The sequence below is a fragment of the Eublepharis macularius genome, chromosome 2 (genome assembly GCF_028583425.1).
Source record: "Eublepharis macularius isolate TG4126 chromosome 2, MPM_Emac_v1.0, whole genome shotgun sequence".
In the NCBI taxonomy this organism is placed as follows: domain Eukaryota; kingdom Metazoa; phylum Chordata; class Lepidosauria; order Squamata; family Eublepharidae; genus Eublepharis; species Eublepharis macularius.
This window is the reverse complement of record NC_072791.1, coordinates 80,112,744-80,363,097: the sequence shown is the minus strand read 5'-3', so window position 1 is coordinate 80,363,097 and position 250,354 is coordinate 80,112,744. Positions and strand designations below refer to the sequence as shown.

General features: G+C 43.3%; 1 protein-coding gene across 1 annotated transcript; it reads left to right on the top strand.

Moving 5' to 3' along the window:
- The first annotated feature begins 67,493 nt into the window (after positions 1–67,493).
- On the top strand, positions 67,494–193,065 carry CREB3L1 (cAMP responsive element binding protein 3 like 1). The gene is made up of 12 exons (XM_054972687.1): positions 67,494–68,032; positions 132,914–133,142; positions 158,011–158,171; positions 162,525–162,603; positions 175,616–175,773; positions 176,723–176,872; positions 179,974–180,032; positions 181,973–182,041; positions 184,749–184,848; positions 186,576–186,696; positions 189,775–190,039; positions 191,380–193,065. The coding sequence occupies exons 1-12, from the start codon at positions 67,925–67,927 to the stop codon at positions 191,414–191,416; spliced, it is 1,536 nt and encodes a 511-aa protein (XP_054828662.1). The 5' UTR covers positions 67,494–67,924; the 3' UTR covers positions 191,417–193,065.
- Positions 193,066–250,354: the final 57,289 nt, after the last annotated feature.

Below are 250,354 nucleotides of genomic sequence, written 5' to 3'. Positions count from 1 at the left end.
GCAAATGTGACATTATTCCATGAGATAAATAACATTGTTGTGCAATGTGGAGACTATGGTACATTTTTGTGTAACACCATGAAGGACACGTAAACGGTCCAGTTTGTAAAGTTCTGGAAAGATTTCAATCTCCACCCACTAGGTATGTGATAATTTGGAGTACTTTGGTAATTAACATTAAAAGTTCAGTTGGCATTTCATTTGAGATACTGTGTATAATATGGTGTGCCAACACTGGAGATGCCTAAGATAGACATTTTACTTAAGATTTTACTTAAGATAGACATTTTACTTATTTGAGTAAACTCTGAATATGGGGTTTTCCCCATTCACAACAACTTTGTCAGGCCAAGCTGTGACACAATGATTGGACCATGACTTCATGATTTGGTGTAGTGGTTAAGCGCAGCAGGACTCTAATCTGGAGAACCGGATTTGATTCCCCACTCCTTTGCTTGAAACCAGTTGGGAGACCTTATGTCAGAGCCTCGCTACAAGTGACATCTTTCACGCGAACGGCACTTGATCATTTTCGCAAGTCTTTCTGGGTACTGAAGTCCCTCTCCCACACCCCTTTTCCTTCTGTTCCTTCCCTTCTCTGTTAGCACAGCTGCCTGAAGAGACGGAGAAAGCCTACGACAGCAGCTTTTGCAAATCGTCTTGCTGGGGGGGGGGGATGCTCTAGAGAAAGCTGACATGTCGGTGAAGTCCTCCCCTCTCTGTTAGAACTGTTAGGATCGCTGCCTTAAAAGTCAGAGAAAACCTGCGTTTGCAAATCGTTTCTCCAGTCGCAAGCCTGCTCTCAATGATCTTTGGGGGCGGGCAGCTGCAACTTTGCTAATCGTCTTGCTCGGGGAGGGGGGGGAAGCTTTCTCTAGAGTATTTGGACACTTGCCAGCTTCCCTCAAGTTTTGATGGGAAATGTAGGCATCCTGGACTTGCAGCCTGGCTCTCTGACTGCTGTCTAATGGACTTTTCAACTGTCATTTGTCCAACATTCCGCCAAGCTGCCTACATTTCCCATCAAAACTTGAGGGAAGCTGGCAAGTGTCCAATCTGTGCCTTTTGTCACTTGTGGTTCTGCTCAGAGATATGGTTTTAGATGTGCTTGAATAAGACACCTGTGCATTCTTTCTGAAGGAGATTGTTAGTTCCCCATCTACCATTTCCTCCCATACAGTTGTACATTTTTTCACATTTTAACTTTCTCTAGCTGTACAGAAGCACTGTTTTTGACACTACTAACCGGCAGAGCAGTGTCCCCTTGCCAATTTCTCCTCCTTTTCAGTGACTGTTGGCATCTGTGGCACAGCCATTTCCTTCCCCATTTCTTCTTCCCCTTACTTTCTGGTTAAACCAACCAGGTTATAGAAAATCATTGTCAATTTAATTGAAAGAGTATGGATTGTGTATTCTGGATGACAGCTATTAATACATTATATACAAGGTATGTGTGTATACTTGTTCTAGGTCACTAACAGAAGCCTACATTTATAGCTTTTGGCTGAATGCTTATGCCTGAGTGTTTTCATGTTGTTGCTTGCTGCAGTTTTGCATTTTATATGCTATTCTGTGGAACTGTTTCTAATCTGTGTAAAATGGGACAAAGAAAAACTGCAGCAGGCTCTTTGGTATAGCAATTGCACTAGTTTTCAGTCAGCAATGTTTGTTTCTATAAAACTGCTATGTTGTGTGTTATCTGTTGTGATGGGTTCAGACTAGCATATACTGAGCAATGCATGGAAATTCAAGGAGGAAAAGAGTGGTAGGAAGGAGCACTCTGTCTTTATGATCAGGGACATGCATGCAGGAACTTGCACAAGAAATAAGGAGGTCTTGGGATCAGTGGTACCCTCAAACATCAGCAACCAGTGATTCTTCAAACTTCTATTGGTCAAAGCCATCCAGGTGTTTTTTTTTTTATTGTAAATATGGTAGTGATCTTTCCATGCTAAGGATCTCCAGATGGGTGCAACAAAATATTTGAAGCCAGAACATTTTCCAGGAAAAGTCTGAAGTTCTGTCAGCAGATGCTTCACATACTTCTTCACAGGGAGATCTGCCATAATCCCAAACTCCCATGATTCATACACATTTTGCAGACTATGACTGCACTGTGTTGGTAACTCAGAGTGAACCCATGAGCGCACCAGAAAATCTGGGTGGTGATTCAGTGGAGGCAATTCTGAGACACTAAGAATCAATCCTGAAGCACCATGTTAGGGAATACTGTACTATTTCCATTATTTTTCGTGTTGTTTCTCAAATGACATTATGCTAAAGATACAGTGTGAGCACTGAGAAATGTGGAGCATGACCCAAAAGGAAAATACACAGTCAAGCATGGAACAGATAATATGCCCCCAGTAACATTGCCTTATAACGCTCATGTTAGACAGAAGCATTATATCCAAGACTCAGGAAACGGAGGTACCAATCCACGCAGTGCCTTTCTCTACTAAGAGATCATGTGGAATACAGTTTAAAGTGCTACAGTTCAAGTTAGCAAATTGTAAGAAGTTTAGAAGATGGTGATGAAGAGACCTAGTAGGGAAATCACACAGAGAAAAGCTAAAGACCCTGAATATGACTAGTTTAGGCCTTTAGTTCAACTGCTGGGTTAGGACCCATGACTAGAGCACAGTCTGATCTAATGTTATTTATTTGATTTTTAACCTGCCCTCCCCGTGAACGGGCTCAGGGTGGGGTACAATAAAATGCTCCGTACACAATAAAACAGATAAATACATTTAAAATCCAAAACCCTCAAAATGCATATAGAGCAACATCTCAGATGGCGGCCCCCTCCAATTTCCCCAGTCAGATATAAACAAAAGAGGGGTGGGGGTGGGGCCACAGTTAATATTATTTCTGTGACTGAACTTGTAGGGGGGGCAGATGATTTCATCCCCCCCCCGGGGGCCAGGGAAGGATTCCTTAATCTGTACCTACTTGTATGTGGGCCCATAAAGCTTTCTTTCTGCATTTTAATTCTCTGCTCCATTAAATGTGATGTACAAGTGAAGTTCACAGTTATGCTAAACAAGATGAGAACAAGGAAATGTTTATCAGGATGTAACAATGATCAGGATGGAAAAACAAATAGAGGCATGAGCTTTCCTCCTTTTTCGTCACTTTGGTGCTGTCTTTCCTCCATCCTGAGATGTGATGTGGCCCTGTGTGAGTGGCCTAATGAAGGACATCCCAATGCTTTGTTGCAGCTTCATATTCTGAAGCGGAACTCTTGTATAGAAAACAGGTTCTGCACTCGAACCCTAGTAAGCCCTGGCTCAAATGATGAAGCTTTTAGAAAGGTGGGGTTAGATTATCCATTATAGGCTGGAGGTGGTTGGCAATATATGGGGATGGCCACAGCTTTCCTATAATTAAGACAAGCATATTTCCCTCCGATGCTTAAGACATCTTTGTGGGGACACGGTAAAAGCCGGAACGAGACGGAACAGGCTGGAACGGGCACTAAAGAAATGCCAGTGCCACAAAAAACAGTGGGATGTGTTAGAGACACTCCAGAACAATATTTTAGAAATGAAAACTCTGGACTGGCACCCTTCAATTAACCCTTTCCATGCCAAAAAGCTCCCGGAACAGCACAAAACAGCTCGGAACGGGCACTAAAGAAACGCCAGTGCTACAAAAAACAGTGGGATGTGTTAGAGACACTCCACAACAATATTTTAGAAATGAAAACTCTGGACTGCCCCGCTTTTATTAACCCATTCCATGCCAAAAAGCTCCCGGAACAGCACAAAACAGCCCGGAATGGGCACTAAAGAAATGCCAGTGCTACAAAAAACAGTGGGATGTGTTAGAGACACTCCAGAACAATATTTTAGAAATGAAAACTCTGGACTGGCACACTTTTATTAACCCGTTCCATGCCAAAAAGCTCCCGGAACAACACAAAACAGCCCGGAACGGGCACTAAAGAAATGCCAGTGCCACAAAAAACAGTGGGATGTGTTAGAGACACTCCAGATCAATATTTTAGAAATGAAAACTCTGGACTGCCCTGCTTTTATTAACCCGTTCCATGCCAAAAAGCTCCCGGAACAGCACAAAACAGCCCGGAACGGGCACTAAAGAAAGGCCAGTGCCACAAAAAACAGTGGGATGTGTTAGAGACACTCCAGAACAATATTTTAGAAATGAAAACTCTGGACTGGCACACTTTTATTAACCCGTTCCATGCCAAAAAGCTCCCAGAACAGCACAAAACAGCCCAGAACGGGCACTAAAGAAATGCCAGTGCCACAAAAAACAGTGGGATGTGTTAGAGACACTCCAGAACAATATTTTAGAAATGAAAACTCTGGACTGGCACACTTTTATTAACCCGTTCCATGCCAAAAAGCTCCCGGAACAGCACAAAACAGCCCAGAACAGGCACTAAAGAAATGCCAGTGCCACAAAAAACAGTGGGATGTGTTAGAGACACTCCTGAACAATATTTTAGAAATGAAAACTCTGGACTGCCCCGCTTTTATTAACCCGTTCCATGCCAAAAAGCTCCTGGAACAGCACAAAACAGCCCGGAACGGGCACTAAAGAAAGGCCAGTGAAACAAAAAACAGTGGGATGTGTTAGAGACACTCCAGAACAATATTTTAGAAATGAAAACTCTGGACTGGCACCCTTCAATTAAACCTTTCCATGCCAAAAAGCTCCCGGAACAGCACAAAACAGCCCAGAACGGGCACTAAAGAAATGCCAGTGCCACAAAAAACAGTGGGATGTGTTAGAGACACTCCACAACAATATTTTAGAAATGAAAACACTGGACTGGCACACTTTTATTAACCCGTTCCATGCCAAAAAGCTCGCGGAACAGCACAAAACAGCCCGGAACGGGCACTAAAGAAATGCCAGTGCCACAAAAAACAGTGGGATGTGTTAGAGACACTCCACAACAATATTTTAGAAATGAAAACTCTGGACTGGCACACTTTTATTAACCTGTTCCATGCCAAAAAGCTCCCGGAACAGCACAAAACAGCCCGGAACGGGCACTAAAGAAAGGCCAGTGCCACAAAAAACAGTGGGATGTGTTAGAGACACTCCTGAACAATATTTTAGAAATGAAAACTCTGGACTGCCCTGCTTTTATTAACCCGTTCCATGCCAAAAAGCTCCTGGAACAGCACAAAACAGCCCGGAACGGGCACTAAAGAAAGGCCAGTGCCACACAAAACAGTGGGATGTGTTAGAGACACTCCAGAACAATATTTTAGAAATGAAAACTCTGGACTGGCACCCTTCAATTAAACCTTTCCATGCCAAAAAGCTCCCGGAACAGCACAAAACAGCCCGGAACGGGCACTAAAGAAATGCCAGTGCTACAAAAAACAGTGGGATATGTTAGAGACACTCCTGAACAATATTTTAGAAATGAAAACTCTAGACTGCCCTACTTTTATTAACCCGTTCCATGCCAAAAAGCTCGCGGAACACCACAAAACAGCCCAGAACGGGCAATAAAGAAATGCCAGTGCCACAAAAAACAGTGGGATGTGTTAGAGACACTCCAGAACAATATTTTAGAAATGAAAACTCTGGACTGCCCTGCTTTTATTAACCCGTTCCATGCCAAAAAGCTCCTGGAACAGCACAAAACAGCCCGGAACGGGCACTAAAGAAAGGCCAGTGCCACAAAAAACAGTGGGATGTGTTAGAGACACTCCAGATCAATATTTTAGAAATGAAAACTCTGGACTGGCACACTTTTATTAACCCGTTCCATGCCAAAAAGCTCCCGGAACAACACAAAACAGCCCGGAACGGGCACTAAAGAAAGGCCAGTGCCACAAAAAACAGTGGGATGTGTTAGAGACACTCCTGAACAATATTTTAGAAATGAAAACTCTGGACTGGCACCCTTCAATTAAACCTTTCCATGCCAAAAAGCTCCCGGAACAGCACAAAACAGCCCAGAATGGGCACTAAAGAAATGCCAGTGCCACAAAAAACAGTGGGATGTGTTAGAGACACTCCAGAACAATATTTTAGAAATGAAAACTCTGGACTGGCACCCTTCAATTAACCCTTTCAATGGCAAAAAGCTCCCGGAACAGCACAAAACAGCCTGGAACGGGCACTAAAGAAACGCCAGTGCTACAAAAAACAGTGGGATGTGTTAGAGACACTCCAGAACAATATTTTAGAAATGAAAACTCTGGACTGCCCCGCTTTTATTAACCCATTCCATGCCAAAAAGCTCCCGGAACAGCACAAAACAACCCGGAATGGGCACTAAAGAAATGCCAGTACCACAAAAAACAGTGGGATGTGTTAGAGACACTCCAGATCAATATTTTAGAAATGAAAACTCTGGACTGCCCCGCTTTTATTAACCCATTCCATGCCAAAAAGCTCCGGGAACAGCACAAAACAGCCCGGAACGGGCACTAAAGAAAGGCCAGTGCCACAAAAAACAGTGGGATGTGTTAGAGACACTCCAGAACAATAGGAGGCGGGGCGGAGGGCGTCGGGGGGAGCGGCACAGCCGCGACCCCCGGGGGCCCGGCTGTCTTTGTCTTTGTCTTCTTTGTCTTCTTTGTCGTCTTCGCCTTCGCCTTCGCCTTCGCCGTGGGGGTGGGGGTGGGGGTGGGGGATTTTATTTTTCGCAACCTCTTCTACATGCAAATTTTTTGGTACAAAGTTGTAATGTTATAAAATGGTAAAAATTTCATAAAATTGTAATTTTACTAACAATCCAACTCAAATAAGTCTATAGATAATTCAAACAGTATTGCTTCTATAATCATATAAACATAACTTTTAAATATTAAGTAAAAAGTATCGAATACTCGGTAGGGATGGGTTGAAGGTTTTATCTTAAATCCTGAGCAGCTTGAAACCTTCAAGTGAGAACTGAAAACACGTTTCTCTGTTTTAGAGAAACTGCTTTTCAGTACAAAATAAATGGGATGTATGTTTTTGTTGCACTCTCCCAACCAGGAGACAGACTCCTCCTAAGAGTTTAATGGCTTCTTTCATTAACAAAGGCTAGTCGTTTTCATTACATGAGGTATCAAAATATAAATGTTTATTTAAATAAAACATAGAAAAATAGAACAGATGAACACAACAAGAATTAAGTTTCCTAACATTTCTTAATGAGATCTAACTCAGTCAGATTAACGATGAACTGCATTCAAGTTACCGTAGCACATATTACAAGGGTAAGTTTCCTGCCTAGATCTTCATGAGATTTCTTTTGGCCAAAACCCTGATCTGCTATTTGGATTACCATTTTTATATATTATCTTATGCAGAAATCTAAGATCTTTTCATATGATAACAAAGATAAATATCAAACCAATCATAATTTAATTCTTTTTTACTATTTCCAATCATGTGACATTCTACCTAGCCAAAAGTACCACTATGCCCACCTGCAAGATAAGAGATATGGATAGTAAAAATGACAAGAAAAGTTACATGACCAGATCATCCTTGGTCTCTGCTAACAATTACAGAACATGTATCTGATACTGTTCACTATTTTTAATTGGCTGTCAAAGATAAAGCACCAGTTATACACCATACTAGAAAAAGAACTACAGTGATGTTCATACAGCGTTATTTAGAATGCATATGTTTCACGAAGTATGTGTTCTAAACCATAATCAGCAGTCTACTGGTTTGAATCCCACTACTGACATGAGCTCAGTAGGTGGCCTTGGGTCAGCCACTCCTCTCAGCCCCAGCTCCATTGTGGGGATAAGAATAACACTAACTTGTTCACTGCTCTGGGTGAGGCACTAATATGTGTAGAAGAGCGGTATATAAGCACAGTTATTATTATTATTTATATTTCCATGACACCATCCCTTGACCTGTGAAATTAAGTATTTTGATAAATATGAAAGTGATACAAAATACAAATGCATTGCATAATGTGTGAGTGTACATATACAAACTTTAAAAATTGTATTGGATAATACCGCAAAGCATGATTACTGAGAAAGCTGCTTTCACTGCTTTCAGTGTGGAGAGCTGCTTGTAGATCAAAACAACCTGACGAGCTGTCTTCATGCAGAGTACACTTGATTCTCTTGGCTTTCAATTCTGCTTTCGTTCAGCATGGGTAAATCAATGTGTCAGCAGTAAACATTTGTATCACTCCTCTCTGAATGACCTTTTAAATTTTACTGCCTATCGTGTCAAAGCAATTAAAATCAACAATACAGTTACTAAGCTGCTAAGATCAATTAATGGCTCTTAGGCTTTATCTATTGATCTAGTGACATCTTCAAAACCCACTGGTAACAGACTATACATACTTCTCTTCTATCCACAATATATACACAAGGATTGATTACATATTCTTATCTTCTAAATTACATATTTAAATGACATATTCTTATCTCCTAAATTAATTAGTCAAACTCTTACATCAAGGATTGGTGACAAGTTGTGGACAGACTGTGCTTGGACAGAATATACACTGAGAATAAATGACATCAAACAAATTGGAAACTAAATAAATCACTTTTATTTAACAAATAAATTTCTTCTGAAGTCTCTTTAGAAATTAAACAATAGAAACAAACTATGTGGCATTCCTCAAATCCACGTGTAGGATGCTATGGAAGTGGTACTTAGAGGGAAATTAATCTCCGTTGCCTCCTGTCATGAAGAACAAAAAGAAAACATTAGAAATGAAATGATATCTAGAATAAGAAAACTAGAAGATGAACACAAAAAAGGCCACCCAATCTATAAACTTGCTTGCATGAAAATTAGAGGAAAAAACCTCCTCACATTCTATACAAGCTATTAAAGGCACCCAGGAAAAACTCAAACTAATTCTGTAAAATTAGCCGATGTATTTGCTGAATACTACCAAACCATTTGTACATCAGACAATCCTGACACTAATCATATTTTAAATTATTTATCATCACAGGAAATTTGGGGGAAAAAAACTCACAAGAACATAAACAATATCTGGACCAACCAGTCACAACAGAAGATGTTACAGTCACTATCAAATCCTTGAAAAAAGTAACAAAGCGTCAGACAGGGATGGATTCCCTGCCAAATTTTTACAAAAAAATACATTCACCTACTTTCAACTCCACTAACTGCCACATGCAACTCTGTTATGTTAGGAGGTAGCATCCCTCTATCTTGGTCAGAGGCTGAAATAGTAGTTACTCCAAAAAAGGACAACCATATTACAAATACTAAATCTTCTCAACCAATACCCTTACTGAATCAAGACCAAAAGATCTTTACAAGCATATTTGCCAAAACATTGTCTAAATTTAAATAACCAACTACATTCACCTTGACCAGACAATACACGTAACACTTTAACTATAATTAATTTCTGTGAAGCATACAAAACCCCTGCATTACTTCTGGCCTTTGATATAGAGAAGGCATTTGATTAAGTGGAAATACCATATCTAAAACTTTTACTTCAAAAAACGGGTTTTGGCGACCAATTCTAAAATGCCATTAATGCTCTTTATCTTTCTCCAAAAGCTACAGTTAGGACTAACAATGTACATTCAATAGATATCCATATAGCAAGGGGAACTAGACAAGGCTGTCCCCTTTCCCCATTTCTGTTTGCCATAACTATAGACAGGGCCAATGCTACCATTAGACCAACTAGGCAGCCGCCTTGGGCACAGACCTCAAGAGGGGCATAGTTTTAAACAGATTACTTTCTTGAAAAAAATGCAACCGAGAAAACCTATTGAGCACCCCCTAAATGGTCCTGTCCACAGACATCAAGCAGCTCAAAAGCTCACCGTAACTTTTTTATTTATTTATTTATTTATTTATTTATTTGATGTATGCCTTGCCTTCCTCACAGATGGGCTAAGGGTGGCTAACAACATTAAAAAATACATTAAAATCACAGAAACATAAAATCAATCATATTTTTTTAAAAATAATGAAAATAGTCCAGGAGCAGGCTATTTAAACAAATATTGGGAGTCCGTATACAGGCATGGCAGATGGCTGAGGGCAGCTCCGGAAGAAATGGTGGTCTTAGATGGAAGAAGAAGGACACTCGCTGGCACTCAGCCAAAGGCCCAGCACAACATCTCCGTTTTACAAGCCCTGCAAAACTGTAACAGGTCCCACAGGGCCCAGATCTCCAGCGGGAGAGCATTCCACCAGGCCAGGGCCAGGGCAGAAAAAGCCCTCGCCCTGGTTGAGGCCAGATGGATGTCCTTTGGGCCAGGGACCACCAGGAGTTGCTTGTCTGCAGAGCGCAACACCCTGCAGGGGACGTAATGGAAGAGGCGGTCCCGCAGGTATGGAGCTCCCAGTCCATGAAGGGCTTTAAATACCAAGGTTAACACCTTGAACCAGATCTGGAACTCCACTGGAAGCCAGTGCAGCTGGCACAGCACATGATGAATGTGCGCTTGGATGGGCGTTCCGGTAAGGATGCGTGCCGCTGCATTCTGGATCAGCTGTAACTTCCGGGTCAGACCCAAGGGCAGTCCAGGATAGAGTGAGTTGCAGTAGTCTAGCCTGGAGGTGACCGTTGCATGGATTACTGTGGCCAGGTCCTGTGGTGAAAGATAGGGCGCCAGTTGCCTGCCCTGTCGAAGATGAAAAAAGGCAGACCTGGCAACAGTCATGACCTGGGCCTCCATTGAAAGTGTAGCATCCAAGGTCACACCCAGACTCCTCACCATCAGGGAAGGTTTCAGTTGTACCCCATCAACAGCTGGGAGCCGGTTCCCAGCTCGATTGCCCCATGATCCAGACACAGAACCTCTGTCTTCAGGGGATTCAATTTCAGGCGACTCTGATGTAACCATACCGTCACAGCCTCAAGACCCTTGACCAAGGAATCCAAAGCAAGATCGGACTGGCCATCTGTAATGATTCCACGTAAATGTGTGCATGTATCTTTAAATGCTTGATGAGATAGGTGAAGAGTGGGGGGTGAAGGAGATGGATGAGTGAGTGATATGTGTCAGGCTATGGCATTCCAGACTTGATAGTCTGTTTCACTCCCTTCTGCAAGAAGACGAGGTCTTTTGATTTCAAAAGGTTTATTGTGAAAGACAGCATTCAAGCCCAGATGTGCATATTCCAGGATTAGAGATCCTGGCAGAGCAAAGCGTTGCTAGGAATGAATCATAGAGCAAAGGTTGTTACATTTCACACTCCCGGAGCCCAGCCTCCCCCCCCCCGCCCAAGTTCATACAGCAAAACTTCTCAGAGGTGCGCTGAGCTGGCCAAGGTCGAAACAGCAGATAAGACAGGATCCTTTCCCATGGAATCGGCTCCTTGCAGGTGTTGCCTGGAGGGAAAGAAGTCTAAACACTACACGATTAAATATGGCGTTACTTAGGTTAAAACAGTTTCTGACAATATGATCGGTTGAGGACTGAGAGGGTGGGTGGAGTGAATGCAGTTTGAGACTGAGAGTAGAGAGAAAATTTTTAGTCAGAAGAAAGCAGGCTAGCTGTGTGCTGCCTGAATATGTTGAAGTGTTTATGAGAGAAATATAACCTGTGTGGAACCTGAACTGAGCATGTTTGTGAAAGGACACTCAGTCAGGGAAAGAGAGGCCAGCTGTGTGAATGAGAGTAAATGAAGTAACTTTAAGAACCGAGAACTACGTTTATGAAACCGATACGCTTCTCGAATAAATAAAAGCTTATTTTTGTTTTGCTATATCCCGGTGTAGCTGTCATTGCTATATCCCATTCCTATCTTCAGGGCCACATAGAACCACGAAGGAGCCTGACGCTTAGGAACGTTACCAAAGGGAAAATTTAAATAAAATATCTTGGAATAAAATATTCCGGGTGGCAGCAGACTACCCAGAGGGTTAAGGGATAGATTAAAAGAAAAATCTACCCTAAAGAAAGTAAAGGTCATAACACCATCCATCAGCAGAGAGAGCTGATTGTCATCCGCATACCAGTGACAACCTAGCCCAAAGCTGCGGGCTAACGGGGCAAGGGGGCACATATAGATGTTAAATAGCATCGGGGAAAGAATCGCCCCCTGAGGGATGCCACAGACCAAAGAATGGTAAGCAGACATCTGTTCCCTGAGTGCCACCCTCTGTCCTAGATTGTGAAGGAAGGAGTTCAGCCATTGCAGGGCTGTTCCACGAATCCCCACATCGGCAAGGCAATGGGTCAGAAGATTATGACTGACCATGTCAAATGCTGCTGTAAGATCTAAAAGTATCAGCAGTGCCGACCCACTCCGGTCCAGGTGTCGCCGCAGATCATCTGTGAGGGCAACCAGAGCCGTCTCTGTACCATGGCCAGGCCTGAAGCTGGACTGGAATGGATCCAGGATAGAGGCATCACCCAGGTATACCTGCAGCTGTTCTGCTACCGCCCTCTCAATTACTCAAAGTTATCTCAGAAGTCTCAGTCAACTTGAGAGGAACAATCCTTAGTGAAACTACTCCTTTTTAGCTCTCCAGAGAGCCAGCTAAAAAGAAGAAAGCAAACAAATTAAGTAACTGCAGACAAAAGTATCTCCTTTCCAAGTACAACACAATTCTCTCTCTCATTGTCTCACAGCAAACATGAGAAGGGGGTGGGAGTAGAAGACACTCTGTTGTGCCAGCCAGGAAAAAGGTGGGGAAATAGCTTCCAATGCTAGAAAAAGAAACTTTTCAGCAACTTGAGGAAGCCAAGCAAGAAGTGAGAAGGAAAACAAAAGGGAAAAGGTGGGAAACTGCCTCCAGAGCTAAGAAAAAAACCCACTTCTTAGAGCAAACTGTATCCCAGCAACACCAAGAGAAGAGGCAGAGTGGGAAACACTAAAATCTTCACAGCTATTCTGCTGTGTCTGGAAAGAAATGGGCAGAAAGGCAGCTTCATGGCTGCAATAAAAGGGAGGAAAGTAGGGAAATTCTGCTGTAGCAATGCGCATAGCATACTTGCTGCAGAGGAACAAGTGCAGGGAAAAATACCTCTGCACTAGAACCTACCACTATATAGCCAAGCTTTTAAGGTTTCCTCAAAATCTGAAAATCCTTTAAAGAGTTATGATGACCTCGTCCAATCCTTAAGGCCACTTTTGGTAGGTGCTCGAGAGGGAAAACTGGTCAAGACCAATTTGTCATCTAAACCTTGGTTTGATCAAAGCTGTATTTGTGCTAAAAATGCTTTAATCTATGCCTATAAGCTAGCACTGAGAGCTGATGAAAAGACCAGACAAGATGCATATCGTTCTCTTTCATTTTTAAAAAAGAAGTATAAATCACTGGTTGCCCGCTGTAAGAAAGAACATACCAGAAAACTGTGGGCCAATATAACTGAAGCAGCTACGAGCAAAAACTCAGTGGTGTTCTGGAAACTAGTGTCAAACCGCGCCTCCACAGCCGCCTCCCCCTTGGCTTCCTCTATCCCCCCAGATAAATGGACTTCTTTTTTCCAAAAAATGTATGATGATCCTATTCAACCCCCTCCTGCCCTAACAATAGAAAACCTGGCCAAATGCCCCCCAGTTCATGCCGAAGAGGTAAAAGCTTATATTAGCCAGTTAAAGAATGCAAAAGCCCCTGGGCTTGATGGAATATCTCCAGAATTACTAAAAACAAATAAGGATTGGTGGGAAACTTTCCTAGCCTCCCTATTTACTTATATTGATGAAACCGGCTACATCCCCAATGATTGGGGAATGGCTATAGTAGTCCCCTTCCATAAGAAGGGAAAGAAGGAGGATCCATCCAATTATAGACCAATCAGCCTTCTAAGCATTGTAAGCAAGTTGTCTACAAAACATCTGCTGAAGAAATTTTTAGACTGGCTAGAACAGGAGGATATAATTGCTGATGAGCAAGCTGGGTTTAGAGCTGGCAGGTCAACAATAGATCACTGCCTAGTAATGCAACACCTTGTAGAGAAATACGCTACAGGAGACCAAGCATCACTTTACCGGGCATTTGTTGATTTAAAAGCAGCTTTTGACACAGTCTCTAGAAATAGACTTTGGAGGAAACTGCAGGCCTCCTCTATTGATAGGCGACTGCTGTCCCTTTTGGGGGCTATGCACAAGCAAACTGCCCTGAGTAAAGTGCAGCCAAATTGGGCATTTGACTGACCCCATTCAAACTTACAGGCAGGTGTGCCTTCTAGCCCCCTTTCTGTTTATCTTCTACATCAACAATTTGGTAAACCTTTTGAATGACCCTGGATTGCACCCTCCCAAATTAGCAAATAGGCACATTCACGTACGGCTCTATGCAGATGATGCTGTATTACTTTCTAGGACCCCCATAGGGCTGAAATGAGCCCTAAAAAAATTCTCCCAATTCTGTGATACTGAACACCTTCTAACTAATTACCAAAAAACTAAGATCCTGGTTTTCGGTAAAAATCCAAAGATCAGACGATGGGAGCTTCAGGGGCATCAGTTAGAACAACTTACCAGCTTCAAATATTTGGATGTAGTTTTGCAAGCGTCAGGTACCAAAACAACACATAGCAGCTTCATTGCTGATGTGGGAGAAAAAACAGCACACGGTATACTGAAATTCTATCGATCACAAGGGGGGCAGTATGTACCGGCTGCACTCAGTTTGTTTAAAGCCAAACCATTGGCCCAATTAGTATACGGATCATTCTTGGGGCTGCCATCCTCCTCTTTCTCTCAACTTGAGAGAGTGCACTCCAAATTCCTTAGAGCTCTATTACAAGTGCCCAAATGCATGCCTAACTCATGGGTTAGACTGGAAACAGGAATGTTAAGGGTAGAGGCCAGAATCACCATCCTTTCAATTTTCAAATGGCTGTCAGGACGTCTAAACCCACAAGGTCTGCTCCCTCTGTTATTCCAAGACAATCTAATTGGCAAAAGGCGACTCTGAAATCCCTGGGAAAATTGGGTCTTTCCCCTCAAAGTTTGCTAGTCATGGGGTTAGACCGAGCAAAATCACTCATTAAGCAGAGAGTGACAGACATCGAAAGACAAACATTTTCTTAGAGCACCAGGTTTTATTTCTTCAGATACTACTAAATATATTGCCGCTCCTGCAGCCTATTTTTACTTTCTTGAATCCAGTAACTCCAGAAGGGCATTTGCTTTAGCTAGAAGTTCAACTCTACCCTCTGCCGTTCTGGAAGGAAAGTTTAAAGCTGTCCATTACTCTCTTAGGCTTTGCTCCTATCCCCTAAGAGAAAATTGACTCAATGGAGCACATCTTCTTCAACTGCCCAAGTCATAGTAAAATTTGAGCGGAAACCATCAGTCCATTAGTAGAAAGATTCCCTGGAAGTTCAAATAAAATCAAACTTGATTATCTTTTGTCTGATCGGAATCACCAGACACCATGTCAAGTAGCAAGATTCTGTGCCCAGGTCTACAAGCAACGTAAATCACATAAGGCAGCTTAAACAACTAATTTATGATGATCTTATTTTTTTACTCTTATATTTATTCATCGTTCTTCCCCGGTATCCAGTCTCAACTGCTTTTAAACTGATTTGCAAATGGTTTATATGTACTGGTCGCAGACTGTAATAATAAACTTGACTTGACTACCTCTGCACTAAGAACAGCAGAAATACCTGAACCTACTTCATGGGGTGAAATATCCTAGCTACCACCAGAAGAAGCTGAGAAATGGAGAAAAGCGGAGGGTGTGGTGTCGGTGTTGAAGAGAATGATAGCACTTTGAAAGAGCTCCGTCTCTCCCATGCCTGAAATTTAAAATTTATGTTGAAAAGGTAAAGTAAAAATATTTACCCTTCCAACGTAAAAATACGCTAAGAGATCCGAAAGGCAGATTCATATTTATTAAAGGCACTATAGAAAACCAAACTTACACATTTGGCTCAATTTATGCCCCAAACCAAGACAGCCTAATGAAATTCTAAAACAAAGTTCATTAGAATACACATGTATCACTTAGTATAATTTGCTCTAAACCATATTTTCATGACAAACCCACAGAAACAGCAGCAACATAATCTAAGAGTATAATGGAGAGCAACAAATAGAAACAGAAGGATTAAAAGTATCCTGCTCACTAGGTTGGAGGCAAGTTCTGACAACAACAGGGCCAACAACAAAGATTCTCAGGCCAAACTCCATGGTCAAGTAACAGATTCCAAAATCAAAGACTGTGACCCACCAAGGCTCAGGCAGCCAGAACCGAAGCGCTCACCAACAGCCAAGTCCAGAATATCACAATTGTGACTAGCTAATCCCATGCTAGCTGCGGCCTTATAAAGGGAGTTTCTCCTACAGGTGAGGCTGGGTTCATTAAGCTTCTTTCTCCAAGCTGGCTCATCTCTGCTACTCAGGAGGAGTAGATCAGATCCTGTACTGGCTCTCCTGACATTTCCTCAGCAGGGGGAAGGCCGTGGGCTGCCAGGCATGCGCTCCTGTGCTTGGTCCATGCCTCTGCCCTTACCCTCAGCCTTCGCTGCTCCTGGGGTTCTTTGGGAGACAGTGGCAGTTCTGGCAGCAGGCAGGTCCATGCTAAGGCCGCCTGGCTTGATGACACTGTGGTTGTCAACCTTCCTGGAGATCCCCACAAATTACAACTGATCTCCAAATGACAGGTTTTAACATTCTCCGAAACATGGAGGCTCCATATGTCCTATTTTACCTAAATTGGAGACAATGGTGGTATTGGCACCAGCACATGTGCTTGGTGTCAGGCCACAATCTTTGGCTGCGAATGTGGTCTGTCCCCAAGCACCCAGTATTAGACATGGCTTTGAATAAGGAAGTGGTGAAAATATAAGCCCTCTGAAACCCAAAACTATCTTTGGATCACTCCAAATCACACACCCCTGAACTCCAGAGACTGTCTCCTACAAGAGGACATGTGCTGGTGCTGATCCAGTCTCTGGTTCTGGACCTAAGGCCTTGAATGTGGCTGTCATGGCCCAGTCTGAGAGTGAGGTCTCCTCTGGAGGATAGGAGCCTCGTGTAGCCAGCCAGGACTCCTCAGGAGAAGAGGAGCCCTGTGTAGCCAGCCCTAGCCCTGATTCAGGAGAAGCCAGCAATCAGGAGCAACAGCTGCTGGCTGATCAGAGCTTACAGCCAGCAGCTGAGGCACCAGCACCCTCTAGCTCCAATACTACAGAGGAAGCTCAGCCAGGGACTTCTACAGGTGCAGCGCAGCCAAGAGCCTCCACCCCCCCAGGTTCACCCACGCCCAAGGAATCCCGCAGGCAGCGCCAGAGACTGGAACTGCAGGAGAGACGGCGCAGTGCTCGCCTCTTAAGCCAACGCCAGCTGCTGGAGAGTGATGATGAGTAGTGGCAGGTAGTGGCCTTAAGGTTTGGACTTGAACCACCCTGCTTGGGCTGGCCCAGCCCGTGACAGAGGCCTCCCTCCAAGCACCCTATATTAGACTTGGCTTTGAATAAGGAAGTGGTGAAAATATAAGCCCCCTGAAACCTCAAGTTGGCAACTACTGTAAGGAGGTGCTTCAGACACCCAGTTGCCAATACCCAATACCACCATTGTCTCCAATTTAGGTAAAATAGGACATATGGAGTTCAGCTGAAATGGAAGGAGATCTCCAGGTATGGCAATCATAATATGGAGGGTCCTCAGTGGGGTATAATTTGTAACTCTCGGAGTTCTCTAGGTGGGTTGGCATCAATTGTCAGGTAGTACCTATGTGGGGTATAATTCCACATAGGCCAGCCTAAGAAGCCTCCATGTTTCGGAGAATGTTAAAACCTGTCATTTGGAGATCAGTTGTAATTTGTGGGGATCTCCAGGAGGGTTGACAACCACAGTGTCATCAAGCCAGGCGGCCTTAGCATGGACCTGCCTGCTGCCAGAACTGCCACTGTCTCCCAAAGAACCCCAGGAGCAGCGAAGGCTGAGGGTAAGGGCAGAGGCATGGACCAAGCACAGGAGCGCATGCCTGGCAGCCCACGGCCTTCCCCCTGCTGAGGAAATGTCAGGAGAGCCAGTACAGGATCTGATCTACTCCTCCTGAGTAGCAGAGATGAGCCAGCTTGGAGAAAGAAGCTTAATGAACCCAGCCTCACCTGTAGGAGAAACTCCCTTTATAAGGCCGCAGCTAGCATGGGATTAGCTAGTCACAATTGTGATATTCTGGACTTGGCTGTTGGTGAGCGCTTCGGTTCTGGCTGCCTGAGCCTTGGTGGGTCACAGTCTTTGATTTTGGAATCTGTTACTTGACCATGGAGTTTGGCCTGAGAATCTTTGTTGTTGGCCCTGTTGTTGTCAGAACTTGCCTCCAACCTAGTGAGCAGGATACTTTTAATCCTTCTGTTTCTATTTGTTGCTCTCCATTATACTCTTAGATTATGTTGCTGCTGTTTCTGTGGGTTTGTCATGAAAATATGGTTTAGAGCAAATTATACTAAGTGATACATGTGTATTCTAATGAACTTTGTTTTAGAATTTCATTAGGCTGTCTTGGTTTGGGGCATAAATTGAGCCAAATGTGTAAGTTTGGTTTTCTATAGTGCCTTTAATAAATATGAATCTGCCTTTCGGATCTCTTAGCGTATTTTTACGTTGGAAGGGTAAATATTTTTACTTTACCTTTTCAACATAAATTTTAAATTTCAGGCATGGGAGAGACGGAGCTCTTTCAAAGTGCTATCATTCTCTTCAACACCGACACCACACCCTCCGCTTTTCTCCATTTCTCAGCTTCTTCTGGTGGTAGCTAGGATATTTCACCCCATGAAGTAGGTTCAGGTATTTCTGCTGTTCTTAGTGCAGAGGTAGTCAAGTCAAGTTTATTATTACAGTCTGCGACCAGTACATATAAACCATTTGCAAATCAGTTTAAAAGCAGTTGAGACTGGATACCGGGGAAGAACGATGAATAAATATAAGAGTAAAAAAATAAGATCATCATAAATTAGTTGTTTAAGCTGCCTTATGTGATTTACGTTGCTTGTAGACCTGGGCACAGAATCTTGCTACTTGACATGGTGTCTGGTGATTCCGATCAGACAAAAGATAATCAAGTTTGATTTTATTTGAACTTCCAGGGAATCTTTCTACTAATGGACTGATGGTTTCCGCTCAAATTTTACTATGACTTGGGCAGTTGAAGAAGATGTGCTCCATTGAGTCAATTTTCTCTTAGGGGATAGGAGCAAAGCCTAAGAGAGTAATGGACAGCTTTAAACTTTCCTTCCAGAACGGCAGAGGGTAGAGTTGAACTTCTAGCTAAAGCAAATGCCCTTCTGGAGTTACTGGATTCAAGAAAGTAAAAATAGGCTGCAGGAGCGGCAATATATTTAGTAGTATCTGAAGAAATAAAACCTGGTGCTCTAAGAAAATGTTTGTCTTTCGATGTCTGTCACTCTCTGCTTAATGAGTGATTTTGCTCGGTCTAACCCCATGACTAGCAAACTTTGAGGGGAAAGACCCAATTTTCCCAGGGATTTCAGAGTCGCCTTTTGCCAATTAGATTGTCTTGGAATAACAGAGGGAGCAGACCTTGTGGGTTTAGACGTCCTGACAGCCATTTGAAAATTGAAAGGATGGTGATTCTGGCCTCTACCCTTAACATTCCTGTTTCCAGTCTAACCCATGAGTTAGGCATGCATTTGGGCACTTGTAATAGAGCTCTAAGGAATTTGGAGTGCACTCTCTCAAGTTGAGAGAAAGAGGAGGATGGCAGCCCCAAGAATGATCCGTATACTAATTGGGCCAATGGTTTGGCTTTAAACAAACTGAGTGCAGCCGGTACATACTGCCCCCCTTGTGATCGATAGAATTTCAGTATACCGTGTGCTGTTTTTTCTCCCACATCAGCAATGAAGCTGCTATGTGTTGTTTTGGTACCTGACGCTTGCAAAACTACATCCAAATATTTGAAGCTGGTAAGTTGTTCTAACTGATGCCCCTGAAGCTCCCATCGTCTGATCTTTGGATTTTTACCGAAAGCCAGGATCTTAGTTTTTTGGTAATTAGTTAGAAGGTGTTCAGTATCACAGAATTGGGAGAATTTTTTTAGGGCTCATTTCAGCCCTATGGGGGTCCTAGAAAGTAATACAGCATCATCTGCATAGAGCCGTACGTGAATGTGCCTATTTGCTAATTTGGGAGGGTGCAATCCAGGGTCATTCAAAAGGTTTACCAAATTGTTGATGTAGAAGATAAACAGAAAGGGGGCTAGAAGGCACACCTGCCTGTAAGTTTGAATGGGGTCAGTCAAATGCCCAATTTGGCTGCACTTTACTCAGGGCAGTTTGCTTGTGCATAGCCCCCAAAAGGGACAGCAGTCGCCTATCAATAGAGGAGGCCTGCAGTTTCCTCCAAAGTCTATTTCTAGAGACTGTGTCAAAAGCTGCTTTTAAATCAACAAATGCCCGGTAAAGTGATGCTTGGTCTCCTGTAGCGTATTTCTCTACAAGGTGTTGCATTACTAGGCAGTGATCTATTGTTGACCTGCCAGCTCTAAACCCAGCTTGCTCATCAGCAATTATATCCTCCTGTTCTAGCCAGTCTAAAAATTTCTTCAGCAGATGTTTTGTAGACAACTTGCTTACAATGCTTAGAAGGCTGATTGGTCTATAATTGGATGGATCCTCCTTCTTTCCCTTCTTATGGAAGGGGACTACTATAGCCATTCCCCAATCATTGGGGATGTAGCCGGTTTCATCAATATAAGTAAATAGGGAGGCTAGGAAAGTTTCCCACCAATCCTTATTTGTTTTTAGTAATTCTGGAGATATTCCATCAAGCCCAGGGGCTTTTGCATTCTTTAACTGGCTAATATAAGCTTTTACCTCTTCGGCATGAACTGGGGGGCATTTGGCCAGGTTTTCTATTGTTAGGGCAGGAGGGGGTTGAATAGGATCATCATACATTTTTTGGAAAAAAGAAGTCCATTTATCTGGGGGGATAGAGGAAGCCAAGGGGGAGGCGGCTGTGGAGGCGCGGTTTGACACTAGTTTCCAGAACACCACTGAGTTTTTGCTCGTAGCTGCTTCAGTTATATTGGCCCACAGTTTTCTGGTATGTTCTTTCTTACAGCGGGCAACCAGTGATTTATACTTCTTTTTTAAAAATGAAAGAGAACGATATGCATCTTGTCTGGTCTTTTCATCAGCTCTCAGTGCTAGCTTATAGGCATAGATTAAAGCATTTTTAGCACAAATACAGCTTTGATCAAACCAAGGTTTAGATGACAAATTGGTCTTGACCAGTTTTCCCTCTCGAGCACCTACCAAAAGTGGCCTTAAGGATTGGACGAGGTCATCATAACTCTTTAAAGGATTTTCAGATTTTGAGGAAACCTTAAAAGCTTGGCTATATAGTGGTAGGTTCTAGTGCAGAGGTATTTTTCCCTGCACTTGTTCCTCTGCAGCAAGTATGCTATGCGCATTGCTACAGCAGAATTTCCCTACTTTCCTCCCTTTTATTGCAGCCATGAAGCTGCCTTTCTGCCCATTTCTTTCCAGACACAGCAGAATAGCTGTGAAGATTTTAGTGTTTCCCACTCTGCCTCTTCTCTTAGTGTTGCTGGGATACAGTTTGCTCTAAGAAGTGGGTTTTTTTCTTAGCTCTGGAGGCAGTTTCCCACCTTTTCCCTTTTGTTTTCCTTCTCACTTCTTGCTTGGCTTCCTCAAGTTGCTGAAAAGTTTCTTTTTCTAGCATTGGAAGCTATTTCCCCACCTTTTTCCTGGCTGGCACAACAGAGTGTCTTCTACTCCCACCCCCTTCTCATGTTTGCTGTGAGACAATGAGAGAGAGAATTGTGTTGTACTTGGAAAGGAGATACTTTTGTCTGCAGTTACTTAATTTGTTTGCTTTCTTCTTTTTAGCTGGCTCTCTGGAGAGCTAAAAAGGAGTAGTTTCACTAAGGATTGTTCCTCTCAAGTTGACTGAGACTTCTGAGATAACTTTGAGTAATTGAGAGGGCGGTAGCAGAACAGCTGCAGGTATACCTGGGTGATGCCTCTATCCTGGATCCATTCCAGTCCAGCTTCAGGCCTGGCCATGGTACAGAGACGGCTCTGGTTGCCCTCACAGATGATCTGCGGCGACACCTGGACCGGAGTGGGTCGGCACTGCTGATACTTTTAGATCTTACAGCAGCATTTGACATGGTCAGTCATAATCTTCTGACCCATTGCCTTGCCGATGTGGGGATTCGTGGAACAGCCCTGCAATGGCTGAACTCCTTCCTTCACAATCTAGGACAGAGGGTGGCACTCAGGGAACAGATGTCTGCTTACCATTCTTTGGTCTGTGGCATCCCTCAGGGGGCGATTCTTTCCCCGATGCTATTTAACATCTATATGTGCCCCCTTGCCCCGTTAGCCCGCAGCTTTGGGCTAGGTTGTCACTGGTATGCGGATGACAATCAGCTCTCTCTGCTGATGGATGGTGTTATGACCTTTACTTTCTTTAGGGTAGATTTTTCTTTTAATCTATCCCTTAACCCTCTGGGTAGTCTGCTGCCACCCGGAATATTTTATTCCAAGATATTTTATTTAAATTTTCCCTTTGGTAACGTTCCTAAGCGTCAGGCTCCTTCGTGGTTCTATGTGGCCCTGAAGATAGGAATGGGATATAGCAATGACAGCTACACCGGGATATAGCAAAACAAAAATAAGCTTTTATTTATTCGAGAAGCGTATCGGTTTCATAAACGTAGTTCTCGGTTCTTAAAGTTACTTCATTTACTCTCATTCACACAGCTGGCCTCTCTTTCCCTGACTGAGTGTCCTTTCACAAACATGCTCAGTTCAGGTTCCACACAGGTTATATTTCTCTCATAAACACTTCAACATATTCAGGCAGCACACAGCTAGCCTGCTTTCTTCTGACTAAAAATTTTCTCTCTACTCTCAGTCTCAAACTGCATTCACTCCACCCACCCTCTCAGTCCTCAACCGATCATATTGTCAGAAACTGTTTTAACCTAAGTAACGCCATATTTAATCGTGTAGTGTTTAGACTTCTTTCCCTCCAGGCAACACCTGCAAGGAGCCGATTCCATGGGAAAGGATCCTGTCTTATCTGCTGTTTCGACCTTGGCCAGCTCAGCGCACCTCTGAGAAGTTTTGCTGTATGAACTTGGGCGGGGGGGGGAGGCTGGGCTCCGGGAGTGTGAAATGTAACAACCTTTGCTCTATGATTCATTCCTAGCAACGCTTTGCTCTGCCAGGATCTCTAATCCTGGAATATGCACATCTGGGCTTGAATGCTGTCTTTCACAATAAACCTTTTGAAATCAAAAGACCTCGTCTTCTTGCAGAAGGGAGTGAAACAGACTATCAAGTCTGGAATGCCATAGCCTGACACATATCACTCACTCATCCATCTCCTTCACCCCCCACTCTTCACCTATCTCATCAAGCATTTAAAGATACATGCACACATTTACGTGGAATCATTACAGATGGCCAGTCCGATCTTGCTTTGGATTCCTTGGTCAAGGGTCTTGAGGCTGTGACGGTATGGTTACATCAGAGTCGCCTGAAATTGAATCCCCTGAAGACAGAGGTTCTGTGTCTGGATCATGGGGCAATCGAGCTGGGAACCGGCTCCCAGCTGTTGATGGGGTACAACTGAAACCTTCCCTGATGGTGAGGAGTCTGGGTGTGACCTTGGATGCTACACTTTCAATGGAGGCCCAGGTCATGACTGTTGCCAGGTCTGCCTTTTTTCATCTTCGACAGGGCAGGCAACTGGCGCCCTATCTTTCACCACAGGACCTGGCCACAGTAATCCATGCAACGGTCACCTCCAGGCTAGACTACTGCAACTCACTCTATCCTGGACTGCCCTTGGGTCTGACCCGGAAGTTACAGCTGATCCAGAATGCAGCGGCACGCATCCTTACCGGAACGCCCATCCAAGCGCACATTCATCATGTGCTGTGCCAGCTGCACTGGCTTCCAGTGGAGTTCCAGATCTGGTTCAAGGTGTTAACCTTGGTATTTAAAGCCCTTCATGGACTGGGAGCTCCATACCTGCGGGACCGCCTCTTCCATTACGTCCCCTGCAGGGTGTTGCGCTCTGCAGACAAGCAACTCCTGGTGGTCCCTGGCCCAAAGGACATCCATCTGGCCTCAACCAGGGCGAGGGCTTTTTCTGCCCTGGCCCTGGCCTGGTGGAATGCTCTCCCGCTGGAGATCTGGGCCCTGTGGGACCTGTTACAGTTTTGCAGGGCTTGTAAAACGGAGATGTTGTGCTGGGCCTTTGGCTGAGTGCCAGCGAGTGTCCTTCTTCTTCCATCTAAGACCACCATTTCTTCCGGAGCTGCCCTCAGCCATCTGCCATGCCTGTATACGGACTCCCAATATTTGTTTAAATAGCCTGCTCCTGGACTATTTTCATTATTTTTAAAAAAATATGATTGATTTTATGTTTCTGTGATTTTAATGTATTTTTTAATGTTGTTAGCCACCCTTAGCCCATCTGTGAGGAAGGCAAGGCATACATCAAATAAATAAATAAATAAATAAATAAATAAAAAAGTTACGGTGAGCTTTTGAGCTGCTTGATGTCTGTGGACAGGACCATTTAGGGGGTGCTCAATAGGTTTTCTCGGTTGCATTTTTTTCAAGAAAGTAATCTGTTTAAAACTATGCCCCTCTTGAGGTCTGTGCCCAAGGCGGCTGCCTAGTTGGTCTAATGGTAGCATTGGCCCTGTCTATAGTTATGGCAAACAGAAATGGGGAAAGGGGACAGCCTTGTCTAGTTCCCCTTGCTATATGGATATCTATTGAATGTACATTGTTAGTCCTAACTGTAGCTTTTGGAGAAAGATAAAGAGCATTAATGGCATTTTAGAATTGGTCGCCAAAACCCGTTTTTTGAAGTAAAAGTTTTAGATATGGTATTTCCACTTAATCAAATGCCTTCTCTATATCAAAGGCCAGAAGTAATGCAGGGGTTTTGTATGCTTCACAGAAATTAATTATAGTTAAAGTGTTACGTGTATTGTCTGGTCAAGGTGAATGTAGTTGGTTATTTAAATTTAGACAATGTTTTGGCAAATATGCTTGTAAAGATCTTTTGGTCTTGATTCAGTAAGGGTATTGGTTGAGAAGATTTAGTATTTGTAATATGGTTGTCCTTTTTTGGAGTAACTACTATTTCAGCCTCTGACCAAGATAGAGGGATGCTACCTCCTAACATAACAGAGTTGCATGTGGCAGTTAGTGGAGTTGAAAGTAGGTGAATGTATTTTTTTGTAAAAATTTGGCAGGGAATCCATCCCTGTCTGACGCTTTGTTACTTTTTTCAAGGATTTGATAGTGACTGTAACATCTTCTGTTGTGACTGGTTGATCCAGATATTGTTTATGTTCTTGTGAGTTTTTTTCCCCCAAATTTCCTGTGATGATAAATAATTTAAAATATGATTAGTGTCAGGATTGTCTGATGTACAAATGGTTTGGTAGTATTCAGCAAATACATCGGCTAATTTTACAGAATTAGTTTGAGTTTTTCCTGGGTGCCTTTAATAGCTTGTATAGAATGTGAGGAGGTTTTTTCCTCTAATTTTCATGCAAGCAAGTTTATAGATTGGGTGGCCTTTTTTGTGTTCATCTTCTAGTTTTCTTATTCTAGATATCATTTCATTTCTAATGTTTTCTTTTTGTTCTTCATGACAGGAGGCAACGGAGATTAATTTCCCTCTAAGTACCACTTCCATAGCATCCTACACGTGGATTTGAGGAATGCCACATAGTTTGTTTCTATTGTTTAATTTCTAAAGAGACTTCAGAAGAAATTTATTTGTTAAATAAAAGTGATTTATTTAGTTTCCAATTTGTTTGATGTCATTTATTCTCAGTGTATATTCTGTCCAAGCACAGTCTGTCCACAACTTGTCACCAATCCTTGATGTAAGAGTTTGACTAATTAATTTAGGAGATAAGAATATGTCATTTAAATATGTAATTTAGAAGATAAGAATATGTAATCAATCCTTGTGTATATATTGTGGATAGAAGAGAAGTATGTATAGTCTGTTACCAGTGGGTTTTGAAGATGTCACTAGATCAATAGATAAAGCCTAAGAGCCATTAATTGATCTTAGCAGCTTAGTAACTGTATTGTTGATTTTAATTGCTTTGACACGATAGGCAGTAAAATTTAAAAGGTCATTCAGAGAGGAGTGATACAAATGTTTACTGCTGACACATTGATTTACCCATGCTGAACGAAAGCAGAATTGAAAGCCAAGAGAATCAAGTGTACTCTGCATGAAGACAGCTCGTCAGGTTGTTTTGATCTACAAGCAGCTCTCCACACTGAAAGCAGTGAAAGCAGCTTTCTCAGTAATCATGCTTTGCGGTATTATCCAATACAATTTTTAAAGTTTGTATATGTACACTCACACATTATGCAATGCATTTGTATTTTGTATCACTTTCATATTTATCAAAATACTTAATTTCACAGGTCAAGGGATGGTGTCATGGAAATATAAATAATAATAATAACTGTGCTTATATACCGCTCTTCTACACATATTAGTGCCTCACCCAGAGCAGTGAACAAGTTAGTGTTATTCTTATCCCCACAATGGAGCTGGGGCTGAGAGGAGTGGCTGACCCAAGGCCACCTACTGAGCTCATGTCAGTAGTGGGATTCAAACCAGTAGACTGCTGATTATGGTTTAGAACACATACTTCGTGAAACATATGCATTCTAAATAACGCTGTATGAACATCACTGTAGTTCTTTTTCTAGTATGGTGTATAACTGGTGCTTTATCTTTGACAGCCAATTAAAAATAGTGAACAGTATCAGATACATGTTCTGTAATTGTTAGCAGAGACCAAGGATGATCTGGTCATGTAACTTTTCTTGTCATTTTTACTATCCATATCTCTTATCTTGCAGGTGGGCATAGTGGTACTTTTGGCTAGGTAGAATGTCACATGATTGGAAATAGTAAAAAAGAATTAAATTATGATTGGTTTGATATTTATCTTTGTTATCATATGAAAAGATCTTAGATTTCTGCATAAGATAATATATAAAAATGGTAATCCAAATAGCAGATCAGGGTTTTGGCCAAAAGAAATCTCATGAAGATCTAGGCAGGAAACTTACCCTTGTAATATGTGCTACGGTAACTTGAATGCAGTTCATCGTTAATCTGACTGAGTTAGATCTCATTAAGAAATGTTAGGAAACTTAATTCTTGTTGTGTTCATCTGTTCTATTTTTCTATGTTTTATTTAAATAAACATTTATATTTTGATACCTCATGTAATGAAAACGACTAGCCTTTGTTAATGAAAGAAGCCATTAAACTCTTAGGAGGAGTCTGTCTCCTGGTTGGGAGAGTGCAACAAAAACATACATCCCATTTATTTTGTACTGAAAAGCAGTTTCTCTAAAACAGAGAAACGTGTTTTCAGTTCTCACTTGAAGGTTTCAAGCTGCTCAGGATTTAAGATAAAACCTTCAACCCATCCCTACCGAGTATTCGATACTTTTTACTTAATATTTAAAAGTTATGTTTATATGATTATAGAAGCAATACTGTTTGAATTATCTATAGACTTATTTGAGTTGGATTGTTAGTAAAATTACAATTTTATGAAATTTTTACCATTTTATAACATTACAACTTTGTACCAAAAAATTTGCATGTAGAAGAGGTTGCGAAAAATAAAATCCCCCACCCCCACCCCCACCCCACGGCGAAGGCGAAGGCGAAGGCGAAGACGAAGACGAAGACAGCCGGGCCCCCGGGGGTCGCGGCTGCGCCGCTCCCCCCGACGCCCCCCGCCCCGTCTCTAACACATCCCACTGTTTTTTGTAGCACTGGCGTTTCTTTAGTGCCCGTTCCGGGCTGTTTTGTGCTGTTCCGGGAGCTTTTTGGCATGGAAAGGTTTAATTGAAGGGTGCCAGTCCAGAGTTTTCATTTCTAAAATATTGTTCTGGAGTGTCTCTAACACATCCCACTGTTTTTTGTGGCACTGGCCTTTCTTTAGTGCCCGTTCCGGGCTGTTTTGTGCTGTTCCAGGAGCTTTTTGGCATGGAACGGGTTAATAAAAGCAGGGCAGTCCAGAGTTTTCATTTCTAAAATATTGTTCAGGAGTGTCTCTAACACATCCCACTGTTTTTTGTGGCACTGGCCTTTCTTTAGTGCCCGTTCCGGGCTGTTTTGTGCTGTTCCGGGAGCTTTTTGGCATGGAACGGGTTAATAAAAGCGGGGCAGTCCAGGGTTTTCATTTCTAAAATATTGTTGTGGAGTGTCTCTAACACATTCCACTGTATTTTGTGGCACTGGCGTTTCTTTAGTGCCCATTCTGGGTTGTTTTGTGCTGTTCCGGGAGCTTTTTGGCATGGAAAGGTTTAATTGAAGGGTGCCAGTCCAGAGTTTTCATTTCTAAAATATTGTTCTGGAGTGTCTCTAACACATCCCACTGTTTTTTGTGGCACTGGCCTTTCTTTAGTGCCCGTTCCGGGCTGTTTTGTGCTGTTCCAGGAGCTTTTTGGCATGGAACGGGTTAATAAAAGCAGGGCAGTCCAGAGTTTTCATTTCTAAAATATTGTTCAGGAGTGTCTCTAACACATCCCACTGTTTTTTGTGGCACTGGCCTTTCTTTAGTGCCCGTTCCGGGCTGTTTTGTGCTGTTCCGGGAGCTTTTTGGCATGGAACGGGTTAATAAAAGTGTGCCAGTCCAGAGTTTTCATTTCTAAAATATTGTTCTGGAGTGTCTCTAACACATCCCACTGTTTTTTGTGGCACTGGCGTTTCTTTAGTGCCCGTTCTGGGTTGTTTTGTGATGTTCCAGGAGCTTTTTGCCATGGAACGGGTTAATTGAAGGGTGCCAGTCCAGAGTTTTCATTTCTAAAATATTGATCTGGAGTGTCTCTAACACATCCCACTGTTTTTTGTGGCACTGGCATTTCTTTAGTGCCCGTTCTGGGCTGTTTTGTGCTGTTCCGGGAGCTTTTTGGCATGGAATGGGTTAATAAAAGCGGGGCAGTCCAGAGTTTTCATTTCTAAAGTATTGTTCTGGAGTGTCTCTAACACATCCCACTGTTTTTTGTGGCACTGGCCTTTCTTTAGTGCCCGGTCCGGGCTGTTTTGTGCTGTTCCGGGAGCTTTTTGGCATGGGAAGGGTTAATTAAAGGGTGCCAGTCCAGAGTTTTCATTTCTAAAATATTGTTCTGGAGTGTCTCTAACACATCCCCCTCTTTTTTATGGCACTGGCATTTCTTTAGTGCCCGTCATGGCACTAAAGTTGCAGTGCTCGTCATGGTCTAGAGTGAATGTACGAATATCTAATTGTGTACTGATGAGTTTCCATACGGAAAGCACAAGTGCTGGCAGGCAGAAATGCAGCACTGAGTTCCACTGCGAATCCTAACTCGAAAAACCAGGCTAGGTCAGCAATCTGCTGAACTGAGCAGGGAACAGATTACGCAGAACAAAGCTCCGCTCTCTGGGACCCTTCTCTACCCACTTTCGGTGGAGGGGAGGGGGGGGGGTCATCATTTCCTCTCTTTTGGTGCCCTCTGTTGGCTATTGCTGGTAACATGCTGAGACGAGAAAATAACGATGATCATAAAAAAGCAGCGGCTGAAAGTGCTGAACTGGGAGAACGAAGAGCTTCCTCGGTTCGCCCTTGTCTGCAGGGCCAAGGCAGGCATTATGGCGGCAAGTATATTTGTAAAAGTAGAGCCGCTGCCGAGTTCGTATCCAATGGAAGGAAGGGCTGGGCTCTTAAAATGCATTATGGCCAGGAGGGAGGGAGTCTTCCATGTCGCCACTCTGGAAGAAAAATTGTTGAGAAAAAGCTATTTCGGCGGGAAAATGCGAGGGGCGGGGGAGGGTTTCCACTGTCCCTAGCTGCTCACCTATACTGCACATAAAACCGTCTCCCCACCCCCACCCCCGTTGCTTTATGTGAATCTGGAAGGCTAGAGATGAGCTATGCCAATGTAATGTCTATATTGGCCTTCAGTATGGTTGCAGAACCTCCAGATGGGGTCTAGAAATCTCGAAGAATTACAATATGCAGACTACCTACGGATGCTAGCTGGAGATTTTTGAGGTGGAGCCTCGGGATGGACCTCAGCAGGGTATAATGCCGTAGACTCCACCCTCCAAAGCTTCCATTTTGTCCCGGGTAACTGATCTCTGTAGCCTGGAGATCAATTACAATTCTGGAAGATCTCCAACCACCACTTGGAGCTTGATAGCCCTACTACAGACATCAGGCCCTCTGGAGACAATGGCTACTTTAGAGGGTGGACTCTATGGCATTATACCCACTGAGGTTGCTTCTCTTGCCAAACCTGTCCCCCACCCCCACTCCTGGTTCCACCTCCAAAGCTCCAGCAATTTCCCAACCTTAATTTGGCAACCTTAGCAGCCCTTCAGCAATTAAGTAGTGTGTGGTAGGACACAAATGTGCCACAAGAGCAATGCTATCAGAAATGCATAAAATCATTAAAGGTTCCTGTGACTCCCAAAGTATTAGCCTAGAGATGAGACTGCTCACTGTCTGCTGCTGTTTGCAGGGTTTACTTCTCTAGATGTATCTTCTTCCAGTTAGCCTCTGTTGGAAAAGATTGTTCTGTTGAATTGCATTGTGTTGAATTGTCAGGAGTGTAGTGGAACCCATGAAAACACGTTTGTATTTTTAAAGAGTTGGATCTAGATTCCCAGCAGCCACACAGCAGCCGCAGAGAAGGCCTTTTAAAAAATAAAGAGCCCAAAGGGCTTGGAACACCACTATGGGTGAGGGGGGGAAGGGCTTCTGCCTCCCCCCTAACCATTTTCTTGCACTGAAACAGCACTGGGGAGCGGGCTTATTTCTCTGTTTTTGCTTCTCCAGACATGCAGAATATTCCACATGAAGTATATACTCCACATGCAGCTGTGTGGTTGCAGGGAACCACAGCTGGGTACAGGAAACCATGACCCTACACTAGAAACACAAATGCATAGTTTGACCCCTCAGAGGAAACTACCTATTACATCTTTGTACCGTTCTGGGCTTTCTTTCAGGCAGGAGGAAGCATAGAACCAGAGGATGGCTGTGGCATAGTCTAAAAATAAAGCATTGTGAGCTTCATCTACCAGGAAGTTGGGAAACACCAGTCTATTTGATAAAGAAACCATTCCTTATCTGCAAAGCAATAATTCTTTGACCTACAGTAAGTAACAAAGAAAGCCAAAAAAATTGGGCACTATGCTACTGCCACTGCTTCTGTATGCTGTGCCAGCAAATAACTCTCCTCACAAAAAACCAACAGAACTGGGGACATGACACACAAAGCCTTTTCATCTGTTTCTTTTACTAGTGAAGCAATAGGACTGTTATTCTCCAATATCCAACTAACTACTTTGAATGCTAAGGTAATCCTTTAGATGGTTTGGCCACCCTAGAACCCAGATGCTCGATACAAGCCGTTTCCCAAAGCAGCCAGAGAGAAGAGAGCCGTGGCTGCTACTGCCTGTTCCCTCTCCTGTTCTATTCTTTGCCCCCTCCATCACCTGCTGGGTGAGCACAACTCCAGGTATGCCACACAGCAAGTGAAGGTGGAGGATGGGGAACAGAACTAGAGAGGATTTGCAGCTGCCTTCCCTCCTGAACTCAATGGGACTTAAGTGTACTTAAGATTGCAGCCTTAAGTGTCTGTGTCCGTGGTCTGAACTACAAGATGTCAGTCCTAGCTTTAGAATGTGGTCAGTTGGAGGATTCTAGGGAACTACCTCAGAATTTTCCATACAGTTCAATGGTAAGATTGCTACTTTTGAAGGCAGTGATGTTCTGGATTCTCTGGTGTGCAAAAGCTGTTCACGCAGATTTGCAGATTGCAGTACATAAAAGACTTTTTAAAAAGAAAAACCTTGACGTGCATATTTTAAAACCCCTTTGCTCCCCTCCTTGCCCCAGCTATCTAAGGGCCATCTGTTTGTGTTGTGTCTACTCAGAACTGTGGTGAATGTGAGTATACAACCATGGGGCCCACAAGGACTTACGGGGAGCATCTCATTTAATTTCCCCCGCTATTTCCTCTTTCTCTTATGTGAAAGCCTCTCCCATTTCTCTGCTTTCTTCTCTCCTTCCTAACCACCAGCCAACCTACCTCTATCTGCCCTCCTATTTTCTGCTCTCCCTCCCTCTGGCAGCCCCTAATTAGGAAAACTATGGCTGAGTGCAACTGAGCCACCAGGCTGGGTCCAGTTGCACAGTAGGGAAATCTGCAAGTCCTTGATCTTCTGTATCCCCTCCCAAACTATTTCTTCTTCCTTCCTTCTGGCAGTCTCCAAATCCTCACCTTTCCCTGCTTCCTTCTCTCCTTCCCACACACCTACAAACTACCTTTTATCTGTTCTCCATCTTCAGCTATATTTATTATTTACTTCATTTATAATCTGCTTTTCTCTATAATGGGTCCCCAAAACAGCTTATGTTATCTCTTCTCCCTCATTTTATCCTGACAACAAACTTCTGAGGTGGGCTAGGCTGAGAATGTGTAACTGGTCCAGGGTCATCCAATGAGCTTCCACAGTAGTGAGGAGATTTGAACCTGGAGCTCTCAGTTTAAAATTCTAACCACTGGCTTTCATGGAGTGGCTGCTATTGAACAGTAGCAAGCAGCTTGGCCTGGATCAGTCATGCAAGTTGGGTGGTAACAGGTCTCCTGAGGTTTGCTGGCAGGTCTGGGCCCAATGAGTCCTCCCTCAATGGCCCCTCTTTCTGCCTTTTACTAACAGAAACCAGGCTTGAAGGCTGGCAGTACTGCTGTGGTTGCCTAGGAACAGCCATAATGATCACAGACTTTCTTAAAGCTACAGGCACTGTTTCTGTTACTTTGGGGAAGTTAGTGTTGAACCTGCCCCCCATGTACTTTTTTTTCCAGATTTCAGATTTTTCTGTAAACCTGGAGCATTTTTCAGCTTTGGAGAAAAATCTGGCTTGTCTTTTCATGGCTCCAGTCTCTGGATTTAAGTATTCACAGATTTGATCACATTGAGAACTAGACATATTGGTTTTATTTATACAATTATAGCTCTCTTCCCCTCTCCTTAATTGCTTATACCCAAACTTTAATGTCATTGATTTTTAATCAATCATCTCATCTATAATTTATCTCTATAATATAATTACCTTAATTTATCTTAGTTTTAACCTAAATAATTAAAGAAATTTTTCCATTTCCCCCCAGAATTCTGATATTGGTCTATTGTGCACATAGGAAGTTAATTTCGCCATTGATGCATATTCGTACATCTTGTCTATCCACTCAGGCATGTCAGGGCACAAATCTGTTTTCTATTTTGCTGCATATAGTACTCTCGTAGCTGTCACTAGACACCGGAAAAGGTCCCCCTGTTCTATTGTAACATTATTCAGTAAAATATTTAATAGCATAGCTTTTGGGTTCAGCTCAAACCTGAGTTTGAGAATCTTCTGCATCTCTTCATGTATCTTTATCCAATATCTTTATGCTTCCTTGCATGACTACCACATATGAGAAAATGTTGCATCCATACATTGACATTTCCAGCACTGTTCACTATAGTTCTTACTAACTCTCGCACTATCTTTGGGTGTAATATACCATTTAAAGAACATTTTGTACCAGTTCTCTCTTAATAACTGGCAATCTGTAAATTTAGTATCTTTGGTCCATAGATCTTCCCATTGATTCATGGGAATCATAACATACAGTTTTTAACTTTTTCCATTTCTGTGTGGTGTTGGCAGTAGAATTTTATAAATTTTTCCTAGCTTCAAGTCACCGCTTATTAGTAATTTGAATTCTGATTTTTCTCTTAATCTGCCACCTTCTTTGAGAGTTTGTTCTTTGAGCTTAAATACATCAACCATGGAATATTTCTCCCTTGAGCTTGAATTTCTTGCCGGGTTTTCAAATTACCTTGCTTATCTGTCATATATTCATAGCTAAACTGATTAATTCTATTTCTACCGGCGGCATCACAATAAGCCTTTAGTGGTGACCTCAGTGGCGAGATTGGTGAGCTCAATCTCTTTCTGCACTGAAACCATATTTTAAGTAATCTATCTCTTAGTATAGGAACACCGTCTTGGTTTTGAATGTATTTTAGTGATTTCTTAAGCCATAAATAGTTATGAATACCCTCTTTAGCATCAGTTGTCTCCAATTTAATGTGGATAATCCAGTTGGTTATCCAAACAAATGCTGCTGCCTGGTGGTACAGTTTAATATTCGGTACTGCCAATCCTCTTCGGGTTTTTTCATCCTGTTATACTTTAAATCTTATTCCTGGTTTCTTCCCTTTCCATATAAAATCATTTATTACCTTCTGCTACTTATTTAAAATCTTTTGATCTATGTGAATTGGTACAAGTTTTCCCTTCTTTCCAAGTCTTCAGTAATGCTTGTCCAATTTTTTTGATAATTGTCCTTATATTCTTGAGAGAAACAACCTTTCTTCTCAGGCCATTGCTTACTCAAGTAAACACGCCTTGGCTTCCCTGATCAGAGTCTCTAGCTGTCCCTATATTTCTAAGGGCAATACTTCAAGGGAAAATTAGCTTCATTACTGAATCTTTTATCTTGACACCAGTCAACTTCACTGGCCATAAAACATGAACTCACTCAGTGTTCCTAAAGACTTGTATAGAGCTATAGTGAGAATCCAATAATAATAATTAGGATTCAGCCCCAGAACTAGGTTTTGATACCAGGAATACCCTAGAGACTGTAAAATAATAACAACAAAGGCATGAGCATGTGTTGAATGAAATTCTCTTAATACTGGGTGATCCCTCACACCTTAAGAATGAGAGAAATGCACTTTCAGCCTCAGGGCAGAGTGTGACCCCCCTAGGAGACTAAACCCTTGTCATGGATATAGGTAGAACTGTAGGGGAACAGTTGCTGGATATGACCAAGAAAGTCATTGAAGGGGCCTTTTCACACTGAAACAGGGCTAGCCCTGCCCGATCATTAGACAGGCCACAAACGGAATCTAGAATCTTACAACCTTGGAGTGGCATAAAACAATAGAGTTACGCAGTTCTGTTGCCTTGTGTAGATTAGAAGAACCATCTAACTTGTATTACTAAATACAACGTACCCAGGCCCAGGTGCAGAGAATATCTGAGAATGGCAGGAATGTCTGTCTTCATAGAGGCTGGCAACATTATTCAAGGACAGATATATGACAGATATTCAGATGTATGAGAAATTTGTAATCACTAATTCTATAGACTTTATAAAGACAAGAAGTAGCTAGAACGAACTAACTATTGTTACATGTTTCAAGACAATGTTTCATATATGGATAACTTTGTTTGGTGTATAAAGTCATAAGATAATAAATTAGCTGAAAATTTGAGTCTTTGATGCAGCTATTGTTAAGAGAAGGTTTTGAAATTTTATAAATATGACGAACTAAATTGATAGAGAGCTTCTTCTTAGAAGGGGCTCCTTGCCCACTTGCCCATGACCTTCCTATCTTTGGGTAAGATACCTTTTTGGACTCCTGTAATTGCTCTCTCCTTTAATGATGATCTATGTAGTTATAATGGATGATAAGATTTTCCGTTTGTTAAGATATTAAGAATACTGAATAATTATTTTGATATTCATTTAAGAATACTTACATGAATTTGATATTCATTTAAGAAGTTATTCATATTAAGAATACTGAATAATTATTTTGTAATAATAAAGGCTTAAAATGGAAGCAGAGACTCCATAATTGTATTCTTTGTGTACAATACCCGGTAATGAATCTAGAATGTTATCTGTGGTGTATGTCTTGCCAGGAGTTAAATGATTTTATATAGGATAGCTAACTAAACTCAGGGCTTCTTAAGTGCACACATATATCTAAATTAGGCCTGACCAGAGCCATCCAGAACACCTTAATACTGCTCTTTTTGTGAATTTAGTACTGAGAACAAATTCCAAAGAGTAGAGCAAGAGTTTTTGTTACTGGTAAAAATTGGAACAAGTGGGATTAAAAATCTCATGAAGGCAGACTTTTTGTGCTTTGTGAGGTTAGGGAGAGTTATCACACTCTATAGTATCTTCTGTTTTTAAGTCTCCTAAAAGACCATTAATATTTTTATTTTAAAGTCTATGCTTTACAGTGTCTGCTTGATACAAAACTTCCTTCAACCCATTGGGACAAGAAGTATTTATTCTTTTGTTTCATAAAGGTTTTGAATGTCTCCATTTCTGGCACCTGAAGAACGTCATAAGATCCAAGGAAAGTACAGCTGAACATGCTCAAACTGAGCCAGGAAAATCAGATGATCCCCCCCACCAGTTAATTTAATGTTCAAAAGTCTTAAAAGCAGGCAGCTAAGGCTGTGTTTTTGCACACGCTTTGCTTGATTCCCTCACCACCATTACTGTTTATCTGTCACCAGTTCCCTGTCAAGGCTTTGCAGCGATGTAGTTGCACGTGGCCAAGTAACGTAAATTAAATAACTGCAAGATAAATCTTGTCTATCAGGATCAAGTGAATGAGGACACTAAGGGGCAAATTGAACTGGTCTCATGCTTAGCAGAGTTGGTCCGATCAATATATGAGTTGGTGAGGGAGTTGCCACATGAGCTGTTCTCCAAGTTGTTCTGCATTTTATAGAAGCATTCAACTATTGCTTAATATTCTTTCACTTCTCCCCTTTCAAATTACCCAGTATTCTTCGTGTATGCTATATGAGGTTCAGAATTCTTTCTGTTCATTAAATATCTTGTATCAACTAAGGACTGAGTATCATTTGGCATTTGTGAACTATTGAGGGGACATTATTCTACAATTATGAATGTAATAAAATATTTAAAATATTGAAAGCCTCAAGTATCTGAACATTATTCTAAATTTTATTACCAAAAGAAATTCCATAGGTTAGAAATGACGAAGAATGCTTCACATGCAACATTTTTCCTACACAGAGCTAATTGCTGTATACAAAGAGCATATATATACTGTGTCCTGTGCACATTATCTCCCTGTTCCTTGCAATCATGCAAAATAAGCATTTGTGTTATACTTTAGAAATGACAATGTACAGGGCTTGTTTGTTTTTAAATGTCCCTGCAGGAAAACTTCATATGTGTCCCTGAGTGCTCATCTGCCTCCAGAGATAAGAGATATGTGAGGTGTGCCTTGTCCAGCCAGCAGAGGGCAGCTTTTCTATACTTCTGCTCTAAGCTAGGGAGTCCTCGTTTATTCATCCGAATTTCAAGGATCAATTGCCATCACATGTGTTCACTCAGTTGCTATAATGGATATGGTGTTGGGATCTCATAACAGAAATCAAAAGGCTGAAAGTGAAGGCAGTGCACAAATGCTGCATGCAGTGTTACTAGTGCTTTTGCATGGAGCTATCGCACATAAAAATCTGAAGCTCCTGTTCTCCAAATTCACTGAGTGCTTCTATATCAGTGGGAACTTGTGGTAATTGTACTCATTTTTACTCAAGACTGATTTCATTCAGAGTTTCATATAGCCCTAGTCCTCCATCAGATTGTGTATATTTCAGCAAGAAATTGCAGTCTATCTTTTGTGCATCCTGTATGTGTGTTCCATAGTAGTGGTAAATGGAGTGAAATTGGCTTATGCAAAGCAGGTTAGAGCTTGGAAGAGCGGATGAACTAGGGTTGCTGTTCCTCTGGTAGGAATGGGGGATCCCCCTTTCCCAGCCTCCTCCTCCTGCCGCTACTCATCTGGCTGGTGTGGGAAAAGGCACAGAAATGGGTCTCCTGGGGTGCACTCCTGGTGCGAATCAGCCCAGCACTACTCTGGGAGCACATGTGCTTTGTGCATGCTTGAAGACATCAGAAGGGTAAGTGCCATGTCCCCCATTCAGCTGGGAGGATAAGGAGACCTGGCAACCCTATGATGGACCCAGCCTAGATGAATGAAAGACAGACTGGTGTAATAGCCAAGAGAGTCTTCTATCATTCACACTTGGTTCTCCAATTCTCTCCTTTCTGAGGCTCAGCCAATCTTAGCACAATGACCCATGCTTTTGTAACCTTATAGTTAGATCATTGTAATGTGCTCTGTATTGGGCTGCCCTTGAAGACAACCTAGACATTGCTGTTGGTTCAGAATGCAGCAGCCCAGTTACTGTTAGGAGCTAGCTAATGGGAAGACATTTCACTCATCTTAAAACAGTTACATTGGCTGTTAATTTGTTTCCAAGTCCAATTCAAGGTATGTTCTTTAAAGACTGCTTAGGACACACATATCTAAAGATAATCTCTTTCCATACGCCCCTATGGTTTTATTATGGTCTTCAGGCTACCACCTAATAGCTGTTCCCTCACTTAGTGGCCCATCTAGTATGAACCAGAGCCTGTGCTGCTTTGCACTGTAGCTCCCACTTTATAGAATGGGCTCCTTGAGAAACTGACGGAATTACTGTCATAAAATCTGTTCAGGAGTTGCCACAGGCTATTTTATTCACAAGGGCATCTTTTAGGGGTAGTGGAGGATCTCAGGTTATCTACTGTTGGTTTTGAATTGTTGTACTTTAACTGTAATTTGTAAGCTGCCTTGGGCCAGGAAGAAAGGTGGGATATAAATATTTAAATAAATAGATCATGGGGGCAATAAAACGTAGAATTAGCTGTACCTAAACCAACTGATTTCAGAGTTCAGTTGTATTTAAAGGAGACCATCCAACTGTTTTGTAGATTTGTGAAACATTTGTACTGAGCTGTTAATAAACAGAAGAATCCATTTCACAAGAAGTTAACCATATTATTTAAAATACCTTCTCCCAAATGCTTTACTGCCGGAGACTCACCTGTCATTAAACTTGCCATTCTTTTACTTGAGAGCAGCTCATTGTTGGTTGCCAGCTGCTGCCAAGAGAAGAGCACCTGGATGAAGCAATGGAGAAAAGAAGCTCAGCATGGAGCATGTGTGTAAATATTCCTTAGTTCAGTATCTGATATTTCAGGTTTTAAAAGGTTACAGGTCTCAAGGCTGGGGAAGTTCCCTGCTTGAGGCCTTCTCTTGGAGAGCAGCTGCCTGTAAGAGAAGGCAGGGCTGGGCTGGATAGTCTACTGCTACCTTTTAGTAAAAGAGTTTCTTATATCCCCCTCTAGCAGCTGTGCTATTGATTGGCTCTTATAAGGTGATCTGCCCTTTGAATGAGACAGAGTAATAATGTAAAAGCCAAAATTCTCCTATCATTGCAAAGGGATAGGGGGAAAAATGAAAATGAACTATGAATTTCTTCTGCAAGACTTATTTTGTGTAAAGGAAATCTAATTAAGTCTGATGAGGATTACCTCATTTTCCTGACTGTTTTATTCCTGGGGTATAAACTGTGAAAATGTAGGAAGAAAAGTGCCTGAGGAGGCAGCAAGGGCACTGTGCGGCTACACAAAGACAACGCAACAAATGAACTTCACATACTCTAAGCTTCATTCTGCCTCCTAATTTTGCAGATGACAGATGTTGCCTCAAGGCATGTTATTTTAAACACTTCTGTGGCTTATATATCTTCTCAACTTTGATAGATTAAATCACTGAAGTATGTTGCAAATTAACTAAAAATAAATCACTTACTGAAGAAGCCTTGAGCTTTTTATATACATGTCTAGTTTTAGTATTTGATATTTCCAACTTCCTGGGTCCACTTATTAAATTCACACATGGTCTCCACTAGGGCTTTTTTTCAGCAGGAATGTGGTGGAACAGAGTTCTAGCACTTCGTGAAAATACTTAGCAATAGTATGTGAAAATAATATTATTTCAAAGAATCCCGTGTGTTTCTTCCTCATTTCCCTCTTGTGTGTTCCGCCACCTCTTTTCCCAGAAAAAAAAACCCTGGTCTCCACGAAGGGAAATAGTCTCTTCAGGGATTGATTAACTATCAGGCTAAATAAGCTATACAGCAACTTCCCAGCCTAAGAAATTTTCTTACTGTAGTGCAACTATCTTAGAGTGCAAGCCATATTTCCATGCTCTATATAAACTTTAAAATGTTAGTAATCCTACACAGGGCAGATTGATCATTTCTAAGAGCCAAACTGAAGGATTTTTTTAAAAAGTAAAACACAGCTGCAGAAGCTGTGATTTGCTGCAGAAGATCTACATGGGGAGAAAGTTCTTCATTCTTTCTTCTCTCTGGTTTCCTCCCTGAAAAATCTCTCCCAGTACCTCTTTTCCCCTTAAGGAAAAAAAACAGTCAGGGAATATTTTAAGTACAAAAAAATCAGAAAAGAAACAGTTAAGAATCCTATTCCTGTATAACCACTTTTCCTCCATGTGCTGTGCTTCCAAAGCATATTATAGCCTTTTCAACTGTATTTTATAAAAAAAAATGCTAACAAACTACATACGCCTCAGTGTCACATGTAATTTGTCTTTACTGTATTACTTTCTGAAACCAAACCTAATATAAAATTGCCTATATTGGATATCTGCCCCAAGTAATAGCCTAATTTCTGATTGTGAAGCAACCTTAAAAGTATGTATGATTAATTATCACATGATGAATCCTTAAAATTGTTAGCATTGCATGCAGCCACAACACAAAAATTTTAATTGGCCAGAGGATTACATTAATGGACATTGATATACTTTCTTTCTCAGCCACACACTGAGATGGACGTGCACTTCTGGACATGAGTACATATATACATACACAAGTTCCATGTGTGGCAGAGACAGCAGAGACAGTCATATTTCATTCTTCCATTTTCTAACACACCAGTTTTCTTTCTGTCTGCACAGAGCATTTGCAATAGGCTAACAGTTCAATAAATGACAAGGAGAAAGCAGCTACTGGGAACAGTTCAGCCACTCCAGATATTCCCTATTCTCTGTGAAACTGTCTTGAACAGGTCCCTATGTCTGCTTCACCCAGCCAATATTACACTAAAAGCAGAAGATGAAATCAAACACATTTGGATCTATGAAGTGCAAGACAGAAAGACTAAAACTAAACAAATTAAGTGCACCTAAATCCATTGAAATTAGTGGATTTAAGGATACTTATCTTTTGCTAGATGGTGACCACAGAGACCTCCTCAAGTGGTTCATGTGCCTGTGGTTCTAATCTAGTGTACTCTGTGGCCATGGTCTGGGAAAGAAATGAGTAGTCAAGGTTAATTTTTGACCATTACCAAGTTATCCTTTACTAATGTGATTTGTGAACACTAACAGGAAACAGCAGTTATGCCAAAGATAAACTAGCTACACACCACAAATCACACACACACATCTCTGCATGTCCAGAAATGCCAAGGAGCACACTTGGGTAGTAGTAGTAGTAGTAGTAGTAGTAGTAGTAGTAGTAGTAGTAGTAGTAACTACATTTATATACTGCTCTTCTAGACAAATTAGTGCTCCCCTCAGAATGGTGAACAGGGTCAGTGGAGAGTACTGTCAAGATATTGTAAACCGCCCCACCCCACCCTATGAAAATATCTGACCAAGGCTCCACTGACAAATCCAGAACTACCTTATTCTTTGACATTGATTCAGGGAGCCTGGAATGTTGATTAAAGAAATCTATATGACAACTTTAAAATAAGAATCATTCCTATGCTTTCGATATTCATTTATATTTTTGACCATGGTTTTATATACATGTTATGTTTTATATGCAATGCATATTATTTTTATACTACAGTGCAACTTATTTGTATTCACAACACACACATAATGTATAATGTTGATTTATTAATGTGGAAATAATTTTGGAAAATGCATACATTTTGGAGGGAAAATTTGTCACAAGAAAACAAAATGGATTTTTTTTTAAAGAACAGGTTGAGTTTGCACTATGGTGATCAAAGTGGGGGCTTTCAGATTGAAACTAACATCTGAAATCATTTCTGTTTTTAAACAGAGAGGATGTGGGGGCTCCACTAGCTCTTCTTTCATACCTGTTTGTCTTTGATCTACATAAAATACCTATTATAATGTTGGTTCCCCAAATTTTAGTGTGCCTCACTTCATAGATTCTTTTTTTTTTTTAATCCTTGCTTTGTAAATGATGAGCAAGCACTTCACAATGGTGGCTATGTTCCTTCAGTGCCTGTGAATTTCCTATCCCATAAATGACATCCAGAAAATAAATTACCATAAAATAGCATTTTACAAGCACTGTAAAGAGGGCTGATTACTTGCTCAATCAAGGAATTCATTGTCAATAAACACTCTCTTCAGGGCTTTCTATTGTCTTCCAGCACAGTCTATGAGCTGAAGCCAATCATGCGCTTTTGCCTTTTGAACAATTTTCTTAGAATAAATGCCATATCATAGCCAGTGGAATTTATTAGATTTCTACCAATGGAGAAAAATTCCTCAGGAACATTCTGCTGATGCCTTTTATGCTTATGGGGGAAAAGGGGAGGATGTGTCTGTGATGTGTCTAGAGCCACCCTTTTAGAGCATCGATAAAGCTGAGTAGCTGAATCTCAGTTTGTCAATCCAGTTTTGAATGGCTGGCTCTTTATTCTTTGTAATAACAGCATTCAAAAGATTGAGATGAATATCTTCTCTCCTGTCTGTTGTAACACAAATAAATAATGATCATAAGTGAATAAAACAATGAAACAAAGAACCGTTGCACTATCAATCATAACCCTGAGGCAGAAGCAGTTGCCAGGCGACCCTTTCTAGTATCCTAGAAGTTCTTCCTTGCATAGCTGCTACATGATGCAAAAATTTGCAATGCTTTTTTGGGAGTACTGCCCTATTCTGGGGGCCTGATGCCCAAAACTAACGTTTTTGTTGCTTGAGTGCAAGCTTTTATCCAGATGTGCATTGGGAACATGTACGTTGGGGGTGGGGGGAGTGTGCAGGGGGATTCTTGGAAGCTCTTTTATGTTATCTGAGTTTAATTAAGCTTCTCCCCAGGCAGTAAATGACTGATAGACCCCAAGACCAAAAAGGGAACTAGACTATCAGAATTAATTTAAAATCCTGAACTGGAATTTACTAGGGTTGTACCTCTGGCTTCTGTCTTGGATACTGATACCCTGCAGATGCTAGTAGATGGGAAAGGACTGTTCCATTGAATTTAGGGAATCTCATGCCAGGAGATCATGCTATATCCTCCTGCCTCCTCTTATGGTTATTGCAGAAATCTGGATCTCTTCAAATAAGCCTGCCTTACCTCTAAGAAATCTGTGAAAGAAACAGGGAATTGCTTATATAGATCGAGGCAGATAAAATAACAGCTTTAATTCATTGTGTTTTCATTTGTGTGTCTGTGTGCATGCATGTGTGCATTCAGGCATTTATGGAGTAATTTTCTTCCTTTTCCAGTATATTAAAGTACTTTGCAATAGTGAAGAATCAATTCACTCCAAACTAAAACATACCTAATTCTGCAATGGAGGAAAGCACCAATTTGACATGAATTAACTATACTACTCAGGCAACATAAGAAAATATATTCTTGCACTGGGGACTTAAGGAACCTGTAAAAATGTAGTTTGTCTGAACTCCAGAATTAAGTCCTTGAGAAGCCCAAGCTTAACAAATTAGTCAACTGGCCTTCATCCCATTTGTGCTTGCTACACTGAAATTCTTATTGATTTCTATATATTTTTATTATGCAAAGTATTTTGTAGTAATTTTATCTCACTCATCCATGAAATTCCCCAAGGAAATAATAAAACATTGCACTGATCTAGCAAGGGAAATCCAAATGTGAAAGCAGATCTCCATGTGCTTCACGTTGTGATTGTGCATTTGGTTATGTGCCTGAATCTGTATCGCAATGTTCATTGAAGCCTGTGTGAATGACAAGATGTATCTTTTGACAAAAAAGGGAATGCATTTCCCCATTCCAGAGCTACTCTTTGTTGCATGGACTAGAGCTGGATTAGGTCCAGTGTCTGTGCTGCAAGAGAGACACAAAGTAGGCAAAACCCAAGAGAGATTAAAACAAAGCAAATATAATAAAAATAAATGCAAGTTACAGGCGAGAAATAACCACATTATACAGGGCCATTCTAAGAAGAGTTACACCCTGCTAAACCCATTGACTTCAATAGATTAAGAAGGATGTAACTCTTTTTAGGACTGTATTGATAATTCTGTAATTCAAAAACAATTAGTCAGAAGTACCTATAGAGTTACAATTAGCTTTTATGAACAATAAAATAGATATTTGTGCAATTACCATGTGACAATCTAGAAGTGACTTACATTTCGATTCCTAGACAGAAGTGCTTTATTTGTAGGAAATCTGTAGTGTTTGAAGATACTTTCTGTTTCTTGAAATCCACTGCAGTGAAATGATCACTGTTGGGCTGAGGTGCAGGAGATCCTGCCTCAAATCCTTACTTAGATCACCACTGAGTGAGTCGTGGACAATGTTCCAAAGAAGGGCCACCTTAGAGATGACAAGGCAGTCGTGTCTTGAACATCATGTCTATTTTTTCCATTGCAAGAGGGAGACCTGCAAAGATGGGGAGGGGCAATCCCATCCCCCCAATGAAGCCCTGCTTCCCCCATGGATCTGGCTCCACTCCCCTGACCATACTGGCTTTGGCTCCACTTCTCTTTGTGGCTGCTGTCACAATGTCAGTGCCATTTTGGGTTGCTCAAGCTGTTTGGACTCTGGAGGAAGGGTGTGTGCATCACTCTTAACATTTCTGGGATTGTCATCCCCCCCACCCCCGCTTTTTTTACAAACACCTAAATTATTTTTTTTTATCCTTAGGGGGCAGCCATTGGCTATTAGACATGATGGGAGTGAAAACCTCCCCCGTCCTCTGTCTTACTTCATGGTGTGTTGTTGTATGAAGCAGTTTACTCCCGGCACGGCTGATGCCAGAAGTGAGTGAGGCTGTGAATTAAAGTACTTTTAAGTGAAGAAATTCACTTTTCTAAATGGTTTTTACTCAGAACCATTAAAATACATTCCCTCCTGCTTTATACATGAATACATTCAAATGGCTGCTCTGTCTTGTCTAGTTTGGCCCTCTGTCTTGAAACCAAGAGGTCAGGTTCAGTATGACTACATCCCATTGATTTTAACAGGAGTTAGGCATCACTTTCTTGGGATTGGTGATCATTTTTTTTAACCCTAATGTACCTCATATGATTGTTGTGATCATAAATGAGAAGATGCAGACCATCAAGTGCCATTAAAAGTGCTGTGAAAATGAAGGAAGAATGATCAAATATTGTTGCTTCTACCAGTCTGTTGGCCCTTTTGAAGAAAGCACTTACAATGTCTTGCCATTCTTTCTGCTGTTTCCCTCCATAATCTGTCACTGTCTTTTTTCTTCCTGCATTTCAACTGTCTTCATCCACACCCACTATTTAACCATTTAGATGTAAAAATAAAAAACAAGCCACTAGACAGAGGCTTTTCTGAAGAAGTATAATTAGGAAAAGCTAGCCTTTGAGGTTACAGAGTAATTGCCACATTGGGTCTCTATGATCCAAGACAGAAATTATCCCCAAGCAACCATTAAAGCAAGGGAACATAACAACATATTTGGTGGAGTGAATGGGACAATAAGCACAAGAGATTCCTCAGGTGGGGCATAAGATCTGCAGAAATCTGCAGGTGAAGTTTTAAGTATCACAGACTCACTTCAAACCAAGGTTCTGTTTAAAGTCCAGGAGCAGGAGTCAGCTCACAAATTGGGGGCCTGTACTAGATACGGGCAGGGAGACATGGCTTCAGATCCCTACTTCATACAACTCACCAGGTGGCCTTGGACCAATCATGATCTTTCAGCCATTTATGGGGTTATTGTTAGCAGAAAATATAATTGTTCCGTGGACATCTTGAACCCCTTGAAGGAGGACACAAATGTGATATACAAGCAACTGAAGCAAGAACCACAAGATGCAGTTAAAATGTTTTTCATAAAGCTTGAATGATGCAGTGCAAATTAACACTGCATGGATACTTCATCACTGTGCCAACATCAAGTTCTCCCTAATGGGAACTGCCCGAGTGTATTGCTGTTAAAAGGAGTTGGATTCTTCCAACCATTCATTATAATATGAAAGATCATTTTTTTCCCCATGGTGAGTTTGGCAGTACCTCTCAGGCAACAGACAGCATTATTTTCTACAAAGCTCTTGTTTTGGTACAGAACCAGGATTTGTGATGGCTTTGATCCACCTCAGATCTTGCTTATCCACTGATGGACCATTGAACCTTTTCTAGGATCTATTCATCACTATTGGTGAAAGTCCAGGAGCATGGCTGCGATGAGATGGGGCAGCCTGCCTATGGTAGAAAGGTCACACACATAAGCATGCCTAATATGGGGTGGGGCTGGCTGATTTAGACAAGGTGGCATTTTTGACATAGGTCTGCCAATAGTAGACAGGAGATGGGCAAATGGTCTTTCCTAGGTTTGTAGTTGTATCATCTGGGAATTGTGTTTATGAAGGCAAATTCCAGTGCTTTGTGTATTATCCTGCAAACTCAAGTATTGATATTTTCCCAGCATACTCAGCAAAACGAGTTGCTACCTGCCAGGAGAACTTTAAGCAGTTTATCCTTTGACCAAGCTTTAACACCACACTAGATGCTTTCCCCCTCACTTAAAGCCTCTTAAGTTCTTTTCCACATGGGGCTTTTTCTTCGATTCTGGGCCCATTCTGCATCGATTTCTCTTCAGAGTTCTGCACACATGGTCAAAATACCCCAATTCAGTCTTGAAACTGCTTCCCAGACTTTTTTGTGTCCTTCAAAGAGAAAGTCTGCATCTGCCACAGAATTGATCTGTCCCTGGCTTTTCTATGGCTTTTCTCTCTGCATATGCACCTTAATGTTTTTTATCCCAGGAAGTCAACCCAGGGCTTTTTTGTAGAGCAAAATGCTTTCTTTGGTGTGAGGCCTGGCCCTGGCCCTGACTTTCACCCTTCCCTTTGTTCCCATGCTTCCTGATTGGTTGAACAGCAGCTTCCTGTACTTTTTAATCCATTTTTTTTGGCTTTAAAAAAAATTAATCAGCAACATTGCAACACTGGTGCCATTAGAAAAAAATAACACTGTAAGTTCCCTCAGGGATCAACTGAGGAAACTGGCTTGTCCTCAGCCCATCAACTGAAGAAATTGATGTGTTTCCCAGAAAGCCCGCAGCAGAAACTGGGCATTTTTCTAGTGCAGAAATAATAAACAGACATCACTTCAGTTTTTATTCCCTTAAAGTGTGGAATTAAAGAAAGTAGTAGAGGGCCTGGACCAATGAATAAAGCAGATCTGATCCTCATGGGTCAAATATGCAGAAAACCCAATGTAAAGTTCACCATGTGGAAGAAGCCTAAGACCAAAAGATTTTCGGGTGTATCTTTTCTGCACCTCTGGCATCAGAAGACCAAAGAATCACTGAGAGTTTCTGTTGGAGGTGGCAGGCCACACAACACCAGCCATTCTCCTCATAAACTCTGCCTTGCAGAACAGGAAGGTAAAGACATCTGAAATATGACCTTTTGGTGGGAATGCATCAAAAATTCTAGGCCCTTTTCACACTGCTTACCTGCTGCTGCAACAACGCGAAATATCGCACAAAAAACGCAAAACATCGTGTTTTCTTGCGCTAGATTTGTGTGATGTCGCATAAATCTCGTGCAAGAAAATGCGACATTCCGTGTTTTTTGTGTGATATTTCGCGTCATTGCAGCAGCAGGTAAGCAGTGTGAAAAGGGCCCTAATTTCACATGTGTTTCACTGTGCTATCAGAAGCGGAGGCGTCCGACTTACCGGGCGCCTGGTTGCCGCCGTCGAGCTGGGAGGGAGCGAGGTCAGCGTCTTCGTAGCGTCGGCCCATCCGGGGAATCCCCGGGTGGGCCGCCGATGAATCAAATTCAAAATTCGGAGCTGGCCAATCAGGGCGGTCGGGCCGGCTCCGTGGAGGGGTGGGGCGGGGACTGCGAACCTCAGGTCCGCAGTCTTCACTCAGGTCCAGCAGCTGGGTATTTAACCAGCTGCCGTCCCCGCCCACCCTCACTTCGGCTCGTTGCGTCTCCCACCCACCTCTCCCTTATTTTCTGTGTTCCATTTTGTCACAACTGTCGGGCGGTGGGCATTGGATCAGATCACTTTTTGGGGAGTTGGGGGCCTCTGCGCCCCAGGCTCCCCATTAGGGGATTCCCATAAGGAATCTTGGGAGTGAGGCTTGGGGTGCATGCCCAGCTCGGGGGCTGCCACGGCATCCTCACTCCCAGGTGGCAGGGGAATCACTCAGGGGTGTACACCCAGGTGATTTCCCCTCAAAATGCCACTCCTATGGTTCCCTCCCCCAGCTGGGGTCTGGGGGGGGGGTTGAGGTCCATCGGCTGGCAGGCGGGTCAGCCGATGTTTTTTCTGGGATCTGATCCACATGCTGCGCCAATACTCCTTTGCTGCTGTTTCAATAAAGTTGTGGCCATGTTTTCTCCAAGCTTTGTGTGGTCTGGGTTTGTTCAAGCGTCCTCCTCCCTCCCCCATCAGCGCTAGGCGGCAACCTCATAAACTCCAACATCTCTGTACACAGCTAGGAACTGTTTTTACAAAAGCCACCTTAGAAGTCCAGGGAAAGTTAGATTTATACCAGTAAATAACAAAACACGTACCTTGTTGCCAGCTTGGGGGTTTTTTTGCCCAGATCCTCCTGTGTCCTTAAAGTGACTAAGAGATCACTGGCTAAAGCCTGAGAGTAATATGTATCTAGCTAATTCACAGTGCAGCAGAACAGCTATAAATCTTCCATAAAGCACACTGCTGAAAAGTACAATATGACACCACAGGTCTCTTATCTTTTACCTACAAGGCGCATGCAGAATGAATGTGGATCACAGAGCAGATTAGGCAGGATGGAGGTATCTAAGAAACATTACCGTCCTGAAGGATGAAAGTGCTAATTCAAACAATTACTTTCTCCAGTCTACCCTGATTTAGATTAAAATGTAATAATCTTGTTTTCCTTTGAAATGAAAAAAAGAACAGTTGTGCATGTAGTAATATTTTAGATACTGTTATTGTTCTTTCTCTCCATCTCATCCCAAGGTTTTAAGCATCTGAGTAGTTTCATTCATTTATCTAAACACTATTTTGCACATGAAAGGAAATTATTTTCAGTCTCATGCTCACATTTCTTACAAGGGCCTTTGCTTTGTGACCTTCAATTTTGATTCTAGAAGAAGACTGGGGGCTTTAATTTCCTCCATTTGTGGCATTCCTAGGTCAACCCTTCCCAATGAAAGCAAATGTTACTGCTTCAGGAGAGCTTTCTTGCCTCCCACCCCAGCCTTCTGAGACACTGGTTAAAAAAATCCTACCAGTATCATTCAAAGCCATAAACCACATTCAGAGAGTGGGCAATTTAGGTTTACAGTCATTGTGGATCAGCGCTTGCGGCCTTATGCAGCTACTTTTCATCTCTAGACCTGGGATTTTTAAAAAAAATAACCCTAGAATAATCAAAAAGAAAACCCACATCGAGAGCTTTTGGAACTCTTCTAAAAATAAATATTGACGTTTGATCAGAAGTTTGTCCAGAAAGGAGTTGAATTTTTACATACTTATTTATTCTGGACAAGCCAACATATGAAGTAGGCAGACTACCAAAGTTTTCATTCTTTTATGTTATGTTTTCATGATTATTCACTTGAAACACTTATAGCTAAATACATGAGCTCTGCTGATGCTAAAGATGTTAATGCACTAGAAAGGCAGGATTTATTTATTTTATTTATTTAGAATATTTATATAATACAGAAGCACTTAATCTAGTAGCAAGCTGCTCTGCTCTCATCTGACCAATGCACTTGCCAGTATAGAAAAGTGGGCAGAAAGTTTACCTCCAGGCTGAGCACTATGGTGATTCAGGGAACCAGTACTCTAGGGATGCCATTAATGTCTTCTCCACACTGTATGCAGCCAAGGGATGGAACCTGGATCAATAATTTAGGAGTTAATAATGGTATACTATTATTGGTGCAAATAGCTCCTTCAGTTGGATAATAGAAATTCGAGTAGCATACCATTATGCTGAAGGGGTATGTGGCTGTTTATATATACACTCCGTGGTCGTTTTCACACTGCTTACCGGCCATGGAACATCACACCAAGCTCCCAGAACGACGGTGTCTTCCTGGTGCGATTTCATGTGAGAACTGCAGTTCTTGTGCAAAATCATGCCAGGAAGATGCCGTTGTTCTGGAAGTTTGGTGCGATGTTCCGTGGCCGGTAAGCAGTGTGAAAATGGCCTGTAACTACATTTCTGGCTGTATGATAAAGACTTCCCTAAGAGCAAACACATATTGCTCACATATCAGTAAATAACTGCATCATTTCAGGGTTTCTGAACCAGACACAGGAGTTATGATCTGTGACAGCGCCCTTGTCAATCCACATGCATAAAATCAGCAAACATGCCAAGGGATAAGAACCCCAGAGGAATATTGCTCATGACTAGATTTGAGATTGCAGCATAAACTGCTCATGCCCACAGGAGTAAAATTGCTCTAGCAGATAAAATGCCAAGTGATCATTTAGGCTGAATCACCTCTTGGCTGTTAACATTAGCTTAAATCAGGCAAGTCATGAGCTGCAGGCACTGCTGACGTGCTGTCCAAGCAGTTCTTTTCTGCTATTATGAATCTTGGAAAAGGTCTCTGTGGTACTGTAATACCTCCAACCTGCCCAAAAGTGATTTTTTAAAATTCCCCACTACATCTTTCCTTTGTGAAGACCTGACATCAAATATTGCTACTGTTCACTTGAGAGGGCTCTGGAGCAGGATAAACCTTCTCCGGTTTTCCTTCAGGATGTAGCTGTAGGTTTAGTTAGTGTCCTCAAGCCATTTTTCTTTAAATGAAGCAGCAAAGCATTCCTAGCATGACCGGTTTTCTATAAATTGCCTTATCTTGCACCATGTCATGACAGAAAACATATATTTTAGACAGAGAGTATCAGTGTAGTATTAAGCAGAATTACTCTTTTAAGCACATTAAATTCAATGAATGAAGGAGTGTGTAACTCTGCTTAGGATTGCACTATATGTCTGCTAATTTACTATCAGGCCTGCTTCCCAAACAATCTTGTTGCTCAGCAATGTTAACTGTAAATTTTCTGCTTTATCTGCTTTATTCTCACTGTAGTGTTTTTTAATGCTTTCATTTATTTATTAAGCACAAAAATCATAGGAACGATATACAATTGTATCTCCATTAGCACCTTTATTTCTCACGAGAGCAGCCAGGGAGAGGGAAAGCTGAGGGACAGTTTTGTGTAGTGGTTAGGGTGTTGGACTAGAATCTGGGAAACCCAGGTTTAAATTACACCTTTGCCATGAAAACTTGCTGCCTGAACTTGGGCCAGTCATAGCCTTTCATCTTAACCTACTTCACAGGGCTGTTGGGAGGATAAAATGAAAGTGAGCAGAACAATGCAAACTACTTTGAGTCCCCATTGTGGAGAAAAGCAGGGTATAAATGAAGAAAATAAAATAATACCTGCACATAGGTAGCTCTGTATACAACTACCATACCCCCTTCTCTTGCACACAGTTATACAGGCTTTGCATAATCATAGATTGTTGCCTAAGGAGGAACTGTAAGAAGAAAGGTCTGGTTGGAGGGGGAAAAGAGTTGCAATTAATACATTACGCTACATCTGATAGGACCCCCCACAGTGTGAGCTGGAGTTTTGTTCCCTGAGCCACTTGGAACATCCCCCTTGACAGCTGTCAGCCTTTGAGCCCTTAGGTTGTAGGTACCATGCTGCTTCATCCCTGAAATGTGTCCTATTTCCCACAGTGAATTGGACTTCAACATCTGCATAAACTTCGGCATATCGTTCTAGAGGGATGAGAGACTTAAATTACATCGGGAGAAGGTCTATTTTGTTATGTGTATTTTTGGCTTGTTTTGGCTTGTTTATCTTAAAACATTGTGTCTGGCAGATCCAAACAGTGCAAATATAAGGATTGTTTCTATGGAAGGGAGAGAGAGCTGTCTTTTCACCTCTGCATATAGCTGGTATTTCTTTCAGGGGAGAAAAAGGTAGTTGCTATGTTTCTTTATTCATATTGTTTTAAATATTAGACAATATTTAACAGGCTTAGCTAAAAACAGGTAAGAAGAGAACAAGATAAAAAGATAAGTGAGACTGGTTTTGACTCAGGCAAGCAATAATCCTTCTTAAGCATAACAGCCCAAGGATACCAGTGGATTAAGACTGCAAGACTTGCTGCTATAGTTTGATGTTAACCTCAAGGGCACCCGTTGTTCCATGTAACTTTTCTTTATTGTAAACAAATTAAACAGGACATGAAACTATTTCAGTTTGATTTGCTTTAGAGAACACCATTTGAACTCCAATGTCTACTGAGCTTTGGTTGAACCTTTGATTGGCTCAGGGTAACAGATATGCTGCTTTGACAGCAGAGGGACAGTGATTAGAGCTTGCTGTTAATAGTGACATTTTAAGTATGCCTGTAAAATCAGTTGCTATGGAGACGCCTATTAGAGCCTGAACTGAGCTGCACCTCCTCTCAAGTTGTGAATCAGGTTTCGTATTATTTATTTAAAAAACAGCCCTAACAAGCAATTTTCAGGAGGAAGGGACAAGCTAATCCCACCCCACACCCCACTGCTGAGTGAGTCAGACACACTTCAAGCTATAAATCAGCCCACCTGACGTCAAAAACTCTCCATCAGAGAGGAAAGATGGAATGGAAATGTCAACATATCTGAATAGAAAAGCCAGAAGGTAAAACCTTTCTCAGTACTCTGTCAGTTAACTGAAAAAGGGAAGATTAAAATTCAGCCAGTGTGTTATACACAAATGAATTTCTGATTCAGCCTTCCATTCCCTGTTATTCTGAATGGCTTAAGAGCAAGTCCATTTTGTTAAAAAGGCTCTTTCACATGTGGGAAAGGATAGCAACTTCCTGAGAAAATAAAGTAGGCAGGTTCTCTAAGGACCAAATGAAGTGTGACAGGGGCAGATTAATGTGTATAATGTGCTCCAATCAAAGACGGGCCCATTTTTATCAGCTAAAGGCCTGCATGAATACAGATTGTAAAATCGTACCCTCACCCAGGGTGCTGATGAGTAAAATCAGGGCTCATTTTGAGGGGGAACGTGCAGAAATGCAGTTCTGGCAGTTCCCCAAAGAGGTCACATGACAGGTGTCCACGCCCACCTGACTCTCAACCATTTTGGGCCCATTTTGGCCTGGATTGGGGCTGAAATGGCCCGGATTGGGCCTCTGATGGGTAGTGGATCACTCACCCACTCAGAAGGGGCCCAATCCTGACCATTTTGGGCCCCTTTTCAGCCATTTTCAGCCCCTTTTTGCCATTTTGCGCCCAATTTTGGCCCTGAATGGCCAGGATTGGGCCCAAAACAGCCAGGATAGGTGATGTCAGGGGGTGTGGCATATGCAAATCAGTTATGCTAATGACACACTTCTGGTGGTGCCAAGGGGCATGGCATATGCTAATGAGTTATGCTAATAAATTCCTCCAACTCTTTTTCTACGAAATGACCCCTGAGTAAAATGTTGAGGGGTACAGACTATGGGGCAGTAAAAAAAGATTCTACACTCAAAACTTCCTGCCCCTTATAACATTTGACCACTGGATTTTCATGATTAGAACTCAATGTGTTAGTTGAACACAAAAAGTTGCCTCCTTGCCTTTGTCCCTATGTGGATTAATTCCTTGGCATTTCCCAGTGTCATTTCTTAGCCAGAAATTCCCCCTTTTAGCTGTTTTAAGCACTCACTGGAAAAAGACAGGTGACTACATTGTGTCTGTCTTTTTTCCTAGCAAGGGTTAAAGCAGTACAGTGAACATTTGATAGCCATAAGGACTGTGTAATGTGTGCATCCTCAGCTTCTTCTCATTGTCTAAATACTAATTGCTGCAGTTTGCTTCTTGCCCTGATTGACATATTTTGTAATCTGGATTTTACTAAATTGGGGTCTTGAGTCTTGCTTAGCCTGTACACCCTTTTGGAATTTTTAGAAAGGGTAGTAGTACCACAACATTTTGCTCCACTACAAAGTAACAGTCATGGGGAATGGATACCCAAGATTATGAATATTTATCCAATTGAACTAAGTGGCCCCGGTTACCACCTATAAGTCTTCATGGGATTGTGGATTCTGATAGTGGAATCCATATGAAGCCAATACTGGTGAGTCTATAAACCTAATCGATGTTTTTTGTTTTGTATATATGAAGGTGTTCTGGATGTGTCAATAGGAAAGTGGGATGGGTTGCTTGGCTGGAATGGGGTAGAATAAATTTACTTTCCACCTCCTCCTGTTTCTTTAGAGTTTTCCACATGGACTGTTTTCCCTGGCTTGAATGCTACTGGGAAGTGTTTTTCCCTCCCCCCACACTTCCGCACAGCTTTGTGGTGCTTCTGTGCACATCCCAGCTTTTCCCTGGCTTTGTGTGATGTTTCATATACTTTACTACATTCTTTCTGGAAAGATGGCAGCAAATCCAGGATGAGTGCTATGAGGATGGGAATGTCTGGATTTTCCTGATCTTGCTCATATTTTCCATGCCCTAGTCCACATGGTAGCTCTCACAGCTGGGGGGAGAATGGCTGATGTGGCATGGAAAATGTAGGGAAACCTGTTGTATGGAAGTCCCATTGTTGCTGCACTGTATCAGCAGCTGCAGCAGCACTGGGGAAACCACACAAAATCATAGCCATGTGGAAGAGGTCCTTGTCTTTTCTTCTCTCTTATATTTACTTTCATTTCTTGTAGTGAAGCTCTTTGCTCTTCCTCTACCAATCCCACCACCACCAACTCCCCATCATCCCATCACTTTGAAACACCACAATGCCAGCTGGAGAAATGGCATGGGGTAGGGGTGAAGGGTAGAAAGACTCAAGAGAGAAAGGGCTAGAAAAAACAGAAGAAGTAACCCTAAAGATGAAAAAGGAAAGAGTAGAAAAGGAGGAAATGTGAATGGGGCAATGGAGAACCAGGGGCTGGACTTAATGATTTTGGGGCCCTGGACAAAAATTAAGGATGGGACCCCAGAATCACTGCGTGTGGCAGGTGGGACAGGTTCAGGGCAGTGGCAGGCCATCACCTGAAGGGAGTCAAGGAGCCCTCCTACCCTACAAACAATTGGCCAAGCGCTGCCTGATACATCTAGCTTTAGGGTACTTGTGGTCTCCTCCCACCCCCTACAGCTGACTGCCCTGGCTACTGTCTGAAACTGAGCCAGAAGTCAGGAAATGCAGTCTGCTATAGGGCAATGGGGAGGGGAACCAGCCCATGACTGATTTCTAGCTGCTGCCTGAGATGCCCCTGGCAGTCATTGCCTCTTTGCTTCTGTAGTGCTAACGGTGACAGAGGGGGCAGTGATGACTGGAAACCAGGGCAACTCTGTGGTCAGAAGGTCCACATCACAGCACCCCCCACTCCAGTGCAGGGGCCCAAGATAGTTGCCCTGCTTCTCTATAGCTAAGACCGTCTAAGAAGAGGACAAATAGAACAAGGAAGAAGGGAGGAGTATTGAAGAATGTAGGAAGCAGGGCAGAAAGCAAGCACCAGGAGATATATTGATAGACTCCATGGTACCCAAGGGTGCCACACTGGAAACTACTGTACTGGATTCTATTCACTTTGGTTATTTTCAGATTGTGTCATAAAGAATAATCTATTAGAAGTGTGAGGTTAAACGATGCTATGCACATAATGCAGTATAGCTAATTAACTGTCAGACCCTGGGCAAATCCACATTACTCATTCTAAGTCGCATGTTCCCCGCATTCCCCACGCAGTCCCGAGTGCCGGTCACATTACCTCATTAAACAGACGCATTTCATTCGCATTTCTCCCGAATATGTGGTCACAGGTTTTCAACGGGAGTTTCATGGTGGCCATGAACGGGCCAATGCACAATTTACGCTGTTTTTTTAAAAACCACCCCCCTTCCTGTCTCTCCGGCCGTTCCGAGAGTTCCTATTGGCTGATTCAACTTGCAAGTGCTCCATAGTCTGCAAAAGACTGTTTTTGACTTCATAGCATTGGATTTATTGATTATGCTGTTTCTGAATCAAATCTGGTAGTTTGAAAAATCATTTTGGGGTGAATCCATCCTTAGAACGGACTCGCGAAACTTCCTTTTTAACTGTGCAAATTGACTGTTTTCAGTAGACTTAGCCATGACTCCATTGCAACAGCACAAGTACACACACACACAAAACGTGGGGCAGGGAGCCACAAACTGGACAGCCTGTAAAGGAAAGAAGGGCATACATATGGGGAAGTTCCACAAAAAACCCTGCAATGAGGAACAATTGCCTCGAATGCACTATGACTGGAGGCACTCCTGAGGTAAGGAAAAAACAAATCAAGGCTGCAGTCTGGAAGACGCCATGATGACTCTTCTGAAGCCATTCCCTATTAGATACAGCAGCTTAAGCAGCTTTTAAAGCTGTGATCCCATGAAATCTCTTTAACACTTCTTCTTTTTGTAGCACTTACCCATGTTAGCTTTCTTCTGATGAATGGGCCTGGCATATTGCCGCAGACATTACATTCAGGGGTTTCTGTTTGAAGGAAGAGTTTTTAATGAGGGTTTCCTCCAGTTTGTCTCTGTTTCCCCTAAGTGAAAGTCTATAATTACCCACCATGGGGTGAGGCTGCCAGGGACTAAAACAATGTTATTTGAACTGGGATAATGAAATATCACCGAATTGCTGCCTTAAAAAAATGAACTCTGAGGAAGTGAAAGAGATGTCATACATTCCTAAGAAAGGATTGCTATGAAGGAATATGTCTTATAAACTCTTTGTTCCATATGGTTGAGAATACAAAGTTAAGTGTATTTAGCTTTCTTGACATTCCTCCATGGAATGCTGGAAATAATAAGGGTTTTAAAAAAAAGAAAAAAAGAAACAAGGGACATTCACTAAATAATTTCCAACCCACTGCCCAGGATTCCTTGAGGGAAACCATTTCAGCTATACTAGTTTAAAGCTTTTTTTTCATGTATCTTTCTAATTTTTGGCCTGTTCCTCACCTGGTCTATCACAAAATTTTTGGCAAAGTAATACTAACTAAAAGGGCATAGTGGGAACAACAATTCAACAATAGTTTACAACTGCTGAATGATAGAATATGATCCACATAATGCAGAGCAGGCAACTCCCCGCAAACCCTCCCCCCACTTACTGCCATTAATAAAACCATTCCAGGCTTGTCACTGTCATCCCTAAACCTTTAAACAGGGAAACATCACAGACTCAGCTCTGAGCTGAATTCATGCCACTCTATGACATAAGCAAAGATGCCAGTTGAAAGAGAGCCAATGTGGTGTTTTGTTTAGTACATTAGAACCCAAGTTTAACCTCCTACTCAGCCATAAAGTTTACCCATATATTTTCTGTCAACTTTATCTCCCTCACAGAATTATTGTGAGGATAAAATGGAGAAGAGGAAGCCCATGCAAGCTGCCCTAGGCTACTTGGAGGAAGGCAGGATAAAAGTATGAGAGACATTACCTTTTTGCCTGCCTCAGTACTCTCTTTAGTTTAGAGGCCAGGATTAAAATTCCATAGCATCCATTACTTACTGCTTGTAGGAGTGTAGAGATTCTTATTATCCATCACTGGATTAGTTATATGATCTGCAGTAATCCATTTAACAAGAAAAATATGTAGAACTGTATAATATTGGTGGAAGTGGAGAATGAGATGCCAAATAAAAACCACAGTGATTATTTAAAGGACATGTAGGATGTAAAAACAGTTTAAATGACTGAACTGCTCAATGATGCTACATGCTGAGACAATAGATTTAATTAGAATCTAACAAAAGGCAGTGTTAAGAAGCACAGAAACTATGTAAACTATTATACAAAAAGATGCACGTCTTCCAGTTATTGGCTGTCACATGTGATACTCTCTTAGAAACACTTCTTTTCCTTGGCATGGCGGGCATCCTGACAATATTTTGTTCTATATTCAAGACTCCTCCTTGTAATCATCATTACATGTTGGTCCATTACTAAGTTGCTTCGTTTTTTATTTAAACTATTAAGGTAATTAAAAATACCTCTGTATTTAGCTTTGATAAAGTTCAACCATTACTTTAACTGGAAATCTGAAAATGCCCTGCTCTGGCTCAGTTTGTACAATACAATTAGTTCTAAGGTTGAACAATTTAAACTTGCTTCTAGGTCTTTTCTTTTTCTGCATAGTTTACCTCCCAGACCCTGGCCAAAACAAGCATGGAAGAATCTTGGATTCCAAAGAATATTTTCCCTAAGCATCATAGAAAAATGTTAAAATTACCTAATGAAATATATTTTTATAAAAGACACCGTATTTAGGATTATTAGTGTGGCTTAGAGGGCAATGAAAGGTATTTTATCACATACACATCTATATTAAACATTCTTTTATTACATTCTAGCAAAAGGTATTGTGTGACTTTTACAAAGGCAAATAGCTTTTTTTACTAAGGCAAATAGCTTTTAAAAAGGCAAATATAGCTACTTTCAATAGCACTGAAAGGAAACCTTTATCTCTCCACAACATTTTCAAGGGATAAAAAACAGGAAATTGGGTTGCATGAAGCTTCTTAAATTTCATGTTCTCAATTCATGTAATATACAAGTTTCTGCATATGAAGCAGTACAAACTTTGGAGTAAAGTACGCTGGTATTATGATAGTGAGCATGTGCATGAGTGTGCATCCATGTGCACACTGGATACATTATATATAGATATATTATGCATAGATACATTGTCTATCAACTGGCGATATAAGGAGGGGGAAGGTTTTACCACAGAGTTTTGGATAAATCTTAGAGCATCATGCTGATATGGAGATTGTATTTCCAGGTTTGTGCTGGAAGTTCCCACCCATTTCCCCCCAACTGCCATGTTTGATTATTCTCAAAACAGATATAAATTCTACATAGATCTGTGGTTGTGATTTCTCTTTCATTTCTGACATAGCCTCAGGTTATTCAGCAAGCCACAGCATTCATAGAATATATCCACACAGAGGATTATAATTAATATTTTTCTCTCCTCTTCCTCACTTTCCCTTAAGCTATTCCTACAGATCTGTGTAGTAAAGCAAAATATACATTTATTTTTATATGTGCATCCTCTCACACATGTGCTTTGGGTACAAAAACATTACCTATACAGAATGCTCTCTGGACTTGGAACACAGTTCTAATATTCACTTGGCTTAAATTGCACAAAAGCAGCTGTGAACCAAACCAGCTGTGCTTCAATTGCCAGATTCATGAACTAATTGGAGATTCCCTTCCCTAGTTACTACAGAAACTGTGACATGATATTATATCACTGCTCCTTTCTCTCTACTGGTGATTCCTGATAGTAGATGGGAACAGGTGTTTTGTATACCTGGCAAAGGGACAGAATAAACAGGAAGCAGGAAATGGAAAGCAGTTGAATCCGGCTCCAAGCAGGTAAAAAGTGTGTATCAACCAGCATTTGGAAGATGATCAAAAAGATGCAGGTTTCTTGTAAAAAAATATGGCTAAGGAACAAAAAACAATCCACACACCTTTTTAAAAAGCTGATAGTAGTTCAGTCATCTTTAAACCATTAAATCTTTCTCTAGAAGACATGGCTGTTGGAAATGTTGCAGCTTGCAACGTTTTTCTCCCCTTCTCCGTGTTATCTGCACAACAGTCCATGAGGTAAGTGTGGCTGAATGCAACTGACCCAAGATCACCCTGTGAGCTTCCGTGGCAGACTGGGGATTCGTGCTCAGGTCTCACAGATCCTAGTCCAACTACTACTCTATGTTACTCACACTATTAAAAACTAAAGAATAAACTGAGTGCATAATGGCTGATTATTCAATCTACTGATTAAGTGGGTTGTAGATTATTCTTAGACTGTGCTATTCACTTTAGAGATTGTCCTGATGGCAGGTTCCTACCCAAGCTTGGCATTTTCACACTCTGTGGGGAGTACACCAAGCTAGCCCAAGTGGAGACCCTTTTATGGCAGGACAGGGCATATTCCAACTTATGTTATGCAACTTGTATGATACATTCTGAGTCTGCAAGCAGAAATGTGCAAAAGATCAATGCAGGATCTTTTGCACATTTTGCTTGTGTGGACCATGAAGGCTGAGTGTGCGATGTATACTCAATTATCTTTCTTTAGGAACAACCAACATAGTAGTAGACTTGGTTGCATCTACATGTTCAGCTCGGGAGCCATTTATGCTGTGGAGACAGTTTTTAAAGAGTGGACTTAAACAGAATCTTGGGATCATATAACTTCTGCCTTTTATTCCATGTCACTATAAATCACTATTGTAAATAAAAATACAATATATGACAATAAATTGAAAAAGGAGTAAAGGCACAAAACACCAGTGATAACCTGATGAAATTCAACTATTTATTTACTTAGTTTATTGTTCACCTTTCTTGTTGCAACTCAAGGTGGATTACAGAATAACAAAACAACACACTAAAGACCAATATAATACATACAATGAAAATTGCAATAAAACTGGATTAAATAGTGAGTGAAACAGAGAAATAAAAACAGTATAATACATCTCATAAACATGCAGTTTGAAGGAGAGAGACAAAAACTGACTACAATTGTGCAGACAATTAGAGTGCATCCATATTCCCTTTATTTAAAAAAGTTCCCACCTGATCAGTTCTGAACAGTTATTTATTCTATAGTACAATAGAAATGCAAGCCCCTCCCCAACTTCATCACACAGGCCATTCCAGTGGGTGGAAGCCAGAACAGAGAATGCTTGCATATGAATGGACAGCTGTTGTACTTACTCTTGTGCAGAGTGTCACCTGCAGAATGCTGCTGCAGCAGACCCAGGCCTTTTTTTCAGCTGGAACACGGTGGAACAGTTCTGGAACCACTTGAAAATGGACACATGGCTGGTGGCCCTGCCCCCTGATCTCCAGACAGAGGGAAGTTTAGATTGCTCCCCTCTGTCTGGAGATCAGGGGGTGGGGCCACTAGCCATGTGACCATTTTTGCCAAGGGTGATTTAAACTTTAAAAAACTCCCTCCTTGTTCCACCTGACACCAAGTGACATCATTGGTCCTGGGAGCGTGTGCGCACTTTGCGTGCACACATGTAGTACCAGGGATACCACCTCCCACCAAGAATTGCACCCTGTGCTGGCAACCCACTGAGTTCCACCACCTCTTTTCCCAGAAAAAAAGCCCTGAGCAGAACATATCAGGAGAAGCAGTCCTGCAGATATGTGTATTCAGCAATCAAATTGTGGGTACATAGGGTTACCACCTGCCTGGACAAAACTGATGTCTCCTTTTAGTGGAAACTTAATGGGTGGTTATTTACCTCATGATGTTACTTACCACCATGCCAGGAAAATCTTCAGATGCCGATTTCCGCAGATTAAGGTCAAATCCACATTACTCATTCTAAGTCGCATGTTCCCTGCATTCCCCACGCAATCCCGAGTGCCGGTCACATTACCTCATTAAACAGACGCATTTCATTCGCATTTCTCCCGAATATGTGGTCACAGGTTTTCAACGGGAGTTTCGCGGTGGCCGTGAATGGGCCAATGCGCAATTTACGTGGTTTTTTTAAAAAACCACCCCCTTCCAGTCTCTCCAGCCGTTCCGAGAGTTCCTATTGGCTGATTCAACTTGCAAGTGCTCCATAGTCTGCAAAAGACTGTTTTTGACTTCATAGCATTGGATTTATTGATTATGCTGTTTCTGAATCAAATCTGGTAGTTTGAAAAATCATTTTGGGGTGAATCCATCCTCAGAACGGACTCGCGAAACTTCCTTTTTAACTGTTTTTTTAATTATTATTTTATATTACTGTAATATCGAAATTACGAAATATCAAAATAATGACACTCCAAGGAAGTGAAACTTTAGTAAAATTCATGCACTGAACTGTCCTGCATAGGAAATGCCCACGAAAGCTTCCCACATTTCCAAATTTCCAAAAAAGAAACGGGAGAGAGCCATCAGTGCTGTCAGTGGGGGAAAGAGAGGCATCATTATCTTCAATGATGTTTCTTTATAAGGCAAGTTTGAAATAACGGAAAAGTGTGCTCAAAAAGGTCCCGCCCAAAAAAGCGGTTTTCGAGCAGCCGTGTGACTGGAGGGACGCGCGAGAAATACAGATTGGAAGCAGGAATGTGAATGAAGAGGAAAAAATCACGGATTGGAGGCAAACGGAAGATATCCGATAAACATGCGGGTAATGGGTGAATGTGGATTTGACCTAAGCCTCTATGTATTTATTTTATTCATAACCTGGTTTTTTTGCTGAGACTTCAAGGGAGTACAGAATATAAAACAGAGCAATCAGACTACATAAGACAACCAGTAAGCAATGCAATAGTACACAGGTTACAGAATTAGAAAACTTCGCAAGCAACAAACTACCTGAGGCAAAGTATAATATAAACAATAAAAGGATGGGATATTTCCTCCAGGTTTATTGGCAATCCTGTTTGCTCCTTTCCATTCTCTTCACATAGGCAATCATGAAAGATTCCTGCCAGCTTACTAACTGGCCAGTTTGGCTAGGGATCCTGTTGGCATTTTGCCATTTTTTGGGTATGGAGCAGGAGTCACTGGGAGTGTATGTGTGGGGTAGTTGTGAATTTCCTGCACTGTGCAGGCAGATGGACTAGATGACCTTGGAGGTCCCTTCCAACCCCATGATTCTATTAACTTTACCTTTCCCTTTGTACTAGAAGTTGTTTTTACTAGTCTCCCTTCATCTTCCCATGTACATTTTTATTCTAAATGTGGCTAAACTGATAATGCAGTTATGTGCACATTGAGTATAATACTTCAGCTTAAAGAGTGTTCATTGTCCTCATAACATGATGGAGGGAGAAAACCTTACTGTGGGCTGTGTGTGGCAGGACACCCTGCACTAGTCCACCATGGTACAGAGCTCCTTCCACGAGATTATTCTAAGAGGTTTCCCTGGATGTCTATCAGAAAAAGGATGAAAGAGGACTAGAATCTATAATCCCATTTATTTCAGCCCCTGTAATCTTCCAGAAACTAATTACAGAGTTAGAAAATGGTCTATGGCAAATAAGCCCACCGGCACTGACAGCATAAACTCAGGATAATGCTTGCTTGCTTGCTTTCCATTAAACTTTAGAAGTGTGGGCTTCCTACACTGTACCTATCTACACATTTTTATCCCATCCTTCCTTCAAGGAACTCAAGGCAGCATAGATGGCTCCACCCACCATTTTATCCTTACAGTCTGGTGAAGTAGGTTGGACTGGGTGCCTAACTATACAATACATTCTCCTCATGTACTCCTCCTTTTGTCCTGCCAACCACACACGTTGGGAATTCTGCATTTCAAACTGAATTCATAGGTGCGGGGGGCCCAATTCAGATTTTGTACAAGGAGAAGAGGCATAACCCCCAATGCTGCTCCCTGACCTTTAACAGCCCAAGTGACCATTATTTGCCACAGCAGGAAAACTTGTTTCCAAAACAGGAAAAATATTGGCTTCCCAGTACCTTTTCAGGTTGTGAAAATTATGCAGGGGGAAGATTTAAATTCCCTTCTCCCACGCACTACAGGATCAATCCAAATCAGGGCTCCCCATGTTTTGGAATTTAGTTCTGAGCATGAAACTCCCAGTACACATCTGGTCAAGACTGAATACAAGGACAACGTATCATGTAGTTAGCTCCTGACTGGTACAGTCACCCAATTAGTTTTTTGGCAAAGTGGGGAGCTGAACCTGGGTCTCCCTACCCTAGCTGTTGCCAGGGACCCCCCCCTCCTGTTATGGAGCCCACTCTGGATTGTGCCAGTTTTCTGCCTTGCTGTTTTGAGATTCTGCCATAGATTCTGTTAAGGGCAGCATTGCCCATGCCTGCTCCCTGCCTCTCTACCAGTATGGACTGTGTTCACCAATGCCTGTTTCCTGCCTCCTTGGACACCTACCTCACCTAGGCCCAGAGCCATGCCACTAGCAGCACAGTGCCAGCTGGAGGGACCCTCCACGAGCCTGGCCAGGCACCCCCTGGTCAGTTCCTGCAGGGAGCCCCTTGCAGGACGGTCACTGGGTCTGCCCTCACCACTGGGTAGCCTGCTAGCCAGCTCATGAGATGTGCCAAGGAAGAAGCCATATTCCCATGCAGCAAAGAACCACCATGGACAGTTTGCTCTGAGGCTGCCATTTCGAGACCAAGCTCCTGTCATGTTCGCGGAGCCCAGCCTCACCCTGATATGCATATCGCTGGAAGCCGCCCTGAGATGGAAGCTACGTGCCAACTGTCCAGAACACCTAATGGAAGCAGGTCAATACAACCACCGCATTCCAGGGCAGATGTCATCAAGGCTACTCCAGCTTCTTGACAGATTCAATCAACCCGCCCAGCACTCCCCTCCCCTCCTTTGTCCCCTCTTCCCGTGGTGTCACAATCATACATTCAGACCTTAAAGTGGCCCATTAGCGATAGTTATAGAACCATCAAGCTTTTGTTTTCCCCCCTGAGAACTACACGGAAGGCCCCCGCCTCAGGGTACGTTTAGGGGTACTTAAGCAGGCTCTCCCTGCCATGAGGCACACACCATTCCTCTCCTGACCCCCTACCATCACTCTGCAGGCATTAGATATCGCCCCGCTTCGCTGCTGCTTCTCTGCTTCTTGCCGTGATCAGGTGAAGTATCGCCCCACTTCTTCGATTTCAAGTGGGTCTCCTGCTAATGCAAATGGCTCTATTTTTCTACTCTTTATTTCCTAGTCCTTGTATGTACCTTGTTGTATGTGCTATTGTAGGCTTATACAACATCTTAGTAAACACGTTTGGAACTAATTAGTCACTGCCTCTTTATTACGTGAGTAATCCAGAAGAACAGACTCTGGTATACATTGGTTAAGATCCACACTAACTTAAACCAGATTGCATGCTAATTCCCCCATAAAATTGCAGTTCTGGTAACATAGCCCAACACTATAACCTAGTGCACTAAACTTCATATAATTCTCTGTCTCTTCTTCCTGATGATAATGCAATGCCCTACTCATTAGAAGACTAGGGCTGCAATGCCCAAGAACACTTTAATTGAAGAAAAGGGGACTTCCTTCTTGGTAGAACTGCTTGTTCCCTAGGTCTGCTGATCAAAATGAAACGGTGAGCTTCCAACACTATCTTTTAATTCAGTTAGCTGACTCTGGACATTCATCACTTTATGTAATGACAGGAAGTAACACATTTGTAATCCCAGTAGGTTGCTATCTCCAACATAGGAGCGCAGTGGTAGGGGATGTTATGCCCCAGAAAATGGCATGAGTAATTCAATAGAACAGTCTGGTTTCTGTGTCATCATTATGCTTTAATAAAGCTCTCTTAGGAGAGATCTGTAGGGTGGAACATGCATTACAGTTGCCATGGAGTTAACCAATGTTAATAATGATCTCCTACAAACTACTAGTAGCTATCACTTGGGGCTCAGAGTGTGGTCTGAAGCAGTGTGGTGCAACAATGTTGCTGAAGCCAAGCAGGTGGGGGGCTGGCCAGCATCTGGGTGGGAGGTGCGTAGGCCCCATCTACAGCACACTGCTCTGAGCTCCATAAGAGAAGACATCTGAGATAGACCTGTAATAAATAAACATGTAAATAAGCATGGGCCACAGAGGCTGTGTGATCCCTTCACTTCTGGGCTTTACCAGGCACAGGACAGCAATGAGAATAGGGCTGTAGTCAAACAGGATTGCCAAACAAGAGCCGGGGGGGGGGGAGCCCATGGAGACTGAATGCAATCTACCCAGGGAGACTGAATGCAATCTACAGATATTTATATACAAAGTGCAAGTGCTACAAAGTGCAAAGATATAACAATAAATACAATGTATACTGAAGTATCTAATGTATCATTTCAGTTATAATAATTCAACAGGGTATCCACCCCATGTAAATTTCCAGTAGTTCGACCCAATGCAAAAATCCAAAATTAGTATTCAGATTCAGTGAGATAAATAAATAAAGGTCATCAGTAATTTCTTGTGAATAATACTATTTTCTTTTCACAGGCAAACTGCCGTCACAGAGATGAAAGACTCACCCAATGTCATCCCAGGAGGAGCAACCAGATGCTGGAGAGTTGGCAAAGGCAACGGGTATGCTAGCTACCAATATAGCCTGTTTTGTGAAGCTTCTTCATAAGCCTTAATACATTTGTTCATTCCTTCCTTCCAAACAACCTATTCTAGTGCATTGGTCATAATCTATATGTTCATGACCAATGCACTTGAATAGGTTTAGCATTTTGTTTGGAGACTTCCCCTTTATTTTTTCAGTCAAACAGGATTGTTCAGGAGGACACTTTTTATAAAAATCAAACATGTTAACATTTCTGAACATTTTTATATCACACTGTTTATTAAATATATTATGTGTTTTATTGCATTGTTTATTGTATGTATTATACCAGGTTTTATTGCACTGTTTTCTAAAGCTGTAATTTGCCTTGACTATCAGTGAGAAAGGCAGACTATAAACAAAGTAAATAAATAGATATACAAGATTTGAGTCCAGTGGCACCTTAGAGACCAACAAGATTTTCAGAGTGTAAGCTTTCCAGAGTCAGAGCTCCCTGAGGTTCTGTCTCTCAAAAGTTTACGTTCTGAAAATCTTGTTGGTCTCTAAGGTACTACTGGACTCAAATTCTATTCTACTGCAGACCAACACAGCTACCCCACTAAAAATAGATATGTGCTTGCTTTTGGGCTGAGGACAGCAATAAGAGCTGGCAGATTTCTGCCTCAATCTTTGTCTTAATTTCACCTGGGAAAGCTCAAACAGTAACTTGTTTTAGGGGAGCTTGCGAGACCCCTGCCCCACATACTTATGGTTCAGTGCACATCATTCAGAGGCAACATTTTCACTGGAGGGCTGCTGGGATCCACAGCACACTGAATTTTAGACTGAGAAAAGACGGCAGTAAAACAATCGTGTTATTAATAACCTCCTGACCGCAGGTAACGTTCTGAAGGACAAGCAGGGGAATGCATGCCGGGCCGGCACCAGGGGAAAGGCCATTGCTCCGTTGGCTAGAGAACGCGTCCCGCATGTAGAAAGTGGAGGCTTCGGTTCCTGGAATTTCCCTTAAAATGCCCTCATGCTCGGCAGCAAGAGCAGGGCAAAACTTTCTGCCTTTGGACAGTTGCTGCCTGCCTGCCTGCCAGCGCAGACGATGTTTGACTTGGTCTGGGCCAGCTTCCTTAAGATCTGATGCCAGTTCCGCGATCACAGCTGGTCTTGAAAATACTCCAGAGACGTCTCTTTCCGGGGGAAGGAAGGGGCAACCAACGGCCAGACAGCAGCCGGCCGCCGCCCTGCAGACCCTTCTCACTCATCCGCTCTGCCTGCGGCTGTAGCTAGCTGTGCGCCGCCGGGAGCCAGACGCAGCTCCTTCCCTGCTGCAGGGCGCGTCCTACCTGAGCCAAGCGCAGGCTCGTCCTTAGCTATGCCTTGTCCCCAGCGCCTCCCCTCAGCAGTGCTGGGCGTGGCCCCCCTTGGCCTCAGAGGCGGAGGCAGCCTGACGCCTGGCGGATCTTCGGATGGGGGGGGAGGAGAAGGGGCGTGTCATCGAGGCCGGCGGCAGAGCCTGGGAGCTGCTGCCGCCTCCGAGTGCGCCCGTGACAGCTGGGCAGAGGGGAGCGATCCCGGAGGCGACCAAGGCGCCCCTCCCTCCCTCCCTGCAGGAGGGTTGATGCCTCAGCCCTTGCGCGCTCCCGCTCGGCGCGCCCCTCGCCCGCAGCGCTGAGCCTGCCTGCCTTCCTCCCCGCCGAGGGGGTCACTGCCAGCCCCACCTCCAGTAGCCCCCGTTGTCATCGCCCTTTCCCACCATGGATTACCGACTTCCTGCGGGAGAAGGAGGCTCGGCCCTTCCCTGCCCAGCGCCTTGCGCTCTGCTGCTGCGAGCTGTTCGAGGCTGAACCGCTGGTCCGTTTGGGAAGGATCCCGCCGCGCTGGAGGGGAAGACAGCGCTTTCCTTGTTCCTCCCCACCTCCTCTGACCCTTCTCCGGCTCGGCTCTTCTATCATGGACGGCATCCTGGAGCCCTTCCCATCGGAGCGCCTCTTCCCCGGAGGCGCTTCCAGCTTCTTGGACCTGGGCGATTTCAGCGAAGCGGATTTTCTCAACAATGTGGTGAGTGAATTGGTGGTCCGCTGTTAAGGTTGCAAGGAGTGGGTTGGAAAGGCTGGCTGGGGAGGTTAGGTTGGGTGTTGTAAAGTAGCCCTCCCCGGCAGGTCTCGCTTTGGGATAGCTTTCCAAAGGGCGAGGGGAAACATCCACAGCTGCCAAGTTCAAGGGAGCAGGAGGGGTTGGAAGGAAAACTGAAAGGAACTTTCTGTGTCCCGAGCTGCCCCCGGATTTCCCTCCGGGATTTGAATAGGTCAGCCTGCAGATTGACGCAGCCATTCCTTTTTCGTTCATCTCATGCCTGTTACGCACTGGGCTGGTTCACACGTGGATGGACATCTTTTGGTTTTTCTTAAATTGATTCCACGGGAAAAAGCTGCGTTTGAAGCGATGCAAGAATCCTGTCGGTGATGGTTCATTCATGCACACGGTCACCACTTGGTGCTTCAGAACTTAGGGATAAGTGTGTAGGTGTGTGTAGTGAATTGACTCATCAAACTCAAATCCATCTGGATTTCTCTTGTGACCTGGATGCAAAAAGTCACCTCTCCAGGTGGGTTTTTAGACAATCTAGGTATATTTACATAGCTCTTTTTTCCATTGAAAGGTGACTGTTTTTAGTCCCATTTAGTGATGGAATTCCATGTGATTCCAAATTGTAAACAGCTTAACATATGCTTTGACTGCAGCATAAGAGTTTAACAAGCATCATAAACATATTAAAAATCAGATGAGATCATGGTGGCCTATTTTGCATTTGAAAATCCAGAGGTACCTCATGCTTACAAAAAGTAACCATGTAGTAGAGAACTTACCTGTAGCACTTTTTATATTTTAGACTTAATGTTTTTCAATTACAGTAGACTAAAGACATTAAAAGAATGGATCTCCTTTCCCCTTTTACTGCATGCTTATTTGTATTGACAATTTGAATCCACATTAGTTCCCATGAAGACCCTGTCAGCAGTGGAAGTTATTTACTGGTTAATAACTCTAGAATAAAGCAACATGCTTTTATGGGACCTTTTAAAACTGTGTTAACTTTCACAGCTTGGTTAACCAGACTGTTTTCTGTTTTCTGAAGAGTTTCTCTAGAACTCTTCAGAAACCCCCTCTGTATTTGAAATAGTGTCTTACACATGAACACCACATGCTGGGTGGTCAGCAAAACTAGACTGTGGGCTCAGTCTAATGAAAATTCTGCAACCTGTTCGGGCACATTATTCTACTACATTAGCCTGGGGAAAGTTCTAAAGTTTGTAAATGGGGGGACTCTGTTTAAATATCTCTATAAACTATTGTGGCCTGAAGCATTTTCATATTTGGATGCAAGCCAGTGCTAAGGCAATGCTTAAACTTTTTGAACGCTGGTGGCTGCTATATTTATAGTGCAATAGTAAGCAGAGTTACTCTCTTCTAAGTCTTTTGACTTCAATTGACTTAGAAAGGTGTGACTCTGCTTAAGATGGCATGGTTAGTTTATCTGATGAAATACCAGCCTCCACAATTGTCCTATAGGTCAGCACATGGAAGGAATTACTTATATGTCATTCCATAGAAGGTTCTGGGACAAATGGAGTTATGGGAGTTATAAGCAGAATTAAGATATACATTGAAAAAAATAAAGGATGCAGCCACCCTCCTCTCTCCATGTTTTAGATTGCATTCCTCGGGATTATTTGTAGCTGACGCTGAATCTTGACTCCCCTATTAAAAGAGCACCTGTCTGTGGACTGGGATGTACTGTCCCCCAGATGTCTAATGTCAGGGCTACTTTGTATTTTTCTTTCCCTTCCTGAATCACTGTCTACACTGTAGATGTTCAGTAAGGAGACTATTTATTTATTTAATTTTTAAATTAGATTTATACCCTGCCCTACTTGTGAACAGGGCAACTAACAACAGGAAAATGCATTATACGTAATACATTAAAACCATATACAAATATCTAAAATCAACAACAAAAATTAAAAAGCTAAATATAATACAAAACTAGTGTGGGAACAATACAGGTTTCATTAAATACCTAAAATCCATGAATATAGCTGTGGCACAGGCCTAGGGCAGCTGCTGGCGGAGCATGGGACATGGCGGGCAGGAAAGGGACAATTTGCTGACTCTCAACCAAAGGCCCAATGGAACACCTCCATTTTGCAAGCCCTGAGGAACTGTAACAGGTCCTGCAGAGCACAGATCTCAATCAGGAGTGCGTTCCACCAGGCCAGAACCAGGGCCAAAAAGGCCCTGGCCCTGGTTGAAGCCAGACAAATGTCCCGTAGGCTGGGGACCAACAAGAGCTGCTTATCTGCAGAGTGCAAGCCCTGCTGGAGACATAGTGGGAGAGGCGGTCCCACAGGTATGCAGGTCCCAATCTATAAAGAGTTTTAAACACTACAACCAGCACCTTGAACTGGATCTGGAACTGAACTGGGAGCCAATGCAGCTGGTACAGCACAGGATGGATGTGTGCCCGAAATGGCGTCCCTGTAAGGATGCTTTCTGCTGCATTCTGGACCAGTTGTAACTTCCAGGTTGAAACCAAGGACAGCCCAGTGTAAAGCAAGTTACAGTAGTCCAGCCTGGAGGTGACCGTTGCATGGATTACTGAAGCCAGGTCCTGGGGTGAGAGAGAGGGCACCAATTGCCTGACCTGCTGGAGATGGAAAAAGGCAGATCTGGCAATGGCCATGAGCTGGGCCTCCATAGAAATCATGGCATCCAGGAGCACATGCCCAAGCTCTTCACTGTCAATGATGGCTGTAATGGCACGCTGTTGAGGGTTGGGAGCTGGGGTCCCATGTCCATTGCCCCACGACCCAGGTACAGAACCTCCATCTTCAGAGGATTCAGCTTCAAGAAACTCTGACGCAACCATTCTGCCATGGCATCCAAACCCATAGCCAAAGAATCTGGGGCAATGTCTAACTGGCAGTCCATCAATAAATAGAATTGGGTGTCATCTGCATACTGCTGATAACCTAGCCCAAAGCTACAAGCCATCTGGGCAAGGGGGTACATATAGATGTTAAACAGTATTGGGGAAAGAATCATCCCCTGAGGGATGCCACACACCAAGGAATGGCGGGAAGACATCTGTTCCCCAGGTGCCACCCTCTGTCCCCGACCATGGAGAAAGGAGCCCAGGCACTGCAAGGCTGTTCCACGAATCCCCACAGTGCCGAGGTGGTGGGTCAAAAGATCATAATCGATCAGGTCAAATGCTGCTGTAAGATCTAAGAGTACCAGCAGTGCTGACTTGCCCCAATCCAGGTGTCACTGCAGATCATCCATGAGGGCAACCAGAGCCGTCTCCATACCATGGTCAGGCTGGTCCAAATTGGAGGAGAGTGTTCCCTGGTCCAGGTTTCAGGTTTCAGTAGAAAGAGACAAGACTTAATGTTCTGGGTTCTCAAAGTGTGTGATAGAAGTCTCAGAACCTAGAAGCTAGGGACGATTCACACAAAGATACCACCATTTGTGTCTTGCTGCTTTAAGCTATATAGAAAAATGGTATATAAATATTGTAATAAATAAATAATTGTTAAAACTCCTGATTAATATGCATTACAGAAGTTATGTATAAGTTGTATGCTTAATGGGTTGTCCCCTCTAACCCATACTAATGAATGCTATAGTAGTTAGTAATATTAGATCTAATATTTGCTCCCTTATCAAAGCCGCACAGGTGCCATAGCAGCAGGTCAGTAGCCAAAATTATGATGATGATGGGGCATAATAAACTGCTATGGCTGCCATATCCCCATCCTCCTGAACTCTTATTGGGTAGGGCCTAATGATATCATAAGCAAGGGTCCAGAAATGTCTTGGGGTATGGCCTGTTGATGTCACATTCAATAGCTGTATTAATAGAACTACTTCAACACAACTAGGTCTGTACCTTCCATGTGGTATCTGTGTGCAGTCACAATCATATGGATTCGAAGAGAGGAAATATTTACCAGCCTGAAAAATAACATAGAAATTCATTGTGCTAAATGTAAAATGTCAGTTCTTGCCTCCTCTCTCCAGTGTACATGTGCAGTAGTTATCACAAGAAGACAAGAAGCCCTATATTGGCAGTAACGTATACCATCAGATATCTAGGGAGAAGTGATTTGCTTATGATCATACTATGAGTTCTTTGTAGATTTAATTAGTTTACTTAGGCTGCTTCCACACACGTTGGATAATCCACTTTCAAAACGCTTTAGTGAACATTTATAACTGATTTTCCATGTGTGGAACAAAAATCCACTTCTAAAGGATAACTAAAGTGCATTGAAAGTGCATTATTCAACGTGTGTGGAAACGGCCTTACATTCTACTCTTGAGAGCTGTTGCAGGGAATAAGACTGTGGGGTAGGAATCTTTTATTAGGAAGTTGAATGGATGGGTGGGGGACATAGCAGTTAATCAGTGCCTTAATTATTAAAATGGGAGATACCTAAATTATACAGTCTGCAAATCACTTCCTCTAACCTAGAAAGTATCCCCTAATACTAGTTAGAGTTGCTAACTTCCAGGTGGTGGATGAGGAAATGGATGCTTTGGAGGGTGGGCTCTCTCCCGCCCCCAAATTTTCAGGAATTTCCCATCATGGAGCTGGCAATCCTATCGTCATCTGTACTAATAACGTATTTCTTTTTCTGTTGTGAATGGTTCTGGAGTTTAAACTTTCCTTAGCTTTATATCTCTTCAGCGCTTCAGCCCTAATTTCAGATTTGGGGGGGGGGAGTGATGAAGAAGATTTAGTGGTCTTTCTTAGGAGAGTAAAAGGCATTCTGTACATGCTCAGAGATATTCATTTTTTTCACATAGGCAAGTCAGACTAAGGAGGTTTGCAGTTGATGATTAAAACCAGATACCATGCTGAGTGAAACTGGGTATTAATTTTTCTGCTTCTGCCCACTCATAATGTCCACTTACTCCTGAGGCAAATTTCTCACTGCAGACAGAGGAAGCACCCCCCAAATAGTATAAATCTTACTCCAGTTTTCTGGCCAATGTTTTGTCCCCTTGTCAGACTGGACACTGAAGATGAGCGAAATAAACAAGTGAGGATCAAAAGGGCTAGGAAGAAAAGTTGATAGGACAGAGCAGAAGAGAATGGATTTGGTTAGGAAGGGGGTTAACTAAGACAACTCCAACAGTTTTGCCTATTCTCCTCCTCCTTCCTTCCCAGGCAATCAGGGGGGAAATGCTTGTACATTTCCCCCTCATTCTCTACAAAGAAAAGGAGTAGAGAATTACTTTTTAAAAATGAAAGCTGGGAATTCAGAACTGCAATGACATATTTCTAGAGGACCAGTGCCCCCAGATGCTTTTCCTTAGCTATGGACCTGCATAACAGCCTTGGCAGGCAGGTAAATCTCCCTTTCTCTGCCTGACACAGCCATCATAAAATAGATACTCATGTGCAAGTGATGGCAAACCTGTTATTCTCTTGACTTGAAAACCACAGCAGGGGTTACCATATGTTGGCTATGACTTGACAGCACTCTCCCCCACCGTGATCTCACCAACTCTATTTGAGTAGAGAAACCCTACAAAGTGTATATTGTTGTAAAGGAGCATTCACAAAAATATAATTACAATTAAATCAACTGTTCACATTTTTTAAATTTTATTTTAGAACAAAGTACAGCAATATAAACAGTAACAATCCACCCCTCCCCCATTGCTATTTTGTATTCTTCTCATGAGAAACAGATATCTTTGATTTGGTTTAGTACAAACATAGATTTGTAATTTTGGATTCTCTCAGTTTAATAGTTTATGTTTCAAACACTACCATGAAGATAGGTAAGTCACATCCAGACTTTTGGGATGTAAGGATGCCAGTCAATTTGGTATAGTGGCTAGAAAGATGGACTATGATCTGGGAAACCCAGGTTCAATTCCCTGCTCTGCCACTGAAGCTTGCTGGATGTTCTTGGGCCAGTCACAAAAGCTTTCAGTCTAATTTACCTCATAGGGTTTGTTGTGAGCTAAAAATGGAGGAGAGGAGAATGATGTAAGCTGCTTTGGGTCCCCATTAGGGAGAAAGGCAGGGTATGAATGAAGTAAAATGAAAATAAAAAATAAATACTCCTTTAATTTTACCTCAGAAAAACAAGAGTGAACATATGAAGCTGATGTTTGATCCATCTAGTTCAATATTGTCTGTTTTGGTTTTGACCTATAAAGCCCTGAACGGACTAGGACCGGCATACCTGTGGGACGGCCTCTCGCCATATGTACCCCGGAGAGCACTTAGATCAGCAGATAAACACCTACTGGTGGTCCCTGGCCTCAGGGAGACTCAACTGGCCTCAACCAGGGTCAGGGCCTTTTTGGTCCTAGCCCCAACCTAGTAGAATGCTCTGTCTGTCAACACTCAGGCCCACCAAGATCTTTTATCCTTTCGGCAGGCCTGTAAGACAGAGATATTCCATCAAGTGTATGGTTGATAAGCCTCCTACCAGTCTCCTGTTGGGGGGTTGTATAGTTACCTCACACCCTCCTATGATAAGATCTGACCAGAACAGCTGAAGCGCCTCCTCTGCATGGTTTTTGGCAAGGATGAACAGAATGAGCCACAATTTGGGGGGTACTGTAGTTTTATTGCTGTAAATGTATTAATATTTATATTTACTGTTTTATAATTGTTGTGACCTACACTGAGCCTGCTTGCAGGGAGGGTGGGCTAAAAGTTGAATTAATAAATAAAATACTCTGGCAACAATTTGGTAGGAACTTAGGGTTTTCCCAACTGCTGCTGCCACTGGAATCCTAAATTGGAGATGCCAGGGATTGAACATGGAGACCTTCTGTAAGCAAAACTCCTTTGTTCAGCAAGGCTTAGGCCTTGTACAGTTGGAAAGAACTGAGTTAGAGGAAGAGTTTCTCAGGTTAACTGACCTATGCTAACTTACCTTGAGAACTCACTCTACAGTTGTGAATTGCTGGTTCTTTTCCTCTTTAGTGGCTGGAAGGATAGAACCAAATTCATTAACTCATAATAAACAGATGTCATTTTAATGGATGGCTCCTAAAACTTTAGATCAGCATATGTGTTGTGTCCCCTGTGTGGAATATGAGCTTCTCCATGTGTGTGCCAACTTGGTTTTGCATTACTGTGAATACTTGGAAGTTGTTTTCTGGCCATGTACATGATATTATTTTTTTGATTGATTCAAATTACAATTCCACTTTGAATGATGATTGTAAAGCTAGCCTGATGACCTTCTTCTCTTTAATCAGTAATTTAATATCTAATGATCAGTGCTCACAACAATAACAACAACAACAACAACAACAACAACAACATTTGATTTATATAACCAGGTTCCCTTACCCTCCCAGCAGGAGAGGTGGGAGACCTGACCCTTACCTTCTTCTTCCCCTCTTAATGTGCATGCATGGTCCTGCAGCTGCATGGTGAAGTCACTTCTGGCGATGTCACCGCATAGGTGCAGGCTGATTTGGGCCTCAAACAGGCATGCTGACATCAGTGATGTTGTTGCACCGTGACCGCCCTGAGAGTGTGCCCAGGAGTCCCATTCCCATGCCTTCGTCCCCCGCCAGCCAGATAAGTGGAGGCCGGGGTGGAGGGTGAAAATGGGGGATCCCTTGCCTCCACTGGGAGAATGGGGGAGCCCTATATGCTGCCCTTCAGGACAACTTAAATCCACACTCAGAGCGGTTTTATTATCATCTTCTAACTATGCAGTTAAGAAAACTCGATGGTACTGAAGTCTTTGGAAGAGGGCTCAGCATTTTCCACCCCCTTCTCACTGCAGGCCTCCATTTTGACTCTAATGTGGTGGTTCCTGAGGGACTGCTGATATAACCTTCATGAGGTTACCCTGACACCCAGCAATAAAAATTTGGAGGAGGGGAGGAGTAGATGGCTGCAATGGAGGGAGAAGTAGGAAAATCCTGCTCTGCAGTCTATGGATAATTGGATACACCCTCCAAATTAATCAATTATGTAAAATTGATTTCTGATTCAATATTGTAGACATTGAGCCTTCAATTATACAAAACCTAAGTAAACTGTGAGAAGATTCAAGCAAGATTTTCGGCGTATTCTTTGGTTTATAAAATACCATTTTAATTTTTAGACTAGAGTGGCATAATTTGTAAAATTAAAATCATTAATTGATTAGTCTATTTAATGGTACCATTGTGAATTAAAAATAGCTCCAATCAATACCAGCACCACTCCACTACTATAGACTAGGGATGCAGTCATAGACATAGTTACTTGGGAGTAAATCCCATTGAAACCAGTGGGTCTTACTCTTGAGTAAATATGGCTAGCATCGGGTTGCATTGCTTCTGGAGCTATATGCCATTATAGTATCACTGGTAATTACTATTTGTTTAGTCTGAATAGCATGCTAGGTGGTGGACAGAAGTGAACCAGCCCCTACAGAGAGGGATTACTGTCTGGGTTTAGATATAGCTTTAAATATGACGGGCCTGGATGCACTAGCTGGTCATCCTAAACAAAGTTACAACATTCTAAGTCCACTGAAATTAATAGGTTTAGAATTATGGTTGCTAACTTCCAGGAGGAGCCTGGAGATCTCCTGGAACTTCAACTGATCTCCTGACTACAGAGATCAGTTCCCCTAGCGAAAATGGCAGCTTTGGAGGGTGGACTGTATGGCATCATACCCTGTTGATGTCCCTCCTGTCCCCAAACCGTGTCCTCCACAGGCTCCACCTCCAAATCTCCAGGAATTTTCTCACCTGGAATTTGCAATCTTATTTAGAATGTTTCAGGTAGTCTGCAATAGAATAGCAAGATTCGTGTCCAGTGGCATCATAAAGACTAACAAGATTTTTAGGGTATTAGTTTTTGAGAGTCAAAACTTCCTTCCTCAGATGTTTAGAATGGCGTAATTCTCTTTAGATTGCATTGTAACAATTTCTGTGTGTGTGTTTTATTGAGGAAGGCTCGAAATTCAACCAATGATCCATGAAATAAATAAAACAATGGGGATGGGTAGGGCACGATCAGGTTGCTGTAAAAGAACAGGTTGTACCAAGGTGCTGCTAGAAAAGACTTGGCTAAAGCAGTGGAGGAGGCCAGTTCTAATAAATTGGTAATCTTCCATTTTGCCCACATCAAGGACTTAGCCACTGTTTGCATAGAAAAACAACAAAAAACCAGCCAGTACTCATTTTCACATTTAAGCATACCCATATTTGCAAGTGCTGCTAGCACCAACACTTAAACAAAGAAATGAAAACTTGATCAGTGGGCAAAAGTCCTGTTTAAGCAGTCTGAAATCAGACAGGAAAAACTTTATCTGGGATATGACTGGCTTCTCTATAATAATGCTTAGCATTTGTATAGTGCTTTCAGTGTTCAAAACTCTTCAGACACCTTATCAGGTTGCTGTCTTTGCAGGTCAGTCAGTAATATCCTCAAGTTGCAGAAAGAGGACTGAAAAAGAATGGCTTGTCTATGGTTTGGCAGAGTAAGAGCTCAGTCATCCTCACATCAGTCTTGTGAGCAGATCATTATTAATTTTACTTTGCAGATAGACAACCTGGGTTGCTTAAAGGCTGGGTGCGACTGAGCAGAGAAATCAGGTTTCCTTGGACTATCAGAGACTTCCAAGGAAATAGAAAATCTTAAATCTAGTTTGTTTTAGTGTTTAGATGGAGGATTCCTTCTCTGCCAAAAAGTGCAACAAAACTCTGTTTCTTCTAATAGGCTGTTGCTAGCACGTCTTCACATACCTGTGCTGAATCCACACGTCTCAAGTTTTCCGCTTTTTCCACACCCATTATTCGCTTCTCAGAGGGCTGTTCACATACTCTTACCTCAATCCCACATTCTCTCGCGTCTTTCGCGTTGCGCCTCAGACGAATTTGTCATGCGTTCAAACGCTTCTCTTGCGCGGTTCTCACCATAGATGTGGACAAATAGAAGCGTTTCACAAGGAGACTGCCCCCTTCAAACGACCCCACTTCCGTGTTTGCAGACTTTCCGGAACACCATCCCTCTTTGCCGTGCAATTATCAAACTTTTCCACTCTCTCCGCAGCATGCCTGCCTGCCCACCCTTCCCCCCCCTTTTTTTAAAAGGGGACTTTCCCAGCATTGTTGCACAATCCTGGCCATAAATCTTAATCAGGGTGCTCCAAAATCCCCGTGGAGACATCAAGGGGTGGCATCATTTCCATTTCCGTGTCATTTTTAGGATGCCGAACAGTCGGAAATATTGGTGGCTGTTAAAATTAATTTTTTTAAACTGTTGAAATTACCGTTATAGCGGAAATCCGTCATTCTAACATTACATTCAAGCGTCAAATAATTAGTCTGCCCGTTTGGAGAGTTTGGATCACCCTCACCTTAAATATCAGTTCAAATTAGCTCGCCAGAATAATGGTCCAATGGATTTCAAAGAAGAAGGCATAGAATAATATTAACCAATCACAGGCATCATAGGGGTGTGGCCTCACCATAGCAATTTAGCAAAAAAAGCTATAGAGGAAATCTGATGAAAAAAATGAAAAAAAAATGAACGTGATGTCGTCATCAGCGACGTCAGATCTAAACCCGCCCCGTATTGCGTGATTCTACCAGGGATGTGGACGAAGTATAGCGCGAGGCAGCAGCAGTAAGAGAAGGGATGTGAACACAGACTGGGACATTGCGGGATAGAATCCAGCACGATTAATGTACATGAAAAACGGAAGGTAGGGAAGTGTGGATTCAGCCCTGATTCTCTTTTACCCTGGCATACTCTTTGGTTTTGAACTTGGGAGACCTGTGCTAGAGTTTCAGATATGAAAGGACTCTTCATAAATAAGATTAATCTTCTATTTAATGTTTAGTTATCACTCACAGTGAACTTGTCATATTATTGTACTTGATGAGTTAACCTTTCCATTGTCCACATCAGACTTTGGCAGCTTTATTTAATCTTGCCAGAATGCCCCTATTCATTCATTGTTTTTATTAATATTGCACCTGCGATGGCATTCCTTTCCAAGTGCTTTCAGACACAGTCACCTTTTCAGCTGTTGTTTGTTTCTTTGCTCATCCTCTCTGGTACATTCACTGGCTCTGTGCCACTGACATCAGTGAGTTGTGTGGCATATGGCTCTTTCTTCAAATTCATAAAGAACCTGCTTTGTCTTTTAGGACAGTGTAAATGCCAGTGCAATATCATTAACTCCAAAAGTCCTAACAAGCTTCTGAAAAGTTCATACAATTTTAAGAATGAGTAAAAGAGAGTTGGAAACATATATGTTGGAGAAGGTTTACTAGGTGCCAGTATCAGATTTGGGTGCCCTCGCTACTAGCAATATCCCTGATCACCCTCAGGCAGTGCTTTTGCTTCTAACAGGCTCTGAGCTTTGGGAGAACTACATAACAATTACTAGGCAACCTGGATGCGACTTGGAGATTGTATACTGCAAGGCACTCCTTTCCCTGTGCTGAGACCCTGGCAAAATGGCAAAACTGGGACTGAGGGCTGCCTGTGTGTCTGAGAGAAGAGGCAGCTATGGTGACTAGGGTTGCCAGCCTCCAGGTAGTGGCTGGAGATCTCCCGGAATTACAACTGGTCTCCAGGCCACAGACATCAGTTCATCTGGAGAAAATGGCTACTTTTGGGGGTGGGCTCTATGGAATTATGCCATACCAAGGTCCTTTTGCTCCCCAAACCCCACTTTCTTCAGGTTTCTCCAGGTTTCACCCCCCAGATCTCCAGGAATTTCCCAACTTGGAGCTGGCAACCCTAATGGTTGGGCTCCATCAAGGGGAAACAGTTCTAGAGGTGATGGCGCACAAAATGGAGCCTGGACATGGGCAGGTGCCAAAAGATTGTTGAGGCTGCTAGGCCAAGTATTGCTGACAGGAGTATGCGTTCCAATATGTTGAATATGTGTTCCAAATGAATTCTCTAATTCCTAATAGTAGTCCTGAGTTATGGGAGTGCTGAACACACAGGATACTGGCATGAAACTATGTGAAGAACAAGTCTGTGTGTTCCCTTTCCAAACTATATTTATGATCAATAAACATACAGTTGTGAGAACAGGTGCAGAACAGTTGAACAAACCGCAATATTTTTTCTGTTTCCTTTTACCCTTTGCCCATCATCCACGAATAGTAAGTAACAAGAGCAGTGTAAACTGAGGTTATGACTGTGTCACAAGCACCTACTTGATAGTGGCTGTAGCAGTATGAATTATAAACAGCACAATTCCCATTCCAATACCATTTCATGATAAATAAAATTACTGCAGCACACAGGAGGGCTGCTGGGCCCATTCCCTGCATCTTTTCCCCTGCTGGCCAGGTGAGTGGGATCCACTGCCCGCACTGGGGAATGGGATCCCTACATGGGGACCAAATCCAGCTGCCTTGGGCATGTGTTTCAGACAAAATGTAGCATTTTTGCTACATTTGGGGCTGATTTGGACCTGCTGAGACCCTGTCGCTTCCAGTTTTCAAGCCACAAGAATGCAGATGTACCATTTTGCCATGTGCTTTGGTGGATCCCACCCTGCATCCTCTCTCCTTTCTCCCCCTGCCAGCCAGGTGAGCGAGGCCAGGGAGGAAGGAAGGTGGAGGAGGGGATTCCCTGCCCCCGTGGGGGGCTAAGCAAAAATACAAGAGGCACTCCCAGTACACAACCCAAAAACCTCAGTGGTACAACCACAACTGGAAGCAAATTCTAAATCAATCATACACACCAATTATAGTTATTTATAAACATATTTCAAAGTGAGAAAGTGACTAGTGCTTTGCAGAACACCAAGAGAATGGGCTTAAATCAAGTTTGACAGTGATTGGGAATGTTATTTACCGAGGTGGAACTAAATATTTGGCCCCTGATGAAGTGCTTGTCATGAAACAAGTTGGATGATATAGCCAGCCACTTGTTGGGCAGGGAGGATCCTTGGGTCCTTCACCCATCCTAGCAGCTCTACCTAGAAGTAAAGAAAGAAAAAAAGAAAAAAAATACTCTTGGATTACTAACCTGTTGAATTGGTTTCCATCTGGACGCCTATCTCCGACTCTACCATTTGGAAGAAAGAAAAAACGGGCACTTAGATATAAATATTATAGGACAGTAACATTTAAAGGGACTGTTACATAGCCTCATACACACAGCCGACACCTATATGCATTCATATTTTTGTACTATGTATTGCCTTCCAGTTATGAAATTAGATTTTTAGGTATTTATAAATATTTATTAAGAGCACTAGTCACTTTCCCACTGGGGGGCTGGCATACCTATAGTATTGCCAGCCTTGGCTTCTGTCAGTAAAAGGAGGAGGCAGGGACTCTGCCAAGTCTGTTTCGGCCTTTGAGAGAGGATTCCTCAAGGCTAGGCCCACCAGCAATCACCAAGCTACTCGCTATCACTAACTTGTATGGCTGTTTGCTATTGTTCAGCAGCAGCCACCTAATCTAAAAAAATACATCGGGTTTTTTTAAAAAAACCTTTACCTTTAAGAAACAGATGCCCTCTGAGATCTCAGTGATGGTTGCAGAGGTTGTTAGGCAACCAGTCTTCAAACCTTAGTTCCTGCTAGTAAAAGCCAGCTGGGAGACCTCTTTCCAGAGATGTTTTGGCTCCCCTCCTTTTTATCCTGGAGGAAGGACTCATCCGGACCTGCCAGAACCAGAGCAACTGCTAGGAAACTTGCCACCATGCAATTTGCACAACCCACCCAGGTGAAGTGGTGGCTATGAATGTCACACAATTTGCCTGGGCCCAGCAGCAGCCTCCACACCCCCTGTGCAACTTGGCTGGTGGCCACCACACAACTCACATTAGTAACTTGCTACCACACAAATTACAACTTGGCCAGACTTTTCCCAGGCAGAAATTGCCAGGAGAGAGAAAGTTGGGAGCCATGTGGTGTAATGGTTAGAGTGTCAGATAATTCAGACACCTAGGTTCAAATCCCCACTCTGCCATGAAAGCTCACTGGATGATATTGGGCAGTCACACATTCTCTGCCTGACCAACCCCAAAGGGCTGTTGTGATGATAAAATGGAAGAGAGGAAAATGATGTAAGGTGCTTTGGGTCCCCATTGGGGAGAAAAGCAGAATATAAATGAAGTAAATAAATAATGTAGATACTATAGTGACTAAGGAAGTTGTTATTCTCCATTCTCTCTATCATCTGTTGAAGCTGGTAAGAGTACAAAATTTAATTCCTAAGCAATTTCCTTCTAAAATTATCGAACAAACTTTCTTTATGCTGGGGGACCAAGACATTGGATATTCTAGCGCTGTCAACCCCAGATTGGGGAATTCCTGGAGATTTCGGGGGAGAAAGCAGGCTTGGGGGAGACTTCACTGTGGTATAATGCCATAAAACCTTCCCTCCGAAGTAGCTGTTTTTCCTCCGGGGAAATTGATCTCTTTCATCTAAAGGTATAGGTAGTCCCTTGTGCAAGCACCGAGTCATTACTGACCCATGAGGGGACGTCGCATAATGTTGGCTATTTTTCTGGAAATTGCTGTTTAGGTTAATACCCACAGCATTTTGTATTTCTCTCTGGGACATCAGAATTCCTTTTAAATGCTGGATTAGGCATAAGGTCAGAACAATGTAAATGGCCAAGAAGAAGGAAATGCAAAATTAGCATTTTTTGCTTCCAGCAGGCAGCATGTTCACATTACACAGCACTGCAAATTATAGTAGAAAAGTTAAGTAAATCATTCCTTAATTTGACACTAAAAATTATTATATAAGCTAAAGATTTAGAAGTACAAAGCTTCCAAGTTCTTTCCTTAGCCCAGTCAGCAGTCAGATTTTACAATATTTACTCAAATGCAAGACTAGGTCTTTCTCTAGGTATGCCATCAGAGAAAAATGCAGGAGGGGTGATCTTAAATTCACATACAAATTACAGGTATGTCCAATACTTAAACAGTGCTTTTTGTGTCTAACTTTTTGGGGAGGAGTCATCTTACATTCAGGGTCATCTTCCTTTTGAGTGTATATGGGTAGATGCAAAATTATTTATTTCATGCATTTTTATTTCATACTGTAGGGATCATTTTGTTATTTTGTAGACATCATGATTCATTTTTCTACTTCATATCTCAGTGCAGAATAAAAGGCCGATGTACAGGCCACTGATTGCAGGAATTACTTAACATTGTATTTCTGTGCCTTTAGCACTTATATTGTCCTGACTGTGACTTGACTCTACAGAATTCCATTTTCCATTGCATTTCTTATTTATTGAATTAATTGGTTATTTAACATTCTACACTTCTGTCCCCAACACGACTAGCAGTTCATATAGCTGCAACCAGTGTAAGAATACAACCATGAACAAATCAACCACCACCAAAAACAACTATCAAACTCAGCAAAACAAAGAGCAGCATTGGTTAAAAATATCAGCTAAGCCAGTTCACAGGCCTTCTGGATTTTTTTATTTTATTTTGCTCTGGAAAGCCTGGAGCAACAGCAGTGCATCTCATCTCTAGGCCGGGGGGGGGGGGTGAGTTCTGTATATTGATTTTGGTTTTTGTTTGGAGATATGTTATCATTCATTATCAACACTTCCTTTACACCCTTCCCTTCATTTTATATATAGTCTATTATTTTGCTCTTCATCATCTGTTTGTTTCTTGATCTTCCATAGAATACCAATGAATTCTTACAGTATGAATGGAACTTGCCCCTTCGTTGCATTTTTACTATTCCTCCTTAAAATATCATTGCCCAATATTATATGACAAGGTGTTGAAAAACAGACTGTTGATACTGGATTTCTCAGGTCATCTCTGCAATACATTTTAAAAGGGGAACCTGGAATACATTTTAAAAATGGGCAAAGTGCTATAGACCTCAAAGGTTCTTTCTGGGACCTCCCAGACATAAGCCAAAATCATATTTTAAAAATCATATTATTAGTCCCCAGAGTGGCCAGAATGGATCTCCCAGAATTTTGTCCTCTCCCACACACAGCTGTGGCCCCCATGGGAGGAAGAGTTGGGAGTTGATTGAGGAGTTTTAAGGCTGCATGTTGGGTGAGGGGACTGGATTTAAAAATGGGAGAGCTGATATTGACATTCTGTTGACTGGTTTGTTTTAAATAGCTAGATATGGCTACTGATGCTGTGAAGAAGTTCTGCAGACCCTGACTACAGAAAAAGAGAAAGGAAATCAGTTAAAAGGGGTCTCAAGTGAAGACTAAAGCTAAGGCAGGTTGTGGCAATAGTTAAAGAAGAAATGGTGCAGGAAGCTGCTATATGGCTATTAAAATTACCATTTAAATAGCATAACAGATTTTACACAGATTTGGCAGACTTAATAAATAGTTTTCAAAAAATAGCAAATATTAATTGTGGATAAAAAGCTTACTTTACTGAAAAGGGCCATAAGAATTTCATTTTGCTGGAGTTTTCTCTGTCCCTCTCTCCCTCCACCCCAAAAAGTTGGAACTAAAAGACTAGCTAGGAATTCTTACCCATTTCCAGTTCTGCTGGATTCCATAGCTCAGTAGGAAGCTGTCCCAGCTGCTGCAAGAGGTGCACAGATGTCTCTGGAACTGATGCCAGCCCAGCACTGTGGCCTACATAAGAAAGTGTCCTGCTTCCTATTTTATAAGCTGCAAACAGTTAGTTTACCCAGATCCATCTTTTCAGTTACAGTTAGTTTGATCCAATCATTGTACTAGTGAGTAATGAAAGCAATAAAAACATCTTATAGTTCAGGATTACAGTTCAGCAAGATAATATATGTGAAAAATACCTGAATGTGCCAGCTATATATATGTGGAGTAGGGACCAGACTGTGGCTTATTTGTTTTATAGGTTCCTGGGTAGTTCAAGCATGCTTTCTCTCTTGGATTTTAAACCTGTTTCCATTTACTCTGTACTGCTTTTTGTTGCTGGATGGTGGTCTGCTGCAAATAGTGTTGCAGACTTCTGGGAAATTACTGGAGATTTGGGGGTGGTGCCTGTGAAGAGGCAGGGGATTTGGGAGAGGATTCTTATAGAAGCTATGGTATGTCATATACTTTGACCTCTGAAGCTGCTATTTTCTCCAGGGAAAGCGGTCTCTGTAGTTGGGAGATCAGTTGTAATTCTGGGAGAACTCTAGACTCCACCTAGAAGTTGACAACCCTAGCTGCAGAACCTCTTCCACGGGAGCAAGGAGCTTACACTCGTGCAAGACTACCATCTTTCAATGAGCTGCATAGCACCTAGGAAAATGCTACGAAGCAGAGGACCATCTCTACAATGGACAATGAGGGATAGAGATCGAAGCCAGCTTAGGATCCAAGACAGTGTACAAAAGTAAAGTCGATAAAGAAGCCCTTAGTGTGTGTGCATGTTTTATTTTAAAAAAACAATTCAATGGGGAGAGGAGGAGGAAGCATTATGTAGGCGGCAGGGGAGAGCAGCAAGTTTAGAACTTGGTCAGTGAGAGAGAAACTGGAGGTTGTTTCAGGTTATGTTCGTCTTATGTGGTTCTATGGATCCTTCATATTATCTTGTATGAGGAAAAGTACTGTGACATGCGTGGTACAAGAATCAGGAAGCATCATCAGCACCATCATCATCTCTACAGTGTTTAGTCAATCAGGGAATGGATTAATAGTGTCATCTTAAAACAAGTTACAGCTTTTCAACACCATTGAAGTCAGTGGGCTTAGCACGGTGTAACGATTAGAGATGGGCCCGATCTGAATTACGATTTCAACCCCCCCCCCGCCCCCAATTTTGGCGTTTGCACCATCGTGACTCAGCTAATCGGTTCTGTCCACGGCAACCGATCCAGCAGTCGAGAGTTTGCTTGTTCGGGACTTGATCGGATGGGTCAGTTTCTGTTCGGAATTGCAGACACTCTGGCACCAGTAATTTATTCCCGGGGCAACGGTATCAGGGGAATGAGCTGTGTTTGCCCTCCTTCTGTCGCCCTCGAAACACGAATGGAAGCCCAGCTTTCCTTGATTAGCAGGCTTCCTTCCAACCACAGAGCAGCAACCCAGGGGAGGGAGGGGGGAGGGAGGGGGAAGGGGGTGTTCTGAAGCCATGGGCACAAAGGAAAGGCAAAATGCAGCGCGGGAGGCTGGGAGGCCGCCCGTGCCGTTCGCCTTTCCCCAGGACAAGGGGCGTGTGGGCAAGCCAGCCGTCCTTTGTGCTGGGGAAAGGCAAAAGGCAGCGCGGGAGGCTGGGAGGCCCACGCCATTCGTCTTTCCCCAGGACAAGGGGCGCGTGGGCAAGCCGGCCGCCCCTTGTCTTGCGGGGCAGGTGAATGGCGCGGGCAGCCTCCGAGCCACTTGCGCTGCCGCCAGCTCCGCAGCGCACCGGGACAGCTGGCTTGCTGTGTGGGTGGGGGCGACTCAGGAGAGCGCGCATGTGTGCAAGAGCCTGACTACAGTTGCCCTGGGTGCTGGCCTTCCCGATTCCGGACTGGAAATGAGACTTGATCGGTTAGATCGTGCCCATGTCTAGTAACGATTTAAAATGGTGCTGTAAAAGCCTTTTGATCTGAGAGCACGAGCACTGTCCTGAGAGCACGAGAGCTCTTTACAGCGGGCCAATTTGGGCTGAATTGGGCCCGTTTGAGGCCCAAATTGACCCATTGCGAAGTGTGCATGTGCTCCTGCACCTACGCAGTGACGTCACCAGAAGTGACATCATGTGTGCCCCAACAACGGATCTTTGTTAAGGGATTTTTAGGAGCCTCTTCTAGAATCTTTGAGCACATTCAAGAGGCAAATTTGCCTCCGTTAGCAGAGTATTCCTTCTTCACTGCAGAGATTGACCTGCAGGTCAGCTCAGTCTTGCAGTGAGGCAAGAAAGTTCCTTTCGACTGTAAACATTTTCTCTTGTTTTTGCTTCATAACTAAGTTTTAGCCTTGGAAGAACAGTTTCCCAGAGAAGTCTCGAACCCATAACAAAAGTGTGGCTCCAAGCATTTAAGATGTTTATATTACAGTGAGATCTAACTGTCCTGTCAATCATCATATAAGTATCTAGTAACAATCCTATTAATGACTCATAAAGGCATATGTAATCCACTGTTCACACAATTAATGCAGCTGGTCATATGCAATCCAAAATAAGAATCATTTACTAGCAAAATTCACAATAAATATAAATTCTTATATCCAATCCAATCCACAATAACACATAATCAACGTGCTCCTGGTTATAAACCACGTTTCAATGGAAACATCTTCAGGTATGGATTGATCAAAGTTGTGGTGGTTACATGTGTTTCTTCAATTCACAGTTAAAGTTAAAAGTGACTGTGCTATGGAAGTGTAAAAAACAGCAGTAAGTAAACTGTTTCCCTAGTCAAGTTTAACAACTGATTGCAAACATAGGATATTAAATTACCATTACCACTAGTTCCCAGTTTGTACATTCAAGAAAACAACAGCTTACTGATACAGAAAGTCCTTCTGAAATACACAAAGCATAAACTATTCAATAACAATACAATATCCAACCATTAATTTTACAGAGCAGTATTTTACAACATCAAAAACCAAACATACATACCAAACTTTATGACATTGTGCCACTCAGTCTCTCAGCAAAAGCCTTCATCCCTGTTCAAGTTGGTTGTAGTTAGTTACACCCCTCTACATAGAGATGTTACTAATAATAACATTCAATTTATATACCGCCCTTCAGGACAACTTAACAGCCATTCAGAGAAGTTTACAAAGTATGTCATTATCCCCACAACAATCACCCTGTGAGGTAGGTGAGGCTGAGAGAGCTCTGGAGAGCTGTGAGTGACCCAAGATCACCCAGCTGGCTTCAAGTGGAGGAGTGGGGAATCAAACCCAGTTCTCCAGATTAGAATCCCACCGCTCGGAACCACTACACCAAACTGGCTCTCTACACCAATCTGGCTCTCTTAAATCACCACCAGCCTCCATAGGTGTTCTTAATTCACTTGCTTTGTTAAAGAAACAGTGCAGCATTCCTTCACCCCATATGAGTAATGCTTATAGGAAAGCTATAAAGTCTACTGATTGGTTTAAGCCTTTAGGAAATATAGTATTAAACTTGTAAATGAAACCCATTTCCATCTGGAGTAGAACACATGTGATGTCAACCTTATTATATGGCTGTACCCTATGTTGGTACAAAATGCAATATTTAAAGGCATCTGGTCTATGATTAAGTTGGGTGAAGTGCTCTACCAGTGCTCCAAGATCTTATTTTTAATTTGAGAGATATGTTCCATTATTCTCACCTTGATTGGTTTTAAACCACATTTTCTGAATTGCAGTTTGAATACTGTGGTAAAGAGATCTTGTTAGTAATCCATGCCACTCTACATACAGAGCAATTGTAACATCTGTTGTGACCCAGTTTCAATATTATACTCCGATGTTTGCAATTTTCCAACTCCACGGTTGAAATTGTCTTACATTTGACACTGTGTTCCTTTTTGTTGTAGATTTCCTGTCAATCAGGCTTTTGGGGTGCCATGTATCCTGGGAATGTAATTCTGAAGGGATTTTTGTGTTAACCTTTTTGATCTTTTATTATGTAAACAATTACAATTATTCTGTAAACAATCAGTGCTAAAGGTATATAAGATTCTCTGATGTAACTGGTCTTTATACATATGATCCAGAGAGAGGCAGTATGCATCTGGGCTTTATTTGAAATACAATAAAACCCATATTTCCTTGTATCATTGTGATTGGAGTCTTGAATGTATTTAGGTAAGTGATAGAAGGGGAATTTATAATTGACAGCAGAGTACTATTTTAAAAAATGCCCTGTCAATTTTCTAGTGTCTCCTCCAGTTTGATCCTCAGTCTCAGGCTAATTCACAAAACCTTTTTTAATACAGTGAAGTCATCCAGAGTTGATTCCCCCCACCCAGCAGTGGATTTTGACCTGTTGAGCAACTCGGATCCACTGGCATATATCCAAATTGTAAATCCTTTCTTCATTTAAACCACTTTTGTTTTGCAAGCACTGTTCTGCCACATGGTTATCTGAACACACCACAATCACTGAAAAATGTTACTGACTTCAACATACAAAAATAGTCGTGTGAATTGACGACTAGTTTCCCATCCCAACCACCAGAAGACAATCTAGGGCCAAAACTTGTAACTGAGTTCTTGCAACTGCTACAGAAATTTCCACCTCTTTCTCTGTTCTTTCCCACTTTTCCTAGCTGTCTTATTTATGATGGTCAATTTGCTTGAGGAATAAGTTAAGCTTTCACTGTTTCTTCCCTCCCTTACACAGTTCTCACTCCTCCACACATAGATTTAAGGACCAGATCAGAAAGAGGAAGATGGATTATTTGTTTTGGAAAAACAAAGACAAGGCTGTAACACTTTAAAAGCAACACAATTTCATCTTTAGACTATGGTATGGAAACATGGTTGATACCTTCATATATTCATTTTCTGTAATAATTATGCCTGCTTGGCTTTATAGACTCACCCTAAAAGGGCAGATTTGTAGTACTGGAGTGCTCCTAAACTTGTCTTTGTCTCTAAATGAGACAGAGGTAGCAGGGAGTGCCTTTGACCATCATAGGTTAGTTCACCAACTGCAACCATTCTTCAGAAAACTGACCTTGCTACTGTTACAGTGCTTTGGTAACATCAAAATTAGATTTCTGTTACATGCTGTCTCTGAGGTTCTCTTTGTAGATGGTCTGGAAACTTCAACAGGATGGTCTCGGATGCTTCAAAATATATATCATCTTCACTGGCTTCTAGTGTGTTTCAGAGGCCAGTTCAGAGTGCTGGTTTTAGCTGTTAATGCTTCCTACTTGGGCACTGAGGTCATCAGTGCAGGCTCTGTTGCAGGTAGGGTTACCAGTAGGGATGTGCGTTTCGGCATTCAGAATGCCGAAAGAATGCCGAAACAAAAGTGTTTCGGCTTCTTTCGGGGAATGCCGAAACGTTTCGGGGAATGCCAAAACGTTTCGGGTAGCCGAAAGAAAAAAGCCGAAACGTTTCGGGATTCTTTCGGCTTTCTTTCGGCTTTTCAATGGGAAAATGCCTCCGTCTTCCCGGACGTCTGGGGGAGGCATTTTCCCACCGAATAAGCCCAAAATTGGTGGGGACCTTCCTCTAACCCTTCTCTAACAACCACCCAAGTTTCAGACAGATTGGACTTTGGGGGGCCATGTTATGGCCCCCCAAAGCAGGTCCCCCCATCCTCCCATAAGAAAGCGAAGGAGCAGCATATTGTTAGCATGCTGCTGCTCATCTTCTTCATTATTTCCTATGGGGAAAAAATGAAGAGGCAGGCTTCCTTTGCCGGGGGTGGCATTTTGCATGCAAAATGCCCCCTCACCCTCAGGGGCCCTTCTCCCACCCCTCCTCCCACCCCCCACCAAGGCTCAGCCTGCTCCCACTTGGGGGGGCCATTTCATGGCCTCCCCAAGTAGGTGCTCTAATCTCTACCACTGACAGCTGGGGGAGGCTTGTGTTGCCAGGGGTGGCATTTTGCATGCAAAATGCCCCCAAGCCCTCAGGGGCCCTTCTCCCACCCTTCCCCCCACCCCCCACCCAGGCTCAGACTGCTCCCACTTGGGGGGGGGCATTTCATGGCCTCCCCAAGTAGGTGCTCTTTTCTCTACCACTGACAGCTGGGGAAGGCTTGTCTTGCCAGGGGTGGCATTTTGCATGCAAAATGCCCCCCAGCCCTCTGGGGCCCTTCTCCCACCCTTCCTCCCACCCCCCACCAAGGCTCAGACTGCTCCCACTTGGGGGGGGCATTTCATGGCCTCCCCAAGTAGGTCCTCTCAGCCCCTAAAGTCCACCCCTTACAGCCCCACACAAACCCAATTCCCCCCCAGCTGCCACACACAGACCCAAATCCCCACATTAGCCCCTCACAGACCCAAATCCACCCCCACCTGCCCCACACCCATAACCCCAGGAACAGGCTGGCAAAGGCCAGCCCTCTCCCTTTGTTCCCTATGCTGGGAACTTCTAAACTCTCTTTCCCTGGGCAATTCTGCACAGCCCAGGGGTGCCACAATGGTGGGCACACTTCTGAGTGCCAGCTGGTCCCTGTGAAAGAGCACCTGAACCACAGACACCCTCCCTCAAATTCCCCCACCACCTACAGAGATGGCTGGCCAGCCAGCCCCATTGTTCCCTATGATGGGAACCAACTGCACAACAAAGAATAAAACAAGAACAACACAAAATAAAGTTTTAAATTTTTTTTTCTCCCTTCCAAAGTACAAGTAGGCAAAGCATTATGACACATTACACCAGCAGTCCCCCACACAGAAAAATAACACAACTCACTTAACATCAGAGAATCACAAAGCACGATTCCTGTCAAAAACACTTTATTTCTTGAACAGCTTTAGGTTACACAGCAGGGGGGAACACCAAAGGGCATGGCAGCACTATCTTACGCAAAAATAACACAACTCACTTAACATCAGAGAATCACAAAAACACAATTCCTGGCAAAAACACTTTATTTCTTGAACAGCTTTAGGTTACACAGTAGGAGGGCACAACAGGGCATGATAGCAATGTACTACAAAAAATAATACAACCCACTTCACCGTTTTTGACAGCAATTGTGTTTGTGTGATTCTCTGATGTGGAGTTGTGTTATTTTTGTGTAGTACACTGCTTTCCTGCTCTGTGGTGCCTTCCTACTGTGTAACCTAAAGCAGTTACAGAAATAAAGTGCTTTTGACAGCAATTTTTTGGGGTGATTCTTTAATGTGAAGTGAGTTGTGTTATTTTTGTGTAAGATACTGCTTCCATGCCCTTTGGTGTTCCCCCCCTGCTGTGTAGCCTAAAGCTGTTCAAGAAATAAAGTGTTTTTGACAGGAATTGTGCTTTTGTGATTCTCTGATGTTAAGTGAGTTGTGTTATTTTTGCGTAAGATAGTGCTGCCATGCCCTTTGGTGTTCCCCCCTGCTGTGTAACCTAAAGCTGTTCAAGAAATAAAGTGTTTTTGACAGGAATCGTGCTTTGTGATTCTCTGATGTTAAGTGAGTTTTGTTTTAATTTTTCTGTGTGGGGGACTGCTGGTGTAATGTGTCATAATGCTTTGCCTACTTGTACTTTGGAAGGGAGAAAATATTTTTTTAAAAACTTTATTTTGTGTTGTTCTTGTTTTATTCTTTGTTGTGCAGTTGGTTCCCATCATAGGGAACAATGGGGCTGGCTGGCCAGCCATCTCTGTAGGTGGTGGGGGAATTTGAGGGAGGGTGTCTGTGGTTCAGGTGCTCTTTCACAGGGACCAGCTGGCACTCAGAAGTGTGCCCACCATTGTGGCACCCCTGGGCTGTGCAGAATTGCCCAGGGAAAGAGAGTTTAGAAGTTCCCAGCATAGGGAACAAAGGGAGAGGGCTGGCCTTTGCCAGCCTGTTCCTGGGGTTATGGGTGTGGGGCAGGTGGGGGTGGATTTGGGTCTGTGAGGGGCTAATGTGGGGATTTGGGTCTGTGTGTGGCAGCTGGGGGGGAATTGGGTTTGTGTGGGGCTGTAAGGGGTGGACTTTAGGGGCTGAGTGGACCTACTTGGGGAGGCCATGAAATGCCCCCCCCAAGTGGGAGCAGTCTGAGCCTTGGTGGGGGGTGGGAGGAAGGGTGGGAGAAGGGCCCCAGAGGGCTGGGGGGCATTTTGCATGCAAAATGCCACCCCTGGCAAGACAAGCCTCCCCCAGCTGTCAGTGGTAGAGATGAGAGCAGAGCACCTACTTGGGGAGGCCATGAAATGCCCCCCCCCAAGTGGGAGCAGGCTGAGCCTTGGTGGGGGGTGGGAGGAGGGGTGGGAGAAGGGCCCCAGAGGGTTGGGGGGCATTTTGCATGCAAAATGCCACCCCTGGCAACACAAGCCTCCCCCAGCTGTCAGTGGTAGAGATTAGAGCACCTACTTGGGGAGGCCATGAAATGGCCCCCCCAAGTGGGAGCAGGCTGAGCCTTGGTGGGGGGTGGGAGGAGGGGTGGGAGAAGGGCCCCTGAGGGTAAGGGGGCATTTTGCATGCAAAATGCCACCCCTGGCAAAGGAAGCCTGCCTCTTCATTTTTTCCCCATAGGAAATAATGAAGAAAGATGAGCAGCAGCATGCTAACAATATGCTGCTCCTTCGCTTTCTTATGGGAGGATGGGGGGACCTGCTTTGGGGGGCCATAACATGGCCCCCCAAAGTTCAATCTGTCTGAAACTTGGGTGGTTGTTAGAGAAGGGTTAGAGGAAGGTCTCCACCAATTTTGGGCTTATTCGGTGGGAAAATGCCTCCTCCAGGCGTCCTGGAAGACGGAGGCATTTTCCCATAGAAAAAAGCCGAAAGAATGCCGAAATAATGCCGAAAGAATCCCGAAAGCTGAAAGCCGAAAGAGATTCTTGTTTCGGCTTTCGGCTTTAACGATAGAGAATCTTCTTTCGGCTTTCTACTTTCGGCTATAGCCGAAAATATTTGGCTTGCACACCCCTAGTTACCAGTGTCAAGTTGAGAAATTCCTGGAGATTTTGGGTGTGAAGCCAAGGAATGGTGAGGTTTGGGGAGGGGAAGATCTCAATAGAGTATAATGCTATACCATTAGGGTTCCCAAGTGTCCAGTTTTCACACAGAGAGCCTGGTATTTTGGGGGACTGTCCAGGGAAATGTTCCCCAAATACTGGACACCTGGCCCTTCCCCCTCACTTCATTGCCCAGCCCAGCTGCCCAGCCTCCTGCAGCTGCACCAACAGCAGTGTTCAGTCAGCTCAGTTCTCCCAGAGAGCCTCCTGTGGCTGCACTGCACCAGCAGGAGTGGCCAGCCAGCCCAGGCACCTGGAAGTGGATCGGGGCAATGATGTCCCTTCCAGTAGTGATATCATTGCACCATCCAAAGCTAGTGCATGTTGTGCGTGCAAACGTAGAAAAAAAAGTTGACTGCCACTGTCCCCTTCTCCCCGGGATCCGGTATTATTCCAGACGCAATCTGGCAACTCTGTATAGATCCTATGCACTATGCAGGCATGCAGCTACTGAGTGGCTAATGGAATCTAGTATGAGGTTATACTAGCCACTCGGCAGTTGCATGCCTGCACAGTGGCCCAGCAACACAATCACCACTTCTTGCTGCCTGTTTGTAAGGGAATCGCCTTATCCTCTTCAGTGGCATACAGTGATGGAGATCGGGATATTTCTTGCCCCTGCCCCGCCACTGTCAATTACATTGAACTTTTTCATAGGAAGCCTTGTTTGTCAGTGGTGGAACAATAGGATTTGAGTCCAGTGGCATCTTAGAGACCAGCAAGATTTTCAGGGTGTAAGCTTTTGAGATTCAAAATTATCTGACAAATGGAGCTTTGACTCTTGAAACCTTATACCCTGAAAAATATGTTGGTCTCTAAGATGCCACTAGACTCAAATCCTGCTACTGCAGTTTTTGCAGTTGGATATTTCCATTTTTTTGTTTCTTCTCAGAAGGTCAGAGATGTATCCTGACATTGATATATGCTCAATACTCCACACAGAATTCTTACATAAGGTCTTAAGATCATGGCCACTGCCACCACCCCTGCCAAATTTTTACTTGTGACACCTAGCCTGATGGCAAGTTCTAGAGAACTTGAAAACTTGTGCAGTATTTTCTGCTGATCCTAATAAAAAGTATTACACGACTTCCCATTTGGTTTTTGCTTTGAACCAATTTGGCTACCTGCAACCTTTGTTCATTTTAACAATCATGATGTGTTGGTCTCAGAAATATTATACAAAAGGTAAATAGTAATAGCTAGGAAACAGGCTCTTTAAAATAGTTTCTTTTAATTGATTGTTCTTTGTTTTTTTCTGAGTGATGAATTTAGTAATTCAGGAAGAAACCATTCAGGCCTAAGAAGAAGCCTGCACTGGAACATTTTACCTGCTATTGTTTTTAAGCTGAGTACAATGGTCCAAGAATGCTTTTGATTTCTGGTGGTTAGATGTTCACAGCATGAGAATCAGAAATTTGCTTTCTAAGAGAATGTTGAGATGCTGCAGAAGCAAAATCCTAACTTCCTGTATTTTTTGTGAATGCAGAGGCTAGGAATAGATTTTGTGCAGCCCTGAGTATTTTTCTTAGCAACATAAGTAAATTATGTTGAGAAATAGGCTCCCTTTTGGAACATCTGTTCAATATCACCAGTAGTGCTTGTGAAAACCACACGGACAGCAGAGTCCAATCAAATGAAGAACATAAAATGGAATAAAAAATATCAATGTATCTAAACCTCAACCTGGCCAGATTTGAGTGTATATAACTCTGAAGGTTAGAGCCATAAATGGACAAAACAGATCTTTCTACAAACTGAAAAATGTCCCAGGCTTACAGAAAAAAATGAAATCTGAAAAAAAAGATTAAAAGAGTGCCTGTAGCTTTATGAAATGGATGCCTAAGTGGCTGTTGCTAGGCAACTATAACAGGCTTAGTTCCAGGCTTGGTTTCTGTAAGTAAAAGGCAGGGACTGTTTTTAGGGAGCAACCATTGGGCAGCTTGGTTATCATGTGATTTCTATGATTTACCCAGGCTCAGCTTGGATTGCTAGTCCCCTGGTGGGGGTGGGGGATCCCCCACTCCACCCTCCAACCCCCCCCCCCGCTTAACTGGCCAGCAGGGGGAAAGGCAAGAGAACACACCTCCCATATGCCGCAGTAGACCAATTTTGGCCCAACATAGACTCAGTTCAGCCTGCTCCAGAGTGCAGGAGCACTCCTGGGCCCATTGCACCACCCTGGCAGCACTCCCATGCTCCTCAGCAGTCTGAAGCTGGCTGAATTGGGCCATTGTGGAGTGCAGGAGCACTCCATTGCCTGTTGTGCCGCCCCAATAGTGGTCCTGTGCTCTGCAGTGGTCCAATTCGGGCTGAATCAGGCCTGATTTGGCTGCTGCAGAGTGCGGGAGTGTTCTAAGGGGTGGTATGTGGCCTGTGTGATGACATCACTTCCTGGAAGTGACATCATTGCACAGCCCGGGAGCTCACATGTGCACTTTGTGTGTGCGAGGGCAGCAGTATGCTAAGTGCCAGGTCTCCCACCTCCCACCCGTTGTTTAGAAGGAGGAATTGTTTTTTAAAAGCATCTCTTTTAATGCTGTACTGTATATAAAAAGATCCAAAAGAGTTTGCTTTAACAAGGCTGTAGTTTCTTTCACTCTTATAGTATGGAAAATGCTCAGATGGAAAAGGTGGGCATAATAATTGACCTCCGTACTAGTGTTGCCAGCTCCAGGTTGCGAGATACCTGGAGATTTCGGGGATGGAGCCTGGAAAGTGCAGGATTTGGGGATGGAAGGGATCTCAGCAGGGTATAATGCCATACAGTCCACCCTCCAAAGCAGCCATTTTCTCCAGGGGAACTGATGTTTGTCAGCTGGAGATGAATTGTAATTCCAGGAGATCTCCAGCCTACTACTTGGAGGCTGGCAACCCAACTCCATACCCATTTTTCCTGATTTCTGGACCAGTGTTTTGCTGCTCAGTATCAGATTGTATATGAATCTTGATGCACATGACAACTTTATTCAGATGTGTTTGTGAGGAAGAGGAAGCAAGAAAAAAAAAGCAAGACTGTTAAAAAGAGCTCTGGAGAAGAAAGTGTTAATATAGCTGGAAGCGTGTTCAGCATGCTCATGAGTCATTTGGACCTACTGGCACAGCCTCCGCTGGACAAATTCACCATTTATCCATGGCATGATGTAATCTTCACAGTCCCGCTCTGGTTTCTTCCTCTCCTCTTGCTCTGGATGGCCTTGCATCTGGGGCATCCTGGGAGCAGGATCTTTGATTTCCTGCTGATATCTGTGGAGATTTCCTGGCTGCTTCTTAGTAGTGGCTTGTGTTCTGTGTTGCCTCAGTTAAAGGATGCTGTCCAGCCAGAATACAGAACAGCTGGACAAGGCTTTGTCAAGCTGCAAGCCAGATCCTTGTATGTTGAATGCTGTGGTTTTTTTATCCTGCGGTTCTTACAGGACAGTCATGGGATGGACTGTCTGCATAATACTCTGATTGCTCCTAGAGCAGGGCTTCCTTTAACTCAGCACAAAGGTAGTAATTGCAGCAGCCTAATTCCATCTGTTGTGACACTGCCAGACATACCTGTACACAACAACACAATGGGTTTTGCCATATATAGAAGCCCTACACCCAATCAACCTTGCATGGCCCAGTTTCTGCTCTTAAACCTGGCAGAGATAGCTCACATTACTTTGAGGACTAAAGCCCCATTAGTCTGGAGCAGGGAGTGAAAACGTGCTAAAGAAGACTGAGAACAAAAGGTTAAAACCATACTTTGCAAAGAACGAGCCTTCTTTGTTTTCCGTGATTCGGTATGTCTGTCTGTCTATCTGTCTTGGGGAAATAAGAGAACCTGCTCACTAGCCAAGGGGCAGCTGTTTTCAGGAATAGCTGCTTATATAAAACAATCCCTTTGAGAGGCCTCCTTAAAATCCTGCTGGTTAAGAATGAAATGCTTCTGTTGAGCACAAGCCAATGGTTTTGAGTCATTGCTTTGGTTGGTGTTAATAGAGGTAGGCAAGCATCCACCCTGCTCCTTCCATAGCTGAAGAGAGCCACACCTGCCATAAGAGAGCCAGGAATAGTAATGATAATAATAGTGAACCTCAAGCTCCAAAAATATAATCTGAGGGGAAATCAGGATCTAAAAGCAAAATAGAAGAAAAGGGGAGTGTCAGTGAGGCCAAAAGCCACAGCCCACACTTGTGGCATGTCAGTTGCAGCTTGGACAGATGTTTTTCCTTCTGAGCTCAGATCAAAACAATGGTTCCCGTTGTCCAAGACAGAGCATTTCCAAAACTCTATTAAAAACCTCCAGAAAATGGACCCAGGATGCAAAATTAATTGTACAGTGAATTCAAGAAAAAACTTCAGAAGGTTAAGGATAGTGTATACATTATTTGGGATGGGAGAGATGTAGCAGAACTCACTAGGCTTGAAGCAAATAGTGGAATAGTGGGAGGTTAACAATAAAAATTAATAAATATTAGCTGTTGTCAAAGGATATAAAATTGTAGTTCTAAGTGAAGCAGATGAGATCCTTTAAGTGCCGGAGCTAAATGCCTGAAACTCAGGATTTCATCTAGAATGAGGGCCATTTTTTGTTTACTAGAGAGGGCAAGTATTGGAGATCCACCAGAAATAAATATACTAATCTACCATACACTGAATCAGACCAGTGGAGCATCTAGCCCAGTATTATGATCACTAAAGATCTTCTCAATGCCTTGGATAAAGGTCGTTCCAAACACTATCTGTACTGCCAATAACCTTTTGGTTGGAGTTGCCTGGGCTGAGCCTGGAAACTTTATGCCCAAGAAGGGTATTGCCATCCAGAATCATTTTGTGTCTCGAAAAAAAAGTCACAACAGTCCCATCTCTAATAATTTTAAAACAGTGACACATACCATACCAGCAGAACCTCTGCTTCAAACTGTCTCCAGTAGAGACAGTTTGGTTTTTGGTTGAATGATCTGGCCATGTTAAGAGTGGGGGGTGGGGTAATGTAGTGAGTGGGGGTGAGTGGGGGTGGGGTAGTGTAGTGAGTAGGGGGTGAGTGGGGGTGGGGTAGTGTAGTGAGTGGAAGTGAAGTGACCCATGAGTTCAGTTTTTTGTCTGTCTATCTGTTTCATCTGCTCAGTCTGTAATCATTTCAGGTGGGTGGCCATATTGGTCTGCAGTAGATGAGTGTTTGAATAAAGTAGCACCTTAACGACCAACAAGAGTTTCTGGGGTACAAGCTTTCAGGAGTCCAGCTCCCTTAATCAGATATGAGTAGGAATGGAGATCTCAGAGTCTTTATATCCCAGTCACAATGTGTGAGATTAGCTATATTAGAACAGGAGGAAATGCAGAAGATTAGCATCTGTACTTAGAAAAAATCCTATGTCCCTATTCAACCCAGGGTAGGGTGGGGTTCACTGGTCTGAATTTGTGAATGAACTTAGTTTTAGCAATCTCACATTTAATCTTATCTTGATGTTTTTCTGTTTGAGGACAGCAGTATCTGAAGAAAGGAACTTTGACTCCCAAAAGCTTATACCCTGAAAATCTTGTTGGTCTCTAAGGTGCCACTGAACTCAAATCCTGCTGCTCTATTCAAGCTAATTACATTTCACATTGTACCTCCACATCCTATCTTACTTCTTTGCAATGCTCCTTATACCTTGTGTCTGGGATATTAAAACTCTGAGATCTCCATTCCTACTTGATTCTGACAAAGGGAGCTTAACTTTTGAAAGCTTATACCAGAAAACTCTTGTTGGTCTTTAAAGTGCTACTGGACTCAAACCTTGCTCATCAGTGTTTAACATGGAAGCAAGATACGGCATGTATTAGGAAGGCGTATATGGAAAAATGTTTAAATTACTCATTATGTACCATTTACTTCCAATCTGAACATTGTTTTATTAATTAATTTATTTCAGATTTGTATTCCGCCCTCCCCGTGAGCAGGCTCAGGGCAGATATATTAAAAATACAATTAAAAAATTAATATACATTGAAAACAACACATTTAAAACAGGATGGTGGACAGCCTTCATAGGGAGGGTTAAGATTTTATACACCCCTTTTTTCAGGCCAGTAGAGGCCCAGCCTCAGCCATATGCCTGGTGGAACAACTCTGTCTTGTAGGCCCGGCGAAAAGATAGTAGGTCCTGCCAGGCCCTGATTTCAGCAGACAGAGCATTCCAACAGGTGGGAGCCAGGACTGAAAAGGCCCTGGCTGTAGTCGAGGCTAGGCGGGCCTCCTTGGGGCCAGGGACCATCAACAGCTGTTTGTCCCCTGATCGGAGAGTCCTCTGGGGAATATATGGGGAGAGACGGTCCCCTAGGTACACTGGTCCCTGTCCACACAGAGCCTTATAGGTCAATACCAGAACTTTGAATCTGATCCGGTACTCCACTGGCAACCAGTGCAGCTCATGCAAGAACGGTGTTGATGGCATTGTTGGCATGCTTATAACTAGAATTATTCCAAAAGTACAAATGTTCTTTAGTTCATTGCAATCCCCAACCCATGTGCATTTCTACATATTGTTAGGAAATTTTAAGGAAATATGTTCCAATGCTTCTGAATAGAGATGGGCACAAACTGGGAAAATTCCGAACCGTGCAATTCATGGTTTGTCGCATTTCATGAACCGCAAGCTTTCACGAGCTTGTCCCGGTTCGCAAACCAGTTCATTTGATTCATGAAAACGTCACTTCTGGGTCAGCAGAAGGTCTGCAGAGACCCCATCCCCCCATTGCCTAGGAAACTGATTGATCGGCACCAGGCTGTCTGCCATGACAAACCGAAATATGAACCAAACAAACCAGGCTAAAATTAATCATAGTTTGTGAGAAATGAGCTCCCATGAACTGCCGGTTTGCAAACCACGAACCAGTACAGTTCATGATGAACTTCGGTTTGTGTTTCGGTTCATGCCCACCTCTACTTCTGAAACAGAACATCAGAACCTATTAGAACTTGCTGTGTTTGACACAGTACAGTTGTCTCATAGAATATTTGTTTGAAAGCAGCCCCATTTTAAAATGTCTGTGCATGGGGAGAAGCCTAAACTTCTTCCTGTGACTGGATTGCACTTGACTTGGAAAAGTCTTGATTTGGAAACACTTTATAACCAGCAATTCCCCACTGATACCACAGTCATGTGAATAGACTATACCATGCCAGAAACAGTCCACTGTCAGATAGATTTATTTTATTTATTAAATGTTTTTATCTCACATTCTTATTAAAAAGAGTTTCATGGCAGTTTACAATCAAATTTAAAAATATAGAAGAGTACAGAACATAAGATATAGAAGAAAGTAATAAAAATACAGACCTTAAAACTTAGAAACCTGAATTAAAAACCCATAAGAGCTTTAAAAGCAACGGATAGTGGCAGCAAAAATATCTTAAAATTAATATTTGTTTACACCATCAATTGATAGCAGCATTAGATAGATATTCATATACAATAGGTTGTTTCCAATGAGTGCACTAAGTCTATAAAAAAAATTATAGCACAAAAACCAGCAGGGAGAGGGTGGAGCACCACATGAATACAATTTAAATGAACAAAAGTGTGTTACTCAAATTGCTATACATGTGGAGACCCCCTGAGACAAGCAAAGCCTTCCCCTGGCTGGCCCCAAACAGTGGGGTATTTAAAATAATATTTTGGGATCTTTAACCTGCGCATACCAAGAACTCAGAATAACAAGGGGAAATGAGCACTCTTAAAATGAAAAGGGTTTTATTGAGATACCATAAGCCAAATTAAACAAATGTTACAAGAAAAGAGAGAGCGCAAACCAAAAACCTTTCCCTAACAGCTACCTGGCTATAAGGAAAAACGGGCAGGTGGGGGTGATGAGCACATACAACTTGTCCTGTAGAGTATGGAAATCCTGTAGAGTCCTGATGTGAAGATCAGAAGAATGGGGTGTAGAAACAGAGACAAGCTCTTGTCTCCAAGGAACCTGTGCCGCTCAGTAGCTGGAAAAACTGCTGCAAAGTATTGGGGATTCATGGGCTATATTTATAATACAGATGTTCATAATCTGGAATGTGCTGGTCATAGAGTGGAGCAAAGTTAACTGAACAATGACTAGAAGTGACAGATTTTAAGCTAAAATTCCCCTGCGTGGGGGTCTTCCCTTTCTTGTAAATTCCCCCCATGTGCACCCCCTACCATCACCACCCCATCCCCTGGTTTGAGCCCTAGGGTACCAGACAACCCTAACCAGAAGAGAGTAGCACTTTGCACAGGGCCAAAAAGGTCGGGTTGCCAGAATGCAGCCTTGGCCCCTAGAAACATTTTGGGAACAGGGGCTGGTGTCATGCTGGTGTTGTTTCTAGTAAAACACAGAAGTGACATCATGCAATGGGTGGCACTCTAGGATTCACAAAAACTTTCTGGTAAAATCTGAAAGGCCACTGTATGCCCTCCCTTTCCACCTAGTTTCTTCCTGTCAGCTTTTCAGGAGGCAACCCTACCAGAAGATGATGGATGGTCATACACAACAGAATGTTTCAAAGCTTGGATTTTTTAGTAACTTGATTTTACTGCACTATTAAAGAATGTAATAAGTATAATTCAAGGATAAATTACTGAACATTCTTTTTTATGATTTGTCATGTGATCTTTTCTAATATTGTCAATGTAATGTTTTGAACAAGTAATCTAGGACTGAACATTTTTACTACTTTTTGTATGAATGAAACAATGGAAGAGGTAAAAATCAAGTTTCAAGAAACTTTAACAGGAGGCTGAAAAACTAAAAACTTGCAAGAAGAAAGTTATGAAGATGAAAATATTGACAGTAAAGGAGCTCTGTCATCTGCAAATAAATTCAAAATAAATGTGCTTTATTTTTTATTCTATGTTTTTGAGGGCTTATAATCTGCTTTTCAACTCAAAATGAGTTCTCAAAGTAGAGAACAAAATTTAAACCCTCAAAGATATAACATCCAAGGAAAAATACAAAATAAACAAACAGCACTATTTTAGTAATGACAGGGAGAATAATGAAAAGAAATTAATTTTAAGTATTTGTAACCCATCTGTCAACCAAACTATTATGGACTCTGTTCTGGTCAGGTTGGACACAATTACTCTGTATCTCGGTGGGAAAGGCAAGCCATAAATGTCTTAATAAATGTCCTTTGTAAAGCAACAATAAGTAGCAACTATGCTTATTTAAGTCTCATATCAAATAATACAGTTTTTCTCTCTGTAAATATTTATAGTCTCTTGATGACAGTGTGCTGAAAAGGTAGGACTTCACCAAATATTCTCCAGTTTTCATCTTTAGGGGAGAAATTCACAGTGGTGTACCTCTTTCCCTCAAAAATGTGTTAAATGTGCAAAACATTTATTAAAGTGGTTCACCACTTTTGTTTCCTCTTGAATGATATTCTTTGATGCCAGTGCCTCCCTTCCTGGCTGTTGCTGCCTCATCCTTCCAGATTAATCACATCGAGGTAGCCTGAGTGATCAGGGATCACTCAGTGAATGGGACTATATATTGATGTTGTAAAGGGCAATATAAATTAATAAGCAAAGATAGTCACAAGAAGTGCCAAAAAAATGTCATCAAAAGAAGGCAGTTTTCGGCACTGCCAGAAGTATTTGTGAAAAACTGTGAACATTTTTGGCTCATTTCCTCTAAAAATGTCCTTGGCTTTGACAGAAAGACATTCAACTGATGTAAAAATGGGGACTGACATATAGGAAATTGAAACACTAAAGTCAGTAAATTCATAATTGAATAATTTATTATCAATGGACATTAAGAAAGTTCTGCTCCTTCATGATGACATGTGGGATATTTACAACTGTGTTGACACTGTGTGCCATTTTTTTCTCATCTTACCAATGACAGCAGTTCCTCATGAGACGCATTTTAGCAAATTAATCAAGCACTATTCGAGGCCTTCTACTTTTGACAAGAGGTGGAATGGTTTGGCAGTTTTCAGTATTGATGATATAATAAATGACTTTTGTTGGAAAAACATTTCCATAACAATTTAGTGCACCAAATGAAAGCCTTTATACAGCCTGTTTCCTCATGGGATTTGTCTTTCTTAAAAAACTGAAGGCCAGATCAAACATTTTATACTTAAACCCATTCACAATTTTTGAACTAAAATCTAAGATCAGACAGGCCAGGCATAATAGGGATAGGGCTCAGATCAGCAATCTAACAATGCTTAGGTCCCAGTATAAAGCTCTAATTAAACAGAATAAATTAGAACATGCTAAATTTCTCTGGAATGAGTTAGATCGCGCAGTATCTGAAAGAAATGACTCATGATTTTGGGACTTAGTTGCCTTCAAAAGAAGCTCCCTCTACTGCCATATTGATTCATTTATTCCAGGCCACGTCTGGCCTTTTTACTTTAATAAAGTCTTTGGGCCTCAATATCCCCAACCAGAGGGAACTTGGGCTTGCCAACAGGTTGTACATCAGGATTCTGTGGACCTGCCAGAATGGGCACCAGTCTCCGAAGCTGAAATTAGAGGACTAATTGCCTCATTACTCACTGGTAAATCTCCAGGTGAGGATATGTTACCGCCTGAACTGTATAAAGCCTTCCCAGACTGGAAGGCCCCAGTACTGGCTAGGGTGTTTACTCAAATTAATGGTTCAGGCCTAATCCCCTCTGGATGGAAGCTGAGAATAGTGGTACCTATACACAAAAAAGGGGGTAAATCTGACCCGCAAAACTATAGACCAGTAAGTCTACTTGACACAGCAGGAAAACTGTATAGCAAATAGCTGCTGGCAAAATTGGAAGATTGGGTGACCGCCGAAAGAATAATTCGTCCCACACAAGCGGGATTTCAGAAAGGTCTTGGAACTATAGGCCACTGTCAAACGCTATACCAACTGGCTTACTCTGGAATAAATGGGCCAACAAAGGCACTTTATGTAGCATTTGTTGACTTGGCTGCCGCATTCGATTCAATCAATAGGTCCCACTTATGTTCCAAGCTTGCCAAACATAACCGATAAGCGACTGCTGTTTCTGCTCCATGAGCTGCACAAAGATACCTTTGCTCAAAATAGGGTGGGAACCTCTGGATCATTAACTAACAGAATCCCTATTAGTAGAGGCGTGAAACAGGGTTGTGTGCTGGCCCCTCTACTATTTAACCTGTACATCAATGAGACTCTGTCAGGTCCCCACTTTATGCCGCCTTCTCTAGGACAACAGAATATTTCAGTTCTCCTTTATGCAGATGACATGGTCCTAACCTCCCTGACCAAGATCAGCTTGAGGAGACGCTTAGATCAGTTAGGCCATTATTGTAACGAAGAAGGTCTCAATGTCAACTACACAAAGACCAAAGTAATGGTTTTCAGGAGAAAGCCAAAAATCTCCCACTGGAGCATCCTTGGCAACCCAATCCAACAATGCAGCTCCTTTGAATATCTAGGGGTAACCTTTAAAGAGACTCTGAATTGGAAGATACACCTTGCAATGGTTAAATCCTCAGCATCAAGGATTGTAGGGTCAATCATAAATTTTTTTCATACAAAGGGGGGTCGACTGATAGGTCCAGCACTGAAATTATTTAAGAGCAAGGTAGTCCCTCACCTCCTATATGGAGCTGAAGTGTGGGGTTGGAAGGAAGATATTCTAACCAGTCTTGAGGTAATCCAAAACCAATTCTTGAGACGGATCTTGTCTTTACCTAAAGGCATTCCTGCTGCCCTGATGAGAGCCAAAACAGGACTCCTCTCGTTTAGGGCACGGGTACACCTTGCAGTTTTAAAATACTGGAAAAGGATCAAATTTTACAGTTTTGACTCCTTAAGCTGCCAATCAGTAAATTATTTACTATCCAAAGACCCCACACACCCTGGCTTTCTATCCACCATTTGCCAAAGGTATATCATCCCGGATGACCTGTTAGGGGTCTCAGCCAACAACCTCCAACTTAAGGAGTGGATCTACAAGTCAGATGCAGTGATGGATTGGCTATCAATATTAAAATCTAAGGCAGCTCCTTGGTATAAACTAATCAAATCTGACCATTTAAGATCTCCCTACCTTGCCAGTATTTCTCATTATAACCTCAGAGTGTCTTTCACTACTCTGTGCTTTCAGATGATGCAAACAGCTCTTTTGGCAGGGCGTTATTCTCACATCCCTATGGAACATCCCACCTGCATTTGTGGATTACCTACAGTGGAGAACCTTTCCCACTACCTACTTTATTGTCCATTATATAGTGTACCCAGAGCTAAATTTTTGGCCAGAATCCTATCAATGACAAGCACATACTCTGAAATTGAGAAGATTGTGTTTTTGTTATCTGACACTGATAATCATGTGTCCTACAGAGTCTTTCAATTTGCACTCGCAGCCAAAAAGATAAGATCTAAGGTGGTACTGAATGAGGCTGTTTCGTGATTCCTGGGATAGTTTGACATACTGTGCTGTTTTAATTAATTTTAATTAACTTTTACGAACTGTGATAATGGATTTAACTGTTTATTAGTCGATGTTCGGTAAATTGTGATGGCCTATGGCTATAGACAATAAACTCTTTGGACTTTGGTGCAGTCCTCTATGATGTATGACTGTACCACATTAAATGCAACAGGCAGGACAGTATGTTTGAAAGTTCTTCCAGGATCAAACTTTTCTCTATGGTTAAATGCTTACATGTTATGGAGAATACATACATAAGAACATAAGCAAAGCCATGTTGGATCAGGCCAGTGGCCCATCCAGTCCAACATTCTGTCACACACAGTGGCTAGAAATCCAGTGCCATCTAAAGGACTGTCAGTGAGGCCAGGACACCAGAAGCCCTCCCACTGCCTTCCTTCCAGCACCAAGACAACAGAGCACCACCTCCCCACAAAGAGAATACCATCTATCTCCTGTGGCTAATAGCCACTGATGGACCTCTGCTCCATATATTTGTCCAGTCCCCTCTTGAAGCTGGCAATGCTTGTAGCTGCCACCACCTCCTGTGGCAACGAATTCCATGTGTTTATCACCCTTTGTGTAAAGTAGTATTTTCTTCTATCTGTTCTAACCCGACTGCTCAATAATTTCATAGAGTGCCCACGAGTTCTTGTATTGTGAGAAAGGGAGAAAAACACATCTTTCTCGACCTTCTCTAACCCGTGCATTATCTTGTAAACCTCTATCATGTCTCCCCTCAGTCGTCTCTTGTAAACCTCTATCATGTCTCCCCTCAGTCGTCTACAGGGCTAGCCTCCTACTAACGTGTAAGATTTCCATAAGAAGAAATGTTTTAACGTGAGGGCACCTTTAGTCCTCCCGTATACATGCTGAGAAAATACATTTGGATAGAGGTCTGTTCCATGTGTCTGTCTGAATATATGAACCAACTTTGTGTTGCCCTTGCCCTTCCTTGATCTCAACAGAGGATCGTGAATGTCCATAGTTAGCAAACGGTCTTCTATGCTTGGGGTTTTTTTTGCATTATATGAGTCCAACTTTTAAAAAAACTAGAATTGTCCAGATATTAGAGAGCTTCTGAGCAACCTGTGAGATCAGCAATTATGAACTACTATTAAGTTGCCTAATACTATAGACAGCGGTTTTTAGGGATATTGAGTTTTGCAAAATACATGAGAGAGAAATTGCTTTTAGGAAAAGAATGATTGGTTGCCCAGAATAAAAGTTTGCTATTTTTAAAAATTTGTATACAAGGAAACATGCTATGAAAATGAACGTGATGGTGTAAAATACAAGGATTCCTTGTAAGAAGAGGAAGACTAACACTGTCCCTTATTCAGGTTTCAGAACGGGGACAAACCAAAGAGTTAGACAGATAGAGTGTTAAGAGTTCTTTTTGCTGCCCTGGCATATCGTTTGATGTGTGGAATGCTATTCTCGGGGACTTGCTCTTCATGACACCTCATCTTCCTCTCTTTGTCACACTCTCCATCTTTCCTCGCCATCTTGCCCCATGGATGCAGGATTTCCCGGCTTGCCATCCATTGGCATCCTTAGACGGGATAGCTAGATAGGGATCTACCTCTCACTTTCCTATCATGTATGGAGTTCACACCATAAAGAACTCATATTTCTTTTCTAAAGCTTAACCAAGTCTCTGAGCGTAAGTTTGTTTCTCTGTCCCATGCACTCACAACATCCTACACCCCATGTTTCTCTGCCTATCGTGCACTCTGCTAACATATTTATGTTTTTCATCTTTATCTGAATTATATAAATAAACAAAAGAGCTTACAGCTTTTGTAAAAGTATCCTGATGTGCGTTCATGCTGGTAGCTTGAAAGAAGAGAGTATAGCGTCCTTACACTTTTTCATGTCATGCTCACTGTATAATATATACCATCATTAAATCACTCTGTACATCAGCATGGTAGGTCTGTTTCTTTAGTTGTGCTCCTATTTTAAAGTGACCCTCCATGGCAAAAGTTCTACATATTTTCCCTGACATGCAAAGGCCAGCATGGTTAAAAGGACATCCATATAGAGAGAATATTATGGTGAAAATAAGGAAGGATGTAAGAAAGGCACCCTTTCACCCTACTACCACAGGGTTGCCAACCCTGGCATGGGAAATTCCTGGATGTTTGGGAGTGGTGCCTGTGGAGGGCAGATTTTGGGGAGGGAAGGGAGCTCAATGGGAATGTAATGCCGTAGAATCCATCCTCTGAAGCTGCTATTTCTTCCAGAGGAACTGATCTCTGAAGTCTGCAAATCAGCTGTTATTCTGAGAGAACTGCAGGCCCTTATACCCCCAACCCACATCAAAACACTTAAAAAACAGCAGCTTCCCCCTCCTTTTGTATGGAGGGTTGCCAACTCCAGTTGGAATTGTGGGGGCAGTATCTGGGGAGGAAGGAGTTTGGGGAGGGGAGAAAGCTCAGCAGGGGTGCAATGCCACAGAGTTTACCTCTGGAGTTCACTTTACTAAAACATGTTTTCTTCTAGGTAAGCAAACTGGTGTACTTTGTCATTCTTGCAGAGAACTTCAAAACAAGTCACACAGATGCAAAAGATGCTTACCTATTTTTCCTATCTGGGCTAGAGGGAAGGTGCCATGATAGGAGAAGTGACATGCATAGAACTGACTCACTTATTGAGCATTCAAACCAAGTGAAGATACAGCAGGAGACTGACTGGACCGCAGAAGAGATAACAGACCAACTTCTGCATTTCTCAGCTGATAAGTAATGAACTGTGTACACTTTGGCCCAGCAATGCCATGACTTCCCTTCCCTATCATTTATTTATTTATAGTATTTATATTTAATTTTTCTCTCAACCATGGCTCAAAATAGATTATAAAACATTAAAATCATATCAAAATAATACAATGTAATACAATCCATACAAACACTATACTCCACCCCTCATGAAACAAACATTCTACAGCTTTATGCCTGGTTCCAAATATACAACAGAATGCCATTCATAATAACAACATACAAGATTTATTTTCAAGCACGATAACTCTATGTTGTGTATATTTTTGATGCTATGACTGAACTCAGAGGTGGAAGAGACCCTTGTTTTTTCTTTCCCTCTCTTCTGTCACTCTGAAAACACTCGTATTGCAATAGTTAACATTTTCCCTTCCTCTGCTGTTGTTTTCTTCCTAAATCATTCCCCTGATCATCACAGAACTGACCCCTAAAGTGTCAACACCCTGTGTCCCAGTGAATTTGACACAAGTTCATCTCTTTGTTAAAGTTCCTTCCACTGGTTATTAGAGGTGACTGAGTGGGTCTTCTCCGAACAACTTGAGACGGCAGATGCAGAGCACATGAACAGATTTCCTTGGTTCCTGGAATGTTTCCAATCTGACCAACTTTTCACATTTGTTTAAGCACTCTGCCTTCATGAGTTAGTGCTACATCATTCACCTTTCATATCCTGAAGAAGTACTGTAATGCATATATTAGATAATGCTTGTGACATCTTTCCAGAATAAATGTAACACTGTCAATATTTCAGAGTTTTAAAATTCTATTTCAAGTGATAGTTGTAGGAGAAGCATGTGGATACTAATCTGAGAAAACACTTTACTCTTGCTAAATACAGGGAACAGGCCTTCAAAATGCTGGACTCCATTTCAGTTAAGTGTTGTTGGTAATTGTATCCCCCTAAACTAGCCTGTAAGATTCAAGCTTTCTCCAGCACAAGAAAGAATATTCACATCCCACTTTTTCCAGTCCCTTAATGAACATGATTATTTTCAAAGCCAAGTGGTAAATTTTAATAACCTCTCTAGGTGCAGGGTGCAGGCATTCCATTGGGTTACTGGCATCAGATCAGAATTCTCCATTACAAACGAAAGCATGGAAAGCATTCCTTTTGCCTTAAGGTCTAAATGTCACACATACACTGAGCTACAGGCACAAACACCTCCCAGCACCAGAATCCCAGAAAGCTCCTTGGATGCCAGGGTGCCTAGACATATCTCATCGCTAAAGCCATAAGCAATCTAGCAGCTGGTGAGACCTTATTCAGTCTGCTAATTACATCACCATCCTTCTTGAAGTGATTCCCTTGTAGTCTTGAAGAGTTTTCCAGAGGGGATTGAAGAGAACTTACCTAAAATAAAGCCTTTCATCTGGCTTGATCAGAGTTGTTTTTAACTTGGTCTTTCTGATATGTTGTGGGGAAAGCACTCTCCCTTCCACAAAAAAGCTAAGAATGCAATCTGAATTTTGCTGCTCGGTTTAGATGTCCTTAGCATGATAATAGACCTTTTCAAAAGCATCTCTGTTGGGGTTTGTCACCTGGGCAGTCTGGGGCTTCCCTCTGGGTTTCCTTAATAGCTCACTGAGGAAGGCCCCTGAAGATCACCCACTGTTCTTTTTTATGGAGTAATTTTAAAAAGAGTTCCTTTTACACTGGTTTGGCTGTCAAAGTGAAGAAGATAGTAAATCTCTGAGTAATATAGAGAGAACTCAGACCCACTCAGACATTTCACATATAGTGTTATATCTGTCTGATGAGGCCTGGATACACTGCCACCATGGATCATGTATACGCCATCAGTTAGGAGCCAAAAGTGTGAAATGCTGCTGCTGCTGCCATTGCCTTTGCCAAATGGTTCCTCCTCTGCTACTGCCAGGCCACCCTCTCAATCCTTGTTTCTTCCTGCCTTTTACTGTGCTATCAGGTGGTTGGGGGGGGACCCATATGCCCTCCCTCCTCCTCTTTCTTCAAGTCCTTTCTTTCCTTAGTTACTGAAGATAGTTTCAGGGGAGTAGCCATATTGTTCTACAGTAGGTGAGCAAGGTTCAAGCCCCTAGCATCTTAAAGACCAACAAAAAGTTTCCAGGGTATAAGCTTTTGTGAATCAAGCTCCTTTTGTCAGGTATCTAATGAAGGGAGCTTGACTCTTGAAAATTTATACCCAGGAAACTCTTTGTTGGTCATTAAAGTGTTACTGGGCTCAAACCATGCTTATGTAGGGAGAGAAGAAACTTACATCCTTATTCAGCCTGGCAGTTCCATTGTTCTAAATTTGTGAATGAACTCAGTTTCAGCAACCTCTCATTTAATATAGAAGAGCACAAAGGTCGTTCCATATTCTTTTACACAGGCAACAAAAATGCCATAAAGAATTAGATCCACATTCCATTCTGCTCAGTATGCCATTGTTTCTTCTTACTTCTCTCAGCTGGTGACAGGGCTGTAAATATAATGAAGTACATTTTATGCAATGTTTTTGTTATTTGTTATATAATGTTTTTGTTATTTGTTTATATTTAATTTCTTGGATCAGACTGAATTATTGGCCCTAGATATTTGTGGGAAGCAAATTGAACAGTCATTGCATTTTTTTTTTAAAATTCTACATCGGTGACTTTATAATAAGGAAAATACTTTTACATCTCTTTAGTTTTTTCTCTTTTGGATAAAAATAAAAACAATTCTTCTAACTAATGACAAATGCTGTATAGTGGCAACACAGGAGTCTTGTTTGCCTACAGAGATTTTACAAATGTTGCGTACTAGTGCACCCTTGTCCAATTTTAATCTCACAACTATCCAAGAGATCAGAGCAATGAGAAGGGATGAACATTTTCTGCATAGCAAGTAAGCACATGGTCTATTTTAACATTTGGATGGCTGTTGCAGAGATTTTAGAGCAAGGTGAGGAGCAGCCATGGGACAGCAGTAGTATCAATTTGGGCAACATAAGATGGCCAAACAATTAATGCAAATGCACAGAAATTGTATGGGTTGGATCCTGTGGATCCATTATGCTAGTGGTGGCACCTCCCTCTGGCACAAAGAAGGTCCTTTGCTGGACAAAACACCACAGCTAGTTGAACTGATCTATGAGATCCAGCCCTATATCTTCAGCCCTTCCTATACTATACTAGTCCAAACCACAAGTAGGGATCTGCTTGCATATGCAAAAATTTTTAACCTGGTTTTCTCCTTGATGTTGATTTTTTTTCTCCTTAACTGCATGCTATTCTCTACCAGCAGTCTAAAGTGGTATCATTTGGCCTGCAGTCACTTGAAGAAGAAACATCTGTCTTGCCAGTCATTCTAATGTATTTCTTGTGCTGCAATAGCACCATATAATATAAGAATCTTGGCACTACTATAGCACTAAAAATGGGATTCTCTCATCTCCTGTCTCCTGTACATTTGTGCCACATTTCACTGCAAACAATAAGAAGGATATACAAAGAGTGTCGTGGGCTGCAATCGTAAGAACGCTTTCCTGGGAATAAGTCCTGCTGAATAAAATTTTCTGAATAGACCAGCATAGATTGTTCACATAATTCTTTGTCACATAATTCTTTGTAATAGCAAGACTGGAATGGATAATAGTACCACATTCAGAGGTTCAGGCATATGAACCCCTCGGCACTAGGGACTGGGGTTTCTTAGGCACTACTACTTTGCTTGTGGTAAAGCATTCACCCACTCATGAACTCAAGTATTCCAAACAGTGAGCAAATGACAATGCGATCATGTTATTGGTTCCTTTGAGTGTTCCACACTCTGTGACTCAGAGCTCCACAGGCCTATCCTTCAGCATGGCCTGACTCTTCCCTGAGACTTGGCCTCCTTCCATGTTATCTCTTGCTAGTTATAAATGTTCTTTTGGCCTTTGGAAGTATGTCCAGCGGCCAGCTTCATTTAAAGAAAGCATGCCATATAAGACAGGGTTGAAAACTATGGTAGAACTAAATCCTCTGGAGGTATATCAAGAGGTATGCTTTCTATATCTGTACAAGGATGAGAAAACCTACCTGGAGACTGAAATGCGATCCTATTTTTATGACCAAAGCAATTTTTTTTAAGTTAAAACTCTCAAAGGTTAAATAACGGAGTCTCTTTACATTCCTTCCCAGTGAGTGGTAAAGAGGAAAATCTCGCACTGTTCTTCATGACTCGGTTCTTCTGGCCACGAAGTTTAGATGTGGTCAGCATTGTGTGTCTGCATGATCTTGACATCATCATGAGTTTGGTCAGTTTCTTTTCCCAGTACGAACAAAGGAGACTTGCTTGCTAGGGGCTGACACAGGGAAAACTAGAAAACCTAAACAAGCTATTTCTCTGTTCTCTAGAACAAACTCCATATTACACACAAACATAGGACTGTAGCCTGATGGTCCTTTTTTAGATTGAAAAGCTGTTGTGAGATGAGATGACTGAGAGCAAAAGAATAAGAGGGTAGGAGCACTTAACCCTTTTCCTTCCCATCATTTCCCTGCTTCAATCCACCTCCAAGCAGCTTCCCAAACAAGAGGAAGGAGCTATTTGGAACACAGAAATGGCAGGAAGATGAACTGCTTCTTCCTGCTTCTCTACTCTCAGTTGCCCCTACTCAATGCAGCTTTCAAGATAAGAGCTGTCAGGTTATACCTGCACATACTTGACCCTTAACATTCAGAGCTACTCACAAACATCTCTTGGTTCAGATTTGCCATTCAAAGCAAGAGCCTGGCAATCATTCAGAAAAGAATCAACTTTTAGGATGAAAGCTACGTTTAGGGAAGAAAAATGTATTTTACTCTTAGACAGGTATGATATACAAGGAACTAAGCATAGTGTTACCTGGATTTATCATCTGTACTGCCAATATCTATCTATCTTTGGGGGAGACCATCAACATCCTGGATTCTGGTGATATGCTGGGCTTCAGATTGTTGCTGCTGAGCCAGATCACACACATTCTTTGACAGTAATTCTGAAAGGTAGCACTGTTATAATAATATAATATATATAATATGTTATAATAATATATAATAATATATAAATAATTAGGTGAGTGCAGAGAATACATAATAGGAAGGCAAACGCCAGAGGTGATCTAGGTAGGACAATGTTAATGAATCAAATGGGATATAAGGTTTATTTTTCGGTCTAAAAAATACTTACTCAAGAGTAAAATCCCACAAATTATATTTGTACAAATTCCCAAAGGGGAAATCTGAATTAAATTCCTTTGTGTCCATTTCTACATGAATCAACTGATGCACATTTTAAAAGTAAAACAAAATATAAAGACGATGCAGTTTTATTTATTATGGGAGTCAAAAGAAGTCCAGTATGACTAATATTAAACTTTTCATATGAAATCATGTGCATCTAATGTGAACTCTCTACAAAAAAGGGCTTGAAGTAAATTCACATGAAGGAGGAATTCCTTCACAATCTTCAGTTTACAGATTAGTGAATCACAAATAACAGAAGCCAGCTGTTTCCAGTGGAATAAATCAGTTCACCAGGCAACCCTTTTGCTATATCAGCAAGTTCTTCCAGGTGCTGATCCATGTTGGATCAAAAATGTTTTGCAATTCTTTTTCAAAGCCAGAAGAGATGTAGCAATATGTACATTCTTATGGTGACTAAAACATGGAAAGTACCTCTAAAATATTTTTTAAAAATATAAACAGATCTAGGCATCCTCCTTGGTTATCAAATCAATAGTTGCTCCACGCTAATATAATGTACTACTAGTGTAGTTCTTGGAGGCTGATGGTATGGAAAGGCTAGGAAGTGCTGACTGAAGGCAGCTAAGAACAGCAGCAATTTGTTTGTCCCATAACCTTGGAAGCAAGAGGTTGCATTAGCAAGTCTCTTTCTCTCTCATGCTGTAAGACAGGATGCTTCTCATATTAGTTGTGAGAATCAAGTTTCTTCTAGACTTGACTGCACTCCAGTTCTTTTCTTTCTGGCTTAGTTGCCATTGCTGCTGAATCAGCAGGACTTAGAGGAGGGGCCACGGCTCAGAAGTGTATCTGCTTCGCATGCAGAAGATCCCAGGTTCGATCTGTGTCATCTCCAGTAAAGATGATCAGGTGGTAAGTGAAATGAAAGACCTGCATGAGACCCTGGAGAAATGCTGCCAGTTCAAGTTGCCAGTACTGACCTTAACGGGCCTGTGGTTTGATTCAACATAAGGCAGCTTCACATGTAACTCTTACACTGTTCGTAGCCCCACCTTCTGGGGACTTGGCCAATCCAAGCCACAGAGATCAGATCTGAAGTCAACTCCTTGTTAATTAGTGGATCATTTCTGTTAGGCTGATGTTGTCAATCATAATTGCTAACAATTGCTATCAGTGATCCCTTCTCACAGACAAGTGCTTCAGCAGTGCAGAGAGAGGCTGATGCACCTCAGCATCTCTCTTTTACAGATTATACCTAATGGTTAAAATAGTTCCCAAAACAGCATTACTAATGTTTGGTTGAAATCCCAGGAACTGTAAGAGGACTGTCAGGCAGTAAGCATTTAATGGAGGCTACACCAGCATTCTGTTTCTAAGTGTTTTCCCCTTGCTTATCTGTGTGCATTACAAACATGATGCTTACCCATCAATCAGTGCAACTCAATCTAAGCATTTATTTGTGAGGATGGCAAAACAATTTTTTCTGAGCTAAACTTCACTTTAATCCAAATAACTGACATGTAACTCTGAAAATCCAGACTTACTATTAGCTAATTATTATAAACAGCAATTGGTTAATTGGTTAAAGAACTGCCTTTATGTAAATAATCTCATAAACTAGGGATGGAGGTTGAAATATTCCAAGAGATGATTTCAGCATCTTGCAGCTGATTACTAGATCCATATTAATTTGGTGGCTTGATTCCCATTACCACATACAGTGCATGACTCAAAGGGGACAAAGCTCATGGGCCTTGGGGAGGTCAAGGTCCCCAAGCGAGAAAATACTAGCATCTCAGGCCATGAAGGCAACTTTACCCAACCAGTGCCCACAGTAGAATGCTGAATCGAGAATGCGGATCCATTGTTCCTACTCCCCCCCCCCCAACACCTCCTGCAAATTCAGTGCAGGAGGACCTGCTGAGCTTGTTTCTTTTGTATTTCTCTATTTTTCATAACGTAGATACTATTGAGATCTGAAGCACAGGGGAGATAGGATGGGGAGGGAATTTTTTCTTAAGAGTGAGGTGACTAACCGTACAATTCTATAAATGTTTAAGTAGAACTAAGCGCCATGTGTGTCTCATTAGGTTTAATCCAACTTAAGTATGCATAGTACTGCAAGCCTACATTTCTTTTGTGACCTAGAAGTCATTTCCCGGTCATGGCCGTGACATGAAGTTCGGAGAAAATATATAACAAAACCTCAGACAGCAGATCACTGGCACTAAAGAAATCAGATCACGTTTCGATCACGTCTTTCTAGTAATATCGCCATACTATCCAATGTAGGGATTCCCTATATTCCGCAGCACACACAGAATTTTCTCTTCCTTTCCAAAGCGATGCGCTGCCTCTGTGCAAAAACCCACTGATCGAGGCAAACAGCAGTGGCGGAGTGCAGGCAGACGGTAACATTAAACTCCCTTCCAGCTCCGGCTGCACGGCCCCGTTTGCAGGAACCGTCCCAGAAGCCTGACACGAATTCCGGATTGTTTCGGGTCGCTACATCTTGCGGGAATTCGCCCGACCCCCCACCTCAGCTGCGACGGATGCCGAAAGAGCAACCGCTCCATTCTAACCCTGCACTCCTCTTGAGCGGCTCCTCGAAACGGCTGGCAGGCTCTTCCCATTGGCCCCGGGTCGCTAGGAGCTGTCCAATAAGCTGATCGCTTTCTTATGGGTTTCTTTAGAGGGCTGGGAGTCAAATTAACCCTTTGCTTGGATTCAGATCGCCTGGTTTCTAGCGGCGTGAACTTTTCTCCTTCGGTTTCTTCGGCTTCCCAACTTTTTCTTTCTCTTCCTTTTGCAACACGACGCATCATTTCTTTTGGACCGTTGCAGCAATCTTCATTCCGTATACGTCTAGACACAAAATAAAAGGAGCCCCCTCCAGCACCCCAAACACGCACAGCAGCCAGAGACAAACTCCTCCCAGTCGGTTTTTAAAATTCTAGCAAAACGCCCTTCCTTTTTGATTTTGAGCATACAGCTCACGTTTGTGTAGTGGGATGCTCCAGGAAAAAAATGTCTGTCTTATAACAACAACAACAATCGATTTATATACTGCCTTCAGAATGACTTAATGCCCACTCAGAGTGGTTTACAAACTATGTTGCTATTATCCCCACAACAACAATCACCCTGTGAGGTGGGTGGGGCTGAGAGAGCTGCTAGAAGCTGTGACTGACCCAAGGTCACCCAGCTGGCTTCAAGTGGAGGAGTGGGGGAATCAAACCCGGTTAGAGTCCCATGCTCTTAACCACTACAGCAAACTGGCTCTTAATGTTTCTTTGGAGCTTTACCGGTCAGTAGTGCAAAGAAATGGTGCCAACCACAGATGTGGAAGGAATTTCTACATATTTGGGGGATTCCTCAACTCTGCGGGAGGGGGAAGGTGAATTTTATAAATTTTATAAATAATTTATTTTAAATGCCCCTCGAGGACTGAGCATGCTCCTTGCCTTCCAGGAGTCACAGAATGTTGAGGACAGTTGAGCATCAAGTAAATGAAAAGGGGAAAGGGTGTACGGGAGTATTGAACTGCTTGAGCCCCAAACAGTTAATATCTCAGAGGCAGGTGTTAATGCCAGACTCTGGAATGAGGAGGCATCATTGTTTCCAACAGGCAAGAGTTGTATTCAGTTTCCATCTCTTTACTCTCCCTGGCTGCAGCTACCACAACTTTCTTCCCTTCTCTCTGTCCACACCAAATCCTGGAGTGGATTCAGGCAGTCTCAAACACTGGCCTGGATTAAAGGATCACTGTTGTTGAAACACCACATCAGGGCTTAGGGTTGCAGGAGGGTGGAGGATCCAGCACTCACCATTTTAGACTCCTCTCAGGTCAACAGAGAGCGCGGGTGCACCTGGCATGGCACAATGATGTCACTCTGGAACTGATGTCTTCACTCCCTTGGGGAGCTGTTCCCCGAGGCCTTTCCCTCCACCAGCCAGGTGAGTGGCGATGGGGGCAGAGGCTGAGAGTGGGGGATCCCACACCCCTACTGGGGGATTGGCAGCCTTAGCAGGTCTGTTGATAGAAACCATGAGCTCCTGGAAAAATATTCCTAAGAATATAAGAAATGCCTTTCAGGATCCATACAGCGGGCAAATAGTTGCCTTGGAGGGCAAATGAATTTGTCTAACCTCCTCTTGAAGTCATCTGTGCTCATGGCCAGGAGAGAATTCCATTGAAGAAGTATTTCCTTTTCCTTGAGTTAAAGAAGTACTTCCTTTTCTACATCCTGGATCAATGGCCTATCAATTTCATTGAGTGTCCTTGAGTTCTAGTATTATGGGAAACAGAGAAAAAACTCAAAAAGAGTCCAGTAGCACCTTTAAGACTAACCAACGTTATTGTAGCAGCAATAAAGTTGGTTAGTCTTAAAGGTACTACTGGACTCTTTTTGATTTTGCCACTACAGACTAACACGGCTAACTCCTCTGCATCAGAGAAAAAACTCTCTCCAGTTTATCCACCCATGCATAGTTTTATAGATCACTGTCATGTCCAGGGGCAGACTGGGAGGAAAAAATGGCCTGGGGAAAGGGGCCCTGCCCCTAGCTGCCCCCCCACCCCAAGGACAAAGGGAAGGAGCAAGCGCCAGTCCATGAGCCTGTGCTGCTTACCTGGGCTTCTCCCTCACCATGTAGGGCTTAGCTGCCCACCTTTCTCTCCATCTGGCAAGGGACCACACCAGTCTTCCTTCACTTGGCCTGGGGTCAGGCTAGGCCACTCATTCCCTGTCCAGCACAGGGCCAGACCAGGCAGTGTCTCTCATTTCCTGTCTCACACGGGTTGAGGGCCAATTGAGGACCACTGACTTGTGAGGGGGGTTGCAGCCTGCCCTGCAAAGGGTTAGGGACACTCCTCCCTTGGGATTGGAGAGGCCTCAAACAGGGGCAGCCCCCAGTTTGCAAGCCCAGCAAGACCTTTCCTGGTGGCTTTAATCTCTCCCTTATCAAATCCTCCATATAGTTATCTTTTTTTCTAAACAGAAAAGCTTCTGAATCTATAGCCTTTCCTCATAGGAATGGTGCTCCAGCCTCTTAACCATCTAAGTTGCCTTCTTGGGCACTTTTTCTATTTCCACAGCCTCTCTCCCCCCCATGCCCGCATTTAAAAGAAATATATACATACAAGGAACTTATCCATCCACACAGGAAGGATGGAAAGTTGTCTTTAAGAACCCCCATGATTTTCATCCTCCTGCCAACCTCCATATTCTCATCTTTCCCTGCTTCTTTCCCTCCTTCCCACCAGCAACCAGTCTGCCTTTTTATCTGCCTCCTATCTTTAGCAATATTCATATATATATATACTTACTTCATTTATATTCTGCCTTTCTCCCTAATGGGGACCCAAAGCAACTTACATCATTCTCCTCTCCTCTATTATATTCTCACTGTGTGACTGGCCCAAAGTCACCCAGTGAACTTCCAGGGCAGAGTGGGGATTTGAACCTGGGTGTCTCAGATCCCAGTCTGAAATTTTAACCACGATACTTCATTGGATTTTATAGGGTGGCTGCTGTTGAACAGAAGTGAGCAGCTGAGCCTAGATCAGTCATGCAAATCACATGGTATCAAGTTGCTTGTCCTTGCTGCTGGGCCTCGCCCTATCAGTCCCCCCTCAATGGCCAAAAGAGTCCTGGAAAGTTTCTTGCCCTTCCCCTGACTTTTAACCAACAGAAACCAAGGCTTCAATTGGCAAAACTGTTGTGGTTTCCTAGCAATGGCCACAGAGGGTATTTGTGTCTTAAAGCTACGGATGCTGCTTCTATTATTTTGAGGGTTTTTAATCCTCCAGGTTTTTTGGTTGTTTTTTAAGATTTCAGTTTGTTTGTTTTTACATATCTGGGGCTTTTCTTGGGTTTGTAGAAAGATCTGCCCAGTCTGATCATGGATGGATCCAATGGGTTTAAGTATTCATAAATCTGGTCATGTTAGAATTGAATATATTGACAAGTGGGGACCCACAAGGAATTTGCAGGGAGGGGGATCCCATTCTCCTTGCCGTGGCCTCTTCTCTTCCCCATCCCTTCTCTGACATTCATCTCTCCCCCCATTATTTTACTCCCACCCCTACTCTGTCACTCATTCCTCCCTTTCTTTCTCCCCCTCATCACGCTCCCCTCCTCTCACCTGGCTGCTCCCATGGCTTGGGCATCTGCTTATTCTATCCCCACCCACCTCCACAACTGCCACCTCAGTGCTGGTGAGCAGCAGTGACTCCCAAACCCCTCACCTGCCCATCTCCAGCATTGCTTGCTCAGAGCGGGTGTAGTGATGACTTCCACATCCTCTCCCCTACCTTGTCTCTAGCATTACTGCCTCAGCAGGACTCGGGGGCTGGAAGCATTGCTACCTCAGCAGCAGGAATGGATAGGGAGTTTCTCACATTCCCACCACCCATCTCTAGTGTGGCTGCCTTGGCAGGGAGGAGGGCTGGCAGGTCTTGTGCTTCCTCCCTTGCCCACCTCCATTTGTGGTGGTGCTTTGATGGAGGAGATAAAGTATTGCTGCTGGCATCTGGGAGGCTTGGCAGGATCCATGCCTCCTCCCCGGCCCCTCCCCAGTTTCTCCACCTCAGTGACATGAGGGAGGCAGAGAGCAATGGCTTCTGCTCCTTCCCCTACCCTCCTCTTCCTCCTCCTCTTTGCATGCCCTTTGTCTCTGAATGGCTTGTGCACACAACTGTTCTCAGTTTGCAGGGTTTTTGTAACTCTCCATTTTTTTTACTTCTAAGATTTTTCTGCGAATCTGGGTCTTCACCCAGGTTTATAGAAGATCTCTTTTCTCTTTCCATGGCCCCAATCTGCAGATTTAAGTATCCACAGATGGGGAAGGTAGAGAATTCATTTGTCTATATACAGACAATATCTCTAGTTTAACATTTCCCCCTGAATTTACCTTATTTGAATAAACAATAGGGATTTCATCTTAGAATTACTATCCTCTTTTTCCTGAGATGTTTATACATTGTTATTTTATCCATCAACATGTTTAATGAATACTGTCTGTTTTTAGTTTTCTGCTGAAAGCACTGCTTTTTGCATCCAGTACTTTGTTCATAGTCTAGACCCACTATTAAATTTCTTAATATATTTTTTAAAATATACATGTTTCTTTTCCAAGTTTTTATTCAAGGTCAATATTGAGCTGCTAGATACCTCATATATCAAAATTTCAGTGATTATTCTATATATATCCTGTTAACATTTTGTCTGGAATATTAGTCTGGAAACTGTTATTTTAAGCTGTCATGGTCTGTTTTTATGGTCTGTGTTTTTATGCTGGGTTTTTAATGATGGGTTTTAATTAATATATTTTAATGTTTTGTTTTTATTGTATTAGCCTTCTCAGGCAGGTGCCTGAAGGCAGAATTTCCCCCCTAAAATATAGAAGTAAATATATAAAAATGTTTGCTGCAGAACTGTTCCATAAAATTACCTGTCCTTCTGGCATGCATAAATTCCTTATCAAACATCAAAGGCACGGTTGGAGAGAATCCAGGAATCTGGATTTCTGTATTTGTCTCAGGTAGAAATTTGAGACTTTCTGATTTGTCTGTCCAGACCTTAGATCTGACTGTTCAGATTTCTTGCTGTTGGTACAGTAAGACCAATTTGTTCTATATTGCAGGATGTCTCTGATCTAGTTTCCTGAATTAGTACTTAATGACCACTAGTCCCAAAGCATGATAATTTTTTCAATAAAAGGTGGCATCAAGCCTCATTTATTTGATGGTGCCTGGACTATTACATGTTGAATTCTTGTTTTTGTATGGTCCCAAATAATATGACCACATTTTCTGTATTTTCTTCAACATTTACCCAGATAAAGCAAAGGTATGGCTTTTAAAAAGGAAATTTTGGCAGAATTTTCATCTTTACTATGAAGATGGTTTTAAACAGGTAACAGTGTTAGTCTGCAGCAGAACAGCAGGATTTGAGTTCAGTGGCACCTTAGAGACCAACAAGATTTTCAGGTTATAAGCTTTTGAGAGTCAAAGCTCCCTTCTTCAGATATCTGACAAAGTACCTGATGAAGTACCTGACTCTTGAAAGCTTATACCCTGAAAATTTTGTTGTTTTCTAAGGTGCCACTGGACTCAAATCCATCTTTACTACTGTGATTCAGCCCATCAAAGAAACTGATACATGCACACACACACACATGAAGCTGCCCTATGCTGAATCAGACAATTGGTTCATCAAGATCAGTGTTGTCTATTCAGACTGGCAGCAGCTCTGCAGTGGCTCAGGTAGAGGTCTTTCACATCACCTACTTCTTGGCCCTTTTTAATTGGAGATGCTGAGGATTGAACCTGGGACCTTCTGCATGCCAACCAGATGTTCTTCCTAGTGTGATTTAGTGGAAGTTTTGTTAGAGTTTTCAGAAATAAATGTGGGCTTAAAATGGTTAGAAAGAATGAATTATGTCTTCTTCGTGCTTGATACAAACTCTTCTGTTTCTTTTCTTCTCTAAGATTTTCTCTTTATGGATCACAATAATGTTCAAATGTCATAAAAGTTTCATCTAGAAATGTGTACTGCTAAAATGTTTCTCCTGTTGCAGCTTCTTGATCTTAGCAAACTCTGCTGACAGTTTTTGATGATGACAGGAAAGGGGGAGATAGGCAACCATAATGTTAGTATTTTGTATCTAGTTCCCACAGTACAATACCAGGGGAGTTCATTAAACTATCATTAGTCAGTAAGTAAAAAGTTGCATCTTTCAAACTTTCTTGGCATATTTGAATAGAATTATGTTGCTAGTCATCAGAAAAATCACTAATAATTAATACTGGATTATGTGCAATTTATCTTCAGGCATCTGCAACTCAGTCTGAAAAAGCAGTCATGGAATTGATGCTTAATCTCAAACTATTTATATCAAAAATATTTGCAAGTAGGGGTGAGATAGGATTGCAGTGATAGCTGAGTCTGTTTCTCAGGTGCAAGTGCAATAATATATTAGAGAAAAGGCACTTTTTCAGATCTCTTGTAACAGGAGAGGCTAGAACCTGCTGCAGCTTGCAAACTGTTTTCATGAGGTTCTTGTCCCTGTGATATAGTTTACAACACATACAGTAGGGGATTCAACATCAAAGAAATTGTAAACCTGTGCTCTTGGCCCAAGTCTTTTTTGGGAGGAAGATCTACACTGAAATGAATGTGTAACTACTTGCGGCTTGTTTAAAAGAAGAGGACTGCAGCCAAAGAGAAAATGTATCTTATGTATCAACTTCTACTCTTGGATCTGAAAACTTTGATAGAAAGAAAATATTTTTTGCAACAGCCTAGCAAGGAATGATTTTTTTCTTTATTATTTTTGATTATGTAAAGTGTTACTATCCTTTAGTTTGCTGTTGGCTGCAGTGAAGGAATGTCAACTGGAAATTCAAGGATTTCAGTCTTTTTTTCAACTTTCCGAAAGAACTAAACCATTCAAATGAGCTTTCTCTCAAACAATATCTACAGTTGGAAGAGCAGAGGGTCTTTAAGTAATGACTGAAGAGAACAGTTCAGGAGTTTGTTGATAAAGAGAAAAATGCTGCAGATGGTTGTAACAGTAATGTCTGGAATTTGTAAGGGGTTGTGGTTATAAGCCACCATGTTACCCTTTATTTCAGGGGTTCCAATAATTTTTCCTGAGGGTTTCCTCATCAGTCTCTTCCACTCCTTTCCAAAGCTTTCCTGCAAGTTTCTTTTACCCCACCTATTGATTTATGAGGGGGAAATGTATTTGCATTCATTCTCTACAAGCGCTGCAATTAGTTTTTTGTATTTCCTGAGTCTGTCAACATCCAAATAATGACATTTTTGTAATCCTAAAAATTTCATGTTACCATTGTACAACAAGGAGGAAGACACCATCCCAGGTGGGGAGGCCATGTTGTATATTTCTTTGTTGCAAAATCACAATCAGCCACTGATAATGTAAAAAATTATCTAAGACAACAAGATACATATTGTTTGGGTAACTGCTAATAATTTCTGTATTAAAATATGTTATTTCCCCTGGGATATATTACACTGCATTAATTGTAGTCATTTGTGCAGATTAGAAAAAGGGCAGATTAGAAAGGGTTTTTAAACAATCATTTGTGCAAATGTTTTCTATTATCATTCTCTGTCCAAATTACACACTTTTAAAGTTTAGCCATTTTAATTGTGCTGGAGGAAGTGGTCATCTACATGAAAACATGTCTCTGCCCCTTTTTACTTTCTTTATTTTCCTTACTGCTATTACTCATTTTTGCATAACAGCAGTTTATACTAGAGGAAGGTGTTCCAAGAACTCTACAGAACTGACTGATCTGATTCACACATTACACTTATCTCCGTGTAGGGAAAACCACATATCACTTACCTTGCATACACTGACATTCTGACTAACAGCCTCACAGGAAAATAAACACTGATGCCTCACTTCAGTTCATGAAAATGATCTCTATAGGAAATAGGTCATGTGTGAAATACATGTGGACCATGGGTGGAAGAGTGAGGCTAGTTCATAGGAAGGCTGTGTGGAACATTTCAGTTAGGATCAAAGTGTTTGGGTAAAGATCAGAAACCATAGATTGAAGATGATCTGCAAAGCATGATTTGTCATGGAGTCTGAATTGACGCATCATGGTTTTAGCGGCTACTCCTCTTCCAGAGGCTGCTGCCTTATAAAGATGGAATTAGACTTGAGAAGTTGAGTTCTCAGTGGCAAAAAGCTAAAGCAGACAACCAGCTTATTGTATGTTTGAATGCTCAAGCCATGCTTTGAATTCAAATTATGGTCAGCACAAACCATGGCTTAGTTGAACCAATAGGGAAGTCGAGCATATGCTTTTAAAAATACACATGCATCACTGTGGTGTGTTCCTAGTCGATTGCTGAGTCCTTGGCTTGTGTATGTTTTCAGCCAGTGTGCAAGCCTTCTTAAAACACACACTTGTCTCACTATGTGCAAGTGCACTAGAAACATAATTTACAAAGTGAAATGTGTGGAGTGAAATTATTGCAGGAAGCAAGCTAAGAATAAAGGGCATTAGAGGACAAGAGAATGTGAATTGCGGGGGTGGGGGGAAGATTGCAGTAATGATGACTGGTCGGATCTAAGGTGTGTTAACCAGGTTATATAACCAAAGCATACTTAGCAGGGACCCATATGCTGCCTGGCTCTTGTTAGTTGTGTCAGTCTGTCACTTTGATGAGCCCTAAAATTCCCACATTTTTAAAACTGTGAAAAGAATGGCTGGAAGCATATGGCTTCTCCTTTTTTAAACTGTAAAGGAAACTTCAGCTGTGAAGCTGGAGTACAGAGGAGGGGGTTCATTCCTTATTGAAAGCAGAGAAGGGAAATGCAGATTCACAGCTGGAATGGGAGATTTATCTTGGCAGGCCGTGAAGGAAAATATATTTTTTTAAGTTAAAGAGAAAACTTATAAGAATCCCCTCCCAGTTTGGCACAGTTGGACAGCAGGAGGAAAACCTCTGACTTGCAAGTGGCCTTAATATTCTGGAATTGGGCTTCAGCCCAGTTGCCCAGACCTTTTGCTGGTTGTTTAATTTCAGTGTAAGAATGACAGGGCTGGGATAGCTTGTGTGAATCTGAAGGGGAAACTCAGAAGATTCAGAGAGGTATACAACTAGAGAACAAAGGAGTCAAAAATTCAGGCTTCTTGTGTGAAAGGAGTTTCCCAAGTTCCAGAAAGTATCCATAGAGATATGAAAAAACTTGTGCTTTATCTTAATCACTGAGCTAAAGTTGTATACCTAAAAAAAGTACCAAAATACTTTGATAGTGTTGCTTAGGCAACTTTGACTACAAAGTTGGGGTGAAAACATGTGGTAGAAATATGTTTGGAAGGCTCATCTATCATATGTCTTGTCACTGGGAGAGTGTGGGTGCTACTGCCAATGACTGACAGACTCACATACGTGCCTCAGGAATGAGGTGACTTAAACACAAGCAGATTTTCCCAAGAAGTCAAAGACACCCTGTGTTTGATGCCCACACATGATATTGATAGGAGGTGTGCCTGCTGTCTTCAAGCACATGGGAAAGAGCTGAGTTGAAGAAGCCACTAGAAACTTTGGCTTGGATCAGGAAATCAGCACAGCCTCACAAGGGGGCTGATGAACCTTGGCTGCCCTTTTTCTGACTGCTCATTGGTAATACTACATTGGAAACACATCTCGTTCTTGGCTGTGAAATATTGAGGGGGGGGGAGGCAGGGAGAGGAGAGGGGGGGAAATGAGGTGAAAGGGAGGAAAATAACTTCAGAGAATATTGTACATGGAGACTGTGCTTTTAACTTTGGACCTTGTTAAGAAGCAGTTTTCTCTGCAAAATGATACTGATTACATTCTCAAGTGGCTCTGTTCAAGTTGGTGACTATTTAGTTAAAGGCAATTTCATAGTAGGCCCCTGTCAGCATCACCAACTAAGGGAGCCTGTATACTTTTTAAACAAGCAAAGGGAAAATGTCCCCAAAAGATTATTCTAAATCAGGAGATCTGTAGAACTTTGATGTGCTTCTGTCATTCACTTTTAATGAGCACCTCACCCACCTTCTCAGAGAACTTTATAAGTATGTACTTATATACTCCTATATGCTACCCGTGCTTCATGCTTTCTAATGTCAGTCCTAGAATTGATGATGTTCTGTTTCAGTATTTCTTCAGCTCTGTATTGGATCCTTGCTAATGCTGTCTTTGTAAACTTGTATTTATTTACCCTATGCATTATTTATGGAAATATCCTTGATACTGTATGGAAATGTCCTTGAAAATCTCACACATGCCCACACATAATATTGATAGGTGTGCCTCCTGTCTTCAAGCACACGGAAAAGAGCTGTAATCTGCCTTGAGTCTCAGTGACAAAGGCGGACTATAAATGACATGCATACATACATATACGCATGCATGCATGCATGCATAAAAATACTTCAGCCCAATTCCTAGCTGTTCCAAGATTTTCCTTAAAGCCATACTTTAAAAGTGACCATCAGCATTCCAAAGGCTTTATTTAGCCCAGGGAGTTCTCTACAATGAGGCCTTGGGCTCCAGCTAGTACTTGATAAATATTATCTTTTCAGCCCATCTCATGGTGATGTTTGTTAAAAAGAGTATTACAGTATTGTAAATGTGTTTTGAGCTCTCTTTTGGATGTATGTATGATGGTAGCATATCAGTGAATCCAACACTGGTACATGCTGTAGCTGCTTATGACTGTCATCTTCCTTTTCCTACTCAAGTCTGTTTTCTCCACAGATACTTTGCTGTAGGACTCTCATTACTAGCAAGAAGCTGAAGTATTTTCTTTCACTACTCACTCCTCTACTGTTTGCTGCAGCATCTTCTCTTCCTCCTCCTCCTAGGAATGCAAGTATCCTGCTGCAGCCAAGCGCTGGAGAGGGAAGTGGCCCATCACAGGCAATGGGCTGTGTGACCCCTCCCCCCATTCCCCAACAAGAATGGGCCAAGGAGACGGCAGCATATGCTATAGCCACACATACAGTAAAAAGAGATCTCATACCATGTTAATAGTACTATGGGCATCTTTTAATAGCATGACTGAACACAGCCTAAGATAATATTTCAGGGCATTGTAACAGATTGTTTTGTGAAATGACCATTTGTAGGTTACATGAGAGGAAAGATCTTTGTGACCTTTGCTTTTGTCCTGCTAGTTTATTTTGGGGGCTACGGTGCTTTCCATTAGACTGTCTACAGGCTGTGATCACCATGGACTGATCTCTTGTATGTGCCTTGAATAGTTTAAGGAGTACTGATCACTGAGATGGAGTTCTGCACAAAGAACACATTGCATTTACAGTAGCAACTCTTTTTATGCTGCTGACAGAAGGTTGCGCATCTAACTGTAGCCTCCTCACTCCTACCCTCGAGTTTTCTTCACGCTCTTAATAACAAGGGAGCACTAATAGCTAACAAATGCATCTGCCCCTTTAACCAGTCCCTCTGCAGCCTTCTCATTGCTGGGCTTTTGTTTACAGAATGATAACATACTAAAGCAAAGCAAACACGCCTTTCTCTTAGAACAGGAACTTGTACCTTGTAGTGTCCGGGGTGCCCAGGTCAACTCCTCCTTTCTGCAGTCTTTTTTCCTAAAGGCCAACACTAGGTATTTCGTCAACCAAGTCTCCCTCACTCCCTCCCACCTCCCTAATTTTGAGCAACCAAAAGCAAGTGGTGTGCAGCAGAACAAGAGTTTAAAAGCACATTCATCACAGTGGAAAGCACTTCTCTTCCCCACTGGCTTTGTAAAACGCTGTATGAGATATTTATTCATAGACATTTTTTCTTACAAATAATACCTTTCAGCAATAAATTGGATGCTCTGTAACAGATTTGAAATGTCAGCAGTAAAACACATTCTATTTTATATTTACTTTTTTTTTGATACTGTAGCTTAGTAGGGCTGCCATTTCTTTTAATTGGCTTTGCTTCTATGCCAGCAGCCTGACACTTAAAAATGTACAGCCTGATCAAATGCATGTTTCCTCAGAGGTAAGTCAAATGAGCTCAGTCAGTCTTACTCAGAAGTAAGTGTGCTGGTTAGCATAGGGGATAACAGAGCAAGTTACAAATCAGAAACTCCTTCATTCAAATTTCGCCTCTGCCACAAACTCACTGGGTGGCCTCAGACAAGCCATTCTCTCTACCTTAGCTCCTCCATTCGAAATAAAGTGATAATAATCAATATATCTAATTCTCAACACAGTCCCATTTGTGGATACTTAAATCTTGGATAAACAAGACAGAGCTTTCTACAAACTTGAAGAAAGCCCCAGGTTTGCAAAAAAAATCTGAAATCTAAAAATACATTAGGAGATCAAACTCCATCCCCATTATAGAAGCATCACCTAGATCTTTAAGATACGAGTACACTCAATGGCCACTGCTAGACAACCACAACAGTATTGTCAGCCTGCCAGCTTTGGTTTCTGTCAGTAAAAACCAGGGGCAGGGGCAGGGTATAAATGAAGCAATAAATAATAAATATAGCTGAAGATAGGGCAAGATATAAGGTAGTTTGTTGGTGAATGGGAAGGTGGAAAAAAGCAGTGAAAAGTGAGGCCATGGGGGCTGCCAGGAGGAGGAAAAAGAAGAAATAGTGTGGGGAGGGGGATATAATGGAAAGTTAGATGTCTTCCCCCCCTCTGCCTGAGTCCTTGAGAGGTCCCCACTGTGCAACTGGGCCCAGCCTGGTGGCTGACATGGCATAGCTACTCAGGTTTTCCCAGGTAGATGCTGCTGGGGATGGGGGAAGAGAAAAAGCTGAAGATGGGCACAGATAAAGGTAGGGTGTCTAGTGGGTTGGAAGGTTAGAAGAAAGCAAGAAAAGGGGAGAGGCAATAGGGACTTTCAGGGAAGGGAAAAAGAAAATAGTGGAGGAGGTAGAAATGTGATGAGCCCCCCCCCTCCAACTCTGCAAGTCCTTGTGGGTCCCTGCTTGTCATCAATACATCTAATTCTCAATTTTGGCCCATATATGGATACTTAAATACAGAGACTGGTGCCATGAGCAGACAGGACTGATCTTTCTACAAACCTGAAAAGCCCCAGATTTGCAGAAAAATCTGAAATCTAAAACAAAAACAAGATAATAAAATATATCCCAAAGATATATCCATGATGATAGAAGCAGCACCTGTAACTTAAGAAACAAATGCCCTCTAAAGTGACCTTTGTGGTGGTGTTAGACAACTACTACAGTATCCCCAGCCTTGGTTTCTGTCAGAAAAAGGTGTGTGGTGGGGGGAAGTAAGGGCTTTTTTGAACTTTTATGAAGAACCCATTGGCTCAAGCCTGGCAGCAGTCACTGACTGACTTCATATCATGTGAATTGCATGATTCACCCAGGAGTGGTTGTTTGCTAGTGTTCAACAACAGCTACCTCAAGAAGCCAGGATGGTATAGTGGTTAGAATTTGAGACAAGGATTTGGAAGACCCAGGTTTGAAACATCACCTTGCCACGGAAGGTCACTAGGTGACCTTGGGAAAGTTACACATTCTCAGCCTAACCTGCCCCATAGGGTTGTTGAAAGGATAAAATTGAGGAGACGAGAATGATGTACACTTCTTTGAGTCCCCATTGTGGAGAAAGGGAGAGTATAAAGGAAAATAATAAATATAACTGAAGATGGTGGTCAGATAAAAGATAGGTTGGTGGAATGGAGAGAAGGAAGCAGGGGAAGGTTGCCAGGAAGAGGGAATGAGAGGATTATAGGGGAAAGTAAAGCGTCCTCTGCAAGTCCTTGCAGGTTCGTCACTGTGCAACTAGGTCTGGTGAGTGAGTTTTCACCGGTAGAAGCTGTAAGGGTGAGGGAATAGGGAAAGCTGATGACCGGGGAAGGGGTGGTAGTGGTAAATAAAGACAGAAACATAGAGATGGAAGTAACCCCCAAGGGTCATCTAGTCCATCCCTCTGCACAATGCAGGAAATTCACAGCCCCTCCCTTCCCGCAGTGACCTCTGCTCTATGCCCAGAGGAAGGCAAAAAACCTCCAGGATCCTTACCCAATCTGGCCTGAAGGAAAATTCCTTCCTGACCCCAAAGTGGCGATCGGCATTGCCCTGAGTATATAAGAAAGGGCCATGAGAGTCTAGCACTGGCTTATCCCTTCATGATCTCCCTCTCCTGATCTGCCTACATTCATATTGAGTCATGGAATCATTATTTCTGTCAGGTGACCATCTAGCCTCTCCTTAATTACCTCCGAAGAAGGAAAGCCCACCACGTAGTGGCATGCTTAAAATGATGTCTGTATGATGCCCACATTACAAACTTTCTGCAAGGCATCCTGGTGCAACACCAGCGCCGGATCTAGGGCAACCCTAGGCTGGTGACCTCATGCGCGCGCACAGTGCACTTAGGTGACATCATCACACAGGGCGGAACAGAGGCAGCGTGCGGGGCTGGGAAGCCGCCCGCGCCATTCGCCTCCTGGCCGCACACCCCAAAAACCCCAGGGCCGCACACCCCAAAAACAAGGCTTACAGCCCCCCCTCATCCTGCCCTGCCACGCTTAGCAATCACCCAGCAACAATGGGGCCAGGCAATGGAGGTAGGGATGCTATTCTCCTGCCTGAGGCACCCCCCCCCCAACAGCATGGCACACCCCTGGGTGGTACGGTGCACTCCTGCGCCCACAGCAGCCCAATTCAAGCCAAAATATGCCCTGCAGCAGGCTCATTTCAGGCTGAATCATGCCTGTGATAATCTGGTTGAAAAGTTGGTAACATGTGGTTTGGATACTGTTAGATGGATTTGCAACTGGTAGATTGATTGTACCCAAAGAGTGCTTCTAAATGTTCCTCATCTTCATGGAGAGGAGTGAAAAGTGGAGTGCCCCAGGAATATGTTCTGGGAACTGTGTTGTTCAACAACTTTATAAATGACTTGGATGAAGGAATAGAGGGGGTGCTCATTAAATCTGCAGATGATACTAAACTGAGAGGGGTTGCAAACACAGGAGAAGACAGAAGCAAGATTCAAGGTAATCTTGACAGGCTGGGCTAAAACAAACAAAATGAATTTCAACAGAGAGAAATATAAAGTTTAGGTAGGAAAAATTAAAGGCATACTTATAGGATAAAGGAGACCTGTCTTGGCAATAGTACATATGAAAAGTATCTAGGGGTCTTAGTAGATCATACGCTGAACATGAGTCAGCAATGTGATGCTGTAGCTAAAAAGACAAATGTGATTTTAGGCTGTATCAACAGAAGTATGGTGTCCAGATTACGTGAGGTGATGGTATCGCTTTACTCTGCTCTGGTTAGACCTTATTTGGAGTACTGTGTACAGTTTTGGGCACCACAATTTAAGAAGGATGTTAACAAGCTGGAATGCGTCCAAAGGAGGGCAATGAAGATGGTGAAGAGTCTGGAGACCAAATCTTATGAGGAAAGGTTGAAGGAGTTGGGTATGTTTAGCCTGGAGAGTAGGCAACTGAGAGGTAACATGATAGCCGTCTTCAAGTATTTGAAGGGCTGTCTCATAGAAGATGGAGCAGAGTTGTTTTCTGTTGCGGCAGAGGGTCGGACCAGAAACAATGGGTTAAAATTAAAGCACATTAGGAAGAACTTCCTGTCAGAGTGGTCCCTCAGTGGAACAGGCTTCCTTAATCACTTTGTTAAGGCAGTATTTAGTGCTTATAGGTGCACGTCAGGGGTCCAGTCAAGGTTTCTAGGTGTTTAAAGACATGTGATCATAATTCTAAGATGTCTGCAAGTTATATAGGAGAATCGGCATTTCCCATAGCAGTCATAATATGGAGACCGTTCCTAAAAGAAAAGGTCATATGCAATGTTTCTCACAGTGCAATGCACTTGAGGACTTTGCTTCATGTAACCCAGTAACACCATTTTGTATAACTGTTCAATCATCGACTTACGTATGTGTGCCATTATGTATTTTCTGCCAAGGTATGAGTAACAAACCGATACCCCATAAGGCATGCTGCATTTTACTGTGGGGCTCCCAAGGGAGTACTGCTGACAGCTGCCTATTTTGCCACTTCTGTGAAAACAAAAAATGAGAGAAAAATATTTTCTTTAAAAAGACACTTGTCACTGATAACTGCATAAAAGAAAACGTTAGGAAGATTCTCTTATTAGTGGAAATATGTAACACCAATGCTGGCAAGTTAGTCATTATGACATCCTCAGTCATTGATGTCACCAAGGGAAAACCGTGTAACTGGAAGAGATGAAAAGACAGAGTATTAGGAGAGGGAGCGGATAACAGCCCATCATACAGGTTAGTTAACTCATGGTACAAGATAACCTTTGTGGACTTTGGCATGTTCATTTTTTAAAGTGAAAAGCCCAGTTTTCTGTAATTATGAGAACAGTAAGAATAAAAGATGAATATATGATTCTCATCCAAGTAATTTGGCTCTTACCATGTCTGACTTGAGATACAGTTTAGTAGAAGGCCATCTTGTCTGTTCTGAAGGTGACATTAATGCTATTTTTTTCAATTGTTCCTTTCACAGCATTTCTCTGAAACCTTTGATCACTTCTCAGAGAACATGGAGGATTTTTCCAATGAACTATTCAACAGCTTCTTTGATGACCCCATTCTGGAAGAAAAGAACCCACTGCTAGACATGGACCTGGATCCCCCAACTCCAGGCATCCAAGCAGAGCACAGCTATTCCCTCAGCGGAGACTCTGCCCCCCAGAGCCCCCTTATGCCAGTCAAGACAGAAGAGAATGCCAATGGTAAGCAAAAGAAAAATGCATGCTAGATGCCAAAAATTATACTGGAATGACATAAATTCCACAGTACTGTTAAAAGAAGAGAGGGAGATCACTGACAGGAACAACACGGGTGTGTTCTCTTCCAATGGACCATTGTTCTTCAAAGCAGAGGATCTGGCTTGCAAAGAGAAACTGCCCATTCCTCTGACTTCAGTACAGTTGCGCTACAATTAAATTTGGCCCTAGGCAATTAATTTGATCCATTTTAACACATTTTTATAAATAACAACTGATGTTCTTCATTAAATAAAGTGGGAAATACAAATTCCTAATTAAGCTAACCTGGAAAATCCTTTGCCCCTTCTTCTTTCTCACACATTTTATTCTGCAATTCCACCAAGGAGCTTGGGAGAGGGCATACAATATCCTTTCCTCTAACATTTTATCCTCACAGCAAATCTGTAAGATACATTAGACTAAGATAAAAGAACTAGCTCAATAGATGGACTTGCTCAGAGTTGTCCAGTAACATGATGGCTGTAACCCCAAAAAGGATACCGCATGGTGCAGTGGTCAGACTGCTGGACTAGAAGTGGGAAAACCCAGGTTCAAATTCCCATTCTGGACCTAACTAGTATTGTGCTTTCCACTAGTCAGTCCTGGCTCTGTGTTCTGTCCTCAGAACTCAGTTTCCAGGTGCATGGCAGAGGGAAGATTTTGATCGAGGCCACAGTTTATGGGGAGATAGGCATTAAGATTTCCCCAGCATGATTTTCCGGATCTGAAATGATCACAGTAGGACACTGTTTGTCCTATTGGAGAAACATGTGCAGCCCATCAGTACATGAACTTTCCAGTGCAGTGCAGCCCTGGAGTTGCTCCATCACCAAATGCTCTATCACCTTTTCTAGAAAATGTAAAATGGAGACTTGCCTGTAATTGGCTACCTCATCCCTAGTCCATGAAGGTTTTTTGAGAAGAGGTATAATAACTGCCTCCTTCAAAGGTTTAGGGAGAGTACACTCAATCAGTGAGGAGTTGATGATTTTCACTACTGGCTCCAATATTTTTTCTTGACAAGATTTTCAAAGCCAGGATGGCCAAGGGTCCAGAGCACAAGTGGTGGCTCTGACACTCCTGAGGACTGGGTCAGCATCCATAGGCAGAATGAATCTGAAACTATCCATAACAAAAGGACGTGGTTGCTTCTGACCCCTCAGGTATTGGTTCTGCTTTCAACTTGACCTCCAAGTCAAAACTGATGAAAGAGACTTTGTCAGCAAAGAAGCTTGTCAAAGCATCACAGCTAGGACCCAAATTTTCATGGCTGGCAAGGTCAGACTTAGGTGTTACCAAGTTATGATCCACTTTAAACAATTAAGTTGGACAAGATTCTGCTGATGCAATGATGGCAGAGAAGAATGTCTTCTTAGCAACCACCACCACCACCACCACCACCTCATAGACCTGCAAATGGGCTCTGTGATGTGTTCTGGTTGATTCATTCAGCATCACTCTAATTATCTTCCCTTCCACTTCAAATCACCCAGCTCCCTGGTAAACCAAGGAGCTGGGGCCCTTGCAGACTGTGGAAGAGGACACCAAAGAGCAGCTCTCTTTATGGCCCCAGCCAACGTTCCATGCAGCTACCAGGGCCTCCACAATGTCACTGGGGAGGCTCTCAAAACTCTCCACAGCTGCCTGGAAACCAACAGGATCCATTAATCTCCAAGGGCAGAACATCCAAACCAGTCCACTGCCCCTGCAGGTAGTAGGCAGCAAACTCAACCCTGCCTTCAGAAGATAGTAATCTGACCACAACAAGAGCCAAACCTCCGGCTCCCTATTCAGATCAGCAGCAAGGTGCTCAGTGCAGAAATGAGGGTCCAGCATATGTCCTTTGTCATAATCTGAGTCAAACCCATACTTGTCATGGTGGCCATTAAGTCCTGAGCTTGACCCGACAAGGCAGTCCCGGAACATATGCTGAAGTCCCCAAGGACAATCATCCTTGGAGTCCTCAGCGTTAAGTCTGAGACCACCTTTGTCAGCTCAGCCAGAGACCATGTTGGTAAAATAGGTGGATGGTACAACAGCAGGATCCCCATTCCAATCCTTTGAGTTACATGTTTTCAGGGAATGCATTTTTCATTAGCAGTTTGAAAAAGGTGTGCTAAAACTAGGAAACTGTCCTCCCTGTTAATTAGTCCTACCCCTATGGGAGGAACAGAAAGCTGCAAGCCTGCTTAGTAGGGCATTTAGGCAGGAGACCATAGCCCACAAAGGGCATTTAACCCCTGGAAATACTCTGCGTGTTCTTTTTAACAAGGAAAAGGAAGCTGGGCAAGGGAATAAATTTCCACAAACTGAAGAAAGACCATTACAGTTTACCTTCTTTGACAGTATTTTTTTTTATTTCCCTGTTCATAAAGAACATTGGTAAAGAAGGTAAATTGAATTTGGTTTCCTTTGCTTTAACCATTTCCACAAAAACAGACCTCATATATAAGAAAAAATATACCAGGCTTAACAATGACCTTGTTTACCGAATCAGGGTCTATATAACAGACTAAACAGTTTTTGGCTTTATGACTCACAGCAAGAGTCACTAACCCTCAGTTCAAAGGGGGGGGGGAGACCCTACCTTACAGTTATTCGATGTACTAACTGGGTGTTTCCATCCTGGATCTTGTCCAGCACACTGGTCTTTCACTAAAAATTACTATATTTTAAGTGGTGTGGATTTCTCAAAGTTGTTCGCTTTCTGTGGCTGGAAATTTCTAGAACTATCTGCTTATACTGGGCAAACCAGAGAACTTCTCACCATACAGAGGAGAAAACTGATGGCATGCAGAATTTTTGTAAAGATCTTTATTAAAATATCCATTTTGAAATTTAGCTGAATCCAGACATGCCTGAGCAAACCTCCAGGTGGGCTAGGATTCAATGAAACAGGATGCAGTTAGACACAGAAATCTAGCTTTCTTCTTCTCACCATGTTGCTGTTCAGTCTGGGTTTTCTAAAATGTCCTATATGTTCATAAATCAATCAAGAAGTAATGATGTGATTTACCTGGAACTAGCCAGGAACAGCTTGTTTAGATCCTGAAATCTTTTTTGGCCTACTGCCTCATAAAATGTCAAAATACCAAAGGAAGTTCTTTGCAGTTTGCGCATATATACCCAGGTGGATTTGTCCTGAAGACTAGCAAACTGCACAGAAGCCGTTTTTGCTTTAACATTTTTCCTATTTCCTTGCTTAAGAAAACACAGTTAGATCTGCTCATGTTGGAAATGGGGTTGCCCTCTTCTGCTCAAATTAAGCTCTACGCAGACATTGCAGACAACTTACTGTCCTGACCATATTGTAGAGCTGTACCTGCTTTCTGCTATGCCAAAAAAATTGGAATTGTATACATCATACAAATTAAGTATAGATTTGCATAATTTCCTCTTATTTTGCTTAATTGATTCTGCGTCTTCTAAATATGGGGGACAGCAAGGAGCTAGATAGTGAAAGAACTACCTCAGAAGATCAAGAATGACACATCTGCACTTGATCTACTTCCATTTGGCTTCAGGCCTGGTTTCAGAACCAAGAGAGTATTAGTTGCTCTTGTGGATGACCTGTGGTTGCAATTGGACAAGGGTAATGGATCCTTCTTGGTTCTGCTAGGTCTTTCTGCAACCTTTAATATGAAGGGAGCCTTGGCTCTGGAAATCTGGTTGGTCTTTAAGGTGTTACTGAACTAAATCTTGCTTCTACAGACCAACACAGCTACTTCCCTGAAACTATCTTTAACACTATGGCATTCTTTAGAGACATCTGAAGTTAGGAGTTAAGATTATGGAAACATCACTGTGATGGTCTATTAGGTAGAATTCAAATAGCAGCCATTGGAAATGCTGACTCAACAATGTGGGGTCTGCCCTATTGTGTTCTCTGTAAGGCCTTGTCCTTCCCAGAGTGCTTTTAAATATCTGTGTTAGAGCTTTGAATGAAATCGTCTGCAACTTTGGGACTGGATGTCAACAGTATGGTCCCAAGCAATGCTTTATCTTGTTAACTAACTCCAGCTGTGGTTTTCTTCATCTTCCTGAATACGTGCTTGGATGCTGCAGTCAAGAAGTTGAGGGAGAACAAGCTAAAACTGAATCTATTTATTATGGAAAAGAAGCTGGTTGGTTAGGCTAATGTTCTAGAGGAGATTCCCCTCTCAATTTTGGATACTTATTGATGATATAAACAGTTTAAGAAAGCTCTTTGATGTATCTTTGTTCTTAAAGGAACATGTTGGTGATGTTGGGAGTGCTTTTTCAGTTACATCTTGTGCAGAAATCATCTTCCCTGTAAACTCAGCCAATCTGGCCTCATTGATCCATGCTGCTGTAATCCTGAGATTAAACTACTACAAAGTGCTCTACGTGGTGCTGTCCTTAAAGATGAATATTTTATTTACACAAAATGAGAAGACATATCTGCTGTTTTAAGGCTACAAATGTGATCATATAATACTAATCTTAAAAATAGCTCCAAGGTTGCTTATTTGTTTCAGGGTTCAATCTATTGCTGATTTTTACCTTTAAAATTCTTCATGACCCACACAGTCAAAGGGCCATCATAGTTTTCCCTACATTCATCTATTGTCTGATCACAGGCTTTTTAAATCATCACCCTAGTTCTATGGAATGGATGTTAGGAGTCCTCCTTCCTTCCTGATCTTCAGAAAAAAAAAATAGGAGGCAGCATTATTTCAGAGACTTTGTCTAAATGTTATTTCACTGCATGGTGAATTATGGGCAGTTTTTGTTTTAGATTTCATTAGGATTATGTTTTGTTGGTTTTTTTTCAAATGTATTTTTTTATGCTTTGCCTATTATGTGAACCTCCATAGGCCTCTGTTTTTCAGAGGGAAATGTGGGATATAAATATTGAAAAAAATATATAAAAGGACAAGGCCTTGACCGTAAGAACTGGAATTATTGTTCAGCAAGTGTTCTGACTGCTGAGGTTTTACCAAGCATTGCCCCACATGATCCCACACATATTTTTATAAGGGCTAGGAAATTGCTTTTTTTTTTTAAAGAAATCAAAGCTGGGATTCTCAGGAAGATGATAATTTTGTGCCTGCATGAAATAAGAGCACACAGACAAGCTCAGACTACAGGATGAAATGTGTAATATTTATTATAATTAAAGTTGCTTTCTTTGCAATTGTTTATGTTTTCAGGCCTTACCTTTTGCTATCAGCCTGGAAAAGAGTTTAAGCAAAACTCAGAGAAGTAGACCTAATTCAAAATGTTGGTTTATCCATTTTCTCTCTGGCAAGCTATAGACAGCAGCTCAGCAGGACTCTAAGATTGCTGATTCTGGAAGCACAAAACTCAATGCCTTTCCTGGTACTTTGGTTTGGGTGTAGACAGAGTGGAAGCCGTTGCCATCAGCCGGGCTCATTGGCACGTGTGGAAGGCTTAAGTGGCTTTCCTTCTTACCAGCAAATCTCTCTACAGGAGATGGGGAACAGTCATTTCAGAGTCTATTTTTAAAACAATTCATTTTAGGATAATTTGTGATGGCAGGGTATTTTCAGAGCAGTCCTAGCAGAGGATCCTGTAATTTGTGGGACCATGTGGGTGTCCCAGTGGTTGATGGACAACACTAGGCCTGAAAAAGGAATGACACAGATTCAGTGTATACAAGGGAAAAAGACCTTCCTTTAAGTAAAAGCAGGGGGGAAACATTCCCTCTTGAAACCAGAAATTATCCATGCTCTGTGATATAAAACATCAAGAACACAGAGAAAGATAAACTATGCTTTTTGTTGGTGATTCATCTGGAACAGTACAGTCAGCACTAGTCTATCCGAAACAGCTCATCAAGTGGTTAAACAGTTCTGGGCTGTACCATTTCAGAAAGCAAGTAAGGAGGGCTTTCGTTCTCATGTTTATAGATACAGACAGGCAGGGCTGGCGCTTCCATTGAGCTGGAGCTGGCCCCCACCTCGGGCGTTGAAGTCTGAAGGAGGTGCCATGCTGGCCTCCCAACAACTGGCGTGCCCTGCAGTGTGCGCGCTCCCATGCACTCGTGCAGGAATTCTCCTCTCTTGGTGCAAGGCATTTCTTCTGGAGTGCAGAAGGGCAGCCCTGTCTTCCCGCTCAGCCTGCGCCTGAGGAGCTTCGAGTTCAGCCCCATCAGCGGGGACAGTTCTCTCTCTGCCCTTTCCCCCCTCCTCTACTCTCTCTCTCTCTCTCTTTAAGTGAGCAAGAGACGCTCTAGCTGGCTGGGGAGCAGCAAGCTCCCATCTGACCCTTTGTCCCGCTTGCTCCCTCCTTTCTTTCTTGCTCCCCCCCACCCATGTACTAAAAGGAATGACAGGAGGATTGCCCATTGGAAATAATAGGAGAAGATTGAAGGCCCATTGGAGATAATGGGAGCCAGGGATGCCAATTTACTTGCCTGGGCTCCATTGAAATGCATCACAACACAAAAAAAGTTGCAAAAAAATGTGGAATGGATTTTCCATAAAGGTCTCTGGGACCAGATGGAATACTCTGGGAGTGGAATGACAGCCCCCAGAGTGCAATGGTAGTCCCTAGCTATAGAGTTTTGCTCCAGGACCAGAAGGACTGGTTTCAGAGTGGAATGACAGTCCTTGGAATAGGCTCAGTGCTCTGGGACTGGAAGGACAGCCCCCAAAAGTGCAGTGCAATGACAGCCCCTGGGAGTAGAAGAAGCGTTCTGGGACTGGAATGACAACTCCCAGAGTGCAATGACAGCCCCTCAGAGCAGAATCTGTGCTCTGGGAAGGAATGACAGGTTGCACAGTGGAATGACAGCCCCTGGTAGTAGAGAAGCATTCTTGGAGTGGAATTACAGGCACCATAATGGAATGACAGCCCCTGAGAGTAGCAGAAGTGTTCTTGGACTGGAATGACAGCCCCAGAGTGGAATGGCAGCCCCTAGGAATAGAACCTGTGCTCAGGGACTGGAATGACAGGTCGAAGAGTCGAATGACTGCTTCTGGGAATAGGGTCAGGGCTCTGGGACAGGAATGACACCCCCTGTCATTCCACACCCACTGCCATTCCAGTCTCAGACCACTGATTCTTCTCCCAGTGACTATCATTCTGCTCTGGGGCCTGTGTTGATAGATCAAGATGGGTAGCCATGTTTGTCTGTAGCAGTAAAAAAAAGCAAGAGTCCAGTAGCACCCATAAGACTAATAAAATTTGTGGTGGGGTATGAGCTTTCATGAACCACAGCTCACTTCTTCACTACTGGACTCTTGCTCTTTTTTTGTGTTGTAATGCTTTTCAATGTAGGGCCAAGCTACACATGACGAATGACACTTGAACAGCAAGTGTATTTCTCCCTGTTCACTTGCCCTCCACTCAATCCACTTGCTGTTCAAGTGTCATTCGTCATGTGTAGCTTGGCCCGTAGTCCATGCAAGTAAATTGGCATTCCTGGCTCCCATTTTCTCCAATGGGCCTTCAAGCCTCACCCATTATTTCCAGTGGGCAATCCTGTCATTCCTTGTAGTACATCTCTTTCGTCCTCCCCAGCTGGCATCAATTCTACTTCTCACCTTTCCTCAGGCTTTTGAGTGTGGGGGGGTTACTTTTGGTGGAAAGAGTGGCTGGTTGTGTGTGCACTGCCACAGAGGAAGGAGGAAGTGAGGTGAGACACACACAATTCCCTTCCAGTCCCTGTGCAACAGGTAGGAGCAAATCACTGTTGTTGGGTTTAAAGTTGTTGTTTTAAATTCTATTACTTTCCTCCCCCTTCTCCCTTTCGTTCTCCCTCCCCCTTGCTATTCTCTGATCTCAATGCTGCTCCCCCTTCACTCCAGCAGAGCAGCACCCCACACTGTGCCCCCTCTTTTTCACCTTCCTTCTCTCATTCTCTAGTTTACATATATCACCCCACCTTTACCCTCTCCCCAATAGTTTATTTCAATATTTATACACCACATGTTTAGCTGTCAGCTGCCGTTCACTTCAAACCCAAGGGTAGGGGAGAAGGATGAGCATGGAGGGTAGTTCTGGAAAGGGATCTCTGACAAAGGTGATCATTATTTTAAGGCTTGGAGAGGGTCGGAGAAAAAGAGAAGGCTTCAGCTCAGTCTCCCCCTTCCAAACATCTCTCTCCTCCAAGCAGGCCCTGTAAGAGAAGCCCTCCGTCTACTGCCAAGAGTCTCTGGGTTCAGAGAGGGGTGGGAAGAGAGAGGGAAACTTTTTTACACACACACACACAAAAGGAGGTGTGCTCAAAACTTCAATGCAAGTCATTGTTTCTGCTCACAAAATAGATTTTTGGTTCACAATAAAAAAAAGATTGTTGTTATTCTCACACTTATTTAAAAAATTAAAATTTAAAATAAGAAATAAAAATTAAATAAAAATGTAAAAAGTTTCAAGTTTTGTGCTTTTCATTTTTCCTACATTTCTTCTGTTTTTTAAAATTGGTTAGCGGGGGGAGGGGTGCAAGTAGGCATCTCGCCTCAGGCATCAGAAACCCAGGCACCGGCCCTGAGGACGGGTACTTTCCAGGGTCACCTCCAGTTCCATGTTGGGTATGTTTTGGAGAGACTGCAATTTTATAGCATACAAGTGGGGAGCATTACACTCAGCCTGGCATTAGCAGAGGCTCTAGAACATAGTGAAGCTTTCTGCTTATCTGCTTCCCCTATTACTATGATCTTCTCTGCTCAGTACAAAATCCTCTAAACCCTACCCTCCCAGTGAAAGATACTGCAAAGCCTGTTGGGCGAGAAGTTGTGGGCCATTTCTCAGCAGCAGGAAAGCTGGATTCCTGGCAGACATAATTCTTAGTAGAAACAATGTGGTAGCTGCACGTGAGTTCAGCTACGGTTCTTCCTGCTGGAATGCATTTCTTTAGAGCAGTGTTGGAAGGGTCTGACCCTGAGCTAAAGCAAATGAGCTTTGCATTTGCAGAATGAAGGAATGCAAGTTTCCTCTGCATGCCTGTGATTTGGAAGAGGAGAACCTTGCAAATCAACATAAGAAAAAAGATAATACATTTAATAGCTTTTCATGAACAATGTTCTCTTCCATTATTTGTGCAATTCTGGAGAATCAATAGACTTCTCACTGTAGATTCTGTAGCTTGTGAGTCTAAAGGTTTACTCAACGGACACAGGCTCTTTTCACACTACTTACTTGCTTCCGAAACGTCGCAAAATGTAGCGCAAAAAATGCGGAAGATAGTGTCTTCTCGTGAGAGTTTTGTGCGACATCGCACAAAACTCTTGTGAGAAGACGCTATTTTCTGCGTTTTTTGCCCTACATTTCGCGATGTTTCGGAAGCAAGTAAGTAGTGTGAAAAGGGCCACATTCCAAATTTTGATTATTATACATTCAATGTATCTTGGGAAGATTGCTTGAGCCAATTTTCTTGGTGACCAGAGCAGGGTGCAGCAGTTTCACCACTGTAGCTATGTATCTGAAATCTCTGGTGAGCTTGTGTGGCGAGGATGCATCTATTAAAAAAAAAACATTTTAAGGATCTAACGTGATGTGATAGAAATCATGGATCTTCAAGCATCTTCTAATGATAGTTTACACCTATGTGGGTTGCTGATTTGAACTGGGGCTGCGCAGGAAGGCGAGAGAGGACAGTGAAACCAGCATGGTTTGAAAGGGGAGAGGCAACACTGTTATTAACCTGTTAAAAAAGAGAGAGAAGCACCTATTTTTGTTTGTCTTTTCTCGTTAACGGAAGATGTGTGTGTTCTTATCCTTAGATTCTTCTAGAGGGGCATGTTTGGTGATGAAGTGACCTGGTTCTTTGATTGCTCAAAGTTGCCACTATTGTATCATGGGGATCTTTAGGCTTAAGCTGTGCTTACATGTAGGGCAGCTGTAGCAGGGTTTGTGGCAGCTGATACTATCAGTAATGCTGGCAAAAGCATGTGTCAGTCTCTGTACAATAACTGTATAAATCCTCATGCAAAGACATGAAGTCCAATGAATATCATTTCCCCTTTGTTCCCCTCTCCCTTTATATACAATAGATGCAGACCTTCATTTAAAGAGGGGAGTGTGCCACTGTTGTATCTATTTGTGTCTCAGTTAGTAACAAGAACAGAGTGTTCACTGGTCATTAGCTAATAGACTAGTGTTCTGTTAGGGAAATTTAATTTAATCCTAACTCAAGCAACCAAAGACTAAGGGTAGGCCATGGTTTCCTGTCTAAGTACCAACCCTGCTTACCTTCTGAGATCTGAGAAGATCAGCCATACCATGCTGCCCTCCCAAATTTATGGAGTAGCCTCCCATAAATTACCTTAGTACTTGCTGGTTACATCTTGCAAACTTTCTGCCTCTTGATGTATAGTGGCAGAAAGGAGTATTCTGGAATTGCTTATACCAGTGAATTCCTCCCTTGGACAGAGCTGAGATTCTTTATTTTCCTGCATGCTGATAGATGAAGTAATGGACCAATAAAAAAGGGAGGGCACCTGTACAGGAAATCACAAAAGGTAATTCAAAATAAAGTTATCCTAAAGCATTTCAAGATCACTCTCTTCATTAGGTGTAACTGCTATATATTCTAGAGGACTATATAAGAAAACAAGATTTTTCCCCCTTAGGGAGTTTGCACTTTTACTTGCACTGTAAATAGTAAATGCTCCTGAGGATCAGAGTGACCTTTCATCAAAATATAGCAAATACTTATTTTAGGGTACCATTTGTGATTTTTCTCCTTTCTTGTTAGATGAATAATGGGCCAGAACTTACAATAGAAATAGTTCTGAGTCACATGGAAATAGTTCTGTGTCATCCTGTTTCATCTTCTCAACAATGTATGGTGATATATTCCATGTGTCCCTACTTACTGGAATAGTATGCCAATTTGAGTCTAAGAGGATAAGAAGGGACATGCATATTTTAAATAAATAAAAATATGGTAAATATTTCTTTCTTTTGACAACACTTTGCATTTTGGAGATATCTTTACAAACATTTTTATTACCTAGGGGTCTTGGGGGGGGGGATATAGTTGCTATTCTTGAAGTTTCAGTCCCCTTTCCTGCGTGGTGGTGGTGGGAAGTTGAAAGATGGTTGCTGAAATTTCACACACTACTGCGTTTTGTAGAGGTGAAGCTCATTTTGAACTGTTAAATATAAGAACATATAACTATTTGTGATCTAATTTGAACTGAAATTAAGCCAATTCATTTTTATTGTCTACACACATAAAATGTCAGTGTATTGTTTCCTGGCCACACACTCAGGTTGAGAGAAAAATCTTATTAAGAAAAATGCTAATTTGGGGGTTAACACACACCCAAAGTTAATAGCAACATCTATGCAAATATAGGCATTGAGACTGACCCCCTCTGTAATCTGGATATCAGTGGTATGCAAAATCATACCCAAGACAAGACGTCTGATATGGTTACCAACTGTGGGTTGGGAAATTCCTGGAGATTTGGGGGTTGAGCCTGGGGAGAGCAGGTTTAGCAAGGGGAGGGACTTTGGTGGGATATGATACCACTGACTCCACCTTTTAACGCAACCATTTTCTCCAAGTGAACTGATCTTTGTGGTTTGGAGATAAGTTATAATTCTGGGAGATCTCCAGGACTCACCTGGAAACGGCAACTCTAGCCAGTCAGCAGTAGGAGGAGGTTGTGGGAAGAACCAGATGTGAGGAAAGGAGAAATGAGCCAGAACCTGCAAGCTGAAGCTGGATTTGGCAACCCTAACTGGGAAGGGGAGGGTGATCCAGATCTGGGGAGAGGAATGTGATTTCTCCTTTCCTGGTCCCATTCTCATTCTATCATAAACACAATCACCTTTATTGTAAGATTAAACATTTTACTGAACATTCTTAATTTTAAAAAATAAAACATTTCTTGTTAATTTACTAATATATCAGCTTCAGAAGTCAGCACAGGAATGGCTGTTGCAGAATCAGCACAGCCTACAATAGAAAGAGAAATGCCTTCTACAATGAGTATACCTCCAGGCAGTTGCAACAAATACGCAGGACTATTCCTGTTTCTATCAGTGAAAAGTTGGATGGGGTGGCATTTGTGGTAGGTTAATCTGAGAGACCGTGACTTGGCCAAGATGACAAGGGTCTTTTTCATCATGGCCCCTACTCTGTAGAATAGGCCCCCTGAGGAGGTGAGGGGAGCCTCCTCCTTGGAGAGCTTCAGGAGGCACTGCAAGGCGTATTTGTGTGTCAGGGCTTTTGAAAGGGTATGAAGGGCAGTGTCACGGGCTAGGCCAGCTCAAGCAGGGTGGTTCAAGTCCAAACCTCAACACCAAGTCCAGGGGGAGCTTCAGGAGCCAAAAGCCAAGTCAAAGCAGTGGTCAGAGCACAAGCTAATGCCAGAAGTGAGTCCAGAGTCCAAGAGCAAGGTCAGGCACAGTCCAAGGTCAGTTACTGATAGTGTCAGGTCCAACAGTAGGCACGGGCAAGGTCCACGGAACACAGAGTGGTTACAGGCAGTAGACACATTGCTTCCATGCCTGGCTGTCGCTCCTGACTAGCTTTTATAGCCAGGCATGGTTTTCAGCCAGCTGCTGGGGCTCCATCCTGATGCTACTCATCGTTGCTCTCCAGCAGCTGGCGTCGGCTCAGGAGACGAGCACTGCGCCGTTTCTCCTGCAGCTCCATCCTCAGCCTTTGTCTGCGGCGTTCTTTATGCGTGGGTGAACCTGGGAGGGTGGAAGCCCCTGGCTGGGCTTCCCCTGTGGTGCTGGCAGTCCCTGACTGAGCTTCCCCTGTGGAAGTCCCTGGCTGAGCTTCCCCTGTGGTGCTGGAAGTCCCTGGCTGAGCTTCCCCTGTGGTGCTGGGGCTGGAGAGTACTGATGGCTCTGCTTCAGCTGCTGGCTGTAGGCTCCAATTAGCCAGCAGCTGTGGCTCCTGATTACAAGCCTCTGCTGAGTCAGGGCTGGCTACATGAAGCTCCTCTTCTCCTGAGGAGTCCTGGCTGGCTACACAAAGCCCCTCTCCTCCTGAGGAGGAGTCCTCGCTCTCACTGAGCCCAGACTGGGCCATGACAGGCAGGCATCTTTTAAGGGGGGGAGGGAGAGATGTTATCTTGCTTTTAATTTGGAAATTTTAATGATTTTGTAAGCCACCTTGATCTATATGGAAAGGTCTGGTATAAATGTTTTGATAAACAAATAAAGTGAGCTTCATGTCTGAGCAGAGGATTCAGTATGGGTTTTTTCACAGCCAAAGCCAACATTTTAGCCACTGCACCATACTGAGTTCGATGGGATGTATATGGCCATTTAACTCCAACCCGTGCTGAAAAACAACCAATCACTAATACATACAATCCAGTCTGCAATGTGTCAGAAGCAGGGAGTAGATACACTGCAGAAAGATGGCTGTGGAACTAAAAGCTGTAGATGATCTTTAGCTTTGTTGCTAACTGGGAACTAACTGGTTACACAGGCCCTTTTTTACAAATATATGGACAGGACTGATTCCCAGCATATATTAGTATATCCTAACAGCAAACATGCATGTGGATGTGGGTTCCTAGACAGTACACATCTGAGAAAATTTCCTTCTTCTCCCTCATTCCCATGCTTTGGATGGAATAGCTTTCATGCAGCTTATATATAACCTCTGTGCACTGTGCTTCTGCCTGGAATTTGTAGCATACTTCAGCAAGCAACAGGACTGGACAAGGGCAAGAAAACAGCTGGTAAGGAAGGTACTAGGAGAAAGAACCACACTGACAAGCGGATAAAATTCCTGGTTTTAAGGCACTTGAGTTTATAAAAGTACTAGCTTGATGCCCGTGCTTCGCTGCAGCATTTAACTACTTTAAATCCAGTTATAATATTTATGGGTATGTAACATTTTTTTTTTTAGTAAAATTTTTATTGGATTAGAATCATTTAATCTCACATTACAATCAATTCCATTTCCCAATTTCTAACCCCCTCCCTTTCCCCCCCTTTTTGTAGTCTTCCAACAGTTTTCCAACCCTTTGTCCCTTTTCCCTTACTCATTTTAAATTCATCTATCTAACAAACATATACTTTCCCTTTATTCTAAGCAATAATTCTTTAACTATTTTTAATACTCTGTACCCTATCTTTAAGTCCCTTCTTCCATGTTAGACAAACAATTTGTCCCATTTTTTCATAATATTTCTATAAACCATAAACCATATAAACCATACATTCATATAAGTCAACCAATTTAACTTATACTCTATATGTTACTTTTTCTGCATATCTTATCTTCATTCTGCTTTAGTTATATTTAATTGTATTATTATTTTTATTCTACTTTGATTATACATCTATATAACTATCATCAAAAGTTATCAATCAATTTGACCCATATATATCTTCAGGTAGACTTATTCAATTTAGTACATTATACAATTTTTACCAAAAATAGTATTAGTTAGTCAGTCCTTATAGTTAATTATTTTCTATCAATATTCTATGTATTATTCTATATATAACAATCTAACAAGGTAGCTGCTTAGAAATTCTCATTTGCCTCTCCGCCCCCCGGTAAAGTCACCCCCCTCTGCATTTTATTATGTTTCAATAGTTCTCAAACTGCCACAGTTCTCCTCCCACCTCCCATTTCTTCACCAAATATTGTTTCAGCTTCTCCCAGTCTGTGTTGAACTGTCCTGGGTCAAGGTTTCTCAATTTTCTTGTCATTTTATCCATTTCCGCCATATACAGCAATTTGTAAATCCAATCCTCAATAGTTGGCACTTCTTGTACTTTCCATTTTTGCGCATACAAAAGTCTAGCCACTGCTGTCATGTAAAATAACAATGTCCTGTGTTGAGCTGGAATGTCCTCCATTCCCAAGTTCAGTAGCAGGAGTTCTGGGTTCTTATTAATTTGAAATTGTAAAATCTCACTTATTACTCTTATTATTTCCCCCCAGTACTGCCTAGCTACCTCAAACGTCCACCACATATGATACAGGGAACCCTCATGTATTTTACATTTCCAGCATTTGTTAGAAGTGTTCAGATTCCCTAGCGCAATCTTCTTTGGTGTCATGTACCAACGATAAATCATTTTGTAAATGTTCTCTTTAATATTAGTACACGTCGTAGTCTTCATTGTATTCTTCCACAAGTATTCCCATGCCTCCATTGTTATTTCTTTATTGAAATTTATGGCCCACTTCACCATTTGTACTTTAACTATTTCATCTTCAGTATACCATTTCAGCAGTACTTGGTATACCTTGGAAATTTCCTTCTTGTCCTCTTTTAAAAGTGTCTGCTCTAGTTCCGAATTTTCTGTTCTTATGCCTCCCTTTGCACAGTCTGAATTGTAGAGATCTCTGATCTGTCTGTACTGAAACCAATCATAGTTTGGTGATAGCTCGTCCTGTGTCTTTATTTTAAGTTTAGAAGATTCTATTCGGGTTATCTCCTTATACGTTAAACACTGTTGCTCAGTATCGACAGCTCTCGGATCTATTACCTCATATGGAACCACCCATAGGGGGGTTCCTTCTTGTAAATAATCTCTGTACTTCTTCCAAGTTGCAAATAGGCTTCTCCATATGTAATGATGTAAGAACATAGAGTTCACTTTTACTTTATCATACCATAGGTATGCATGCCATCCAAATATTTTTTTATATCCCTCTAGGGCCAATAATTTCTTATTCTTCAGCATCATCCAATCTTTCAACCACCCTAGGCAGATTGCATCATAGTAAAGTCTTAGATTGGGCAGTTGCATTCTGCCTCTTTCTTTTGCATCTTGTAAGACTTTCATTTTCACTCGAGGCTTCTTGCCTGCCCAAACAAAATCTAATATTTTCCTCTGCCATTTTTCAAACTGCTTAGAGTCTCGGATAATTGGTATTGTCTGTAGCAAAAACATTACTCTTGGTAACACGTTCATCTTAACTGCTGCAATCCTTCCCAACCATGACAAATTCAGTCTATTCCATTTAATCAGATCTTGCTCAATCTGAGTCCATAATTTTTCATAGTTATTTTTGAATAGATCTATGTTCTTTGCAGTCAGTTCAATTCCCAAATATTTCACCTTACTTGTTACTTCACAGTCTGTTATTTCCATTAACAGTTGTTGTTTTTGCTTAGTCATATTTTTACATAATATCTTTGACTTCTTTTTGTTAATATAAAACCCTGCCAAATCTCCAAACTCCTTAATCTTCTCTATCACTTTTGGCATGTTCTCCGTTGGGTCTTCTACAATTAATATTATATCGTCCGCAAATGCTCTGACCTTATAAGAAAAGTCTTTTATTTTTATTCCACGAATTTCTTCATCTTGTCGTATTTGTATCATCAGAATCTCCAATACCAGAATAAATAACAGCGGAGACAACGGGCAACCTTTTCTTGTTCCTTTACTTATGGTCAGTTTCTTAATAGCCTCATCATTCACCACAATTGCTGCATTCTGGTCTCTATAGATTTCTTTAATTGCTCTTATGAATCTTTCTCCCATTTGTAGCTTTTCCATAGTGGCAAACATAAAGTCCCAGTTCAGATTGTCAAACGCTTTTTCAGCATCAACAAAGAAGAAGCCAACCTCTTTATCACAACGCTTATCATAATATTCAATAGCATTGATCACTGTCCTTAGGTTATCTCTGATTTGTCTATCTGGCAAGAAGCCTGCTTGTTCCTCCTCAATAACTTCCGAAAGCCATCCCTTCACTCTCTCCGCCAGTATCTTCGCAAAAATGTTATAGTCATTATTAAGTAACGATATAGGTCTGTAATTTTTCACATTAGTCAGATCTTGGCCCTCTTTGGGGATCAATGATATGTTAGCTTCATTCCAGGTATCTGGAATCCGTTGATCCTTTAAGACTCCATTGATCACCTCTTTTAGGAATGGTGCCAGTTCGTTGGCCATTGCCTTATAAAATTTAGCTGTAAGTCCATCTGGCCCTGGCGCCTTTCCCAGATTTGTTGACTGTATTGCCTTTCTTATTTCCTCATCCGTTACTTCGTTGTTCAATCTATCTCTCCAAGCTTCCGAGATTACTGGGAGCTTCATTTTCGCCAAATATGTCGCTATTGATTCTTTATTCACCTCTTTCTTATTATACAGTTTAGCATAAAATTTATAGAAGGCTCTACTAATGGCTGTCTGTTCCAAATACGTTTTGTTATCTTCACAAATTTTATTTATTGTTTTCTTTTCCTTTCTGTTTTTCAGTTGCCATGCCAAATATTTCCCAGGTTTGTTTGCACCTTCAAACGCTTTTTGATTCATTCTTTTAAGATTCCACTCCAATTCTTTGTTATTCATTGCTGTCAGCTGTTCTTGAAGTATTTTAATGTCCTGATTGTCAGGGCGTGCCGCCGCTGCCGCTGGGTGTGGCCCTGGGCGGTCTGCTCCTGACATCATAGGGGGGCCAGGGATGCTGCAGGACCCTGCTCTGTGGAAGGAGGGGCGGTATACCTCACCCAGACTCCCTCTCAGTCCACTCGCTGGCCTGCTCAACCTGGCCTGCTTGCCCCCTGTGTCCTTCTTCATCCCCTCCTTCCAGAACTCTCCTCCAAACCTCCACTCTTGCATTGCACCGTTCTCACTCCACATCATCACTCCTCATTCACACCCACCACCTCAGGGCTCTTCCCAGCCAGCTTTTATAGGGCTTCCTTCTACTGTCCCACCCCTCTTCCAGCCTGGTCTTGGGCTGCACCAAGCAGTTGCAGCTGGGGTAGCTGATCTGGCCCCACTGACCAGCACCAGCTGTGCCTTGTTCCCTGGCTGCCCAGCCTCCCTGCCTTGGCTGATTGCTGAAGGCCTGTCCAGCTGCAGTTCCCTGGCTAGCAGCCCGGCCTCCCTGGCTGAGCTGATGGCTGAAGGTGGGTCCAGCTGCGGCTCCTTGGCTGGTTGCCCAGGGCTTCATGCCGAGTGCCTCCACTAGCCCCACCTGGAGTGGCTTGGCTTTTGGCAACTCCTGGGCCAGGCTACTATTTTCTAGCTGGGGCGTGGCTTTGGGTTGTTGGGGCTGCTGCTGCTTCTCCTCCTCAGGTAAGGCCTTTGGGTGGGTGACTGCTGGGCCCCCAATCTCTCTGCCCTTGCCCCCTTCCGCCTTGCTTAGTCCCCTTTCTTTTCCTAGGGGAATGCGACTCGCTGGCCTCCCTCTGTCTCCCCCTGCCTCCTGAGGCCCTGGGCCTTTGCCCCTTGCCCCTGGCACTGGCAGGTTCTGGCCCCATTTGCCCATGGGAGGGGTTGGCCTGCTGTCCCCCAGCTGCCCCCTCTGCCTGCCAGTCAGACCGGTTGACCTGCTGTAAACCGGCCGACCAGTTGACCTGCTGTCTGCTGGCTGACCAGTTGACCTGCTGGCTGCTGGCTGCCCCCTCTGTATGCCTGTCCGCCCAGTTGACCTGCTGTTCCCTCCTACCAAGTCTGGGGGCTGGGACCCAGACCCCGGACACTGATAAATTTTCTTTTTCCCTGGTCTCTTCTTTAGCTGTATTTCTTTGGCTTTTATTTTCTCCATAATCTCCTGTCTCTTCTCCTCTTTCTTTTTTCTGGCTCTTCCATTTAAGTCCATTAGTATGCCCCTAATTACCGCCTTGTAGGTGTCCCAAACCTTGTTGGTTGGTACTTCTTTATTCATGTTGTATTGTATGAAGAACTTTGTCTTTCTTCTCAACATCTCCATGTTCTCTCCCTCTTGTAACAAGTCCTCATTTATTCTCCATCCTTTCCTTTTGCTCCTTCTCCCCAATTTCCACATAATTGGATTGTGATCCGAGCCTACCATCGGCATTATTTCCACCTCCTTTGTCCATAACGCTAAGTCTTTTGAGGCCCAGATCATGTCAATTCTCGATAGTGTAGAATGTCTTGCGGAGAAGAACGTGAATTGTCTACTTTTAAGGTTTTGTCTTCTCTATACATCTTCTAAGGTTTCCTGTTGTATCAATTCAAAAAACAGCTTTGGTAACAGTCCTCTTTTCTTTTGTGCAGTTGATGATTTTTTATCTAATTCCAAATTTGTCACTCCATTGAAATCTCCAGCAAGAATTATCTGGTCATATGAAAGTTCATCTAGTTGCTTCCTCAAATCCTCAAAGAAGCTTTCTTTTACTCCATTAGGTGCATAAATTCCAACTACCAGCACTCTCTTTAAATTCCATATACATTCCACTGCTATGAATCTGGCTTCCACATCATTACAAACTTTGGCTGCAGCTCCTCTTTTATATACAGCACCACTCCTCTTTTTTTCTTATTAGAGGCCACTGCAAAATCATTACCCAATTTTTTCGATTTTAAATATTTTACGTCCTGTTTTCGAAAATGGGTCTCTTGCAAACATACAATATCACATTTTTGTTTTAATAGCCAGTGGAAAATGCTTTTTCTCTTATTCGGTGAATTAAGTCCATTTACATTCCAAGATAAAACTTTACACTCCATAATCATAATCTTGTTGCTGGTAAGTCCTTTTCATTGTCCCTTAAAAATCGCTCCATCTCTTGTTCAGATCTGATATGCTTTTTGGCCCCTCCAAATTCAAAGGACACTCCTTCTGGTAATTCCCATCTATACCTGATTTTCATGTCCTTCAGAATCTGAATTAGCGCTTTGTATTTTTTCCGATCTAGTAACACCGATCTAGGTAATTCCTTCATAATGATAATCGTCTTGCCGTCAATCTCCAATGGATCTTGAAACTGTTTAGTCACAATCTTCTCTTTCATATTTCGGGTCGTGAACTGCACAATCACATCTCTTGGTAATTTCCTCTGGGTCGCAATTCTTGAGTTTACACGATATACCACGTCCAGGGTTGCCACAACTTCCTCCTCCTCTTTTCCCAGGTATACAGCTAACACCTCAGTTATCTGTTCTTGCGCTGTCTTTCCTTCCATTTCTGGCAAGCCGCGAAATCTCAGCTGCTTCTCCATGTGTTTACTTTCCGCAACCGCCATTCTCCCCCTCATCAGCCTCATCTCTGTTTGTTGCGTATCAGCTAAATTCTCCACCGCGCCTTCCACTACTTTGACTCTCTGCTGTGTTCCTTGCAATTCATTTTGCATTGTTTCCATACCTTTCTTCACTTCTGACAGCTCACTTTTCACTGTCTGTTTAACCTCTTTGATCAGCTCCGGTTTCATGTCCTTAAGTTCTTTAATCACTTCTAAAAGTTTTTTGTCTAGATTTTCTATTGCTGATTGCCACTCTTTTTTCGACATTGTGGGGCTTGCTTTAGCTCGCTCCCACGAGTCCGCCCTCTTCCTTAACTCCGTGGTGTAAAATTTAATGTCTTTTTAATTTTTAATTTAAATGTCCCGGTCTTCTTGCAAAAAAAAAAAAAAAACTTTTGGAAAATCCAAAATGTCGGGCGTCTTTTCTCTATGGTTCTTCTATGATTTTTGTAATCCAAAATGGCTTACTTCCTCTTCCGCTGAAGCCGCGGCTCTTCCCCTTTCAAAGATGGCAATTCCCTTCTTCCTGCCCTCCAGCAGGGGCCGCTTCTCTCCAGCAGCTCTATTGTTATTACGTACTTCCTGTTTCCCGACTTCCCACAGTAGCTCTCGCGATGGTAAAATTTTCTCACAGCTCCATAACCGCAAGTATTCAAAACAATAGTCCGATTTCTTTAATAACTTCTTTAAACTTAGTCTTTTTTCTAATACAACTCTTGCCGAGTCTTCCCCTCCTTGTAATTAGCCTGTTGCAGTTTGAAAATCTACTTTTATTCTTCTTTACTTTTAACAATCTGTCCCGTATCAGAAGATAGTGATCTTTACCTTCTCATTCACTTTCCTTGGGTTGTAATCACTGTTTCAATCTTAGTTTCTCCTCTACTCTTCTTTCCCCTATTGAAGCTTGGGTACGTAGGTCTTATGCCAACCGTATTGGCCCCGAAACTGCCGCAGAGATCGTAGCCGACCTGTCACAGGGTGGGACCTCAAGGGTCAGGAGAGGGCCCGTTGCGCAGGACCCCCCCTCGCCTGAGATCGAAGCGCCCTGAGGTCTTGAGCGTTCTTTGCCTGCTCTCCACCTGAGAGCAGTCGGCCGCGGGCTGATTTGCCCCCGCCGGCCGCTTAAAACGGCAGTCCGGTCAGCTTCGCAATTGGAGCTGTGTCAGACCACCATAAATCCCAAACCGGGTATGTAACATTTTTGTTGGGGGGGGGAGTTGAGTTGGTTTTGTAGTATAATAGCATAGTATTACAAAATTCACAAAAATATTTGAATAAAGCAAAGCATGTTGATGCCTAAAACTGATGAAGTGGATTTTGAAATGTAACATTTATCGAAAAGATTTTTAAAAGGAAAAGATTGTAGTACAATAAATAAAGTGAAAAATACGTACAACCTTTTTTTTGTCCTACTGAAAGACTTCTTTGTAGACCTCATTGGAGATTTTCCCTTCAGGATCACCAGGCTGCTGGGTGAGCTCACTCTGGAGCAGGCCACATAGAACTGCCCATGTGAGAAGCAGTCCTCCCTCAAGTCAGTTCCTGCCACCTTCAATGTCTGCCTCTGGGACTTGTTGATCGTCATAGCAAAGCAGACCTAGAGGGGGAACTGCAGTCTCTTGAACTCAAAGAGGTTATCTGATGGTATGAATGGTATGCATGCTATGAACACCGACTCCCCCCAAGCACTGCTGTTGAACAATGTGGCCTTGATGATGTTCCTGAGGAGGGCTTTCACTCGTAGTCTGGTGCCATTGCAGAGTTTGGGTGAGCTGTGGTTCTGGACCAGCATGACTGGAGCCCCCACTTTGAGGAGAAGCTTGTGGGCTGGGAAGCCAGGAGAGTTGAGCATGTTGAGGAACTCCACAGGGTAGTGGACTGCATCATCCATTTGCACCATGGAGTCCACAGATCTGTACTCCATTTTGAGTGAGTTAAGTTGTGTTTCATTAATGATGGCAGCCTTGTCGATCTTGGGAGTCAGAATGGCATGTTTGCACAGCCAGTCCATGGACTTCTCCATGATAGTGATGATATCAGGGTATATCATGGCTGTTAGGTCTGCTATGGTCGTCACTACTGTGCCCAGGCCTGTAGGAATGGTCAGCTTTCTCTTGGACTCAGGATACGCTCCGCCCCCTATTTTTAGTAGGAGTTCAGAGAATCCCCCAGTGGACACTTCTCCTCTCAAGTGGACTCTCATGTACTTTCTTAGTGAGAGTTTCCCGATGAGGGGCCGCAGATATGCCTTGACACACATGGTAACCTTGTCAGCTCGAGTTCCCCTTTGGACTACTGGCAGAGTGCCAGAAGTCTCCAGCCAGCATCACTGTGACTCCCCCCATCGCTCTCTCATTGCCCCTGACATCTTTTAGGGTTATGCTCAGTGCCTTAAAACACCCCTTAAGTGCCATGGTGCTCTCATCCCAAACAATGAGCTTACAGTTCTGCAGCACTTGGGCCATGTTGCTTTGTTTTGAGATGCTGAACGGGGGTTTCTGCATGGATGAGGTTAAGAGGCAGCTTGAAGGTAGCAAAGGATCATATGCCATGCCTGAGTGAGCCTTGATTTTCCATGAAAGTGAGCACCTTTCTACTCCTCTTCCAGGATTGCTTTGCTCATAGAGAGCCTCTGCCGTGCTGTGCATCTTGAGGTGATCTTGCTGATACTTGGCCATTGCTGCTTGGTGCACCAGAGGAGCAGGATGTGCATATTTTCTTGCCGCATCTCTAAGTTGCTTACTCTTTTTAGCGTCAGTGTATCTTGCACAACATCTGCCAGAAGGCTTCTTGGCAGCAATAAGAGGTGATGGCTGCAAGAGGTGTGAGGTGGAGTTGGACTGAGGGAGGGATGGTGTGGTGGGCACTTTGGCAGGTTCATGTGAGAGGTTTGCATTGAAATGGCCCCTAGAAAGGTTGTGTACTATCTCACCATGAACATTTAAAAACTCAGCTGCCACACTGACTTTGATATAAAATCCCTATTCAAGAGTCTTGTACTGTCTTTCTTCAACTGTCTGCAGTTTCCTTTGCCTGATTTTACCTCAGAACACAGAGTTTCACAGCTGACTCATCAGGCTGCTAGCCACACAGGAAAGCCAAGCCCCACAGGGAGATTGGCAACCCTAGAGGGGCAGACTGGAAGGTGTATTTTTACCTCAGGACACATTCAATGACTGGGAGTCATTGAATGTGTTCTGAGGTACTGCATGTGTCCTGCAAACTGTTTAGAATGTTGGGATGATGACCAATCAAGGCCACATATGCAAATGACCTCAGGGAGGCTGAGTTGGCAGTTGGTTGTGGGGGGGGGGGAGCACCCTGCCAGCCACACAGGGAACCTGTATCCCTATGGGAAAACACATTTTACCCCTTTTAACCCCCTTAGGGGGTGAATTTCTTAAAATTCATTTTTAGTCAGCCTCTACATCACAAAAGGAATGTCCTGCCCAAATTTCATGTTTCTAGGTCGAGGGGTTTGGGCTAGGCGTTGATGACACTTGTCTTTATATATATAGATTACAAAAATGCTTTGCTCCTTATAATATTCCCAGTTTGATGTATTCAGTGATTAGAACCTCACCTGGCTAACTCTAAAATTGTAGACCTGATACGGTACTTACAAGTGAACCCACATATTTCAGCCGCTATCTGGCCCGGCAAAAGAGTCAGTCTGGTGATGGGATGAAGGGAGTCAGTAGGCAGTTTAGGAAGCAAATTCCAGAGAAGTAGCCATGTTAGTCTGTTGTAACAAAGACAACAAAGAGCCCACTTTAAATTTATTTAGGGAATAAGATTTTGTAGGCAAAACAATATTTCATCAAGTAGGATGTTATTTACAAAAGCTTATACAAGCAAAAATGGTGTTAGTTTTGAAGGTATTACAGAAATTCATTTTGAGGCTTAACACTATCAAGTTATAGGTAGAAGTTCTCTTTCAGTCTTAATCTAGAGATACAACAGGATGAGGTTGTACAATGTTAATGCAATAGAACAGACTTCACTTCAGGCTGCAGGTGAGGGGGTTACATTTTTCAAATGTTCTCTATCTTAAGAATTCTTTGTTAAATGGTAAAATAGTACAGCATGCAGAGGCATGAGGTTTGAGGCCTTTCTTCCTGATATGCTATTAAAACATTTTTTTTACATAGGGAGAAATAAAAAAAATGTAATACTTCCATCTGTATTCTGAAGCAGTACAGCCCATTCTACCACTTCATTGTGCTGCATGTATAGACCAGGCCATAGGCCAGAGTTCCCCAATGTAGTGCCTGTAGGCCCCATGGTATCCACATGCTCTTCTCCTGGCACCTGCCAATCTTTTCATAAAGTAGGTGGGACCATTTTAAGACAGGGCTTGTTATTGGCTGTGCTCATTTATATAAAAGGCAATAACAGCCGCAGACACTGGAGAATCATGAGGACTGGTAAGCAACCAGACTTGTGGTTCCATTTCCCCTTCAGGCTGTCCTTTACTTTTTATTTCCTTTTGCAAAGTGAAGAGGGAGGTACTGGGTTTGGCTCCACATCCTGCAGCATCCAGTTTGGGGTCGTGTTCATTACCACATTCCCAAAATTCCAAAGATGCCTACAATCCTTGCTACTTTGGACTACATTGGCCTCTAGAGGGGATAAATTAAGGAATCCCACTTTTACCTGTGGAAAGGACACATCCATTTCAGTGACAATCATTTGACTTGTTCATCTGAGAACGCGAATGTTGGCAAGTAGAATTTTCTTGAGAAAAGGAGTGAACTACCTGATTGTCTGGAGCTTAATTGAATATATGAATATTTCTGAAATAACAGCATTTATTGCTGATCTCTGGATGTAAAGGAGATGGCCAGATTCCCAGTTGTGAAACCCTTTCTATATATTTGGGTGTGGTGGGGGGGACACATACATCACGTACATCCTTCAGAGTTGAGTGTAATTTGATTTTGATGTAATTCTTTTCTCAGACTTGGAAAGTGGTATGTGGTCCCTCCAGCATAAGCTGTGTTCTATCATGGTGAAGCAGGAGCAGAACATGGCACCAGAACTTCCTGAGACCCAGGTGGCAACTAACTCAGTGCCCATGTTGAATCTTAACCCACTGCAGAGGTTGCCAGCCTCAGAAGAGGTGAGTTTACTACTTCCAGAATGCTTGTTCTAGTCAAAATAGCTGAACTTTAAATCCTGATATTGTCTATGGTTCTGTAGGTTTCTTGATTCCAAAGTAAAGGGCACTTAAGAGATGCTGTATCATAGTGGTTAAGTGGTTGGACGGTGAGTCAGCACTTTGCTGGTTTGAATCTCACTATTGCCATGAGCTCAGCAAGTGGCCTTGGGGTAAGCCACTCCTTTCAATCCCAGTTCTCCAGCTCTGTTGTGGGGATAATAACAACACTGACTTTGTTTAGCTCTCTGAGTTGGGCACTGATCTGTCTAGAAAAGTGGTATATAAGCACAGTTATTATTACTATAAAAGACATCAATAGTGAAAAACTTTTAACTAACAGCAAAGAGAATAGAGAACTTATTATACAGAGTACAGTGATTTTTTAATCCTGTGCTTAAAATTAGTATGTCACGTGGAGTCTTTGATAATCCTCTTGCTGATTGCTGTCAGTCCATATGCTAGACAGAAATAGCATGATGAGCACAGGTGGCACAGTCTAAAATAGATACAGTTGTGAAAAACTCCTGCATGAGTCTGAGAGATGCATTTTCCTGTGGTTCCAGGTATAGCACTCCATCAGCTAGGGAAGGAAGCTGCCATCTGGACAGTGTCTTAGAACTGATGGGAAGCCTCTGAAATCCCTTCCTGTAAAGAAATTATCTTAATTATTACCAACTTTCCAATTTTTAAACAAAAGTATGGTCTGTGTGTCATCTCTCAACTGTTTTCATCCTTCACTAGTGGTTCTGCTTGAGGAACAGTTTTTTCTTCAGAGCTGATGGTTCTTCCTACTTGCCTTGTTTCTTCAAACTGCAGAGCCATTCTTCTGGTTACATTTCCAAGGCGCTTCTTCATAAATCCAGGGCAGCATAGAGGGATCTGAGACTAGCATGAGACAGAAGCACACGTGTTCCAATCAAACTCTGCCTGTGCTTTGGCATGTTGGGTTCACCTCCTGGTATAACCCCTTCTCTTGGAAGCCACTTGGTCCATTGAGCTGGAAGCTTAAAGATACAAAAGTCTGTGGAGTTTAGATTACAAGAGAGTTCTCTGGTATACATCATCTCTAATTGCCTTCACTATCCTTACCTAGCAGATCAGTTTCCTGAAAATAAAGGAGACTGTCAAATGCAGACAATTCAGTGTGAAACCAAGAATATGCTTCCTTTCAGAACACCCTAAATGCAACCTGCTATTCTTTCATTTCTACATGTTGTGGATGCATATATTACATTAAATATATTTAGTTGGAAGCATTTGGGTGGAAGTATGCAGAGAGTTCCAACCATAGGTAATGCTAGGGGTCAAGCGAGGGTGGCAAATGTCAGAGACTCATAAATCATACATTGAGTCAAATATATCATCATTCTCACTGCATGCAGGGCAGTTTGGAAGGCAGCATTAAAATCTTCATTCACACTTACAGTTTTCCCAGCATTTTCTATGAAATGAGCAATCCATCTTGAGATATAGTTAAGCCTATTCTGGGTTATCTTCCATTCATTTATGGTGGGTATGAAACAAGCCAGATATTCAAGCTAGACATGTATACAAACTCCCTTCTTGTTTACACAGCTTGAACTCACTATGTTCACAAATGTAGTTCCATGGGGAGTGTGTATTTAACAACCACAGTTAGTTTCCTCCCCAAGCTGTGTTTACAAATTGAGGTAGTGTGAAATGTATCTGTTTAATGTAAAAAAAAAAAGCCCCCCACCCCCATCTTGGGTAGAATGGGAAAAGGGCAAGCTGGCAAGAGAAAACCATGTTGTTGCAGATGGGAACAAAGTGCTTTTAATGGTAATTTTTAAATCTAATTTGATTAGAAACAGCTGTTGGCTTGAATTGACCAGAGGCTTCTACGGATGGAAGGGATTTCCATTTGCAGAGCAGGACTTTTTCTTCCTGCTGCCGCCCAAATTGCTCACAAAATACTGTTCCTGGGAGAAAGATGAACTCCAGGACCAGTTTGGAGAGGGAGTTAGAAGTCTGCAGCAGGAAGGGGGGAATCACCTTCTGTTTGTGGAAGTCCCTCTGCTGAAACCAAGCAGTTGAGTGGCCCTGCAGAAAGTCTGATGAGCAACAGACTGTGTTCTTTATCTCCCAAACCTGGGCAAATACTTCCAGCTCCAACAGCAACTGATCAAAGAAAGTTTTTTTCTTGAATCTGAAGAAGTTGTTTAGGGAATGGAGAAGAGGTAATGACAAGGATGACCTTGGAAATGCTATTTGTGCAAAGACTCTTGTGGCTTGCCTGCATGATGCCTACTCACCTTTAGCAATATACTCATGTCTATGATTGCATCTTCTCTGGAGTCAAAGATTTTCAAAGTTTTTGTTGTCAGAGAGCTTTTGGTGTGCAAGTTGACAGGAAAGGAGTATAGCAGATGGTAAACATGCTCCAGGCCACCAATATGGCAGTGACAAGCTAGAAAGGTAGAGGGTTCAGTCACAAGGCATATGGTACTCCATACAAATTAATTCTAGGTTAGTGCTTGTTGATGTTGCTTTGCAGCTTCTGTACCCTATCATGCACCTAAGAGTGGTCACCCCTCCATGCCAGAGCACGAGCTTTGAGTGTATAATGGTGAACAAGGGCTGGCAAGGTCTAACCCCAAATGAGTGGAAGGCAGCAAGTATCCAAAGCAGAGACAGCAACAGGCAGGCAAGGAAATAGTCTGGATGTGCAGAAGGGCAGCCTGCTGGCTTCTTATGACAAGTTGCCCAGATTAAGGAAATGCAAGAAACCTTGGAGGTACACAGAGAGCAAAGGCATGATATTGGCTCTCTGGGATCTCTCGATTCCCAGGAGGGTTCTCTTGAGGTGTTAGTTTTCTACCTTTAGCTGCCTGTATTTTCTCTTCTGCCTACAGCCCTGATAGTGCAGGGAGTAGCGTTATCAGTGCTTAAACTGGATGCCTGCTGGTTGGAACTTACATTGCCTTCCAATCTTTGCCCCTCAGACTCTGCTCCTTTAGTCATAGATCAGTGAGTAGCACTCATCACATGCATCTGATGAAGTGAGTTCTGACTCACTTTTGGTATTAACCTATAAAGCCCTATGCAGACGGGGGTTGATATATCTGTGGAACCGCCTCTCCCTATACATGCCCCAGAGGATGCTTTGATCAGCAGAAAAACAGCTATTGGTGGTCCCTGGCCCTAGGGAGGCCCGCCTGGCCTCAACCAGAGCCAGGGCCCTTTTGGTCCTGGCGCCAACCTGGCGGAACTCTCTGTCCATTGAGACCAGGGCCCAGCTGGGCTTGTTATCTTTCTACCAGGCCTGTAAGACAGATCTTCTGCCAGGCATATGGTTGAGGTTGGGCCAGGCCACTACCGGCTCGGTAGGAGAAGAGGAGGAGGTAAATGATCCAAACCTCCCCCATCAGGCTTGTCCAGCATCCTGTTTTTTTAATCCTGTTTTTAATTAGCTCAACATTGACTGCTGCCATCTTGAAAATTATATATTTCTATGACAAGTGACTGAATATTTGTTTTTTATTGATTTTACGGAAATGTGTGTAATCATGTTATATGTTTTAAATGATGTGATCTGCCCTGAGCCCCTTCGTGGGGAGGGCAGAATAGAAGTCAAATAAAATAAATAAATAAATTAATAATAATAATAAATAAATAAATAAATAATAACATTTGATTTATATACCACTCTTCAGGACAACTTCATGCCCACTCAGAGCAGTTTACAAAGTATGTCATTATCTCCACAACAAAACACCCTGTGAGGTGGTTGGGGCTGATAGAGCTCCTAGAAGCTGTGACTGACCCAAGGTCACCCAGCTGGCTTCAAGTGGAGGAGTGGGGAATCAAACCCAGCTCTCCAGATTAGAGTCTTGCACTCTTAACCACTACACCAAACTGGCTCTCTGGCTTTTGAAAGCTTTTGCTGGAATTAACTTGATTAGTCCTAAAGGTACCATTCAATTTTTGTTTCACTTAGCACTCACAGGAAAGGGGAAATTAAATCCACTGCTACCTGTATAATATCAGTGGCACAACATTTCACCAGAATAACAACAAATAAAGTGTAGACCTGGATGGGACCTCCTAGATCACCCTAGAAGGTTGACAAAAATGATACCACTTGTGTATGGAGCCACATTGTCTCAGAATGAACAAATGCCTGTGTGTTCAGGCCCAGGAACACAAATCAGCCAAAATGACAAGATATCACAAATGTTTTGGAACAATGGGACAGTACATTGTATGGTAAAGGAAGGAGTTAATTTACAGGCTAAAGTCATGAATAATTTGCCTGAAAAAATCAAACTACTGCACATATGTTGTTTTTCCCAGGCTTCCATAGAAATGGCCCCACAACTTGTAATCAAAGCTGAACCCAGAGAGGTGAACCAGTTTCTAAATGTACCAACAGGTAAGGAAATAGAATTAAATAGTTTTCACTGACCCTCTAGTCTTGTATCTTTCATTATTAAAGAATGATCCATTGCACAAGATACTCCCTCCAGCCTATTTCTACAAATATTTGATGTATATTTCACACGTACAGATATCTGATGTTACAGAGTGCAGTCAGAGGGACAAGTGTACCTTGGATTTGCGTCCATGTGAATGTTCCACATTCCATTTTGATCCCAACTTCACACAAGTGTAACTTGAGTGTAAGGAATCTTGGCAATAGCCAATGCAAACATTAACTAATGATTGTTGACAAAGTGACAAGGCTTCTTAGGTGCTGAGATCTAGAATATGATAAAATGAGAGTTTACTAAAAAGAATAATTAGTGTCCTCAAGTCAGGATGATAATATCCAGTGTATAGCAACAGTACCTAATACTACAATTCCCAAATTAAGATGCAACTATTCTAAGTGCGTCACCCCCAATGCACATGCTATGCAATGTATGTAGCTCAAGAATTGGAGGCTAGGAGACCAAAAAGGTAGATAGGGAAGCTCAAATTGATATAGTTATAGCTGCCTATAACCATATACCTCTCAAAATGTCTGTGCAGCTAATAATCTCCAAATCTACAGGGCGTAAGAGCCATACACTGTTGCAGCAGATGAAGAGTTAGGCTACTGTACAGACACGAATGTGTGTACAGGCAGGGTAATCTGAGTACAGAAGCAGGAAGGCATGGAATGTGTGCCACAAACAGGATTTTCCCTTTCACAAGACAATAGTAGTTTTGAACAGGCAGAAGTTTAATTTGGAGAGTTTCTGGCTTCAGTTATAGGGCCTGGGGTTTGTATTCCAAAACAAGAGATTCTTTCCTCTCCCAATTTGGAATGCAAGGTGAGCTTACAGGTGTGCTATGGTTGGTTCAGTTCAGTCTCAAGATGCTGTTGGAGAACAATCTGATCCTACCTGTATGGATGACTTTCAGTTGATGAGGCTTCATGAAGTGGACAAGCTCCCTAGAAGTGTGCAGCCCGCCATATCTAGGCTTGCCCCTCATGACAGAGTATCTAGCCAGGTCAGGTTTATAAAGTAGATCTGGAAGGTAATAAATGACTCTTTATGAGAGGGTGTAATTCCAACTGCTTCGAAAGAAGTAGTCATGAAATCCGACTTGAAGATGATGTTGCTGGACCCAAATGACCTAAATAACTACTGCATGGGGCTAACATTCCATTATTGGGCAACATGTTCAAGTGGTTAGTGGTTACATAGCTTCAGATGGTCTTGAAGGAGGCAGTATCTATATCCATTTCACTATGGATTCAGATCAGGAAGATCATCCTGATAGATAATCTTTGTTGGGAGAGTGACAGGGAGTGTGTCCCTGTTGATTCTTCTGTACCTCTCATTCCCTTTCAGTCATAATGATCATAGTATTCTTCTGTGATGTTGACAGGGTTGGAAGTGGAATGCACTATGCCTTGCTGGTGGTGCTGTGGAACTGCTGTTCAGTCCCACAGCATGTATGTTGTGGGGTCTGAGAGAGATCACCTGTGGGGTGTCACCAATAACCAGGTGACACCCAGTTCTATTTCTTCTTAAGTTGGGTGGGTCTGTAAAGGTCCTGAACAAATGCCTGAAGCAGGTAATGGGGTGGATGAAGATCAATCCAGACAAGACTTAGGTGCTGGAGGTCAATGGCAAAGCCATTTGAGGATTGAGAAGTCATCTTTGGTTGGGTCTTTGGTTCAGGATCCTGCATCTTCACAGGTGAATTTTGTTAACCCGCATAAGGGCCTTTTTGGCAGCCACCCCAGACTGTGGAATTCCCCCCATCCCTAAAACCGCATGTAGCCCTCTCTTTACAGGCCTTCCACCATCAGTTGAATCATTTTAGAAGGTCTTTGAGCAGTGTAATCCCTACCTCTTAACTGGTTTTATGTCCTTTGCTTCTAGTGATTTTATTGTTATAGGTTGTTTTATTGCTGTAAAATGTCTTGAGAATAATTTGTTTTTACACAAAGGCAGCTAACAAGTTTAATAAATAAATAAATGGCATCTCCCCCTCATGACATAATGATTAATGGGATCATATACTTAATTGATGGTGTAGGATGTCTAGTTTCCTTATGATAAACAGGAGCTAACACATGACAGCTTATTTGTTCAGAGCTGTTATCTGGGGTGAGTTGTGATAGGGATTAAACCTTTTTAAATCACCTTTCAACTTGTAATCTTCCTCATCTTTGTGATAAACTGATGTGGCTTCAAAAAAATGTGACTGACAAATTAATCACAAACAGATTTCATTGGATGGCAGTGATAAACTATATCACAGTGACTCAGTTGTGTGAACACACTCTAAGGCTGCAATTTTATGCACATATTCTTAGGAGTAAGTTACAATAAACACAGTGGGAATAAATATACAAGGATTAGGCTTCACATCTCCTGTGTATGGGTTCAAGACCTATGAATCTGAATTATACTGAGTATAATTTGTGTGTTAGGGTTGCCAACCTTCAGGTGGTGAAGAGCCAAATGAGAGGCTTCCCCGGTAACAAAACACCAACCTGAGGAGTAGGAAACCCACAACCGGAGGAATAGGGGTATCAAGGGCCCCAGTAAATAACAAATTCAAGGATGAATTTATAAATACTAATATACAACTACGAGGCAACAGAAATCAGTCCCCTTAGTGTTACCTGTCCCCTGGTGGGGGTGAAGGATCCCCTGCTCCCAGCCTCCGTCCCCTGCTACCACTTATTAGCAACCAGATCCCTTCCTCACACTAAGGATGGAATATCATAAATGACCTTCATAAGTCCAAGGCACTGCCTGCAGAGCCTAGAAAACTAGCAGAACATGAGTCAGAGGTGGTTGAGTGACTGACAACCCCTCCACACCCCAGAGAGATACAGAAATAACCATGTTTCCTAAGAAAACCCTTGTCTAATCCCATCAACATCCTGCTGCGCTTCCCCCTCACCCACCTATCCTAATCAGAGATATTTAGTAAACCTGGTATTTACCACGTCATCAAGCAATATTTTCACCTGTGGTCTATCTAGGGATCCCATTCCCCTGGTGGGAGCAGAAGATCCCCTGCTCCCACCTTTCACCCCTGCCACCATTTACCTGACTGATGGGGGGGAGGCAGGGAAAAGGGTCTCCCAGGCACACACCTGGGACTGGCGCAACAACGTCACTGATGTCATCGCGCAGCCCTGAGAGCGCTTCTGTGCTTCACGGCAGGCTGATTTGGGCCCCAAACAGGCTGAATTGGGCCTGTTTGGGGCCCAGATCAGCCCACTGCAAAGCACGCACACTCCCCTGCCTTGCACAATGACATTAAGCTGGTTTTGGACTGTGTGTGCACTTTGCGCATGTATGAGGAGCATGATGGGGACGCTGGGTCCCTCCTCTCCCACTGGGAAGGTAAAGGGACCTGGCAACCCTAAGTCTATCCCAGATAGTCACTTCAAGCCTCTCCAAACTTATTGTTCTATCTCTAGACAAACCATTAAGTTATAGTTTGGGAGGCAAAGATGTCAGCTTGCCACAGGGAACCTCTAACTGGGATCCTCAGTTATATGTTGTATTTGTGTCTTGGGACCCACCATACACCCTCAAATCTGTTTGAGCTTCTTCTCTTCTCCTCATAAAATACTGGTCATTTTGCGGCTGCCTCTGTGAACCTCTATCTTCAATACTGGTACTATCGGGCTCCTGAAACTACTTTCTTCCTCTTTCTTAGTTAGCCTTGTATGTGTGCTGTGTGTAGTTTTCTGTACATTTCCCCTTTTTATCATCTCTTTAATAAAAAAAAAAAGCTTTCTGGTTGAACATCTGCTTGATTTATTTGAGAGTTCTCTAAGGGAATAATCCACATAAACATAGGTGGAGAATCCCACTTATACCCTTTTGCTGTGTCTCCTTATGCTAATTCCCCCCATTAATTAGGAGACCTCCTATTTGGGTAACAAATTAATGGTGGATCACGTGGGCAACACCTTGCATTTCTGAGTATTGTGAGACACGAGCCTTAGAGTGAAGATGTAGGAAGACTTCCTCAGATATACTCTTGCAGGAGTGTGTGTGAGTGTATGTTTGCAGATCTGTGTGTCTGAGACAAGAGCAACTATTGGAATAAGAATCTTTTCACCTCTTGAGCCCATGTCATTCAGCAGCTTTAGTTCTCAAGGTTTGCGCCCCTTGGAAGAACAACTCTGGGCATCCACCTTGATGACAGACTTGTTAGGGTTTAGCAATTTTCTTGTACTGTAGAGCAAGGTACCCGTCTCTTCCAAAAAATTTGGCATTTCTGGATTAGGTAGCTCTGTTTGGTTCCTGACCCTCTTTCCCCTGCTTCTCAGCAAACCCCAGCAGAATGACAGCTGTAAGTTCCAGAGAGATCGTTTCACCCCTTTCCACTCTATTGAATAGTGAAGCCAAGTTCACTTTAAGGATTAGGGCAATATCCTTCCCGTCCCTGAGCTAAAGTCCCTGTTTTAGATCCATAGTTAGGGGTTAACTAACTGTGGTGTACCGACCCGTTAAGGGCTCTTTGGAATTGAATGACCATGCAATGAGAGTGAGTTACCCAAATAGTATCCTATTTGGGTAACTCACCGGGCTGGTGGGGGAACAGGCCCAGGAATGGGCCTCCCAGGGCGTGCTCCCAGCACGATGTCACTCCCGGGAGTGATGTCATTGCACAGGCCCCAGGAGTGGTCCTGTGGTGTGCACTAGGCCAATTGGTGCACAGCTCAGGAGCACTCCTGGGGGCCTGCGTGAGGACATCACTCTTGGAAGTGACATCATTGTGCCACAACTGGAGCACATGCATGTGAGGACATTCTAGAGCTGAGTGCCAGGTCCCTCCCCTATTGCCAGGAGGGTAAAGGATCTTGGCAACTATTAAATAGTGGGTTCAGACTTGAGGTAAACCAACAGCTCTTTATTCAGTATAACCACACACAACACAAACTGAACAGAAACCCTCAATATATATATATACAGCAGCTCTACCCCCTGAATACTAATAGCCAAAGAGAACACGCATTTTACAATACCCTCGTTTGCATAACCATATACAATGTAACTTATTTACAGCTCAGTGATTGGTCTTTATCTTGCCGTTCTGATTGGCTGCCACCCGTAATTATTAACCAATGATAGCATAGCCTTGAGTTCTCTTGCAAGCTAGAGTTCGACCAGTACGTTACACTCCTCCCCCCTAAGTCAGAACTGACCTTCTAACAAATATAGTATTTCAAGTGAGTGGGAGGAGTCCGAGTCCACTGGGACCGATGTATGGTCACTTGAGGCGAGGGACAATGTGAGTCTGGCAATTGAGCCGGTGTCTGTTCAGTCGTCAGCCCGTTACTTATATCCGCTCGGTTCTCAGGGGTAGTACTTGCCTCTGCAGCCTGTGGGCTGAATGTTGGTGCATGCTGTGGTATAGATTCACTGTCCGTTTCTTGAGTGACTGTGTCCTGTACACTTGGCGTTGGTAAGCTCTCAGCGCCCGTTGTCCTAGCCGGCCATCTGCGTCGTAGTTGGTCCACGTGTCGTCGTAGTTTCCTGCCATCAGCTGCAACAACGGCGTACGAAACTGGTCCCGTTGCGGTGTCTACGGACGCAGGCACCCACGGCAGACGTCCGCTGTAGTTGCGGGCATATACGAGATCTCCTGGCTGGAAGGTTCTTACCTCTCCTTCTGGCATGGGCCTTTCCTCGGCTGCTAGGTCGGGGTGCAGCCTGTCGAGAGTCACGGTGAGCTTCCTGTTCATCAGCAGCTCAGCGGGGCTACGCCCTGTCGTGAAATGCGTCGTGACGTGTTGCTGTAACAGGAACGCAGCCAATCGCGACTGCCAGTCCCCTTGGCTGATTCGCCGAAGGCTGTCCTTTGTTGTCCGCACCATCCGTTCTGCCTGCCCATTGGTGGAAGGGTGGAACGGAGCAGATGTGACTTGCCTGATGCCGTTGTTGGCCAGGAACTGCCGGAACTCAGCTGATGTGTATTGTGTTCCGTTATCCGATACTATCGTGTCAGCCAAACCGTGTGTTGCAAACAGCTGACGTAGGGCCCTAATGACCACAGCAGTAATCATTGTGGAGACAGGGACAACTTCTAGCCACTTTGAATAAGAATCCACAACTAGGGGTGTGCAAGCCAAAAATTTTCGGCTATAGCCGAAAGTAGAAAGCCGAAAGAAGATTCTCTATCGTTAAAGCCGAAAGCCGAAACAAGAATCTCTTTCGGCTTTCGACTTTCGGGATTCTTTCGGCATTATTTCGGCATTCTTTCGGCTTTTTTCTATGGGAAAATGCCTCCGTCTTCCAGGACGCCTGGAGGAGGCATTTTCCCACCGAATAAGCCCAAAATTGGTGGGGACCTTCCTCTAACCCTTCTCTAACAACCACCCAAGTTTCAGACAGATTGGACTTTGGGGGGCCATGTTATGGCCCCCCAAAGCAGGTCCCCCCATCCTCCCATAAGAAAGCGAAGGAGCAGCATATTGTTAGCATGCTGCTGCTGATCTTTCTTCATTATTTCCTATGGGGAAAAAATGAAGAGGCAGGCTTCCTTTGCCAGGGGTGGCATTTTGCATGCAAAATGCCCCCCAACCCTCTGGGGCCCTTCTCCCACCCCTCCTCCCACCCCCCACCAAGGCTCAGCCTGCTCCCACTTGGGGGGGCATTTCATGGCCTCCCCAAGTAGGTGCTCTGCTCTCATCTCTACCACTGACAGCTGGGGGAGGCTTGTGTTGCCAGGGGTGGCATTTTGCATGCAAAATGCCCCCCAGCCCTCTGGGGCCCTTCTCCCACCCTTCCTCCCACCCCCCACCAAGGCTCAGACTGCTCCCACTTGGGGGGGGCCATTTCATGGCATCCCCAAGTAGGTCCTCTCAGCCCCTAAAGTCCACCCCTTACAGCCCCACACAAACCCAATTCCCCCCCAGCTGCCACACACAGACCCAAATCCCCACATTAGCCCCTCACAGACCCAAATCCACCCCCACCTGCCCTACACCCATAACCCCAGGAACAGGCTGGCAAAGGCCAGCCCTCTCCCTTTGTTCCCTATGCTGGGAACTTCTAAACTCTCTTTCCCTGGGCAATTCTGCACAGCCCAGGGGTGCCACAATGGTGGGCACACTTCTGAGTGCCAGCTGGTCCCTGTGAAAGAGCACCTGAACCACAGACACCCTCCCTCAAATTCCCCCACCACCTACAGAGATGGCTGGCCAGCCAGCCCCATTGTTCCCTATGATGGGAACCAACTGCACAACAAAGAATAAAACAAGAACAACACAAAATAAAGTTTAAAAAAAATTATTTTCTCCCTTCCAAAGTACAAGTAGGCAAAGCATTATGACACATTACACCAGCAGTCCCCCACACAGAAAAATTAAAACAAAACTCACTTAACATCAGAGAATCACAAAGCATGATTCCTGTCAAAAACACTTTATTTCTTGAACAGCTTTAGGTTACACAGCAGGGGGGAACACCAAAGGGCATGGCAGCACTATCTTACACAAAAATAACACAACTCACTTAACATCAGAGAATCACAAAGCATGATTCCTGTCAAAAACACTTTATTTCTTGAACAGCTTTAGGTTACACAGCAGGGGGGAACACCAAAGGGCATGGCAGCACTATCTTACACAAAAATAACACAACTCACTTCACATTAAAGAATCACCCCAAAAAATAGCTGTCAAAAGCACTTTATTTCTGTAACTGCTTTAGGTTATACAGTAGGAAGGCACCACAGAGCAGGAAAGCAGTGTACTACACAAAAATAACACAACTCACTTCACATCAGAGAATCACACAAACACAATTGCTGTCAAAAACGGTGAAGTGGGTTGTATTATTTTTTGTAGTACATTGCTATCATGCCCTGTTGTGCCCTCCTACTGTGTAACCTAAAGCTGTTCAAGAAATAAAGTGTTTTTCCCAGGAATTGTGTTTTTGTGATTCTCTGATGTTAAGTGAGTTGTGTTATTTTTGTGTAAGATAGTGCTGCCATGCCCTTTGGTGTTCCCCCCTGCTGTGTAACCTAAAGCTGTTCAAGAAATAAAGTGTTTTTGACAGCAATTGTGTTTTGTGATTCTCTGATGTTAAGTGAGTTGTGTTATTTTTGTGTAAGATAGTGCTGCCATGCCCTTTGGTGTTCCCCCCTGCTGTGTAACCTAAAGCTGTTCAAGAAATAAAGTGTTTTTGACAGGAATTGTAGTCTTTTAACCTTGAAAGCCCCCTGGTGTGTCACGATCATTTGGGCTTCTGCCGTCGCCTTGTCCACGGGTAGTTGTTGGTAAGCCTGTGCCAGATCAAGCTTGGCAAAAACCTTTCCTCCTTGGAGCGATGCCAGGAGATGGCTCACGACTGGTACTGGGTAAGCATGTTGCTGCAGTGCTTTTTTGATTGTGCATTTATAGTCTGCACAAATTCGGACCGCTCCATTGGGCTTCAAAGATAGATGGGCTTCAGTGGGGTTACTATGGGAGTTTCCCACTTGGTGTGAGAAACTGGTTCCAGGATTCCCTGTTCGATCAGACGATCCAGTTCCTCATCTATCTTTGGCTTGAGCGCAAATGAAACCCTGCGAGGCTTCAGGTGGATGGGGGCCACGGCTGGGTTTAAGTCAAACGAGACAGGCAGCCCTGTGTAACTGCCAAGGGCCCCGTCGAAGACTGCTGGGAACTCTCTGCATACTGATGCCACCTCCTCTCGATGCAGCTGCTGCACGCCGGCGATTAGGATGCCGAGAGGTCAGAACCAGTCGAGGCCGAGTAAGCTAGGTTGGCAGCCTTGAACTACCACTAATCATAGTGGGCCAGCAAAGTCCTTATACTTTATTTGGAATGTGCCAATGCCCATGATCGGCACACGGCGGCCTTGGAAGTCTTTCAGCACCATGTCTGCTGATTCAAGATGAGGTGTGGATGACTTTCGGCGTATCATCTGTAGTGTGTGTGAAGAGATGATGGATAACGCTGACCCTGAGTCGACTTCCATCTCACAGGGCATGTTTTGGATCTTCACCATCACCTTTATTTTGTTGTTGCTTGGAGGTTGTAATGCTTGCACCGATGACTCACTGGTCTGTGCTACATCAGCATGGCGTATTGTGATTGTGTGGCAGTCGCTCTTACAGTTTGAAGCCTTTTTGTAGCTCGGCGATGACTTGTGGCTGGACTTGGGTGACCCGTCTTGGTTCCTTGCAGAGCGACAGGCACGAGCGATATGTCCCAATTTCCCACAGTTCCCACATTGTGCGTCCCGGAACCAGCATGACTTCCTCCAGTGAGGTCCCCCACAGCTTGTGCAAGGGGTGCCCTGAAATGCTGGGGGTCCCCCTTGTTTCTTGTCTTGGAACTTAGTTCGCAGTACTTCGTCCTCGTCTTCCTCTGAGGATGGCAGGTCCTCTATGCCCCCCTGATGTACCTGTTCGGACCTGCGGGACGGCGGTGGAGTGTGCGACTGTCGGAACTCCTTTGCGGATTGTTCTGCCGCTTCAGCTGCAAGGGCCTCCTCATGTGCTGTTTTGAAAGTCAGCTCTTTCTTTGCAAATAGTCGCCTTTGTAGTTTTTCATCCCGCAGCCCACACACTAACCTGTCCGGAAGTGCCATCTCTAGGTGAGGGAAATTGCATTGCCAGGCTGCCTGTCGGAGGGCTGTGACAAATGCCGCTATGGATTCCCCTTGTGCCTGGTTGCGCTTGTAGAACGCGTGCCTGCTGGCTATTTCTGATGGCTGTGGTGAGAAGTGTTCTTTGAGTCTGTTTTTTCTCGTGTCGAATGCTGTAGTTTGAAGCGGGGCTGGCACCACTAGCGCCCGTGCTATATCAAACATGGCATGCCCACACATGCTGAAGAACGTTGCTCTCGCGAGATCTGTGTCTTCAATTTTGTTCGCCTCAAGGTAGAAGTTGAACCGGGTAATGTATGATTCCCAGTCCTTAGCTGTTGAGTCAAACGGTTCCAAGTGGCCCTTAGTGGCCATGTCTGCCTTCTGGACGACGCGAGCGTATGCCGGATGGCTGAGGCGACAGTTCCTCGCTGGCAAGTAATTTGCTCTGTTCACGGGCTACCTTCCCAAGCTTAATATTTCAGCTCAGGTCTCGGGGCTGCCTACCCAAGCACCTTGTTAGTGATTTCGCTCTAGTAGTGGGACTGCATACCCAATCAGAGATCCCATCCTCGTCGCCAGTATTAAATAGTGGGTTCAGACTTGAGGTAAACCAACAGCTCTTTATTCAGTAAAACCACACACAACACAAACTGAACAGAAACCCTCAATATATATATACAGCAGCTCCACCCCCTGAATACTGATAGCCAATGAGAACACGCATTTTACAATACCCTCGTTTGCATAACCATATACAATGTAACTTATTTACAGCTCAGTGATTGGTCTTTATCTTGCCCTTCTGATTGGCTGCCACCCGTAATTATTAACCAATGATAGCATAGCCTTGAGTTCTCTTGCAAGCTAGAGTTCGACCAGTACATTACAGCAACCCTAGTTCCCCAGAAGAAAATGAGTATTTTGGAGAGTGTATTCTATGGCATTTTGCCTTGCTCCCAAATTAACCTTCCCCGAATTCTGCGTTCCCCCCAAATTTCCACGAATTTCCCAATCTGGAGCCCTCATGTGTGTGTTTGTGCACGTGTGTGCGTTCGTGTGTGTGTGTGAGAGAGAGAAAGAGGGGTGGAATGACTTGGCCCCAGTGTAATTTAGGGTGGTTCTTGGGTTTGTGACCTCTCTTCACTTTTCTTCACATTCCACAACCTTTCTGTGTTTTCAGCATGCCATCTCTTGTTACATTCAGGCCAACAAGCTGTTTGCAGTCCTGATTTGGCATAATTGTCTGATTCAGATGGAACAGCAAATTGTGGCTGGCTGAAACCAGGAAGTAACTAATTAGCTTACAACCAGCAAAAAGAGGGTGCAGGAGAGGAAGGAGGGAGCACATGAGCCCGAGGATCCTGAGGTTAATTTACATAGCACTAAATCATGGTTTGTTTGAAACAGGCCTGCATATCTTCAAGTGCAATAAAAGGTGTTTTTTAAAAAAAGAAAGCTGAGCAAGTAAAATGTTAGAACCTGAGATTTACTTCCTTAAATTAAGACTCTTATAGCATGCTAATTTGGTTGCCAACTGGACAGGGGAGAAATGCTCTTCTAATAGAGGTTTAATTAGTGGAAATGAGCAGTTGAAGCTTTTCAAAGCACGGTGAAATAACATTACCTGATAATTGCTTCCAGTTCAAACTGATGTTAAAGTGGGGAAACTGGAGAGGTCAGTTTAAAGTTGGCAAACCTATATGTTCATATGTAAGCACCTTGCAAAGTTCCTCAGGAATTTGATTCAGTCCTAAAGATGGCAAAATTCCCAACAAAGTTCCAAAAGTTTGCCTGATTCCACCAACCTTGATTTAGAACCCAACAGACAATTTTAACTTCTTAGGTAAACAATATTCAGGAGGATATCAAGGTATGATGCCAATTTTTAAGTGCCCGGGATCACTGGAAAGAACCTCCTACTTGGTTCCAGAAGAGCAATGATATCAAGAATGTAGCTTGGCAGCCACTAATCCCACAGTGGTCCTGTTTGGCACAAATGAGCATATGTATTTGTTTTCTTAAAAAAATAATTTATCTCTAGGCTCCAGACACTCACATTCAAGTAGGCAAACAATATTTCACATAAAATATAAGCCCCATTGAATGCTCAGCTCATATTAATCCCTAAAAAAGAGGTTTTCTTCATAATATGACCATGAGCAGGCCTACCACATATCATCAGTCCCTGAAAATTTGGAGGGCCACCTCCAGCAAATCCTGGTGCTTGCAGATAAAACAAGATGGTAAAACTTAAGGATGTCTCCCAGCTAATAATTTCCTATGTTGCAAATCTCAGCCATGCCAAGATCAATAGCCCTTGTTGACAGCAGATGTAACATTACCAGCCAAGGTACAAGGGGGCTTGGTTGTTCTCAGTTAAATTGAACCTTGACAGTAGTAAGTATTTTTATTACACTTTTCAGGGTCAGCGCCAAGAAAGTTTAAATGAGGAGCACATCTCTAGCATTCATATCCTTTACTTTCCTTGGGCACTTTAGGGGAAAAGGAGATTATACATATTTTTTTAAAAAATAAACCCATTCTTAGTTTCTGCCTTTGGTTTTACATTTCAAGACTGAACATGTATATATTATATTTGGTGAGCTGCTGTGTGATAGGAATTATCACCAAGACTCCAATGGTTTTAGTGCTCAGTCCAAGTGGTTCAAGCTTGTACCTTAAATTAAAAGCCAAAATGTTGGTGCCCTGCAATCTCAAGAAAATCAAGATTCAAAGATGAACCCCAAAGCTACCTAGTTCCAACTCCTGTATTGACAGGAATATCGAACTATAAGTTGTCCAACGGATTCACCTACATTATTAGGCCACAGTATGACCCGGGAGAAATAGGATGAGCTGAACAATACGCTCCATGAGCCAAGTTGTATATCATGCAGAAATGCAACAGCCACTCTGCCAGAGTTGCTACAATATCTTAAATAAGAATAAATTATTTTGGAATATGTCTACAATTCCAGCACTGACTATGAACAAAATCAATTGGCTGAGTCATCCCAGGGCCATCCTATTACAAAGATCTGTCTATGAATCAGACCATTGATCTGTTTGGTCTAGTTGTGTTTTCTTTGGCAGCAACTCTGCAAAATTTAAGAGGTGGCCATTTTCAGCCCTACTACCTACAATTCTTTTAATGGGTGTTAGGGATGGGACATTGGACCTTCACACGAGCTTTCGTATCTTCTACAAATTTCTCTGAAGTTGTGTTGCCGGGTCAGTTTGCCATTTTTCATATTTAAATCTCCTCTGGATTTGCTCTTTTTCACACATCTCTCATAGCAGAGAAATAGCATCTCTCAGTTGTTCTGTATGACGGTGCCTTGCTATTAACCTGTTCTCTGCATCTCCCATTAGATGACTTGGTGCAGATGCCTCCTACTCCTCCCAGCAGCCATGGCAGTGACAGTGATGGATCTCAGAGCCCAAGGTCCCTGCCTCCCTCCAGCCCAGTCCGTCCTGCTGCTCGTTCTTCTACAGCAATCTCCTCTTCTCCTCTCCTCACAGCACCACATGTAAGCAAGGGGAGGGAGTTCCTGTTATGGCCTTTTTGCTTTGCCATGAGGCTCAATGCAGCTCTCTGCCATCTCCATGAATAAGGTGAAAAGATATAATTGCTTCAAATACACTATGGAGATCTCTATTCTTGTATAGCAGCAGTTTGCTACATACCATGTTTGTGTTTCAGATCAGGACTGTGTAATTGAAAATATTTGCAACCATTTACTGAAGTTAGGTTTACAATCAATTTTGAGGCTCTTGCCAGACTCTGACATGCTTGGTAATTCTTGTTGTCTGAAAGCTCAGACGTCACAGATTTGCAGAAGAAATAATATGTACTCACTGCTAATAAAGAAACAAATCTGATGTGGGATTCATTGGAGGAAGAGAGGAAGAAAGGGGGGGAACCATGGGGGAGGGAGGCTCAAAGCACAGGGTGTTTAAAAATGCAGTTTGAAAGGTTTTGTTTTGTGTTCTGTTGTAAACCTGGCCGATGTACTCCAAAGCAACCCCATGTGGGCTTCTCCTTTCCTTAAAGCTCTGTAGTTTCTTCCCTGGACTGCTGGATTTGGCTTCCAGCCTACTACATGCTTAGTCCAGAGTGGGTGCTACACAACACCCCCAGAAAGCTCCAGTCTCTGATCCCCTGGTCTGTGGAGGAGGACCCTGGGGGCAAGGCCCTGGGCCCAAAGCAGCAGAGTGCCACAACATTTCAAGTGGTGCTTTGAGGAAAAATATTCTGAGAACTCTCACCCATGAATGTATGCAAATATGCTCATACAGAGTGAAGGGGGTTGACCAGGTATAACACAAGGGATCTCCTGTCTTCACTCTCACTCCCTATCTGTGTTGGTGGTTGTAATGAAAACCTTCAGAAAGGGAATTTTTCACAAAGACAAGTCTGGGGTGGGGTTGTGTGCAAAAATTCTGAAAACATTGCTGTTTTCTTCTTCTCCCTTGCAGAAGTTACAAGGGACATCGGGACCTCTGCTCCTAACTGAGGAGGAGAAACGTACCCTGATTGCTGAGGGTTATCCCATCCCCACCAAGCTGCCTCTTACCAAAGCAGAAGAGAAAGCATTAAAGAGAGTCAGGCGAAAGATCAAGAACAAGGTCTGTACTTCATTGTATAAAAGAGTAACTCACGTCATATCTGACTCACAGGAGTCAAAGCTCCATTCTTCATGGGATCGTGATGTTTTCACTTTTTACCACTTAAGTCTGCTGTCATTACATCCCTGTGAAGGTTGAGCTTTAGATGCAGCAATAATTTTGAGGAGAGCTTAGGGCATGCAGGCACATGTAGAATTCTAAGAATATCAAAGCCATTTCTTAAATTACAGTTTTGGATCATCATAATATGGTGACAACAACAGCAGAAGGACTAATACACCCATATTTATTTATGAGTCAGATATGGCTCTACCAGACCATTTTCCAGGTCCCTCAGTACATATCACATGAAAAGGTACTTTTAATCATTTCTGCAATCCTCGTGGTTGTGGAGGAAAGCTTGAAATTTATCAGTGGTCTCTACTGAAGGGACATAAATTAGAAAGGTTCATGAGAGCCAATGAGCTGAACTTCTGCATTTAACAAGTTGCTTGTTCTTTGCTTTTATTTCCTGCGCTCCACCCAACTGTACTCATGTATTGCTGCTCACTTCCCCCCATCCAGACCTTTGTACACCCCTTCCTTGTCATCAGCTCAGTCCCCACCAAAAATTCTAAACCATGGAATATTTATGCTTGAATTCCTGAGATTGGGAAATCAGGGGCATCCATACCTATTTGCATAATTTAAGGGTCCCAACCTTATTATTTTATTTTATTTTATTTTATTTTATTTTATTTTATTTTATTTTATTTTATTTTATTTTATTTTATTTTATTTTATTTTATTTTATTTTATTTTATTTTATTTTATTTTATTTCTGTTCCACTCTCCCCACAAGCAGGCTCAGAGTGGATCACAACATTTTAAAATGTACAAAAAATATAATAAAATTTTGCAGCAAAAATACATAAATTATAAAACAGCCACACACATTTTTCCCCACCGCCTCAGCCTAATAACCCATGGGACGGGGTGGCCAGTTACAGATGGTTACAAAACCTGAGGGGGGGCATATACTCCCTCCCCATGGCAAGAGGCCGATACAGTACCTTAGGTGGCCCACCTGCCTCAGTCCCCATAGCCTGGTGGAACATCTCTGTCTTGCAGTCTTAGCAGAAAGATAGTAAGTCCAGCTGGGCCCAGGTTTCTACAGACAGAGAGTTCCACCAGGTTGGGGCCAGGACTGAGAAAGCCCTGGCCCTGGTTGAGGCAAGATGAACTTCCCTAGGGCCAGGGGCCACCAACAGATATTTATCTGCTGAACAGAGCAGTCTCCGGGGAATATATTGTGAGAGGCGGTCCCGTAAGTATGCTGGTCCCAGTCCGCTAAGGGCTTTAAAGGTTAAAACCAAACCCTTGAACCTGATCTGGAATTCCATTGAGAGCCAATGCAGCTGGCACAAAATGTGAGTGCAGCTGGCGCAAAACAGAGTCCTGGTCAAAATACATGCTGCAGCATTCTGGACCGGTTGTAACTTATTGAAGCTGGGGGCACCTTTGTAATTCTGATATAGAGTAGTGGCTGCAATGTCAACTGCAAAATGTCAGGGAGTGAGGTCATGCATAACTCTAATAATTCAATATTTCAGGCAGACGCTCAATTTAACAGGATGCCTTTTAAAAATAACATAATGTTTAAAAATTTTCCTTCTATATATTCAGCTTACCTTCAGTCATGCAGTGAAGCTCCTTGCTCTGTGGTAGCAGCTGCTGCTGAAACAACTTTTTAAAAAATCTGGTAAAGCCAATCAGATCTTAAATCGCTGATCAGAAGCCTTGCTGGGCAAAAGTCGCACCTGGACCTGCCCACCTGGTCCCAGGAAGGTGTCAGCAGGCACCATTGAACTCACAGGTGCCATGTTTGGGACTCCTGGCATAACTTCAGAAGATAATTTCTGTAGTTTCTGATTATTACCATTTTTTGACCTAGCTGCAGCATTTAGAAAACTAGACAGCTTTTTACATCCAACCACTGTCCCCCATTAGTATATAATAAATTAATAAGTCTTGAAGATCCCACAAAAATGCTTCCATGGACCTTACTTTCTGAATACATAAGTATAAGTTGGTTAATCTAGTGAGCTAATTGCCTGGAAGGAATTGTTTCTCACCCAGGTGAATAAGCAAATAGCTGTGTGCAAGGCTGTATTGAACAGTAACAGTGGCTTCCCATTAAATGTGGGCTCCCATATTACATATTACAATGTGATTAGTCACCCACTGTGATTCAGAAATGGTCTCTAAGACAAGATTAAGTCTATCTGGCCTAAATGATTCAGCCAGTTATGGAAAACTGCATACTTAATTAGATTTAAGCTGATTTGTAGCCTGATCATAATGTAAAGCACGATCTGCATAGCAGCATAGAATTGTTAAAAATGGTACATGAAGAGATCCTCACTAATAATGATGTTATGTTGGTGCTGGCATTGGGAACATTTTGGGTGCAGTGTCTGATGTCCATGTATTTTAACAGGATTTGATATTACAGTTTAATATACAGCATATGAAGTTGCCGTATACTAAGTCAGACCATAGCTTTATCTAGCCCAGTATAGTCTTTTTTTTTTATTGGAGATGCTAGGACTTGAACATGGGCTCAGTCACTGTAGTATGAAACATTCCAAAGAGAAGGATTATTGAGCTTCTACCAGACTATTGATCTGTCTGCTCTATTTGTGTGTACTCTAACTGAATGCAGCTTCTGGGACCTTAAGCAGAGTTACTGAAGATGCTGAGGGCTGAATGTGGAATCTTATGAATACAAAGTATGTGGTCTTCCACTGAGTTATGGACTCTCCCAGTTTGTGCCCCAGCAACCAATTTATGATGATCAGCATGTCAGAGCAGACGTCATTACTTAAATCATGGACAGGCAGATGTAGGGGTGCTTCCAATGCAGGAACAGCACAGGCAACTCCCCATAGAGTGGTGTGAGAACCCCCTTCAAGAGCAAGACAGAAGAACTGCCAATAGTGCAACTCAATGCATGCTTCCAGAATATGTGAAAGGGTCCTGAGGAGTATGTATTGGCAGAAAATACATCTCAAAATTACAGCATGGTCACAGTGCTAATTCTTGATTTCCATATTCCTCAGATTTCTGCTCAAGAGAGTCGTAGGAAGAAGAAAGAATATGTGGAGTGCCTGGAGAAAAAGTATGTATGTTCCTCTGCCTGAGCATCCACATTAAGAAAGTTTTAAGCTTTTAGGTCACTCGTTTCATTGCATAATGAAGACCACCAAACTTCCTGTATGTTGAGGCGCTTATAAAATTCACACACCCTCCAAGAATCCTACTTTGTGACCTGATTGCTATCCAACAGAAGTGTCCCTTCTGATGTAATTCAGGACATCCATATCAGTAGACCATTCCATGAATACCCTGACTAACCATGGACAAAATTTGTCCATCAGGCCTGCCAAATCTCCTTTGCATTCCCTGCCTCCCTCCCAGGTTCTCTCCTCATTGCATACTTTTGCTGTAGCCCAGTTATGGAACTTATAATGCATAACAGGTTGCCTTGTGCCAAAGGGTGTGGTTCGTCATGGGTAGATTATATGTTTAAATGCGTAATGGATTGGCTATGTAAACCATGCAAAGGTTGCCTTAAGGAAGATGAGGGTCACTTTTTCCATTTCTGCTACGGATAAGCATGAAAGAATTAGCATGTTAGAGAGAAATTTCCAGTAGGGTGGTAGAACATTCAAACAAACCATTTTAGAGTCCATCACTGGAGAGTCCATCACTGGAATTCATTAAAGGCAGGTTGAACAAATGTCTAGATGGGTTATTTTAGGTAGACTCAACCCAGAAGGCTGGAGGAGCAGCAAAATGATCTCTTAAGGTCACTTCCAGCCTTGTCTCCAAGACTCCCTCTTCACTAATGGCAATGGGATTTTTAAAATTATGAAGATGCTTTAAGACAAACTGCTGTAGTTGACAAGATCTTGGATGTGGTATTTTGTAACAAACTCAAAGACACAGATGTCTTACCAACCAATTTTATTCATGGGAATAGGAATTAAAGAACTAAGCTGTAACAATTAGGTGAGATGGCATATAAATCTAACAAAGAAATCCATGAAAAGATTAATTTTTGGTAAAATAGCTTAAAATCATGTTCCATCATGTAACTGTTATGCATTAGGGAAGGAAAATTCTTCAGAAATCTATTTAAACCTTTCAGAGTAACCATGAAGGAAACCTCAGAGATGTTACAGCTCAGCTCCTTAATTCCTATTCTCATGAATGGAATTTGCTGGTGAGTAAGGAATCTGTGTCCTTGAGTCTGTTATAAAATAGGCAGGACTTACCACTGGTGTGTCATTGCTCCTGTCAACTACTTGTGATGCTGGGAGTTCCATAAACAGGGTTTCCAGTGAGTATCTGTGGGCATCAATTCCGATTGGGACTCTGAGGGCAGTCTGAAGGCTTTAAGCCTTGGGAAATAAATGCTCTAAGAAGTGTCTGTTTGCCCAGTTGAGGAAACATACAGATATCTGTATTAGTAACCTTGTGGTATGCCACTGGGGCAAACAGCAGCTCTTTGGGGCTATTTCAGGTTGGGCAAACTGTGGGAGGGAAGGCTCAAACTCCCCTCCCTTTGTATTGTGGTCCCAGTCCAAATCAGGCTCTGCTGCATGTGGTTAAAAAATATTCTGGGAGCTTTGTTCACAGATCTCCCAATGACACGTGTAGCTGAACCAGTGGGTCATTGTGGTGTTGAGGTTAGAGTACTCCATTTTGACATGAGAGGGACTCTTGAACTATGATGCTTGTTGGATAGCATTGTGCCAAACAAAGACAAAAATGGAATGTCTTCAGCCATCAGTGAATAGTTAGCTCACAGAGGAATCTAAGCGTGTTCTCAGGGCCAAGCTACAAGTGACAAATGACACTTGAACGGCAAGTGGATTGAGTGGAGCGCAAGTGAACAGGGAGAAATACACTTGCCATTCAAGTGTCATTCGTCACTTGTAGCTTCGCCCTCAGACGGCCAACAATCCCTATGAAGCTCTGAAGCCGTGACCTGGAGGTGAGTGTACACACCATGTTCACAGTTTTTGTAACTGGGGCTTGTTTTTATTTCTTCAGGGTTGAAACTTATACATCTGAGAACAATGAATTGTGGAAAAAAGTGGAGACTTTGGAAAATGCAAATAGGTGAGGAGAACCCTAATTTGATCTTTGCCTGAGGGTGCTGCCAAGCAGGGAGGTCAGGGCAGTGCTGGGAACAAAAGGAGAAGCGAAGGAACACCCCCACACCCCTTTCTTGGCAGGCTTTAGGTTGCCCTGGTTTTCCTCCAGTAGTAGCAGCAATTCAGCTGGGTTTGCTTAGCAAGTGAAGGAATGTTTGTATTGGGAGAGCCAAGAACAAACTTTTGTTGGAGAGATGGGGGAAGATAATAAGCAAACTTCCTCTCATCCCAATTCTGATGTGCTTTTTGTCTCCAGAACGATGCTAAACTGACAGGTTCCTTCTGCTTTCAGGAGTCTGCGCCTCCATCTGTAGCTCACTTGCCCAAGGCCCATCAGGCTAGCAGCTGAATTGGGATTCAAATGGAATCAGTCTCTAGGGAGAGGTGATTGTCTGGGCTAAGCAGGTATAAGCTGGAGTCATCAGGCAGGGAAGTGTTTTATAACACAGTGTGAGCAGCAGGGGAGGAAGAACCAGACTTGAAGGCAGGAAAAACAGGATTGAAAGGAGCAGACAAGTTATTCCTGACTGCTTCAGTAAATGTCACTTGTGGAACATTTTCTTGTCTAAAGAAAAATCCTAACCATTTCAGCTGGGAGCCATTCAGAACCTGAGAGTTCCTGTAGGAAATGGTGGGAAAATAACAAAAAAAAATCTATGGCATCTTAAATGCTTACATAATAAGAGCATGATGGTCATATTGTGCATTCCCAGGCCTCTGAACTGACAGAGTGTTTTGATCTCTGGACCCAAAAGCATTTCATGATGACAATAGGGCCTGATCCAGGCCATTTTCTAGGTTCTCAAGGGCTGTCTAGTGTTGCAAAGTCTAGGAAAGAGCATAGCAAATACTTACAAGGGGATTCCTATGGCAGACATGTTAGCAAAAGAAAAACCGTGCACATTCCTAATCAAAAGGGCAATCTGTCTTGGTCAGGCTTTGTTTAGAGCCTATTCCCTCTTCCTTTTGCACCCGTTTGCCTTGAGCTCAGCATCTGCCTGCAGAATCCATCACCCCCATTGTTCTCAGTTGACAGAATCTCAACCCAAGGAATTTTAATCCTTTGATGCTTTTGGAGAGGACAGATATCCAGTGTAGATAGCAATGGGAGAAAACAGGAGGAAGGAACTGATGTTTGCCTGGCCCACCTCCCATGAAAGGCCAAAATGAAGCAAAGGGTCAGCATGTGCAAGAAAAGTAGATTTGGAGATCATACTTTCACATCTTTTTCCAGCGTTCTAGACTATAGGACTCTAGTTCATGTCTTTTTATGCATGCTTGTAGGCTAAGTTTACATAAATAGCTACATCAAATGAACAAATAAACTTTGAAAATGTAATAACTTTTGCACTATCCATACTGAGAAGAATTAAAGCAAGGAAGGCCACGAGTACAGGTTCCTTTTTAAAGGGTGGTAATATTCTAGTGTATTCTAGTGCTATCTTTATGTATGTTACAGGGGCTGGGCCCATTCTCCTTCCTAGCATGCTTCTATTAACCACAGAGAGTATTCCATGTAGCAGGAAAAGCCAGAAACACTCTGTTAACTTTATATAACTTCTGTAAATATAATTCTCCAAGGCAATTGAAGGAAGCATTATGTATTTCTGTTATTAAAACATGTGTGAACAGTACAGGATTAAAGCATGCCCTTCTGATTAGCCTCTCTAGAAGTATCCAAATCTGTTTGCTTAATATTCTTGTGAATTCAGCCTTGGATGTTCCCTTCCTCTGCTCTGCCAGCTGCACACAGAGATTCCATTAATCAACAAGACTTCAGCCAAAGATGGGAAACTATAATCGGTGACCTTGTTAGCCAGAACCTATCTCCTCACTTAACCTTGCCAGCAATCTTGACCTTGTGCTTGAGCTTGGAGAGGGAGAGCACTGCCCTCCTGGCCTTCATTCTGAGGCTCTTTGTCACAGTCATTTCCTCTGATCATCTATCTGACCTTGTCTTTCCGGTTAGATGCTGCTCCTTAGAGACCCTAGAGGTGTTGGGATGTTGTCTGCTTTTCAGTAGCCCACAGTAATAGTTATGTTGGTTGATGCCTGCCATCTGCTGGACTGTTAATGAATTGTGTACCTTCTTTCTAACGGAGCTTCTGGTTTTGAAGCTATAGCAATGGTTTCCAACTCCCCCAATGATAGTGAATGCCTCTTTTGAACACTTCAAAGCAGTTACTCTGAAACTGATAATAGCTCTAAATGTGGTAATTATCTATGGTTCAATGTGAAGAGGAATGCTTGATCATATCCTCAAACTCTTTGTGTTATTCTTTTAAGATACTATCCAGTAGGGAAAGCCAGAATTAAAGCTGTGGCTTAGTGAAAGTTTTCCAACATTAAATTAAGTCAAGAAAAATGCTACCACTGAAGATATCTAACTCCTACCATATTAGTTCCCAGTTCTGTCCCATTGTTAAATATATGATAAATATATGATCTCAGTACAATATCCTGTATTGTGTGTCTTGTTTATACAGGATTCCGTTGAACTCTTGTATCTTCAGCACTGTTTAATTCACATTTATCTCAAACTGTTCAGTGCATATGGTATTCAGAGGTAGAGAACAATAAAAATACTATTTATTTATGTATTTTTATTTATCAAGAACCATAAGAAACCAGCAAATACATGTTTTGTCTAAAAACATTCAATTCTTTTGTAGAACTCTGCTTCAACAATTACAAAAGCTACAGGCTCTGGTAGCCGGGAAAGTTTCTAGGCCATACAAAATGGCTTCCACACAGACAGGGACCTGCCTGATGGTAAGCTCTACATGATCTCCAGTACTTCTTTTCTTATTGCCAATGTATATGTATACATATATCCCGCACCTTTGTAAAGTTACACTTTCTTCAAATGACTTCATGCATGTGCATTTTGAGTCCAATGGCACTTTAAAGACCAACAAGATTTTCAGAATATAAGCTTTCAAGAATCAAAGTTTTCATGGTATAATGTTTGTTGGCGCAGCATGGTTTGAACAGTGACTTATATACAGAATCTTGTTCTCAGTGTCAAAGTGCTTCGCCAAGCACCTAATGGAACAAGCTCCACTCCAGCACAAGACACTGCTGGCTTATATCCTCCCATAGCACCCCCCAGTGTCCAATCATAACACATCTGGTGAGGTGTCATAGGTTGTTTCTCTGCTCCTGCATCATCCAAGGACCTGTCAAATAGATCTTTTACATCAGTAGTGACATGACAGATACAAACAGCAAGACATAGACATGCTTCTTGGCTCACTATGTCAACAAATGTTTTGAGAATCAAACCTCTGACTTTGGAAAGTTCATACTTGTTGGTCTCTAATGTGCCACTGGACTCAAATCATGCTGTTTTACTGCAGACCAACAAGGCTACCTTCTTAAAACTATGCATGCCATACTGAAATTATAGTTTCTGTGTATGATGAGTTTTAGCATCTACAGTGGGCTACAAAATCCATGATATAGCAGAAAGCAATAGTGATATGTAAGCTTGCTTAACTCAACATTTCAGCATACAAAACTTTCTGAACTTCTGCCCCAGATAGATTCTGTAGCAAAACCCACATCCAGCATCTACTCTTCTCTGTTACTGTTTTAGGAGCAGGAATAGCATGTTAATTTGACTTTTTATTTCAGGTGTGAAAATGTCTAAGGACATTGCATTCTAGGTGATAGCTTATAATAGCAAAATCCATTAGTTCTAGATAAAAATAATACATTTTTATACCTTTATACATACTGACCTCATTGAAACTAAATTCCCTATTCTTCTATCTTGGTTATTAACGAGCTTCAGATTCATTGCCTCTGCATTGTTAATAAAAAGTGACACCACAGAATTATATTATTGCATTTTTTATGTTACATTAGAACCAGTGTGGTGTAGTGTTTAGAGTGTCAGACTTGGATGGAGGAGATTTGTGCTCAAATACCCCCTCAGCTTGTGGGATGTCCTTGCTCCCGTCACTTTCTCTCAGCCTGACTAAACTCAGAGATCAGTTAAGAGGATAGAATGGGGAGAGGAGAACTGTATATGCCTCTCCTGAAGGAAAGATAGGATAAAATGTAGTTATTAAAATGTCTAAGGACCAGCCAGCTGGTCAGCTACAACGAGGGCAATTTGTATAGGCTCACCCATTGCCACCACCTCCTGCCCTGCTGCCCGCCAGGTCCAAGCTGGACCTTTCTGCTTCTTGGCTTGGACCAGGACAGCAGCAAAATGGGAGGAAATTATCTGGGGTGAGCCTACTGCAGTTGTCACTACCATTCACCAGGTCTGAGTTCAAGGGCCCTGCATCACTGCCGTTACCATAGGGGCTCAGTTTGAGTTGCTCCTGGTCACTAGCAGCTCTCTGGGCAGTGGCTCACTGGGAGATTTCCCAGTAAGTTAAAGGATCAATCCATTCCTTTCTTGGGTACCCTGTATAAATACATACATACAGTTACATTATTTCTGTTAGTTGTCTTCACTGATGATTTCTACTATGTCTCATCCACAGGTCCTGGTTTTGTGCTTTGTTCTGGTTCTGGGCTCCATGATGCCATGTCTCCCAGAATTCTCAGCAACATCACAGACAGTAAAAACAGCTCAAACACCAGACATTTACACAACCAGCAAAAGTGAGTCTAAAGTGATCTAATTCTTTGCTACTCTCACCTTCTTGAAAGGCAAGATCTGTCTTATCAATGCTGGGTCCTGCCTACCGCTTTCTGAATACAGCACATATTCTGAGTATATTCTTCTGTTGCAAGGATGAATCAGCTAAAGTTTTGTCCATGTGGTTTATCTCATTTATGGGGATTCATCATGCAGTTAAAACAATCCATTACTATCTTATTCTTGACAAGGTTTTCTTCCAAAGCTATTGCAACAGATTTTTTTTTCATAGTCCTATGCCCTGGTAGTATGATAAAGGCTTTCTTGTCTTTGGAAGGATTAATTGTCCTTCACTTGGTCTCCAGAAGCCTCCTCCTGAACTAATCAGGGGAATGAAACTTCACCTTTGGGATAGTGTGTGAGGGAGATCAAAAGTAGGCCTTGAGTTTATATGTTCCTATCTGTGCTTCCCTCACTGTGGAAAGAAGTGAACAAATCAACTAGGAGGTCTTTCTGACCTTGCAAAATAAATCCCTAAAGCAGACTTCACATAAACACATAATCTTTCAGTTCATTTGTTCATATCTCTCTGTAGTGAGGGGGGAAAGTGGAGAAGGAACCACGCAAGCCCAAGGCCCCTTCCAGTCTCACTCCCAGTACAATTCCAAGGGAGAAGTTGGGCTCACTGACTAAGAACCTCTCCTCACAAACACTTCTTTGTGCCAGTTCCAAATGGGTAGGCATGTTCATCTGTTGCTTGCAGCAAAACAAAACTTTAAAGTGAGACTTCAAAAACTAACAAAATTTATTCCAGCTTAAACTTTTCATCAGATGCATTTGTGTGACAAGGTCATCTTAAGGTGACTTTTTCAATGGGTTTGTACTTGAGTAAGGTTATTGAGTTCTGAGCCCTGTAACAGCAGCCTAGTATAACCTCTTTTTGTTTCTTTGTTCGTTTCTTTGGGTTCTATGGGCTACTTTAGGAAACAAACTTGCAACACTAAGAAAATTTCTTTACACCAAACCGTTCAACAATCAGAACAATACAACTGTTTTTTTAACCAAACTCATAGGAGCAACAGAACAGAAACTTGCAGCCAACAATGTCTTTAAGTTCAGTCAACTAAGTGGTTGTCTTTGAAACCACTCAGGGTAAGCAAGGTCCAACTTTTTGGATCCCACCAAGTACTAGAGTCCTTTGCTACAGTCCTCTTGGTTATGAAGCAACTGGAACCCAGTCTTTAGCTTAGGAATTACAGCCCTGCAAGAATAATATGATTCCAGTAATAATACAAAACTAAATATGACACATATATACCACTTTTAGTCAGTATTGTTCACATACAACATATTTCTGATTACCTTATTCAAGGTGATAAGAGAACGTAAAATATTATCAAGCTCCCCAGCAGCCAGCCTCTTCCTCAGCTGCCTGGCTCCAGATACTGACTCTGCCCTACTAGGCTAAACCAATTCGCTCTTGAGGGTTATACTAGCATTAAATTTTTGTAGTAAAGTGAAGCTTTCCCAATTACTTTACCTCCCTGCCAGGTCACTTACTTAATTTCTGTCGTTCAGACTGTTGTTAAAGGCTCAGGAGTAGGATAGGCAAAAAAGATACTACAAGAAATGCAAAAACTGCTTTCAGTTTCATGCATGAAAATGCCATCATACTCCTGAGAAAGAGCATATTATTTTCCAGTGTCCTCCTGAGTCCACAAGGCTGTGTGCAGTTCTGGTTATCAAAAGGGACATTGTAGAGCTGTACAAACTACAGAAGAGGGCAACCAAGAGGATTAGGGGGTTGGAGCATCTTTCCTATGAGGAAAGGCTGAAGAGGCCGGGACTTTTCAAGTTTAGGAAAGAGATGATGGGGTGGGGGACATGATAAAGATTTGTGAAATTATCAGTGGCTACCAGCTGAAGTAACTAAAGGGAACCTCAACATTCAGAGGCTGAAAACCTCTGAACATCCGTACCAGGAAGGCAGGCCATCTGTGTCCTGTTGTAGGCTCTCAAAGTAACTGGTTGGCTTCAGGAGACTAGCTGTGTCGGTCTGCAGTAAAACAGCAGGATTTGAGTCCAGTTACACCTGATCAAAGAAGAAAGGAGCTCTGACTCTTGAAAGCTCATACCCTGAAAATCTTGTTGGTCTCTAAGATGCCACTGGACTCAGATCCTGGTTGGTCACTGTGTGAGACAAGATGCTGGAATAGATGGACCACTGGTCTGATCCAGCAGGGCTCTTCTTATGTTCTTTTGTCTTCCATAAAGTTATTTAATCTTTTAGGATTTGTCTCTAAGGTCTTATAGAGGGGAATACAGTGGGATATAAAGGTTATATTTATTTTGATTTATAGTCATCATAGTTCAGTGTGGATTACAGCAGTTATTACCTCCTAAAATGGTACCCTCTCTGTTCCCTAGGTGCTAACAAACTTAATGTGTAGAGCATGGAGGGGGAGTTGGGAAACTGGCATAATTTATAAAACATAAATAGATTTCAAACATTACAGATACTTGCACTCCTACAAGGATTGTCACCTCAGCTGGTTGAATAGCTATATCTGTCACTTCAACTAAACATCCTAACTTGCTTCCAAATCCTTCTGGGCTGGTGACTGCCTCCAACATACAAACTGAAAACAAAGACCTGGTTCTCACCCTAAACAGCTAAGGGTCAAGCTAGACGTGCAAGTTTGGGGAATTGCTGTTAAAAAATAAAGAAGAGCACAAATGATCTCAGAAGGGGGAGGAAGGGCTCATCCCTTCCCCTTCAAGCCATTTCCAATGTCAAAATTGCACAGGGGTGTTCCTCCCCCCCCCATTTTTACCATTCCACATGCAAGGAATACTCCACAGAAAAAACAGAGGGGTAACTGTTTTAGTCTGTTGCAAAAAATAGTGGACTCTAGTCAAAGAACGCATATGCTGGAATAAAAAAATAATTAGTCTTCAAGATACTACAGGACTCCTGTTTATTTTGTGTACTTTGACTGTGTGTATGTCCATATTTGTCAGCACAAGGTATGGCGGGGAGGGGGGCAACATCAGCATCACCAAGTCCTGTCCGTTGCACTGAATGGAGCTCTCTTTTGCAGTTCAGTCCCGGAGCCTCTTGTTCTATGAGGAGCCTGGAGGCTCCTTAGAAGACAGCTACAGCTCCTTCCTCTCTGTGGAGCATCCTGAAAACTGGGAGGCTGACAAAGGGCAAAGTGAGGAACAGCATCCTCAGGAGCACGCACACAGTCCCCTGTCTGTGGCTCATGAAACAGCCAAATACCTAAACAAACCCCACCTGGAGGGTCCAAACCAGAACCAAACAAGCTCAGCTCTCACTCACCCCAAGGAGCCATTCCATAAGAGGTAAGCAAGGCAGAAAACATCCTCTATTTCCTTTTATTTTTTTAACATAACTTTTATTGGATGGGTTAACATACAATTAACATTATAACAGTTACATTTTCCTTTGTTTCCCATGGTTATATGCTTCCCATGCTATACTTTGGAAATGGAGTCCTTGATATCTGTTGGAAATAGAGGATGTGGGAAAACATCCTCTATTTCCAACAGACATCAAGGACTCCATTTCCAAAGTATAGCATGATTTCTAAACAGGGACTAGGAGCCCATGCCACAGGTAAAAGGAGGGGGGCAATTTCTGCTAACCCCCTCTCCAAGTTGTTCCTGGGGGGGAGGGTCCCCCATACCCCTTGAGCAGCATGGGGAGGCGTGTTTTGGGCAAATTGGTGAACCCACCCCTCCTTTTGTTCTTGGAAATCTAGGCAGAATTCAAACCAAAGGTTTCAGATTTTTTAATGACTCCTGTGCTTTGAACAGATTTTTTTTTTGTAAAAGATTAACAGATTCAGACATTAACTGTAGATAATGTGTACCTCCATGCTATGAAAACTTTTTCTTGCTGATTTCTGGAGCTCAAGCTATTGGTGAAGAAGAAACAAAAGCAAGGCAGGAGTTTTTTGTCCCATTGGCTTGGGAACCCTGGTGATTGATTGATTGGATTTCAGTCCCACTTTTCAGCCATGAAGTACTCAAAGTGGCTTCTATTTTAAAATGCAATTACCTCCTCCCCTCCCCTCCCAACATATCATCTTCCTTTCGTGGGTTGGGAATGGCTGCTGGGCAGGGTGTACTCTAGCCCCTTTCTCCCAGGACTAGCAATCTTGACAGGAGCCTCTTGCTGCTTTGCCTCAGTTTTTACAAACTGATCAGTCCCCAGAGTCTCTGAAACAAAAGTTCAATGGCCCAAGGAAGTTTCCAGTGGCAGAGGCTGATTTCTTCTGTTACTGTCAAGCATATAGGCACAGGCAACACATATTATGCTCCACAAGTTAAGCCAGTTTTAAATTGGATGAACTTGATCTGTTTTAAGGAAAACTTGAAGTTCTAGTTTTGTGATGATCTCGTGTGTCCTCTACTGGAGACCACTAGGTGACTCTCCCGTTCAGCAATGGAACTGCTCTTGGTGACAGAGACAATGTGGTTTATGCCTGAAAAACAAATGTCTGCTCCTAGGCTGCTAGGAAAGGGTCTTCAGAGGAATTTAATTACTCACCCCAAAAACTGAATCAAAGGAGACTAGAAAGGCATCAAAGTAGTTATCAGAGGACTGGGCCTGATGAGGGAGAGTTAACAATTGACAAAATGGCTGACGGATACTTTTGGTTGGTTTTATTTTTCTACAGAGAGAGACGCTCCAGTGATACAGCTGAATACTTGTAGCGGCTGCCAGCCCTCAGAGCCTTCACTGTCTGGATGCAGGATCCTTTCCTAGATGAGTTATTAAGGGGACTAAGTGGGAGAGGATGCTCCATTTAGACAACTACAGCCTGGCCTTGAGTTCAACCTCTTCCCTCTTTCCCACTTGCTCCCTGCACCCCCAGTGTCATATCGATCTTTCTGCCAGGACTCACAGTGATCACCGTCATCAGGGATATTGCCTGGCAACAGACAGAAGGCCCAGCCCTCTCATTCCCCTCCTCCTCCTCATCACCATGGCCACCAGTTGTGTTCTTTCCTCTCTGTGCAATCTGCCATCAAACTTCCTCAGCACACAAACTCCAAATCTGCTCTCTATAAATTGTCCCTGGCCATTTCTGTGCCTGGAAAATTTTCTCTTCTGCTTTGTCAAATACTTTTTAAAATTTCTATTACTTTTATACAGTTAAAGTTATACAGAAAACAAAGGCAAAAGGTTAAAAATATATCACAAATGAATATCCAATGACAGAAGAAAAAGATTCAGATAAGGTTATTTTTTCTCTCATCATCAGTCTAGAAGCACAAATTCACAGATCACAAATCTTAATCTGTGTAAAGCTATCTATGATGATTGTAAAAGGCTAGAAAATGAGGCCATTCCATACAGCAATCCAAAGTCTTGACTGTTTTGTCAGATACTGGTATTAACTCTATTCTTTCTTTCTCCAGCATGTTCGTGTATTTCCTTCTTTCCTACCTAGCTAAAGTGATCATTCAAGACTCAATGCCTGAAGCTGTTTTAGGAATGGTCTAGAGGACCTTGCATATAAAATTAGGAACACATACATACATACACACCTCCTATTTCAGCTCTCACACACTCCTTCCAGAGTTTTTTGGTTCCATTTTCTTCAAACAAATGAGCATTAATGAGGTCCTGCTGTCCTGTTACAACATGAGATTGCAAACTGGATGGGCATCCATTACAACTAAGGAAATAGATCTGTTTGCAAATAACCACATACATATCAAGCAGAGATGGTTGGGTGTATGTGCATTCCCTACAATCCCCCTTTCTTTGAATGTTTCCTGGTGCTATTTGGGACAGATATAAAATCAACATGGTTTCCCTTCGAATAGATGTGGAGGAGACCCTGGGAGACTCTTCAGAGCACTTTCTTAACCCAAACCACCAGGCACAGTGACCAGAATATACCACTGCACCTCCAAACAAATATACGAAACCCTTCTCCCTACCTAATACCAGCATAAAGAACCACTGTTCAATTAATTGCATATCTTTTCATCTGTGTCATTAGCTAGACATTCTACTGGCATAGTCCATGTGTGCCTCAAATTATCACTGTTGTACAGAGACCAAAACCAGAAATTGTTTGTACATAATGAACCTTATTTTGTATTATTACTGATCCCTTAAGATATTGTATTTTGGAGAATCTCAGATCCTATTTTCTGTATTGTATTTTATTAAGAGTTATTGCGGGCTTGGCCTCTATGAACTTCCTCTCTTTGTAGGATGCTGTTTCCTCTTCGTCTAGTAGCTAAGGTTTGCCTTGTTTTCTTTTTAAATATATCACTGTTTTCTTCCTGTTACTAGCTCTGCAATTGCTTTGGAGCAGCAAAATTAAAAAAAAAAGATGCAGCATCAACTTTGTTGTTCAGGTTGTTCATTATTTAATTTAGGTGTGATGAATTTGTGCAAGGCTAGCCCAGTCCCTTCATTATCCACTCTCCTACTATGCAGAGCAGTCTCCAAGCACAGTGGAGCATCAGTAAGCATCAGTAAGATACTGGCTTTTGAGGAGTGAAGGCAGCATTCTTCCCTTCTAGACGTACCTTCACACTCACCTGAATTCCACAGTGATATCATGGGCCATAAGAATCATTAAAATAAATGGATACTTATTTGATATATTTATATGCCACTTTTCTTGAAAGCTCTAAGCAGTTTATGGAAAACCAAACTTCCATAAGAATTTCAGAGGGCCAAACTAAAACCGTAGTCAACTAAACAGTGCTGGCTTGCACTTCTCTCTGAATGCTAAAGAGATGGTATAGCCCTCACTTCACTGGGCAGCCCATACCATCATGATGAGCTGCCATAAAGAATGCTCTTTACCAGACTGCCATTGTCCTGCAATTGTCCTTTCAAAGACGGAACTGAGAGAAAACCCTGGTGGGCGGAATATAAGATCTATCATAAGGAGATAGATGCAGAGAAGTTAGCCGTGTTAGTCTGTGGTAGCAAAATCAAAAAGAGTCCAGTAGCACCTTTAAGACTAACCAATTTTATTTTAGCATAAGCTTTCGAGAATCAAGTTCTCTTCTTCAGATGCCTGATACAGAGACTGGTCAAACACAGAAGAGCAGAGGGAAGAGGCAATTAGGAGGGGAGGGGGAGGGAGCAATCAAAACATTCCTTTGCTAGTATATGTAAACAGATTTCCTTTACAGAGGTGGGGTCTGGGGGAGCTCAGTGGTACCTGGCGTGGGCTTTCGGGAACCACAGATCTCTTTGTCAGATGCATCTGGCAGGGAGAGCTGTGGTTATCGAAGGCCCATACTGCATTGGAATTGGATGGTCTAGCTGTTTGGCTTCTACAAACTAACAGGGCAAACTCCTTTGAAGCCAACTGATACACACACCAAAAGGAGATGTTTACATATATTAGCAAAGGAATGTTTTGATTGCTCCCTCCCCCTCCCCTCCTAATTCTGCTCTTCTGTGTTTGACCAGTCTCTGTATCAGGCATCTGAAGAAGAGAACTTGATTCTCGAAAGCTTATGCTAAAATAAAATTGGTTAGTCTTAAAGGTGCTACTGGACTCTTTTTGATCATAAGGAGAGGGGCAGTGCTTAAGCGAGTAAGGGAGAAAGCGTGCTTTGTGGGGGAGAGAGACATTGCTGGGGGGAAGCACATTTGCTTTTCTAATTAAAAAATACAAGCCTTCCCAGGATAGGAAAAAGGAATAGTAGGAAAATATTCAAAAATAGTGGTGCTTTGCATTGAGAAGAAAAAGGAATAGTAGGAAAATATTCAAAAATAGTGGTGTTTTGCATTGAGAAGTTCTTTGCTTTTTTCTTCTTAACAGTTTCATGAAGGCTGGTGGTTTAAAGTTGCTGGGCTTATCCAAACAAAATACAAAAACAAAAGCAATGTAGTTCCTTGTATTAGGAGGACCAACCACTGAACACAACCATGGGTAGGCTATTTGTCATTTTGCATGGCCCTAAGAAAAGGTATTACGTGGTGTTTGTTTCTGGATGAATGCTCAAGCATCCCGATAAGTACTTAGAACAAATTAAACCTTTCTTTTTTAAAGTCCCAAAATTGGGCAGGCACAGATGGAAGGGGGAATGTCCACAGTGGATCAGGATTACAGTACTGGGGGGCGGGATGTAGCCCCAGCTTTGATATGGGGGTGGGGGTGGGAAATCAAGCACTGTCTCTTTGCCCATCATTTGTTTTTTCTAATTTTTGGTTTTGAAAAAGAAGAAAACAAATATTCTGCATACAAGGGGTGGGGGAGCTTCAGCCCATTTCACTAGCAAATTCCAGTCAGTGCTGGGTTGGTCCCTCGGCAATGGTGGCTTGAGCGGGAGGAAGAAGTTTGTATTCCTCATAGCTGATATATTACAAAATGCACTGTCATTTCTCAAGAAATCCAGCATCTGCCAGAGCCCTAAGAGCACAGAAAGCTAATTCTGAACTGAGATTCCAAGAGCTTTGCCCAGAAGGTACAATAGTTTAAGCAGATTCCAGCAGAGCTTTGAGAATGCTTGGCTGAGGCCATCCACCTGCGACTGCAGTCCTAGCTGTGTTACTCCTTCTTCAGTCTAATCCTTTAATCAAATAGCACCAACCCACGAAGTAATCTCAAAACCTCAGAAAAGTTCAGTTGCCTTAGCATTTGCAAACCATAAAATGTGACCAAGACCTGAAGGTGGAAAACGTAGACTGTTTTTACAAGTTACACCAAGTTGCAGGGAATGTGGCATTCCCTGCATTGCTAGTTGAAATTAAAAAAACCCTTCATTTGCTAGTAGGGCTATGAATGATCCTGGAAAATGGCAAATTCCTATCCCACCACCGCCACCGCTTCATTGCTCTTATAACTTCCCTGTCTGCAGTCTTGACAGTCCTGGACCATCTTAGGTTCATTTGAGAAGACTCAGGGCTAAGCTACAAGTGATGCCAGACTCATATTTTTAATGTATCCGACGAGGACGCAATATTGCCTGGGAACTGTAGTTGAAAACACCATTATGTCCCTAGCATGGGGAGGCAGGGGAGGGGGAAATGCTTTTCAAAAACAGTTTTCAAAGAGCTATGCAGGATCGCTGGGTGAGAGGAACTTTAAAATTGTTTTCTTGCAATCTCAATGGAGAGAGGAATACAGGACCCTATCTCTAGCATGCGGAGGCAGGGGAGGGGAAGAGCTGGTAGTTCATCTTTCCATTGAGATTGCAAGAAAACAATTGCAAAGCTCCTCTTCCCCAGTGATCTCACCCAGCTCTGTCTTTGAAAACTCTTTGAAAAGCTCTTCCCCTCCCCTGCCTCCCTGTGCTGGGAACATAATGCTGTTTTTCACTACAGTTCCCAGGTAAAATTGCACCACCGATACATTAAAAAACACATGTCTGGCATCACTTGTAGCTTAGCTCTCAGTCAAGAGATAGTCTTGATTTGTTCAATACCTGAAGAAGTGGAGCAGGATCCCATGTACTGTCCCCATCGTCTATGTATTGATTTGGAAATTTGAATAGTTACAAGATGTTATCCACATGTTAAGGAACATTCATTCTGTGTTGTTCCTGATTGCATGTAGGCAATCAACATCTGCAGCCTGGGAGTGGGGCACATGCACAACCCCACTCCCCTCCTCCAGGCATTGAACAGACATGTAAAGGGACAGGGATCCCCAAACTTTTTAAGCCTGTGGGCACCTTTGAAATTTTGAGAGGGTGTGGTCAGCATCATCCCCAAAAGTCTGTCATAGGAAGCAGAGCCAAAGCTCAAATGACTGCCACAGGAAGAGGTACCAAACATAATACCTCCCTCCTCGCTTTGCAAAAGATTCAAGGAAAGGGAATAAAAAGAAATGAAGGAAATCCTGAGGGGGGAGGGAGAAAAATAAGGGGAGAGGAAAAGCAGGAAAGCCTGGAGGGGGAATGGAATCATAAATCCCCATGCTTACCAGTTGTCCTGATTCTCCACTGGGAAAACCCTTTCATTTGAATGAGGACTGCCAATAACAAGACCCGCCTTATAATAGCCCTGCAGGTACCAAGGAAGGACTGGTGGGCATCATGGTGTTCACAGATACCATGCCAGAGAACCCTGAGCTAGATTGTCTTTTGAGTGTATCCATGATAGTCCCTCCTGACTACCAAGACAGCAGATAGGGACAATTGCACAAGCACTACAAGTTCTCATGGGAGTATCCTGTGGGACTGTATACTGCCCTCTCTTGCCTCCAAGGAAGTATGGAAGAAGTCTCTACTGTGTTGCCTTTGGACCAGGGAGACCTGAGCTCAAACTCCAGCTCTGTCATGATGTTCACTAGCTAATCCGCAGACAGTATCTATCTCTCAGCCTGAACTGCCTTAAAGGATTGTTTCGAGGAGCAAATGAATGGGATCCAAATGTAAAAAATCAGTAATTTCACTGCTACCCAGCTGTGGACGTTAGAAAGGATAAATGTAGTGAGCAGCATCAATGTGGAAAGTCCCAACATTCCTACTTGTAGGAGCCAAGAACATGAAAGGAATATGTGGGAACCCCCATAACATAGGATAGACTATAAGACAGGACTGCTAAATGGAACCTCCATGTTCAAAGGCAATATGCTACTGAGTACCAGATATCGAGTGCACCAATAGGTGTGGACTTCTGCATTCATACTCTGGGAAGCCCACTAACAAGATGCTGGCTATTCACGGGAGGGGCTGTGGATCATCGGTAGAGCATCAGCTTTGCATGCAGACGTTTCCAAGTTCTATCTCCAGATAAAAGAATCCGGTACTAGATGATCTGACCATACCTCTGCCTTGGACCCAGGACACCCAACTGCCAGTCCAGGTAGATGATACTAGAATAATAGTCTGGCTCAGTATAAGGTAGCTTTATGTCTGATCCATCCCTATGTTCTTATAATGTAGCAAATCATTCTGTACATAGAGCTTACAACAAAGTTGCTGCTTTCAGTATATCTGTGGTCACTATTAACATGTGCCTGGCTCAGAGGATTGTTCTGTAAATCCATTTTATTCTGTGCAGAACTCTATACACATTTCTTTTGGGCATAATACACTCCCACATCATAAAGTTTGTTCTATAATTGCACATTTGGCTCTATAAGTTTATTTACCAAAAGTCTGTGTGATTGGAAGGAAAGTTTCCATACAGGTAGAAATTAGGCAACATATAATTCAAATCCTTTTAACAAATGGCTGCACTTGGGAAGGGGGGCTCTGCACTTCAGGACGGAGAGGGCTACGCTTCCCCTCCAAGCACTGTGCCATTTACGCCTCCGCAGACCCAGCCCCCATGTGGCTGCATCATTCTTTCCTAACATACCTTGCAGGCAATGGGTGGGCTGGAGGTCTATGCTGAGCCCTGATGCATTTGCGAAAGGAAAAAAAGCATTGATTATTATTTCCATACAACACAAAATGAAGTACAAGTGGAATGATCACTCCTTTTTCAAGAAATAGTGCCAGTCATTTGTGAGTGTTTTTGTCAAGAGTATGGCACCCAAGGCTGCTTATTGCAATGTTCCATCTCCTTGGTGCCCTGCCATTATTACTAAGGGCTTTGGTTTGTTCTAATACTGGCTTTCTATTCCAAAGAGAATGAGCTGTCACTCCCTTCCTGCCTTAAGCAGTTCTAGTTCCTTGGTTAGCATAAGAGCTGGTCGAGTATGAAGTGAATGAGCTGTGATCTGGGAAACTGTTGATTCACATCACATCTTGGCGACAAAGTCAGTAGGTGGCTTTATATAAACCTCCCCGCTCTGCAGTATGGGGATAATACAGGGCTGCTTTAACACTTATTAAATTATGTGTGGTTTTCTTTAAATATGGAGAGCGCTATATAAATCATTTATTTCATCCTTCATTTATATGCCACATTTCTCCCCAATGAGAGGCTCACAACTCAACAATAAAGTACAATAATATAGAAGAAACAAATAAAAATGCAGAGTAGATTCTCTCATATCTTCCTGGCCATTCTATGACCCTAAACTTAAGAGCTGAAGGCCAAGAGCCCTTTGACTTGTACCCCTTGATAGAGGTGACAACAACTCCAGCCCGAGAAATTGGAGGGGGGAATTTGAGAAGGGATTTCACCTACAATCTAAGTATACCATAGAGTCTGCTCTCTGAAGCTGCTGTTTTCTCCAGGAGAACTGATATACAGATTCTCCTGGAGATTCTCCTGGAGAACAACAGTCTGGAGTCAGCTGTAATTCTGGCAGAACTTCAGTGCCCACTTGGATGTAACAATCTTAACTCCTGACCATGTCAAGTTCTCAGGTACCTGCAGCAGAAGAGGAAGCACCAACACTCAGTCTGGATTTTACAAGCTGGCAGCCATCTTGCCACAATTCCTCCTCCTGCTACTAAGAATGTATACTCAATCATTTAAAAAATATAATCCAAATTGATGGTTGTTGGGGGTTTTCCGGGCTGTCTTGCCGTGGTCTTGGCATTGTAGTTCCTGACGTTTCGCCAGCAGCTGTGGCTGGCATCTTCAGAGGTGTAGCACCAAAAGACAGAGATCTCTCAGTGTCACAGTGTGGAAAAGATGTAGGTCATTTGTATCTACTCAGGAGGGGTGGGGTTGAGCTGAGTCATTCTGTAAGAGTTTCCCAGGGTGTGGAATGCTAATGGCGGGAGGCTTCACTGTATCCTGAGGCGGTTCTTTTGCATATGGATTGGTGCTTGATGTGCTAATCTTCTCTGCAGGGCTATTGTCGGGTGTGGAGTGTTTTGTTGGCCTGGTGTTTTTCAGAACTGGAGCCCATGCTCTGTTCATTCTTAAGGTTTCTTCTTTCCTGTTGAAGTTTTGCTTATGCTTGTGAATTTCAATGGCTTCCCTGTGCAGTCTGACAAAGTAGTTGGAAGTGTTGTCCAGTATTTTGGTGTCCTGGAATAAGATACTGTGCCCTGTTTGAGTTAGGCTATGTTCAGCCACTGCTGATTTTTCAGGCTGTCCAAGTCTGCAGTGTCTTTCATGTTCTTTTATTCTTGTCTGGATGCTACGCTTTGTGGTCCCGATGTAAACTTGTCCACAGCTGCAGGGTATACGGTATACTCCTGCAGAGGTGAGGGGATCTCTGCTGTCTTTTGCTGATCGTAGCATCTGTTGTATTTTTCGGGTGGGTCTGAATACTGCTTGAAGGTTGTGCTTTTTCATAAGCTTTCCCATCTGATCAGTAATTCCTTTGATATATGGCAAAAACACTTTTCCTGTGGGAGACTGTTTTTCTTTGGTTGTTTGATTCATCCTGGGTTTGATTGCTCTTCGGATTTCATTTCTGGAGTAGCCATTTGCCTGAAGTGCGTGGTTTAGATGATTAATTTCCTCATTGAGAAAGCGCGGCTCACATATCCGTCTTGCACGATCCACTAATGTTTTCATTATGCCTCTTTTCTGTCGGGGGTGGTGATTGGAGTTTTTGTGTAAGTACCGATCAGTGTGAGTTGGTTTCCTGTAGACCTTGTGACCTAACTGAAAGTTTGCTTTGCGGATGACCAAGGTATCCAGGAATGAGAGTTTTCCCTCACTTTCTTTCTCCATTGTGAATTGTATGTTCAGGTGGATGTTGTTGAGATGATTCAAAAACTCCATCAATTCTTCCTCCCCATGGCTCCAAATGATGAATGTATCATCCACAAACCGGAACCATACACTGGGTTTGTGGGGTGCTGATTCTAGAGCTGTTTTTTCAAAATGTTCCATGTAGAAGTTTGCTATAACTGGGCTGAGTGGGCTCCCCATGGCCACCCCATCCATCTGTTCATAGAATTCGTTGTCCCATTGGAAGTAACTGGTTGTCAGACAATGATGGAATAAGGCTGTTACATCCTCTGGGAAAATCTGATTAATCAGTGCAATAGTGTCTTTTACTGGAACCTTGGTAAACAGGGATACAACATCAAAACTGACAAGTATGTCTTGTGGATTGAGTTTCAGAGAACTGATTTTGTTGATGAAATCTGCTGAATCTTTGATGTAAGACGAGGTTTTCCCGATGTGGTCCTGCAGGAGATCTGCCAGATGTCTAGCTAATTCATATGTCGGTGAACCAATGGCACTCACAATGGGTCGGAGTGGGACTGAATCTTTATGTATTTTGGGGAGTCCATATAGTCTAGGTGGCTGTGCTTCTGTCTTGCATAGTTTGCTGTGCGTGTCGGGATGTAGTGAGGAATTCTTGATCAATAATCCAAATTGGTTGTGTGCCCTGACCTGGATAGTCCAGGCAAGCCTGATCTTGTCAGATGTCAGAAGCTAAAAAGAATTTGCCTTGGTTAGTAGCCTTTCAAGGAAGACCAGAGTGACCACACAGAGGCAGTCAATGGCAAACCACCTCTGTTAGTCTCTTGCCTTGAAAACCCCAGTAGGGGTCACCATAAATGGGCTAAGACTTGTGGGCACTTTCCACTACCATATTTGTTGTTTACTTGCACGTTGCTTCTGAACTGGTTACTGTCCTATTATTTGTGTTTAAAATACTATTCATTCCTGGTTAAGTGCCTTGACAGAAATGGACAGTTACACTTCAGGATTAAACAGGTTTAACAATTATAGTTTTGCAATCACTCAAATCCTCAGCATCTCACAAACCTCAGTTCTAAGGATTCCTGTGGGGTACTATGACTGTTAAAGAGGCATAAAATGGATATGTTTACGTTCTAGATTGAGTTATATTGTAAAGTATTTGAGTTTACTATAATGACCATTTCTATTGTACATTTCCTGAGGAGCTATTTTCAGCATGAAGGTGATCTACCAGCACCATCTTCCAAACTCCAACTCTTGGGAGTGGTGTAATGTCTCCATTTATCCCTGATCATTATTTGTCTCTCTCAGGGTAGAAATGTCAGTTGGAGGGGCACATTTTAATTTCATGGTATCTGGTGATACCAAACATTTGTGCTCCTGTCCAGCAACACTGGTGTCCTTTCCCTCCCCCACCACTAGCCCTGCAGCAGCAAGCACCTTCCTCAACCCTACAGCACTTCCTCTGTCAACATCTTGGCTGAAGGAGCTTCCACAGAGATCCAGGCCACCTTCCCCATCAAAATGGCAGCTGCCAACACCTATGCCCAACTCTGGGTAGCAACTCCCAGCTATGCAGCCCACTCACCTTCTCCTGCAGTAACCCAGGCAGCTCAGCCTCATTCAGGCCCACAGAAGGTTGTTGGCAACCTGGGTGGGGCAAACACAGGCACCAGGCCACTGAGGGAATAGGGCTGAGTCAAGCATTAGGCAGAGCAAATGCCCTGCGCTGAGCTGAGCTGAGAAGAGAGGGGTCAGGAGACTGCTGATTCTACCCAACCTTTCCATGAGATAGACTAGGAGAAGGGCCACTCGGGGAGACTGTATGGGGATTGGAAGGAATCCCAGGGAGGTGAGAAAGGGAATCCTTTAAAATCAGATCCCTGTGAGGTTTGAGGAGGAAAGGAAGGGAGAGGAGCTGAGGTGTGTTTGCACTTCCTGGGTAGGGGAAGGAACAAGGTGGTGGAACCCCTTTCCCTGTCTGCCTGAGGATCCCTGAGCAGAACCACAAGTGACAAAAGGCACAGATTGGACACTTGTCAGCTTCCCTCAAGTTTTGATGGGAAATGTAGGCAGCTTGGCGGAATGTTGGACAAGTGACAGTTGAAAAGTCCATTGGACAGCAGTCAGAGAGCGAAGCTGCGAGACCAGGATGCCTACATTTCCCATCAAAACTTGAGGGAAGCAGACAAGTGTCCAATCTGTGCCTTTTGTCACTTGTGGTTCTGCTCCCTGTCTTGGGAAGCTGGCAGATGGTTGGATGGGGGTGCTGGTGATGAAGGACCCTCACAGCTACTAATGCTTACCCTGTAGAGTCAGATGGAAAGCTGACTTCATTTTACATCTCTCTAGATGTTAGATTTGTTGCTAGCTTGCAGATAAAGAAGCAGTCACTCTTTTTTCTGTTACTGGACATTCTTGTGCTACAGGATGCACACCATCTTTCTAGATATAATGACCTCTGCTGCCCTCTGGACACTAGATTGAGAAGCTGAAAGGCATTGACATCCCATATAATGGTCTGAGGGATCTACAGCCATTTACTGAATAATTAAACCAAACTCTTTTACTATCACCTGCACCTTGCACTCCTTTCTGATGTATTAAGAGGTGTTTTTTTAATCAATTGTTGCTTTTAGTTTTTAGCAATGGTTCTTGATGTTCCTTCTCTATCTTCTGTTTTATATGCTGTGCTGTATGTTTTGGAGGATGGAGTCAGAGAATAGTTTTTTTTATTTGAAAAAGCAAAGCAATAATACTTCTTTGTGTCTAAAGCTCTTTAGTGTCTAAAGCTTTTCACATCTACTGTCACAGTAATTAACACAGACCACCGAAGCCAGCCTGGGCTAGGAGGCCTGTGGTGTGTACATTCAGCTCACTATTGCTTCTGGTAAAAAGGCTTGAGGGTGGTGGTAGCCTTTCAAAAATGGCAAACCTCTGTTTGACCAGAGATATTAGTAGGACAAGTGAGATGCATATGCGCACAAAGTGCTGTCTAAAACACTTCTGTCTTCATCCAGATTGTTGTTGGTTTTCTTTGCTTCCACTTTTTCCCTCAGAGAAACCATTTTGCCTGCTTGACTTTGCTTTTCAGCCATGATGCTGGTGTCCTAACCATGACATGTCAATCTGAGTTTCCATTATAGCATTTTTAAACAACTTTCACACTGTCTAAAGGGAACTGATCCTCCACACTATACCTTTTCATTTTCTTTTTTTAAAAAAACTAATCCTTTAATTTTTGACTAATGTTCCATTTTGAAAAGAAATGCTACTGAGAGCTGGATTATTGGAGCAATTTCCCACCCACATATGTGCCAATTCAAACAGTGCTATGGCCACTGTTGCCAAGCAGTTTAACAACACTTACCACTTCAGCCAGGTTAAGATCAAGAACACGAGGGGTGGGTCTAGTTGGAAGTTGTCACAAATGACAGGCACACTGGATAAGCAGGATTCAGCATGCCTGAGCAACAAGATTACTAGCCAACTATATAGAACCTCTGGAGGTGCAGTGCAAAACCGTCAGCAGCCATGCCTACCCACTCTCATGCCAATCAATACCTCATGCCTTAAGGTTTTGTTCTTTTACTTCCTGTCTGCCTGTACCCTTGCTAGTGGAATTGCTATTTTTAAGTATTGTTTCGGTCCTAGGATCACAGGAATTTATTCCATCTAGAAGCCCTGTTTGTTTAAACTGAGCTAACTTTTCTTCAGTCTGGACAAAGCCTGGTGTTGTTTGCTTTATGTATTATATGCTATTTGTTAATTATGCATATAGATGCTTTTCCTTCAAAGAGCCTAAGCAGCTTATGCCTGGTTCTTGTATGGTCTTCCACACAGGAAGCTTAGCTTCAGTGTTAGAACTGTGTCATAAGGCCTTCAGACCATCCTCAGGGGCTCTTCCTGTTCTCCAAATCTATTACATCTGCCGGACATGTCAAGTGATGGATGCCAGACTAAGAAATGCCATTTCCTTTTGTCGCTGAAGCACTCACATAAGTATGTACATTCCTGTTGCAGTGTCTTTTAATGCCAATTCTTTTCCTACCACTTTGCTCAATCCCATTGTATTTCTCTTCATGAAATGCTGCCCAGAGTTGCAAGTCGGCAACTTTTGTACAAGCCATCAAGGCCTTGACACAAACAACCTTCTAGTGAGTTACAATGTAAGACTAAATCTCAGGTGACCTTTGATACCTCCCCTGAGAATAGATGCCATTTCTAACTTCTCACAGCCACAGGTACCAGCAAACTCCTACAGAAATATCAAGAAACTCACAAGTAAGAGCTGACCATGTTTGAGGCCAAAGACAACACTGTTATCTTGGTCTTACTGTGACGTACAGCAGAATTTCTAAAAAATGGAAGAGCTGAACCCATAAATCATTTATCGCCTTGGTTCCTTCCACCATATCCCAGTCTCCTCTTAGGGGCAATTGCACTGTGCCTAACATGCAGCCTGACAGCCAAAAGAAACAGTGGGGAGAAAAAGCCAGTCACTGATATCCACTTCTAGCCCCTCAAAATACTATAGTAGCTTCAGTGAAATGAAAGGACTCAGTGCTCAAGCTAAAGCATTCCCAAGGACCCTTGTGTTGAACTCAATAACTCAATGTATGTTACAGCAGTACCAGCATCAAGGGGGAAAATGTCAGACGCAGCAGTCATCTCCAGATGACTGGAAATCACACCCCCGGGTTCTCTGTTGGTTACTCTGCTAATTAGTCCTGGGTGTGAGGCACAGGTGTTAGAGGAAATGTCACCGGATAAAAGGCACTAATGAATTAATTCCATGGATCAGTAAATAGAAACTTTTCTACAGTCCCTCCTGATGAGAAAGAAAGAGGCTGCAAGTGTTGTTAGCTTCAATGGATCCCAGGCTCCTGCCATGCTCCACAGAGCTGGAAATACTTGAGGAATCCTCCTTTTTGACCTTACTGCTATGGTTCTCAACCTCCTCCAAAGAAACCTTCAGCTATGAGTTCCCCCTTGTAGCCAATTCATCCACGCCTATTCCTTTGGAGAGCCAAAGTAGGTTTGCCAAAGAAAAAAGTGGCAACCTGTCATGGGGAAAGAGGGCATTTGTATGTGATAGGCTGCTGTTGGGAACACAGAAGATAGTAACCATTAGAGATGCTCAAAAATCCAACAGTTTGACCCATGGCCATTCACTGATCACAAATGGGAGGGCTGATTTTTCATCATCAGTTTGGCTGTTTATGAACAGTTTGAGCCTGTTCGTCAAGTTATTTTTCAGATATTCAGGTACACTGGCAGTGTTTCACAAATGCACATTATCATATGTCATAGAGAGGCTTGCTTCCCCTCTCCCCTCTAGAGCTATTGTCATTGTATGCTGCTTGGTAGCCAATTGTTCAGATAAACTGTAACTGAATTATCAGTTATTGTAATTGTTGGGGTTTTAAAAAAGCCTTATAGTTTGGTTTTAAGCCAATGTTATCAATGTTATTTGCGCATGCACAGTTTTGCACAGCCTTTTGGCAGGCATTGTTCCCCCATCATATAATTTAATTACTTGACCCAACCATTCATGATTCTAGGTAGAATTATCTCACCTACTTCTCAGATGCAAAAGCCCCCACAATGCAAGGAAATGAAACTCCACTGTCATAGCAACTGCTCAGTTGCAAAGCTATTAAACAGCTGTTAGAGGCAGACAGTGGTCAGGCAAACAGATGGGAGGTTCATCTCAAAGGTGTCTAACATGGTATGTTCACCTATTCAACATGTCCGCTGCAACGTTTGTAGTATCCCTAGTAACCCTAAGTTCAAAAGGCCAGAAACAGAGCTGTGCGGGAACAACTTTCATTTACTGAACTTAAATGAAAGATTAATCAACTAAATTTTCAGTTGATTAATCACACACACATAAAGTTGAATGGAATGATTGGTTAAAAGGTAGATTAAAAAGCCATGAACAAAACATAAAGGAGGAAGGTATGGACATATCACACAATAGAATCAGACTTGGTTTGTTTTAGCAGTGGCCCAGGGCTATTGTTAAAGTGACCAGGTACGATAAAGCAGGGATGGTTCCAGCTTTCAGTGGACCTTGAGCAAGATGTCCTCTAGGGTCTTGCCACTTCACACCTCACCACTTCATTGTGTTTATGTATGCATGCATACATACACACACATACACACACACCCTGGAAGAGGGGAAAGAGGGTAAAACTAGACATGACAGTGTCCTCATGACAGCATGAGGATGCTCTTGCCATTTTAAAGTGATTTTAAAATCCTGCAAGCCCAGTCCTAATTGGGCCCACAGTGCAGTGCTCCTGCCTCCCCACCCTACATTTTCAAGTGCCAAACAGCTGTGTGGTGTGTCTGCATGTACACACAGCTGTTTTGGCACTTGATAATGCACGGGAGGAATGAGAGCCCCTCAGCCCACTGCACTGCAGGTCTGATCAGGATAGGACCATTGTGGCATTTTAAAATCATTTTAAAATGGTGATAGCATCCTTGTACTAGCCATGAGCACACCATCACATCTAGTTTGGCTCTGTGTGTGACTCATTCAGTGTAACCCTTTCTTTTATTCTCCTTGGAGCTCAAAGAGGTAGTGCTCTGAGAGAGGTAGCACTCTGCTCTCTAGGGGTGCACTTTCCAGCCTGAAAAGGGAGATTTCCTGAGAGGCCCCTATGATGTTGCAGAGAGTCTCTGGGGAAATCTCTCATTCCTGGTGGAAGAGGATGAGCAAAGCATTTTTGACTGCAAAGGGTAGCTGGGTATCTCTGCTGACAAGCCTTGGGATCATGGGGAGGGGGAGGGGGTAGAGACTGTAGGAAACTGGCATTGCTCGATGCCATGACATCACCAGGTTGTGTACCTGGAAAAGACATCACAGCATCATGTGACATTCTAGGAATTTCCCCCATCTCTTTAGGGATTCCCCCCAAACCATAGGAATGTAGGGAATTCCTAGAGAATCACATGACCCTGCCCCTATTTTTGCTCCCACTGTACCATCGAGGGGCAGCATGAGCCTGGAGTGTGGAGGCTGGAAGTAGCCTGTGGCAGGCAACCTGGCAGCCCTAGCTAGCTATGTTATTTATTTCAGTATGAGCTTTTGTGAGACACGGTCCACTTCTTCAGATAGATATGAAAAAGAAATAGCATACTGGAAATCTTATGGGGAAGGAAAGGAGGCAGAATTACACCATGAGTCTTTCAATCTCAATGAAAGGGGAAAAGGGAAGCATTGATGTTGAAATGGTAGGTGTGAGTCCCATCATAATTCAACAGAATTAGCAAGGAGGTCAGAGGTTTGAACAGATGAGAAAATAGTTTAAGTGAAAATTCACTGACTTGGTACAAGTTGCCTGAAAAAACATGTTAAGAACAGCCAATTAAAATGTCTAAAAAGTGGGTCCTGTAGAGCTATTAGATTGTAGTGACTAAGAAAAACCCAATTCTCTGTTTAGGCCAAGATGGTATGTAGTGTTAATTTTTTATGAGTTCTAATCCAGCACCTTCAGAATATACATCCCCTTTGATTTGGGGTAGGAGTAGAACAATGACCTACTGGTCTGTAATAGTGTGAATAAAGAGATTAAAATGTTCCCCTATTGGTTTCTGAATGTCACAAGTTCTTATGTCGGATTTCTGTTCATTGATTCTCTCTCACAGAGAACAACCCATTGTCAAATGAAGACAGTGAAGGTCATTGTTGGCACATGATGGCATATATTAAATTGATGGCATATATTGAAGTGTTTGATGTGCAAGAGGATGCTCCTAGATGGTATGGCTGATGCTATTAGTTTAGTATTAACATTTCTGGTCAGCAATAAGTCCTCAACTAAACCATGAGCCTAGGCCGATGTTCTACTACGCCAAATTGTTATACTAGCTAGCATTCTGTAATAGTTAACGTATTGGACTAGGATCTGGGAGACTCAGGTTCAAACCCCCACTCTGCTATGAGAGTTTGCTGGGTGAACTTGGGCCAGTCACACACATTCAGCCTAACCTACTTCTCCTGGCTGTTGTAAGGTGTTGTGAGAATTTTAGGAAAAAGGGAGAAGAAAAAGATGTGATCTGCTTTGTGTCCCCAATCGAAGAAGGGCAAATAAATAAACGAAGCCACTAAATATGCAAGTTAACAGCCCTGGAACAGAAGATAGGAATTTTGGATCTGTAATAGCAGTGCAGGAATGAGAATACTAGCTTGTGCAGCTTGTTGTGTCATAGTGTTTCTTAGGTAAGAAAAATGGCATCTGCCCAAATTTCCTCCACACAACTTTAAAGACAATGCCCAAAACTGAGCATACTGTCAGCTCCTTGCAGCTCAATCTAAAACTCCATATTAAGGCACAAACGGTTCCAATTTTTTTCTGCAGCCAGAACAACAAAGTCACCAATCAGAACAGTGGTTTTAAAAATAGTGGTATGATCCAAGAAGCATTACTTGCCACTAGTAGCTTTGAAACTTAGGACCCAAAGGTAGCTTTGCAGTTCCTTGACCTACGGCTGTAACTTCTCACAAGGCATGCGTTGACAGGCAGTAGGCCATCTGGAGAATAATGGAGCCAGAAGAAATCACTGTAATGATGTTTATAAAGACCAAGTCATGCCTGACAAACTCAATCATTTCCGTTGATAGAATCTCGAGCTCATCAGTGTCAAGAAGCTGTGACCAAGGATGTTTGTCATTGTGTGGTTTTTGGTCCTCAGTACTTTTAAAGATGAACACATGAAGCTGCCTTATATGTACTCAGACTGTTGGTCTGTCAAGGCCAGTATCATCTACTCTAACTTGCAGCACCTGTCCAGGGATGCAGGCAGATGTCTTTCATGTCACATACTACCTGATCTTTTAAAATGGAAATGGTGGAGATGGAACCTGGGATTTTCTGCATGCAAAATTTTAAACAAACAAACAAACTATGTTTTAAAAGGAGTGGGTTAGATTAAAACCTTTGTCCTTGATGTGCTAGTTTTAACTTGCTGAAAGTCTTGTGGGGAGCATTCAAAAATTACCTCCTCACCAGTAGCCAGAAGTGGTATAGTCCATTCTACCATCTCAGGATTTTATCACCCTTCACAGAATCTGTAGGTGGCACCTTGGCTCACAAGAAAGCAGGTGGCTGTACAGTCCCTATTATTTGCCCCCATTGTTTGAAATGCAACCTGACTATACATGTCTACTCAGAAATAATTATGGAGCTCCCTCCCAAGTAAATGTAATTACAGCCTTACTCTTCTTTGATCTTCTTCATTAAAGATCTCAACTGTCAGCACAGAATTGATGATGCCAGTGTGAAGGGAAATTGTGAAGTGGGCTGCAGTATCCAGTAAGCATGTCATGTTGTAGCAGAGATTTTTGCACCTTGACACAGCCTTTGGGCTCAGTCTAACTTGCCAAAGCATGTGCCACAAAGAAAGTGTCCGTGTTTACGTCAAAGCTGTTTGTGTGAGTATCAGACAGAAGCTGTGAAAATAAAATGAAGAGGAGGTATTAAAAACTTCCATTTTAGAAGTAGGAGCAAACTTGCTTACCTCCTGGCTTCATTCCAGCATGGAGGAGAGTGCCTGGATTTGGGACAAGAGAACTCCGCCCCTGACTCAACTGTAAACATGCCACACAGTGATCAATTGCAGATAACAGGGCACCAGTAACTTTTATAGAGCAGAAGAGGAAATGTCATCATGCTTACATAGGACAGGTCCCACCTACTGCAACTGCCACTTCTAACCATTAAAATGGCAGGAACCCTGTCCAGCAGGAACCGGTAGGCCATTAGTAAACATCCCCACACATGCATGGTGTGTTCCTCCCCACTCCCAGTGTTGCCCAGTTCACAATGAGGATGACACTGATGTGAGCATCATTCAACTGACCCATGTGTACACATTATTGGAGAGCTACATGCCAGTCCTGTACTGCTGTGGTAATGCTTTAAGAGGGGCACAGCCTGCCTGTTTTGAAGCTATAACTCTCAATGAGACTCTGGAAACTGAGGACCAGACTATGTTCTACTGTCCATGCAAGATGCAACTTCTTCAAGCCTAGCAAAACATCTAATGTGGCTTGCCACATAAGCTCTTTGGAAGGCACAGAGAATTTCCATATCAATACTGAATGTTATTGAGAGGCATTTGCCACTGGAATCCATATCAGTAGGAAGATGTATGTTTCAAACCACACTGGACATTAACATTGAGCTTGGAGTGCTGCCATATGGAAGTAGCCTCCCATGCAGATAAAATAACACTAGTCCTAATTAATTTGCCTTAATACAGTATTTTCCTCCTACAGAACCCAAACTTTGTGAATTTAGCATGCTTTTAAACATTTCCTTGTATGCCTGACATCAGTTTTTTGCCAAATTATTTCAAAACTGGCACGCCTAGTGGGAAATACTCTAATTGACTAGCTGGTGGCAGCAATAGATATCTAGAGAGAAGTGAGGCACCCACTCAGGGAGGCAAGTGGACTTGGGAGAGCAGTATGCTGCCTGCTAGGCAGAGACCTGGGACAGCCACTGAGTGTCTTGTCCTCTCGCAGGATCCAAAACAGAATGGTGCTCACAGGACAGAAGGGAGTTCTGTGACATAGAAAATATAAGAGTCTTTCGAATGAATGTACTTTCTGCTCACTGAATGTGGCTCAGGCGCTGATAGATGACAGCTAGGCTAGGGGAAAGGAACTTATGCTATTTGGAGGTTGATGGAGTTGAGTCATGAGAGAGAATTGAAAGGAAAGTCTGGAAAGTTTGGATAAGTGACAAGTCACGACAAGGCAGTAGGGAGCTGTAGGAGGCATGAGGGGTTAGAGATGATCAAGTGATTGATGGGCATAAACTCTAGAGAGTGGGGGAAAGGGGGTGTTGAAAGACACAGTTGTCACAAGTAGCACTTCTTATTTCAAGGATGAAATTTCTGAGATCTATTTCCTACCTAACCCCAGTTGCTTGATATCCCATCTAATTTGGCATCTGCAGAGACCAAAGCTTCCAGCCATGTGCTTGGGGCTTGTTGGGTCCCAGATCTGCAAAGGCTGAAGAGCACTGGCTTAACAAATTCCTGTGGGCTCCTTCTCACAGATCTGTGCTGAAGGCTTCTCAGGTGACACCCCCCCCCCCAATACTGCGTGCATGCATGCACGCACACACACACACCAGAAAACAGTAACGTTCCAAGATGAAAGGTTCTGTGGCAGTAACATATGTCAAAGGGAGAAGACAGTCCAGTTCAGAGAAGGAATGGAAGGGAAGCAAGAACTCATGGGATATGTGGAAACTGGGGCCAGCTGGAGGTAAATTCAATCTGATTATTGTCCCCAGTTCTTGTTACCTGCTACCCTAGCAAGTGACTTGCCAGCTGTAATGAGTGATACTGGTAGTAGCAGGAAGGCTAGAACACAGGAATAGTTGGTCTCCATGAAGACTTGCACAAGTGGTGCACAGCAGCTACATGTGATTTGCACACCAGAGATCTGCAGATATTGTGACGGCATGCCCAGCAAGCTGTTTAAACAAGGGCTGTCTAAGCACCAAATCTCATGGGAAAATGCTTTTGCAATTATCTTGGTAAGGAGGATTCATCCAATAGTGGTTGCCAAATATTTATGGTGCATACACTGGACATTCTACCTGTGCTATGCAAGAACAGCCAACGGTAGGGTTGCCAGCAGGTCTTAAGAAAAATGACCAGTCCCTTTAATAGAGAGCAGGAGAAGGGAGGTGTTAGTGTGCCTAAATGAGCAACTGAAGCTTTTCAAGGCAGGAAGGTAAATAACATCCTATTAAACCTCTGTTAAAGAGGATATCTTTCTCCAGGCCTGTTGGCAATCCTAGTAAGTCAACAGGGTGTTTGACAGATGTAAGGCCTGATTTACAGAGAATGAAGTGCTGAAGTGAGAGAGTGGACGGCACTCGGTCAGACCACGGGGTGGGGTGGATCACATTTTGGAATGCTCCCCTGTGTTAAAAACTACTTGCAAAAGAAAACCAGCACAAGCAGAGATAGGTGAGAAACGCTTTCTCCTGTTGTTCTAGTCTTCTATTTGCATGGAGGATTTTATTTGTTTTGTAACGCAAAGGAGAGTTCCAACCTGGACACCCCCCCCCCCGTTCTACCACTTCCAAAATGATGTCTCCTCGTTCTCTGAACAAGCCAGGCCTTCTTGTGTTCACGGAGGTCAGACTAGTTGATCGCCCGATGCTCCTGTCTGACCTTCGGTTCGCGTGCCAGAGAACAGCCTCGATCCCCGAAGCCAGGAGCGCCGTTTGTGGGCTGCGTTCTCCTCCGGCCCGGATCGCGAAGAGTTAAGTCCCCGCTTCTGGGTGTCTCTAAGGTGACACCGGCCTCCGGTACAGCGCTGGCACGGCCCCTTCCCGCCGCTCGTTCTGCCTCTCCCCTTTGCTTCGGTTCGTACCGCGGCAGGCTCTGCGCAGGCTGCTTGCGCCTTCCTTTCCTTCTCTGCCAGCGCGGCTGACCGCAGAGTCTTCAGGGCGGAGTCGCTGAGATTAAGCATCTGCTCTCGGGCCATGAAGCAAACCTGACCTCTGTTTGCAGTGGCCGGCAGGAGGCAAAACAGAAAGAAAAAAGAGGTTTCCCGTCTCTTGGCGAAAGTCGCCCTCCCCGAGCTTGCTCCCTCCCCCTCGCCCCCCACGCGAGACTATTAACTTCTTAGCCCTTCAGTCTCCGTGCGCCCGGAGAGGCAGATGGGTCTTGCCTAAGTTTCTGGATTTATTCCGCTTGGATTCCTCGCGCTTTTATTTCCCGAAAAAGTCAGACTGAAGGAGCGATTCTAAGCGGCGTTAACCATCCAGCTAAGAAGCTGCCCGACAGCCTTGGGAGGGGGATTGGACTCGTCTATTCTTTCTTCCTCCGGGCGGCACAGAGCATCTGCGTCCTCTAGGCAGCAGGTGCACAGGGAGAGCTCTTACTGCTTTAGAGGATGGCTGAGGCTTCGAGGAACTGGAGAGCAGCGGAAGCCGCCCGAGGAAGTAACGCGAGCCTGCAAAGGGTTGGGAGAGAAGAAGAATGGCGGGTGCTGGGAGCTGGGAAATCCCTGCCCTCCAGCTTCCAGCTGGGCCAAAACTTGAACCCTCAGTTGGAAGAGCGGAGAACATCTGGAGCCGAAGCGGGTCCATCGATGGGGGCACAGCTGGAGGACCAATTTCTGCACTTGTCCATCAGAAAGCAGGTGTCCTACAGGTAAGAGCTTCCTCCTGCTTGAGTGTACTGGGGAGAAGGTAGTTCAAAGAACACAATGGGTGCTTTTCCAAGCCATTTCAGGGTCTTGACCTTACTATTCCCTGGGACCACCAGGTGTTCTTTGTCTCACTGTAAGCAGTTTTTGAACTATTAGCAATTCAGCCCTAAGCATATTCATTTGCAAGGAAATCCCATTTGGTGAGTATTCTTAGTATTGCAACCTTTTTCTGTAACTATTGAGTCCATCCTGGCCAAAGCTTGTAGTTGAGATGACTGTATGTCAGGATAGGAGTTGATGGGTGAAGTGAACTAAATGTTCAATAAATTCTACTAGCATAATTTCTGCTTTTCTCCCCCCGCAACACTTTCACCAACCGAAAATGGCAAAAAAACAAGTGTAGATGAACAAGAGAGTGAGATAGTGAAAATTATGAGTGCACGAATGGGAAAACTTTGGTGCCTTGTTCTTGCAAATAAATGAAATACAAACATTTATGTTCCTTGAATTTTTCTCTGACTGGGAATGCACCCCGTACAGACTGCCTTCTTTTCGTGCCCTGATGATGGTGAGCCATCATGTTTGACATGCTTAGCTGAGCTGCCATATATGTGATGTGATGTCTTCAGCAAAACACAGGCTTCATTCTTGTTGGTCTGTGCCATGAATCCTGTTGTAAATCTGCAGATCTTATTTAAATGATGCCAAAACTTTGTGTCTATGTTATCTGAAGAGGCCATGAAGAAGCACATAAAACATATCTTGTATTGTATATGCTGGGACACCATTACGTAAAAAGTCGGGGAAATGTCAGAAAGCCAAGGATCAATTATTATATGGTAATATGAAAGCTGAAGAAATAGGCAGTCAAAACCTCTTGCATTATGCTGTTATTAGTTTTCATTTGCAGAGATGTAATGTTATTTGCAGGGGGGAGAGTATATTTCCCATTGGGGGCCATGCCTGTAGCCCACCAGTATACATGTAATCCCTCAACAAGGCAAACCACATCCCCACGCGAACCATTTTGAGTATGGAAGACAGTGCGGAAGGGGGAGAGGCAAAAGCCACTTCTCCCTCTGCTGATCCAAATTGGTCCCCCAAACGCTCGGGAAACAAGTTCCCTTGCTCCTGACATTTGACTGAGTCAAAGTCAGGTTGACTGAACCCAGAATTCTACACATTAAAAACCGTAATCTGTAGTTTGACCATAATGGACTTTAGATGATGAAAGTACATAAGCCTGGGAGCTTCAGGAAAGCTAAAAATAATTCCCAATTTATGGAAAGAACAAGTGAGGTTAGTTAGCAATGCCATTAACAGCCTTATAAGAAGCCCTTAGCCCTTGAAAGAGCTGACATTAATAAAATGGAAATCAAGCGTCATAGAATGACTCATTTCTCAGACTTTTCCAGAAGCTTGGCAGTAACTTTTACTTGAAGAGCACTGTGATACTCAAAAGTTTGCAGCAAGGACCCTACCAACCTTGTACTGCTTACTGTATGGGATTGCTACCAAATTACTACTTCAGAGACTGAAAATGACTTGCTGATGAGTTATACTCATAAAGTGACTATCCCAAACAGGGCAAACGCAGGGACTGTGCAGGTACTCTGGTGTTTCCCACAACAAACATAAAGAGTGTTTTAATTCAGGAAAATGAATGACACCAGTTGCTTCAGCCCAAAGATCAGAGCACCATGAACTGTGTAGTCCATAAACCAAGCTTCTTGTAGGAAACAGGTTAATGTCTCAGGGGCATGCCTGGATTATCTGCCTTTTCCTTGGACACTTACAGTGCAATCATAAACAGAGTTATACCTTCCTCTAAATTCAGTGGGTTTAGAAGGGTGTGACTCATTTTAGGATTGCACTGTTAATGTAATCAAGGTTATGTGCTATAGCAATAAAGTAGGATCATGAAAATCTGTCATTCAGATGTCCCTTTAAGGGCTACCCAGAGACATCTTGGCATTCCCAGCAGATGCATGGCACAGTCTGTATGCCCCAGATGCCTTGTAGAGTGGCAGAGAATGCTGTTGTACTTCTTTTGAATTGCATTCTGCTTTACTACTGCTCTAAAGATTAACTGTGCCATCAGGTCAATCCCACTATCTTTAACAGAAAATGAGGGTGCTCCAAACAAACACAGAAATCTAACAGAAGCCTTAGCACATCATACTACATCTTGGCTTTGGAGCCAAGTTCCTTACTGGGAGGTGCTGCTATATGGAGGGAGCTATATGGAGTAGCACCTTAAAAACTATCAGAACTTCTTCCAGCATAATATTTCCTGAATGGGAGTTTAATTCATCAGATGCATCGGAGGATATGTGCCTTAATAGTAGAGTAATGACTTCACCTAATTTGGTGTCCAAGGGGTTTCCTGTATGAGCCTCTGAAGACTTAAAACCATTCTGGCCTTGATGCAACCAAGGGTGAAGAATTATTAAACCTGGAAGGAGATGGGCAGGATTTGCCTGTTGTAGCTGTTTTCCAGATGCACATGTTTTCTAGATGAATTTACTGGTAGCAATTATTCATAATTCCATGCGGGTGGAATGGAACATATTGCAAATTAATTTGATCAGCCTGGATTTTCTCCAAATTCTGCCTAGAATTTCTGTGGAAGTTTTACCTTTTATCTGGGTAAGAGCTCTTCTGATATAGCTCTGCCGTTACAAGCTCTAGGCTGGAGTTCCATTCTAATCAGGCCCCGCAGCATGATTCACTTTTGATTTCATGCGTCTCTGCTGATGACCCAGAAACCACCTCTCTCACCTTGCCCCTCCAGACCCATTTCTAGTTATAATGAATCTTGTGATAGTTGATGAAAGTGACTCACTGAAACAGTCGGGACAATATTTTTAAAATGTAGCTTTTAAAATCAAAGACAGACATCTTTTTCTGCAGCCCATTTAATACAATATGAAAAATGACATGCAGCTCAACACTGGAGTATCCTTCACTAACAAGCTTGCTAATCTTTAATTATCTTTATGCACGGGTGCTAATAAACCTTCCAACCACAATGCAGGGGGGTCATCTTCCAAACTAGGATCTAAAGGCAGAGCAGGATGATGAGGCTGGAGATGGCTCTGAGCAAGGTCTGGTCCTTGGCTTGTCTCTTGCACATGGTTATTACATAGCCCAGTGACACCCAATGTAACTGCTATGGTGCCTAGTGCCTACCAATGGATTTCCTGGCACTCACTCACTTCTTTGAGAAATCATATTTTCCCCAAAGCAAAGTGCCAGCACTGGCTTTTCTCCATCTCATTGGTCACCCTGGCAACTGGAGGGGGAAGTGGGACTTACTGGGTATTGAGGGTGCTCTCTGGTGATATGACGATATTGGCAGAGATGTCATCATGTCTCCAGGGCCACCGGGACCACTTGGGTATTTGGGAGAAACTCTATGGTTTTCGTCCAAATACTGGTGCTTCACCTGGTAACATAATGACATCACTTCCAGGCACACTTAATAGGGTTGCCAGCTCTGGGTTGAGAAATTACTGGAGATTTGAGGGGTGGAACCTGTGGAGGGCAGAGTTTGGGAAGGCGAGGGACCTCAGTGGGGTATAATGCAATAAAGTCCTCCTTCCAAAACAGCCATCTGATCTCCATCACCTGGAGATCAGTTGTAATTCTGGGAAATCTCCAGTTACCACCTGGAGGTTGGCAATCCTAGGCCCACAGGAAGTGACATAAGTGTGTCACCAGTGATGTTATAATTTGTTGGGTATTGCAAGTGTCATCACTTTAGTCATGAAAGGTTTAAGCTGATGTTAGTTAATTATTGCAAGTTTCACACAGGGCCATAAGTATAGGGTGACTCTTCCTGCCAGAAAAGGAGAGGTATTATTCTCAAAGAAGTGAACCTAGGATTGACTATTGGCTGATCCATATATTGGGAGGGGGGCAATTAAGCTATCCTGCATGTACTCAAGGGATCAGTTACAGTTACAGAAATGAAAAAGTAGAGAAAGAAAGAAGTGAGATAAAAGAGGGAGAACAAAGAAGCAAGATGGAATTTAGTTAGACTGTTGTTTTCTTTCCATGTAACCCTTTCCCTTTATTCTAGTAGTAAACTTTTTATTAGAAGTTAAACACACGTGTCTGTGGCTGCTTTATTCTGCCATGCTTTTATTTACCCTGATAGACATTTCCGAATATGATGTCACTGTTAAGGGCCTGCACTGCCTGGTAATTCCGCCCAGTTCACCCTCCTTGTTTCCCCTGCCAGCCCTCTGGGTGGCAGCAGGAAGCTCTCTGGCTGAGGGCAGGGGCCTGGCAACCCTGCGCAGGAGTGCTTCAGAAGAGCCCAGGAGTCATCACTTTTGTGGCTGCAGAGAGCACCCATTCAAAACCAGCTGGACTCATTATAGAAAGATGTTGGCCCGAGCATGTCATGCAGCCATTTTGAGACTGGTCATGCCTTCCATGATAGCCATTTTGTGATGGTGCCATTTCCCATCCATAAAACTCTAGAAGAGTTCTTTGGATCAACAAGGATCAAGCAGTGAGTGATGTGAAAGTAGGGTTGCCAGGTCCCCTTACCCTCCAAGCAGGAGGGGGGACCTGGTGCTTACCTGTTCTTTGTTTCAGCATGCTCCTTGCACACATGCAAAGCACAAGCGTGCACCCTGCCCCTGCACAATGATGTAACCTGGGAAGTGATGTCATCACGCAGGGTGCGTGCATGCTTCACTTGGGCTCATTTGGGGCCAAAACCAGCCTGCTGTGAATCGCTGGAGCGCTCTAGGGGCGGTGCAATGACATCACTCCTGAGAGTGACATCGTTGCACTGCCCCAGGAATGCGCCCAAGAGGCTCATTCCTGTGCATTCCCCGTCCCCACTGGCCAGATTAGTGGTGGCGGGGGGTGAAGGGTGAAAGTGGGGGATCCTCCACAGGGTGGCATGTCTGTCACCCATCCATGCCATTATTTTCAGCTGATATGTTGCTATGATCCATTGTTCTGTGCTGAACCATTGTTCTATGCTGTGTCTTGATATCATATTGCCGATGCCATAACTTGCCTTGTATTCACAGGCCTGCTGTATCCAGAGCGTCTTATCTCTTGTGCTTTGAAGCTCAGTGTCTCTGACCTTGCAAACCTGCTAGTTCTCAGGGGGAAGAAGAATACTGTGTTTCATTCTTAATCTATTGCCTCTCTCCTGTCTAGACGAAGCATGTAATCTATTTAGGGAGTTCTCATGACTGTTTCCTGCTAAAAGTTATGTTTTCCTGTTGGAAGGGGGGGATGAGTACAAGTTGGGACCTATATGAACCCTACTTTTACAGACCTTGTTATTCCTGTCAACTTCTAATCAACCTGTGGACATATCTATGAACATGATTTGTTTCCTTAAATAAAGCCTTTTCAACCAAGACCATGGAGTGCTTGCTGTGAGGGTACAGGGATTTATCTGCCATAGCCTGTCATCCACAGACCTGACAGAATGGGATCCCTGTGTGAAAGATTGCTGCCTGAGACCCTGCCAGTCAAAGCAGACAATAATGATCTTGATAGACCAATGATCTGACCAGGGCTTTTTTTCTGGGAAAAGAGGTGGTGGAACTCAGTGGGTTGCCCTAGGAGAAAATGGTCACATGGCTGGTGACCCCGCCCCCTGATCTCCAGACAGAGGGGAGTTGAGATTGCCAGTCTAAACTCCCCTCTGTCTGGAGATCAGGGGGTGGGGCCACCAGCCATGTGACCATTTTCAAGAGGTTCCGGAACTCCGTTCCCCCGCATTCCAGCTGAAAAAAAGCCCTGGATCTGACTCACTATAAAATAAACTGGTGTGTGTTCAAGAAGGAACAATTGAGAGAGAATAACTATCCCAGAGTCACCCACTGAGTTTCACAGCTAGCAGCGATCTGAACCTGGATCTCCCCAGGCCTTGTCTTCCTAACTGCTATGCCACATTGGGTGCAGCATAAAGCATTTCAGGGGGAATGGCCACATTTGTTTGGAACACATTAGTTCATGTATACAGATTAGTATATGGAAATATAGCCAAATTCAATCCATTTGCAAACAAACAAATTCAGACCAGCCTTTAACTCTAAAGAAACACCTGGGCAGATGGCCGTCTTAAATATTGAATCCAAAAATAAACAAGACAGAAGGAAACCCAAGAACACATCCATATTAATGCTGGGTGTGCACACACATCTAACCCCTTCATTGCATATGGTGCTAATAAGGTTCTGGTCCTCTGCAGCCTCAGCAAGTGTGTGGGCCCCTGCAGGATCAGGATTGGCTACATAGCCTAATATATGACAGGCTTTCCAATGTCAGTAGTGGAGAAAAGTTACCTGCTTTCTTAAATGACATTTCTAGCATTTCTGGGAAAGCACAGATGTTCCCATGTTTCTATTACATGCTATTTCAGCACTCATTCCTTACTCTCCTGGCAGGCAACTGATGAGCCAGAAATGCTGATTCCACCCAGTGACTCACACTCCTATGCGAGTCAAGACACGAAGGGCTCTGAGGTGCATGATGGGAGAATTCTCATAGAGCTTTTGGTGCTTTTCACATGGGTGGATGGAGGGGGTTACACTGTCCTTTGCATTGGCTTCAGGTAAAGCAACTGAGATGTATAGGGGGAGGGTCTTAAGACCACCTGTCACAGTGGTGATGTACAGAATGAACCCTCATGCTGTTCTTTCCTTATTACCATCTTACTTATATTCCTTCTAAATAATTATAAAAAGGAATCTTGCAACACCTTGATGGCTAACACTCTTGTAGAAGCATAAGCTGTCATGGGCTAAGATCCAGTTCAAATGATATAAGAAGGAGATTTTCCATCTGCATAAATATATTCATAGTATAAGATTTTTTTTTTAAATGAATAGTGGGTAAAAATGCCAAGGAACATAAGAGGTATAGTTTGTGACATTTCTGTCACAAACCTCAAATCTATACCAAAATGTATAATTTTGGTGAGTAAAAAAAATTTGGCATATACTTGCAAATGATAATACATGACATTTACAAACTACATTTCAAGTGTTTCCTCTCATGTAGTTTGGGGGGAATAGAACCACCTAGTGAACTTAAGGGGACATTTGAATTAGTGACTGAGTTAGATTAGTCTGTACTCTAGGTATTGCGCTGCTGAGATTTAGTGAAATATGCAGCAGGATGGAGAGTTGACATAAGGGTTGCATCTAGGCCCCTGGGAAAAGATAATGGCTGAGCCTGGAAATATAACAATTCTTACTTATTTACTTAGGATATTTATTTACCATTTTTCTCCCCAAGGGGAGAAGCAGCTTACAACACTAATACATACAATTAAAATACAAAAAAAATACACTTTAGATAAAACAAATCAAAAGTAACCAGGGCTCATTTTGAGGGGGAACGCGCAGGAATACAGTTCAGGTAGTTCTCCAAAGAGGTCACATGTCAGGTAGCCCCGCCCACCTGATTTTTGGCCATTTGGAACCTGGATTGGGCCCAAAATGGCCAGGATTGGGCCCAAAACAGCCAGAATTGGTCCCCAAATGGCTAGGATTGGGCCTCTGACAAGTGGTGGATCACTCTCCCGCTCTGCAGCGGCCCAATTCTGACCATTTGGGGACCCTTTTTGGCCATTTTCAGCCTTTTTTGCCATTCTGGGCCCAATTTCAGCCCTGAATGGCCAGGATTGGGTCCAAAACAGCCAGTATAGTTGATGTCAAGGGGTGTGGCATGTGCAAATCTGTTATCCTAATGACACACTTCCAGTGATGGCACAATAAAATTGGTTAGTCTTAAAGGTGCTACTGGACTCTTTTTTATTTTGCTAATGAGTCCCTGCAGCTCTTTTTCTATGAAATGACCCCTGAAAATTTGGGCCAGTCTTGAATCCAGTGGTCCAGCTTATTCAAGGACATGAGTCAAGGGCTGAGAGCTCTTTCGCTCCTGATGTTCAGCTCACATCCAAGGACTTGTGCCTCTGGCCACATTTAAGTTAAAGCCTGGAGGCAGGAAGAACAGAAAAAAGCACAGCTTACATGTTGCAGGCCAATGAGCCCCGTGGCGCAGAGTGGTGAGCTGCAGTACTGCAGCCCAAGCTCTGCTCACGAGTCACGAGTCTGTGTTTGATCCTGGCGGAAGCCGGGTTCATGTACCCGGCTTAAGGTTGACTCATCCTTCCATCTTTCTGAGTTGTCGGTAAAATGAGTACCCAGTTTGCTGGGGGTAAAGTGTAGATGACTGGGGAACGCAATGGCAAACCACCCTGTAAAAAGTCTGCCAAGAAAACGTCGTGATGCGACTCCCCCCATGGGTCAGTAATGACTCGGTGCTTGCACAGGGGACTACCTTTACTTTTACCTACATGTTGCAGATGGCAACGATGATGTTGCTATCAGTCTGCCCTCCCTGTTCACAGAGGCTCTGGCAGGCAATGATCTTCAGCCTGCTTGAGACTAGACATATCCTGCCAGGTTAATTGTCTTTTCAAAGTGGATGCTACTTTCTGAACCTGCTGCTGCCTGTCTTGGATCTGTTCCTGCTTTACTCCAGCAGCCAGCAGGAGTGATGGATGGCATCAGCCATTACATAAAGGCTTTGGAAAGAACACCCATGATATTTTAAGTCACTGAAAATAAAAGTTTCTTCCAGAAATAGAGAGAATGTGGTGTGTGGAGGTGTTTTAGGCGGGTGGAGCGGGGGCTGAATGCACAGGTTATATTTAGCACTTCCCAAGCCAAACCTGTTAATAACATTTGATTTGCAAGGCTCATTGGCTCCAGCATTTGCTGAAGTCACTGCCATAAGAGCCCAAACAGGTTCCAAGTTTATATGCCTGGCTCCAGCAATGATTCCTTTTATGGATTTGGCCAGGACCAAGCAACCTTCTCAATCTCTTTTCACGAATCATCATCTTGCACATTAGCATGTACATAATGGATTAGCATGTACCTATGGATTCACCTCATCATATGTGAGAAGGATGCAGTACACAGCTTGTGAGTCCCTGTGTACGCCAGGTATGCACACTATAGTGAGCTACAATTGACCACAGCATCCTACAACCAGTTAAAAGGAAGTAAATACCTCTCAGGTATATTATGGAATATGCTATGGGTAAACATGTATCCTTTGATTTCTTTTGTAAGGTGTGAAGCAATCTTGTAGGTGTATTCACCTAATTACTTTGTCCTGCCAAGAGGGTTTTTTTTTTAATTTCCTCCTGGTGTATACCTCCATGCATCCCAGTGTCAGAAATGGCTTGATATACTTGCAACATGCATACTTTCAGAAAGAAAGCTGTTCTATCAGAGGAACAGCTATTGTATCAACAGAATGGTACCTTAAGATTCAAGTCATAGTATTGAATGGTATGGTACCAGCTAGGGCCAATATTTATTTTGTTTGCTTATTAGCCGCCTTTCTACCTTACAGGAACTCAAGGCAGCTTACAATATAAATAAAATAACAATAACATGAATAAAAACACAGTTAAAAAACCCAACTTAAGACTGCCAAAAAACATTGAACCAAAATTAATTAAAAGCAGCCCTAATAATTTCCAATGAATTTAGGGTTTTTCAGATCAGTTTTTTTAAAGTGGTGAAGTAAAGATTTACCCTCAGTAGAACAGGCCTGAGGCTTCACAGAGCCTGCCAGCAGTGCTAGTTAGAGACCATACGGCAATAGAGTAAAATTTTGGAGATCAGTGGTTAAAACACTCAAATGCTTAAATAGGATAATAAAGAGATATTTTGGAACAGTAGTTATTTAGGGCTGCCAGGTCTTCTTACCCTCCCAGTGGGAGGGGGGACCCAGCACTTACCTTGGGGATTTTCTGGGGCCCTGTGAAGCGTGGGACCATGCCTGCTACTGGGCGCAATGACATTACTTCTGGAAGTGATGTCATCTCATCTCACTGGAAACGTGGTTGCTGTGCACTGGCCGGGGGGGGGGAGGTTTTTTGCCTCCGAGGCCGGTTCCCTGGACCTTTCCCCCCTACTGGCCTGGTGAGTGGTGGCAAGGGGCAGAGGCTGGGAGCGGTGGTTCCCTCACCCCACTGGGGGACTAACTGTTGTTATTAATAGTCCGCCATTCACACTGAGATCCAAGGCGGATTGCACACTGTATCAATATTATCAATAGTTAGAATATTCATTGAGCAAAAATACAATGTGATCAACAGTTAGGACACTCCATATGAATAGGAAGTGGTGCAAAAATCCAGGGTCCCAATTGGGGCCCAATGACTCTTGGGTTAAAGAAAGCAGAAACAAGCTCCTATTGTGTGTGCTGGGTATCAAGCCTACAGCTTTCTCTTATATCCTTAATTGTCCACACAGTTCTTTGCCTCATCATTTATGCTCCCACACCATGTCATTCTTCATTGCCTCTGCAACTATGTTGTTCTAACACATCCTTCTTAGCCCCTACATATCAATACCTCTTTTCTTCTCTAGTTCTCTTTCCTCTTCATTTCTGCTAATTTTCTTCCCCATTTCTTTCCCTTTAGCTTTCCTCACTTCCTTTTTCTTCTTCCCTCAACTCCTATATTTATATACTCCCTTTCCTCTTTTTTTCTTTTTGTCCTTCCCATGAAGTGAGGCTTCTGAACTCTGAAGGGTCTGCTTCAGAACCATTTTCAGTGCTAGAATTTGGGACAAAACTAATTTTTACACAGTTGTGTATAACCTTTCTCCAGTTTTTTAAACCAAAAGAAACTCTGGAGGGAAAGTGGGGTATTTAAGCAGAGGGGAAGAGGTCTTTCTCTTCTGGCCATGTGTCTTTTCAAAGTCCTACCTTCCCAAACAGCTTTTTTGTGGGAAGGTATGTAAAATTGCCCGAGGAACAATTTTGGACAGAGAAAGATTAAGAACCTTCTTCCTTGCAGTTCCCCTGCCTAAAAACTCATTGTCACCTCAGTTACCTGAGACTGCTATTCATTAAAAATTATACATCAGAGCAATTAACATGCAATGGCGTGTAATGTCTGGTAGATAATGATGAAATAGTAATGCAAATAAGAATGTTGTGAGCATGTCTAGTACAATACCTTTGTCTGGGCAGTAATCACAACCGGCTGTCACTTGTTGGAGAAAGGGCAGAGACTTTACCAAGATAGGCTTGACCCCAGTATCTGTCAATCAAACAATTTTCTCCATTGTGGAGTACCCAGGCTGGAGAAGCAGCATAAGACCTATAGTGGGGACCTATGGTTGCCAACAGAAAAAAAATAGAAGCTTAATTGAATGTTATTTACCAGGTGATGTTATTTATCTCCATGCCATGAAAAGCTTCAGCAGCTCATTTCCATACGTTAAAACTCTGTTAAACAGATAGGACATTTTTTTTCTCCAGACTGTTGGCAACCCTGTAACTCCAAACCCAAGCTATGTAATCTGCTAAAAGGAGTAGGAGAGATCAAAATACATGACAAGAGCACAGCCCAATCTCTCACTGTTGTATCCTCCACTTTTTTTAAACTGACACCTAGAAAATCTTACATTTAAAAAAAAAATTAAGTAAGGTTACATAGAACCAAAATAAACTGCAAGAATAAAAAACACAAAATGCACTTTGTAACCTGTCATTTACAACTGAATCTTACAAATCCACTTTAGATGCCAGATTGCAAAGAGAATTTTCTATAAGAACGTCTTAAGGTGTGCATTCCTAATCAGAGTTTCGCCTTTCAAAGTCCACTGACTTCAATGGATTTAGAATGGTGTAACTTTGTTTAGGATTGCACTGATAGATTCTCATGACAAAAACACACACACAACTTTCAGACTGAAAGATCTGCTTATATGCTGCATGCCAGATTGCTTGTGATCCTGGCCTTGCCAGACAAGTTCTTTTGCATGACATGTATGCTGTATATGATGTTCCTGTGTGTGTACTTGTGAGCAGGTGTGCTCATGGGGGTGGGGTGGGGAAATAGTGTTGTAATATAAGGGATGGAGTTAGGTTCTGGGTCCATCAGTTATGCCTTTGTCCTGGGACCCTCAGGCTCCCTCATTTTATGCTGTGATTCAGCAGTCTGAGTCACTTTGTAACTGTGAGGCTTTAAGGGAAGAGTGCAGAAATAGAAACAAGCACAAGCCAAGCCAGGTGTTTCTGAAAACTGAGTAAGGATTTTGGCAACAGATTCTAGTCCACTGAAACTGCTCCCAAAAATACAAATTCAGAGAAATTTGACACAGACCTAGGTCTGTCACTAGTGGTGTGCAGTGAAAAAATTTTCCATTTCAGTTTCAGATCTCAGATTTCCGAAGAAACTATGTACCATTATTGGGTTTTCTGGAATGGGGCTTCCCCCCCACTTATTATAATGAGTTTTGGCCCCATTCTTTGCAATGAGGGCTTTCAGTCTCTTTGGGGCAGCTGCTTTTGCACTTAATGGCACCAGAATTGCACAGAACACAGTCCCCTGAACATGGAGGCTGAAGAAGGTAAGTGTTGGCGGGTACACAACTATGGTGGGAAACCAGCTGGCAAAGGGGTAGCAGGGTGATGGCAGCAGTGACAGCATTAAAAACAATCATGCTTTATGTTCATTATTTTCTTTTTCTATAGTGCCAACAATTATTACCATTGCATCCTGCTATTGCCTGTTGGTGCCATGTTTCCTTGTGCTTTGCAGTTTTGTTCCCACAATTAGGGGGTGATATTGCATTAATTGCTGCCAATCTCCATTGCCCAAGTGCAGGCAGGCAGCATGATTGTCTGATTTCTGCCCCCCACTCAAAAAGACCTGTGTTTCCTCCATAAATTTTCCTTTTGCTGTGGGCAGGCAGGATTGTTTTTGAAAGGGCAGAGTCATCAAATGGTTCACAGGATGAGGTGAGGGTAGGAATCTTAAACAGGCCTACTCAGATGTAAGTCCCATGTTATTCAATAGTGCTTACTCCCAGGAAAGGATCTTTAGAATTTCAGCCCATGACTGAAGTCTCTCAGAGCTTTTATCACGTGTGACTGATTGAACAGACCACTTGCTCCCTGTGGCCCTTTTCCTCACAGCGAGTGACTTTTAAGTGCCCTGAGATGGGTGAAGGAGAAAGATCCATGCCCCAGTAGAGCAGTAAAGCTGACCAAGATTATTTTATTAGTGCAAAACAGAAAAAATAAAAAAGCAAACAGAAGAAAAGAAAAAAATTAATAATATAAGGGCTGTCTCCCCTTGGAATCTGATTGGTGAATGCCAGTAAGGTAATCAAGATGCTGCAAAATAAGAACTGAAATGAAACATACAAACTTTTTGGTGGGAGCATGTCGTTATAATTTTCCCAGCTTTGGTTCAGTGTTCCAGAAGCTGTTTTAACAAAACAGCAATTTCTGGGTGTATTTCTGGCTCACCCCTATCTGTCCAGAGTATTTCCTCTCTCGTCCCTATTTGTTTTGCACAGCCCTATCAGTCACCTCCTATTCTAGCCATGATCAAGGTGCTGTAATTCTGCTGTTATATAAAACAAGCAGAGACATTGATACTGAGTAAAAAATTTGGTAATTGAAGACTCTCCATTTCCAAGTGTCTAGCTCTTAAGTCTGTAATTATAGCCCAGAGTGAAGTCAATGCCTGATGAGATCCCAGCAAAATGAAGCGCTTAACAGGATGCCCAAGAATCAAGGGGGACAAGCCTCTTGTTCCTGCACAGTGTTTTCTCCATCCCCATCACTAACAGAAACTAACAACAACAACAACAACAACATTCAATTTATATACTGCCCTTCAGGACAACTTAATGCCCACTCAGAGCAGTTTACAAAGTATGTCATTATTATCCCCACAGCAGCAAACACCCTGTGAGATGGGTGGGGCTGCGAGAGCTCCAGAGAGCTGTGACTAGCCCAAGGTCACCCAGCTGGCTTCAAGTGGAGGAGTGGGGAATCAAACCCAGCTCTCCAGATTAGAGTCCCACGCTCTTAACCACTACACCAAACTGGCTCTCTTAACCACTACACCAAATTGAATACATGATGCAAAATACCCATATATAGGTAGACTGGCAGAATCCAGTATAGTGTATAGCATAGATTTCTCCTTTTAAAAAACACTACCCCACCCCCAGATGCATGAGTTTGCAACCTGCCTGCTGTATCACATTGATTATCTCTACAAGGACTTGTCTGCTTCTCTACTCATTTTGGATCTTATCTACCTCCACCTCCTAGTATCTCTTTCATCAATAGTTCATATTTTACATTTCTTCTTCTCTGAAACTGGCACAGTAACCCCTATCTATGCCAAACACTTGCATTGCTAACAGGTGCAACTCCACTATGAATAGGTAGGCACTTGTGTGGCCAGGATGTGGGGTTCCTACTGTGAGCTTTCCCTGTTGCCACACTGCATGAATCCTCAGTGGTCGTGCTGTGCACCACTTTGACACCTGTGAAGTCCTGAATGCTACTGTCATTGTGTGCACTAGGAAATGAGATGCAGGAGCACATCTTCAGCTCCCAGGTGGAAAGCCATGTGCAGATGGGATGGATACTTTATGGGTAGCGAGCTGATGAACAGTTCTTTCCAGCAGAGCTTTCCTTTTGAATCTTGTCTGCCAGACTTTTTAATCATGTTAATCAGGTTTCATAGAGTGGCATAATCAAATCCCCATTTGTTTCCACCAATCTGTGTCTGCTTTGACAGAAGCAAGTGTTGCAGCTTCTCTTCAAGTGGCTTACAGGCCAAAGCTTCATGAATATGCTTATTTTTCCATCCTACTTGGACATTTACTTTTGTTTTTTTTCAAAAGAAGTTCCAGCTAGAGATCCCCAAAGAGATATGGGATGAGTGACAAAAAACGGGAACCTTAAACAGGGAAGTTCATCACTTAGAGTTCCAGTCAAGCAATTCTGGTAGGTTCTGAAAGATTCCTAATGCCTAGCAAGTAATGTCTGGCCATTGCTATTGGAGGGGTGGGGCACTCCATCAGGGCTTGAGACAATGTGATTTGGGGACATATGGCAAAATATCCACTTATACATGCATACTCTGACCTGGATAGCCCAGGTAAGCCTGATATCATCATCATCATCATCATTACAACATTTGATTTATATACCGCCCTTCAGGACAACTTAATGCCCACTCAGAGTGGTTTACAAAGTATGTTATTATTATCCCCACAACAATCACTCTGTGAGGTGGGTGGGGCTGAGAGAGCTCTGGAAGAGCTGTGACTGACTCAAGTGGAGGAGTGAGGAATCAAACCCAGTTCTCCAGATTAGAGAAGATAAATAGGGTGAGCCTTGGTTAGTAGTTGGATGGGAGAACTCCAGTTAAGACCAGGTAGCAGAGGTAGGCAATGGCAAACCATCTCTGTTAGTCCCTTGCCTTAAAACCCCCAGCAGGGATCGTCATAAGTCAGCTATGACTTGATGGTACTTTCCACCACCATATATATATATATATATATATATATATATATATATATATATATATATATATATATATATATATATATATATATATATATATATATATATATATATATATATATATATATATATATATATATATATATATATATATATATATATATATATATATAGTTTACTGGACACTGAGATTGTCAGGTGCAACCAAGAGTTTCACTGAGGAGTTGGTTGCACCTGACAATCTCAGTGTCCAGTAAACTAGTGGATTCTGCTGCCTCCTTCAAATTGAATAGGCTGAGACCAGTTCTAAACATAATGCAGATGGGGCAAAAGCACTTTTCTGGGGGGGCTCTGTGTTTGCTCAGTGTCTCATCTAACCCAGTCTACTTTGTAGCAGCTCAGTTTAAACAAGACACTATGAGAGGACAAAGTCCCATGAGTGAGTGCTTTTCCTCAGCCAGTGTCACAATTAAACCAAGCCTCAGTGACCTGTGAAGAAAAAGCAAGAGTCCAGTAGCACCTCTAAGACAAACAAAATTTGTGGTAGGATATGAGCTTTCGTGAGCCACCGCTCACTTCTTCTGAGTCCAGTGCTACTGGACTCTTGCTTTTTTCTACTGCTAAAGACAGACTAACATGGCTATCCATTTTGATCTACCTCTGTGAAGAAAAGTATTTCACTGGAAGTATTTCACCAGGTTTTAGCAGTCTTTTAAAATGTATGTTTGTGCCTCTAGCATTGCACTCATGGAGATCTGCTCCTGATCAGTTTAAGGTAATCGCCCCCATGTTTTTCATCTTCCACCCTGCCAGATGGTTTTACTTGCTAATGCTTCCTCCTCCCTTTGGCTGGAATTTTGCCCAAGGGATAGAACAGCCTGCAGGCACCAACACATGGCGCACATCTCTGCTGTGCTCTCTTCCTGCCAATCCCACCTCTTCATTCAGTCAATTGGCCTTTGCTTAGAAGTCTGCTCTTCTTTTCCAGGCTGCATATGGTTCTGTCCTCCCCTCCCAGCTGGTGGGCACTGCTTCCTGCTTATAGCATTTGGAGATGCATAACAAAGGAAGGAACAGTCGACTACATATTTTAACCATCGGTGGTTGTTGGATGCTCTATCAATTGGAAAGGGTCAGTTTCTTGAGCATGCTAGGTTGTTCTAGAAAGGGAACGGGGCTTTCTAAAATATGTACGTGTTGGTTCTGCGTCAACTAGCCTAATATCTAGTCATACTGTACTTACAAACCCTAGTGAGCTAGAATCTCATTGAAAGCATGCGGTTAGCGCTCTCTGGCTAGAAATAAATTCTGAACTAGTCCAAGGTCAGTTTTCTCAAGAAGCATCATCAGCCATGACAGCTGGGAGCTGCAATATTTATTATTGTTGTTGTTTTCTCACCCAAGGCAGATTACGCAGTACAAGGGAATACAATATAATCAACAGCTAGGATGATCACAGAGCAAAATACAATATGATGCACAGTGAGGACATTCAATGAACAAATACAATAGGGTATGATAGCAGAAAATTTGAAAACAAACATAAAGCCAAAGTGTAACTAATTAACAAGACATCTATTAGCAATGTGGAAACTATCCAGTAAGAGCATATCCAGCCAATGGGCCCGGCTTTGTTGCATGATGATGTCATCACATAGTGATGTCATAGGAGCATATGTACATCAGTAGACAGTACCCAGTAGCATAGACTACAGAATGTTTCTGAGCTATTTCATATGACACAGCCCTACAATCTGAGTAGAAAGCCCTCCTGAAAATTATTTTGCATAATTTGTGGAAGGCCTAGAGAGTGAGAGTTTTCCTGACCTTCTCAGGCAGGCCATTTCATAAGGTGTGGGCTACCACCAGGGCCAGCACCACCACTGAGGTGGTGAGGCGGGTGCCGGGGCGCCAGAGGGGGTGCTGGAGGGGGTGCCGGGGGTGGAGGCGTGTGTTACGGAGCTGGCGTTGCTTGCCTGCAGCTGCTGCAGCTGTGGGCCAGGCACGGCAGGCGGCCAGGGCGGCTTGCGGAGTGTGGGCAGCCTCCGTGCACTGCCCCAGCCAGCTGCCAGCCAATGGGCCCGGCTTTGCTGCATAATGATGTCATCATTTGGTGATGTCATCATGTGGTGATGTCATCACACACTCTGGGGGGGGGTGCGCACACTGTGTGCGTGCACACGTGGGGTGGCCGCAGGTGCCAGAAACCCTAGCGCCGGTGGAGGCTACCACAGAAGGCCCTGTTCAGATGAGCAAAGCTGCTATGGCAGAAAATAGGGAGAGAGGCAATCCCACAGATATGAGGGGCCAAGGCAATGAAGAGATTTGAAAATGATAGTCATGATCTTGAATTGAGCCCAGTAACTGACGGGTAGCTAATGGAGTGACTGCAGAACAGGAGTGATATGCATGCTCCATCTGGCTCCTGAAAGTAAACCAACTGCAGCGTTCTATACCAGTCGGAGTCTCTGAGTTGATTTTGAGGGAAGAGCGACATAGAGCGCATAACAGTCGTTGAGTCTCAGTGTGACTGTGGCTTGAATCCAGGTGGCAAGAGCAGTCATGTCAAGGCCATTTTCCAGGCAAGTCTGAGTTGAGAGAAGGCCTTTTTGCAGCAACATCAACTTGCTTCTTTAGCAGCAGCACTGGATTCATTATAACCCCTAAGCTCTTAACTGAGTCAGCCAGGGTCAACTGAACCCCATCAAAGGTTAGAAACACAAGGTCCTTCAAGTTCTCGCTTTTCCAACCAGCATCACTTCTGTCTTGTCTGGGTTCAGCTTCAATGTGTTTGCTTTCAGCCATTTAACAACTGCTGTTAAGCAGTCACTCTGTACTTCTACTGCATTACCAGGGGATTTGGACAGCAATATGTAGAGCTGGGTATCATCTGCATATTGATGGCTTCCAATTCCATAGCTACAGATGAGTTCTCCTAAAGACTTTACATAGAAGCTGAGTTACATTTTCTATAAGATGCTTTTTTATCTATCATATTTCTACTCCAAGGAGCTCAGGGTGGTAGACATGGTTCTCTCCTATTTATCCTGGAACAACCCTGTGAGATAGGCTAGGCTGAGAGGAAGTGATTGGCCTAAGATCACACAGTGAACTTCAAGGCAAAGTGGGGGGTTGAACTCGAGTTGTAGCCTGACACTCTAAACATGACACTATAGTGGCTTTTCCTTTCTACAGGGATCTCTGCTTATGTCACAGAGCAGGATGGATGCAGTTTATAGTCAAGTCTGTGGGCATTCCATTTTTAAAAGTGTATGGATTACAGTGGCAGGACTGCAATGGATTTGTCAGTAGCAGTAATGTTCTTCCCCTAAGCACTACAGCTATATGTTTCTTGTCTTCACCATCACGCTGGCCTCAAACCCCACATGCTCAGTCCACATACTGCCAAGCCAAGCGTGACTGTCCTCACCTCCACTCTCACGCACAGCCCTTTCCAGTTGGAACTATGCTCCATCTTCTGGTGGAAACTTGAACCTGCATTTCTGTACTGACTGTGAAGTGCTATAAACATGCTAAAATTCAAAGCGCTAAATCAATTCAAAGTTGTTAATGTTAATAAACCAAGAAAAGGTCTCTTTTATGGAACATTTATAGAACTACAGCTAAAAATCTGTGAATTGGTGAGAATGTACATTCCCAGTATCAGTTACAATAAATTGCTGCACGGCATATCTACAGGACATCTTTCTGTTGCTCATATATTCAATGTTACAGTCCATAACAGAAACAGAGAAAGTGATCCCGGGAAGCACAATTGCTTTGTCTCTTGGGATACCCACAGCATTCAAAGTACAGACTACACAGTTCATGCTGGTCTTCGTTGGTTCCACTGAGCTGTGTCTCAAGCTGCTGGAAGGTGGCTGTGCTGAAGCACATGATCTCTTAAATTGGAGCCATTTAGATATGCAGCAAGAAACGGTCCACGAATTCTTTAAATACTTAAAAAATGGACACCCTCTGCTGGTCCAGCCATTCATTTGAGAGTGGCCTGAGGCCATCTGAGGAGGGCAAGTATAATTATAGCAATGGGAAACCACCTCCTGAGAGTTTCTGCTTACAGATCTACAGTTGTAATCAGTTTACTTTATCTGTGAGCTACAGCTGCTTTGCATCAGAGTATAACACACTCCTTTAAATGCTTCACGTTGACAGAATTTTAAATGATTTAAAGCACTATCATTTAAAGCTGCCCAAAACATACAATGTGAGTACCACCTTGTGAGTTTTGATTATACTAGGTTCTATACATCACCCAGGTACAAACTCTCACTGATATGATTACAACTGGGTCACACCCATCAGGTTTTGTGGCATTTATTTAACTGTCATATACACACTATAAATTGGTAATACTAAGTGGCTTGGGAGCTACATGTGGCGCTTTGACATGCCACCTGTGTTTCTTCTGTTCCCCAGTGTAGTACCTGCACCACGTTTTAGGAAAGTGGGCAAGACCCTTCCTGGTGAGACTTGTGGTTGGTAGTGGGTTTCCACCTTGAAACAGCCATTGCCAAAGGAACAGGGAAACTGCAAGACTCCCCGAGGAGCAGGCCTCATGCCAGGGATGGAAGTAAATGTGGCTCTTTTGGTTAATGGTATTTATTTATTGCATTTCTAATCTGCTCTCCCCACAAGCAGGCTCAGAGTGGAGCACAACAAATGCAACATGACTCAATGTATTCATTTAAAATCATATAAAATGCCAGTAAAATCAAGAATACAGTTTCTAAAAGGCAGAGGCACACATACTTCATGACCCAACAATAACAACTATCCATGGGACCGGGTAGGCAACTGCTAGATGTTAGCAGAACAGGTGGGGGCGAGCCCCCCATGGTGGAAGGCTGGTTCCATGGTCCGCCCACCTCAACCACCATATGCCTGGTGGAACATCTCTGTCTTACAGGCCCGGTGGAAGGATAACAACTCCTGCTGTGCCCTGGTTTCTATAGGCAGAGAGTTCCACCAGGTGGGGGCCAGGACCAAAAAGGCCCTGATCCTGTTTGAGGCAAGGCAAATCTCCTTGGGGCCAGGGACCATCAGAAGATGTTTGTCTGCTGAATGGAGCATCCTCCAGGGAATATAGGCAGATATGCTGGTCACAGTTCGGTATGTGTGAATGGAGAAAGTATTCACTACCATTGTTGGTAAATTCTCATTTAACTCACATTAATATGTTTGTTTATAAATACAAAATTTATATCCTGCCTTTCTGCCCTCATAAGGACCACCAAGGTGGCTAACAAATTAAAAAGCATACATAAGAAAACACATCTAAAAACCATTAAAACCAACAATAACACATCATTAAAAATGAAAACTAGAGCTAAAATACTCAGAACAACATTAAAACAACAATTTAAACATTGGGCTGGAAGGAGGGATCACTGAGGGAATGCCAGCAAAGCAACGAAGTCATCTGTTGGCAGAAGATGGCAATAGAAGGGGACAGAAGAGTCTCTGGGGACAGAGTTCCAGAGTTTTGGTGCCAGGCATCTGGTTTTTACCTCAGTCTGGTATTTTTTTGGACTATCTGGGGAAAACATTAAAATACTGAACACCTGGAGCTGCCTCCACCTCCCGCCTGTTTCCTTGCAGCTCCGGCACTTGCCTGCGTACCCCAGCCACCCAGCCGCCTGTGTGGCACTGCCCAGTGGTGGCCAGCCAGTTCAGCTGCTTGGCCTTCTGTATAGCACCACTTGGGAATCGTCAGTCAGGCCCCCTCAAGCCTCCTGTGCAGCACCTGTGGAAGTGGCCGGCCAGCCAGCCAACTCATCCAGAAGTGGAGGAGGCACAATAGTGTCATTTCCAGTAGTGGTGTTATTGCACTGACAAAAAAGTAAGTCTTGCACCACCACCCCTCTCCCCAGGTTTGGTGTTGTTCTGGACCCCATCTGGCAACCCTAGGGAGAGCAACTTCATCCAGAATAAGTGACACCTTAAATCCTGGATCAGATCTTCTCCTTGCAGTAACATTTCCATCTTGTTGAAATTAAGCTTCAGTTTATTGGTTGTATTTTTGTGAGATCATCCTCAATTTTGTTGCTTTTTAAAAAGTTTTTTTTAAGTATAATAGTGATTGTGAATTTTAATGTTGTAAACCACTTCTGGCCTCATTTCAATAGAGAGGCAGTCTAAAATCCGAAAAATAAACAATAAATAAATATTAGTCAACTCCAAAACTGCCTTCCAAGCACCAGTTCAGGGTTTCTACAGCCTCCTTGGGATGAGCCAGAAGCATGAGATAGAGCCGAGTGTCGTCTGTATATTGGTGACAACCCAGCCTAAATCTCCAGAGGACCTCACCCAGCAGTTTTATATTGATATTAAAGAGCATGGGGACAAGATGGAACTTTGCCAGATCCCACAAGCCAAAGGCCAAGAGTCTGAGCAGCAGTCACCCAGCATCACTTTCTGAAACCTGTCCTTCAGAGAGAAGCTGAACTACCACAAAATGGTGCCTCTCAATCCCAGCCAGGAAAGGCGGCCCAGAAGGATACTGTGATCAATGGTATCAAAAGCCATTTCTCCCAGCAGACTTGCAGGTTCTTTGAAGATATTTTAAAGCTGAAACATTTTTCTCCTTTGCAACATCCTTTCTTAATGTAATGGGAGAGAATAGAGTTAAGAACATATGAAATACTGTTCTGCATCCAATCCAGTTTCATCTGGGTCAGCACTCTCTTTCCAGCCACTGACAGGTGATATTCTGTTTTGTTCGAAGAGCTCAGATAATAGAATGGCTTTAAGTACTAAATATGCCTACTCCATTGTTTTCTGGGAAATATGAAACCAAAGTAAGTACTGCTTTCTTGAAGGATTGGCCAATCATCAGTTCACGTGGATGGGTTTTCCTATGTAAGTAAATACTGGAAAGGCACTGCACAAATTCTAAGTTGCAAGATAGAGGTTTTTCTCTGTGCATCATTGAGGAGTCGTCAGAATACTGATATGGGAGTGAAAACAGCTACCCTTTTCTGGAATCCAGGAGAAGGGGGATTTATATGAGCATATGATCAGTCATTTATATCAAGCTAAAGTGGTTACTCTTCCTCCCCACTTTCTACTTTTAGACATTATTTGTAGTTCTGTTGACTGGTGATAACACTTTCAATTCCTCCTGGGGCCTTGAAGTCATAGCACCCTCGTACTTGCTATTTTCCTATGATGTGCTTGGAAAGCACTGGTCATTGGGGCAGGGTTTAAGTTTAAGAAGAAATATAGGGAATGTGAAAAATTTGTTTATGACATTTTAATTGGTCTTAAGGGTATTACGCTGCTGTTTGTTCAGTTATGTACAATTTGCTTTACAAATATAGTCAGAAAACACAGTGTTGTAATTTAGATCTGCCATTTTGGAAATTCTCCCCAACAAACACTTCTCCCCTCCATATAAATAAATACCTTTGAAATCTCTGAGGGCGTCTAAATATTCTGATGGGATTTTTCACCCTTACCTATACAAGCCCTCACTGATTTGGGGGAACTCACTAACAGTGAAAATATATGCCATTCTGGTGAATGAAACAGCAACAGCTTAGCATGCAAACACCTGTTTTACATTCTACTGTCTGCCCCTGTAAGAACTAATGTAGAGGGTTGTATTTTGATCTGGGAGACTTGCTTGGAAGCCAGTCCCACTTCTGTCGTGCAACAGTAGAAGGTGCCATCTTTTGACCTCAGTTTCCTTATGCACAAAATGGGATCAAGAGAGGCCTACTTTGCACGGTTGCTAAGAGAAACAAACAATGCATATTGCAATAGTGTGTGCAGGTCGGTCCCTAGTGTATATTGTCGTCCATACATTAGAATGCCATGGAACCGATTCCATTCCTCGGTAGCAGCCAGAACAGGATGTACAAAAGGAGGCGGCCTTGGTCTGCTCCTAAAGAGAGTGGACGGCATTGGTTCTGCTCTCGTGTTGCTTTTATTCTGCTCCTTGCCGCTGACCGAGCGCCCATAACATCTTTAGCCGGCCCCCTTGCAATGTGAACTGCGCTGTCTGTGAGCAAACAGGACTGCCTCTGCGGGAGGACGGAGAGAGGTGCTCTGCCGGCGAGAAAAAGTTTCCTCAGTCCCAGCGGGAGGGACGGCGGGACCCGTTCCCGTCGCCCGAACAGAGGCTTCTTTCGGCTTTGCAAACGAAGCCTCGCTCGATAGGTGGACGGCTCGGCTCGGGAGCTTTGTGTGTGCCTGCGTGGTTTTTTTTCAACGCAGCGCGGTGCAGCGACACTCTCAGCTACCCTTTCAGGAAGCACATAAAAAGAGGAACCGGGAGGAGAGCGCGAACAAAGCCACTGCCCCGCCGCCCAGCCGATGGCAGAGAGCTGGCGCGGTCCCGTCCGGGGGATGACTCCGCAGCCCAGCCACGGGGGAAAGAAGGAGGAGCCCGAGGTGCTCTGAAGAGCACCCGCCAGCCTCGAAGGCAGATGTGGTGGCACCGGTCCTGGAATGTCCCGCGGAGCCCCCCAGGGAAAACCAGCAAAACAAGGTACTGGCCGGGCTGGGACTCGGCGTGTTTCCTTTTGCTGTCTGGACTGACGCCCTGATCTCTAGCACACACAGCTCTTGTTTACATCCTGCTATTGTGGAGGGAAAGGCCTTTGCCATGCCGTCCCCTCCTCTCCCTTCCTCCCCATGGGGCCATTCCCTGTCGAATGTGGAGAAAGGTAGGCCTCTTCTGCTGGGACAATGAGGTGGGTGGCTAGGCTGCCGGCCGGGCTGCTCCCTCTGACACTAATCGCTTAAACACATTGGAGGGGGGGGGGTCCAGGAATTCTGAATCTTCAGGAAATCCATGTTATGACAAAACTGCAAAAAGGAATCCTTATATCTATCCAGAAAGTGTTGTAGGTGCTAAGTGGAGGATTTCCCCAGTCCAACCCCAAGGGATGCTCACCCAGGTGATTTTCCCTCCACACTCTTCTGTGCTGAGCTTCAAATGAGCTTTTTCACTACTTGTGGAAAGTCGAGGAAGAGGGAGGAACTGGTAACAATTCATTGCTTTGCAAAAAAAAAAAAATAGCAGGTGGGTTGAGCAGTTGAAATGACAGCTGCTTCCATTTCCAGGGAACAGGTGTGGGTTTCCTAGGTGAAATCAACGGCCTCTGTGGTGAGTGTAAATAGCTTGGATGGTGAGTGAAAGGACAGGCTAGAATTGTACATTGTTTCCCATTTCCAAAACCACAGGGAAGTAAACTTTGAATGCCAGCTGTAGGAGATAGAGAAATGAGCAACAGAGAGAGGTTCTGAAGAAGGACCGGCATGGAGGGGGCCCATCCATCCATACCCTTCCCATGTCCTATCCCATTTACACGCTACCTGTATCTTCTCTCACTTACACATACATACAAGTGAGAGACCTGCTGAAGATATCTGAGTATGGTTGTTTGGTAGACATTCTTGTGGTAGTGGGAAATGGCATCAAGTTGTAACCCACTTATGGTGATCCCTGCTGGATATTTCAAGGCAAGAGTGCAACAGAGGGGGTTTGCCATTGCCTGCCTCTACCTAGTGACTCTTACCTTCCTTGTTGGTCCTCCCAATTACTAGCCATGACTGACCCTGCTTAGTTTCTGAGATCTGATGAGATCAGGCTTGCCTGAGCTATCCAGGTCTTATAGTCAGAATAATTTCTTTCATATTCAGACGTGGTTGCTGATTACTGAGACGGCCTGCAGAAATGCAAGGAGCTCATTCAACCATGAAATGGTTGGGGATTCAAATAGGAAGTAAAGGTGAAAAAATCAGAACAATTTTTAATTACATAAAACTCAGTTTCACTCAGGATTGCACAGAATTTTGTTGCAGGATAATGAATGAATAAGGCAGCCCATCCCCAGAGGCAAATCCCTTGCCAGCCAACATGGAATTTAATTTGTAACACACACAAGTCAGTTCCTGTTTAGTTGTGTTTGTAGTGGTTGGTGTGCTATGGTGTTGCATTCTCTCAGGACAATACCCCCCTTTCTCACCATTCTCTGGACTTAGAGCCCAGATGATGTAAACATCCTACTTTTTCCTGTTGGCACTACAGCAGCGCTATATCCTGCCTGTATGGAGGTGGGGTGGCCTCACTACAGAAAGGAGTAGCTGAGCCGGGGGTGGGGGCGGTATTGCTTACACACAGTCTTATTTTTTAAAAAGTTAAGAATATAAATTTGTTTTCCAATACTAAGAAGGGGAACACATGGCTGAAAATGAAGTTTTGCAAAAAGATTCATGACAGTATCATGATGCTGCAGGGGAGAGTTGCCTTTTTTGTATGTGCAAGAATGCATGAGTGCTGTTATTGAATTAGTCCAATGAGGTGTGCTCACCCTCCTAAAAAACTAATTAATATTTGGGGGGGGAAGCAAAAGTGTGGGCACAGGGAGGAGGTGGCAGCATCCCACTGGTAATGCTGAAAGTAGCACCCATACAACCCTAAGCCAAATGAGACTCATTATTGCTTCTATGCTTGCATACATGCCATTAAGTCACAACCAACAGCTGGTAATTGCAGCAAGAGGCTTTCAAGGCAAGTGAGCAGCAGAGGTGGTTTGCCAGTCCCCCATCTAAGTACTGACCCAGCTTAGCTTTCACAATCTGTCAAGACCGGGCTATACCATGCTGCCTTACCTCCCTATGACTCCTATGGTGGAATAAATAAGAAGAGTTTCCCAGTGGTATTAACCTCGTGCTCATTACTGGTAATCTGGCAGCCATAGTTGGGGACTGCTGATCACATTATAGCATCACTGAGAAACAGAACCTGTGATGGGGCTGTGCTGATGAAGGGAAGAATGATGATTGGAGCAGACTTGATATTTAAGGGCTGGGGTCAGCAGGGACTAGGAATATGTATAGCATCCACCTCCAGTCTGCCCTTGGCAGACAGCTGTCTCCCAGTTCTTGAGTTTGTCACTGCTGTATCTACTGCCTGAAGATGTGTCTTGTTAGCACTAGAGACTGATCTTTTGCTTTCCTCTCAGTGGGATTATCAAAGCATTCATCTCGCTCCCCCACATTTGTGGGGAAGGACAGCAGGCTGTTTTAGGGGCAGGGGGGGAGTGTCATCTGCCTTAAATTTCCCTGATCAGCCACATTTGCAATTACTGTCAACCAAAAGAGCCACATGACTACTCCCTCATCCCACCAAACACACACACTTATAATAATATAAGATTGGACTATTAACATGGAATATATAACCCTTTTAATTACCAATGATCCTTGGAGCATGTTGAGTTGTTTCTTCCTACCACTGTTTGAAACTTAGCCAGCCCTTGTGTATATGGAGTGAGAGGAAGGGCTTGCACACCAGAGTTATGACATAATGTAGTGCGCAAGCTTTCAAGTTCTCCAGAACTCTTTACTCTGCTGGATCTTAAAACATAAATGCTTCTCAATGCTAAATCTCCCTTCCAGTTGAACTCACATTGCAGGAGGAGATAGGATGGTTAGAACCTCTCTCTGTGCTACAGGTTCTAACTGCAAGGAGTTTTGTTTTATGGATTAGCATCCAGCAGTGTGTGCTGGGGTGTGCCCCATTCCACCACCTCATTCAACTGCATATGTTGATCCAGCCTCAAACACAGAACCGCTACATCTCCTCAACCTTGATAATCATGGACAAGTTGGACTGTGTTTTAACAGAAAAATCTTTTTATCTTGGGCCCATATTAATAATGAAATTACCCTCATTTCTAAGGAATGTTCCTCCTGCCCTCTTCATCACCCTGGATGGGGTTGCCATATTCAAAGCTCCCCAACTAAAGAACTGTGAAAACACTAATAGTAATAAGTCTATGTATGTTTAACCAAGTCACACTTTTTTTGATGGAACTTGCTCTAGGTAAGTTAGCACAGGTGTCAGGTCCACACCTGGGTGCAGCTGCACCAGTTGGACGCTGCCTGTTGAGTGCCCTTGGGTGTCAGCTCCCTCCAGTTGGGTCTGGGATGTTGCTGTGCTGGGGGCCTTAGTGCTGCACCTGGGCTGCCTATAAGCGGCCTTGCCCTGCCACAGTTGGGACACAGCTGCTTTGGCTGCCTTAGTGCTTGTCCAGGGCGTCTGTGAGGCCTCCTGTAGGCTTGGTGCAGGCTTCTGGACAACAGCCGGAGAGGAGGTAGACCTCACCCTCTCATCTGCTTCTCCGCCTTGCCTGCCTCCTGCCTCCTCTACAACTCCCTTTCATACTGAATCCCTCTCCCTCTCTCCTGCTCCTAACTCTACACCACACTCCTACACAACAACCCACCCCGCCCTATGGGTGGACTTCCCTTATATCCCTACATCCATTCCAGATTCCACCTGCCAGCCACGCCCCCAGCACCCTAGCCATGGCTTGGCTGTCCTAGGCAAGCATACCTGCCTAGGACAGCCAGGTGCTTTGCTGGCCACCTTGACTTTCTCTGCTAAGGGCTTCAGGCAGCTCCACCTGTGGCTGCTTTGCTTTTAGCATTGCCTGGTTCTGGCTGATTCCTTCTAGCCTGCCTGCAGGCTGAGGTGTGGCCCTGTGCTGCCCTTCCTCTACTGCAGGTAAGGCTGTTGACTGTCTTGCTGCTAGCTGGCTGTCCTGCTTCCTGGGCTTTCTCCCTCTGGTCTGATCTCCTCCTGGTTGTCCTCACTCTCCCTGTTTGGGTTCCCAGCCTCCCAGTGGAGGGTGGGGCTAGCTGGCTTCCATCTGCCCCGTCTAGCCCTCTGAGGCTTAGGTGCTCCTAGCCCCGTCTCTGAGGCATTGGTGGCCAGTGTGAAGGGTTTGCTGAAGTCCAGGTTCCATAGGGTGGTGCTGCAGGACAGGGCGGTCTTCAGGTGCTGAAAGGCACTGTATCTGGCAGGGGTCCATTCTATTTGGTTCCTCATTTCCTTCTTTAGACAGTCTGTCAGGGGAGCTGTTCACGATGCAAAGTGGGGTATGAATCACCCATAATAGCCTAGAAGGCCCAGGAAATGCCGCAGCTGCCTCTTGGTGTTGGGGTGGAGAATGTCTGCTATGGACGCCACCTTATCGGGGGGAGGTCGTAGCCTACCTCCTCCAACAACGAAGCCCAGATACTGAAGTTCCTGGAACCCGAGCCGGCTCTTCTTCGGGTTAGCTCGGAGACCAGCTCTCCGGAAGGCAGTGAGAACTAACTCCAGGTGTTGTAAGTGCGTCTCCCAGCTGGGGTTGAAAATGAGGTTGTCTATGTATGCCAGGGAAATGACTTATAATCTCCTAAAATCCGGTTCACTGGACGCTGGAACGTGGCGGCCGCCCCGTGGAGGCCGAAAGGCATCTTCCTGAATTGAAGGAGGCCCTGGGACATCGCAAAGGCTGTCTTTTCACAGTCCTCGGTCCATACCAGGACTTGCCAATATTCTTTGGTCAGGTCTAAGGCGGACAGGAAGTGGGCTGCTCCCAGGTGGTTGACTAGCACGTCTGCCCGTGGCATGGGGTAGGTGTCGAAACTGGCTACTCGATTGAGCTCCCTATAGTCCACGCAGAAGCGAGTGGACCCATCGGGTTTTGGCATGAGCACTATGGGGCTCCTCCAAGCACTCTGGGAGGGTTCTATGATGCTCAGCTGGAGCATCTCCTCAGTCTCCTTCTCCACTGCCTCCCATTGCTTTCGCAGCACTGGTTGCCAGGTGGCTCAAACAGGTTGGCCAGGCTCCGTGGGGATAGCGTGCTGGATCAGGTCCATTGACCCAGGGTGGCGGGAGGAGACCCCTGGGATCCGTTTGCCGATAGCAGTCACTTGGGCTGCCTGCTTGGACATCAAGGGTGGATCGATCGGGGGGGGGGGTGTCTCCGTCTCCAGTGCCATTGAGGACCATGGTAAGTCATCTCTGGATAGCTCGAGGGGGTCGCGGGCCAGGTGGCATTCCGGCTGGGGCTGCTTGTGCCAGGCTTTCAGAAAGTTTATGTGGAGGGTCTTTTTCCTGGGCTGCACTGGACCTGCACTGGACCTCCTAGGTGAGGGGCCTGAATACCCATGAGACTTCGTAGGGTTGCCTTCCTCTTGTAGAAAGGCTGTTTGGTGTACCAGGACTTTGTCCCCTCTGGCAAAGGTCCGCTGATGGGTCCCCCTATCATAGGCGGCCTTCTGCCAGGCTTGTACCTGGGCCAAACGGCGGACCGCCTCCTCCTGCAACCAGTCCAGCCATTCCTTTAGCTGCCTGATGTGCTCCTCCACTGGAAGCCCAGGGTCTTCCTTTTTGGGAGCCCACCTCTGCTCCAACAGGTCCAGCATCCCCTGGGGCTTCCTCCCATAAAGCAGCTCAAAGGGGCTAAACCCCGTGGAGGCCTGAGGAGTTTCGCGGAGGGCAAACAGAAGGGGGTCCACGTAGAGATCCCACTGGTGGGGGCAGTTGTGTGCCATCTTCCAGAGGGCCTCTTTCACCATCTGGTTCAGGTGCTCCACAAGGCCGGCCATCTGGGGGTGATATGCCGCTGTAAATATCTGCCAGATGCCCAAGTTGCTGCAGAGCTGCTTCATCAAGGCAGCTCGGAAGGGGGTACCCCTATCAGTCAGGATCTCCTCCAGTAGTCCCACAAGGGAAAAGAGGTGTAGTAGTGCCCTGATTCCCGGGGTCTGTATTGTGCAGAGCGGTATGATGTCCAGGAATCTGGTGGCGTAGTCTATGACTACCAGGGCATAGTGGAAGCCCCTGGGGGTCCTGGGTAGGGGCCCCATGAAGTCCATGGCGATCCGGCAGAATGGCAACTGGACCACTGGAAGAGGGGCCAGCGGGGCCCTAAGGGGGCGGCAGGAGGCTACCCTGTGGCAAGTGCTGCACAATTGGCAATGAGTCTTCACATCCGCTGTGATGGATGGCCAAAAGAATCGCTCCAGTACCTTGGCCAGTGTCTTCTGGGGGCCCAGGTGCCCAGCCCAGGAGTGCCCCACAGAGGTGAATAGGCATGGTGACCCCTTTAGGTCAGCATCGGGAGTCTGTGCGGCTTCTTACGCTACGGCTTCCCATCATGAGCCTCCCACAGCTGCTCCAACTCTTGTGCCAGCCTAGCCTGGGCTTCCTGGTGCTGGGCTGCTAACTTCTGCCAGAGGCTCTCCTGCTGTTCCTCCAGCCAACATCTAAGCCAAGCGAGACCAACTCCTTTTGATAAGGTCTCCTCGTGAGTCTGCTGCGGTGTGTCAAAGTTCCCCATATGGGCCACCACTTTGTCAGGTCCAAACCTGGGTGCAGCTGCACTGGTTGGACTGCTGCCTGTTGAGTGCCCTTGGGTGTCAGCTCCCTACAGCCGGGTCTGGGACGTTGCTGTGCTGGGGGCCTTAGTGCTGCACCTAGGCTGCCTATAAGCGGCCTTGCCCCGCCCCAGTTGGGACACAGCTGCTTTGGCTGCCTTAGTGCTTGTCCAGGGCATCTGTGAGGCCTCCTGTAGGCTTGGTGCAGGCCTCTGGACAACAGCCGGAAAGTGGGTAGACCTCACCCTCTCATCTGCTTCTCCGCCTTGCCTGCCTCCTGTCTCCTCTACAACTCCCTTTCATACTGCATCCCTCTCCTCCTAACTCTACACCACGCTCCTACACAACAACCCACCCCGCCCTATGGGCGGACTTCCCTTATATCCCTTCATCCATTCCAGGCTCCACCTGCCAGCCACGCCCCCAGCACCCTAGCCATGGCTTGGCTGTCCTAGGCAAGCACACCTGTGGTTGCTTTGCTGGCCGCCTTGACTCTCTCTGCTAAGGGCTTCAGGCAGCTCCACCTGTGGCTGCTTTGCTTTCAGCCTTGCCTGGTTCTGGCTGATTCCTTCTAGCCTGCCTGCAGGCTGGGGCATGGTCCTGTTCTGCTCTTCCTCTACTGCAGATAAGGCTGTTGACTGTCTTGCTGCTAGCTGGCTGTCCCTGCTTCCTGGGCTTTCTCCCTCTGGTCTGATTTCCTCCTGGTTGTCCTAACTCTCCCTGCCTGGGTTCCCAGCCTCCCAGTGGAGGGTGGGGCTAGCTGGCTTCCGTCTGCCCCATCTAGCCCTCTGAGGCTTGGGTGCTTCTTTACCTCCCTCTGTTGCTGGCAAGTTTGGGACCTGGTCTGTTGGGGCGGCTGAGGAGCTGCCTCCCGGCTGTCCCCCACCTGTTCCTCTTGGCAAGTCTGGGGGCTGAGCATCAGACCCCGGACAACAGGACTGAAGTGTTCATAGGATGCACCTTACAAACGTGTTGGAACATCTGAATTTTTTAGTACTAGTAAACGGTTAGTTTCAAGTGGGCTGCACAGAGAAAGGATGGGTAAAGCAGCCATCTTTTCTCTGCAAGGCTCACTTGCTTGGATCTTGCCTGCAGCCACAGGAGCCTCACTGTGAAGAGGCAGCAAGAAGGCAGGGACAGAGGAAAAGGGCAAGCCTGTTTGGGTTGGGCCATGAGCCTTACAAACTCTTTACTTCCCCTGCTATATTTTTTCCATCCCCGCAGCATGAGGCCCTCATCTCAAGTTAGAGCAAGATGGTAAAGTCTCCCCTGCACCATGCCTGGGAGGGAGCAAGAAGGTACCAAGGGAAGTAAAACAGTGCTGAGACTTTCCACTCCAGAAGTCTGCTCTGGGCCAGTCAGCAGTGTTGCTAACCCCCTCTCTTTGTAAGGAGCCAGTGCATCCTGTCTTCTCGCCGTCTCCTCAGCCAAGGGGCATGGAGGAAAGGAGAATAAAATCACCATCAGCCCACAGTGTCCAGTTTGCTCTTTTCCCAAGTGGTGGTTTCTGGACAGTTTGGTTTCCTCCTGGCAGTCAGCTGGGTGCTGGGAGGAAAGTTTGGTGGCTGTGGTGAAGGATGGATGTGAGGTTGTTGGAGAAAAGGGGCCCTTTACTTGCATCTTTGGAATGAGGCCTGCCACTCATAGCTCAGAAGATCGTGCTTTCAGATGAGAATCTCTTGCAGCGTCATTTCTCTCTCTTTCCTGGTGCTGGGGTCGAGTGCCTCTTTGTGGCACAGTGCTCAGAAGAGCCAGAGGCAGCATGTCAAAAAGCCATATGTGGCTCCTGAGCCAGCGACTATCCCTTAGCTAGACTGAAGTTTATCTGGCCCCAGATGCTTTCTTTTTTTTTCCAAGGAAGGGGTGAAGCACTGGAGACTTGCTATCCGGTGAGATGGCTTTGTACCAAGTCTCTTCCAGTGGAAATATCTTAGTGACCGCTCTTCTGCCCTTTTCATCAAGCTATAGAAAGCAAACTACAGTGCAAGCATATGGCCTCGAGGGAAACAAAGCTCCTACCTGGATCTGGCACTATGGCTGATGCTTGTGTGTACAAGCACTGTATGAACAGAGCTTACAGTATATGAATGACATATGGGTAAACTTAAGTGGGATCCATATACTGTGGACTGGCAGGCTTCATGTGCATTTTCTCTTCAGTCTTTGTACCATAGAGAATCTGGTGGCATTCTATTGTGAATTAGCCTTCAACAACACCACATGCTTCGTAAGTCACAGGAAGTTTGAAATGCAGTGGCAAGCCAGCTTTTCTGCATAGCCAACAATCAGTTCAGAAAAATGAAACAAGAACATTTAAAACTGCCTTTCTGTTTATCATATATGTACAGTAGCAATGGGAGAAGGGCTGAAAAACACTTTGACCAACACATGGGAATTTGATTTCTATGATTACTAATTGCTAGCTGCCTTGCTCTTGCACAGAGTACTGCAGTATGGATGGGTATTTAAGGTAGCCTCTTCGTACTTCCATGATAACTGTGATGTATGGTACCCACAGAAGAAGTGCATGTGTTGGCTCACAGGCTGTACAGAGATAGATGTATGTATCCAGAACCACAGTTCAGATTCAGTGATTGCTATAGCACCACCAAATGTCATTCCTCATGTGTTTACAGTGGCATTCCAAAAGCTGAACCCTGCACGGAGAGAGTGGATACATAAAGCTAGAAGCCAACATAGGCCAGTTTTCCAGAAATGCATGCAGCTGTCTTCTAGTGACTCAGACCATTGATTTGTCTGGTTCAGTATTGTCTACTCTGACTGTCCGCAGTTCTCCAGGCTCTCATGTACAAATCTTTAACATCACCTATGATCTGATCCTTTTAAACGGAAGGTGCCAGGGACTGAATGTGGGACCTTCTACAGGCACTGTAGTTGCTCTGTCACTGAGCCACTTTCCTTCCCATGTTTGTTTTGCACCTGAATGGGATTGATGCAGAGGAGTTAGCCGTGTTAGTCTGTGGTAGCAAAATCAAAAAGAGTCCAGTAGCACCTTTAAGACTAACCAATTTTATTTTAGCATAAGCTTTCGAGAATCAAGTTCTCTTCGTCAGATGCCTGATACAGAGACTGTATCTGATACAGAGACTGTCTCTGTATCAGGCATCTGACGAAGAGAACTTGATTCTCGAAAGCTTATGCTAAAATAAAATTGGTTAGTCTTAAAGGTGCTACTGGACTCTTTTTGATTTTGAATGGGATTGAAAATCTAGATTTTTCAATCTAGATTTTCAAGCATCCTTGAGAGGAGGAAACCCAAGAGTTTGAAAGAGTCTCTAGTTTCTTTATTGTCGCCACAACAAGACACTAGCATCTGATCAACATGAGCCAGGGAAGAGTAAGAATCTGGCCCTATGCATGTTTACTTGGATGAGTTCATGGAACTTACTTCCAAGTAAGCATGCAGCAGGACCATGGCCAAAGTAAAATACTAGAGACAATTAAAATGTATTAAGCAACTAACAGCCCAACACTGCTTATGAGGTGACCTGATCTATACAGCAGAATAAGGAGGGAGTGAAGTGGTAGAGTGGACTGTACCACTTGAGAATACAGGTGGAGGATCATATTTTAAATGCTTTTTGTGCATGCAAAACAGATGCTGTACCATTGAGAGTCAAAACAGACAAGATGCCGGACGCATGGAGGACACGCATCAGTTTCCCACAGGAAGTGTAGTGAGAAAGAAAGTTTCCCACAAGGTTCCACAGGAAGTTTAGCAGGAAAGAACCTCTGCCAGGGAGAAGAGGGAGGTTCTTTCTCTAGGTGTCTCATCTAGTCTGCTCGGCTCCCTCTCGCCACCGCCAGCTCCCCTTGCTCCCCCTAAAAGCACTCTGCAGCCAGAGGGAGCCAAGCGGGTGGGTGGCGGTGAGAGGGAGCTGGCAGCAGCAATAGGCTCCTTGTCCCTCTTGCTGCCGCCAGTGCGTTCCCCTTGTTCCCCTAAATGCACTCAGCAGCCAGAGGGAGCCGAGCATGCTGGTGGTGGTGAGAGAGACAAGGAGCCTATCATGGCTGCCAGCTCCCTCTGACCGCTACCGGCGCAATCGGCTCCCTCTCACTGCCACCTGTCCAGCTCCCTGTGGCTACGGAGTGCTTTCAGGGGAGTTGGCAGCATCAATAGGGAGCCAAGCGGATTAGATGAGACGTAGAGAAAGAACCCCTGCCCGGGAGAAGAGGGAACCTTGTGAGAAACGGACATGTGTCCTCCACATGTCTGGTGTCTCATCTGTTTTGGCTCTGAGTCATGGCCCCTCCCCTAACATGTAATGCATTCATATGCTTATATGAGCAGGCCGTTAGCCTGGAGTGCACAATTTGGAGCGTATGTGCTATGAACTGTTTGAACTACCTGCTGTCAGTGGTAAACTGGAGGGTCAAATCTCTGTCTTGCCCAGCTTTGTTCATTACTCGAAATTAACTGATTGGTCAAGTGCATTTATTTATTCAAAACAATATACCCCATTTTTCATAAAGTTCAAGGCAGCCTAATACACTTTTATTTTATTTATTCAACTACATTTATATCCTTGCTTTCTCCCCAGTGGGAACCAAAAGCCACTTACATCATTCACCTCTCTTCATTATATCCTCACAAGAATCCTGTGAGGTAGGTTAGGCTGAGAGTGTATGACTGGCTTAAGGTCACCCAGCTTGCTTCCATGGGAGAGTGAGAATTCCAACCTGGGTTTCCCAGATCCTAGTCTGATGCTCTAACCACTACACTACAGCAAGATAAAATCAGTTTGTATAGCAAATAACTTTAGAACACAGTTTTTTCCTTTTTCCAGTTTGAATTTTGTTGAATTGAATTGCAATGTGAGTCCATCACTTTCTTCAAGAAACACAGTCTCTATAAATCTGTTCCTGGATATTCAATCGCTTGCTAAATATGAAGGCGTTGCTAGATCAGTTCTGGCACAGGCACAACTAGGAAGTAAAGATGGCAGTTCCAGACACTAAATAAATAAGAGGTAAGATGCAATACCATTGGAGCTGCTTTTCTGTGTAAAAATGGCATTGCTTTGGTATGGGTGATACAGGTCTTCTCACATTCAGACTTGCCCATACACTTGTGGGCCTTTAAGAGTTAAAGCAGCTCTATGGAAAGAACCCGAAGAAAACTGGCTGCCACAGTATTTCTATAACATAAAACTGGCACTATGCTGATCTTCTGTCACTTGGATTGGTATAAAGAAGTACTGGAAACCCGAAGAACTAATATGAGCAGGATAATAGCTATTAGGGAGGCAACAGATGTAAAATAGCAAATGAACATCACTAAGGTGACTTTAGTACCAATTAGACTCCAGGCTGACTCTTGGAAGAACTGTGTCTGCTCTACTACAAATAAGCTATTCTGAGTAGCGATGCTGTGAAGCTTAAAAATAATGGGCGCATAATGCAAATTTCCTGTTTGTAATACTCATTTTTATGAGTCATTCCCCCTTGCTCTCAAATTATTAGTCCATTCAGAGTTTTCTTTAAAAAGACTATTTCAAGCCTTTGCGCCTGCCCAGTAGGGATTCAAAAGACGGAGCAGCTGAGGACAGTAGATGCTGCTGGTGCATTCTCAGGAGTTGTTAACCCTTCAGAGAAACTCGTGGACTACTGAAATAGGGCTTTTGTAAATGCTACTATAAATATCATAGGAGCTGCTGCTGTCTTAATTATTAGATTGTATACTGACTGCCAAATCATGGAGAAATTTTATATTTTGCATTTATTTGTAGATGGATTTTATGATGTATTTATTGTGTTGTTTTATGTACTTGTATATGTTTTATGTATTTATGTGATTGAGATGTGACCTGCCCTGAGCCTGCTTGTGGGAAGGGCAGGCTAGAAATCTAATCAATCAATCAATCAATCATGAGGGGATTTATGTCAGTAAATATTATAACAAAATGTACACAGAAGGAAAGAGAGCATTGCAGTTACCTGAGCAATGTGCTGCTTTTTCTTGCAGTGGCACTACAATTCCCAGGAGGCAGAAGGAGAATGTACATGTTCTGAGAGAGAGAATTTAGAACTCTTGATGAAAAGTTATTTCTCTCTCTCTCTCTCTCTCTCTTTGAGTAATTAGAGACATTGCTTGTAATTAGTGATCCCATTATTATTCAGCAGCAGGAAGTATCACGAATTCCAAGCTGTACTCTAAAAGCAGCCCTTTCATTCTGGAACCTGTGTATTTATTTTCATGGTAGATTCTTGAAGTAGAGCTGCCTTTGCTGAAACAGGAGATGGAAAAAGAAAAACAATGACAGGATGTGGCTTTGCCTACAAGTGAAGGAATCCTGATATATCTAAGGCCCTGCCCATAAGGCCGGTGTGCTTGATAGCTTGTTACCTATCAAACAGCTGTTTCAAGATCACATACAAGGTATTT

Excerpts from the sequence above, each read along its gene's own strand:
- CREB3L1 (XM_054972687.1), top strand. The coding sequence starts at position 67,925 with ATGGACGGCATCCTGGAGCCCTTCCCATCGGAGCGCCTCTTCCCCGGA. Across the intron at positions 68,033-132,913 it reads CGGATTTTCTCAACAATGTG|CATTTCTCTGAAACCTTTGA; the intron begins GTGAGTGAATTG and ends TTCCTTTCACAG. Across the intron at positions 158,172-162,524 it reads GGTTGCCAGCCTCAGAAGAG|GCTTCCATAGAAATGGCCCC; the intron begins GTGAGTTTACTA and ends TGTTTTTCCCAG.